The sequence below is a fragment of the Osmerus mordax genome, chromosome 17 (genome assembly GCF_038355195.1).
Source record: "Osmerus mordax isolate fOsmMor3 chromosome 17, fOsmMor3.pri, whole genome shotgun sequence".
NCBI lineage: Eukaryota > Metazoa > Chordata > Actinopteri > Osmeriformes > Osmeridae > Osmerus > Osmerus mordax.
In genome coordinates this window covers 15,384,005-15,672,362 of record NC_090066.1, presented here as the reverse complement: position 1 = coordinate 15,672,362, position 288,358 = coordinate 15,384,005, and the positions used below count along the sequence as shown (strand labels likewise).

General features: G+C 42.3%; 1 protein-coding gene and 2 pseudogenes across 2 annotated transcripts; 2 read left to right on the top strand and 1 right to left on the bottom strand.

The window, feature by feature from the left end:
* Positions 1 to 21,145: 21,145 nt before the first annotated feature.
* On the bottom strand, positions 21,146 to 24,458 carry LOC136959914 (uncharacterized; annotated as a pseudogene).
* A 472-nt stretch (positions 24,459 to 24,930) lies between these two features.
* On the top strand, positions 24,931 to 27,059 carry LOC136960046 (C-X-C chemokine receptor type 4-like; annotated as a pseudogene).
* A 77,612-nt stretch (positions 27,060 to 104,671) lies between these two features.
* Positions 104,672 to 209,815, top strand: slc38a4 (solute carrier family 38 member 4). Of its 2 annotated transcripts, none has more exons than XM_067255067.1 (16): positions 104,672 to 104,795; positions 180,034 to 180,208; positions 180,642 to 180,735; positions 180,887 to 181,002; positions 188,087 to 188,160; positions 188,563 to 188,655; positions 189,183 to 189,264; positions 189,402 to 189,484; positions 189,605 to 189,663; positions 194,370 to 194,627; positions 194,873 to 194,952; positions 195,045 to 195,145; positions 195,558 to 195,682; positions 204,901 to 205,045; positions 206,312 to 206,409; positions 207,136 to 209,815. In XM_067255067.1, exons 2-16 carry the CDS (start codon positions 180,096 to 180,098, stop codon positions 207,235 to 207,237), a joined length of 1,623 nt encoding a protein of 540 aa, XP_067111168.1. In that variant the 5' UTR covers positions 104,672 to 104,795; positions 180,034 to 180,095; the 3' UTR covers positions 207,238 to 209,815. The 2 variants fall into 2 exon arrangements, with proteins under 2 accessions (XP_067111168.1, XP_067111167.1); XM_067255066.1 differs by lacking the exon at positions 104,672 to 104,795 and adding an exon at positions 177,938 to 178,034.
* Positions 209,816 to 288,358: the final 78,543 nt, after the last annotated feature.

Below are 288,358 nucleotides of genomic sequence, written 5' to 3'. Positions count from 1 at the left end.
GGTTCTTGTGGCGTAGAGTTAGGTCTGTCAGTGCCGCACAGGCCCACTTGATAAAAAAAAAAAAAAAAGAAAAGTCTGCTAAATGAATAAATGTCAATGTTGTGGCGTAGAGTTAGGTCTGTCAGTGCCGCACAGGCTCACTTGATCAGACAACATGAATTGGAGGGTTGGAGGCGTACTATCCCTATGGTGACAAGTGCTGGTTGGTTGTCGTGTGGTGGTGAGTCGCTTTGTTGGTCCTTTGTCATGGCGTGACAAATTGCTGCTGTGCTGTGATCTTGCGTTGATTTGGAAGGCTTTGAGTGGCTGGTAGGTTGCTGTGGCGTGACATGATTCTGAGTTGGTTTTGAAGGCTGGAGATGATGGTGGGTTCTTGTGGCGTAGCGTTAGGTCTGTCAGTGCCGCACAGGCCCACTTGATTAGACAAAAAAAAAAAAAGTCTGCTAAATGAATAAATGTCAATGTTGTGGCGTAGAGTTAGGTCTGTCAGTGCCGCACAAGCCCACTTGATCAGACAACGTGAATTGGAGGGTTGGAGGCGTACTATCCCTATCGTGACAAGTGCTGGTTGGTTGTCGTGTGGTGGTGAGTCGCTTTGTTGGTCCTTTGTCATGGCGTGACAAATTGCTGCTGTGATCTTGCGTTGATTTGGAAGGCTTTGAGTGGCTGGTGGTTGCTGTGGCGTGACATGATTCTGAGTTGGTTTTGAAGGCTGGAGATGATGGTGGGTTCTTGTGGCGTAGAGTTAGGTCTGTCAGTGCCGCACAGGCCCACTTGATCAGACAAAAAAAAAGTACAAAAGTCTGCCGCACAGGCCCACTTGATCTGAGAAAAAAAAAGAAAGGTCTGCTAAATGAATAAATGTCAATGTTGTGGCGTAGAGTTAGGTCTGTCAGTGCCGCACAAGCCCACTTGATCAGACAACGTGAATTGGAGGGTTGGAGGCGTACTATCCCTATCGTGACAAGTGCTGGTTGGTTGTCGTGTGGTGGTGAGTCGTTTTGTTGGTCCTTTGTCATGGCGTGACAGTGCCGCACAGGCCCACTTGATCAGACCCACTTGATTAGACAAAAAAAGAGAAAAAAGTCTGCTAAATGAATAAATGTCAATGTTGTGGCGTAGAGTTAGGTCTGTCAGTGCCGCACAGGCCCACTTATTCAGACAACGTGAATTGGAGGGTTGGAGGCGTACTATCCCTATTGTGACAAGTGCTGGTTGGTTGTCGTGTGGTGGTGAGTCGCTTTGTTGGTCCTTTGTCATGGCGTGACAAATTGCTGCTGTGCTGTGATCTTGCGTTGATTTGGAAGGCTTTGAATGGCTGGTAGGTTGGTGTGGCGTGACATGATTCTGAGTTGGTTTTGAAGGCTGGAGATGATGGTGGGTTCTTGTGGCGTAGAGTTAGGTCTGTCAGTGCCGCACAGGCCCACTTGATCTGAGAAAAAAAAAGAAAAGTCTGCTAAATGAATAAATGTCAATGTTGTGGCGTAGAGTTAGGTCTGTCAGTGCCGCACAGGCCCACTTGATCAAACAACGAGGGTTGGAGGCGTACTATCCCTATTGTGACAAGTGCTGGTTGGTTGTCGTGTGGTGGTGAGTCGCTTTGTTGGTCCTTTGTCATGGCGTGACAAATTGCTGCTGTGCTGTGATCTTGCGTTGATTTGGAAGGCTTTGAGTGGCTGGTGGTTGCTGTGGCGTGACATGATTCTGAGTTGGTTTTGAAGGCTGGAGATGATGGTGGGTTCTTGTGGCGTAGAGTTAGGTCTGTCAGTGCCGCACAGGCCCACTTGATCAGACAAAAAAAAAGTACAAAAGTCTGCTAAATGAATAAATGTCAATGTTGTGGCATAGAGTTAGGTCTGTCAGTGCCGCACAGGCCCACTTATTCAGACAACGTGAATTGGAGGGTTGGAGGCGTACTATCCCTATTGTGACAAGTGCTGGTTGGTTGTCGTGTGGTGGTGAGTCGCTTTGTTGGTCCTTTGTCATGGCGTGACAAATTGCTGCTGTGCTGTGATCTTGCGTTGATTTGGAAGGCTTTGAATGGCTGGTAGGTTGGTGTGGCGTGACATGATTCTGAGTTGGTTTTGAAGGCTGGAGATGATGGTGGGTTCTTGTGGCGTAGAGTTAGGTCTGTCAGTGCCGCACAGGCCCACTTGATAAAAAAAAAAAAAAAAGAAAAGTCTGCTAAATGAATAAATGTCAATGTTGTGGCGTAGAGTTAGGTCTGTCAGTGCCGCACAGGCTCACTTGATCAGACAACATGAATTGGAGGGTTGGAGGCGTACTATCCCTATGGTGACAAGTGCTGGTTGGTTGTCGTGTGGTGGTGAGTCGCTTTGTTGGTCCTTTGTCATGGCGTGACAAATTGCTGCTGTGCTGTGATCTTGCGTTGATTTGGAATGCTGTTGAGTGGCTGGTAGGTTGCTGTGGCGTGACATGATTCTGAGTTGGTTTTGAAGGCTGGAGATGATGGTGGGTTCTTGTGGCGTAGAGTTAGGTCTGTCAGTGCCGCACAGGCCCACTTGATCAGACAACGAGGGTTGGAGGCGTATTATCCCTATTGTGACAAGTGCTGGTTGGTTGTCGTGTGGTGGTGAGTCGTTTTGTTGGTCCTTTGTCATGGCGTGACAAATTGCTGCTGTGCTGTGATCTTGCGTTGATTTGGAAGGCTTTGAGTGGCTGGTGGTTGCTGTGGCGTGACATGATTCTGAGTTGGTTTTGAAGGCTGGAGATGATGGTGGGTTCTTGTGGCGTAGAGTTAGGTCTGTCAGTGCCGCACAGGCCCACTTGATCTGAGAAAAAAAAAGAAAAGTCTGCTAAATGAATAAATGTCAATGTTGTGGCGTAGAGTTAGGTCTGTCAGTGCCGCACAGGCCCACTTATTCAGACAACGTGAATTGGAGGGTTGGAGGCGTACTATCCCTATTGTGACAAATGCTGGTTGGTTGTCGTGTGGTGGTGAGTCGCTTTGTTGGTCCTTTGTCATGGCTTGACAAATTGCTGCTGTGCTGTGATCTTGCGTTGATTTGGAAGGCTTTGAATGGCTGGTAGGTTGGTGTGGCGTGACATGATTCTGAGTTGGTTTTGAAGGCTGGAGATGATGGTGGGTTCTTGTGGTGTAGAGTTAGGTCTGTCAGTGCCGCACAGGCCCACTTGATCTGAGAAAAAAAAAGAAAAGTCTGCTAAATGAATAAATGTCAATGTTGTGGCGTAGAGTTAGGTCTGTCAGTGCCGCACAGGCCCACTTATTCAGACAACGTGAATTGGAGGGTTGGAGGCGTACTATCCCTATTGTGACAAGTGCTGGTTGGTTGTCGTGTGGTGGTGAGTCGCTTTGTTGGTCCTTTGTCATGGCGTGACAAATTGCTGCTGTGCTGTGATCTTGCGTTGATTTGGAAGGCTTTGAATGGCTGGTAGGTTGGTGTGGCGTGACATGATTCTGAGTTGGTTTTGAAGGCTGGAGATGATGGTGGGTTCTTGTGGCGTAGAGTTAGGTCTGTCAGTGCCGCACAGGCCCACTTGATCAGAGAAAAAGAAAAGAAAAGTCTGCTAAATGAATAAATGTAAATGTTGTGGCGTAGAGTTAGGTCTGTCAGTGCCGCACAGGCTCACTTGATCATACAATGTGAATTGGAGGGTTGGAGGCGTACTATCCCTATGGTGACAAGTGCTGGTTGGTTGTCGTGTGGTGGTGAGTCGCTTTGTTGGTCCTTTGTCATGGCGTGACAAATTGCTGCTGTGCTGTGATCTTGCGTTGATTTGGAAGGCTTTGAGTGGCTGGTAGGTTGCTGTGGCGTGACATGATTCTGAGTTGGTTTTGAAGGCTGGAGATGATGGTGGGTTCTTGTGGCGTAGAGTTAGGTCTGTCAGTGCCGCACAGGCCCACTTGATCAGACAACGTGAATTGGAGGGTTGGAGGCATACTATCCATATGATGACAAATGCTGGAAGTGTTGGAAGACTTCGGAGCCGCTGACTTTGTTTTGAGTCATGTTTTTTATTTGTTCTAGATGTTAGACGTTAGAATACAATATACAGGATCATGATAGCTGTAGTAAGTTTGCAATAATCCCGATTGGAGACAGTCTTGTGCTCTGGAGATGTAAACATGATCCAACAGTGTGTTCTTCTCAGTGGTGGCTTCTCTGACCAGTTGTGCATATCCTCTTGACTGAAGAAGGTTGGATATAGGCTTCTCTCCACTGGACAGTAAATCTTCGTTGAAATATCCACAAAGTACGATAGGCTGGCAATCCATAATGTCTAAAGATTCCAAGAGGCTTTGCAGGTTTGAAAGGAAGTGGCTAATATTGTAATTCGCTGGTCTGTACACAACAGCAATCAAAGCTTTGAGAGGGGATTCCAGTTTGACGACCAAAAACTCCAAGTCAGTAAAATTTTGAAGGTACTGTTTTTCACAGGCATGGTAATGGTTTCGGACATACATAGCGACTCCACCTCCGCTTCTACTTGCAATGTGAGGATGGTTGGTGTAAGAGAGGTGTCTGTTGCGTTTGAACATTTTGTAGCCCTCCAGCTGTAGACTTTCAGCAACAAAAGATCCTGATAGATGAGTTTCGGTAAAACATAAAACGTCTCCAAGTGTCAACTGGTGATGAGATTTGATATCGGCAATGTGAGCTGGCAATCCTTCCGTGTTGTGATGGATTATCGTCAATGTTTGCGCCTCGTTTGTGGTCTGTTGATACTTGATAAGTGGCATAGTGCTGTCCAATGATGCTCTTGTCATTGAGTCCAGTGATGCTGTGATTGCAGGATCACAAAATATCTTCTTCTCATCAAAGTTTGTCATTTTCAGTCCTTGCAGTGAAGTTGTTCTACTCAGAGCCACGTAGGCCATTCTGGGTTGGAAGACACGTTTTAATGAAACCACTGCGGATTGTGTTGTCATTCCTTGGACTTTGTGAATTGTACATGCAAAAGCCAGCCTGACGGGAAACTGCCTGCGAACCACTCCTTTTTGTTTCAGGTTTTCCTCTACCCTCTCTATGTACACCAAGCTTCCAGCATCACCTGATGAATTGTCCCGATACCTTTGTCCTGCATTTGGATTGTCCAGCACAAGTCCCAACGAGTTTATAGCCGTAGCACCATTCTCTGTCTGGGTGACTATTCTCGCAATCTTTCCAATTGTCCCGTTTACAAGCCCGTCTTCCACATCTATGTTTCTGGTGATCATGATTCGGGCACCTTCAGCTGCTTGTAGCATGTCAAGCAGATTGTCCTTTTGTCCTTTAAAAGGATGGTGTTGCTTCTTCATCACTCCAGTTTTAGGGTCTCTTCTATAGTCCTCTGCATCTATGTTGATGACGTGGGAATGGAGAACAGACACAGTTGCAGCATTATGTCTATCAACTTCTTTGTTGTTGGAAAAGATGTGTAGCAAGTCATTAGGGCAGCGGGCAGGGTCAGTCACAGCCTGATGAAGCAGAGCTTTGTCATCATTGCTCAAGGTGACTAAATGTAAATGTAAGGCGCACAGTTGGCAAATCAAGAGTCCGTCTTCTGCTTCACTCTGATTCTATTCAAAAGCTCAGCGAATGCAACATCATCTCTCTGGCGCATAATGTCTGTGAGTGTGATCATTTGAAAGTAGTCTTTCCAGAAGTCTTCTGTATCTTCTTCAAACACGCAGAGCGGTTTACTTCTTCCCAGTGGGGGGAGCTGATAAAAGTCTCCTACTGCCAGTACCGACATGCCACCAAACGGTTTCTTACTGCCTTTGATTTGCTGTAATCTCCAGTTGACGTAGGCAAACAAGGGCTTTGAAATAATTGACACCTCGTCAATAATGATGATCTCCGCATTTGACAGCTGGGCCCTCACTTCATCTATGAGATTTCCAAGTCCTTGGTACGGTGGCTTTAAGCAACGTGGCAACTTCAGGACATAATGCAAAGTGTTGCCTGAAATGTTGAAAGCAGCGGTTCCTGTAAATGCAGTCAGTAAAACGGTTGGCATGGATATGTCGGTTTCCTCGCATAGTCTAGGCAGTTTACTGAGTATTTTTGTTGCCTCAGCATGAACACACTTGATGAGGTGAGATTTTCCTGTGCCTGCGCCACCAGTGACAAAGTAAAAGAAAGGGTCAGGATTTAGGCCACGCACACGGTTAACGCACCACTCACGAACCAAGTAGAATGCGCCAGCTTGTGTTTGGTTAAGGTTTCGATACATTTTGCGAACAAAATCTGGGCACATTTGTGGGGCCTTTACAGTAAATGCAATCCCCCCAGTTTGCTTCTCACGTGTAAACTCCGGAACATCATCTTGTTCATTCTCGTGAAGTGGTTCTGCTTGTTTTCGTTCTTCTATACATTCCAACTTCTCCAACTCAGCTTCCGGGGCGAAGGTGTTCCAAGCATCTTCCACAGGGCCGTTCTGCATGTAGTCGTTTAAGACTTGTTCCACTATCTTACTGTGTTGTTCAAAATTCTGTTGGTTTATTTGAACAATTGCAGTGTCTGCGCATATCTCGTGTGTTCCTGGTAATCTCACATGGGCATGTTTGTAAAACTCCTGGTGTGTGGGGAACATTTCCGTTTTCAGCGATGACTCTGACCGATGGGGGAGGTAGAGTTTGAGCAATCTTCCGTAGAAGTTCTCAGGGTCCTTCTTTTCTGAAAAGCGAGCATATCTGATGACTGCAGGCTTCCCTCTGGTGCGTTTCTGGATCATTCCCATGTTGTTTAATAGGCTGACACGCTTTCCGTCTTCTGTTTCCTTGCCGTAGACAATCCTGTAATGTGATGCAAAGTCTGCTAGACACATGTTTTCAAACTCTGGCGTTTCAGGCCTGGCTCTGTATTTGTCGGGTATACCCGTCATCCACACATTCTCACTTTCCTCTGGTTTCTTCTGCAATGCGCAAAGTGGGAGACTCATTTTCAGTGCGTTGTCACTCGTTTGTAGAAATAAAACCTCATGTGAGCAAGACTTCATTTTCAGGCTGCACGTGCGGGCCAGAGACTCCTGGGCGCTGACCTCTCTGTGTTTGGAATAAGCCTGAAGAACACCTTTCATTTCATCTCGTTCCGTCTGATTTTCTGGGCTCATGTCTTTGACTATCGTTTTGAGATAGTCACTCATCTCACGCTCTGGCTTGGATATGTAGGAGAGCATGTACATGATGCAACCATACTCATCAAGAATGTACTGGATGTCCATGTTTGCGTTCCACGCCATTAGCAAATTGTAGTTGTTCACCCAGCAGTCCTTGACATCACGCTTCATTAAAATGACGCTTGCGGAGGTCAAAGACTCAACATACGTGTCGTACTCATCAAATGTCATATTACACTGCGCCAATAGCTGTGACATGTCTTCAACCTGTGCTTTTGGGTCGTTTAGCAAGTCCCAGACCGGTTTCAGTTTGTTCTTGGCTGCTTGTGGTGCCATTGCAGGTTCTTGGGGTGGTCCTTCCTCTTCTTGTGGCATAGGGTAAGTTACGCACGTTTTTTTAATAGGTGGTTTGGGAAATCCAAATCTGCATACTTTGTTACCTTTCCTGCATGAGTTGGAATGACTTCTGCTGTGCATTTGAACGTCCGTGACATATCTGTGAAGTAAGGGTTGTTTGTCTTCATCAAGCAGCTGGCATGAAATGTAGCGATCCACAAAGTCACATACCTTGTCATCCCCGTCTTCTCCGACGATAGGAGCTCCTGCTGTAAAATATTTCACTGTAACTTTACAGTAAATTACTGGCTACTAGTTGCATTACTTTCACAGTAATTTTACAGTAATTTATTAAAAATATTTCACAGTAATGTACTGCACATGTTTCACAATAATGAACTGTAAACATTTCACAGTAAAATGCAAGGCAACTACAGTGGTATATTGTAACTTCACAGTTGTCCTGTCATTGAATTACTGTGATATAGCAGTATGTAGCTGTGGAATTACATCATCTTGCTGTATATAAATTACAGTAATTGTCTGTATTTTTATGTTTTATATTTTGTTTTTACTGTAAAAGTGATTTGACTTGGTAGCCAGTAATTTACTGTAAATTTACCATTTTAATTATACATAAAAATATTGTTAATTTACACTTTTACTGTAAAAGTAATGCAACTCGTAGTCAGTAATTTACTTTACATTTACAATTTAATTAACACTGCAAAATACAGCAAATTTGACTTGTTAACTGTGATTTTACCACACAAACGTGCTTTGGATTTGCTAAATTAAAAGTCAAAGCAAGAACAAACACAATACTCATTTTACCTTTTTAATAATTAAAAAAAGTACAATACAATATACAATTTACGATAGGGCTGTCCCTTAACATACATTTTCATTTTTAACACTACTATTTCACATTTACAAAGACAACTCAAAGTCAACAAGCTTTCTTTGGAGTGTGCTCACATTTGGGCTGTCCCTTAACATAAATTTTCATTTTTAACACTACTATTTCACATTTACAAAGACCACTCAAAGTCAATAAGCTTTCTTTGGAGTGTGCTCACATTTGGAGGCAGGAAAGAATGCCAAATGAACAACCATAAATGCTATCCAAGCAAGATGAAAAAGCAATACAGTCCAGTGTTATTTTAAGTGTTACAATACCTTTGCATGAACTCCAAAGTGCAGGAGCCATCCTCGGTATATTGCAGGTTCAAATTGTAGTAGCTTGCAAAAACCGCAGCTTTCCTGTTGATAAAGCGATTATGTGGTCCCATCACCACCTGTCCTTCAATGGATAGCATCCAGGTGCTAGGCTTCATCATGTCGCCTGAAGGGAACAGAGATACCCATCTATCACTACTGTAAAGAAGTGGAATGCTGCACAAGAGAGGAATGCTTATATTTCATTCATTTAAATGTTCAACATTGAATGCTTTTGAAAACTGTGGCCCACTCACTGACCATTGTTAATGGTCTAATTGACTGTCTCTTGCACACCTGACACCAGAGAACATTAAGCCTATTTAAAATAACCACATACAGCTCAAAATATCAATATAAAATCCAGATGTCAACAGTACCTTGGACAATCAAGCAGGGGGTGCTTGGTAACGTCACTGTCCTCTGCACATCAGCATCTGTAGCACACGGCTGTAAAATAAGAAACAACACACATCAATAGTAGCATATGTTCAACATGGTGCATAAGAGATGTTTCACTGGTTCCAATGACTTAGAGGTTAATCAGAGCAAATGTTCAATCACCCTGGGATCTGCGACGGTGACCCCATCATCCTCTGCCAGGAACCTTGGGGTTACCATGGACGACGAGCTCTCCCTCACGGCCCACATTGCTGCGGTCTCCCGGTCGTGTAGATTCACCCTCTACAACATCCGGAAGATCAGGAGATACCTGTCTGAGCACTCCACCCAGCTGCTAGTCCAAGCACTCGTCCTCTCCAAGTTGGACTATTGCAACTCTCTGCTCGCTGGTCTCCCAGCATGTGCAACCCGCCCTCTTCAGAGGATTCAGAACGCGGCGGCCCGCCTGGTCTACAATCTACCCAGACGCTCCCATGTTACCCCGCTCCTCATCTCTCTCCACTGGCTACCTATCATGGCCCGTATCAGATTCAAGACCCTGGTATTGACCTTCCGAGCAGTGAACGGGACTGCACCCGTCTACATCAAGTCTCTCCTGCAGCCTTACACCCCCACCCGCCACCTACGGTCTTCTTCAGACAACCGCCTGGTGGTCCCACCGCTCAAGACCGCCCGGTCCCAACACAAGCTCTTCTCCTGTCTGGCCCCCCAGTGGTGGAATCAACTCCCCACCTCCATCAGAGACACTGACTGTCTCTCCACCTTCAAGAAAAGGCTCAAGACGCACTTGTTCCGGGAGTACAACGGTACTTAGGAACGGTTCGCTTGACCCGATGTTAGTTTCCTCAAGGATCACAATGACTCTTGCTTAGAGACTTGTTGCTCTTGTGGTTAGTGGTAACTGATTTAAATTTTTGGTTCTCACTGTGATATATTGTTTTATTACTGTTGCTTGCTTTTTCCCACAGGTACACTTGCACTTATAGCTGTTCATGTTGTTTGGTTGTGACTTGTTTAACTACATGCTCTTATGGTTCTTCCCTTTGGCACTTACTTTGGTTGTTCACAATGTGTGCTTCATGTTTTGGCTACTCGCAATGTTTTTTGGCTATCTTGTTGTTATGATCAGTGACCTATGCACTTTGTAAAGCTCTCTCTTGGAAGTCGCTTTGGATAAAAGCGTCTGCTAAATGAATAAATGTAAATGTAATGTAAATGTGTCAACAGAACATTTGCTCTGATCCGGTTGGGATCATTTTCTAACATTTGGTCCACCACTGCCTTCACCATATCTCTTCTGTCCCCTGGTGATGGTCTTGTTTGATCTGCCACTGCTTTTTGAACTGCTGCTGGCGTCTGGTACCATCTGACCGGGAAGTTTGTATACCATTGCTGGCCAGGAATTGTGGGTTATGACAAAGATGATGAGGGAACTGGAGTACTTGGTGAGGTACATTGGTGAGTATTTGAGCGGAAAGAAGAGCATGTGCTTTCAGAACTTGATGATGAAGGACATGGAGTACTTGAGCCAAGTGGAGAGGCAACACCAAAGTCTATGTCAAGCACTGGAAATCCTAGAAGTGAAAGAATAAGAAAAGATTATTAGATATAGAGAAAAAAAAAAAAAAGTTTGATCGAGTATTCTTACTGAAAAAAGTTTCAGTTTGTACAAGTAAACTTATTTAATGGTGCAATTTGTACCATTCGGCTGTTAAAGACCAAATGTTCATCAGCACCCCTAATGCTCAGATGAAGATAAAAATTATACTAAAACTTGATGTTTATTTTAACTTGATGTCACGTGTTTGTTCAATGTTCACTTTACACTGACAAAATATGGATTTACCTTCATTCCGAATGCCACTCAGCAGTTTTCGACACTGGATTGGTCTGAGGTATTTCTCCAGATCCTTTTCTTTACCAAAGCAAGGTCTGCCCTGCTCTCCACACCAAGCTCTTCAAACCCTTCCACCAAGGAAGTCAGGGTTTCAACAGAAAGGCCTGGTAGAAATGATAAGACTGCTTCCTTGATCTCTAGATGATTCATTATCTGAAAGATCAGAATGTGTTAAACATGAATCAGTTTCCATTGTGCACAAATTGACAAACTATTCCCATCTGTATTCTATCTATGTCTATCTCCAATAACTAAGTTGTGCATTCTATTTTACCACTAGTCACTGTCCCGTTTCCTTTCTCACCTGGCTGCTTAAACTTAAAAAGAATGGTGAAGGGCAATTAGTGACAGGTCATGCACTTTGTAAGCTGGAAGAGGATGGTAGTCAAGTCCTTGAGCTTGATGCAAACATAATCCTCTTGGGCTACTCCTAATTCACAGTAGATGCCCATGTCTATCAGCTTTACAAAAGAATGTTTCTCTGTCACAAAGTGCACAGAATCTTGGTGAACAATGACCAGGTTAATTTTCCCAACTTAAAGTTCTTCATCTTTGTTCTCAATCAAAACAAACATCCCTTTTTTGTACACAGTGCCCTTCACTGTTACATTGTTACAAGCCACTGCAGATTGTGACTCAAACTCATAACTAGCTACAGATGCTCTGATTCTGTCATTGTAATCGGTCACATAAAACTCTGTACCCTTTTCTACTTGTATAGGTGGAGGGAACAGGTTTCCTGCACTCAAGTAGGCTTGCAGTAGTTGGTGTCTCTCTGACAGAGTTTTGCAAAGACTTTTGAAGTTGTGTAATTTTCTGGCACACTGTTTGAAAAACGTGTGTTGGCTTTCAAATCTTAGCGTCCACAGGCGTATTAGTGGCCCAAAATGTATGATCAGCTCTGGATAATGGCACAAATAATGATGCTTTGGCTTTAGGGGACAGTCAGGGAACAGCTTTTTCCTGTAGTATATGTACTCTTCAATGAATACTTTTAGATATGCTACTTGGCCTGCTGTAATGGCTGGTGCACAGACATGTTCCACTATTTCTCTTAGCTGCAAAATGAGCTGCCATACCTCATTGTCACAAGGATTTTTTATCCTGTCACCTACCAAGAGAGGTAGCAATCTAAGAAAGCACCAGTTTTGAACTGCATGCCCACTTAATCTCTCACAGCCAGGAGAGAGATCTGCCGGTTTGTCGTTGCCATCATTTCCTTGGTATTTGAATTGGTTCTTACACCAATTTAATTGAAGGCAAGTAAAATGCTTCTCCTTGACTAAAGTATCAATAAACAGAGAAAGGTCATAAGAGACGATACCCTCAAACAAGTCATGGCCAAGGCATGGTGGAAGGCCAGGCTGGCAAACATGGAAATGAGCAAGCTGATTAAAAGGAGTCAGACTTAATGCCGTATACAGAGTTGGTGTCACTAGTTTTTAGATCATCCAAGGGACTTTTGTACAGTTCTGCTGTTCTAACGGTACCACACAACTGTGGTTCGTTCACAAATCTGTCCCTATCTATCTCACTGTACCGACAGAAATAATCAGCCCGACTGAAATTTTCCAAAAAGCCACCAATACAGTGGGAGCCCAAGTTATCTCCCGAAATGGCAACCAAAGTACCTTTAACTGCACTGCCATCATGCATTACAAAACCTCTCTCCTCCAAGACTTTGAGGTCCTTGATCAGGGTTTCAAAAACTTTGTTCGTACCAAAGTACTTAAAATCACGCTCCTTACAGAGGAGGACAAGTTGCATTTGATTGATGGTCGACCTATAGTGTTGGAAAATGTCTGTCAGGGTTGAGTAAACTGCTATCACTTTGTTTTGTTTTTCCTGAACCAAGTGGGTTGACCACCTCAAATGCATCTTGGTATAGTATTATACCAATTGAGGAAGGCTCAGATTTCAGTAAAATATTGTTTTGAAATCCCTCTCCATCCCTAACATCCTGATAGACATCAGGAGCAGAGGGTTCCAACCGGGTGGTGGCATACTGGTCTTGAACAGACTGACTTTTAAATAGTGCAGTCAATGTCTCCAGCACAGGTATTTATTGTGCAAAGCACTATTTGCCGTTTTCATCAGTTCCTAAGAACTGTGGCACAGGATCAACATAGTTGAAACTCTTTTTAAATACACCCTTCCTCTTTATGTCTGTGCTCAGAATTCCTCTATTATAGAGCTTGAGTAGATCCCCTGCATTCAATTCATCAATAATGTTTCTTATAGTGGCTTCAGGAATTCCAAGTACCTTCAACTTCTCACTCAAAATGCTAAATGAATGTGACAGGCCAAGTTCATGGGCATTTTGAAAGTCCTCAATGATTGTTTGTATGTTACTTGCCGGTAACAATAGCTTAGCTTGTAATTTTAAGTAGAGAAGTGTAAGGTTTTGTAAAAAAAAAAAGAAGGGTTTAATCCACAGCAAATGGCATTTCTGGTTCATGTTGTTCATCAGAAATATCGAAACATGACTGACTCAGGGCTCTCAAGTTTTGAAGACAGGCAAGAGTGAAAATTAATTAATTGCTTTTTACCTGACATATTTGAAAGGCAGCAATGATTAATGCATCCATGACCAGGATATAATGATAAAGTATGACATGATTTTAAAAGTGACCTATAACATCGACTATGCAAAACATTTAAATGTATTTAGTGCTAATAAAATTGTTAAGCCTATTTGGAAAAATATGTTTATAATGTGACAATATGTCAGTCATCGTGTGATAACGAAAATATGACTAGGCCTAGACTCAGGGGCGATTCTAGGATCAGACCTTTAGGGGTGCTCAGCCCCCAATGACAATGTGACATGAATACAGTGCCTTGCAAAAGTGCAAAAACCCCTTGCTAATAACAGGCAGGCAAACAGGTCAAGAGTGAAAAAAGTGAGAAGGATACGGCGAACCCCCGACCCTCTATGGGAGTCCGGGGGCATGGTCCCCCGGAAGAAAATGTATTACATTTTAAAGTTAAACGCATGAATTTGGTGCACTTTGAGAGCAAAATTAAGAGGCTAGATCTATGTAGAATCTGTGCTCTTGTAAACAATGTCATGTTCTTTTAACCATAAAGACATTTGTTGTACAGCATTAGTTCCAGAGCCAGTTGTAAAGTTGGGAAGCACGGGTAAAATGCTGTGTTGGCCACGGCCACGACTCACGTAGGTTACCCATTTTGGTTTCAAAAAGGTGAGGAGTTTGCGTGCCTGTAAATAAATCCCTAATTTCACTGGATAACAATTCATACATTTATGTATTATTATGCAAAATATTGAATGAATGAAAAAACTAAGGATGTCGCTTTCTTCATGAACTTTTTAATAATTATTATTTTTAGGGGTGCTTCAGCTCTAAAATCGCCACTGCCTGGACTACTTGTTCTGAGCAGGTGTTGTCAGTGAACAGGCTGTAAAACTGTTGGTTTAGTTACTGAAGGATTCTAAATCTTTGTGTCTATTCCAATAAGTAATGATGGTATTCTATGACACAAATATGTGTTCTAGAAAGAGTGGTCTGGAGTCGCAGAGGTCCGATAATATCAGCTTTAATGCAGCAGTTGGAAATCAACAAGTACAGAGCTCTGGGGCTGTCTACGTTTCCCTACCCGCAACAGAGTTTGGGCTGGTTCACGAAGTCCAACTGGCTATCTGTCCCTCTCCAGCATATATTTATACAGTGCAATTAAAACAGAAAGATGAAAAGAGGGTTGAGCTTGTTCTCTCGTGCATCAGGGAGTTGTTCTTGCCTCCGCGTCCCACCTGCTCGGGTGCCATCTCCACCCAGATTCAAGGTTGTTTCTGAAAATGAAAAGATAGAGACACAAAGAACAGCCTGCTTCCCACACCCAGTGTGAGACCCAATGTTTAAGCCTGAGCACACTTCTAAGTTCATAACTTTAATAAGCACAATGCATAACTTTAATAAGCACAATATATTCTTTAATCCCTCTTTTGATCTCTGAAAACACCAGAGATCAATCAACATAGCCCGGACCAACTACCGTCTCCTCGTCCTGGTCAGCCAGCCCCAGCAACGGCATTTGGAACCCCGTCTTTGGGTTCTCCACAGCCGAGACAATGATCCTGTTACACAGACCTGATACATGGGATACAGCAACAGTCATGTTGATATTGATATAGCACACTCTTAAGTAAAATAGCGGATCCATCAACCTGTAATTGGCTTAACAACGACATGTGGAGACCATTAACTTTAAATGGAAACACACAATTTGAGCTTTCAATGTAGTGGTAAGATCAAGATTTTTTTAACAATGTGGTACTGTGTATGTATATCTGGTGAAGGGGTGTAGCATGGGCCAACATAATTCTGACCATGATTCGTCATTAGGCTCCTTAACGACCACTGCAAAAGAGCTGCAGTTCCTGTGCAGACAGGAGAACTTAGCAGAACAACCATCTCTCCAGCTCTCCATCACAGCCAAAGCCCACCTGAGAGGTCACGACAGCTAGCCAGACTCGTTAAATCAGAGAGGTATATTAACATCGCATTGTTTGAGTATCGTAAAAGTCGAGACTTCAGGGTTTCGGGTTCTGGACTGGATGGAGTGCTACAGAGATGGCGTTCTGCTAGGTTCTCCTGTCTGCACAGGAACTGCAGGTCTTTTGCAGTGATTGTCTCCCATGTATGCACAGGAACACTGAAGCTATGTAAGTGTGTCTCTTTAGTACAGGTTTACTGTGCAACACTAGTTCACTCCAATGTTAATACTTAGCTATAAAAAATTGCATTCGCGCTGACCCACAGCAGAGTTAGCTAATAGTTCATCTTAAATTTGGAGCTGGCAAAAACCTACAAATTTGTATGTATAATTTGAACAGTACTTGCAACGAATCTTGCAACATATTCTATATGTTCCTATTCCACTGATGCCAGCTGCAAATTAGCCACCATAGCTGAAGGTTCTAGCATCGACCATGTGAGATTTAGCTATCAAACTAGACGAAAATGTTTGCAATCATGACGGATTTACTGGATTAGATTATTCAAATTAGTGAAGTACGGTATTAACTGAACAAGTAAAACATAAGTACACACAGAAATTACTAGCAGATAAATTAGATGAATGCAGATAGTTTACCGTTATAGAGCCAAGGGTCACGATCCAAGCCGGCAGCTCTGAGGTGAAATGGTCGAAAAGACAAACGGTCAGGAAAGTGCGAAATCTGACGTCATTTCCAACTCAAAACGATTTCACTTCCTGAAGATTGCATGTAAACCAATCTCATACATTTTAACCAATTGAATATTGCTTGTTTCACAGCTAGCCATATTTAAAACTTTATAGTATATTTTAATTGATTTTTTGAATGTTTAATATATTTAGGAATTAATAGACTTATGCTCATTCTAAGGATTTTTTATTAATACATTTTGAGAAAATGACTATTTAAATAAAATCAAATAGATGTAAATACATAATTATAAATTATGCCATGATTCATTTCCGTGAGTGTACCCTCGAACTCTTCTATCGTTCTGTATACACCGTGGATCCACCTGTCTCTTCTTGATCCCACAATGCAGTGCAGTTCAAGTTTTACAGTAATGTACTGGGTTATCTCAAAGGATGATTTGAAAAGAGTATTTTACTGTGAAATAACCCAACAAAATGCTGTGACATCCCGGTATTGTTTCTTTCACAGTACTGTGTCTACATTGATTTCACAGTAAATTCTACATTACAACATGATATTGGGATTATTGCAGGTTTTGTTTGAATGGTACAATTTTAGTCCGATAAATAGACGTGCAATTGAAATTGTCATATCTAGTTACCGATTTTTTTTCTTTCTCACAAATACATGTTATGGCTATATTTTGGAATTGTATGAGCTATCTCTATTGAAGTCATGTAATTACTAAAGTATACTAATACATTTTAAAGGGTTCGAGGCCCGTTGCGTTGAAGTCGTACAAAGGATCTTGAGTCCCATTAAGGGGTTACGAGTTCTGCATGAGTTTATTGCTACTGAGATGTGTGTGTTATGATTAATTCTAAGTCTGGTGGTAGACAAATGCATGGCAAACATTTGTTAATAAATCCTAACCAAATGGGCGAGTTGCAGATTGCCGACCAGGATTTGGATGTATGTGTAAACGGCTAATTTGATGTGGAGTTTTCTATGTAGAATTTGAATCCTGACTTTTCTTTTATGTGAGGAAAGAGAAGTTAAAGAAAAAGTGAGGACATTGTATAAGTTTGTCTTTTGTGTTAAATGTTTGTTTGTAACAACGGGGAGTATAAGATAAGAAAATAACTAATCCATAAAAATACACATAATTTTTTCTTCCGAATGTGCTAGTCCGCCGTCTGTTGAATAATGTCTGCAAGAATTACCAGAAAGACAGCGCTTGGATCGGAAAGATCAAGGCTGTGGTTTCGTGAGTGTCCTGAAAGACAGGAAGAATGGCAACGGCATTTGTCACAGTTTACAGACAGAGTCAGCAGTGACGGTGGCGGGTATGTGCGAGCGAAGGAATTGCAGTTTCAAAATTGATACTACGGAAGGGTAATTGCCTAACACATGCGCACACGCAACAAGAGATGACTACTACACTATGACATTTTGTATCCTGATTAGGAATTGTATTGAAGCTAGATTTTTTTGTTTTTAAAGAACTGTTTACTACTGTTGGTTGACATTAATTGTACAAAAAGAAAAAGTGTGGGAATGTGAAAGAAATGTTGGGCCTATGTACAATGAATGTGTTTTAGGAGAAGTTTACAGTTGGTTAAGAAGCTTGATACAATGAATGTTGATTCAACTCCATTTGGTAGAGATGCCATTTGCAGTTTTATGACACCTAACTAGGAGACGTGAAGTCTAAGAGACGGGAAGTCTGGGTGACCTGAGAGAGTTCTTGTCACCTGGGGGGAAGAGGCAGTTGGTCTGAAGACAATGTGGATTCAACTGTATTGTTCTAAGGATTTAACCAATGACAGAAGAGATTTGGTATAGCTGCATGTCTGTAGGATGGACCAATGACTTTTGAGAACTGTCGTATCTATAAAATGGTCTGTTGAAGAATGTTTTTGGGGGGTTCAGGGCCATCAGCTGGGTAGGGCTGGTGGGCTGGATTCTCCCGGTTCCATTCTAGAATGCTAGATGGAGCTGTATGGAATTGTCTTTATGTTATTGTCTTATGTTTGTGTGCTGATGATGTTATGTTGATAACATTATTATGTTTAAATCTACGTCAAATAAACATTAACTCTGTACTTCCCCCGACTTCAGCTTACACGATTGATTCTCTCAAAAATTTCCACGACATCATCACTATCAAGGTCCATCCGATCATCATCATCCGTTTTCTCATCAGCTCTGATTGTAATGTTTCTGTAGTCAGGGTGTGTGTCAATGAGCTTTGAGAGTCCCGCTACTACATTTCTCATGTTTACAGTGTGAATCAGCTGGTGGCCTTTGTAAACCAGACGTCTTTTCAGCTTCACTCTGTATAACTGGGATGAGCTGCATGGTCTTGGTAAAGTATTTACCGTTGTTTCCACCTCGTATGGCACACACACCACAGCCCCATGTATAGCTGCTTGTCGACCTTTAGGAAGTGTGACAATCTTGGCAAATGGCAGTATTTTGGCCAAAAGTTGTCTTTCCAGTACGTTCAAATCACAGAGCTCTGGGGGAATGGGCGCCAGCTCCAAGTTGTTAGCCACAGCGATGGATGATTTGTTTCCTGCCTTCAAATGGGAATGATAGCTGTGACAAATCCACTCTTTTTTCCTTTCTTCTGGTACAGTGCATTGTTCAGGACCTTGACATTGATCGTCGCACACATGGACATATTGCCCTGTCAAACAGACAGCAACAACGTGTGGATTTTTCTTGTAACTGCTGCGATTGCAACACTTTACTTGGTTGGGAAAAAGGGTGCGATGGCACATTGTGCACACAAAAGTTGGTCCAGCTTTAATGCATTCCTTGAAAGTGGATATAGCTGTCTGCATTAGGCTGTTGTCCACTGGTTGACTGTATTCACGTGTAGAATGAGTCCATTGTCTGTATTTCCTACTTACTTTCAAGGCACAGCGCATCTTATGGGCCATCTTAAAACGTGCTTCACTGTGACACTTGCTTTTCATGTAACTGATGCATTGTTGCAAATTACGTTTTCTGAAAGCAGGATCATTGTGGTACTTGTGGCACAAAGCTTCTTTTTGCTTTCTCCTGAAAGCAGGATCATCATGATATCTGTGGCACAACGTTTCTTTTTGCTTTCTCCTGAAAGCAGGTTCATGTTGATACCTGTGGCACAACGTTTCTTTTTTCTTTCTCCTGAAAGAAGGATCATGTTGATACCTGTGGCATAACGTTTCTTTTTTCTTTCTCCTGAAGCGCTCTTAGAACGCTCCTAAGAAGCTCTTAGCGCTTAAGAGCTTCTTCACGAATCTGGGAAACCTGGCCAATATCTGATTGCCCATGTGAACTCCTTAGTTATGCTTTTCCAGACTGCCCACCTCAACAAACCAGACATAGCAAAGGTCTCACACACAGGTACAAACAATGGGACACATTTCAAAAGCATTTAAGTATGACTGCAGTTCTAAGACCATTATGTTCCCTTAATAATATATTTTGTTAAATAACATCTATCACTCAGATGGAGGAAGGGTGTTACTGGATGGTTGGAAGAGAAGGAGGCCAAATGAAGCTCATGAAGATGCAGTGCTTAGGAGGAAACTTTGAAAAAATTATAATCAGATAGGCCTATAAACAACTTGTTGGTTGCCCAACAAGAGGAAGACAGCATCTGCTTCAACTCCTTAATCCTCTCAAGGGCACCTGTTTGCACCGGGTTAGAAAGACATCAGCATAATGTAATTTTACACAATACAATAACCCTTGTGCTACCTTAGGGTCGTTTTGACCCATAGGTATGTTTTGCTAACTTTTCATGCTAAAAAACCAAAGTGAAACATTTTCTCTATCCTTTGCGCGGTATCGACGTCCTTTTGACCACAGCTATGTTGTGCTAACTTTTCATGCTAAAAAAACAAAGTGAAACATTTTCTCTATCCTTCGCGCGGTTGCTCCTTTGGCTCTCGACGAAGGCTGTTGCATTTTTCTATCCTCCCCTCCCTGACCTTCCCTGCTTGGCTGTGTCTTGTCTCAAGATACTCTCTCATCATCACTCTCCGAAACTAGAAGCATGGAATTAATTAGCTGGTCTCTCAATGCAATTGACACCATCTTCTCGAAGATAAGCTCGGGTTCAGGGGAACCTAACTGTCCGGACGGGACGTTCGTAGCTGGCTACACTATGGACGCGTGGGAGAATTGGCGTGTGGTGTGTCCAGCGTCGCGTCGCCTGCTTGTTTCCCCAGGGTGGCTGGCGGGTCTGTGTCCAGCGCCTACCATGGCTGCAGGTCCAGATGCTGCTTGTCTACCCCCCAATTCCCGTTGCAAGTCACGTGTTTTTGTAAATGTTGTTGTGCTTATGTGCTGAGGTTTTTGTCTGTTCCCACACTGTACTCCTCTAGGAGCATTGTCTGGGGGTTGCCTTTTTCTCTCCTCCTCTCTCCTCATGTTATGCTGTAACTTTCTAGTTGGCGCCGAAAATGGCTGCCTAGGTAGGCTCTCCTGCCAAAGTAAATTCCTTGTCTGTGCAAACTTTCATGGCGAATAAACACCAATTCTGATTCTGATTCGTTTTGACCACAGCTATGTTGTCTGCGTTGTCTATTACATCACCCTCGCGCTGTCTCCGGGTCCTTGTGAGCCCCCTGCACTAATTTGGCATTGTAATAATGTGTTTTGCTCCTTGTATATTCTAAAATAAGGAGGAGGAGGAAGCATACACCTGGTCCAAGCCACTAGTCTGAAACCTAGTTTCATTCTCAATATAATGTTTCAGTGCTTTTGACATGCGTTTGTTTAGAACCATCATGAGTCAAAGTTGAGTCATAGTTGGTGTGTGTGATGATGATGATGACAGTGATATAGACACATCCAAGACTACCAGCACTAACTGGGATGGAGGGAGGGTGAACACCTCCAAAATAATTGAAACTAACACACACACACATATACATACTGACAACTCTGAGAGACAGGAAGAGTAAGACAAAAAGTGAGAACATTTCATTTCGAAATTTTATTGTATATAAACAAACTTAAAAACAACAAAAAAACGTTTATCTTTCAGACAAGGGACAAAGTCATGGATCAGCAGACTACCCTCTTCCCATATATAGGACGAAGCATTTACACCCTCATCCAACCCACACCTACATCCACACCCATATTCTGTTAGCTGGAGTGTAGACTAAATGACTCAGACTCTGTGGTAGTAGAGGTTCCTAGGCGTCTAGGAGGCGGGCTCGTCATACTGGAGATGAGGCGACCGAGTGTTGAGTCCTCCTGTCTGGCGGACCTCTTGAAGTCCGCCCCCAGGAAGGCGTACAGCAGCGGGTTTAGACAGCAGTGGGCAAATGCCATGGGTTCAGCCACCGCCAGCCACACAACCAGCACCACCTCCAGACTGCAGCCCCTGGGAAGGACCTGTAGGCGCATGAGGGCATCCACAGTGATGCCAGCACCATACGGGAGCCAACACAGGAAGAAGCAGACGATCAACGCCACAGTGGTCCTGACAGCTCTGCGCTTCTGTCTCTGCCCCTGCAGAGGCCCGATGCGTGTCAACCTGGACACGATGACACAGTAACACGCCAGCAAAACTAGGCCCGGTACATTTATTCATTTAGCAGACGCTTTTATCCATAGCGACTTCCAAGAGAGAGCTTTGCCCGGTACCAGCAAGCCCACCAACACCAGCTGCAGGTGGAACACTGACTCCCAGAGTGGAGCGTTGTCAGCGGGGTATAAGCGCTGGCACACAATCGTCCCATCTCCTGCTTCCCAAGTCCTGGCAAACACTATGTCTGACACGGCCAAGAGAGCCGCAGGCGACCAGGCTCCTGGAAAGGGGAGGGGTGGGGGGAGACAAAGAGGAGATTCGGTGGTTAGATCAGGAGATGGAGAATACAAGTGAAGATGTACCCCTGTGCATACATCTGAAGCATGGGCACGTCGAGAGAGAGAGAGAGAGAGAGAGAGAGAGAGAGAGAGAGAGAGAGAGAGAGAGATGAGGCTAGAGACGTAGCTCAACTACAAACACCAGTCTCCGTGCCAGTAGCTGTCTTGTGCGTGAGGTGTGCGCGTCTGTTGCTTTGACCACAGCTAGGTAGCGGTCCAGACTGACAAAGGCCAGGATGAGCACACTCCCATACAGGTTCACCGTGTAGATGACGTGCACGGCCACACAGGTGCCTAATCCGAAACGCCAGTCCGTCAGGGCGGCATCCGCTGCCCAGAACGGGAGCGTCAGCACAAAGAGAAGATCGGCAGCAGAGAGGTGCAGTCGGTAGCGGTCTGTCAGACTCAATTTTGACCTGGGGACAATCAGATAAAACCATTCTGTGTGTCATCAGAATCAGAATGTGTGTTTATCAGCCATGTAATGTGTTGTAACACAAACAAGGAATTTACTGTGACAGGAAGGTGCATATAATAAACGAATGTACGAATCTTTCGTTCTTTCTTTTTCAAAAGATTAAAATGTACAAAGTAACGAACTAAACTTACTAAAGGACTAAACTAATATAACATCTTTGTCATCGTCTTCTTTATCCTCACCTGCGCTGGCAGCCAAGCACCATCCACACCAAGCCGTTCCCAGTGATGCCCAGGACAAAGATGAAGCCGTAGACCACAGGGAGGAACACTCTCTTGAGGTCAGGGGTTATAACTTGATCCAGGTCACACGGATCCTCCAGAGCCAGCCCCAAGATCCCCGTTGTCGTGTCCTGTTTGCCTTCACTCCCACCACCACTCTAGTTTTCTCTCAGTTGACAACTCAGACTCACAACTGACAACTCAGGGAGGGCATGTGGGGCAGTATACATGCGAACAGGCTCTGCAGACATACTTCTTACACCTACGACAAACGGTGGTCGTTTTATTGTCCTTCTTCACCGGGCAGACTTGACATCTTTTCCTCTTACTGACACAAGAGGTGACCGGTGGTGAGGATGACGGTCCTGCCGATGAGGCGGCTGCTGCGGCTGCGGGGGCTTCGTCATCATCGTCGTCAGCCTCTTCAGGTTGCCGTTGAGGTGCCGGACCACGACAGCTGTCCGTCCGGAGACCTCTCACAACCGCAGCAGCCGCTGCCGTGTGGGGGACACGTTGTCTTCTTTCGATCAGCGGATTCACAAGTGCCCTACCAAGCTGCTCGAGGAAAAACCTCCTCTTGTTGCGCTTGCCAGGCATCCAGTTGGGGTTGATCTCTCTCCATATCACAAAGGCGTTGTAGGTGGAGACGTCAATCATATTGTCAAAGATGACGAGGGGCCAGCGGGCAGTCTTCCTTTTACAGCTGTAGTAAGTGACGACCTTGTCCAGATTGTCAACCCCTCCTTTGTTGCGGTTGTAATCTAGGATGATGGTCGGTTTCCCGTCGTCTCTGTCGCTGATTTCGGCGTCTGTGTGGCGTGTGCTCATGAGTAAAACGTTCTTTTTTTTCTTGGCGAGGTAGGAAACTAGAGTGGTGGTGGGCGTGAAGGCAATCTGCGACGACAGCACCCGTCGCCTGTTTGTCGCTAGCAGCTCAGTCGGGAGCTCGGACCTGTTCTTTCGGACCGTGCCAACCATGGTCATGTTTCTCGTCGTCATGAGCTCTCGTCCGAGTTCGTAAAAGGTGAATAAGTTGTCACACGTGACATTGCGATCCTTCAGGCCCTCTGTCATATCGAGCACGACGCGCATCCCCAGGTTCCTCTCCGGGGCTCCGTCGCTCAACTTCCCGGTGTACACTTGCATCTTCCAAGCGTAGCTTGATTTTGCATCGCACGCGACCCACGACTTGATCCCATACTTTGCCGGTTTACTCGGCATGTACTGCCTGAAAGGACACCGTCCTCTGAACGCGACCAGTTGTTCATCCACGGTCACTTCGGGCCCTGGGTCGTAGAGGCGGGGTAATCTCTCTACCCACATATCCCAGACCTCTCGTATCGCCGCCAACTTGTCCGTGGCGCGTCTCGCCGCTCGTGTCCCACGGTCGTCGAATCGTAGCGTTGACGAGTAAGTGTAAAAGAGTTTGAGCGGCATCGTAGCACGGAAAATCACTCTGCCGCTTTGTGCATCCCATAGACTAGCGGCTGCTTCGCCTCGGGACTTGTACACCCCCGCCAGGATTAGCAGCCCTATGTAGGCGCGTAGGTCAGTGGCGTCCATGAATTTCCACTCCTCTCCACGTTTCAGATAGCCTTCGCGATTTGTCTCGTCCAAGATCACTCTTTCGATTTGTGGCGTGACAAAGAGTAAAAACGTGGAGACCATGTCACGGGCGTGGGAAACGGCGTAAGCTGTGGGTCCGGGGGGCCTCTCTGGGTTTTTACGCTGCGGCGGCGGCGCAGTCACACACGGAACCGAAGACCATTTGATTTTGCAGTTTTTTGACATGAAAGTATCTGGGACTTGGTCCTCGTGAGGATCACTGTCGGCTTTGTCTTCTTCGGGCGCCGACAGGTTGCGGCGTTCTCCTCTCGCACTCTCGCACTCAATGTCCAAGCGCTCAGTATTCGCTCATTTAGTTGCAGGGGTGGGTGATGGGTGCTCATTTCCTCCGACAGAGACGGTGGGGGGGGGGGGTGGGGGTGGGAACTCATTTGTCCGACCGAGATGAGGAAGTGTATTCTTCCAACCGAGATGAGGAAGTGCATTTCTACCACAGAGACGAGGGGGGAAGGGAACTCATTTGTCCGACCGAGATGAGGAAGTGTATTCTTCCAACCGGGATGAGGAAGTGTAGTCCTCCTACCAAGACTTGCATGGGCTCTGGGGGTGAATGTGAGAGATATTAAACTCCACTGAAGGGAGAAGTGTACTCAGCTCCGCTCAGCAGAGGAGACAGAGACCCAGGCTCCTCTCAATCATGTCCTACTATGAGGTATGCGGCAAGGTCTTATTCAGCTTTGTTGTTGTATTTACGTATCTATGATTTGTAGGTGTACATTGAAGGTCATTTTACAACTGCTCCCCCATGGAAGGTCCCACAGTCACAATGTGGCAGGTCTGTCTAGTTATTTGGGCTTTATCTTTAGATAAAGGATATTTATAAAAAGGATAAAGGATCATTATAGTCTGGAAAGTTGGTCTCAGCAAATAGAAAGATGATTGTACAACTTAAAATATATGTTTGGTCAAGAATCTTGTCAGTTCAATTCAGAACAGTCATCATGTCATCCTTTTTTATCAAGGCAATTTATGGTGGCTTATGGTGAAACTGCTTATTCTATCTCACTTCATCTACTAGTGTCTTTCTATGTATCTCATGACTGTTGCCATCTCTCCCCCTCCTATCCGTCTCTCTGTCTCTCCCTCCCTACAGCATATTGTGTTTGACTATGACATAAACGACACTGGTTCTGGTGACTTGGGGCTGGCTCTGGAGGATCCGTGTGACCTGGATCAAGTTATAACCCCTGACCTCAAGAGAGTGTTCCTCCCTGTGGTCTACGGCTTCATCTTTGTCCTGGGCATCACTGGGAACGGCTTGGTGTGGATGGTGCTTGGCTGCCAGCGCAGGTGAGAATAAAGAAGACGATGACAAAGATGTTATATTAGTTTAGTCCTTTAGTAAGTTTAGTTCGTTACTTTGTACATTTTAATCTTTTGAAAAAGAAAGAACGAAAGATTCGTACATTCGTTTATTATATGCACCTTCCTGTCACAGTAAATTCCTTGTTTGTGTTACAACACATTACATGGCTGATAAACACACATTCTGATTCTGATGTAGAAGATGACACACAGAATGGTTTTATCTGATTGTCCCCAGGTCAAAATTGAGTCTGACAGACCGCTACCGACTGCACCTCTCTGCTGCCGATCTTCTCTTTGTGCTGACGCTCCCGTTCTGGGCAGCGGATGCCGCCCTGACGGACTGGCGTTTCGGATTAGGCACCTGTGTGGCCGTGCACGTCATCTACACGGTGAACCTGTATGGGAGTGTGCTCATCCTGGCCTTTGTCAGTCTGGACCGCTACCTAGCTGTGGTCAAAGCAACAGACGCGCACACCTCACGCACAAGACAGCTACTGGCACGGAGACTGGTGTTTGTAGTTGAGCTACGTCTCTAGCCTCATCTCTCTCTCTCTCTCTCTCTCTCTCTCTCTCTCTCTCGACGTGCCCATGCTTCAGATGTATGCACAGGGGTACATCTTCACTTGTATTCTCCATCTCCTGATCTAACCACCGAATCTCCTCTTTGTCTCCCCCCACCCCTCCCCTTTCCAGGAGCCTGGTCGCCTGCGGCTCTCTTGGCCGTGTCAGACATAGTGTTTGCCAGGACTTGGGAAGCAGGAGATGGGACGATTGTGTGCCAGCGCTTATACCCAGCTGACAACGCTCCACTCTGGGAGTCAGTGTTCCACCTGCAGCTGGTGTTGGTGGGCTTGCTGGTACCGGGCAAAGCTCTCTCTTGGAAGTCGCTATGGATAAAAGCGTCTGCTAAATGAATAAATGTACCGGGCCTAGTTTTGCTGGCGTGTTACTGTGTCATCGTGTCCAGGTTGACACGCATCGGGCCTCTGCAGGGGCAGAGACAGAAGCGCAGAGCTGTCAGGACCACTGTGGCGTTGATCGTCTGCTTCTTCCTGTGTTGGCTCCCGTATGGTGCTGGCATCACTGTGGATGCCCTCATGCGCCTACAGGTCCTTCCCAGGGGCTGCAGTCTGGAGGTGGTGCTGGTTGTGTGGCTGGCGGTGGCTGAACCCATGGCATTTGCCCACTGCTGTCTAAACCCGCTGCTGTACGCCTTCCTGGGGGCGGACTTCAAGAGGTCCGCCAGACAGGAGGACTCAACACTCGGTCGCCTCATCTCCAGTATGACGAGCCCGCCTCCTAGACGCCTAGGAACCTCTACTACCACAGAGTCTGAGTCATTTAGTCTACACTCCAGCTAACAGAATATGGGTGTGGATGTAGGTGTGGGTTGGATGAGGGTGTAAATGCTTCGTCCTATATATGGGAAGAGGGTAGTCTGCTGATCCATGACTTTGTCCCTTGTCTGAAAGATAAACGTTTCTTTGTTGTTTTTAAGTTTGTTTATATACAATAAAATTTCGAAATGAAATGTTCTCACTTTTTGTCTTACTCTTCCTGTCTCTCAGAGTTGTCAGTATGTATATGTGTGTGTGTGTTAGTTTCAATTATTTTGGAGGTGTTCACCCTCCCTCCATCCCAGTTAGTGCTGGTAGTCTTGGATGTGTCTATATCACTGTCATCATCATCATCACACACACCAACTATGACTCAACTTTGACTCATGATGGTTCTAAACAAACGCATGTCAAAAGCACTGAAACATTATATTGAGAATGAATCTAGGTTTCAGACTAGTGGCTTGGACCAGGTGTATGCTTCCTCCTCCTCCTTATTTTAGAATATACAAGGAGCAAAACACATTATTACAATGCCAAATTAGTGCAGGGGGCTCACAAGGACCCGGAGACAGCGCGAGGGTGATGTAATAGACAACGCAGACAACATAGCTGTGGTCAAAACGAATCAGAATCAGAATTGGTGTTTATTCGCCATGAAAGTTTGCACAGACAAGGAATTTACTTTGGCAGGAGAGCCTACCTAGGCAGCCATTTTCGGCGCCAACTAGAAAGTTACAGCATAACATGAGGAGAGAGGAGGAGAGAAAAAGGCAACCCCCAGACAATGCTCCTAGAGGAGTACAGTGTGGGAACAGACAAAAACCTCAGCACATAAGCACAACAACATTTACAAAAACACGTGACTTGCAACGGGAATTGGGGGGTAGACAAGCAGCATCTGGACCTGCAGCCATGGTAGGCGCTGGACACAGACCCGCCAGCCACCCTGGGGAAACAAGCAGGCGACGCGACGCTGGACACACCACACGCCAATTCTCCCACGCGTCCATAGTGTAGCCAGCTACGAACGTCCCGTCCGGACAGTTAGGTTCCCCTGAACCCGAGCTTATCTTCGAGAAGATGGTGTCAATTGCATTGAGAGACCAGCTAATTAATTCCATGCTTCTAGTTTCGGAGAGTGATGATGAGAGAGTATCTTGAGACAAGACACAGCCAAGCAGGGAAGGTCAGGGAGGGGAGGATAGAAAAATGCGACAGCCTTCGTCGAGAGCCAAAGGAGCAACCGCGCGAAGGATAGAGAAAATGTTTCACTTTGTTTTTTTAGCATGAAAAGTTAGCACAACATAGCTGTGGTCAAAAGGACGTCGATACCGCGCAAAGGATAGAGAAAATGTTTCACTTTGGTTTTTTAGCATGAAAAGTTAGCAAAACATACCTATGGGTCAAAACGAGCCTAAGGTAGCACAAGGGTTATACGCCCCTTTGAAGATTATTCTACGACGTTACCGGCAGAAGATAGAATCGCGATTCAAACAGTACCATCTGCTAACTGAAAATATGCCCCCAAAAACGTAAATAAGCTTGACATTTATGTAGCGCCCTCCTAGGCCAGTAGACTACGCCACCCCTTGAAGTGGGCTAATTTATATCTGAGCAAGGGGAACTCAATAATGCTATTGCACAGTTTATTTTGGAGAAAGTATAAAAATAATCTTTATTAATAAATATCGCACAACAGTGGAGTTGGTTGGTCACCAGATAAAGAAAATAATAATAACATACATGGACAGTATGGGGGCTGGGGAACCTCGGCAACGGGCCACTAGAAGGACTGATGTCAGGCCAGGTCTCTAGGTCTCTATAACACACGTGGTCTTGTGCACACTCAATAGCATGTGTTTAAATTCAGGGAAAATGCACTACAATATTCACGACACTCGTGATACGTGACCAAGCAAGTAAGAGTTCCACTACAAACACACTGCACTCTCTGTAGGCTACTAGGGTGAGAAAACAAACTACAGAGACCGGCTATGTATAAGTCGCTAGTGGCCTTACCAGCACTGAGGTTATTAGCTATGAAGGGGGAAAGGGAGACAGACTGGAAATAAAGTAAAAACAATAATAATAAGTCCACTCTAGCCTGCGGCACACATTTACACCTATACATATACGACACAGGCCGATAGGCTAGAGGAACTTAAACCGACACAATAAAGTAAAGAATGAGCGGCACCAATGCATCAAACACACGTTTACGAAAAAAAAGAAAGAGAACAGCAACTAGCACTCCTGTGTAGCTGCGTGGGTCTGACACTGCAAGCATATAATACACTGGTAAAAGATACATAAACACTACATCATGATTTGCCCATATACTACAACCAGAATAGTAAAAGACCGCGGCTACATTTAATAACGTACCTTGTTACACACAACACGGCGTCACTCCCCCATACGCACATCGACCTACAGCGGCTCCGCTTTCCTATACAATAGGTAACAAGTAGCAACTTAGCAAGGTAGTCAACAGTGACGGAAAAACTTAGAAACCTTTGCTCAGACATACCTGTCGATTTCACGCAGCACCCGTGACTCTGCTACACAGCCCGAGAACCAGTGGTGTTGACAATGAGCTACCGGCTTTAGGACCCCGGGTGTCTATTTATAAGCTTGTGGATAATACGTCCGGTAGCTTAATTAATTGCATCCCCTTTCCCAATTAGTGACGCACTGCTGTATGACCGGAAGAGATAGAGAGAACTAACTATTCAGCTGGAAAGGGGCAGGGGGTAGGCACCAAACTACTACTGCTTGCCCACTTGCTACAATTCACCCCCTCCAAATGAATCGGCGGCCCGACGCTGATGGCAGGGGTCCCGCCACCCTGCCCTTAACCATTTGCCAGTGTCTCTTCCTCATTTCTTATAGAGACTGGCCTCGGGAGTCGGTGAGGGTTGGCGTGCTGGCCTGCTGTTGCTCGACTCGAGCGTCGTAAGGGTGGGGACACTTCTTCGGGACTGCCCTCTTCTTCTGGGGGCAGGGATCTAGGTGACATTTGGGCCTCCTGAAACTCCTCAGGATAAAAAATGGCTGCATCTTCATCCGCAGATACCTCAGCAACCGCTGGAGTGGCAGACTCATCTCTGCTCGTGGGGGGAGTGCCCGTTTCTACCGCTGGCTGTAATACTTCAGGAACGGCCCTCAGCTCAACCCTGTGCACCTGCCTCACCGGTCCCTCTCCATCAACAGGGGCCACGGTGTACACTGCCCCAGTTCCTGAAGGCCTCTGTTGCACTTGGAAAACAGCTGGGTTCCAATGGTCCTGCATCTTGTTCCTCCCTGACGGGTGGTTCCGCAGGTACACCAGCTGCCCTTCTTCAAGTCCGGAATCGTTCACCTTGTCATTGTGGTTCTGGTTTTGACGTTGTGCCAGCTTCCCAGCCCTCTGCCGGACATGTTCCTGTGTCATCCTTAGGCTCCGCTGATGTTCTTGGACCCAATCGTCCAGCGTGCCATCTCCTTGCATTGGCTCCCCCATCCCCAAAAGGAAGTCCACGGGCAATCTGGGATGGTGCCCGAACATGAGGTAGTAGGGGGTATGCCCAGTAGTCTGATGAGGTGTTGAATTGTAGGCAAAGGTCAACTGTGTAAGGTGGTGGGGCCAGCGGCGTTTCTCAGCTGGTGGCAGGGTGCGCAACAGGTCGTGAAGGGTGCGATTACATTTTTCGCATTGCCCGTTCCCCTGAGGGTGGTAAGGGGTGGTCCTGGTCTTCTGGATTCCATATAACTGGCACAACTGCTGGATCAGCGGGCTTTCGAAGTTCCTCCCTTGGTCAGAATGTAAACGTGCGGGGGGGCCAAAACGGTGGAACCATTGCTGGACCACCAGGCGGGCCACCGTGACGGCCCTCTGGTCCTTGGTGGGTATTGCCTGTGAGTATTTGGTGAATACATCGGTCAAGATGAGGACGTTCTCTCTTCCATCACTCGCCGGCTCCAAGGTGGTAAAGTCCATGGCCAGGATTTCATTTGGCTGGGTGGCCTGGAGTGTCCCCCAATATGCGCGGACCTTCGGCTGGACTGCTTTTCCCAGCACACATCTCTGACACTGTTGGCACCATCTTTCAACATCCTGGGCCATATTTGGCCAGAAACAGCGGGCCCGCAGTAGTTGAAGGGTTCTTTCCATTCCCTGGTGGCCCTGCTGGTCATGGACACTACGAAGGACATCTTCCTTTAGGCATTGGGGAATCAGCAGCTGAAGTATCTCTGGACCTCCCCCCTGGGCATGGATTAGGCGGTACAGCACCCCTTCCTCCTTGACCAGGCGGTCCCATTGGCGCAACAGTGCTTTGCTGGAAATGGACAATGCCTCCCGCTCCTCAGCCCGTGGCCGTCTCCCTTCTCGATGGTACCTGCACACTGGCCCGATCACAGAGTCTCCCTCTTGTAGCAGCCGTAGGTCTTGGGGTGTGTGGCCTGGCAGGGCCACCACTTCTTGGCACTCGGTGGTAGCTCGCTCGAAGGTACCTGACAATGCCCCCAGCAGTGGGACCTCCGTGCCGATGGAAAAGCGCTCCAGGTATTGCCTGGACAATGCATCAGCATTTTGGTTATTTCTTCCAGGGCGGTACTTGATCGTGAAGTTGAATGATGCCAACTGAGAGGCCCAGCGTTGTTCAACTGCTCCCAGTTTAGCAGTCTGTAGATGACTTAAAGGGTTGTTATCGGTCAAGATGGTGAAATGGTTCCCTAGCAAGTATTCTCTGAATTTCTCAGTAACAGCCCATTTCAATGCGAGGAGTTCCAACTTCATGGAGCTGTAATTTTCCATGTTTCTCTCGGTTGGCTTCAACCCCCTGCTGGCGAAAGCGATGGGGCGCACCTTTCCATCATGTTCTTGGGACAGGATAGCCCCTAGGCCACCATGACTGGCATCTACTTCAAGGACAAAGGACGTCCGGAAGTCTGCGTAAGCTAAGACAGGGGCGGTGGTTAGCCTCTCCCTTAGAGACTGAAATGCACTCTCGCAGGCATCGTCCCACGATGACGCCAAAGGAACGTGGGGGGTCTTCCCTTTCCGTCTTGGCCCACTTAACTTCCCCACTAGATGGTGCAAGGGGGCTGCAAGCTTAGAAAACCCCTCCACAAATCTGCGATAATAGCTTGCGAAACCAAGGAAAGACCGTAGTTCGGCCAGGTGACCTGGACGTTTCCACTCCTTCACTACCTCAATCTTGGAAGGGTCCGTGGCCACACCCTCAGCAGACACTATGTGCCCCAGGTAGCTGACTTCGGGTTGAAAAAAACGGCACTTAGACAGCTTGACTTTCAGGTCCTGCTTCTATAGCCTCGCGAAAACTTCTCCCAACCGCTCAAAATGCTGTTGTATAGTGGAAGAGAAAATTATGACATCATCAAGATACAGGAGGACAGACTGATAGCGACGATCGCCAAACATCTGATCCATAAGGCGTTGGAATGTGCCAGGAGCATTGCAGAGCCCAAATGGCATTCGGTTGAACTCGAAGAGGCCAAATGGGGTGCAAAAGGCAGTCTTCGCTTTATCCTTCTCAGCAACGGGGACTTGGTGGTAACCACTTGTGAGGTCAATGGTGGAAAACCATTTTGCTCCACAGAGGGCGTCCAGGGACTCTTCTATTCTGGGGAGAGGGTAGGCATCACGGCGGGTTTTGGAATTCAGCTGCCTATAGTCTACACACAGACGCAAACTCCCATCTTTCTTAGTCACCAAGACAATGGGGGACGAATAAGGGCTGCTGCTTTCTTGTATCACTTTGTTATCCAGGAGCTGCTGGATGTGCGCCTTCACAGTCTCGTACTGAGAGGGTGGTAAACGGCGATAAGGCTGTCGGACAGGGGCATCATCGATCAAGGGGATCTCATGGACCATCAAGGAAGTACAGCCCAAATCCTCATCACCCTTGGAGAAGATGTCCTCGTATTGTGCGAAGAGGGCTTTAGCCTGGGCAGCTTGTGCTGGAGTCAGCCCCTCAAGGTCATGAAGGACCTGGTCAGTAACTTGGGAGCTAGGGGCTACCTTCTGGGCAGAGACATGGGCACAGCACTCCTCCCATAAGGACTCGAACTTGATGCCCTCAACGCCAGCCGAGGTGGCCATCACTGCTTGCACAGCCCCAATGACCCGTCGAGGGGGTAGCCACACCTCAGTGCTCCCAACATTGACAACAGGGGCATATAAAAGGCCTTTTTTTGCAGAGACGAGAGTGGGGGACACCAGAAGGCCTTCGGGCAACTGCCCATCCTTAAAGTCCAATGGCTCAAGCAAAAAGTCAGTGGAATCTACCTGGGGGCACGTAACAGGTACCATCGTGAGGGCGCCAGCTCCAATACAAATGGGTGACTTCCCCTGGATCTTAACCTTAAAGGGTTGGGAGGCGTTGAGAATGGCCTTGATCTTTTCGCAATGTCTCAGGGCTCGCAAGGTTGCGGGCCCGCCGATTCAACGGGGGGGAGTGGAATAGCTGTGGGCCATGCTTCTCAAAAAGAACCTGATAACAATCCCCAAGCACATTCATCCCTAATATACCTGGGGTCGCAGCCTTACGGTTGTGAAAGGTTGTATCTGTGGGGTCCTTGACAATCAAGATCCCCCTCCCTGGGATACACTGTCCCAATACCATCACATCCAACTCAATGTAGCCTGTGTAGGCATGTCTAACCCGTTGGCTGCTTTAAGGCCCAGCCATTTACAATCCCTCCTCTGTAAGTGCAAAAAGTGTTTACTGAAAAAGCTCTCTGTTACAGTCGTAACCATCGAGCCAGTGTCAATCAAACATGGTACCCTCACACCCCCCATAACCACATCTAGGATTGGGCAATTCCCCACTAACTGGTCAAGAGAGGAGTAAACCGAGCCAGATACCTCCCCTCCCAGTGTTTGGCTCTGCACACTGGGGGTCTTTAGTTTCCCACTTGGCTATCGGAACTGCTGGCATGGGGCGCTGACTGATTGATGGAATTATCATGTAGCGTACGGGAGACAGGTCTACTATTCTGGGGAGGGGGAGCAGACTGACAATACCGGGCTATATGTCCGGGCTGGTTACACCGAATGCAGATAGGCTGCCCATCAGGAGTACGCTTAAAACGGCCTTCCCTAGGGGTCTTGGAGGCATAGGGCCTGCTGGTAGGTTGGCTTAGATGCTTGACTAATATGTCTAGTTGGGCTTGCTGTCTTAAGACGATATCCTTAAGCTCGGCCATCTCAGAGGATTGTACAAAAGTGTTCTGGGAGGATTGAGCAACAGTAGACTCACACTGACTTGTATAGGGTGTTTCGGTGGCCCGCCCTGGAGGACGAAGACTCCGCTCACGACCCGTCTGACCCTCCTCCACCCACCTAGTTGCCTCACGACGTACATCCAACAACGTTAACCTCTCACTAGCCCGCACTGCCCGCTTGAGTTCCCTTCTTAACATGTGGTCACGCACATTTTCACAAAACTGGTCCCTAAGCACAGTATCGGGATTAGTGATTGCATCTCTGTTGGACTGCTTAACCTTCTCCATGAGTTCCATAAGTGCATGCGAAAACTCAAATAAAGATTCATTTTCCCTCTGTTTTCTGTCAAAAAATCGTTGTTGCCAGTATACATAAAACTTACTACACCCATATACCTCTTTTAAAATTTTTATGATTTCAACAGGGTTTTCCCTGATAGCTACGGGACGATACTTGATTTCATTTCTGGCTTCACCTTCGAGATGGTCATATAAAAACATTGCTTTTTCTACATCAGACATGTGCCTTGACCGAATACAACTTTCGGCCTCCTCTACCCACTCGTCCACAGATAACGACCCTGTTACTGCAGCACTGGAGAATTTAGGGCATCGTCTCTCACGGGGCAGGTAGAATGCCTGCTCTCTTTGGACTGGCTGTGCAGTATTCCTGCTTGTGCTGCCATTTTGGCCATCTCCATCACCTGGTCCACTAGACAGTCTCTCATTTTCAGCTTGAAGCTGAGTAATCCGTTCTCGCAGTTGCTGCAGCTCCGTCGTCCCGTCTCTCTCCTGTTCCGACATATTGCCAGTTGCTGTTCTCTACACACACACACCACGACCACACATTTACACAAAAGTGCCGCCAAAAAAATAAATGGGACCAACCAACCAACCAAAATAGAAGGCCGTCCTGCCGAACTACGCCAAAATGTAGCGCCCTCCTAGGCCAGTAGACTACGCCACCCCTTGAAGTGGGCTAATTTATATCTGAGCAAGGGGAACTCAATAATGCTATTGCACAGTTTATTTTGGAGAAAGTATAAAAATAATCTTTATTAATAAATATCGCACAACAGTGGAGTTGGTTGGTCACCAGATAAAGAAAATAATAATAACATACATGGACAGTATGGGGGCTGGGGAACCTCGGCAACGGGCCACTAGAAGGACTGATGTCAGGCCAGGTCTCTAGGTCTCTATAACACACGTGGTCTTGTACACACTCAATAGCATGTGTTTAAATTCAGGGAAAATGCACTACAATATTCACGACACTCGTGATACGTGACCAAGCAAGTAAGAGTTCCACTACAAACACACCGCACTCTCTGTAGGCTACTAGGGTGAGAAAACAAACTACAGAGACCGGCTATGGATAACTCGCTAGTGGCCTTACCAGCACTGAGGTTATTAGCTATGAAGGGGGAAAGGGAGACAGACTGGAAATAAAGTAAAAACAATAATAATAAGTCCACTCTAGCCTGCGGCACACATTTACACCTATACATATACGACACAGGCCGATAGGCTAGAGGAACTTAAACCGACACAATAAAGTAAAGAATGAGCGGCGCATTGGTGCCGCTCATTCTTTACTTTATTGTTTACGAAAAAAAAGAAAGAGAACAGCAACTAGCACTCCTGTGTAGCTGCGTGGGTCTGACACTGCAAGCATATAATACACTGGTAAAAGATACATAAACACAACATCATGATTTGCCCATATACTACAACCAGAATAGTAAAAGACCGCGGCTACGTTTAATAACGTACCTTGTTACTGAGCTAATAGTGTCTTACTGAGTGTACTTCGTGACTGCCATCTGACTGTAAGTAACCAGAGTTTGTTTCATTCATTTGTGTTTTGCTAATTATTTGCCTCTTTGACAGAGGGTAAGGGTATAGCAGCTAAATTGGTCAATAGGTAGCTAGCTAGAGATCGAGTTTCAGGGTACTTGCCGCCGAGTGAGACCCTGGCTTTGTTTACATAATTAGGGCCATTGTAGAATTTGGTTAAATCAGCCCTGACTTCTGTAATCAGATTCAGAGCTAATAGTGTCTTACTGAGTGTACTTCGTGACTGCCATCTGACTGTAAGTAACCAGAGTTTGTTTCATTCATTTGTGTTTTGCTAATTATTTGCCTCTTTGACAGAGGGTAAGGGTATAGCAGCTAAATTGGTCAATAGGTAGCTAGCTAGAGATCGAGTTTCAGGGTACTTGCCGCCGAGTGAGACCCTGGCTTTGTTTACATAATTAGGGCCATTGTAGAATTTGGTTAAATCAGCCCTGACTTCTGTAATCAGATTCAGAGCTAATAGTGTCTTACTGAGTGTACTTCGTGACTGCCATCTGACTGTAAGTAACCAGAGTTTGTTTCATTCATTTGTGTTTTGCTAATTATTTGCCTCTTTGACAGAGGGTAAGGGTATAGCAGCTAAATTGGTCAATAGGTAGCTAGCTAGAGATCGAGTTTCAGGGTACTTGCCGCCGAGTGAGACCCTGGCTTTGTTTACATAATTAGGGCCATTGTAGAATTTGGTTAAATCAGCCCTGACTTCTGTAATCAGATTCAGAGCTAATAGTGTCTTACTGAGTGTACTTCGTGACTGCCATCTGACTGTAAGTAACCAGAGTTTGTTTCATTCATTTGTGTTTTGCTAATTATTTGCCTCTTTGACAGAGGGTAAGGGTATAGCAGCTAAATTGGTCAATAGGTAGCTAGCTAGAGATCGAGTTTCAGGGTACTTGCCGCCGAGTGAGACCCTGGCTTTGTTTACATAATTAGGGCCATTGTAGAATTTGGTTAAATCAGCCCTGACTTCTGTAATCAGATTCAGAGCTAATAGTGTCTTACTGAGTGTACTTCGTGACTGCCATCTGACTGTAAGTAACCAGAGTTTGTTTCATTCATTTGTGTTTTGCTAATTATTTGCCTCTTTGACAGAGGGTAAGGGTATAGCAGCTAAATTGGTCAATAGGTAGCTAGCTAGAGATCGAGTTTCAGGGTACTTGCCGCCGAGTGAGACCCTGGCTTTGTTTACATAATTAGGGCCATTGTAGAATTTGGTTAAATCAGCCCTGACTTCTGTAATCAGATTCAGAGCTAATAGTGTCTTACTGAGTGTACTTCGTGACTGCCATCTGACTGTAAGTAACCAGAGTTTGTTTCATTCATTTGTGTTTTGCTAATTATTTGCCTCTTTGACAGAGGGTAAGGGTATAGCAGCTAAATTGGTCAATAGGTAGCTAGCTAGAGATCGAGTTTCAGGGTACTTGCCGCCGAGTGAGACCCTGGCTTTGTTTACATAATTAGGGCCATTGTAGAATTTGGTTAAATCAGCCCTGACTTCTGTAATCAGATTCAGAGCTAATAGTGTCTTACTGAGTGTACTTCGTGACTGCCATCTGACTGTAAGTAACCAGAGTTTGTTTCATTCATTTGTGTTTTGCTAATTATTTGCCTCTTTGACAGAGGGTAAGGGTATAGCAGCTAAATTGGTCAATAGGTAGCTAGCTAGAGATCGAGTTTCAGGGTACTTGCCGCCGAGTGAGACCCTGGCTTTGTTTACATAATTAGGGCCATTGTAGAATTTGGTTAAATCAGCCCTGACTTCTGTAATCAGATTCAGAGCTAATAGTGTCTTACTGAGTGTACTTCGTGACTGCCATCTGACTGTAAGTAACCAGAGTTTGTTTCATTCATTTGTGTTTTGCTAATTATTTGCCTCTTTGACAGAGGGTAAGGGTATAGCAGCTAAATTGGTCAATAGGTAGCTAGCTAGAGATCGAGTTTCAGGGTACTTGCCGCCGAGTGAGACCCTGGCTTTGTTTACATAATTAGGGCCATTGTAGAATTTGGTTAAATCAGCCCTGACTTCTGTAATCAGATTCAGAGCTAATAGTGTCTTACTGAGTGTACTTCGTGACTGCCATCTGACTGTAAGTAACCAGAGTTTGTTTCATTCATTTGTGTTTTGCTAATTATTTGCCTCTTTGACAGAGGGTAAGGGTATAGCAGCTAAATTGGTCAATAGGTAGCTAGCTAGAGATCGAGTTTCAGGGTACTTGCCGCCGAGTGAGACCCTGGCTTTGTTTACATAATTAGGGCCATTGTAGAATTTGGTTAAATCAGCCCTGACTTCTGTAATCAGATTCAGAGCTAATAGTGTCTTACTGAGTGTACTTCGTGACTGCCATCTGACTGTAAGTAACCAGAGTTTGTTTCATTCATTTGTGTTTTGCTAATTATTTGCCTCTTTGACAGAGGGTAAGGGTATAGCAGCTAAATTGGTCAATAGGTAGCTAGCTAGAGATCGAGTTTCAGGGTACTTGCCGCCGAGTGAGACCCTGGCTTTGTTTACATAATTAGGGCCATTGTAGAATTTGGTTAAATCAGCCCTGACTTCTGTAATCAGATTCAGAGCTAATAGTGTCTTACTGAGTGTACTTCGTGACTGCCATCTGACTGTAAGTAACCAGAGTTTGTTTCATTCATTTGTGTTTTGCTAATTATTTGCCTCTTTGACAGAGGGTAAGGGTATAGCAGCTAAATTGGTCAATAGGTAGCTAGCTAGAGATCGAGTTTCAGGGTACTTGCCGCCGAGTGAGACCCTGGCTTTGTTTACATAATTAGGGCCATTGTAGAATTTGGTTAAATCAGCCCTGACTTCTGTAATCAGATTCAGAGCTAATAGTGTCTTACTGAGTGTACTTCGTGACTGCCATCTGACTGTAAGTAACCAGAGTTTGTTTCATTCATTTGTGTTTTGCTAATTATTTGCCTCTTTGACAGAGGGTAAGGGTATAGCAGCTAAATTGGTCAATAGGTAGCTAGCTAGAGATCGAGTTTCAGGGTACTTGCCGCCGAGTGAGACCCTGGCTTTGTTTACATAATTAGGGCCATTGTAGAATTTGGTTAAATCAGCCCTGACTTCTGTAATCAGATTCAGAGCTAATAGTGTCTTACTGAGTGTACTTCGTGACTGCCATCTGACTGTAAGTAACCAGAGTTTGTTTCATTCATTTGTGTTTTGCTAATTATTTGCCTCTTTGACAGAGGGTAAGGGTATAGCAGCTAAATTGGTCAATAGGTAGCTAGCTAGAGATCGAGTTTCAGGGTACTTGCCGCCGAGTGAGACCCTGGCTTTGTTTACATAATTAGGGCCATTGTAGAATTTGGTTAAATCAGCCCTGACTTCTGTAATCAGATTCAGAGCTAATAGTGTCTTACTGAGTGTACTTCGTGACTGCCATCTGACTGTAAGTAACCAGAGTTTGTTTCATTCATTTGTGTTTTGCTAATTATTTGCCTCTTTGACAGAGGGTAAGGGTATAGCAGCTAAATTGGTCAATAGGTAGCTAGCTAGAGATCGAGTTTCAGGGTACTTGCCGCCGAGTGAGACCCTGGCTTTGTTTACATAATTAGGGCCATTGTAGAATTTGGTTAAATCAGCCCTGACTTCTGTAATCAGATTCAGAGCTAATAGTGTCTTACTGAGTGTACTTCGTGACTGCCATCTGACTGTAAGTAACCAGAGTTTGTTTCATTCATTTGTGTTTTGCTAATTATTTGCCTCTTTGACAGAGGGTAAGGGTATAGCAGCTAAATTGGTCAATAGGTAGCTAGCTAGAGATCGAGTTTCAGGGTACTTGCCGCCGAGTGAGACCCTGGCTTTGTTTACATAATTAGGGCCATTGTAGAATTTGGTTAAATCAGCCCTGACTTCTGTAATCAGATTCAGAGCTAATAGTGTCTTACTGAGTGTACTTCGTGACTGCCATCTGACTGTAAGTAACCAGAGTTTGTTTCATTCATTTGTGTTTTGCTAATTATTTGCCTCTTTGACAGAGGGTAAGGGTATAGCAGCTAAATTGGTCAATAGGTAGCTAGCTAGAGATCGAGTTTCAGGGTACTTGCCGCCGAGTGAGACCCTGGCTTTGTTTACATAATTAGGGCCATTGTAGAATTTGGTTAAATCAGCCCTGACTTCTGTAATCAGATTCAGAGCTAATAGTGTCTTACTGAGTGTACTTCGTGACTGCCATCTGACTGTAAGTAACCAGAGTTTGTTTCATTCATTTGTGTTTTGCTAATTATTTGCCTCTTTGACAGAGGGTAAGGGTATAGCAGCTAAATTGGTCAATAGGTAGCTAGCTAGAGATCGAGTTTCAGGGTACTTGCCGCCGAGTGAGACCCTGGCTTTGTTTACATAATTAGGGCCATTGTAGAATTTGGTTAAATCAGCCCTGACTTCTGTAATCAGATTCAGAGCTAATAGTGTCTTACTGAGTGTACTTCGTGACTGCCATCTGACTGTAAGTAACCAGAGTTTGTTTCATTCATTTGTGTTTTGCTAATTATTTGCCTCTTTGACAGAGGGTAAGGGTATAGCAGCTAAATTGGTCAATAGGTAGCTAGCTAGAGATCGAGTTTCAGGGTACTTGCCGCCGAGTGAGACCCTGGCTTTGTTTACATAATTAGGGCCATTGTAGAATTTGGTTAAATCAGCCCTGACTTCTGTAATCAGATTCAGAGCTAATAGTGTCTTACTGAGTGTACTTCGTGACTGCCATCTGACTGTAAGTAACCAGAGTTTGTTTCATTCATTTGTGTTTTGCTAATTATTTGCCTCTTTGACAGAGGGTAAGGGTATAGCAGCTAAATTGGTCAATAGGTAGCTAGCTAGAGATCGAGTTTCAGGGTACTTGCCGCCGAGTGAGACCCTGGCTTTGTTTACATAATTAGGGCCATTGTCAGCTGCGCCTTTAGCATATTTAGGCGAGTAGCACTGCAGAGGCAGCCTCGTCTGGCAGCCTCGGTGCACGAAGACTCGGTCGAACAAAGACAGGGAGTCTACCTGCGGGAGTCCACCGAGGATGGCCGACGTGGTGGATCACCTCTTCTGATAAGTATCACCCTATTTGTATTCTAATCCACCTACAACATATTCATAGCTAGCATGTGTTTCTTCAGCATTCCCGTTCATTACACTACCCGTAGACGTAGATATATCACAAAGTATATACGGTCAACTTCTAACCTTCGCTACCTATCCAGATCTTCTCCACCTGCCCTCTCTCTTTCTATAGGGCTCTGGAACTGCCAGTCCGCTGTGAACAAGGCAGACTTCATCCCAGCGTTTGCATCTCATGCTTCTCTTCATGCCCTTGCGCTGACAGAGACATGGATCCGCCCTGAGAACACTGCAACTCCAGCTGCTCTCTCCGTCAACCACTCCTTCACTCACTCACCCCGCTCAACCGGGCGGGGTGGTGGGACAGGGTTGCTTCTTTCCCCACATATTAAATACACATCCACACCACTCCCTGTTACTGCCAAATCATTTGAACACCATTATGCGATGCTAACTGATCCTATCAAAGCATACTTAATTGTTCTTTATCGCCCACCAGGCCCGCTAGCCGACTTTGTGGAGGAGCTGGACATGCTCCTCAGCGTCCTCCCGGATGATGGAACCCCCCTGATAGTCCTTGGGGACTTCAACATCCACCTCCAAGGAACTCAGGCCGTCGACTTCTTGTCTCTCCTGACCTCCTTCGACCTGACGCTGCTGAGCACACCGGCGACCCACAAGGCAGGCAAACAGCTAGACCTCATCCTGACACGTAACTGTATCACTGACTTAACCTCTGTAACCCCACTGCATATTTCTGATCACTACTTTATCCAATTCTCTATCTCTCTCCCTCCAACTCCTTCTACCTCCCCTCCCCTTGTAACTTTCCGGCGCAACCTCCGCTCCCTATCCCCCTCCCATTTCTCCTCTATTGTAACATCCTCCCTCCCCCCCATTGACGAGTTCTCGTCCCACCCCACTAACACTGCCACCGACACCTTGTTAACCACTTTAACTGCATCACTTGACTCTCTCTGTCCCCTGTCAACCAGGCCTGCACGATCTTCTCCCTCCTGCCCGTGGCTTACGGATGTTATTCGTGAAGAACGGTCCACCCTTCGGGCAGCCGAGAGGAGATGGCGCAAGTCCAAAGGCGGTCTGGACCTTGATAAGTATCACTCCCTCCTCAAATCCTTCTCTTCTCACATAACTGGTGCTAAAACCCTCTACTTTCTGAACAAAATTAACTCTGCTTCAAACCCCCACAAACTTTTCTCTACCTTCTCCACCCTTCTTAACCCACCTCCCCCACCCCCTCCCTCCACCCTGACAGCGGACGACTTCTCCTCCTTCTTTGAGAAAAAAGTCGCCGACATTAGCAGTCGGTTCCCTAAACCCACCTTTCCTACCCTCTCACCCTCCATGACTGACCCAACTAAATGTCTAAACTCTTTTTCTCCCCTGTCTGAGGCAGAGATCTCTGACCTCATTCTCTCTCATCGCCCCACCTCCTGTCCCCTTGATCCTATACCCTCCCCTCTCTTTCAAACCATCTCCCCCTCCATCATAACTTTTCTTCTCCATGTCCTAAACTCCTCTCTCACCTCTGGCACCTTCCCCTCTGCCTTCAAACAGGCTAGAGTTACCCCTCTACTCAAAAAACCCTCCCTTAACCCTGCCGTTCTCCAGAACTACAGACCGGTATCACTGTTACCCTTCCTTTCAAAAACAATTGAACGTGCTGTATCTAACCAACTGTCTAACTTTCTCTCTCAGAACAACCTGCTTGACCCCAACCAATCGGGCTTCAAGACTGGCCACTCCACAGAGACTGCCCTCCTTTCAGTCACCACTGCCCTCCAGTCTGCCAGAGCGGCTTCCAGGTCATCCGTTATCATTCTGCTGGACCTTTCTGCAGCGTTTGATACGGTTAACCACCAGATCCTGCTCGCCAGACTTTCTGAGATGGGCATCACTGGCACTGCACTCCAGTGGATCTCATCCTACCTGTCGGGAAGATCCTACCAGGTTTCCTGGGGAGGCAAACTGTCGGGCCCTCGCCAGCTCTCCACTGGTGTCCCACAGGGCTCCGTCCTTGGACCCCTCCTCTTCTCTCTGTACACCACCTCACTTGGACCAATCATCACCTCCCATGGCTTCTCCTACCACTGCTACGCTGACGACACGCAGCTGTACCTGTCGTTCCCCCCGACCGATCCGGGGATCTCAGCTAGGATTGAGGCCTGCCTCACAGACATCTCCGCCTGGATGACCGAGCACCACCTCCAGCTGAACCTCGCCAAAACAGAACTTCTCATCATCCCGGCTAAACCCTCCATCTCCCACGATCTCTCAATCACCCTGGGATCTGCGACGGTGACCCCTTCATCCTCTGCCAGGAACCTTGGGGTTACCATGGACGACGAGCTCTCCCTCACGGCCCACATTGCTGCGGTCTCCCGGTCGTGTAGATTCACCCTCTACAACATCCGGAAGATCAGGAGATACCTGTCTGAGCACTCCACCCAGCTGCTAGTCCAAGCACTCGTCCTCTCCAAGTTGGACTATTGCAACTCTCTGCTCGCTGGTCTCCCAGCATGTGCAACCCGCCCTCTTCAGAGGATTCAGAACGCGGCGGCCCGCCTGGTCTACAATCTACCCAGACGCTCCCATGTTACCCCGCTCCTCATCTCTCTCCACTGGCTACCTATCATGGCCCGTATCAGATTCAAGACCCTGGTATTGACCTTCCGAGCAGTGAACGGGACTGCACCCGTCTACATCAAGTCTCTCCTGCAGCCTTACACCCCCACCCGCCACCTACGGTCTTCTTCAGACAACCGCCTGGTGGTCCCACCGCTCAAGACCGCCCGGTCCCAACACAAGCTCTTCTCCTGTCTGGCCCCCCAGTGGTGGAATCAACTCCCCACCTCCATCAGAGACACTGACTGTCTCTCCACCTTCAAGAAAAGGCTCAAGACGCACTTGTTCCGGGAGTACAACGGTACTTAGGAACGGTTCGCTTGACCCGATGTTAGTTTCCTCAAGGATCACAATGACTCTTGCTTAGAGACTTGTTGCTCTTGTGGTTAGTGGTAACTGATTAAAATTTTTGGTTCTCGCTGTGATATATTGTTTTATTACTGTTGCTTGCTTTTTCCCACAGGTACACTTGCACTTATAGCTGTTCATGTTGTTTGGTTGTGACTTGTTTAACTACATGCTCTTATGGTTCTTCCCTTTGGCACTTACTTTGGTTGTTCACAATGTGTGCTTCATGTTTTGGCTACTCGCGATGTTTTTTGGCTATCTTGTTGTTATGATCAGTGACCTATGCACTTTGTAAAGCTCTCTCTTGGAAGTCGCTTTGGATAAAAGCGTCTGCTAAATGAATAAATGTAAATGTAAATGTAAATGTTACACACAACACGGCGTCACTCCCCCACACGCACATCGACCTACAGCGGCTCCGCTTTCCTATACAATAGGTAACAAGTAGCAACTTAGCAAGGTAGTCAACAGTGACGGAAAAACTTAGAAACCTTTGCTCAGACATACCTGTCGATTTCACGCAGCACCCGTGACTCTGCTACACAGCCCGAGAACCAGTGGTGTTGACAATGAGCTACCGGCTTTAGGACCCCGGGTGTCTATTTATAAGCTTGTGGATAATACGTCCGGTAGCTTAATTAATTGCATCCCCTTTCCCAATTAGTGATGCACTGCTGTATGACAGGAAGAGACAGAGAGAACTAACTATGCAGCTGGAAAGGGGCAGGGATAGGCACCAAACTACTACTGCTTGCCCACTTGCTACATTTATTTAGTGGAAAATCGCTCATTCATAAAAAGCTCACTGGTAGCGATCATTGTCAGTAACAACGCAAAATGCGATATAGCCCTGTGTGGAGAAGCTGCCCCGGTAAATTGTACTACTACGGTACAGTACTAGTAGACTACTGCTGTGTTCGTCTTGGTAGCGATTGCGTTGGTTGAATTGGATTAAACGTTCCGTTGTACGGTTTAGGCTGAAATTAATTATTTTCATGAACAGATTGGCAACGTTTAGGCTGTGGCAATGAAGTTCAGGTTAGTAGTTATAGACTTTTGATTAAGTAAGGGGAGTGCCGAACATGTTCTGTCGCCGTTTGACTTCCTACAGCTGTGTAGATGTTTTTGTAGTGTCTCGCGTAGGCTACAGCATTGCAGTGAGCAACACTGGTTTGAAACCACAGGTAATGATAATTTCACCCACAAATCGTTTACTTGTAATGTAATGTCATAATAAATCCTACAACGAAAATGTATTTGTGAGGAATGTTTATTTTAAAGATTGAAAACAGATGCATCATAGACCACTGTAGTATGTGTTGCCCGGGCAACAGAGGCTAATGTCATGATGCTAATGCTTCAGTGAAATAGTAGACTACCGTTTCCAAAAGTAGATGTGGGCTTACTTCCTTAATAATATCAGCTAATATTGTACATTACATTTCATAATTGTGTTTCACATCACAAAGTAAAATGAGTAAATAGTTATCACCCTGGCCTCTTTGCTTGTGGCGTTCCTGCAGCTGCCTTGCAGTAAAGCTATAGTTAGCCTAGCTATCCCCCAAGTTAACAGATGTGAAACGAATGTTCTGCTACAGGTAGTCACGCGTGTTTTCGTGACGTTAGTGACGTAGTGACGTTAGTAACGTCAGTGACTGTGGCTAGCAAATTAGCCACCGTTAGCTTCACTTTTCACCACAAAAACGCAATTTCTACTTAAACCATGCAACGGAACGTAAATAAAAATACAACCAACGCAATCGCTACCAAGACGAACCTTTTGACACCGCCGTTGTGTATGTAGTCCAAATATTGACTGATCCTTAGGGGGGCGAAAATAATAAATAAATATATATGTGAGAGAACAAAGGTTGTGCTCTCGCCGAAGGCTTGAGCCGTACAGGGACATTCCCCCGAGGCAAGTAGGGTGAAGTTCCTTGCCCAAGGACACAACGTCATTTTGCACAGCCAGGAATCAAACCAGCAACCTTCTGATTACTAGCCCGATTCTCTAACCGCTCAGCCACCTGACTCCACCGTTACTACAGTGGTCTATGATGCATCTGTTTTCAATCGTTAAAATAAACATTCCTCACAAATACATTTTCATTGTAGGATTTATTATGACATTACATTACAAGCAAATGATTTGTGGGTGAAATTATTGTGGTTTCAAACTATGGAAGCAAATTGTTACCAAAATTCAAATGCAAATGCATCTGCAGAAATGCATTTGCATTTTAAGAATGTGGCTGCATTATTTGACTCATAAATGAAATTAGTAATCAATCATCCTATTTGTATTTTTATTTTCTTCTTCAAGAGTGCTCAATCTTTCACTTAATTAAAATGAAAAAGAAATAGACATTTCAGATTTAATTTTCAAAATATGCCCCAGCAAATAGACACCAAAATCAAATTTGAAATGTAAAATTTTACAGCGTTCTTAAAACGAAAATGCATTTCTGGAATGCATTTTCGTTTTAAGAACGCTGCTGCAAAATCGTGACCACAATTCAAATCAAAATGCATTTCCAGAAATGCATTTTCATTTTAAGAACGTGGCTGCAAAATCGTGACCACAATTCAAATGCATTTGCAGAAATGCAAAATGAACGAAAAAGCATTCTGAGCGCCGCAGCAGAGTGACGTCAGTAGCCGCTCTTCTTCAGCTCTCTGCTGACCGAGCTACCCATCTTGTTCGGTAGGGGGCGGTGTGCACATCTGCATTGCATTACATTGCAAATGTGCCGGGAAATTGATTGAATTGCCGGGTCTTTAGAGGATGCATCACAGACTGAGCAACTTGATGTCAAACAATGACTAAAACAGCTACTATTAATGTGTAAATCTGTGACGGCAGAGTATGCAGCCAAGCTCTCTATGACTTGTTCTACTCGGTCGCGCGCATCAGACTCAGATATATTATTATAAGTATATTATTACCCCCGTTAGTTTGCAAGGCAGGTTGCGTTTTAGCTCCCGTGCGATCGAATCCCACTTCATGCGAGTTTGCGAATGTTTTATTTTCTCAGCTTCCATTTATTTTGTTGTGGCCAATGGCTGTAATGTAGTGCTTGCTACATATACAACTATGAAATGAATTGATTTCAAAACGCACAGCGAAGAAACACTCAGCAGGTTAGCAGCAACGTTCTTAGTATGAATTTTTTATATGTTGTGTCAGAAGGAGCTGTGATGTCGTGGAAAATACGGCTATTGCCTTAAAACAACCCCAAATACGTGCATAGTAGCCTACATTCGGGTAGTGTCTATGGGAACCAGTTGATTCAGAAGAAGCCAAATCCAAATGTTACCTGAAGGCCAACGTAGTTAACAGCTCGTGGTGTAAATCAACGGACTTTGGTGCGCAAGTACTTTTGCTCTAGTGCGATCGAGTCCCACTTCATGCGAGCCTGCAAATGTTTTATTTTGTTTCCATTTATTTTGTCGCGAATAGTAGCCTAATGTAGTGCACACGTAGCCTATAGGCCTACTTTCATATTTGCCGCAGCAAATATGAGATCCGACTTGAAAATCGCCAGTAATATGTTTGTGAATTTGTGACGAATCTGGTGATAGAGGAAGACTGATAAGTGCACGCACAGCTGGGGAACCAATTAAATTGGTAACCAGTAGGGACGTAGCCATGCTTTGGTCACGTCATGTTCATAAATTCACCATTTTACAGTTCGGTCTACACCAAAAAAGACGAGCAGGACAGCCTTCAAGAGATGTGGGAATTGTGCTTTTAGCCAGATGGTTTTGTTAGCCTCAGAGTCAGACTCAGCTCGCCCACTGTCAGTGTGTAAACAATTTTGTATTTCACTCAATTCTACTCCAAAAACGTCAGGGAGGACTGTTTTTTGTAGACAAGAGCCTGCTTAAGATAGCCAGTATCTCAGACGTTTCAACGCGAGCCTGTTTCATTCGTCATATGCCCTGAGAAAACGACCTACGTTAGCTAGGCTAGTTTTGCCAATTTCACTAGGTCAAGCTATTTAAAGGTCTCTGACAGTCAGAATCACTGTTTACAGGCAAAGGTCAAGCAGGGGCCCGTTCTCCGTACGTCGCTAACTCAGTTAGCTGGATTTGATTGTTGACGATTTGTCATTATCTTGGATTGTTCGGTTCTTCGAAGCTCATCCTGGACTTGCTGTCATAGCAACAGGTCCGTAAACTTAAACCTGCTCGGGAGCAGGTTTATTTTATGTAAACACGATTAGATTGAGGCTTTACAAGCAGAGGTGATACAAGAAGTCTGTCACAGACATGTCTTGTCCGTTTTTACTACAGGAACCTGTTGCAGAAGGTGCAAGAATAATTAGCAGAATTTAACATGAAACCGAATTAATTGCTCATTGCGTGAGGCTCCTTAAGCACAGCGCGATATGCTAGCCTATACTTTTTGAGAGGATAGCCTATCGTTTTTTTGTGAGGGTGTCATTTACATAATACATTTGTTGAAACCACATCATATGACATTAAAGATGATAAATGAAAATATAAAAGTATGAAAATAATAAAAACATAGGCCTATAGCTTACTGTAATAAGTGATAAAACGCGTCACTCCTCTACATTTAATTTTGGTCTGCTACTTTTTGCCAGCCCTCTTTCTTGGATTTTGCAGAATTTGAGGTGTTCCCTGGCGTTCTGATAAAATCTTCAAATTCGGAGTAACCTTCGAGCAAGCTGTTGCTCTGTTGGCTCTGTTGCGGAAAAAACAGGGCGCTCATTTTGGCCACGGTGAGCAGCCATAGACTTATGTGAGCAGCCAATAGCAGCGTTGCTGATCAAGGTTTCTACTATCGATACATACCCCCTTTTAGACCAACGTATAACTCAATCCAGCTATACTAATCATAAACAACAAGTGTGTTCGAAGAACCAAATTAGCCAGATCATGATAAGCAAGATGATGTCATCTTGGATGTGTCATTTGATCTCGGATGTAATAAGCGACGTACGGAGAACGGGCACCTGGTCTTTGGTCAGATGTGTATATTGACCAGTTTAGAGCTAAATACTTGCTTTTGCTCTTGTTAGAGCCTGGAATCTAACCAGTGTTTTGAGTGACTTTGCATGGGTCTCCAACACATTTGGATTCAAGTTCAAGTAGTGCCACTGCATTTCACAGTAAAAACTGAAGTCTGTATCAAGTGTAGAGGGAAAAAGCATCATTTTTCACCACTGACCCTTTCTTCACTTTTACAGGTCATGCTCAACCGAGTGCAACAGAGCATGCTGAGAGCAACAACAGAGGATGCTGAGATCAACACAGACCCCTTGCTGGACTACCCCTCTCTAGCTGGACAGCTTCTCTTCAGCCCTGACCCCAGGACAGCTTTGTCCAGCTGGCCTGCCCTGCCTGCCTGCAGGCCCTGCTTGCCCCTGCCTGTCAGCCCTCCAGAGACAGTCACCCCACAGACACAGTTGCTCTGCAGACAGCTTTTTTGAGGACAGTGATGAAAAAGGACAAACCAGCAGTTTTTACTTTGATGAAAGTCTAAATGTTTCATCCTTTCCATGTCCCAGTATGCCAAGCTGCTGACTTTGAGTGTCTTGAGTGTTCAAGTGATAGACTTTTGACCTGAATCCAATGATTATTCATCTGAATAAAAACCACTCAATAGAAGTACTGCTTCTTGGATGATTTGTGCTCCACATCAGTACATCTCACACATTTGCCTTTGTTTCCATGGGATTCATGGAATTGCTCGTTTCTGCTCCACCATTTCCACCATAGTGTAATAATAAATATAATTTAGGACAGCAATTACATTTGTGTTATCCTTTCGCATTACACACATTTAGTCAATGTTCTTAAACTCAACCGATTATTGTCATTTTACTATACTGTTCATATTGAACAGACATCAATGTTTACTCTTCCCACAGCACAGAAACAGCCCTGGTTAGAGTCACAAACTACCTACAAATGGCAGCCGATGCTGGCTCACCTTCTCTCCTCATACTCCTCGACCTGTCTGCTGCGTTCGACTCTGTGGATCATGGCATACTCCTCAACCGGCTACACCAAACCACTGGACTCACCGACACTGCTCTTAACTGGTTTAAATCATACCTCACTGACAGAATGGGGTACATTTCACTTGGAAGTGCAAAGTCCCGGCAACACAGTCACCTGTGGGGTCCCGCACGGGTCAATCCTGGGCCCCATCTTCTTCATCACCTACATCCTCCCCCTCGGCCATGTCATTAGCCGCCATGGAATCTCATTTCACTGCTATGCCGATGACACACAACTGTACATGAAATCAGAATCACACATCTCCGCAGCTTCAAAAAAATCATCCCTGTCTTCACTCACCACCTGTCTGGAGGAGATAAAGGTGTTGATGAAGCACAATTTCCTCCAGCTAAACAGCTCCAAGACTGAGGCAATTCTTGTTGGCACCTCACATCAAATCCAGTCACCCCCCATAACCGGTATAACCATTTCTGGCCATGACATTCCCCTCTCCACAACTGTCACTAATCTTGGCGTAAAATTGGACCCACAACTCACCTTTGAAGCCCACATCAAACACCACTGCAAGATTTTAAAGAATATATTGTGCTTAGTAAAGTTATGCATTGTGCTTATTAAAGTTCTGTCTTATGATTTGAGAAGTGTGCTCAGGCCTAAACATGGTGTCTCACACAGGGTGTGGGAAGCAGGCTGTTCTTTGTGTCTCTATCTCTTCATTTTCAGAAACAACCTTGAAGCCGGGTGGAGACGGCACCCGAGCAGGTGGGACGCGTAGGCAAGAACAACTCCCTGATGCACGAGAGAACAAGCTCAACCCTCTTTTCATCTTTCTGTTTTAATTGCACTGTATAAATATATACTGGGGAGGGACAGATAGCGAGTTGGACTTCGTGAACCAGCCCAAAACTCTGTTGCGGGTAGGGAAACGTAGACAACCCCAGAGCTCTGTACTTGTTGATTTCCATTGATAAGATTTTAACGATTCCGACTCCTTATCAATTCCTGCTTATCGATTCGATTCCTTATCGATTCTCTTATCAATGTTCCCCTCTACAGCAAACTAGGTCTGTGCGTCCTGCACCCCCCCACACACACACTCGTTCTAAACAAATTTCTCAAACTGGCTTTGACTGGCTCTGAAATGAGCTAATACCTACCACCTCTAGGCCTCTTCAGGCCTCTGTTTTCAAAACAAAATCTAGTCGGAGATAGAAACTTTCAGTTTCCTTGTGTTCAAGCTTCTATTACTCAACACCAGTAGGACTTACAGGGGTCCTAACAACAGGGAAATAACTTCAGTGTCACCTTTCAAAAGAGACCATTTACATGCATGTACTCCAAATGGTTCAACAACAGCTTTCAATGTACTTTGGGTATGTTGTTTAGGCGTTTGCAGGCACATTTAACGGACTATTAAAAGGTTAAACAATTAAAATGCTAAATTTAGTAATGGATTAAAAATCGATATGCTCAGTTTAATAATGCCACACACGAACGTTTGCTGATAACACACGCCGCCCCGATAACGTGAAATGATCGATAAGATCAATACTAATGGGAGACGAATGCCGGAGCTAAAATGTATGCTTCAAACGACGGGACAGAAAATAACTAGATCGACTACACACAATAACAAGTGGTTGTGATCACTTTTGAGAAGTTTAGCTCTACCTTAGATAGTTAGAGATGAAGCGCGAACGTTAGCTGCGCTGCTGCATGCATCGAACACATGACGTTCCAGTAACTTCATTCCATGCTGCGTGTTCAAATGCTTCTTCATATTTGTAGTATTTCCTCCCTTCGACGAAATAGACTTTTTACACGTGTTACAAGTGGCGTTGTTGTAATTTTGTCGTGTGAAATACAACCAAACTTTAGAACGCTTCTTCCTAGTTGCCGTTTGCTGCAGTCTGTCTTCGCGCATGCGTGCGCAAACTTTTATAGTTTATTCAGACAGACGTTCACGTGTCCCATTATTAAACTGAGCATATCGATTTGTAATCCATTATTAAACTTAGCATTTTAATTGTTTAACGGCACAGGGAATCGTTAACAGAATCGTTAAGGAATTTTGCTAACGATTCCAAGGAATCGATTCACTGGGAACCGGTTATGAACAAGAACCGACAACCATCCCTACTGATGAGTGTGCGGAACTACGACCACATCACACCCATACTCCATTCACTCCACTGGCTTCCAGTTTCCGCCAAGATAGAATTCAAGGTCTCCCTTCTCACCCATCAGTGCATCCATGGCAATGCTCCCCCCTACCTGAAAGAACTACTAACCCCTACAACTACAGCACGATCCCTCCGCTCAAATAATTCAAGCCGCCTCCATCTCCCCAGGACTAAACTCAGCACCATGGGTGACCGGGCTTTCTGTTCCGCTGCTCCCCAGATCTGGAATGCCCTACCCGACCATCTGAGGGCACCTCAAACCACTGAGACTTTTAAAAAAGGACTAAAAACATTTATTTTTAGCAGATCTTATGAGTTTTAATTGTCTAATTGTATTTTATATTGATGTTTTATCTTGTTTTACCTTGTTTTATAACTCTTAACTGTAACACCTTGAGATCTGTTTTCAGATAAAAGGTGCGTTAGAAATAAAATGTATCATTGTTCCTTGGACAGATTACTGTATATTTCCTTTTGATTTGTATTTCCATCGTAAGTTTGGTCTTTAATTTCATTTGGAAGTGGTATTCAAAGGTCTTAAAAAGTATTACATTTAACTTGTTTATACCTGTAGACACCCTGTGAAGCCCCCACCCCCCACTCCAGAGACATTTGGTGACAGAGAGGTGCAGACATTAAGTTAAACATAGTCATGCCTTAAGAGTAGAGACAGTTTAGGCAAAGCCTTTTAAACTTCTAGGTTTAAAAAGAATTTAGATCTCTTTAACTCTCTTTTATAGATTTACAGTTGGATTTGACCTTTAACAGACATTTAATTCATTTAGCAAGTTGTTTAACTCAAACAACCATAACACGTATGGCATACAAAGCTGCAGTCAGATTTGGCGAAATTGTTAGCTTGGATGTTATATTTACATATAGATGGGGTCTTGATGATAATGCACACGCAGCATCAAGGCAGAAAGACGATCCATTTCACTTTTAATGTACCCTACACTTTTAATGTTCCCACCATCCCCCCCTTTCTGAATAAAGTTCGACTGATCTGATTTGTTGATTTCTGTTGCTATGAAAACCAGTTTAGCCAAGCTAACTAACATTGTTTTTAGCTAGCTTGCATTACCATTCAATCGATAACAAAACAGTAAAAATAGCTTGCTAATCCGGCAGAACTTATTAATGCAGGACACTCCGAGACCTTGGCGCGTCACCAGCATCTCGTCATATCACCCAGTCGGAGTACAGCTAGACAATCAGCGTCAGCGCTCTTGGGTACCCAGCATGCAGTGCGGCATGTAAAAAAATGCAAAGACTTGTGGAAAATAGTTTGGTTACAACAGCCATGCGAGGGATTTCAGTTGTTGTGTTTGTTCAGTTAGATGTTTGTAATGTTATTGTTTGTTAGTTAATATAATCTTGTTGGTCACCCTGAGTGTGCATGTTGTGTAGTTAAATGGGAACAGAGTCGGCCACCTACAATCACAGATTACACTTGCAAGGAGCGGAACGTGGTCTATGCCCTAGCCCAGTTGCCTACGAGGCTATTCTTGATTGAGGATTGACTGAGGTTCTGGAAAGAGATCTACTCAACAAGAGTCAATACCTGCGATTTTCAAGCCATCTTTGAGAAAGTTTGAAAACAGTGTTGCGGTTAATATGTTTACAGGGCTCAACATTAACATTTTTTGGCACTGGCCCGGTGGGGCTAGTGGGTTTGAAACTTACTGGCTCTAAGACAATTTTTACTGGCCCCCCCTCCAAAAGTTGTAATTTATCAATGTTACAACAAAACCAAAGACTTATAAGTTGTTTTATTGCTGTTAACATGTTTAACCATTTATTAAACACATCCTGGATATAAAAACAAAAATGAAATCACATTTCTAGTGATAAAAAATAAAAAGGTAATAGTCAGCAAAACAATTGACTTTTAACCTCAAACATGACGTGCTCTCTTCCCTGCTGACAGCCATCTCTGCACAACTCTGTCTGGCTGAAACTGAAATCTCTGGTCCCTCAATGCTAATATATAAAAGCTTCCATAGCATTTCATCAGTATGATACTAAGTACCCAAGTCGACACCATTCTTCTGCTGCAGTTCAATAGCCTGGGGGAACGAGGCGAACGGCTGGCCCGTCTTAATTACGTGATATGCCGTTGTTATAAGTCGTGCAATAACACGATGGCATCTACATTAAAATTCCTCACCAGCATGGTAAACGGCCTGGAAGATGGATTGTCAACCATCCGCTTAGCTGTCACGCAAACCAGGTGCTGTTTGCTAGCATGGCTGGTCAGGTATTGTTTTCGAAAATTGTCGGTGCCTCTGTATAAATATCCACTTTTGTCTGCTTTAGACGGGAACAAACGACAGACAACACAGTGCATCTTCATTCCATAAAAAAAGTTGCTTCCGTTTGAGCTCGTAGCTATACTTTGCTGTCATTTTCACTTTATTGACTGGCGTGATACATTTAACAACTGCAGTTGTTAAAAAATTTATCGGGATTAGAGAATTACAATTTGACAACCACTCGTCACTCACTACTCAACTCTTGATTTGCCAACTGTGCGCCCCACGAGCTGCAAAGTTATTTATGCATTTAGCAGATAGCAAAACATATGAAGGATGTTTTTCTCAGGGAGTCAGGTGGCTGAGCGGTTAGGGAAGTGGGCTAGTAATCAGAAGGTTGCCAGTTCGATTCCCGGCTGTGCCAAATGATGTTGTGTCCTTGGGCAAGGCACTTCCCCCTACTTGCCTTGGGGGGAATGTCCCTGTACTTACTGTAAGTCGCTCTGGATAAGAGTGTCTGCTAAATGTAAATGTAACTTTTACAATGCAAATTTGTTTTTCAATCAATAATTTGCAGTGGCCCCATCGGGCCAGTGAGTTCCTAGTTTAACTGTCCCAGCGTTACTTTTTACTGGTCCCGGGCCATCGTTATTGTCGAGCCCTGTGTTTTGATTGTGGGAGGCAATTTTTGGACTACATCTAAACCTCATGTGGCTGCTGCATTTCTGCTTTGGCGTGACCTGCGCTGGGAGAGAGGGAAATAGCATGGATGGGGATAGTGGGCGGGCAGATGTATCTTCATATAGGGTGAAATGCAGAGGTGTCAAAAGTATTCAAATTCATTATTCAAGTAGAAGTATAGACATTAGGGTTTAGAAATACTTCTTTAGAAGTTGAAGTATCAATTTGTAAGGATGAGATCTCTCAGCAGGCAGGCCGGAAAGAGTCACGACAATTATAAAAAGGGTTGACTCGACGTCGGATCATGCCACCAATCCACAACAGAGTGGCTAGCATGAGTGAGAAAACATGTCTCTCAGAAGTCCTTTATATATGGCTGGACTGTACAAATATAGTTACCACCACAACATCTCCTTAAACGGTACACATCCCACAACTTGATGCACAGAAGAAACAACACACAGGTGATGCGGTCATCAATCATTGCTCGTACTATTCTCTGCATCTTGCACTTAACCTATGTTGACCAGAGCACAGCAAGAGACAACCTCACATGTATAGAAAATCTGCGTATCAGTCCTCCCCTTTCTATCTTTGGAAATGGTGTCACCATTTTCAACACACAAATCACTGTACAAATGTCTGAGAAGCCTGCACGTTTAAATCACACTGGAATCAAATTAAATTCCCATCACAAATTATCAATGATGCATGAGTTCAGTCACCCGTAATCTATACTAGCACAAACAAAACCCCACTCCATCCTTGACAAAGAATGAGTAAAAGATCATGCGGCTAATCTACTCTACACTTCACACTTAGACAATCACTTGGTCAAAACTCCTTCCGAGCAAGGATAAAATCACCAAATGTCAATTCTAAGACAATGCTAAGTTCACAACACTCACATGCTAAATATACATTACTGTCAACACAATTCATTATTACGACTATTCATTATCACATCATTACATCTCTAACGTCAGGAAGGCTCTGAACTTCTTCTTCTTCTGAATCAACATTGCACACAAACAAATTTCAAGAAAGAGAATGTCTTCATCCGAAGTTCAGCCAAACTCGAATTCCTCTATAGGTATGGCCTCTCCTTCTCCTTCTCTCTCCATCTTTTCTGTGGAGTATCCTTCATCCTTTTCACTGATCTCATGGTCCTTCTCTGGATTGGTATTACTGCCAATGTCTCCCCTGCTATATATCATGAACAGAAAGAGAAGAACAACACCATATCCATACTTATGATAATGAAATATTAATGCTGAGGCGAGAAATATTACCGATCCTTCGATGTTCTGTCTGCTTCATTCCATAAGTTCTATACCGCATCTTAGTGATGGGTCGTTCGCGAACAATCCGGCTCTAAGAGCCGGCTCTTGAAGGTGAACGTCGGGAGCTGGCTCGCATATCTGAAGAGCCGACTCGATTTTTAATAGATTAATACAGCCTATAAAAACTAAATGATTATGAAAGGATTCATTTTAATTGTATTTGAAATAATTGACTAATTCAAAGAACAACAAAAAAATACTTGTAGGCTTAAAGGCGCACACGATCATCCTCACATTCTGTTCCTGTCAATCCTGCATGAGGGATGGCCGAGCCAACTCACACAGTCAGAGAGTAGTCAAAACTCGGAGGAGAGCCATGACAAATCAATGCATTTTTAAAGATATGTGGTTACGGTCGAGTATGATTTCATTTCATAATTTAATTGGGTGTGCTCAAGCCTTCGGCGAGAGCACAACCTTTGTTCTCTCACATATATATTTATTTATTATTTATTTTCGCCCCCCTAAGGATCAGTCAATATTTGGACTACATACACAACGGCGGTGTCAAAAGGTTCATCTTGGTAGTGATTGCGTTGGTTGTATTTTTATTTACGTTCCGTTGCATGGTTTAAGTAGAAATTGCGTTTTTGTGGTGAAAAGTGAAGCTAACGGTGGCTAATTTGCTAGCCACAGTCACTGACGTTACTAACGTCACTACCGTCACGAAAACACGCGTGACTACTTGTAGCAGAACATTCGTTTCACATCTGTTAACTTGGGGGATAGCTAGGCTAACTATAGCTTTACTGCAAGGCAGCTGCAGGAACGCCACAAGCAAAGAGGCCAGGGTGATAACTATTTACTCATTTTACTTTGTGATGTGAAACACAATTATGAAATGTAATGTACAATATTAGCTGATATTATTAAGGAAGTAGGCCCACATCTACTTTTGGAAACGGTAGTCTACTATTTCACTGAAGCATTAGCATCATGACATTAGCCTCTGTTGCCAGGGCAACACATACTACAGTGGTCTATGATGCATCTGTTTTCAATCTTTAAAATAAACATTCCTCACAAATACATTTTCGTTTATTTGATTTATTATGACATTACAAGTAAACGATTTGTGGGTGAAATTACCATTACCTGTGGTTTCAAACCAGTGTAGCTCACTGCAACGCTGTAGCTTATGCGAGACACACTACAAAAACATTTACACTACACAGCTGTTTAGGAAGTCAAACGGCGACAGAACATGTTCGGCACTCCCCTTACTTAAATCAAAAGTCTATCTAACTACTAACCTGAACTTCATTGCCACAGCCTAAACGTTGTCAATCTGTTCATGAAAATAATTAATTTCAGTTTAACGAAACGTTAAATCCAATTTAACCAACGCAATCGCTACCAAGACGAACACAGCAGTAGTCTAGTACTGTACCGTAGTAGTACAATTTACCGGGGCAGCTTCTCCACACAGGGCTATATCGCATTTTGCGTTGTTACTGACAATGATCGCTACCAGTGAGCTTTTTATGAATGAGCGATTTTCCACTAAATAATTGTCAAGCTTATTTACGTTTTGGGGGGCATATTTTCAGTTAGCAGATGGTACTGTTTGAATCGCGATTCCATCTTCTACTGCCGGGTAACGTCGTAGAATAATCTTCAAAGGGGGTTCTTTATTAATGAATGAATGCAATGAGTAGGCTAAATGCCTGAAAATATCATGAGACTTAAAATGACGTTTAAGTCATAGAGATTAGGTCAATGTTTACACTGGTCTGCCAAATTTATTCGTTTTGATTCAACGATGAGGCTGCCTCTTGCAGGGGAAATGAGAAGACATCTATTTCATTCTACACTTCACTCGTATTTTCAGTTGTAAATGAGCAGCAAAAAAAATGCTTTTAAATCAATGTAATCTTTATAAATAACTAGAGAGGATACAATTTCTGGGGAAATTGTAGGGTGTGCTTGCTTGCGTCGGTTGCACAGGGGTCTGTATATTTTATATAAAAATGCATCGGGCCTACTTATTATTTATAAAGATTACATAGATTTAAAAGCATCTTTTTTTTGCTGCTCATTTACAACTCAAAATACGAGTGAAGTGTAGAATGAAATATGATGTCTTCTCATTTCCCCTGCAAGAGGCAGCTGACAGGCTGAATCAAAACAAATACATTTGGCAGACCGGTGTTAAAATGGACCTAATCTCTATGACTTAAACGTCCTTTTAAATTGTCCCTTCTCGTGATATTTTCAGGCATTTAGCCTACTCATATTGCATTCATTCATTAATAAAGAACCCCCTTTGAAGATTATTCTACGACTTTACCGGCAGAAGATAGAATCGCGATTCAAACAGTACCATCTGCTAACTGAAAATATGCCCCCAAAAACGTAAATAAGCTTGACATTTATTTAGTGGAAAATCGCTCATTCATAAAAAGCTCACTGGTAGCGATCATTGTCAGTAACAACGCAAAATGCGATATAGCCCTGTGTGGAGAAGCTGCCCCGGTAAATTCTACTACTACAGTACAGTACTAGACTACTGCTGTGTTCGTCTTGGTAGCGATTGCGTTGTACGGTTTAGGCTGAAATTAATTATTTTCATGAACAGATTGACAAAGTTTAGGCTGTGGCAATGAAGTTCAGGTTAGTAGTCAGATTGTTTCAACTATTGAAAGACTTTTGAGTAAGGGGAGTGCCGAACATGTTCTGTCGCCGTTTGACTTGAACAGCTGAGGAGTTTTTGTTAGCTACTCACACTAGTGTCTCGGGGAGGCTACAGCGTTGCAGTGAGCTACACTGGTTTGAAACCACAGGTAATGGTAATTTCACCAACAAATCGTTTACTAATGTCAGAATAAATCATACAACGAAAATGTATATGTGAGGAATGTTTATTTTAACGATTGAAAACAGATACATCATAGACCACTGTAGTATGTGTTGCCCGGGCAACACAGGCTAATGTCATGATGCTAATACTTCAGTGAAATAGTAGACTACTGTTTCCGAAAGTAGATGTACTTCCTTAATAATATCAGCTTATATTGTACATTACACATCACAATTGTGTGTCATATCACAAAGTAAAATGAGTAAATAGTTATCACCCTGGCCTCTTTGCTTGTGGCGTTTCTGCAGCTCCCTTGCAGTAAAGCTATAGTTAGCCTAGCTATCCCCCAAGTTAACAGATGCGAAACGAATGTTCTGCCAAAGGTAGTCACGCGTGTTTTTGTGACGTTAGTGACGTAGTGAGGTTAGTAACGTCAGTGACTGTGGCTAGCAAATTAGCCACCGTTAGCTTCACTTTTCGCCACAAAAACTTAACTTAAGCCCAAACCATGCAACGGAACGTAAATTCCAATAGAAGCAACTCAATCGCTACCAAGACGAAACTGTTGACACCTACGTTGTCTATGTAGGCCAAATATTGACTGAGTTTTAGGGGGGCAAAAAGAATAAAAAGAATAATAATAATAATATATATGTGAGAGAACAAAGGTTGTGCCCTTGCCGAAGGCAAAGCACACCCAATAAGTATGCATTTTTATATAAAATATACAGAAATATCAGTTGTAAAAATGTCATTCAAAAACGGACCCCTGTGCAACCGACGCAAGCAAGCACACCCTACAATTTCCCCAGAAATTGTACCCTCTCTAGTTCAAATTGTTTTCACACCCATCATAGTCAAATTCATAGTTAAAACATATATTTTTTAACGCTTGTGCTGCCTTCGGGTCACATGACCCAAAGGTTCATAACGAAACCAGCGTTGTGTTTACCCAATTTTACCCAAACAAAAACAAATAAAAATAATTTTCTTTTAACCTTTGCAATGTGGGGGGTCTGAGACAGCCCAACGGTTAAAAGAAAATGCTTCACTTTGTTTTTATGTGCGGTAAATTTGGCGCAGTACGACGGTGGGTCACAATGACTGATGGGTCAGAATGACCCGAAGATAACACAAGGGTTAAAGAGCCGTTGAGGAGCCAAAAGAGCCGGCTCTTTTTGGTGAGCTGAGCCATACGAGCCGGCCCATCTACTACCGCATCTGCTATAGGAGGTGCTTGTCGAAGTCGAGATGCATGGATCCAATGTGGTTGACCTTTAACCTTAACAGCTGTTCTGGTTGCCAAAAGAACCTGAGTTGGAGGTCCAAACCTTGGCTGATCTTGCTGCGCCAATGTTTTTGCGTACTAAAACATAATCACCTGGCTTAAAACTATGAATACTCTGCTCTCCTGGAGCGGGAAGAGAATCTGTTACTTGTTGATTAATTTCAGACACAAAAGATCACAACTGCTTCACATAATGTTGTTGAGTTTCCTGCAACAAAGTTAATAATTTGCTGGAGTCTTGTCAATATAAAATATCTAGCCATCAACACTTCATGGGGATTAAACCCTGTGCCTGAATTTGCCATAGCTCTGATTGATAGAATCACCTGTAGAAGGGCGTATATCCAAGTTGTCTGTTTTGTCTGATGTATTTTCACCAGTTTATTTTTCTTAATGGTCCTATTTGTCCTTTCCACTTGTGCTGAGCTTTGAGGATTATAAGGAATGTGAAATGTCCAATTAATCCCTAATGCTGCTGCTAATTGTTTGGTTACTCTAGAAGTATAAGGAATTCCATTGTCAGAGTCTATTCCATTTGGTATTCCAAAGCGAGGAATATCATGTTCCATTAAACATTATTTGAGCTATACAAGTTATGGTCAAATCTATCAACTCTGTAGCCTAAGTAGCATACACAGATCTATGGGCTTTGATACAATTACCTAAATTATCCACTATGGAATATCCTGAAAGAATAGTCTTATCATTTGGTCGCATTGCTGAACCATCACAAAATAGGACAAAATCACTATATTCCAAAGCTGTTTGTTACAAATCCGTCCTTACACTGGATGTAGAATTAATAATATCCATGCAATCATGAGAATCGACATCATCTGAGTCCGTTTCTATAAATCTTTAAGTGCACATCTGGATTAGTATGTGTGTGTGGAAGTAGTCAAATATTTTGGAGTTCCTGTCAAACTGTATTCGTGTTTACTACGTCTCTGGCTTGTCATGTGTTGCGTCGTAATATGTACTAAGATAATGTTCACGGTATGTGAAGTGTGTAATATCATTGGATGTCCAATAACTATTATGTGTGCCTTTTCCACCATTAAAGCAGCGGATGCAACAGCTCTTAAACAGGGAACCATGCCCTTGACGATTAGTGGCAACATTTTACCGTAATAGGCTACTGGCCTAACTCCATTTCCATGTTCCTGTCCCCGTACTTGGAGCTGTTTCACCACTATCTGCAACGTATAAGTGAAAAGTCAGTTTGTAGTCGGGTAATCCCAGTGCAGGTGCAGTACACAAGATACTTGATATGACGGAGGGCATGTTTCATTTTCTCATTTCATTGAATGACTTCAGGAGAGTCTTTGAATGTGGCCTTGCGCAGTTCTGCATCAGGAACTGCGTATTCAGCAATCCAATTTCTGCAATAGTTCACCAATCCTAGGAAAGACAACATCTCAGTTTGGTTCCTTGGTCGTACAAACCTTAATGCTGTTCACTCTTTCCTGTGACAGAGATCGACAGCCATCCTTTAAGATGTATCCCAGGTAGTTTACTGATTCTTCACAAAATTGGAGTTTAGCAAGAGAGGCCCGGTGTCCACCTGCTGCCAAATGTTTGAGCAGGGCTCTCAATTCTGAGACATTTACATTTAGTCATTTAGCAGACGCTCTTATCCAGAGCGACTTACAGTAAGTACAGGGACATTCCCCCGAGGCAAGTAGGGTGAAGTGCCTTGCCCAAGGACACAACGTCAGTTTGCATGACCGGGAATCGAACTGGCAACCTTCGGATTACTAGCCCGATTCCCTCACCGCTCAGCCACAGCTCAGCCACCTGACAGAGACACATTCTGTCTTATTTCTGGCCGCCACCAGAATATAGTCCACGTTTTGCAATAAGGTCGAGTTACATGGGAGTGATAATTGTGCCAGATGCCTATTAACTATTGCACTATAGACAGATGCTGATTCAATATAGCTCTTTGGAAGGCGTGTCCAAATATACTATTGTTGTAATAGACTGTCAATAACAGGGTTCATCCCCTCTTCTTTATCTTTGAATAAAGGATACTGTTATGTTATGTTTCAACATTACCCTACCGAATCCGTGGTTCAACGTCAGTCCGTATTGTTCAATAAAGAAATGCCTAGGTTCCAAACCATACGTCCAGATGATACAACTATTAAGATTCCTCCTAATCTGTGGGCATTAATAAATATTGATGAAAAGCATCTATCAAATGAGGGACATCAGAAAAATCCTCCCTGACTGCACACACAACGGTTTCAACGTTATCAGAAATAGTCTTCCCCAATAACAGAATCCCATGTGGTGAGATAAATATGTTCCTTGAAACGTCTTGTAAGACTTCAGGATCTATGAGTGTCTCTGAAAAAGGAAAATCAACTGATTTCAAATTAACAATCCTACCAGCTGCAGCGACATTACAAGAGGCCAATTTCTTAATATCACTAATGGTAGACACAACTACACAAACTCAACATCCCCTAAAATAGACTCATGTCTGTGGCATGCCTTTACCCTACTGAAAAAAAACTGAGGTATGTGGATCTCTATCCCATCCTGAAAACATAAGATGGTTACATTCAATTTACTCACCAAGTCTCTTCCCAATAATGCCATTGGAGAAGTTGCGCTAACATTGAAAGAATGTTATAATGTGTAATCATCAAGATCAATTTGTATTGGAAGTGACATAGGGTCTATCTGAGGCTTACCACTGATGCCGACAGACTGGACAGTATCTTTACTCAGGGGACAATCAATATCCGTTTTCCTTAAGCAGGAAATTGTGGCTCCAGTATCAACCAAAAAGGGAATTCTTTTTTCTGCAATACTCAAACTCAATTGTGGTATTTCAGAGGGTTTATCTGAAATATGAAATTGTGGGGCATTAATAATACATTTAACATTGTTCAAGTCCATGGCAGTATACAGCGTCACTACTCCCACATCAAGTCGACAAGTGTGTCAGTCTGGTGTGTGGCCTGTGGTGCCATGTTTGGTCTTGGAGGGGTCGTGTGAGGAGGGGCGAGTCTCTCCTTGAGTATATCTCCCTTCTCTCATCTTTCCTCCTAAAGGGACACCTTCGGAACGAATGACTTGCGAATAAAATGTATAGTTGGAACTTGTTTTAAATGTAGATCCATTTTTTGTGACTCTGACATGGTATTTTTCTCCTTGCGTGGTCTCTGTCCTGAATTTAATTACCATAGGCACATTCGGTTTACTACATTGGCTCCCCATTTTTTCATGCACGTTTAGTAAAAGAAAAATGTTAGTATCTTATATCCTAAGTCAAACCTTTTATTTCTTTACGGTCATTTGTAAAAAAAAAAAAGCAAGCAACAGTAATAAAAACAATATATCACAGCGAGAACAATTTTTTTTAACAGTTACCACTAACCACAAGAGCAACAAGTCTCTAAGCAAGAGTCATTGTGATCCTTGAGGAAACTAACATCGGGTCAAGCGAACCATTCCTAAGTACCGTTGTACTCCCGGAACAAGTGCGTCTTGAGCCTTTTCTTGAAGGTGGAGAGACAGTCAGTATCTCTGATGGAGGTGGGGAGTTGATTCCACCACTGGGGGGCCAGACAGGAGAAGAGCTTGTGTTGGGACCGGGCGGTCTTGAGCGGTGGGACCACCAGGCGGTTGTCTGAAGAAGACCGTAGGTGACGGGTGGGGGTGTAAGGCTGCAGGAGAGACTTGATGTAGACGGGTGCAGTCCCGTTCACTGCTCGGAAGGTCAATACCAGGGTCTTGAATCTGATACGGGCCATGATAGGTAGCCAGTGGAGAGAGATGAGGAGCGGGGTAACATGGGAGCGTCTGGGTAGATTGTAGACCAGGCGGGCCGCTGCGTTCTGAATCCTCTGAAGAGGGCGGGTTGCACATGCTGGGAGACCAGCGAGCAGCGAGTTGCAATAGTCCAACTTGGAGAGGACAAGTGCTTGGACTAGCAGCTGGGTGGAGTGCTCAGACAAGTATCTCCTGATCTTCCGGATGTTGTAGAGGGTGAATCTACACGACCGGGAGACCGCAGCAATGTGGGCCGTGAGGGAGAGCTCGTCGTCCATGGTAACCCCAATGTTCCTGGCAGAGGATGAAGGGGTCACCGTCGCAGATCCCAGGGTGATTGAGAGATCGTGGGAGATGGAGGGTTTAGCCGGGATGATGAGAAGTTCTGTTTTGGCGAGGTTCAGCTGGAGGTGGTGCTCGGTCATCCAGGCGGAGATGTCTGTGAGGCAGGCCTCAATCCTAGCTGAGATCCCCGGATCGGTCGGGGGGAACGACAGGTACAGCTGCGTGTCGTCAGCGTAGCAGTGGTAGGAGAAGCCATGGGAGGTGATGATTGGTCCAAGTGAGGTGGTGTACAGAGAGAAGAGGAGGGGTCCAAGGACGGAGCCCTGTGGGACACCAGTGGAGAGCTGGCGAGGTCCTGACAGTTTGCCTCCCCAGGAAACCTGGTAGGATCTTCCCGACAGGTAGGATGAGATCCACTGGAGTGCAGTGCCAGTGATGCCCATCTCAGAAAGTCTGGCGAGCAGGATCTGGTGGTTAACCGTATCAAACGCTGCAGAAAGGTCCAGCAGAATGATGACGGATGACCTGGAAGCCGCTCTGGCAGACTGGAGGGCAGTGGTGACTGAAAGGAGGGCAGTATTTATCTTTAATCTGGAAAGAGTCACGACAATTATAAAAAGGGTTGACTCTCGACGTCGGATCATGCCACCAATCCACAACAGAGTGGCTAGCATGAGTGAGAAAACATGTCTCTCAGAAGTCCTTTATATATGGCTGGACTTTACAAATATACAGTTAGGTCCATAAGTATTTGGACATTGACACAATTTTCATCATTTTGGCTCTGTATACCACCACAATGGATTTGAAATGAAACAATCAAGATGTGCTTTAAGTGCAGACTTTCAGCTTCAATTTCAGGGTATTTACATCCAAATCAGGTGAACGGTGTAGGAATTACAACACATTTTATATGTGGGCCCCCCCCTTTTTAAGGGACCAAAAATAATTGGACGAACATAATCATAAATCTAATTGTCACTTTTAATACTTGGTTGCAAATCCTTTGCAGTCAATGACAGCCTGAAGTCTGGAACCCATAGACATCACCAGACTCTGGGTTTCGTCCCTGGTGATGCTCTGCCAGGCCTCTACTGCAACTGTCTTCAGTTCCTGCTTGTTCTTGGGGCATTTTCCCTTCAGTTTTGTCTTTAGCAAGTGAAATGCATGCTCAATTGGATTTAGGTCAGGTGATTGACTTGGCCATTGCAGAACGTTCCACTTCTTTGCCTTAAAAAACTCTTTGGTTGCTTTCGCAGTATGCTTCGGGTCATTGTCCATCTGCACTGTGAAGCGCCGTCCTATGAGTTCTGAAGCATTTGGCTGAATCTGAGCAGATAATATTCCCCGAAACACTTCAGAATTCATCCTACTGCTTTTGTCAGCAGTCACATCATCGATAAATACAAGGGAACCAGTTCCATTGGCAGCCATACATGCCCACGCCATAACACTACCTCCACCATGCTTCACTGATGAGGTTGTATGCTTTGGATCATGAGCAGTTCCTTCCCTTCTCCATACTCTTCTCTTTCCATCATTCTGGTACAAGTTGATCTTGGTCTCATCTGTCCATAGGATGTTGTTCCAGAACTGTACAGGCTCTTTTAGATGTTTTTTGGCAAACTCTAATCTGGTCTTCCTGTTTTTGAGACTCACCAATGGTTTACATCTTGTGGTGAACCCTCTGTATTTACTCTGGTGAAGTCTTCTCTTAATTGTTGACTTTGACACAGATACGCCTACCTCCTGGCGAGTGTTCTTGATCTGGCCAACTGTTGTGAAGGGGTTTTTCTTCACCAGGGAAATAATTCTTCTGTCATCCACCACAGTTGTTTTCCGTGGTCTTCCGGGTCTTTTGGTGTTGCTGAGCTCACCAGTGCGTTCTTTCTTTTTAAGAATGTACCAAACAGTTGATTTGGCCACACCTAATGTCTGTAATATCTCTCTGATAGGTTTGTTTTGATTTTTCAGCCTAACAATGGCTTGCTTCACTGATGGTGACAGCTCTTTGGACTTCATATTGAGAGTTGACAGCAACAGATAACAACAACAAATACCATACTTGAAATGAACTCTAGACCTTTTATCTGCTCCTTGTCAATGAAATAACGAACTCCCTTTATGAGGGAATAACATACACCTGGCCATGGAACAGCTGAGCAGCCAATTGTCCAATTACTTTTGGTCCCTTAAAAAGGGGGGGGCACATATAAAATGTATTATAATTCCTACACCGTTCACCTGATTTGGATGTAAATACATTACATTTAGTCATTTACATTTAGTCATTTAAAGTCATTTAAATATCCTGAAATTAAAGCTGAAAGTCTGCACTTAAAGCACATCTTGATTGTTTCATTTCAAATCCATTGTGGTGGTAGACAGAGCCATAATGATCAATTGTGTCAATGTCCAAATACTTATGGACCTAACTGTATGTATTGTTCACTTTAGCATTCTAATGTTGCATACCTTTTTACATGTAAATGTACTGTATACTAAATCTATGCTGAACTACACAATCTTGTCTTTCTCTGTATTTCAGAGAGTTTTACAGATGGATGCTGAGGCAATCCCTCAGGAATTTATATACATAGATGAGGCAGGGTTCAACCTCACAAAAGTTAGAAGGAGAGGCAGAAATATCATTGGCCAGAGGGCTATCATCAATGTCCCAGGGCAACGTGGGGGTAACATCACCCTTTGTGCTGCCATTACCCAGAATGGGGTCCTCCTCCGTCATGCCAATATGGGCCCTTATAACACAGCTCACATCCTCACATTTTTGGACCGATTGCAAAACATCATCACTGCAGTAAACCACATGCACCAGATGCAATACATTGTCGTCTGGGACAATGTGTCATTTCACCGCTCTGCTCTGGTCCAGAACTGGTTCCAACACCATCCACAGTTCACAAATCTTTACCTTCCACCATACTCTCCATTTCTTAACCCAATCGAAGAGTTTTTCTCGGCATGGCGGTGGAAGGTGTACGATCTCCGGCCCCAGGCTCAGGTACCCCTCATTCAGGCCATGGAGGAGGCCTGTGGCCAAATCGACGCTGCGGCAGTACAAGGATGGATTCGACATTTCAGACGGTTCTTCCCACGTTGCCTTGCCAATGAGGATATTGCCTGTGATGTCGATGAAATTCTCTGGCCAGATCCAGCTAGGCGGAGAGATGATGTATAGCATTTTCTGTACTGTATTTTCGTTTTTTTTTGGTACTGGATACAATGTTATGTTTGTCAGATAGCTTACACAGTATGCAGTTATGAAAACTGAGACATGTTTTGTTGTGATTCTCCATGTTGACAAGTTTGGGTATATGGAGACAAATAAATTATATTTATCAGTCTGCAGCATCGGTCTTGTGTAGTCTTGAATTTATTGTATATTTGCACTTTCTCTGTGTACTTCACTTGCACTACTCTAATCACTGATAAGTAGAATTTCTAAAAGTGTTTTAGGTTTGCAACAGCAGCAACTGGTACAAACAGAATTAAGTCATATGCTGACTTATATATCACTGACTTAACCTCTGTAACCCCACTGCATATTTCTGATCACTACTTTATCCAATTCTCTATCTCTCTCCCTCCAACTCCTTCTACCTCCCCTCCCCTTGTAACTTTCCGGCGCAACCTCCGCTCCCTATCCCCCTCCCATTTCTCCTCTATTGTAACATCCTCCCTCCCCCCCATTGACGAGTTCTCGTCCCACCCCACTAATACTGCCACCGACACCTTGTTAACCACTTTAACTGCATCACTTGACTCTCTCTGTCCCCTGTCAACCAGGCCTGCACGATCTTCTCCCTCCTGCCCGTGGCTTACGGATGTTATTCGTGAAGAACGGTCCACCCTTCGGGCAGCCGAGAGGAGATGGCGCAAGTCCAAAGGCGGTCTGGACCTTGATAAGTATCACTCCCTCCTCAAATCCTTCTCTTCTCACATAACTGGTGCTAAAACCCTCTACTTTCTGAACAAAATTAACTCTGCTTCAAACCCCCACAAACTTTTCTCTACCTTCTCCACCCTTCTTAACCCACCTCCCCCACCCCCTCCCTCCACCCTGACAGCAGACGACTTCTCCTCCTTCTTTGAGAAAAAAGTCGCCGACATTAGCAGTCGGTTCCCTAAACCCACCTTTCCTACCCTCTCACCCTCCATGACTGACCCAACTAAATGTCTAAACTCTTTTTCTCCCCTGTCTGAGGCAGAGATCTCTGACCTCATTCTCTCTCATCGCCCCACCTCCTGTCCCCTTGATCCTATACCCTCCCCTCTCTTTCAAACCATCTCCCTCTCCATCATAACTTTTCTTCTCCATGTCCTAAACTCCTCTCTCACCGCTGGCACCTTCCCCTCTGCCTTCAAACAGGCAAGAGTTACCCCTCTACTCAAAAAACCCTCCCTTAACCCTGCCGTTCTCCAGAACTACAGACCGGTATCACTGTTACCCTTCCTTTCAAAAACAATTGAACGTGCTGTATCTAACCAACTGTCTAACTTTCTCTCTCAGAACAACCTGCTTGACCCCAACCAATCGGGCTTCAAGACTGGCCACTCCACAGAGACTGCCCTCCTTTCAGTCACCACTGCCCTCCAGTCTGCCAGAGCGGCTTCCAGGTCATCCGTTATCATTCTCCTGGACCTTTCTGCAGCGTTTGATACGGTTAACCACCAGATCCTGCTCGCCAGACTTTCTGAGATGGGCATCACTGGCACTGCACTCCAGTGGATCTCATCCTACCTGTCGGGAAGATCCTACCAGGTTTCCTGGGGAGGCAAACTGTCGGGCCCTCGCCAGCTCTCCACTGGTGTCCCACAGGGCTCCGTCCTTGGACCCCTCCTCTCTCCACTGGCTACCTATCATGGCCCGTATCAGATTCAAGACCCTGGTACTGACCTTCCAAGCAGTGAACGGGACTCCACCCGTCTACATCAAGTCTCTCCTGCAGCCTTACACCCCCACCCGTCACCTAAGGTCTTCTTCAGACAACCGCCTGGTGGTCCCACCGCTCAAGACCGCCCGGTCCCAACACAAGCTCTTCTCCTGTCTGGCCCCCCAGTGGTGGAATCAACTCCCCACCTCCATCAGAGACACTGACTGTCTCTCCACCTTCAAGAAAAGGCTCAAGACGCACTTGTTCCGGGAGTACAACGGTACTTAGGAACGGTTCGCTTGACCCGATGTTAGTTTCCTCAAGGATCACAATGACTCTTGCTTAGAGACTTGTTGCTCTTGTGGTTAGTGGTAACTGATTTAAATTTTTGTTCTCGCTGTGATATATTGTTTATTACTGTTGCTTGTTTTTTTTGTGTTTTTTTTTCACAGGTACACTTGCACTTATAGCTGTTCATGTTGTTTAATTGTAACTTGTTTAACTACATGCTCTTATGGTTCTTCCCTTTGGCACTTACTTTGGTTGTTCACAATGTGTGCTTCATGTTTTGGCTACTCGCGATGTTTTTTGGCTATCTTGTTGTTATGATCAGTGACCTATGCACTTTGTAAAGCTCTCTCTTGGAAGTCGCTTTGGATAAAAGCGTCTGCTAAATGAATAAATGTAAATATGCAACATGTGTGTTTCATATGGTAACAAAATATGGTTTTGTTAAATTAGTGTATGGTTTTTGCAAGCGTGTTTCATTTTGCAAAGGATCTGAGGTGTTTTGCTCATTGGGTGTGTGGTTGTGCTAATTGTGTGAGGTGAAAAACAAAACAAAACGATCAAAATCGTGCTTAAGCAATCGAGAAAAACTAGCTTCAAATGATTTCACGTTTGAAAGCAGTGAGCTGAGAAGCTGGTGGGGCCCTGCAGCTTGATGTTCAGCTCTGAGAGGTACTTGGTAATGTCCACCATGAATGCTAGATCACACAGCCACTTGCTTTCATTGAGTTCCATGACAGGTTTTCCCTTCATCTCCATGAACTGCTTGACTTCATCCTGCAGTTCGTAAAACCTCCAGAGCATGTTCCCGCGGCTCAGCCATCGCACTTCACAGTGATAAACAAGATCACCATACTCAGAGTCAAGATCACTCAGTAACTCCTTAAACTGGCGGCTGTTAAGCTCTCTGGCTTTGATAAAGTTTATGCACGACACTACGGTTGAGCCGTAGTGTCGTGCATCACATTGTTGAGCCGCAACGACTGTGCACAGAGACTTTCCTGGTGTATGATGCAGTGGCATATAATTAAATCATTTGGATCAAGACTGAGACGATTCAGTTCTTTCTTGACAAATGCAACTAACCCCTTTTGCAAGCCAACCATGGCTGGAGCTCCATCTGTAGTAAGACCACTTAACTTTTCAAATGTTAGCTCAAGTTTTTTCATTGATAAAACAAGTCTCTCGAACAAGTCCTCACCTCTTGTAGTGCCATGCATGGCTTCCAGTGAAAGCAGTTCCTCTCGCGTGTAAAACTCGGCAGTTATCCCGCGAACAAAAACATCCAGTTGAGCAGTATTTGTTATGTCCGTTGTCTCATCACAAGCCAGAGAGAAAAATTGAAAATCTCCTGCAGAATCCTTCAGTGTTTTTTCAATATCTTGTGCTAAGTCAGTAATCCGATCTGACACAGTTCTCCGAGACAAACTAACATCCTGAAACAATGACATTGACTTTGTCTGGTGCTAACAACTCCGCAGCAGCAACCATGCACTCTTTCACAAACTCTCCCTCAACATGAGGCCTGAGTTTCTTTGCGATTAGCTCGCTCACTACATAACTTGTCTTGATTACGTTGTCTCTGGCACAACGAGGCTTACTGAAAGTGGCTTGTTGTGATTCCAAACTCCGCTGAAGAGCATTTATTTTATCCAGACGCAATTGGCCTCCCAATTCGTTGAGTTTAGCATGTTTTGAGCTGCAAAGACGCTCCAGATTAGCTTTTTTCATTACTGCTACTGCATCGCCACAAACTAGGCACACAGGTTTGCCTTTGACTTCCACCAAAAAATTATCATTTGTCCATTTCTCTTAGAAAGATCGTCATTCTGCATCAACTTTTCTTTTTTTTGTAGTCAACATTTTTGTGAGACCAAGATAGACCCACTCCAGTCAGAGTGCATCATTCCGCGCCTTCAGCAAACATCGTGAAGGCGTCGAACGTTGCTACGCGACGCTGCGTGCCTTCACGGTCCTCCTCCGCATATTAAAATAGTGCTGCTGCTCGGCCGTGACCAACGAATAATGCACTTAATAATATGGTACCTGAAGTGCCATGGCGGGCCGGACCAAATGGTTTCGCGGGCCGCATACGGTCATGCCGTTAGTGCGTGCACCCCTTATAGCTCCACTCGGTACAGCCAATCAGAGTGCACTCTGGGGATGCTCGCGCTGACGGTACCCAGTGGCGGGAATAGCGGAGTAGAGGACTGCCTAGTTTATGGTGCGGACATTTGGTTTATCGTGTAGAGTGCAAAAGTATTGTATTGTGTGCGTTCAGATACATGTAAGTATTTATAATGCTTGTTGTTATGTCGAGTTATGCTGTTATGAGTAGGGATGGGTATCGAGAACCGGTTCCCAGTGAATCGATTCCTTGGAGTCGTTAGCAAAATTTCTTAACGATTCTCTGTGCCGTTGCGCATGCGCAAACTTTTATAGTTTATTCAGACAGACTGCAGCAAACATGGCAACTAGGAAGAAGCGTTCTAAAGTTTGGTTGTATTTCACACAACAAAATGACAACAACGCCACTTGTAACGTGTGTAAAAAGTCTATTTCGTCGAAGGGAGGAAATACTACAAATATGAAGAAGCATTTGAACACACAGCATGGAATGAAGTTACTGGAACATCACATGTTCGATGCATGCAGCACCGCAGCTAACGTTCACGCTTAATCTCTATCTAAGGTAGAGCTAAACTGCTCAAAAGTGATCACAACCACTTGTTACTGTGTGAAGCAATTTGCCTTTATTGTGTGTAGTCGATCTAGTTATCTTCTGTCCCGTTGTTTGAAGCATACATTTTAGCTCCGGCATTCGTCTCCCATTAGTATTGATCTTATTGATCATTTCACGTTATCGGGGCGGCGTGTGTTATCAGCAAACGTTCGCGTGTCCCATTATTAAACTGAGCATATCGATTTTTAATCCATTATTAAACTTAGCATTTTAATTGTTTAACCTTTTAATAGTCCTGTTAAATGTGCCTGAAAACGCCTAAACAACATACCCAAAGTACATTGAAAGCTGTTGTTGAACCATTTGGAGTACATACATGTAAATGGTCTCTTTTGAAAGGTGACACTGAAGTTATTTCCCCTGTTGTTAGGACCCCTGTAAGTCCTACTGGTGTTGAGTAATAGAAGCTTGAACACAAGGAAACTGAAAGTTTATATCTCCGACTAGATTTTGTTTTGAAAACAGAGGCCTGAAGAGGCCTAGAGGTGGCAGGTATTAGCTAATTTCAGAGCCAGTTTGAGAAATTTGTTTAGAACGAGTGTGTGTGTGGGGGGGTGCAGGACGCACAGACCTAGTTGGCTGTAGAGGGGAGAATCGATAAGGAATCAAATCGATAAGCAGGAATTGATAAGGAGTCGGAATCGTTCAAATCTTATCAATACGCATCCCTAGTTATGAGTATGTGTTTGTTAGACACGGTATTGAAGTAGTCAATGTGTTTTATGATGCCGGTGTCGTGGTTACCTCATAAATGCTAACGTAACCGTTGTTAGCCAACTAGTGACACGTTTACCCGAGCTGTTTAGCAGCTGGAATGTCTACGTGCATAATGTAGAAAGTAGCATTACGGCAGTAATGTTCTTAATATTGCTTGAGAGAATATTGCTAGCAATGTGAGGTAGTCACTAGCGTTATATATTTGTGATGCCTATTATTGTATGATTACTAAGTATATGTTGTATTCTGTTTCTTTGCAGAACCACACACACAAAACAAACACACACACACACCCACAAAAGGCAAATATAGCCAACACCATTCCTCTCAACTGTACGATAAATAGCAACTTTGGATCTGTACATCATCTCAGGCATTTTAATCGGATATACCACAGTGGCTTCTAACTATTACTGACCAGAGAACATAGTCTCCAGAACAATAGCACACAAATATGCAACCAAAAAAGTTTTATTTCGGTACACACAGAGAACAGGCTGACGGTCTGGACGTTCCTGAATGTAGCATGGTCAGCCAGGATCCTAGTTTGTATTTGTCGGAGTGTGATAGCGTTGTTCTCACAAACCATATTTACAATTTCAGTCTCCTGTTCGGCTGTGAAAGTGTGTGTTCTTCCTCCACGGTGTGGTTCTCTTTCAGTTCTGCAAAATACAAATACTGTGAGCACACTGTATTCTATTGATATGCAGTATTACAGTACACAAGTCAAATAGATCTCGTACTTGTTCTCCATCCTGAAGATTCTAATGATGGCAGCAACTGTGAAGCAGCTGAGATTTGGTTGGACCCTCTGGCCAGCCTCCCTCATGCTCAAACCATGGTTGAGCACATGGTCTACCACAGTGGCCCGAATCTCATTAGAGACGACCATTCTCCTTCTTTCTCCTCCTCCTCCTCCTCCTCCTCCTCCTCCTCCTCCTCCTCCTCCTCCTCCTCCTCCTCCTCCTCCTCCTCCTCCTCCTCCTCCTCCTTTTCCTTGTCCTTCTCCTTGTCCTCCTCTTCATCTTTGTCCTCTTCCTCCTCCTCTTCCTTCTCTTTGTCCTCCTACTCGTCCTCCCCCTTGTCCCCTCTTTCTTGTCCTCCTCCCCTCTCACTCTTACCCCTCTCCTTCTCTGGTTGTCAATATGTTCTAAGTTCTCCATTGTTCACCAAACAAAACAGAGGCCCAAGGCCCTTTTTATGCTGCAGTCCTGATTGCAAATTGCTCACCAGACCTGAGTCTTTAGAGATTTGAATAGTTGTGTGTTGTTGGTTGATGCTTCGAGATTTTACTTGAGAAGTGTGTGCAACAACTGAACATTGTGTGTAGTGTTTTGACAACAAGTTGATGTATAATTGACATCAGTGTGTAAACAAGGAAAGTCAGAGTCTAATGAACATAAGGGAGTGTGAAGTAGTGCCAAATTGGGTCGAGCAATTGGTACATGAAGTGAAGGTTGTGCAAATTGTGCCAAATTTTTGCTTTTTGTGTTAACAATTGTGAAAAACATTAATTTACATAAATTTTTCATCATCTCTGCCATTTACTTTCAATCTTGTACAGAAATTTACATAGGAGCTCATGAAAGACGAGCTTTAGATTATGAATAACTGTGTGTATATGATATATCCAAAAATGTAATATAATGGTAAAAGTGTTTGCAACATGAGACAAATGTTTGCTTTTGAGACATGTTTGTGATATTTTGAATGCAGTGCTTCATTTTGCAAGAGAAGCGATGCATTTTGCATTTTTTGTGTGCAGTTCTTGGATTTGTGTGTTAAGTTTTGAAAAAAGAGGACAAGTTAAAAAAATGTGTGTAAGCATTTGAAAAAAACTGTAATGCACTGATCAAAGTTATTGTAAGAGTTATGTTAGACAAATGTAGGTCTTATTGTCAGTGTGGGAAATCACAGTGGTGTTTACATGTATACGGAGGAAACACAGTTACATTTACAGATGAGCAGTTATGAGCCCATGGATGCCATTTAGGTGTTTGAGGATGGTCAGTTTGCCTCAATTTCTAAGGAGAAGGGTCAACAGTGAATGTGACTTACAGGTTTTTGAAAGGCTTCTCATAGAACCAAGGCATAAAAACTGCAGACTGGAGTTTGATGCTTTTTAAACAGGACAAGTCTTGACAACAGCAATCAAAACTAGAAAATGATTGGAAAGCACAAGTAAGCTACTATCCATTGCTAACTTGCTTGTGAGAGCCTTTTGTCATTGGCTTCTTTATTTTTTACTCAACCTAATTAAGATTAGTTATTCATCAAGTTCTGATGTAGTAAACCATTTTCAAATCATTGCACTACTGCCAGAGGTCTTCAGTAATTATGGATCTCTATAATGTTTGTTTTAATTTTTAATTTTCCCATAGAGAGGTGTGTTTAGTTGCCTTGCACATCAAACAAATGAAATACTCATTCAACTTTGTCTGCTAAGTTATACTCCTTCTACATCAACCTCTCTCAATCCGAATTTTAGGGCCTACTAGCTTGCATGTTTTAGATGTTTATCTGCTCTAAATGAACGGGTTGTCTAAAAAAAGAGTTGGAAGCAAGATACCACTAATAATCATCGGTAATCATCCTTTACAGAACATTTCTTATGGCATTGTACAATGCATTTTCTTCATGAAACACCCCATCAGATTAGTGCTAAGCATAGTTGACCTATTACACATTTTACTGCACACAATACTTGTACAAAGCATACATTTGTGCTTATATGTTTTTATGTAATGTTTTCCCTCTTAGTGTTTCCACACAGGCCAACATCCCAATCAATTTAGCACAACTCTATTAACACATCAGCCAGTGGATACATCAAACACTGGACGCTTAGATGTCAAAGTTGTCTGTGACCCTCTGAAACTCAATGGAATCCTTCTAACCGCTAACAATCCAAAAGTCACTTTTTGCCTTTTAAACATCAGCCGGTCAAGTTTAATCAACCAAACACAGCTTGGTCATGTTTTCCCTTTCTTTGGCATAGAGAAACTAAAGACTATACTTACACTAATAAGAAAGCATGGCCTTGATCATAGGTGGCCCTATAGACCAGTTGTTTTCAAACTTTTTTTTCGGCGACCCACATTTTCAAAAGGACAAACCATCGCGACCCAAATGATACGAAAAAGGGTGTTTGCAAATATACAATTTTCCTATCATTATTCATTTGTACACGTTTTAACAGAATAATTTGTTCTAATTGTCATCAGTAATAACCAGTGTTGGGAACGTTACCGAAAATTAGTAATTAGTTACAGTTACTTATTTCAGAAGTAACTGTATTACTTAACTAGTTACTGCATAGAAAAGTAATTAGTTACAAGGGAAAGTAACGTTTGCATTACTTTTAATTCCCTGCTTCTATTATCAAATTAACGCACACAGATAGTTATAATAGTTTAGTGTTGCAGTGGCACAGTGTGGGACAAGACAACTGTAAAATGTTATATCATTGTATGTTGCTAATTAGTTGCCTGAAGGCAACGAACACAACTGTTGACATAGGTCGCATGTCTTGACAACATACCTGGCAATCAGTCTGTTTAGTTCTGCCTGGCTTAGAGACTGGAAATACTTCTGTTTAAAATCAAGCCTCGGCTGTTTTGATGAAGTGGCTCCGACTGCTTGATCAGCTGAACTAGCACTGGGTTCTTTCACGATTAGCTATGTAGAAGCGTGTTGTTTTACTAGGTGCTTGTGAAGATTATAATTACTAATCTTCGCAGTGGATAAAGTTCTCGCACCTGCACACAAACTACAATTTACCAGTTTATTTTTATCCTTGATCTGGACAAGGGAAAAATAATGCCGTTTTTTAATTGGTAAAACCTTGTCTAGTCAAAGTTGGACTACTGCAACTCGCTGCTCGCCGGTCTACCAGCATGCGCAACCCGCCCTCTCCAGAGGATTCAGAACGCGGCGGCCCGTCTGGTCTTCAATCTACCCAGACGCTCCCATGTTACCCCGTTCCTCATCTCCCTCCACTGGCTTCCCATCACGGCCCGTATCAGATTCAAGAGCCTGGTACTGACCTTCCGAGCGGTGAACGGGACTGCACCCGACTACATCAAGTCTCTCCTCCAGCCTTACACCCCCCCCCCCCCCGCCACCTACGGTCTTCTTCTGACAACCGTCTGGTGGTCCCACCGCTCAAGAGCGCCCGGTCCTAACACAAGCTCTTCTCCTGTCTGGCCCCCCAATGGTGGAATTAACTCCCTACCTCCATCAGCGACACTGACTGTCTCCCCACATTCAAGAAAAGGCTCAAGACGCACTTGTTCCGGGAGTACAACGGCACTTAGGAATGCTTGGCCGGACCTGATGTTAGTTTCCTCCAGGATCACAATGACTCGTATTGAGAGACTTGTTGCTCTTGTTGGTTAGTTGTAACGGTTTCAAATTCTTGTACTCGCTGTGAAATATTTTACTGTTGATTGTTTTTTCTACAGGTACACTCTTGCACTCTTGTGGGGAGTTTCATGTTGTTCAATTGTAACTTGTTTAACTGCATGCTCTTATGGTTCTTCCCTTTGGCACTTATTTGGTTTTCCACAATGTATGCTTCATGTTTTGGTTGCTCGCAATGTTTGGGGCTATCTCGTTGTTATGATCAGTGACCCATGCTCTTTTGTAAAGCTCTCTCTTGGAAGTCGCTTTGGATAAAAGCGTCTGCTAAATGCATAAATGTAAATGTCTAGTGAAGGTGATGTATTTGTCTCAATTTTTCAGCCCCACTCTTACATTTCTTAGCTTGGTTTTCCATCGTTATTCTTCTCCCGGTGCTCCCGATGGCAGTCCGCTACCGCTGGGCTGTGCCGCAGTGGTGGATTTTCAAGTCATATCATTTTAAATTCTCGTGCTGTCAGGGGGTGCTGCAGCACCCTCCGCACCCCTAGTTCCCGCGGCCATGCATGTATGTATTTATTTAAACAAGTTTGAAGCTCTTGATTCGTACGCAATGTTTCTGGTTGGACTTGGACCTCTGTTGACGTATCTGGCTCTGGCACACACGTTCTTTTAGTACCTTTCTGAAGCCAGGCTAACATAACGACTTACAAACTCCGAAACTCGACACACTGTTTTAGTTTCTAGGTTTTCAGCAGTGAAAAATCTGTGAAGCACTTACGCAGGCATCAGACAGCTTTTTCGAACTACATGGGAGAAGTAGCGGTACGCAAGCAAAAGTGCTGGTACGCTTAAGAGTAAAATGTAGAAGTGCCGGTACTGCGTACCGGTGAGTACCGGCCCACTTCGAGCACTGCCTATGACAAAATAATTATGAAAACATATTTACAGACCCAATTTTCATCCCGGTCGCGACCCAGACTTAAAAAATACTGCTCAAAGTTGTACATTTCAATACTGCTCAAAGTTGTACATTTCAAAAGGATGGCATTTTGACCCCAACAGGCCGAAGTGTCTGGAAGTTTATATGCATGCCTTATAGCTCACATGGAAATCGTATTTATCGCTGCTTGCAGCTATATTTAGGGGCCAAGCAGCGAAGTTGCTAGGGCACCTATTGTTTTTGTTTTTTTATTATTAGGGGCCAAGTAGCCAGAGTTTGGCCAGATTTTGGTCCGCATTGCCGGTAGTAAGTCGAACTTGTTCCCGGTGAGGGTTGGACTCCGCCAGGGCTGCCCTTTGTCACCGATTCTGTTCATAACTTATATGGACAGAATTTCTAGGCGCAACCAGGGCGTTTGGGGACCTCAGGATCGGGTCGCTGCTTTTTGCGGATGATGTGGTCCTGTTGGCTTCATCGGGCCATGACCTCCAGCTTTCACTGGAGCGGTTCGCAACCGAATGCGAAGCGGCTGGGATGGGAATCAGCACCTCCAAATCTGAGGCCATGGTTATCGACCGGAAAAAGGTGGAGTGCAATCTCCGGGTCGGGGAGGAGATCTTGTCCCAAGCGGAGGAGTTCAAGTATCTCGGGGTCTTGTTCACGAGTGAGGGAAGGATGGAGCGCGAGATCGACAGGCGGATCGGTGCGGCGTCCGCAGTGATGCGGGCTCTGCATTGGTCCGTTGTGGTGAAGAAGGAGCTGAGTCGAAAGGCGAAGCTCTCTATTTACCAGTCGATCTACGTTCCTACCCTCACCTATGGTCACGAACTGTGGGTAGTGACCGAAAGAACGAGATTGCGAATACAAGCGGCCGAAATGAGTTTTCTCCGCAGGGTGTCCGGGCTCTCCCTTAGAGATAGGGTGAGAAGCTCGGTCATCCGGGAGGGGCTCAGAGTAGAACCGCTGCTCCTCCGCGTCGAGAGGGGCCAGTTGAGGTGGCTCGGGCATCTGATAAGGATGCCTCCTGGACGCCTCCCTGGTGAGGTGTTCTGGGCACGTCCCACTGGGAAGAGGCCCCGGGGAAGACCCAGGACACGATGGAGGGACTATGTCTCTCGGCTGGCCTGGGAACGCCTCGGGGTCCCCCAGGAAGAGCTGGTGGAAGTGGCCGGGGAGAGGAAAGTCTGGGCCTCCCTGCTCAGGTTGCTGCCCCCACGACCCGACCCCCAGACAAGCGGAAGATGATGGATGGATGGGGCCAAGTAGCGAAGCTGCTTTTGTTAGTTTTATTATTACTATTTGTGGCCAAGCAGCAAAGCTGCTAGGGCAACTATTGCTTTTGTTAGTTTTATTATTATTATTATTATTATTATTAAGAAGTCAGGTGGCTGAGCAGTTAGAGAATCGGGCTAGTAATCAGAAGATCGCCGGTTCGATTCCCGGCCGTGCAAAATTACGTTGTGTCCTTGGGCAAGACACTTCACCCTACTTGCCTCGGGGGAATGTCTCTGTACTTACTGTAAGTTGCTCTGGATAAGAGCGTCTGCTAAATGATTAAATGTAAATTATACTTAGGCATAGGACTCTGTGGCAGCCCATAGAACCGTATGGTAACGTTTTTAAATTTGGCACACTGATTGGGGACAGTCTCCTGATTATGGTCACCCAGTTTCATGTTGACCACTGAAGCACTATAGCGCCACCAATGGGTCAAATTTGGAGGTGTTAGCACACAAGCTACCATCAGGCCTGCAACGGGTGTGTGTGTGTCTGTATGGAGTGTTGGGGTGCTACATAAATTGGAGGCACCGCTGAGATTAATTTAGTTTCATATTAGCTCCTGACCCAGACAACTAAAAATAGCAGAGGGTGATAAGCAAAAATTATCAATAGGTCATAAATTAAATCCGCTACATATTTGTAGTTATAGGTTTAAGTTAAAAGATGCTTGGAGCGGGTTTTCCGCTCCAAGCATCTAAATATAGCTGCAGGTACAAGAGTTGAAAACACAAGTAACAGGGCTCAGTCTGCTCAACCATGCCATCTTATCAATCACATGCCCCAGAACCTGCAGTTATTACTGAGGCAGAGGCCTCAATGGAAGATAAAGATGTGCAAGCGTTAAAGAAAGTTAAAAAAACTAAGGAAACAGGTCTCTATCATGTCAGTCAAACCAACCACAGAAGCCCGACCCAGTCAAGGTTTTCCACCCAGTAACCAACAGAAGAAAGGCTCAATTCAAAGACCCTCAAGTGACTTCTTCTGCTATCGTTGTGGTGAAGAGGGGCATGTAGCCACGAAATGCAGTGCTCCAGAAAATCACCAAAAAAGTGATATAAAAATGGATCAGGGCTCAACAACAACTGAGGGGAAGTCAGATAGTAAAAAGTGTGACTACACCTGCCGGGGACACCCATAACGCCAGCGTGAGGAGAAGTACGGTGAATGTCCAGACTGATCAGCTGCCAGAAGGACTAGTAGGGCCAACGTCCATCGCATGTGTAAAAGTAGAGGGGAAACCATGTACTGCTCTCCTGGATAGCGGCTCACAGGTGACAATAATTTTTGACAGCAGGTACGCCAAGCATCTGACCCATGTACCCATACATCCAGTCAGTGGTCTCAATATTTGGGGACTAAGTGAGGCAGAAAGCAGCTTTCCTTACAGAGGCTATATCCAAGTGAAATTGGAGCTACCAGAGAAGAAACCTGGCAAGGTCAGGTCAGTTTCCGTTCTTGCTTTAGTATGCCCAGATCCTCGTTGTTCAGACAACATTCCTGTACTGGTTGGTACCAATGTGAAAAAAGTGAGGCCGTTCCCTTCCAACAAAGAAGTTGTGGAGACAGGCAACATCTGGTCAGCGCGAGTATGTGTTACAGATCAGAGAGCCATACCTTTACATGCCACCAAGCCTTTCAAAGTCAATCCTGATGACCGTCAAGTAGCTGAAGTGAAGTGGTCTGGCCCTGGTCCTCTTGTCATTCCTGCTGGCGGAAAGTATATCGCTACCTGTAGGGTCAAAGAGAAACACCAAGTGGAAGATAGTATCCTTATCTCCGAACATGCTCCTTCACCTGTTCTCCCTCCAAGTGTGTTTGTGCAGCCGACTGTCCTATTCGCGAGAGACATGGACAAGAACAAGTTCCTTGTGCTGATGCGGAATGAATCATTAAAGCCCACCTCCATTCCCATGGGTTCAGTGATTGCACATTTGTATGTGGCTGATATGGTGGACATCAGATGTCCCGGTGGACATCTGTTTTGGAGTGTCTGAGGAAATTGGAAGGAGTGCAACGTACCAGCAGTATGTTACTAAGTTGAAAGCAGATCTTCACAAAGATTACCAACTCGCTACTGAAGCTGCTGATAAGAATCACCAGAGGAACAAAAGAGCCCATGACAAACTGGTGAAAGACCAAGTCTTGGAAGAAGGAGATCGAGTTCTGCTAAGGAACTTTGGTGTCACTGGAAAGCACAAGCTGAAGGATAAATGGAGGTCAATGCCATACATTGTTGTTGGGAGGATGCCCAATCTCCCAGTCTACCAAGTGAAACCAGAAAGAGGAACAGGAGTTGTTAAAACAGTGCACCGCAATCATATGTTACCTATTGGCTATCTAGTGAGACTGTCTACCTATAGTGATGAGCCACAGTTGCCCCGCAGGCCTATGACTAGGACACATCAAGGGCCAGCCCCACGTTGCATCCACGTTCTTGAAAATGAAAATGCATTACTGGAAATGCATTTGAATTTGAAAGGTGGTCACGATTTTGCAGCCACGTTTTTAAAATGAAAATGCATTTCTGGAAATGCATTTTAATTTTCAAATTTTACATTTCAAATTGAATTTTGGTATCTATTTGCTGGGGTATGTTTTGAAAATTAAATCTCAAATGTCTATTTATTTTTCATTTTAATTAAGTGAAAGATTGAGCACTCTTGAAGAAAATTCAAATGCAAATAGGATGATTGATTTCTAATTTCATTCATGAGTCAAATAATGCAGCCACATTCTTAAAATGCAAATGCATTTCTGGCAAATGCATTTGAATTTTGGTAACGATTTGCTTCCATATAGTTCTTCAATCATTCAGCAAAATGAAATTTTGCATACACATACGTTGAGGGGTTAGACTGCTTCAACTATAAATACGTAGCCCAACATCGATCACATTGTAAGTTTCCTCCTTGTAAATTTTGTAGCCATACTATAGCGTTTGTCATATAGTTTTTGTCTGTCGGAAAATAGTCAGTTGGAATGTTCAAAATCACACGTGTGCGATGCTACGCTGTGGGGCCCGCTTTCGAACTATCACATATGTGCGACGCTACTCCTTAACGGGTTAATATAGCCTATAGATAAACACCTATATTATAACATTCCGGTTTTAAAATACAATAAGGATATGTCTAGACATTTTATTTTCCTAATTTTAGCAGTTAGCCAGGGGGTCCCATTATCGTCCGTCCAACCACTTTCAATGGAGAAATGTCAAGTTTGACGCTGCGGAAGGCAAATGCTACGGTTTGAGAGCGTATTTACATAGGCTACTCAAAGTAAGAAGCTATAATTTGGTGTGCAGCAATATAAGGTGTGTACATATCCATGAGTTACTTTCTTTCGTTGCTGCTGCATATCTTCTTTAATAAATTAACGGAAGAAACAGACGATAATGGGGTCTGGAACATTGGCGAGTTTGAATGGACGATAATGGGGCCGCTTACTTTATATCATTAATTTGCTGGAACCACATTAAATTATATGACATTAAAGATGATAAACAAAGTAATTATGAAAATATGAAAATACAAAAACCTATAGGCCTAGCCTACTGTAATAGGCGATAAAACATCTAACGTGGTCACTATACTATGCATTTCATTTATCTGCTACTTTTTGCTACACTTGGAGGTGTTCCCTGGCGTTCTGATTAACTATTCAAATTCGGAGTAAGCTTCAAGCAAGCTCTTGCTCTGTTGCAGAAAAAAACGGGGCGCTCTTTTTGGCCATGGTGAGCAGCCAATAGCAGCGTTGCTGATCAAGGTTTCTACTATCTATACATACCCCCTTTTAGACCAACGCATGAATTAGTTATCCCAGACAACTCAATCCAGCTATACTAATCATAAATAACAAGAGTGTTCGAAGAACCTGACTAGCCAGATCATGATTAGTAAGATGTCATCTTGGATGTGTCATTTGATCTAGGATGTAATAAGCCACGTACGAAGAACGGACCCCTGGTCCTAAGGTTTTGGTCAAAGGGTTAGGGTTAGTCAAAATATTGTGAACCATTGCCATTTCCTAATACTAGGGTTCGTACGGTTGCTGGAAATCCTTGAAGATTCTTGCATTTTAAAAGTGTTTTTAAGGTTTGAAAAGTACTTGGATATTGGATAAAATGCTTGAACTTGGAAACAAGTCTGCGCATGTGGCTATAGTGTGATCTGCCAGTCTTTTTTGATGTGCGCCCCCTGATGGAACAGAGCAGGAGATGACAATATGCCGGGAGGTTGCTGCTTCATGTTGACTAGAGAATAAATACAAATTATGGTTAAAACAAGGACCAAATCCTCAAGTAGGCTCCTTCAAAGTCTGAAAAAAGGACATACAGCTGTTCATTATGAGAGAGTCTGCACTTTCCAGTCATATGAAAGATGAGATGTAGGACATTTTTGATTAGGCCAGTAAAGTTTATTCGCATGCTAAGGATTGCGGGAGGCGGAGGGATGTAAAAAGGTTTATTCTGAGTGTGCATAAATGATCTAATAATAAACAACATGCAGACGATGTAAATAAGAATAATTTCACACAAGTTGCCCTCACTACTGTGTGCAATTCGTGACCAGGCTCAACGTTTGGCGAGGCACACCGTTTAACAGGTAGGGAAAAACATTTGACCTTTTCCCTCCAAGTGGTAATCACAACGTTGAGCCTGGCCCAGAATTGCACACAGTAGTGAGGGCCTTCACATTTAGATTCAATGAATCCACTGGGGAGTTTTTGCAAGAGTGCCATAGTGAGCTTGCGCCAGACGGAACGTTCATTGCTTGTTTTCTGTGTATGATTTATTCCCTATTTGAATAACAGTTGTTTTCATGCTACAAAAATTACCAATGTCAAGAAAATGAAGCTAACCCTTTCATCACACACAGAAACGTTCTTATGTATTCTACTAATCAATATCAAGAGCAATAATCAACAAAGATTTCTGTAATTTGTCACCCTTCTGTAGAATGCTATCATGTTTTTGAAAAAGGTTTGAAAAAATACACATTGAAAATGCTTGAAAAATGCTTGAATTAGACTTTGGAAAAGGTGTAAGAACCCACGTTCTTACACCACGTATGAGTTTATACTAAAATAAAGCAGTTATAAAATATAAATACATACAGTTAGTTCACTTAAATGACCAAAATATGGTCGCCAGGGAGAAAGCTCTGAAAACTGCTTCAGTTTTCAGGTCATGGGGGTCTAATTCAAATATACAATGTCAACAGGCAGCATCAAACAGTTTGTAGCGGTTCTGACCATGATCTAAGTGTAGTACATCCTCAGACCCAACTAAATCATTCAGATGAAACTGTACAAACATAAAACAAAAACATCTTGGCATCAAATGACATAACCCTTCTTCACCACCACACTCTCTTTCACACAAAAAACGTACACACAATACAGAAAGAGCAGGTCATAGAAACTTCAAAGGGATTCCAGTTTAATTAGATACATTAAATAGTGTAAAGAAAAGAATCACTGTCATCGTAAAGGATCCTGTGCCCAGATGTTTGTGATATGCAACCTGCACGTGATGCTCTATCGCGTAAAGTCCCTGCTTGTATGTCAAAGAATCACAAGTGGCTCCACCCCCCACTTTGCTTTTACCATCAAAGTTACAGATGTTAAGTTTGTCTTGTAGTTTTCATATAGGCTCACATATACTAAACGCCACCTGTGTGCTTGTTGTTGCACTGTTTGAACACGTGCACGTTTCTCTGGTGGTCCTTTCATTCTGACCCTAGTTTGCGTGTTTAAGGTTTTAGTGAAATGACCCCAACAGTGGGGGAGTATGGCCTCTCTCAGAAAGAATGTAACATCAACAGCCGTCCCCAAAACCCAAACCTATTAGTGCACAGGGGACTGACAAAATAACCATCTGAAAAATAGATTGCATAATGCTTTACATAACAGGCCTAGCCATCAAATACTGTGACCAGAGGAGCGGAAGAATTGGGGAATTGTGTGAAAACTCTAGCATTATTCTTTCAGACATGGACAACAAGGCAATGAGGGGACTGGGTTCATAACAAGGATACTATATTTATTTATTCCTCGCTAGTGATAATGAGTGCCACATGTCTTTGCTGAATCAAAAATTTGAATTTGATACTGTCCTTTACACAAGTCTCTTTCAATTGTGAATAATCATTTTGGCAAGATGAGAAGTGCATTAACGTTTCCTGAGAAAACCAATCAACTTCCCCATAGATTTCCCATAGCTGCAATGAGAGTACAATTACGTTATAATTCTAACTAAAGTACAGAGCCAAAGTCCCAAAAGGTGATATTTTGTATATTTTGTCTTATAAAGTTAATTAGAAATATATATTGCTGGAACTACGCTGACGACACACAGCTGTACTTGTCGTTCCCCCAGACTGATCCGGGGATTTCAGCTAGGATCAAGGCCTGTCTCACAGACATCTCCACCTGGATGACCAAGCACCAACTCCAGCTGAACCTCGCCAAAACGGAACTTCTCATCATCCCGGCCAAACCCTCCATCTCCCACAATCTCTCAATCACCCTGGGACAGTGACCCTTTCATCCTCTGCCAGGAACCTCGAGGTTACCATGGATGACAAGCTCTCCTTCACTGCCCACATTGCTGCAGTCTCCCGGTCATGTAGATTCACCATCTACAACATCCGGAAGATCAGGAGATACCTGTCTGAGCATTCAACCCAGCTTGTCCTCTCCAAGTTGGACTACTGCTGCTCGCCTGTCTCCCAGCATGCGCAACCCGCCCTCTCCAGACGATTCAGAACGCAGCAGCCCGCCTGGTCTTCAATCTATCCAGATGCTCCCATGTTACCCCACTCCTCATCTACGTCCACTTGCTTCCCATCATGGCCCGTATCAGATTCAAGACCCTGGTACTGACCTTCCGAGCGGTGAACGGGACTGCACCCGACTACATCAAGTCTCTCCTCCAGCCTTACACCCCCACCCGCCACTTCCTGTCTTCTTCTGACAACCGTCTGGTGGTCCCACCTCTCAAGAGCGCCCGCTCCCAACCCAAGCTCTTCTCGGCCCCCCAATGGTGGAATCACCTCCCCACCTCCATCAGAGACACTGACTGTCTCCCCGCCTTCAAGAAAAGGCTTAAGACGCACTTGTTCCGGGAGTACAAATGTACTTAGGACTGGACCTGATGTTAGTTTCCTCCAGGAACACAATGATTCTTATTGAGGGACTTGTTGCTCTTGTTGGTTAGTTGTAACTGATTTAACTTCTTGTACTCGCTGTGAATTATATTATTATTGCTTGCTTTTTCTACACTCTTGCACTTTTTGAGGTTCATGTTGTTTAATTGTAACTTGTTTAACTACATGCTCTTATGGTTCTTCCCATTGGCACTTATTTGCTTTTCACAATGTATGCTTCATGTTTTGGCTACCCGCAATGTTTTGGGGCTATCTCGTTGTTATGATCAGTGACCTATGCACTTTTGTAAAGCTCTCTCTTGGAAGTCACTTTGGATAAAAGCGTCTGCTAAATGCATAAATGTAAATGTTGATCAAGAAAATTTACAATAAATGTATATGCTTCTCTGGAGACTTCAGATGCACACAGCCATAATGGAGAGAACTCACCTAATCAACCTTTCTTTTTCACCTTGCGATGTCATTCAATGAAATTCTTGCTGCTCTTGCATGTAAAAAAAGATTCATCATCAAAGCATTGTCTTATCCTGTTTGTATGTCTTTATGCTGTATGTTATGCACACGACTTGTTTTGAATTAAAATGTTAAATCGTTATATCTTATTTTGGCTTTATTTAATATTTTAATTCATTGAAAATGCAGTTTTTTTTACAGAGAAGTTCAATTAATAAAAGTCATATTCACCGGCAAAGAACAGCCTGTAATGTAATATTACAAATATATCTTGTAAATTTGGTACAGGAAAAATACAATTATTTTACGGTTGATCAATGTTTTTAAAGTGTTTTTTTTTACTGTAATTTAATAGGTTTAATCTGGCATCCTAGCTGCCAGATTTTTTTTGTACAATTTTTCTTTTACAGTGTTGCTTTAGCAAAATCTTAAAAATAATAACTTTATATTACGTTTAACACTGTTTAACATTGATATATTATATAGTAATGTTGTTTAGAATAGGGTTATCGAGACATTAATTTGGAAATCAGACAAACGATGGCCCTTTCAACAACCTTGTAAAGTAAACGGGCCACAATCATAAGTAGTTTGCAATCCATATCTTGTCTTTGCAGTTTGTATGTGTCCTATGGTGTTTCAAGTAATATAGCCCCCGTAGCAGCCAATAATGTAATAACTACCGTTAATGTAATAACTGCCAATAATGTAAAATTTCTGAATCAATAACGTAATAACTTTTTGCCCATTATGTAATGAGTTATTACATTATCGGCTGGCTATTTCATTATTGGCTGGGTTTATAAAAAAGTATAATTGGAGCCGGTAATGTAAAAATACACTAATAAATAGGGTTAGGATTAGGGTTAACCCTAACCCTATCTCCAGCCTGGACGTCTACTCCTATTTGAGCACCGAATGAAGTATGAGCACACGTTTGGTAAAATTATTGTAAGTAATTCAAATTACAAATTCCAGTGTTCAAAAAGGAGTAGGAAGAAGTTCATAACAAACTTTTCAAGTCCTACCCCCTTTCTCTATCTTTATCCTTTAGTTAAATACAAAACAATTTGATGCTTCTCTTATACATACACCGTAAATCTACCTAGCTACTGTTCACATAAACCCATGCATTCACATAGATACAGATGCATACATACATGCATACACATTCACATTTTTTACTTCTTTCTTTTCCATCTATCATCTTCATTTCCGTCTATCTATAGCAAATCAAACTAGAGAGGGTACAATTTCTGGGGAAATTGTAGGGTGTGCTTGCTTGCGTCGGTTGCACAGGGGTCCGTTTTTTATGACATTTTTACAACTGATATTTCTGTATATTTTATATAAAAATGCATAGGGCCTACTTATTATTTATAAATATTACATAGATTTAAAAGCATCTTTTTTTGCTGCTCATTTACAACTCAAAATACGAGTGAAGTGTAGAATTAAATATGATGTCTTCTCATTTCCCCTGCAAGAGGCAGCCTCATAACTGAATCAAAACAAATAAATTTGGCAGACTGGTGTAAAAATTGACCTGATCTCTATGACTTAAACGTCCTTTTAAGTTTTCCCTTCTCGTGATATTTTCAGGCATTTAGCCTACTCATATTGCATTCATTCATAAATAAAGAACCCCCTTTAAAGATTATTCTACTACGTTACCGGCAGTAGAAGATGGAATCGCGATTCAAACAGTACCATCTGCTAACTGAAAATATGCCCCCAAAAACGTAAATAAGCTTGACATTTATTTAGTGGAAAATCGCTCATTCATAAATAGCTCACTGGTAGCGATCATTGTCAGTAACAACGCAAAATGCGATATAGCCCTGTGCGGAGAAGCTGCCCCGGTAAATTCTACTACTACAGTACAGTACTAGACTACTGCTGTGTTCGTCTTGGTAGCGATTGCGTTGGTTGAATTGGATTAAACGTTCAGTTGTACGGTTTAAGCTGAAATTAATTATCATGAACAGATTGACAAAGTTTAGGCTGTGGCAATGAAGTTCAGGTTAGTAGTCAGATAGTTTCACCTATTGAAAGACTTTTGATTTAAGTAAGGGGAGTGCCGAACATGTTCTGTCGCCGTTTGACTTCCTAAACAGCTGTGTAGATGTTTTTGCAGTGTCTCGCGTAGGCTACAGCGTTGCAGTGAGCAACACTGGTTTGAAACCACAGGTAATGATAATTTCACCAACAAATCGTTTACTTGTAATGTAATGTCATAATAAATCCTACAACGAAAATGTATTTGTGAGGAATGTTTATTTTAACGATTTAAAACAGATGCATCATAGACCACTGTAGTATGTGTTGCCCGGGCAACAGAGGCTAATTTCATGCTAATGCTTCAGTGAAATAGTAGACTACCGTCTACCTCTCTCCGAAAGTAGATGTGGGCCTACTTCCTTAATAATATCAGCTAATAATGTACATTACATTTCACAATTGTGTTTCACATCACAAAGTAAAATGAGTAAATAGTTATCACCCTGGCCTCTTTGCTTGTGGCGTTTCTGCAGCTGCCATGCCGTAAAGCTATAGTTAGCCTAGCTATCCCCCAAGTTAACAGATGCGAAATGAATGTTCTGCTACAGGTAGTCACGCGTGTTTTTGTGATGTTAGTAACGTCAGTGACTGTGGCTAGCAAATTAGCCACCATTAGCTTCACTTTTCGCCACAAAAACTTAACTTGAGCCTAAACCATGCAACGGAACGTAAATAAAAATACAAGCAACTCAATCGCTACCAAGAATGCTGAAGCAGCATTCCAACCATAAGTTGAATAAAGATTCAAAGAACAATACTTGGAATGCTGAAGCAGCATTCCAACAATAAAAATAAGTTGAAATATAGCTGCAAGCAGCAATGTGGTGGCCAAGCAGGTCAGATAAACCAGAAGAAATTTCCGACAACTAGTGACTGCGGTGTACCTGGCTTCCTTTGCAGTGGCTTATAGTCTCGCTAAACAGAGAAATGACAAGCTTGTCAGCTTTGGCTGGATTTGAACCTCTGACGTTGACGTAGCCAGGACACCAATTTATCCTAGTGAGCTATTCTCAGTGCTTGAAATCAGATTTCAGTGACTGCGTAAAAATATAAGGATTTCTTCCTGTGGCAAGCGGTTGTCAGATTTGTCCCAAGTTTAAACAGCTGTAATTCAGTTCTATTTTTACATGTCAAGGTGATTGTGGTCTGAAGATAATCTGTCCCAAATTTGGTGAATATTTGATATATTTTGTAGGAGGAGTATGACAAAAACGTTTTATTAATTATTTCAAAATGGCGGCATCAATTCGGCTGGTATCACAAGTTAACATGTGTCAGACATGGGATCGCCCCCCAAGAGGTTAGAGGACACATATCTACAAAGCACAATAAATAGTAGGGATCTGCGGGCGTGCTTGGACTGCACTGACTGGGACATGTTCACGACTGCTACCAATAGTCTGGATGAGCTCACAGAGGCTGTGACATCATACATCAGCTTCTGTGAGGACTGCTGTATACCAACACGCACCAGGGTAAGCTACAACAATGACAAACCCTGGTTTACAGCTAAACTCAGAAGGTTGAGGTCAGAGAAAGAGGCCGCGTTTAGGAGTGGGGACAAGGAGTCGAAGAACAGGTTTAGCAAGGCGGTGAGGGAGGCTAAACGACTGTACTCAGAGAGACTAAAACACCAATTCTCTGCAAACGACTCTGCTTCTGTCTGGAGAGGGCTCAGGCAGATTACCAACTACAAGCCCAGAGCCCCCCACTCCACTAACGACTCCCGCCTGGCCAACGACCTGAATGAGTTCTACTGCAGATTTGAAAGACAATTGGACAGTCCTGAACTACCCCTTCCCACCTAGGAGGCCTCCCACCTCCCCCCCTCTACAGTGACGACTCTCTCCATTCAGGAGGGTGAAGTTAACAGACTTTTCAAGACGCAGAATCCCCACAAAGCAGCTGGGCCGGACTCTGTCTCTCCAGCCACCCTCAAGCACTGTGCTGACCAGCTGTCTCTGGTGTTTACCTACATCTTTAACACCTCCCTTGAGACATACCATGTGCCAGCCTGTCTCAAGTCCTCCACCATCATCCCTGTGCCCAAAAAGCCAAGGCCAACAGGACATAATGACTACAGACCCGTCGCCCTGACCTCTGTGGTAATGAAGTCTTTCGAGCGCCTGGTGCTGGCACACCTTAAATCCATCACTGACCCTCTACTGGACCCCCTGCAGTTTGCCTACAGAGCCAACAGGTCTGTGGACGATGCAGTTAACATGGCCCTCCACTTCACCCTACAGCACCTGGACTCCCCAGCATCCTATGCCAGGATCCTGTTTGTGGACTTCAGCTCTGCCTTCAATACCATCATCCCCGCCCTGCTTCAGGACAAGCTCTCCCAGCTGAACGTGCCTGATTCCACCTGCAGGTGGATCACAGACTTCCTGTCTGACAGGAAGCAGTGCGTTAAGATGGGAACACAAGTCTCTGACTCCCGGTCCATCAGCACCGGATCACCTCAGGGCTGCGTCCTTTCTCATCTGCTCTTCTCCCTGTACACCAACAGTTGCACCTCCAGTCATCCGTCCATCAAACTCCTGAAGTTTGCGGACGACACCACCCTTATTGGGCTCATCTCTGGTGGAGACGAGTCTGATTATAGGTGGGAAGCGGCCAACCTGGTGACCTGGTGCAGCCAGAACAACTTAGAGCTCAATGCTCTTAAGACAGTGGAGATGGTTGTGGACTTCAGGAGGAACACAGCCCCACTCACCCCCATCACCCTGTGTGACTCCCCAGTCAACACTGTGGAGTCCTTCCGCTTCCTGGGCACTATCCTCTCCCAGGACCTCAAGTGGGAACTGAACATCAGCTCCCTCATCAAGAAAGCACAACAGAGGATGTACTTCTTTCGGCAGCTGAAGAAGTTCAACCTGCCAAAGACAATGATGGTGCACTTCTACTCAGCCATCATTGAGTCCATCCTCACCTCCTCCATCACCGTCTGGTACGCTGCTGCCACTGCCAAGGACAAGAGCAGACTGCAGCGTATCATCCGCACTGCTGAGAAGGTGATTGGCTGCAATCTGCCTACCCTCGAGGACCTGCACACCTCGAGGACCCTGAGGCGAGCGAGGAAGATTGTGGCCGACTCCTCCCACCCTGGACACTCCCTGTTTCAGTCACTCCCCTCCGGCAGAAGGCTGCGGTCCATCAGGACCAATACCTCACGCCACAAAAACAGTTTCTTCCCTTCCGCTGTTGGCCTCTTCAACAAGGCCAAGGGACCACACTGACTCTAATGACTTATTGCTTAAAACACACTGCTTTTTGCACTGCATTACAAAATTGTATCTTGTACATTTGTATTTTTTGTAATATTTGTATTTTTGTATTTTTATATTGTAATTTACAGCAACTTATATTTTATTGTATATTTAATTATATTCTAATCCCACTTAGTACTGCTAGTTTATGTACCCTTAGTATAAATAGTCCACATATTTAAATGTTTGGTCCCTATATGTTTATTGTATGCACCTTCCTGCCAAAGCAAATTCCTTGTCTGCAAACTTTCATGGCGAATAAATCCCATTCTGATTCTGAAATCTGACTCTTCTTGAGTATAGATCCTCTGAGAATGAAACATTATCATTACCATTATACTGTTAGACAGCTACTGTGGCATACCTGGCTTCACTAAACAGATAAACCAGTATCATGACATGCTTGATGACTGTGGCTGGATTCGAACCTACAACCTTGCACTTCAAAGGAGCCTGTCTTATCCCAGTGAGCCATTTTCAGCACTGGGAATTGCTGTGTACAGTTACTGTATACGAAAAGTAAGCCGTTTTCCTGTGGCACGCGTGGTCAGATTTGGCCCAAGTTGTTGCCCCAACAGCTGTAATTCAGTCCTATTTTGACATGTCAAGGTGATTGTGGTCTGAAGATAATCTGTGCCAAATATGGTGAATATTGGATACATTGTGTAGGAGTAGGGAAAAAAGTTTAATTCATTCAAAATGGCGTCCTCATCAATTCGTCTGGTATCATGCGTTAACATGCGTCAGACACGGGATCTCCTAAGATATCACGAGACATAGGAATCACTTAAATACGACAAACAGATCAACAGTTATTGGTCAAAACACAGTTTTGCCTATTGTAGCGCCCCCTAGAACTCAAATGACACTACCTTTTTTGGACCTCTTAAAAACAGGGTCATGAATCCATACACCAAGTTTGGAGTCAATGCATCAAAGATTCGACCTCACTTCCCTTTTTCCGGATCAGTTGCTGAATTTGATAATAAAACTAACAAACGGTTGTGAAAATCAAAGCTCCAGAGGATAACTTTTGTGACGCTTGGTCTGAAGATCATCTACGGCAATTTTGAAGAAGATTCAACAAGAATTGTAGGAGTAGCGAAAAAACATTTCTCCTTAACATTCAAAATGGCGGAGAATCTATATGACTGGGTATGACGTCATAGAGTGCGTTGAACTTGTCTTGATCCAGGGAATCCAATGATACCTCGTTTTGGAAAATGCGGCATATGGTTCAAAAGTAACGTGTGTAAACACACCTTCATCTTTGACCCATTGGTGGCGCTAGAGGGTTTGAAATGGAGACATGAAACTTTGTGAAATTGATGAGGGGACTGGTCCCAAAGAGTGTGCCAAATTTCACAACTTCTGACCATGTGGTTCTAGGGGCTGCCCTAGACTCCCATGGCAGATGTATAATAATAATAATAAATATAGCTGCAAGCAGCAATGGAGGGGCCAAGCAGTCCAGAGCAGGACATGGCCTCCAGAGCACTTGTGCAACAATTAAGTCACAACAACCTGTTGCATTCATGCAACACCAAGTTTGGTTGAAATATATGTTTGCGTTCAAGAGTACTGAGAGTTCTAAGTTATTTTTCTGGTATAACACTGCAGGCCTCCTCTGCTCCTCATGGGAACGACGGGAAACAAATTTGGTAAACATTGGACAAAAATTGGGGCGTGCAAAAGGTTTTTACACTTTTCCATGAAATCCAAAATGGCGGCCGCGTCAATTCGGTTATTATGAAAAGTTATCTATGGTCAGGCTTGATATCTCACAAGACATCAAGAGACAAATAAATTACTTTATTAAGGTAAAAACTTCAACAGTTATTAGCCAAAACACGTTTATGCTTCCGGCCACGCCCCCTTTAGTCACATGACACAATTCTTGGAGGACATCCTTAGAATAAAGTTCCGAGTAGGCGTACCAACTTTGGTGTCACTGCCTCAAAGAACTGCTGATTAGGGGCAGTTCTTTGAGGCAGTGAAGTAGCAATGGCGGATTCCTCCAAACATTGCAAACCACTGAAAAATGTATATTCTTTACAAATTGTCACTGTAAAATTCCATGCTGCAGACTTACCAATGGGATACCAAATCTGAAATGCAATACCATCAAGATCCACAAGGGCTTTTATTTCAAGCCAAGGAGTGAAGGGAGGGGGCTTGGTGAGCCTACCCATTCCAGAAAGCCTTGTATCTTTGTGTATCAGGGCGTGGCCTGTAGCGTCACTTATGGGTCATTTGTGGTGTGGTAGTTACTCTTGGCCTATACTATCAATGTTTCAGGATTTTGAGAACTTTTTACCATTGCATACAAAATCGGAAATGCAATACCATCAAGATTCACATGGGCCTTTGCTAAAGACCAAGCAATGAGTGGGGGCTTGGTCAGCCCACATTTGCCTGAAATGTTGTGTATGCGTCTCGTCAAGCTTGCGCGTGTGTCAAGGGAAAGGCTGAGTGTGTGAGAATGTGGAGCGCGCGCGCTGAGGAGCAGGGGAGACATTTCATTGGAAATTTCCTTAACAATTAGCCAAGCATGCATTTTTCAAATATTCACCAAAATTCTACTTTTCATCTTACAGTCAACTTTTTCTGAGATTTGTGTACTAAACATTCTCAAGAGTCTTCATGAACTTGTGATGGAATCAGAGTTTTGTGACTGGCGGATGTGTAAAGCATTATTTTAGCGTTAGAAGTAAATTAGATTTCCTTTATGATAAGATGTAAATTCTGGAGAAGGCAGGCCGGAAGGAGTCACGACAAAGGAAAGGAGTGGACTTGGGTTTATTAGTCGAGCGGCCCGGATCAAACAATCAGTTCAAGACGAGCTGATGGCATGAGTGAGAACTCTGTCTCTCAGTCGTGCTTAAATACATGAGTTGGACAGTACAGATATAGAATGCACAGAATTGCTTCCTTAACGGGTCTTCAGTGGTCAGTACACTGATACACTAGAACGTTCAGGAGGTGAAGTGGTCGTTAATCACATAAGCCCTATTTGTACATGATTTTCCTTACTGTCTCCCCACTGTCTGGACTGCATGCTATATTCTGCTCAGAGGGGGCCTCACTGCATGACCTCTTGACCTTACCGAGACACAAGCTGTACATGTACCCAGAAACTCTGCCTTACACTTTATTTCAATAATTTTTTAAGAAATTAATTTGCCTTCTCACATGGGAACATGATGTAGTGTCTTTCACGTGACACACATAGTTTGGTGTTGATATTTCAAAGATTTGCTGAGATTTGATCCAACTACCTGTTTGGTTGCTTTGTTGACGATTTTGATTGGCTGTACCGGACAAACGGTTTTGAAATTAAAAAATCTGTTGAAGAATTCAGTGAGGGTTGCTCTGACGATGATACCTGCCAATTCTGGGGAAGATTGGACAAAAATTGTAGGAGAAGTAGCGAAAAAACGTGTTTCCTAAATCTTTATTGTACAAAAAAATCCAATATGGCGGCCGTTATAGGTTATTGAGGCTTTTTTGTTCCTCATGAGAAATAAGGCATATTTAATGAATTTCAGAATTTTGGGACAAATGGGATGCGAATGGCATCACTTTGTAAATGGAAAATTGGGGCTTGGCGGTAGCGCCACCTATGGATAATGGTGCGTCATTTGTGGTGTGGTAGTTACTCCTGGCCTATACTATCAATGTTTCAGGATTTTGAGAACTTTTTCTAAAATGCATTACCATCAAGATCCACAAGGGCCTTCACTTCAAGCCAAGGAATGAGTGGGGGCTTGGTCAGCCCACATATGCGTCTCGCCAAGTCTGCGCGTGTGTCAAGGGAAAAGCTGAGTGTGTGAGAATGTGGAGCACGCGCGCGCTGAAGAGCAGGGGAGACATTTCATTGGAAATTTCGTTAGCAATTAGCCAAGCATGCATGTTTCAAATATTCACAAAAAATCAACTTTTCATGTTACAGTCAACTTTTCTCAGATTTGTGTACTCAACATTCTCAAGAGTCTTCATATGAACTTCTGATTGAATCAGAGTATCAGTTTTTGGCCGGCGGATGTGTAAAGCATTATTTTAGCGTTAGCGATATATTCGATTTGATTTATATCAATCATTTTTGGAGGTATGAAGTTGCCTTTGCACATGGTAACATGTTGTAGTGCCTTGCACCGATATAACAACTTTTGTGTTGATAGCTCAAAGATTTGCTGAGATTTGACCCAAATTCCTGTTTGGTTGCTTTGTTGCCAGTTTTGATTGGCTGTACCGGACAAACGGTTTTGAAAATCCAATATAAAAGTAATACCTGAGTGAGGGCTGCTGTGATGATGATGTGTGTCAATTCTGGGGAAGATTGGAAAACAATTGTAGGAGGAGTAGGCTTTCAAAGGTTTTTGATAAAACCGGAAATGGCGGAAAATCATATAACCGGAAAGTGACGTCATAGGGTGCGTTGAACTCGTCTTGATCCAGGGAATCCAATGGTACCTCATTTTTGAAAATCAGTCATACGGTTCATAAGTTGCGTGTGTAAACACAAGTCCAACTTTGACCCATTGGTGGCGCTAGAGTGGTCTAATGGGATTCATGAAACTTGGTGTAGGTATAGAAGGAACTGTCCTTAAAGTGTGCCAAATTTCACAAAAAGTTATCCAAGGGTTCTAGGGGCTGCCATTGACTCCCATGGAACTATAATAATAACTAGAGAGGGTACAATTTCTGGGGAAATTGTAGGGTGTGCCTGCTTGCTTCGGTTGCACAGGGGTCCGTTTTTGAATGACATTTTTACAACTGATATTTCTGTATATGTTATATAAAAATGCAAACTTATTATTTATAAAGATTACATAGATTTAAAAGCATATGTTTTTTGCTGCTCGTTTACAACTGAAAATACGAGTGAAGTGTAGAATGAAATAGATGTCTTCTCATTTCCCCTGCAAGAGGCAGCCTCATCGTTGAATCAAAACGAATAAATTTGGCAGACCGGTGTAAAAATTGACCTAATCTCTATGACTTAAACGTCCTTTTAAGTTTTTCCCTTCTCGTGATATTTTCAAGCATTTAGACTACTCATATTGCATTCATTCATGAATAAAGAACCCCCTTTGAAGATTATTCTACGATGTTACCGGCAGTAGAAGATTGAATCGCGATTCAAACAGTACCATCTGCTAACTGAAAATATGCCCCCCAAAACGTAAATAAGCTTGACATTTATTTAGTGGAAAATCGCTCATTCATAAAAAGCTCACTGGTAGCGACCATTGTCAGTAACAACGCAAAATGCGATATAGCCCTGTGTGGAGAAGCTGCCCCGGTAAATTGTACTACTACGGTACAGTACTAGACTACAGTACTGCTGTGTTGTTCTTGGTAGCGATTGCGTTGGTTGAATTCGATTTAACGTTCCGTTGTACGGTTTAGGCTGAAATTAATTATTTTCATGAACAGATTGACAAAGTTTAGGCTGTGGCAATGAAGTTCAGGTTAGTAGTCAGATTGTTTCAACTATTGAAAGACTTTTGAGTAAGGGGAGTGCCGAACATGTTCTGTCGCCGTTTGACTTGAACAGCTGAGGAGTTTTTGTTAGCTACTCACACTAGTGTCTCGGGGAGGCTACAGCGTTGCAGTGAGCTACTGTACACTGGTTTGAAACCACAGGTAATGGTAATTTCACCAACAAATCATTTACTAATGTCAGAATAAATCATACAACGAAAATGTATATGTGAGGAATGTTTATTTTAACGATTGAAAACAGATACATCATAGACCACTGTAGTATGTGTTGCCCGGGCAACACAGGCTAATGTCATGATGCTAATACTTCAGTGAAATAGTAGACTACTGTTTCCGAAAGTAGATGTACTTCCTTAATAATATCAGCTTATATGGTACATTACACATCACAATTGTGTGTCATATCACAAAGTAAAATGAGTAAATAGTTATCACCCTGGCCTCTTTTCTTGTGGCGTTTCTGCAGCTGCCTTGCAGTAAAGCTATAGTTAGCCTAGCTATCCCCCAAGTTAACAGATGCTAAACGAATGTTCTGGCAAAGGTAGTCACGCGGTGACGTTAGTAACGTCAGTGACTGTGGCTAGCAAATTAGCCACCGTTAGCTTCACTTTTCGCCACAAAAACTTAACTTAAGCCTAAACCATGCAACGGAACGTAAATTCCAATAGAAGCAACTCAATCGCTACCAAGACGAAACTTTTGACACCTACGTTGTCTATGTAGGCCAAATATTGACTGAGTTTTAGGGGGGCAAAAAGAATAATAAAAATAATAATAATAATATATATGTGAGAGAACAAAGGTTGTGCCCTTGCCGAAGGCAAAGCACACCCAACTAGAGAGGATACAATTTCTGGGGAAATTGTAGGGTGTGCTTGCTTGCGTCGGTTGCACAGGGGTCTGTATATTTTATATAAAAATGCATCGGGCCTACTTATTATTTATAAAGATTACATAGATTTAAAAGCATCTTTTTTTTGCTGCTCATTTACAACTCAAAATACGAGTGAAGTGTAGAATGAAATATGATGTCTTCTCATTTCCCCTGCAAGAGGCAGCTGACAGGCTGAATCAAAACGAATACATTTGGCAGACCGGTGTACAAATGGACCTAATCTCTATGACTTAAACGTCCTTTTAAGTTGTCCCTTCTCGTGATATTTTCAGGCATTTAGCCTACTCATATTGCATTCATTCATTAATAAAGAACCCCCTTTGAAGATTATTCTACGACTTTACCGGCAGAAGATAGAATCGCGATTCAAACAGTACCATCTGCTAACTGAAAATATGCCCCCAAAAACGTAAATAAGCTTGACATTTATTTAGTGGAAAATCGCTCATTCATAAAAAGCTCACTGGTAGCGATCATTGTCAGTAACAACTCAAAATGCGATATAGCCCTGTGTGGAGAAGCTGCCCCGGTAAATTCTACTACTACAGTACAGTACTAGACTACTGCTGTGTTCGTCTTGATAGCGATTGCGTTGGTTGAATTCGATTAAACGTTCCGTTGTACGGTTTAGGCTGAAATTAATTATTTTCATGAACAGATTGACAAAGTTTAGGCTGTGGCAATGAAGTTCAGGTTAGTAGTCAGATAGTTTCCCTACTGAAAGACTTTTGAGTAAGGGGAGTGCCGAACATGTTCTGTTGCCGTTTGACTTAAACAGCTGAGGAGTTGTTGTTAGCTACTCACACTAGTGTCTCGGGTACAGTAGGCTACAGCGTTGCAGTGAGCTACACTGGTTTGAAACCACAGGTAATGGTAATTTCACCAACAAATCGTTTACTAATGTCAGAATAAATCCTACAACGAGAATGTATATGTGAGGAATGTTTATTTTAACGATTGAAAACAGATACATCATAGACCACTGTAGTATGTGTTGCCCGGGCAACACAGGCTAATGTCATGATGCTAATATGTCAGTGAAATAGTAGACTACTGTTTCCGAAAGTAGATGTACTTCCTTAATAATATCAGCTTATATTGTACATTACACATCACAATTGTGTGTCGTATCACAAAGTAAAATGATTAAATATTTATCACCCTGGCCTCTTTGCTTGTGGCGTTTCTGCAGCTGCCTTGCAGTAAAGCTATAGTTAGCCTAGCTATCCCCCAAGTTAACAGATGCGAAACGAATGTTCTGCCAAAGGTAGTCACGCGTGTTTTCGTGACGTAGTGACGTTAGTAACGTCAGTGACTGTGGCTAGCAAATTAGCCACCGTTAGCTTCACTTTTCGCCACAAAAACTTAACCGAAGCCCAAACCATGCAACAGAACGTAAATTCCAATAGAAGCAACTCAATCGCTACCAAGACGAAACTTTTGACACCTACGTTGTCTATGTAGGCCAAATATTTACTGAGTTTTAGGGGGGCAAAAAGAATAATAATAATAATATATATGTGAGAGAACAAAGGTTGTGCTCTCGCCGAAGGCTTGAGCACACCCAACTAGAGAGGGTACAATTTCTGGGGAAATTGTAGGGTGTGCTTGCTTGCGTCGGTTGCACAGGGGTCCGTTTTTGAATGACATTTTTACAACTGATATTTCTGTATATTTTATATAAAAATGCATACTTATTATTTATAAAGATTACATTGATTTTTTTTGCTGCTCATTTACAACTGAAAATACGAGTGAAGTGTAGAATGAAATAGATGTTTTCTCATTTCCCCTGCAAGAGGCAGCCTCATCGTTGAATCAAAACGAATACATTTGGCAGACCGGTGTAAAAATTTACCTAATCTCTATGACTTAAAATCCCTTATGATATTTTCAGGCATTTAGCCTACTCATATTGCATTCATTCATGAATAAAGAACCCCCTTTGAAGATTATTCTACGACGTTACCGGCAGTAGAAGATTGGATCGCGATTCAAACAGTACCATCTGCTAACTGAAAATATGCCCCCCAAAACGTAAATAAGCTTGACATTTATTTAGTGGAAAATCGCTCATTCATAAAAAGCTCACTGGTAGCGACCATTGTCAGTAACAACGCAAAATGCGATATAGCCCTGTGTGGAGAAGCTGCCCCGGTAAATTGTACTACTACGGTACAGTACTAGACTACTGCTGTGTTCGTCTTGGTAGCGATTGCGTTGGTTGAATTGGATTTAACGTTCCGTTGTACGGTTTAGGCTGAAATGAATTATTTTCATGAACAGATTGACAACGTTTAGGCTGTGGCAATGAAGTTCAGGTTAGTAGTTAGATAGACTTTTGATTTAAGTAAGGAGAGTGCCGAACATGTTCTGTCACTGTTTGACTTCCTAAACAGCTGTGTAGTGTAGATGTTTTTGTAGTGTGTCTCGCGTAAGCTACAGCGTTGCAGTGAGCTACACTGGTTTGAAACGACAGGTAATGGTAATTTCACCAACAAATCGTTTATTAATGTCAGAATAAATCCTACAACGAAAATGTATATGTGAGGAATGTTTATTTTAACGATTGAAAACAGATAACGCTACATCATAGACCACTGTAGTATGTGTTGCCCGGGCAACACAGGCTAATGTCATGATGCTAATACTCCAGTGAAATAGTAAACTACTGTTTCCGAAAGTAGAAGTCCTTCCTTAATAATATCAGCTTATATTGTACATTACACATCACAATTGTGTGTCATATCACAAAGTAAAATGAGTAAATAGTTATCACCCTGGCCTCTTTTCTTGTGGCGTTTCTGCAGCTGCCTTGCAGTAAAGCTATAGTTAGCCTAGCTATCCCCCAAGTTAACAGATGCTAAACGAATGTTCTGGCAAAGGTAGTCACGCGTGTTTTCGTGAGGCCAAATATTGACTGAGTTTTAGGGGGGCAAAAAGAATAATAATAATAATATATATGTGAGAGAACAAAGGTTGTGCCCTTGCCGAAGGCAAAGCACACCCAATAATAATAAAACTAACAATAACAATAGGTTTCCTCCTTATGGAGGAATCCTAATAATAAAAGTAACAATAACAATAGGTTTCCTCCTTACGGAGGAATCCTAATAATAATAAAACTAACAATAACAATAGGTTTCCTCCTTACGGAGGAATCGTAATAATAATAATAAAACTAACAATAACAATAGGTTTCCTCCTTACGGAGGAATCCTAATAATAATAATAATACAAATTACAATAGGTGCCTCGCAGCTTCGCTGCTTGGCCCCTCATAATAATAATAATACTACCAATTACAATAGGTGCCTCGCAGCTTCGCTGCTTGGCCCCTAAATATAGCTGCAAGTAGCAATGTACTGGCCAAGAAGGTCAGATGACCCAGAAGAAACTTTCAACATCCTCAGAAGAGTGTTCCGAGTACATGCAGCAAGTTTGACGTGAATCCATCAAAGATTTGCTGAGATACGACACAACTTTCTGTTTGGCGGCTCTGCTGCCGATTTCGATTGGCTGTACCGGACAAACGGTTTCGAAAATCTAAAATCATTTTGATAGTTTGTGTGAGGATTGCATTGACTATAGCTTGTAGCTTGACTACAAGTAACTAGCGACTGCGGTGTACCTGGCTTCCTTTGCAGTGGCTTACAGTCTCGCTAAACAGAGAATCAGAGACATGACAAGCTCATCGGCTTTGGCTGGATTCAAACCTCTGACGTTGCCGTTGCCAGGACACCAACTTATCCTAGTGAGCGATTCTCAGTGCTGCAAATCACAGTTCAGTTACTGGGTAAAAATATAAGCAGTTTTTCCTGTGGCAAGCGGTTGTCCGATTTGGCCCAAGTTTAAACAGCTGTAATTCAGTCCTATTTTGACATGTCAAGGTGATTGTGGTCTGAAGATAATCTGTCCCAAATTTGGTGAATATTTGATACATTTTGTAGGAGGAGTGAACAAAAACGTTTTATTAATTCATTCAAAATGGCGGCATCAATTCGGCTGGTATCACAAGTTTACATGTGTCAGACACGGGATCGCCCCCCTAGAGGTTAGAGGACACATATCTACAAAGCACAATAAATCTGACTCTTCTTGAGTATAGATCCCCTGAGAATGAAACACGATCATTACCATTATACTGTTAAGCTACTGTGGCATACCTGGCTTCACTAAACAGATAAACCAGTATCATGACATGCTTGATGACTGTGGCTGGGTTCGAACCTATGACCTTGCACTTCAGAGGAACCCGTCTTATCCCAGTGAGCTATTCTCACTGCTGTGAGAAAAGGTAGAAACACTTAAGTGGCTTTGCGGCTTGGCCACCAATAAGAAAAGGTAGAAACACTTAAGTGGCTTCGCCGTTTCGCGGCTTGGCCACCAATAATAATAAGAAAAGATAGAAACACTTAAGTGGCTTCGCTGCTTTGCGGCTTGGCCACCAATTAGCCATTTCCTCCTACATTAATGTCAAACTTATTTACTTTTTGTGTAGGCATATTTTCAGTTAGCAGACGGTACTGTTTGAATCGCGATTCCATACTGCCAGTGACAACGTTGTTACAGTAGCTTGTTTCAAAGGGTGTTCTTAATGAAATATGCAATATGAGTAGGCTAAATGCTTGAAAATATCTCTAGAAAGGAAAAACTTCTGGACCCACCAGCAACCGACGCAAGCAAGCACACCCTACAATTTCCCCAGAAATTGTACCCTCTCTAGTTATATAGTACACTTGTATTAGGTTGCTATTAGGTTGCCACATTTAAAAACAGGCGTACTCCCCTGATTTACATGGTATTATTGCTTGATCGTAGAGTTAGTGCATTGCCAGTAGGCATCTTTCAAGATCCATGGCTCCATCACGTATTGCTGGCAGCATTTGTCGTGAACCGCTCGTCCAAACAATTTCAGAAGCTTCACTGCACGTCCGTGGGTCATGATAAATACCCCAGGCAAACTTTAACTTCATATAGTGCTCGTATCTCAAGATAATCATGCCACAGACAGACACATAAATGCACAGAAATAATTACTGCATTGATAATTAAATGTTTGGTTACCCCAGGGGCATAGGTTTGATTATAAATAGGTGGGACATATACCTTTTTCTAAATGGCAAATTTGTCCCTCCCACTTTTTAATAAAATAATTATATGTAACTGCATATCCTCAGTTATTACAAAAATATATCCCACCCACATTTGAAAACAAACCTAGCCCCAACGTTGCCCTATAAAATAGGTCAATATATTTAAGTATAAGTAGCCACGTCTTGCTAAGCATGTTTATTTTATTTGCTGTCAACTCCATTGCAACGTAGCCAATCGACTCATCACTGCGTTGACACGAGTGTCCTCGTAGTGAAACATGATGCCTTAAGAGTAGCCATCACATGGTGGAAATTTCCACTAGTCCCTTGGCTGATAAATTGGAAGGATCTCCGCTGAACTTCACTTGCACTTCTACTCGCCAACCTTCCATGGTACTACAGAAGAATTTATTTTGGTAAGTCCCCTCTCAATCTCTAATAATAGTAATTATTTAAATAAAGCCGTGCTTGTTTTCGTATGGGTGGATCGTGTCGTGTACATTACTTAGCAGGCAGTTATTGAGTAAGCTAAGCTAATAAATATGAAAACTGGCAATCTTTGTAGCAAGTCGTCAAAAACAGCTTACAATTATGGCCTACCGTTTTCTTTAACCGTAAACGACAACAAGAAAAAAGTAAAAGCAGCCGTATGAGACATTTCCTAGAGGGTGTAACCTGGTAGACACTGATGAGCGCCCACACGCACGCTTTGTTTATTATGTTGTTAAGTAAAATGTTCTTCCAATAAATACAAATTAAATAGTACATATCTGTTGTCGTAGGTGTTTATTGTATTAGAATTGGATTTACAATACAACTTTCACTGAAACGGCTATGGATTGTTGTCTGCCCATGTCGCCAATTTTCGTAAACGTACCGCATGTGCAAACACAAAGGAGAGAGAACTGCATGTCTCAACACCCATATTAGAAGTTTCGCTCTCGGCTTTATCAACTCAAATAAATGCACATGCATACTTATGAAACGGTACAAAATTATGCAGCCATTACCTTGAGGTGTTTATTTTTATTTTCTTTGAGAATTATTTTTTTATAGGGCAGTGCTTTTACAAGACTGAAAGGTATTTTAACTTGAACATTTCGGTTTCAGGCTATTGTCACCTACTGACAATCTTCTACTCAATATATTCAAAGAGTCTGCAGAGTTTATGTAACTAAATCTGCAATTAACTTTTGACTTAAGGTATATTCATTTTTTGGTTAAAAAGGCAGATTCTAAACATCCACCCAATGTTTTTCTGTGGTTTAATGACCTAATGCAGTTCATACAGTTAGAGAAAAGTATTGTAAAGTCATAAAAGACTATAGTGCTCAGTTGCTGTCCACATGTTTATGTAACTAAACTTGATTGATCAATAACAAAATGAACTACAAAAAGGCAGATTCAGTCTAATGACTGGGGCTGTAGTATTCCATAGTTTTGTTTAATCCAAAGGTTTGTGAAATGTCTTCCAACTCATTCATATTTTTAGATCTATCATGCAGTTCCCTGCATATAGACTAAAATGATGATGTCAAGTCTAAGAAAATATACATTATGCACAGCTGACCATTTAACAGCTTAGAACTGCCAGATATAATTTATCTTTCTACCAAATGATCAGGCTGATGGGAAAAGACGTGGAAAATCTTTTTTATGCTGTTTCTGGATGCTACTGATTCACTAGCACTACAAAAGTCGGGACATTTTATTTAGTGGCCATTTCTTGTTTTATTCAAATGCCAAATTGTAGCTTGACAGTGGAGAACTGTTCTCCACTGCTGTGCCTCTGTCATGTCAACAATGTGCAGGTGTGCTGGAATGCAGAGCCCATCCCTTATTTGTCTTCACACATGTCAGCAGGGATCAAACAGTACAATTGAATGCACCTGTATGTCTGATCTACTGAAGAAGTGAAAGATATGTTCATGTTTGAGCTGTGTTAGCTTTTTGAGCAGCAAAACAATTTAACTGGACTGTGTCTCTTTCCTGGAATGTTTGCAAATGTAAATCAAATGCCAGTCAGGCTGAAGAGAAGTGCCATGGTCTCAATTATGAGCCTGGAAAATGATCAGAGAGGAACACGCGTGAGCTTGGGTCTATGTATACATAAAATAATTTTGAATGTTTTAGTTCTCATCATAAAACAACAAGCAGTGCCATCTAATGGCCATTTTATTCCGTAGTGCACTGATTCCCAACCACTGTGCCGCGGCACACTAGAGTGCCGGGAGAGATCGTCAGGTGTGCCGTGAGAAATGATCAAATTTCACTTAATTAGTATTAAAAAAATAAACATTTATTAATATCTACAAAGAATATTCCATTGTCTCGTTCCTTCTTATAGAAAACTGTGGGGTGTGCCCTTGTATTTTTGTACGCACTTCGACTGGTTAGCTCCTGCGATTCCCACACAGAAGAAGTGTAGTAGTTAGCTAGCTCTACTATTTACAGGGGCAAGGTCTGAATCTAGGAGTTCATGCAGGTAGCAACGCTAGTGCTAAATAGGTATTTAGCTGGTCGGCTCGATGACGCCGGGTGAGTAGGGCTCGTGAGACTGCTCACCAAAACGAAGGGGAACCAAGTAGCCTCAACTTTCCTAGACTTTTAGTTAGGGTACTAATGCTGAGGGCTCGCTGATAACGCTGTCTTACTAGAAAAAAAAAGAACCTGCATCGTTGCTAACGTGTGATGACGTTGTGACGTTAGCACTGAGTTCCCTTTGTACACACAAGGCACTTTTTTTAAATTCAAGCCTAAACCGTCAAACGGAACGTTTGCGTGAATACAAGACACTCAAAAGTTTTTTTAGGGGTGGGAAAATAAATAATAATAAATATATATGAGAGAGAACAATGGTTGTACTCACTGAAGGCTTGAGCACACCCAATTATATATATACTGTATTATTCTACAGTGTCATTTTGTAAAATTTTTGGTCGGTGGTGTGCCGCAAGATTTTTCCAATGTAAAAAATGTGCTGTAGCTCAAAAAAGGTTGACACTGCCCTAGTGTGCAGAAAATGCCCATTTTACATCACAAGATGGGCTGGCTGACTGTTAGTTGTAATATATTGTAAGATATGGATACAGCCCTTCAAATGTTTAACTAATGCAAGCGTTGAAGTCAAAATCCTCTTCCTTTCTTGATTTGAGGAAATTGAACTGTAAAACATTTTTTTTACAAAAAGATTCTGGCAGCTGTGTTGCCAGAATATTTTTTTATAAATTACAGAAAAATAATGCTGATACATTTATGGTGATTTACTGTAAGAAAAACAGACGGTTTAAGTATATGTAAATAATAAAAAATAAAAATAATAAAAATTACCTTGGTTTACTGTAGGAAATACAGAAGCTGTATGTATATATAAACGAAACAATCCAGTTTTTCTTACAAAAACATTCTGGTAGCTGGGTTGCCAGAGTAATTTGGTATAAATTATAACAACAAAATCCTGTAAAAATGACATGGTTTACTTTAGGAAATACAGAAGCTGTATGTATAGTTAAACAAAACAATCCTGTTGTTCTTACAGAAAGAATCTGGTGGCTGCGGTTGCCAAAATAATTCTGTGAAGATTACATAAACAATTTGAACATCTTCAGTCGAAATCTGAACATGTTAGTATAACACATTTTTAAACCAGTAAATCCAACATCTCTTTTCTGCTGATTTAGCACAACCACACTGTTATTTAAAAAAGAATTGCTGAGTAAAAGCAGAAACTGTTTCTACTCATTGCAGGCACATTAAACATTTATATTTGATCATTTTATTTAAACTGCGCCACCTTTGACTTTAAACAGGAATGTAACAAAAACATAATGCACTGTAAACAGATTAGGCATCTAAATACTAAAAAGCAAGATATGCTTTAAAAGATACTGTACTGAAAGACTTGAAAAACCATTAATACCTTGCCTTTTAAATCTTTTATTTATTATCCTCAAAGCAGTGAACAAAAACATGTAACTTCTCAACATACAAATTTGTAATGTGTACTTTGTTTACAAACAATACAATATAGAGCATATGACAGATTGATGATCATTTCATTGAAAGTGAAAGAGGACAAATAATTTTCCTACTGCCAAAATTATAAAAACATGTATTACAATAACCCAAAAAAACATTGTGCGACAAGAATCTATTTGTGACGTTGTGTATACAAATACACCATTTTTTTTTAAACTTACCCCACACAACAATGGTGGGAGTCAAAGGCACTTTGTCCATCTGTACTTCCGCTGCCAGACAGGTGTCCTCGACATAACAGAACACAGCATTTTCGTTCTCATTAAAGCAGGACAGGACTTTCTTTTCCTGCTGGCTCTCTGGGGTCTCTCCAAGTGGCAGGAATTTTACATCCCAGTTAAATGCATCCATAAGTATCCTGAATTGCTGCTCTTTGTTCTGTTTTAAATGGGCAAGAACCTTTTTGCATCTCACAAACCACAAGCCTGACCATCTCTCTTGGACTTGGTCGTTTTCCTCTCTCCAGTGACTGCATCAATTCCTCTGGGAACTTATCCCATGGTATCAAAAAGGTATCAACCCACTCTGGACAAGTGCTATGGGGACTGTTGGAAGAGGTTGATTGTGAACTTCTGGGTGAAAGAGACTGCAAGGTTGTGGCAGGTCCTGGAGAGGCATTGACAGATGAGCTGCTGGTTTCAGGAGTCTGGCCTGCAAAAACACACAAAAGGAATCATTATCATTAAAACAAGTTAATGTTTTTATATTTCCAACCTTTAAGATGTTAAAGGCTGGCAACTTTGGGCACTGGTTGCAATACATGACTTACATCTCAGCTTCCAAGCAGCAAGGACCTTTCGGGCTTGAATTGGCTTCAACACCGACAGCAAATCAGCTTCCTCAATGAACTTGAAATCATCGTATGTCTCCACGCCAAGGGATTGCAAGGTCTTTTCTAAAATGTCCTTGTCACCTCTGGAAGGTCAGGGAAGACCTTAGTGATGGCGATGCATAGAAATTTTCTCTCCAACTCAGTCATATCTGGAATCAAATGGTAAGCCCTTTAGTGAAGTAAAACTTAAGTCTCTTCTTTTGAGTATATTGTGTGTGAATATTGAACTCTTACGTCTGTACATCTTTTTTTTTTTTTTTTATGAAAGTTACTTTCTAATCATATGTTATCATTTTTACTAAGCATACATGATCATTTTTGGTATGATTTTTACATCACCGTGGTTAAGAATTAACACACTGTGTTTCAGCGGAATGACTTGATGCATGTCGACAATGTATGAAAGTGTGGATACAAATCTACCAACTCGGTAATGTGAAGACATTGCAACTTGGTGCTTTGTTTTGTCACAGAGTACAGATGGTATTCAGGATGATGGTTAGCTTTATGTATTTCACAAAATACACAGCAGCATACTTTTGAATTAAAATTACAACAGAGTACAACGGAGCACTTAGGAATTCTTGGCTGGACCTGATGTTAGTTTCCTCCAGGATCACAATGACTCGTATTGAGAGACTTGTTGCTCTTGTTGGTTAGTTGTAACGGTTTCAAATTATTGTACTCGCTGTGAAATATTTTACGGTTAGTTTTTTCTACAGGTACACTCTTTCACTCTTGTGGGGAGTTTCATGTTGTTCAAGTGTAACTTGTTTAACTGCATGCTCTTATGGTTCTTCCCTTTGGCACTTATTTGGTTTTCCACAATGTATGCTTCATGTTTTGGCTGCTCGCAATGTTTGGGGCTATCTCGTTGTTATGATCAGTGACCTATGCTCTTTTGTAAAGCTCTCTCTTGGAAGTCGCTTTGGATAAAAGCGTCTGCTAAATGCATCAATGTAAACTAGAGAGGATACAATTTCTGGGGAAATTGTAGGGTGTGCTTGCTTGCGTCGGTTGCACAGGGGTCTGTATATTTTATATAAAAATGCATCGGGCCTACTTATTATTTATAAAGATTACATAGATTTAAAAGCATCTTTTTTTTGCTGCTCATTTACAACTCAAAATACGAGTGAAGTGTAGAATGAAATATGATGTCTTCTCATTTCCCCTGCAAGAGGCAGCTGACAGGCTGAATCAAAATGAATACATTTGGCAGACCGGTGTTAAAATGGACCTAATCTCTATGACTTAAACGTCCTTTTAAGTTGTCCCTTCTCGTGATATTTTCAGGCATTTAGCCTACTCATATTGCATTCATTCATTAATAAAGAACCCCCTTTGAAGATTATTCTACGACTTTACCGGCAGAAGATAGAATCGCGATTCAAACAGTACCATCTGCTAACTGAAAATATGCCCCCAAAAACGTAAATAAGCTTGACATTTATTTAGTGGAAAATCGCTCATTCATAAAAAGCTCACTGGTAGCGATCATTGTCAGTAACAACGCAAAATGCGATATAGCCCTGTGTGGAGAAGCTGCCCCGGTAAATTTTACTACTACAGTACAGTACTAGACTACTGCTGTGTTCGTCTTGTTAGCGATTGCGTTGGTTGAATTCGATTTAACGTTCCGTTGTACGGTTTAGGCTGAAATTAATTATTTTCATGAACAGATTGACAAAGTTTAGGCTGTGGCAATGAAGTTCAGGTTAGTAGTCAGATAGTTTCCCTACTGAAAGACTTTTGAGTAAGGGGAGTGCCGAACATGTTCTGTTGCCGTTTGACTTAAACAGCTGAGGAGTTTTTGTTAGCTACTCACACTAGTGTCTCGGGTACAGTAGGCTACAGCGTTGCAGTGAGCTACACTGGTTTGAAACCACAGGTAATTTCACCAACAAATCGTTTACTAATGTCAGAATAAATCATACAACGAAAATGTATATGTGAGGAATGTTTATTTTAACGATTGAAAACAGATATATAATAGACCACTGTAGTATGTGTTGCCCGGGCAACACAGGCTAATGTCATGATGCTAATACTTCAGTGAAATAGTAGACTACTGTTTCCGAAAGTAGATGTACTTCCTTAATAATATCAGCTTATATTGTACATTACACATCACAATTGTGTGTCATATCACAAAGTAAAATGAGTAAATAGTTATCACCCTGGCCTCTTTTCTTGTGGCGTTTCTGCAGCTGCCTTGCAGTAAAGCTATAGTTAGCCTAGCTATCCCCCAAGTTAACAGATGGAAACGAATGTTCTGCCAAAGGTAGTCACGCGGGTTTTCGTGACGTAGTGACGTTAGTAACGTCAGTGACTGTGGCTAGCAAATTAGCCACCGTTAGCTTCACTTTTCGCCACAAAAACTTAACTTCAGCCTAAACCATGCAACGGAACGTAAATTCCAATAGAAGCAACTCAATCGCTACCAAGACGAAACGTTTGACACCAACTTTGTCTATGTAGGACAAATATTGACTGAGTTTTAGGGGGGCAAAAAGAATAATAAAAAGAATAATAATATATATGTGAGAGAACAAAGGTTGTGCCCTTGCCGAAGGCAAAGCACACCCAATAATATATATGTGAGAGAACAAAGGTTGTGCCCTTGCCGAAGGCAAAGCACACCCAATAATGAGAAGTTCTCCAAACTCAATCAACTCATAATTTTGACACTGGAAATGATGTACCTTTATACACTGTTTGTGGATACACTTGTATTGATTTCTGAAACGCGAAACTCTCACTGCATTTTTGTGTCACTGTAAAGGTTGGGGTAAAAAGTGAAACTGTCTTTGACTTGTAGAATATGACTGCATCCTGGCCAAGCTGAAAGATTTTCCTGAAACATCTGATGTCTTTCGGATAAAGTTAGGCAGATGTTTTTCAAATGTCTGGCACATCTTTTAAAATGGCTGTGTTTACTTTAGAAACACATCGTCCATAATCTAATCAGAGGACCACATTTAAAAATGCGTGCAGGATAGTGCCGTAAGAAATTATGTTTTGGTTTTAGTTAGTGGTTGGCCGTTATTGGCGTTAACGCGCGTTAACGCGCTGCGACTTATCGGCGATAAAAAAAATATTGCTGTTAATCTAGTCTCAAAGTTGGGTTGGGAGCTGGGTCTATACTATGCAAGCTATGATGACTTTCACCTTGATATTTTAGCGCGGATGTATACCTAGCCGAATTGCACTGTAGGGGGTGAGAACGAGTCTTCGAACCTGTGTGTTGGCCTTGTGTATGAAATGATCACATCAAACGTGACTTGCTAACATGGATGCAGCTATGAATCCGCCTGGTTTGCTTCAGGGAAAATTGATTTTTAAGAAGCTTCCCAATGGAAACCTCGACATGACTAAGGTTGTTTGCACCTTGTGCTATGCGGAATTAGTTCACTGTAGGAGTTCTTCCAGTCTCAAATACCACCTAAACGCAAAGCATCCCTTAGCTAATGCGGAAGATGCCGGTCCAAGCACTGATGTAGCGCAGGGGAAGAGTCGTTGTCAAACTACGATGCTTGAGTGCAACCAGCTCTATCAGCCAAGCTAACTAATCTAATAAACAGTTAATAAACACAAGTACATCTTATTGAACATAATTTATTTTCATCACCAATTATCATAGTAGAACAGCTTTCTCAAGCAGTTTGTGATGCATTTTGGAAACAGGAGATGAGCTCCTGGTCTAATGCGCCACCTGGCTTGAGAAACCCAGTAGCACACATATTCTGAATGCCTTCGGCGGAATTCAAATGAGCCATTTTAATCTAGATTAACGCCAAGATTACAGTGAGATGTAGATTAAAAAAATTAATCTATGCCCACCACTAGTTTTAGTGGACTCTCAGGAAATAAAGACTTTCTTGATTCCAAATATCCTTGGATTTGAATGTAGGGATGGGCGAACGATGCCTTGTGAAGCTTTGGTGGTTACTTCCGGATTGTGCCGGCCCAAAGAGCCAAACTATCGGCGCATTGAAAATGAACAGCGTCATCTAGCAGCCGTTTAAACTGGCTGAATGAGGCGTAGTGGTTGTCTCCTTTGATCTGATATCAGTGCTCACACATACAATGTTCTGATACATCTGCAGGCCGCTAGAATTGTGTAATTGTCTCACAATAAAAGTTAAAGAATATCTTCCGAGGTGCCCTGCACTGGGGCGAGAACTCGGATATCCAGACTCGCTTTAACAGTACGTCGTCGAACATCGCTTTAACCAGCTACAACACCGAAAAAGCTGTTACTTGTCAATGCGGGTCGACAGTCTTTATACGATACGGTCTTTATATCAATTAAACTACATTACACAGATTTGCTGTTATTCTTAACAATTGTGATATGTAGGCCTATTGTGAACTGGGGGGACTTTATTATTACTAATTATTATTATTATTACTGTTGACAATGTTGACGAATCACCAACATTTTCAGTTTTCTGGGCACTGTATAGACCTACATAGTCCTATCATGTTACGTTTCATTTCAATAAAATAACACAACACTCAAGTGCATGGATTTATAATTATTACAATACGGATTTGGCTAAATGAAGACCGATGGAAGAAACTCGAGCGATGCCTGGTGCTGCTTCTCTGGCAATGTGTGATTTGTCTTTACATTTACATTTACATTTAGTCATTTAGCAGACACTCTTATCCAGAGCGACTTACAGTAAGTACAGGGACATTCCCCCGAGGCAAGTAGGGTGAAGTGCCTTGCCCAAGGACACAACGTCAGTTTGCATGACCGGGAATCGAACTGGCAACCTTCGGATTACTAGCCCGACTCCCTCACCGCTCAGCCAACTGACTCCCTCTTGTCTTTAACAAGAAGCGGTGGCTTCGTTCCCTCTATGGCTCTGGTTCAGAAGAGCGGCAAAACTTCGAACCAGTTTGTGACGTTTGAAGCATTGAACGTCATCTATCACGTGGTTATCGTAATTTGATACAAGCTCCAAAACACTTTTTCAAAACTGTGCGTATTGGTTTTGCGACACAAGCGTCGATGCGTCAGTGCCATACGTCCCATCCCTATTTGAATGTCAAGATAGGCTATGCTACCTGTGCTGATGAAATTATTTGCGCACAAACAATATCTTTAAGGGGAGGTACTACAGGTGAATAGGAAAAATCAATTCCTGTTTTTCTATCAGAATGAAACTTGTAACAGATGAATATCCCCACAAATATAAGATATTTTTGTATTGTGACTTTTAGTTCCCACCCCATTCAATTATGCAAATGACGTGTTGTCATTAAATATGCGCTAATTACTACGTAAAAAATTACATCGATATCATAGATGAAGTCGGAATTTCTGGGTTTCTTTTAATGGGAGCAATAACTAGTTATTTAGAATTATTCAGAGGCTTTTGTCAAAAGAATGTTTTTTCAGTTAATTCTGTTGAAATGCACTTGACAAGTGCTAAAAAACTATTTTTTGTATATAATGCCACATATAATGAGATTGACAAAATATATATTTGAAAGTCCTTCTGAACATGTCTTGATATTCCAAATACAAAGCAGTATGTAAAATTGTGTGGCTTTACCTATTATGAGCCAAGAGTTGCCTAGCTTGACACGTGTGCTAGATGTAATTTTGAGAAAATCGGCGTTAAACATTTAGAAATGTTAGAATGGGTTCTCTCTATCGCTGTGTTCCCCCCTCACTGCCATGAAAAAAAAGTAAATAGCAATACATGATTTGGCTAGCCATACGCTTGAGAGAATAATCTTGCCAACAATATACAATTCATTTAGGTTATTTATTAACTTGCTGAGACAAATTACAATAAAATATGGTAACAGACCATGATGTAAGGTTTTGTTTACTTGGCAAAGGTTGTATAAAATCATAATAAAAAATAAATAAAAAGGGTTTGTGGCAATAATTATGGCATGTTATGAAAGTTTACTGGTTATAGAACCAAAAATACCCAAATTGACAAACTGAACAAAAATCTGGGTTTTTGCCTGTAGTACCTGGCCTTAAGCTGGAGAGTTAACTGCCACACATCATCTTCTGGATTTTGCACTTTGTCACCCATTTAATACAGGAAGCAGCCTTAAGAAATTCCAATTCTGAATGGCTTGCCCTGAAAGCTTCGGCACCTCAGAATGTACTGCACATGGCTTTGTGAGAGAGTATCACTTCCTTTGTACTTGAAGCCAATAATGCTTCTTAATGAAATACTTCAAGTACATTGCAACATCATACGATAAGACAGCCTAAAATATGTCATGGCCTAAACAAGGTGGGAGACCAGGCTGGCAAACATGAAAAGATTTGAGAGTATTGAAAACAGAGTTGACCTTTATGCCTTTGATTAATTGACTGTTTGAATAGATTCATGCCTTATGCAGCTACAGCATCTGCAAAAGAATGGATGATGTACACTAAAAGACACACAAATAGGATCAAGATTAAACAATTACTGGTTGGATGTTGTTAATTAGATTTATTATTTACATAAGTGTAATATAGTTAATCTAAAATGGAACTGTATGTTGAATGCATGTAAATGTAGAATACATTACTTTTTTAAACTAACAGATTTTATTTATTTATTATTCCACCAAATATTGATTTCTGAACTCTTCCTAAGAATCACTCATTAGTTTTGTTAGTTTTGTCATTATGCAATAAATGACCATTTAGAATTTTGGAGAAATGTTGTCAGTAGGTAATGTAGTAAAAGACACATTTTCAGTTCAACCAAACACATAACTATCAATAGAAAAACCAGATTAAGTGGTCTCTTAATATTTTCCGGAGCTGTATTTTCATACAGGGGCCTGTTTTCCTCAAATATCCATGAAATAAGAGCCTGAAGATTTCTCCACATTTAACTAAAAACATCTGGTCAATATTAATATAGTTTGTTTTTACATTAATTTAGGCAATTTAGTGTGGCAGAATGGCACTTTTCCACTGATGTGGAAGTTCACATTGACAAAAAAAGTGTAATTAAATTAAAAGTAGCATACATTAACAGTTTTAACTCAACTCATTTGTAAATCTTACAATTGTCAAAGGACAAGTTTCAAGACAAAAAACAGTGTTAATGAAATTAATCAAAAGAGGTATGTAGAATGTATTTAAAAGTAGCATAGATTAACAGTTTTATCTCAACTGATTTGTAAATCTTACATGGTCAAAGTTCAAGTTTCAAAACAAAATAAGTCGGCGGTTGCTGTTATGCTGTTCAGCAAAACGTTTAAAAATCCCATGAAATGAAAATTACACTTTAGGAGGTTATTTAACATTAATATAAGTTTCCCTAGCCTGCCTTTGGTCCCCCAGTGGCTAGAAATGTTGATAGGTGTAAACCAAGCCCTGGGTATTCTTCTCCGCCTTTGAGAAAATTAAAGCTGAAACGCTCTGATTTGAAAATGTTCCTCTTATGCCGTCATAAGAGGAAAGGTTACCTCCCCTTTCTCTGCTTTGCCTGCCAATGAGAAAATGAGCTACGACCTGCGAACGCGATATTGTTTTTTCCTTGAAAAACAACATGGCTTGCAAACGACCGAAGCATGGCAGTTAGCCCCGCCTCTCTCCTCCTCATAGCATTTAAAGCTACAGACACAGAAATGGCACGTCTTAAGGAAAGCTCATTGTGGGACTACTCGTAGTGGCTGTAATTCTGCACCAAGGCTGCATTTTGGGAAAGGGACTAAAGGTACATTATTAGGGGACCACTAAGGCCTACTGTATTTTTCGGAAAATAAGCCGCATTGGGGGGGGCAATTTATTTTTTTTAATGATAATTTCAGACAGCGTGTGTGGTTGCCTGTCGTAGCGTAGCACATTTATATTTTTATATCAATATATTGGGGGGGACATTTTGACCAGATTTAAATATGTATTATGATGACGGCCTTCGGCTACGCATATATACGTTACCCTGTGAGACCCGCATGCGAACGATCACATGTGCAACGCTATTCCTTAACGGGTTAAATAGCATTCACAAAAAGTGTTTCTACTGTTGTTGTGTTATAAAAGCATTCTATAAGCTGCTTCGAAATATAAACCGCAACACAGAAAAAAAGTAAAATCGGGTTATAAATCGCGTTTTATTTCTGAAAAATACGGTATATAAAAGCATCCAAAAACAGCGTGTCATGGGACCTTTAACAAATTTGTCCAAGTCCAGTGCTTTTGCATGCTGGCTCTCAATACTCAGAAGAGCTAAGTTACTTAACCGTCCCTCCTCCATTGTTGAGCGCAAGTGATTTTTTTTACTAGTTTTAATGTTGAGAAGCTGCGCTCACACCCAGCACTACAGACTGGTAAAACAACAGCTATTTTGCATAAACGAAAAAGCTCACTGAACACCTTGAACGGCTCCAAGAACAAGAAGAATCCAATCAGATCAGCAGGATTGTCTTTACCCTTGCCATATTCTGTTCAAGAACTCGTTTAGTTTGATGTAGCTCACTCTTCAGGTCTTGGAGATCAGATCCATATGCCTCTGCCAGTAACAAGACCATTTCTTCTTTCAGGAAGTTGCTGCTTGATGGATTTAGTGCCTGAATGACAATCATTATGTTGCAGTTGAACTTAGAGAAACGTTTCTTCATCTAAACAAGTATGGCGTCAATGATGGGAAAGAATGTGTTTACTCAAAAGCTCTCTTTGCTGTTAGGTGGAGCTCGCTGTCCGAGTGTGGATGTGACAACACTATGTTGGAGTCGGCTTGTTGTCTGTTGGGACCTTCTTGGTTTGATGACTGTGGGAATATTGCAATTATCACATATTTCAACTAGAGAGGGTACAATTTCTGGGGAAATTGTAGGGTGTGCTTGCTTGCGTAGGTTGCACAGGGGTCCGTTTTATAATGACATTTTTACAACTGATATTTCTGTATATTTTATATAAAAATGCATAGGGCCTACTTATTATTTATAAAGATTACATAGATTTAAAAGCATATTTTTTTTGCTGCTCATTTACAACTCAAAATACGAGTGAAGTGTAGAATGAAATATGATCTTCTCATTTCCCCTGCAAGAGGCAGCCTCATAGCTGAATCAAAACGAAGAAATATGGCAGGCCGGTGTAAAAATTGACCTAATCTCTATGACTTAAATGTCCTTTTAAGTTTTACCTTCTCGTGATATTTTCAGGCATTTAGCCTACTCATATTGCATTCATTCATTAATAAATAACCCCATTTGAAGATTATTCTACGACGTTACCGGCAGTAGAAGATGGAATCGCAGTAGAAGATAGAATCGCGTACCGTAACTAATGGAAACAGTACCATCTGCTAACTGAAAATATGCCCCCAAAAACGTAAATAAGCTTGACATTTATTTAGTGGAAAATCGCTCATTCATTAAAAGCTCACTGGTAGCGATCATTGTCAGTAACAACGCAAAATGCGATATAGCCCTGTGTGGAGAAGCTGCCCTAGTAAATTGTACTACTACAGTACAGTATGCCTACTAAACTACTGCTGTGTTCGTCTTGGTAGCGATTGCGTTGAATTCGATGTAACGTTCCGTTGTACGGTTTAGGCTGAAATTAATTATTATTATGAACAGATTGACAAAGTTTAGGCTGTGGCAATGAAGTTCAGGTTAGTAGTCAGATAGTTTCACCTATTGAAAGACTTTTGATTTAAGTATGGGGAGTGCCGAACATGTTCTGTCGCCGTTTGACTTCCTAAACAGCTGTGTAGATGTTTTTGTAGTGTCTCGCGTAGGCTACAGCATTGCAGTGAGCAACACTGGTTTGAAACCACAGGTAATGATAATTTCACCAACAAATCGTTTACTTGTAATGTCACAATAAATCCTACAACGAAAATTTATTTGTGAGGAATGTTTATTTTAACGATTGAAAACAGATGCATCATAGACAACTGTAGTATGTGTTGCCCGGGCAACAGAGGCTAATGTCATGCTAATGCTTCAGTGAAATAGTAGACTACCATTTCCGAAAGTAGATGTGGGCCTACTTCCTTAATAATATCAGCTAATATTGTACATTACATTTCACAATTGTGTTTCACATCACAAAGTAAAATGAGTAAATAGTTATCACCCTGGCCTCTTTTCTGGTGACGTTTCTGCAGCTGCCTTGCAGTAGCTATAGTTAGCCTAGCTATCCCCCAAGTTAACAGATGCGAAACGAATGTTCTGCCAAAGGTAGTCACGCGTGTTTTCGTGACGTTAGTAACGTTAGTAACGTCAGTGACTGTGGCTAGCAAATTAGCCACCGTTAGCTTCACTTTTCACCACAAAAACTTAACTTGAGCCTAAACCATGCAACGGAACGTAAATCCCAATAGAAGCAACTCAATTGCTACCAAGACAAAACTTTTGACACCTAGGTTGTCTATGTAGGCCAAATATTGACTGAGTTTTAGGGGGGCAAAAAGAAATAAAAATAATAATAATATATATGTCAGAGAACAAAGGTTGTGCCCTTGCCGAAGGCAAAGCACACCCAATTACTGTATCCCACAGCTCATTGAAGTTTTCATCTAATTATATTGCGATACTCCACAAAGGTTTATTTAATGGCTTCATTAAGATCCACTGCTTTGGTGAGGTCAAGTTTTGGTGACTGGAGCATGTCAGATAATCTCTTTTATATCACCAAGGACCTTTCTAAATACAACAAGTAGCCCTATGAAATACAATTCAATTTTGGAGAGAAGCCCTCTTACGTCTGTAGCTCTATCAGGGTTAACCTCATCTGAAATTCTCACTCACTTTTTTTTTTTTCCTCAGCACTCTTATAACAGCTGGCAATCTATCCATGAGGTTTCAAAACACCAAGAAGCGGCAGGCCCGTCTAGTGTCACTAAGTCTTAGTAGCTCCCTTGGTGCATCACTGAACATTTGTTTTTGTACATCAAGCCACTTTGTGTGGACATATGAGCCGGACATAAATACATACATTTTCTCAAGCAAAGAGAAAAAGCATCCAGCTTCATGGACATTTTTAATACAGTCCACAATAACAAGGTTTAAACAATGGCCATTGCAGTGGACGTAGAATGCATACTAGGCCAGATGGGGAAGCAGTATCTGCTACCATCAGGAGGTCCTTGGTGACCCTGACCAAGGCTGTTTCTGTGCTATGGCCAGGGCAGAAACCAGACTGAAACTTTTCAAATAGGTTATTTGAGGTGTTCATGAAGTTGTGCTGCAACTGTGCCTGACAAGTCCTCCTACTTTGTCAATGAGTCGTTTTACACTTTGTTCCTTCTGGGTCATGTTCACCACGAGTTGCAGCGTATGTACAACGCAGGGTGTCCTCTTTATGCCTCCGTACCTAGATAGATAAGACAGACAGACAAACAGAGAGAAGACAGGCAGTTTATTAATCATCCAAGGGAAATGAAATTGCCATGAACAACACAATGCAATCACAATATACAATGTATTAACACACATCATCATAACACCATAGAATTAATAACCAAACATAGCTCAATGACAGACATTTTCTAGCCTACTACTAAAACGGCTACAAACAAAAATAATTTACCTTTGCTCTTCATCACCCTCCTCTTCATCACTGTTCTGGACTTCTTCATCCTCAGAGCTGGGCTCATCATCATCTTTCGTTTCTTTTCTTTTGAAATTCCCCAGTCCTCTGTGCATCGGTCAACACATGTTTTTATACACTGCAGTGTGTGGGTGGGAGATCTGCTCAAGCCTCAGCAGTATGTGTTTTGTACGGTGGCCCTGAAGTACAAAACACAACGGCAAATAGGAAAACAGGAAAAGGTAGGGCCTATCTAGCAGAGGACGGACCCTCCTGATTAGACAGACGGACTGTCTGTCTTTTAACAGGAAGTAGAACGCCTATTTTGAAAACATGAATCCCTCGAAGATACTTTTGCTATTTTTAAGAATGATTTTGATGCAAGGCATACATACGACGTGATCGTTGATATGTTGTCAACCAATCACAACATCAGGATGAGTATAAGCACTTGAAGTCACGTTTGTCAAATTAGTTCTAGTTATTGGTGTTCGTTGGCATACAAAGTTAGTCTTGTCTTATTAGCGTAGTTAGTGATTAGAGCTAGCAACAATGAATTGCAGATTAAGGGTTCCTATCGTCCAGCTAGCTCTCAACGCTCGGCAGACATTTCAGGTCCACTCACTAAAAACAATGACCCTCTCACTGGACATATTGTACAATAAAATGTTTTAATGAATGCAATTGGTTGCCTTGTATATTCTGTTCTATTTACCAAACTCCTTTCTTGTCTTAAATTGAGCAGTTGCTGGTGTGATTGCTATCTAGATTAGATTCAACTTGCATCAAGTAGGCTACTACAAATATAAATGTTCAAGTTAAAGTCTTTTATTGTCAGGTGCACAGAACAACACAGGGTCCGACTGGGCACGGAAATTCTTAGGACAAGAAGCAAAGCAACCTGGCATAACATATAAGTACACAGAACATGACATATGTTGTTAACGTGGTAAATTGTAAGTGGGCTGATGAATAAAAAAAATGTTTAACAAGTCCCATTTACTTCAACAGTCGAAAGTTAAATGTTCAGTAGAACAATAGTCCTAAATCATTAGGCTACAGTACGCAGCTAGCATAGCCATTTCTAGCTCTGCTTCACAATATGGCTGCCTATTATTATAGGTTAATCATGTAATACATGAATGTTAATAAAGTATGAGACATATACATGATGCAACACACCAGTAACCAATTGATATTATGTGTTAGTATACCGAAAATGTCAGTAAATCGAGATGGTGCTGCTGTCTGTCGAAAACCATTCAAACAGATGCTGTTCATGTTTTTCACCGCTCCTTCCTGTTTAAAGACAGACAGTCCGTCTGTCCAATCAGGAGGGTCCGTCTTCTGCTAGATAGGCCCTACCTTTTCCGTCAGAAGTTAATGCCGTTGTGTTTTACTATTTGCCGTTGTGTTTTCCTATTTGCCGTTGTGTTTTCCTATTTGCCGTTGTGTTTTCCTATTCGCCGTTGTGTTTTGCACTTCAGGGCCACCGTAGTTTTGCTGAGTGCAATAGTAGCATGCACTAATGGCAAGGAATGCTGCTGTGAGCCCTTTTTTTGTCCATATGTCCAGCCCAATTGTGATTTTGCGCGCTGTGACGAGTCTGTCTTTAAATTTCGGCCTTTCGGCATTGTAAAGTTTATCAATTAAATTTTTTATTTTTGCTTTCTTGGGAACTCTCAAACTCTTATCAATGGTCAGCATCATTTGAATGGGCAGATAGGCCAGTGCGTCCAATCCACTGGGCAATAGCCTCTTCTTTGCTTTGTTGTTTGGCTGAGTCGGCTTTATACTTGAATGGTGAGGAGAACAACGCTTGAATAGATGATTTTTCTGGTCTTTCCGGCCTTGTTGTGTCTGGGATCTAGGTGAAAAGTTTGTGAATACAATTAGTCTCTAGGATATATACAGATCTCCTAGTTGTTACAATGTAGTTTTGGCACTCTAATGATATGTTGTATGTAGCCTAATGTATGCTGGGAACGCTAGAGTAAGAGCGAGCACGAGGAGTTTGTATGTAAGCTAGTTATCGATAGCTAATTTAAGTTAGCTATGCTAACTCATGGTTAGCTATCTAAATAAATTGTCAATCATTTGCCAAGGCTAACAGGAGGCTTCAATCGATAATTATTAGCTAGCTATCCAAGTTGACATCCTATACACTCGACTGCCCCTTTTGAAATTGACTTAACGTTAGCTAATATATGCTTATAACTAGCTAATATTAGCTAGCTATCATTGAGAGTTACTAGCGAACTTACCGTGGCATGAACTTCAGGATGGTGGGTTTTCAGATGCCTTTTGAGGTTCGTCATGTTTTTCCCACTGATTTTAAAACCGCATGATTCATCTCCAGTTATCACGGTGCATTGGGTTTTCTTTTCCGTCACAATATATTTGAAGTGTGTCCAAATATCCATTCTTTTTTTCCGTCCAGACACTTGACCTTGTCCTTGAGCCATCATACAATGTTGAACCAGTCATTAGGGCTTCACTTCGCATGTCAGGGAGGGCGTGGAGTATGGATACAGGACCCGGCAACATTCAACCAATGATGTTAGGTGCATGCAAATTTAGGGAAAAAAAAGTATTGTGACTTCGTCAACCAACATTTTCGTCTCGTTCCGTTAACAAAAGTTAGAATATATTTAGTCATAGTTTTTATTTTAAAAGATCGGTTTTCGTCTTAGTCATGGGGAAAAAGGTCGTTAACGAAAAATTTTCGTCTACGAAATTAACACTGAGACTCAAGTAGTCAGTTGGCTGAGCGGTGAGGGAGTCGGGTTAGTAATCCGAAGGTTGCCAGTTCGATTCCCGGTCATGCCAACTGACGTTGTGTCCTTGGGCAAGGCACTTCACCCTACTTGCCTCGGGGGAATGTCCCTGTACTTACTGTAAGTCGCTCTGGATAAGAGCGTCTGCTAAATGACTAAATGTAAATGTAAGTAAAACTTTCACTTTTTAGTTAATTTATGATTTGCTGTCTGACAAAGAAATTAATCATTATGTACTGTATTCAATTGCATAGCATCCTATTCTTTCGCATCGTATCGAATCGCACTGCATCGCAATGGGGGTGAACCGTATCGTATAGCATTAGTAGTTGCTTTTATCTATCTTTTAATGTATTGGATCGTTGGCAGTGCATCGAGATGTGTATCGCATCGTCCTCAGTGATGGAGATGCACATCCTTAGTTTATATCGTAAGGTCTTGGATGTTGACATTTTTGTATTTGGGGCAATTTCGCCACAAATTGTAGATCTGACTTCTTTGTTTAGCTTTTTTGTTGCCCCATTCACCATTTTCATTCAATTTTGTCAGTTAATCATTTACCGTATTTAACGGAAAATGGGTATAAGCCGCACCCCCCCCGAATGAGGACTTTGCATTTGTAAATCGGAGTATAAACCGCACTGGAATATAAACTGCACTTTCACTTTCATTACGAATTATTCCTCTTTCAAGTAATAAGCCCCCGTTCAAGAGTTGAGAATTAAATTAGCTGCATGGTCTGTAGAGATCTTGAGACAAAGCCACTTTTTTGTTCTAAAACCGGACTATAAGCCGCTTTGAAATATAAGCCGCACAAGAAAACTGTTAAATCTAGTACAAGCCGCGGCTTATTGGGTGTGCTCAAGCCTTCGGCGAGAGCACAACCTTTGTTCTCTCACATATATATTATTCTTTTTGCCCTCCTAAAACTCAGTCAATATTTGGCCTACATAGACAACCTAGGTGTCAAAAGTTTTGTCTTGGTAGCGATTGAGTTGCTTCTATTGGGATTTACGTTCCGTTGCATGGTTTAGGCTCAAGTTACGTTTTTGTGGCGAAAAGTGAAGCTAACGGTGGCTAATTTGCTAGCCACAGTCACTGACGTTACTTACGTCACGAAAACACGCGTGACTACCCGTAGCAGAACATTTGTTTCGCATCTGTTAACTTGGGGGATAGCTAGGCTAACTATAGCTTTACTGCAAGGCAGCTGCAGAAACGCCACAAGCAAAGAGGCCAGGTTGATAACTATTTACTTTGTGATGTGACACACAATTGTGATGTGTAATGTACGATATAAGCTGATATTATTAAGGAAGTACATTTACTTTTGGAAACAGTAGTCTACTATTTCACTGAAGCATTAGCATCATGACATTAGCCTCTGTTGCCCGGGCAATACGTACTACAGCGGTCTATGATGCATCTGTTTTCAATCGTTAAAATAAACATTCCTCACAAATACATTTTCGTTGTAGGATTTATTATGACATTACATTACAAGTAAACGATTTGTGGGTGAAATGATCATTACCTGTGGTTTCAAACCAGTGTTGCTCACTGCAAAGCTGTAGCCTACGCGAGACACTACAAAAACATCTACTGTACACATCTGTAGTAAGTCAAATGGCGACAGAACATGTTCGGCACTCCCCTTACTTAAATCAAAAGTCTATCTAACTACTAACCTTAACTTCATTGCCACAGCCTAAACGTTGTCAATCTGTTCATGAAAATAATTAATTTCAGCCTAAACCGTACAACTGAACGTTAAATCCAATTCAACCAACGCAATCGCTACCAAGACGAACACAGCAGTAGTCTAGTACTGTACTGTAGTAGTACAATTTACCGGGGCAGCTTCTCCACACAGGCTATATCGCATTTTGCGTTGTTACTGACAATGATCGCTACCAGTGAGCTTTTTATGAATGAGCGATTTTCCACTAAATAAATGTCAAGCTTATTTACGTTTTTGGGGGCATATTTTCAGTTAGCAGATGGTACCGTTTGAATCGCGATTCCATTTTCTACTGCCGGTAACGTCGTAGAATAATCTTCAAAGGGGGTTCTTTATTAATGAATGAATGCAATATGAGTAGGCTAAATGCCTGAAAATATCATGAGAAGGGAAAACTTAAAAGGACGTTTAAGTCATAGAGATTAGGTCATTTTTTACACCGGTCTGCCAAATGTATTCGTTTTGATTCAGCTATGAGGCTGCCTCTTGCAGGGGAAATGAGAAGACATCTATTTCATTCTACACTTTACTCGTATATTGAGTTGTAAATGAGCAGCAAAAAAAAAATATGCTTTTAAATCTATGTAATCTTTATAAATAATAAGTATGCATTTTTATATAAAATATACAGAAATATCAGTTGTAAACATTTCATAAAAGACCCCCCCCTGTGCAACCGACGCAAGCAAGCACACCATTTCCCCAGAAATTGTACCCTCTCTAGTTTTCCGTAAAATACAGTAATAAAGAAGCAGTAGGCTAAAACCAAACTTTTAAAGTTTGAGCTATGAATTCAACCAAGCAACTTGTGGCTGGTATCTAAGCAGAAGAGGCTCAACCAGGGGTGTAGAAGCAGCAGTGTGGAAAAAACTCTTTCAAATGAGCAATTTTATCTATGGGAATATACACCAGGGGATTGGTTTTTTTTGCTTTATCTAATGGGAAACTATTGATTTTTTTATTTATTAAAAAAATATTATGGGTGAGGCCCTTACATCTCTGTCGGGCCCCTCCGTAGAGTGGGGGTTGCAGGGGTGTGTTGTACCTCTGTGTTTAATATACAAAATAAATGGTGGGACAGAGGGTGAATTTGTTTTCCAATATTGTTGTCCATTTCAGACTGTCAGTACCAACATATTATAGATAGTATATGTTTTCCATGTCATACTACCTGTACAAAGCTTTGTCTGACATATTGTATGAGACATACTATTTATTATGCCAAACATTCCATGCTACATTCAGCAAAACTTCTCTAAATGCAAGCCAGCATGCTTCTATAGCTTATTTTCAGTGTTTACTTTGATGCAAGCTAGGCTAGTCTGGGCTCTTCTTGTAGAGTTAAATGACACTTGAAATGCAACAATATATTCGTACAACTTAATTACCCATTTCCCCTGTTGAATGAAATCTACACATTAAGGTCCTTGATGTTCGTCAAACACGCTATGACTGCATTCCATATTTGTGACTCAGTTTAAGGCTACTTGCTACAAATGTAATAACAATTTTTGGGGGGCTTTCATTAACTTATGATATTATTGAGTATATTAATTTCAAAAAGGTTTCAGCTGAGGCCTTTTACGAACATCTTTGGTTTAATTAGCCTAATATGTCAAAAGAGAAATGTAAGCGGAAACACTAATGTTGCTATAGTACAGGATTACATTACTGCTACATGTAGGCAGAGTGCAAAGCTATTAGTTCCATTTTAGCCTGAGTTCAACTTTAAATTAGTGGTGGGCCGTTAACGCGCTGGAAGCTGGGTCTATACTACGCAAGCTATGATGATTTTCACCTTGTTATTTTAGCGCGGATGTATACCTAGCCGAATTGCACTGTAGGGAGCGAGAACGAGTCTTCGAACCTGTGTGTATGCCTTGTGTATGAAATTATCACATCAAACGTGATGTGCTAACATGGATGCAGCTATGAAGCCGCCTGGTTTGCTTCAGGGAGAATGTATTTTTAAGAAGCTTCCCAATGGAAACCTCGACAAGACTAAGGTTGTTTGCACCTTGTGCTATGCGGAATTAGTTTACTGTAGGAGTTCTTCCAGTCTCAAATACCACCAAAACGCAAAGCATCCCTTAGCTAATGCGGAAGATGCCGGGCCAAGCACTGATGTAGCGCAGGGGAAGAGTCGTTGTCAAACTACGATGTTTGAGTGCAACCGAGGCAAGCCCGCCAGCACAGCTCTATCAGCCAAGCTAACTAATCTAATAAACAGTTAATAAACACAAGTAAATCTTATTGAACATAATTTATTTTCATCACCAATTATCATAGTAGAACAGCTTTCTCAAGCAGTTTGTGATGCATTTTGGAAACAGGAGATGAGCTCCTGGTCTAACGCGCCACCTGGCTTGAGAAACCCGTTCTCAAAGACTTACTTTTATTCCTTATTTGCGTAGCACACATTCTGAATGCCTTCGGCGGAATTCAAATGAGCCATTTTAATCTTGATTAATCTAGATTAACGCCAAGATTACAGTGAGATTAATCTAGATAAAAATTACAAAAAATCTATGCCCACCACTACTTTAACTCCAATAATTCCTTACAAACCTCCAAGTGGTACTGAACAAAATGTCTCTTTAGACTTATCCCCCTGTCTGTTTGGTTTGGCAAGTCCTTAAAATTGCCTAAACCACTAGAAAGCAAACAAATTGCTGATGTTTTAAGGAATACAAGAATTGTTTGACCAAGCATAATTTAGCAGAACATAAGGATTATGCAATTTGTCAGGAACTGTCACAATAAATGATATTCCACAAGAAAGTCTCTTGAATATTAAAGAGATGGGGCAAACTGCAGTGCATGCTTGTGTCGACCATATATAATTTTGTCTGTTTTAAACCAATATGTATTTAAATCTTTTAAATGCAGTACTTACAAAATTCAAATGAATGGAAACTGTGCTCTTGAAATTACTGGACATGAAAAGAGACATTTACAACAAACACTGACAAACATATATTCTTATCAACATATACACTATACTAAATATGACCTACGTATGTAGCGTCCCTGTTAATGTCCTCACTACCCCCGAGGACAAAACCTTGAGCTTGTACAGAATCTAGATCCAAATCCCATTTGTGAAGCGATGTAACTTCATCAGTAAACATGAGCTATGAGCAGATCAATAGTTACTGATAAGATTCCCAACAACAACAACCCATCAAAAGAGTGTTCTCAAAGGTTGGGGTCAGAACTAGAATTGTGTGCCGGCAGCTAATACAGGAGCCAATAACACCCATACCTAAACTATTACGTTTAATCTACCATCTTGATCTGATTGCCAATATGGTCACTGTCCTTCAACTGTGCATTGTTGCTTTCAGTTACTTAAACCCTTACATTGTGTTATTAGATTATTTTGACTGCCACAACATGCTTTCTTAAAATGACCTGCCAAGGATTGGCCTGAATGGCTAAATCTGGCACATTTACATTATGGAACAAAGTGCTCATGTTAATAAAGGTGTCAATTTCAAAGAAAAATATGGAACTTTTTCTGAAATTTACATTTAGTCATTTAGCAGACGCTCTTATCCAGAGCGACTTACAGTAAGTACAGGGACATTCCCCCCAAAGCAAGTGGGGTGAAGTGCCTTGCCCAAGGACACAACGTCAATTGACAAGGCCGGAATCGAACTGGCAACCTTCTGATTACTAGCCCGACTCCCTCACCACTCAGCCATCTGACTCCCCCCTGAAATAAAATCTCAGTCTAAAACTGATTTTCCCTACGGTATAATTGTGTTTTCATATCAAGACTGAAACTTTGCTAAGATAGGGCTACACCTACTGGCAGACTTGACCACCAGCTCTATAGCTTGATCTGTTGGTCCACAATAATTTCCCCGCGTCTGTACTTTCTCTGTGTAAAGATGCACAGGAATGGCAGAGACCATAAGAAAATAGCATGCCAGCATGTTTCCATATGGGATCCACCAATAGATCAGGGATTAGGGAAGTGCTTCTCCATCACTGAGGCTGATGCGATATACATCTCGATGCATTGGCAATGATCCAGTGTATATATATAAAAAAGCAAACAAACTGAAGCTAATGTGATATGATTCATTCCTTTTGCAAAGAAGTGCAATTTAACATGATTTTATTAGATGCAAAATTATGTAACAATATGGTACAGAATGAGAATTGATTTGAATGATTTGGTTGTTTTTAAGCAGACAGCATATTGTAAATCAACTAAAAAGTGAATTTGTATTCCCTTGGGGGGGGGGGGGGGGGGGGGCTGGGGGGCTGGGGACTCCAATGCGTTCTGCAGAGAAGGGAGTCTGGCGTTTCAGTGTTTCCTCTAGGATTATTTTTTTGCAGTGTGGGCAGGTCTGTCCTAACCCCCTCCCCCCAGAAGCTTCAAAACGTTTGTCTGTCAACTGGTTTCTTTTGGGGTGAAGCACAATATTGCCCAGACTAAAAAGTCTCTCAACCGGTGTGCTGGATGTGGTAGGACAGTTGTAGCGCATAAAAACCCTCTTTATTCTCTGGAATCTATTAAGAATTTCCATGTCAGGTGGTGACTTCAGAATCAGAATTGAGTTTAATCGCCAAGTAAGTGGTCACAAACAAGGAATTTACTTTGGTGGGCAGGTGCATACAATGAACATTTAAACATAATGAACAAAAAGATAATGTACAACAAAATAAAATTAACTTCTGGCAGAGCTATAAAATATAATTTAAAATAAAAATACAATATAATATAAAAATACTATATCAAATTAAATGAAATAATATAAAAATACTGAATATTTTAAAGTGACAAGTGTATGAGATAAAGTGACAGTGTCAGTGTCAGTTTGGGGCCTTGTTAAAAAGGCTAGCAGCGGAGGGAAATGAACTGTTCTTGTGGCATGAGGTTTTGGTCTTGATGGACCGCAGCCCTCTGTCGGAGGGGAGTGGTTGAAACAGAGTGTGTCCAGGGTGGGAGGAATCGGCCACAATCTACCTCGCTCACCTCAAGGTCCTCGAGGGTAGGCAGATTGCAGCCAATCACCTTCTCAGCAGTGCTGATGATACGCTGCAGTCTGCTCTTGTCCTTGGCAGTGGCAGCAGCGTACCAGATGGTGATGGAGGAGGTGAGGATGGACTCAATGATGGCTGTGTATAAGTGCACCATCATTGTCCTTGGCAGGTTGAATTTCTTCAGCTGCCGCAGGAAGTGCATCCTCTGATGTGCTTTCTTGGTGAGGGAGCTGATTTTCAGTTCCCACTTGAGTTCCTGGGAGAGGATAGTACCCAGGAAGCAGAAGGACTCCACAGTGTTTACTGGGGAGTTGCACAGGGTGATGGGGGTGAGTGGGGCTGTATTCTTTCTAAAGTCCACAACCATCTCCACTGTCTTAAGAGCATTGAGCTCTAGGTTGTTCTGGCTGCACCAGGTCACCAGGTTGTCAGCTTCCCACCTGTAGTCCGACTCATCTCCACCAGAGATGAGCCCAATGAGGGTTGTGTCGTCCGCAAACTTCAGGAGTTTGACGGACGGATGACTGGAGGTGCAGCTGTTGGTGTACACGGAGAAGAGCAGAGGAGAAAGGACGCAGCCCTGAGGAGATCCGGTGCTGATGGACCGGGAGTCAGAGACTTGTGTTCCCAGCTTAACGCACTGCTTCCTGTCAGACAGGAAGTTTGTGATCCACCTGCAGGTGGAGTCGGACACGCTCAGCTGGGAGAGCTTGTCCTGAAGCGTAGCGGGGATGATGGTGTTGAAGGCAGAGCTGAAGTCCACAAACAGGATCCTGGCGTAGGATGCTGGGGAGTCCAGGTGCTGTAGGGTGAAGTGGAGGGCCATGTTACCTGCGTCGTCTACAGACCTATTAGCTCTGTAGGCAAACTACAGGGGGTCCAGGAGAAGGTCTGTGATGGCTTTGAGGTGTGCCAGCACCAGGCGCTCGAAAGACTTCATTACCACAGCGGTCAGGGCGACGGGTCTGTAGTCATTAAGTCCTGTTGGCTGTGGCTTTTTGGGCACAGGAATGATGGTGGAGGACTTGAGACAGGCTGGCACGTGGCATGTCTCCAGGGAGGTGTTGAAGATGTTGGTGAACACTGGAGACAGCTGGTCAGCGCACTGCTTGAGGGTGGCAGGAGAGACAGAGTCTGGCCCCGCTGCTTTGCGGGGGTTCTGCCTCTTGAAAGGTCTGTTGACTTCTCTCTCCTGAATGGAGAGTCATCACTGTGGTGAGAGAGAGGGGGGGGGGGGGGGGGGAGTCCACTTGGGTGGGGAGGGGTAGTTCAGGACAGTCCAATTGTCTTTAAAATCTGCAGTAGAACTCGTTCAGGTCGTTGGCCAGGCGGGAGTCGTTAGTGGTGTGGGGGGCTCTGGTCTTTTAGTTGGTAATCTGCCTGAGCTTTCTCCAGACAGAAAGAGTCGTTTGCAGAGAACTGTTGTTTTAGTCTCTCCGAGTACAATCGTTTAGCCTCTCTGACTGCTTTGCTAAACCTGTACTTCGACTCCTTGAATCTGTCTCTATCCCCACTCCTAAAAGCTTCCTCCTTCAGCCGCAACCTTCTAAGCTTTGCAGAGAACTAGGGCTTGTTGTTGTTGAAATTCACCCTGGTGCGTGTTGGAATACAGCAGTCCTCACAGAAGCTGATGTATGACGTCACAGCCTCTGAGTTGATCCAGACTATTGGAAGCAGTCGTGAACATGAGGACTTGAGGTATTCTGTAACCTCTGACTGTCACCCACATGGCATGTTGCTGTGAATTGTCATCATCAGTGTCAGAGACGGTCTAAAAAAAAAAAAAATCTTTCTCTGTGGTGGTGTTCAGAGTAGACTCAGGCAGCTATGCTACTGCTGCTGGCTTGTCCTTCTTTTCTAGTGCAAGGCACTCTGTGATTATCTGAGGCTGTATTTCTCGTCTCTTTCCCTCCCTTCTCACCCAGCGGAGTTAGAATTTTGGTAGGGTGACAGCTGCAAATCGATGTTTGATTGCTTCAACAATGACAGCTGGCAATCCTTCTGTCATTGGTGACAAGTCACCCTGGAGGGACACCATTTTTTGCCATGAGAACCTCTAAGGTTGGTTGAAGAGTCCCAAAGTAAAATTTGTCTTCGCCCTGCAGAATGTCCCACTGTGAATGGTTTAAAAACCAAACAACATTCCCTTAAAAACTGGTAATTTCTTTTTTTGAAACATGCAATTCCAACTTTTGTGCACAGATCATTCAGGTCGGAAAATGGAACGTCCATAACCCTAGCTATTGCTTCATAAAACGAATTCCAACGGGTAGTTGTGGGAACTAGCAGTATTCTCGTGCTGACGTCTTCTAAGTGGCGATAGTTGACCTGCTGACTTTTCTCCAAAGAGCACTGCACTTCTGGGTGGAATTCTTGTAGACAGTTTTTTCGATTGTGTTAAGGATGTTGCATTTATATGAATAGATTATTACATGTGAATAAATAGATTACTACAGATTTAATTTACCTAAAACATGGAATTTTATTATTATTAGAAGTATTATTTTTAACACTAACCAGGGTGTGATGACAGCCATTTATTTATGTCGTTGGTGGAGATAAAATTCATTGTATGAGCAGCACATCTCTGGTGTGGGGGGAGAACAATATGATCTCCGGCATCATCGTCGTCTGCTGATCGAGAAAGCACTTCATTAAGGTCGGTGAATGTAACACCCTCAACCTTACTGTAACTCTCTTCTTCCTCAATTGCTTTGACACAAGGTTAGATCCATTGTCGGTTGCTGTTGTTATTACTCTTTGTCCAAGGCCAAATTAGGAATGGATTCTATAAATCTCTGAGGCAATTGAATCAAATGTGTGCCGTCCTTTCAATCTCCGACAGGCGATGGCAGCTTTTTCTCACTTTAAAGGGGTCATTGACTGATTTTATAGGGTATTTAGGGTTTCTCCGGTAAGAGGGAACCTATTGTTTTTGTTAGTATTCCTATTATTATTATTTTTCCTCTTCTCCGCTAAATAGCTCAAAAAAGTCCTTGACCCGATTTTTTCAAATTTGGCCCAATGATACACCAGGTCACTCACTACTCCCAGACCGCTAATGGCCCATGTATGCCCATAGGTGGCGCTATAAGCCACGCCCAAAGTCTACGTGATTTCCCCAGCGCCCCATTATTCCAAAATGCCTGAAAATTGGTATACATGCCTTATTTCTCATGGGGAACAAAAAAGCCTCAAGAACCCATAAGGTCCGCCATGATAGATTCAGACATCATTGACATCATTCTGAAGTACCATACGCAATTTCACCTTGATATGTCAATATATGATTGAACTCGATTGAATTGCTCCACAGCGCGCGTGCTCCAAATTGTCAGACTCATCCTGCCCCTTGACACTAGGGTGACCACCTGTCGCGCTTTGCGTTGTCGCACAGCATTTTCACCCCTTGTCCGGCATTTCCATATTGAAAATGCTGTGACTTCTCGACTATCGGAGACTACACTCGCAAGGAGCTGGACGTGGACTGTACCCTAGCCAGTTGCCTATGAGGCTATTCTTGAGATCTACTCAAGAAGGAAGTGAATATCCGTGGTTTTCAAGCCATCTTTGAGAAAGTTTGAAAACATAGTTGGGGTTGAAATGTACTGATTGTGGGAGGTAATTTTTGGACTACATCTAAACCTCATGCGGCTGCTGCAGCATTTCTGCTTTGGCATGACCTGTGCTGGGAGAGAGGGAAACAGCATGGAAGGGGAATAGTGATACTCATACAATCTCAACAGTTGGTGTGTAGCAGAGAGGAGAGAGAGACTGACTTGTGACCTTAAGCTCAAGAGTCCAAATCCCCATTCAGCCTCTTGTTGTTGGCCAAACATGAAGTAGTTTTGCTCTCTTGTTGTCCAACTCTCCATTTTCAACAGTGTACAATACATGTTTATACTATTTTGCCATTTTGCGGAGGAACCCGTATCGCTGCTTGCAGCTATATTTCACACTGTTCCTTAAGGTCTCCGAATAGGGTATGTAACATTGGTTGGGCTGAAAATGGCGTGGGTGCTGTTCTATGCACCCTAATCCAACCCTGTGAAATAGCCCTAGAATGAAACAAGAGGGTTTCTCCCTTTTATATTATGCTCATGAATATTTAGATGAGCTGTGCGCTGATTGGTTGGTTTACAACGAGCGAAGCTGCGGAGCAAAGACGCAACATAGCCAAACATGCATCGTGAATTGTAGATTTACATGACAACACAGGTTATTTATTCGAATGAAACAGTCAGGAAAATGAATTAACATTGGCCCCATTGCTAATAAACTAAATCATCACACATTCTACTTATGCTAGATACAGGATACGTTAGCATACGGTCGGATGTGTATGTACATTTTGGGGCGAGACAAAGGTACAGACCAGAGCCAAAAAATGTGGAGCCACCGATCTGACGTCAATTCGGTGGCTTTTTGGAAACCGCCCGTTTTACAGCAGTTTCAAATTGTGATATTTGCATAGGAAAGAGGTGTCAATGGACTTTGAGGTTCACTGTATGTCAATTTTAGCCACCGAACTGTCGTTATTCAACTATGACAAGGTAAACTCGGTTTTGCAGTCAATGAGAGCCCTTTAAGGTCGATTCGTTAATCGAATGATCAGAATCAGAATCCGAATGGGTTTTATTCGGCAGGAAAGTTTGCACAGACAAAGAATTTGCTTTGGCAGGAAGGTGCAAACATTAAACATATAGGAATCTAAAATTTAAATATGAGGACTAACTATACTAAGGGTACATAACTAGCAAACTAAGGGTACATAACTAGCAATGGAATTAGATTAAAATAAACTATACAATAAAATAAAATAGAAGTTGCAGTAATTTACAATATAAAATACAAATATAAAAAAAAATGCAAATGGTACAGGATTGTATTGTCCAGTGCAAAAAGCAGTGTTGTTTTAAGGGCATTAAGTCATGAAGTCAGTGTGAACCCTTGGCCTTGTTGAAGAGGCCAACAGCGGAAGGGAAGAAACTGTTTTTGTGGCGTGTGGTATTGGTCCTGATGGACTGCAGCCTTCTGTCGGAGGGGAGTGACTGAAACAGGGAGTGACCAGGGTGGGAGGAACAGTCACCCCCATTAAAATTGTTAGCTGTCCATACATCTGCTGTAGTGGCTACATAGTCAATGCCATCAAAGGTTTTTCTGAGTTCTCTTTCCATTACTTCGTAAGCTTTATCCAAGTCAGCCGTAAATTTATTTTGATCAGGTAGTAAATGCTTGCTTGCCAAATGATCGATATTTTGCTGATAAGTTTCCTAAATGCAGGCGACTCGACTGTTGACAATGGCCTCATGTCTTCCACAACATATCCAGCAATCAGTTTGTTTAACTCTGCTGGTGTCACCGCAAGGCCTAAATTATGCAACTTTGTCTGCTTGGCTGATGATGAACCAGCAGCCACTTGTGGAAATGGGTCGCCATCTCTCTTAAGGCTTAAAGTGGATTTTTCGCTAGCTTCCAGCTTTGTTTCTCTGTGGACACTTTCAAGGTGTTTTTTTAAGTTAAGTGCTGTTTTTGGCAGTAGATAGTATTTTGTTGGGGCACAGTTTGCAGTTCACTTTGATGTTTTTTCCTATTTCTTCAATGAAAGTGAAATAGTGTGAATATTTCCATCCCAAAAACGTTACATGTTCTGTTGCCATAATTGCTGTTGTGTTTGTCTGCAGCGTGAATCAAAGGCAAACACTGCACCCAGGAAGTGTTGTTTAGGCAACAATCTGTATTTATAAGGATATTTTAGTCTTTTGTTGAATTCATGCAGTAACTTGGACAATTAACGCAAGTTACTTAAATAAGTAACTGTAATAATATTACTCAATGTCAAAAACGAACTTGTTATATTACTTTGTTACTCACTTAAGTAATAATATTATGTAACAAGTTATATTATATAACGTGTTACCCCCAACACTGGTGTCTGATCACAAGGTATAGTCAAGACTTATAGTAGACTTGTAGTTGTCTAAGGTTACTGTTGTAGTTCATATGGGGTTGACAGGACGGGAGCTGACGGGAGTCAGGTGGCTGAGTGGTTAGGGACTCGGGCTAGTAATCTAAAGGTTGCCAGTTCGATTCCCGGCCGTGCAAAATAACGTTGTGTCCTTGGGCAAGGCACTTCACCCTACTTGCCTCGGGGGGAATGTCCCTGTAATTACTATAAGTCGCTCTGGATAAGCGTCTGCTAAATGACTAAAATGTAAATGTAATATGACGGGTGTAATGGCCAAGCATGCAGACTTTGGTCAGATAAGGGTGTAGTCTAATGTATTGCACAAATTGATGGTAATATTTAGCATTTCTGATAGCTAGCTAGCTTCAGCAATTTTTTCAGTAACATTCGCTGGCAAGCTAGTGTATTCTTTTGACTGCTTTACTAACGTTATTGATTATTTTTGCCAACTGTGTGCTGAACATTAGTCTAGCTGAATTTCAATAGATTTTGATAACCACAACCCTTTTGAACCAACAAACAGACATACACGTTGACGTGTAGAAACGTTTTATTATATCCCTCAAAGTCTCTACAAATATATTGCTATGTTATGGATAGCAATATATCTACAATGGTACAATCTACATGGTCACCGTTACATACCTGAGGAGTGAGTTTCACGGTTCTCACTCCATTACACCACCGTTCATCATTTTTCTGTTCAGGATTTTTTGGGCGGGGCTGAAATAGGGCTGGGCAATATGGACCAAAAGTCATATCTCGATATTTTTGGGCTGAATGGCAATATACAATATATATCTCGATATTTTTTACGTTGGTTAAATGCTCAGTTGTAAGCCAGCTACATGTGAGATGTCACACACATTTTTATGACGACATTGATCAAAATGTACATAAAAATAACAAATATATTAACTAAAAATTCACATCTCTGACAATACTTCTTCAGTTCCTAACACATTAACTGACTGATTGAAAAAGTAAACATTACATTTACATTTAGTCATTTAGCAGACGCTCTTATCCAGAGCGACATACAGTAAGTAAGGACATTCCCCCGAGGCAAGTAGGGTGAAGTGCCTTGCCCAAGGACACAACGTCAGTTGGCATGACTGGGAATCGAACTGGCAACCTTCGCATTACTAGCCCAATTCCCTCACCGCTCAGCCAACAGACTCCCAAACATACATGTTATCCTTTCCTGCTGAACAAGTTACACAACTTTGCAAATATCAAATGTTACCACAGCAACTGAAAACCCTCTCAGAAGGTGTGCTGGTAGCTGGGACACAAAGATACTTATTTGCCAGGCGGCTCAGTGCTGGAAAGAATTTGTCATATTCCTTCCACCACTTGAGAGGATCTGTATCGCTCTCTACAGAGGCTGACAAGTATCTTGAAAGTTCGTTTTTCAATAGCCTGCCTCTGTGTTAAATTGGTGCTGGTGGGTGGTGTGCTTTTCTTAAAGAAGCTTCCGAGTGTCGCCTTCTTAACTGGTGGTGACACAAATGCCTGGTCTGCAGGCATTGCCACAGTGGGCACAGCTGGGTCAGGCTGAAAGCGTCTCTGATCAGCCAGCAGAGACGCTGAAGCTCCAAGACAGCTTTTTGCTTCAACAGGTCGATCTTGTCACTTGAGACAAGATCACTTGGTCTTCAATCTACCCAGACGCTCCCAAGTTACCCCGCTCCTCATCTCCCTCCACTGGCTTCCCATCACGGCCCGTATCAGATTCAAGACTCTGGTACTGACCTTCCGAGCGGTGAACGGGACTGCACCCGACTACATCAAGTCTCTCCTCCAGCCTTACACCCCCCCCCCCCCCCGCCACCTACGGTCTTCTTCTGACAACCGTCTGGTGGTCCCACCGCTCAAGAGCGCCCGGTCCCAACACAAGCTCTTCTCCTGTCTGGCCCCCCAATGGTGGAATCAACTCCCTACCTCCATCAGCGACACTGACTGTCTCCCCACATTCAAGAAAAGGCTCAAGACGCACTTGTTCCGGGAGTACAACGGCACTTAGGAATGCTTGGCTGGACCTGATGTTAGTTTCCTCCAGGATCACAATGGCTCGTATTGAGAGACTTGTTGCTCTTGTTGGTTAGTTGTAACGGTTTCAAATTCTTGTACTCGCTGTGAAATATTTTTACTGTTGATTGTTTTTTCTACAGGTACACTCTTGCACTCTTGTGGGGAGTTTCATGTTGTTCAATTGTAACTTGTTTAACTGCATGCTCTTATGGTTCTTCCCTTTGGCACTTATTTGGTTTTCCACAATGTATGCTTCATGTTTTGGCTGCTCGCAATGTTTGGGGCTATCTTGTTGTTATGATCAGTGACCTATGCTCTTTTGTAAAGCTCTCTCTTGGAAGTCGCTTTGGATAAAAGCGTCTGCTAAATGCATGAATGTAAATGAGACGTACTTTGTTTTGAACCTTGGATCCACAAGTGAGGCCATGTCCAATAGGTCACTAGTGTAGTAATTACAGCAGTATCTTCCTCATCATGTGCCAGGAGACTTGTATTGAAAAGATGAAGCACAGGTCTGCCATATGAGAGAGTAACAGTCCTCACCAGACAGAGTATCTGTGAAGTCCTGAAGGGGTTTGAGAGCCTTCTGGACTGCCTCTATCACCTCTATATCCTGCCAGGAAGGTAGGGACTAGATGCCTGGATTTCTTGTCAGTGGCCAAAACTTTGGCAAGGGCACCCTGCTGCTCCAGTACCCTCTCAATCATTTTCTGCCTTGTTCCCCTTCTTGTAGCAGACTCAGTGATGAGCGGGTAGACTTAGCTGTATCTGAGCTTCAGACAATTCTCTCCTTTTATACCAGCTATAGGAAAAGTTGCTCACTATTCTTGCACAGGGAGAGAGATGCGGTCATCATCCATGCCATGTCCTGTGATACAAAATGTAGAAATCTATTTAGTAGGATTTGATATTTTAAAATTAACCCACCAACCATGTAGAGCAGGGGTTCCCAAACATTTCAGCCCACGACCCCTAAAATAATGGGGCCAGTGACTCGCGACCCCCGCATTAGAGCCCAACCAATATTATCGGCCGATATTGGGCATTTTCCAAACTATCGGTATCGGCATTTATAATGGCCGATGCGGGGCTGTGCTGCGGTGGTGGATTTTCAAGTCATATTATTTTTTATTCTCGTGTTGTCAGGGGGTGCTGCAGCACCCCTAGTTCCCGCGGCCATGGGTATTCCCTCTCCACTTAAATCCAAAACTCAGCCAGTGTCTTGACTGAGAAAGCTGCCTTTAACGTTCGGTCGCTTGACAGTTCAACTTATGCGTCATCCTGGTCGGATGTCAGATGGTTTGCCGTACTTACAGTGAATGGAAAATCAAAAGGCTGATGGCTTTTTTATTTGCATGCATTAATTTAACTACTTTTTTAACTTGTTAAAATGTTTGCTAAAATATGCTATATCTAATTGTTTTAAAAGGTTCCTTGATTTCTGGAAATCATCTCGCGACCCCCCCTCGCTGGTCACGACCCCCACTTTGGGAACCACTGATGTAGAGACAGAAAACACATGCCGTTGTGTAAATAAGATAAATAACATTAGGCCACTTAGTTTGTTTAATGAAAGAGCAAGCTATAGACTTGTTTTATAGGAAAGGTAACCTTAAATGACTTATTTTGTGATCTGGCGCTGTATTAAAAAAAGGGGGGGGGTACATGGGGTGCTGTTGGGGGGGCGGGGTGCCCCCTTAATATAATGGTAGGGGAAACACTGGAGTGGTTCGGCTTGTTGGTTATTAACACACTTTTCTGTGGTGACAAACTCGGAATATATTTTATTATTGATTTACACAGACTTAAGGGCAAACACATCAAGTTATTTGCGAAAACACATTTTTCGTTTCCTGCGCTGTCTCCCAGTGGTCACACAACCATGGGCCATCCTCAGAAGAGGATTCTCAGTCGACGTTGGGTGTCAGACACTGAGATATAACCCAACTTCCTGTTTGGTGGCTCCTCCTCAACGATCGGTTTTGAAAATAAAAAACATATTGATACATTTTGTGAGACCTGGGCCCCGTTCGTCGTAAGGGTTGAAGCTAAGTTAATCAATTGTCCCTTTAGCCCGTTAACATTAGCGAGATGAGTGAGAACAGCAAATATCGGTTCGTCAACGGCTGATCCGCATCCAAATCATGTGGTTAATTTCAATCAGGCTAAACATATCAGGGAAATTGCACGTGCACGTCCTACTTCAAAAGGCAGGAAAGGTCGATCACCAAAACAGTGATTTTCTAACGGTATGATGGCGGAAAAGACGAAAGAGAGAGCGGTGATAGGCTATTCTCACCATCCGAGCAAACTATTATAATGAGTCTCTGCGAAGACAATAAACATATTATCATGCCTAAGTCAAACACCGCCGCTGCCAGAGCAAGACAAGCAGCTTGGCAAAATTTCCGATAAGCTACAAATGCGAAGGTTTTGGGGAAATGTATAGGCTCATCTTAAGTGCCTCATTACCCCAATCAGATCACATTTCTTTAAATGTGCCTGCTGGCAGTAGGCTTAATGGAAATTTTCAGAATAAGTAGGTAGATAAAAACAAGGCCAAAGAGTATCTAATTGATACGAATTCATAGACACTTATGAGGATATATGTAGGCTACTGAGCTTATATCATGTACTATATATGTGTATATGCATGTAGGCCTATGTGTATATGCATGTAGGCCTATGTGTAAATCCCTCTTTGATTTCATTGACTGGGACATGGCCAGGGAATATGATGAGTTGATTCATCAGCTGGTTAAGCGCCAAGTACACTTTTCTTACAGCAACGCATGCTGCGGCTTTGCCAATGTTTTCTGCATCGCCTATACTGTATAAAATTTAGCCTATACCTGACGCAATAAACCTCAAGGCTGTGCAGAGTCTGAAGCACAGTTAAAGTTTATTGTCAATTTCTTCACATGCCAAGACATAAAAAGGAATCGATATGACGTTTCCCACTCTCCCACAGTGAAACATATAAAAAGCACAGGCACAACAGATAAGACAAGACATTTCCTAAAACATAGCGTTACATATTCACATACAGCAGCATAAGCTCATAATAACGCTTGCTGCGGCGTATGATATTTGCAATGTACGGCCCGAGAAGGTCTTGCAAATAAATGAGTCCTTGTCGGCTGAATCGATATCGCTCAAACAAGAACTCATCCGTGTGAAATAAAGGATCTTGGCAATCGCGAAGAACTCTATTGGTATGGAAAGCTAATCGAACTAAATTATAGCTCCTTGGTCAACTGGGTCTCTCAAAAAGGGAGCTGCCATGTTATTTTCCGGGGGTGTGGCAAGCTTATCCAGCTACACTTACGTTAGCCTGCTCTGGAGCAGGTTAGTGCTAATTGATATGTTACTATGGTGATTTATCGAAAGTTGCTTCCACGAACCAAAAAGAGGGGCGTTTTTTATCTTAGCCTGAAAATTAGCTCGCTAAACCACTTAGCGAGCTACGACGAATACCCCCCTGGTCTGTAGAATTTTGCGGAAGATCTGACCAAAATGGTAAGAGTAATGAGAGCTTGTTTTATAAATGGAACAAAAAAATACGAAAAATGTATATCATGAACATTGAATCAGACTGCTTTGAATTCTGTTTGATGTAGATAATACAACGGTGCCTTGTTTTAAAAAGTATATCACCTCCAAACCTATTGATTAAACGAATATCAAACTTCATCATATTTGGAGAAAGACAAGTTTTCATGTGTGTGCTTACATTTTACAACTCGTCTGTATATTTTGTAAGTATGCAAAGTATCGAAAGTGTATAATGAAACAAGGTTTTCTTATTTGTAGGGCTGTCCCCACTCAGTCGACTAGTCGATTTTCTGGTCGATATGCTCTTGGTCGACTAAGATTATTTTAGTCGAGCTGCCATATGGCAGTGTGAGATCCGATTCCCGCTTGTGTCACCATTGCTGAATTAAAGAAATGTTCTACAGAAATTGTAGATTATATTATTTAAGAAAAATAAAGCAACTCTAAAAAGGTATCATTTAAAATAAAAGGTGTTACTGTTTTCCCTTTCGTTAATCTGCACTTTGTTTTGTTTTCTTTTTGCACACGGCACGAGCACAATTGGCTGCCGAACTACAAACTCTGCCATAGCCTACTTTGTCGGTGTTATTTGGCAAAATGGCAAAGAAATCTGTGTTATGGCAGCATTTCATTAAAGTACATTTACAAAGTACCGGGTGTCTCGAAAAACGCTGAATGCAAACTCAATGCCAACAACGGTTTATTTTTCATAGTTCGACGTCGAATATAATTTAGCCTACCACCTGAAAACCGTAATTTGGCCTACTTAGCTCATGCTAATGCACTGGGTTGAAAAATGAATATGGCTATTATAAGAATCAGATCCAAATCGAATGGCATTATCTTCTCCGGCCAGGCAAAAAAATATTTCTCTGTTGCACCGTTCCCCACTCTGCTTCTACGTAAGTTCGCATGCTGCACTTTTTAAGGCAGTGATCAGTGCGCTCGGATGATTTGCATGTTAAACAAACAATATTTGTAATTTGTAGTACATTGGTTATTTATTATCTCTTACAATCAGGCATTTTGTATTATATCGGCATTCGGTAACAACAGGACTGGTGACACAAGGCTTATTATTAGTAATAGCTTATTTTATAGCGGCTGAATCTGGAATGTCCAGCAGCTAGTCAGATCGGGAAAATGTTTGTACCTTTCTGTTTGTCTAGTTGTCAATCTCCCTTCTTACGTATGTATTTCTTTCATAGTATCTCCTAAAACAGTGAGGTTAAATATCACACAAAATGGTTTGATGAAAAACATTGTGACTGATTTCTTTTCATTTTTTTTTTTTTCAAATTTCGATTAGTCGATTTTCAGGAGTGTTTAATTGAGTCTTGGTAGACCAAAGAAAATCTTAGTCGGGGACAGCCCTACTTATTTACCTTGCAGAGGTAATTGTGAAATGTGGCTTTCTCACATGTTTAAGCAGTTGCATTAACTCCACTATGTAACTTATACTTCCCCTTAAATGTTCCCCTTCTACTGATGTTTTAAAGCTTACTCATATAGCATTTCATTAGTAAAGAAACCCTTTTGAAACCAGCTGATTCAAACAAAGTTGTCCCTCTGGCAGGAATCGCAATTTAAACAGTACCATCGGCTAACTATGAAAATAAGACGCCCCCAAAAACGTAAATTAACGTAATTTATTTTGGGGAACATATTAATACTAATATAATATTGCTGGAAATACAGTTTGAGACATTTCTAATGGAACTGTTATCTAGCAAGTAATTAAGAATAGTTTGTTCATAGCTAGGTAGCGAGAAGGAAACTTGACAGGCTCGGTTTCTGTCATTATAACGGGCAGAAACCATCTATCCACTCCAATAGTTCAAATATTGGATGGCATTGATTGCTTCTAGGACTTATGATCATCATTTGATGCCTTTTTCACGGTTTATTGCTTTGATAATCTATCAGTCCCACCACGATCCTAGCTGAGCAACTGTGCACAGACAGAGACAACAAGGCATTTTGTAACTGGCTGGTAACTGGCTACCAGCAGGCATAATGTACCATTTAGAAGTTTTAGCTAAATAGCCATCTTCCACAAGCTAACTAGTTACTGAACTACTATATGTAAACATGCACAGGTCTGTGACATTGTGACATTTGTGACTGTGGCTAGCTACCGTTAGCTGCACATTTAGCCAGAAAAACTTAAATTATTTATAAACTGTGTAACGAATGCAATAGAAACGTATTCGGGAATTAGACAAAAATGTTGACACTGTTCATGCATGTCTATGTAGTGCAGAAACTGAGGCGTGAGTTTGGATGTAAATAAATTATTAATATTGATGAAAATGATGGATATCTATCTAACAATGGGGTGCTGAAGATCACCTAAATAATAGTATTGTAGTGGAAAGCACAATGGACATGAGAAACAAAACACACTTTACTTTTCTTAAAGCATTCTTAGCAGGCATTATGTGAAATGCAGGCAAATGCCTGCATTTCTAGCAGGCATTATGTGAATCCAGTCACTTTTTAACTTTGTTTCCAGAAATGCATTCCCATAAGGCAAAATATTTTTAATGAATACTGAATTTATTTTAAGAGCATTGATGTTCTCTGCTCCAAACAGCTTGGAACACCTTCCAAATAAATTTCTAATTTGAGAAACTTGTCCAAATTGTTGTTTTTAAATGATTGATGTAGGATTTTGTACTGACTCCCTGACCAGCAAATGCTTTAAAATGTTTGATTTTCTCTTATTAGACATGTTACAGTTTTTCAAGTTGTAATTATGTAACGACTTGGTGCCCAGTACGCTCCCGAAAAAGAGAATTTAAATCTCAATGAACCCTTCCTGATTAATTAGAAACTACTAGTGAACATGTGTCTGGGTCAAAAATTACCTACAACATCTTAAACAGATTATATAAAGACTTTCCGCCATACATCAGTCTGCCCACTCTTTTGTACACAAGGTCATGACCCTAAATCATGAAAAATAAAATGCATACAAAAGAAGTTAAACAGTATTTCAACTCAAAGTGGAAAGGGGTCAATTTGACCCGTCACATAAAAGAGGTTAAACCAAGTTAAATTTGTCATAGAAACTCCTTGCCATCAGTTAGGCCTTGTTTGCTGGGGAAGGTAAATGTGCAGTGCACACACGTAACACAAGCATTAGGTAACTCATTCAGTTTAGATGGAGTTTTGATTTGAACAAACTTTGAATGTAGCCTAGCAAATGTTTTCTTGCAGTTCTCAGACAATTTAATTGATCTATTCTTGCGTTCAAATTGGAATCCAGTTTAAATATTTGAATACATGTGCCCATCCCTACCAGAGAGACCATAACCACATGAAAATGGCTAGCAATGTTGCTATTTGCTCAAGCCATGTAGTCTTAGCTCCTTCCTGTTTGAGTTATCAATTAGATGTGATTCTACCATTTCTTCGCACATACTAGTCTGAGGAACTCTTTGTGGACACTTAAGAGTGTTTGAAAATCACACTTGCAACTCCAACCTCTACATCCTCATGCCAGTTCACATGGTAGAATCTGTGTGAACATTGGCATTATAGCATGCACCTACTTGTCAGGTGATATTTGGTAGGGCCTTGTTAAGTCACAATACACATGCTTAGATTTTGAGGTGCAGTAAGTTGATAACTTCTTGATAGATCAACATTTTGGCAAGACAGCAATAATGTATAAATGGCACACATGAAGTAAACAAGAAAAGCATTCACAAGAAATGCTATCACCCATCTTTACAGATGTCTACAAAGGCCATGTTGGCACGTTGTTTTTACCATATTGTATGCATCATAAAATAATGTTTTGCTGAAAAACTCTTATCAACTGCTCAAATCAAATAGAGAAATACAAGACACGACAGAAGTACACAAAATGACCCAAATCTAACCTTATGTCTGCACGTGCCCAAATAACCTGTGCGTCAGTTGCAGAGCTGAATTTGTGGTTACAAGAGAGGAGGCGTAGAATGTGGCACCACAGTGTAAGGGAGAGGAAAGTAAGGGGGATGATTCTTGTACACTACTGGTAATACATTTGTCTCTGCTGTCAACTTCCAAACTGTGGAAACACTCAGGGTCATTCTGGTATCCATTTTAACTGAAGATTGGAAACAGTTTTGCAAAGGACTTTCCAACCGGTGCCCCGAGACATTTATCTGGACTGAAATAAAAGAGACATGAATATAGGCTAACCCTAATTTGTAGTGGAGGTTGGTTTTATGTAGATCGACACCCTATTCTAAAGTGGTTTAGAATAGTAATTGTATCTTGTTCTTTAGTTATGTGCTTAGAAGAAGTGTTTTTACAGGGTTGGTATTGCTCAGTGGTTGAGCTTTTGACTGCAGTTCATGGTGTGGCAGGTTTAAATCTCCCTTCTGTGCATCACTTTGAATAAAAGCACCTGCTAAATGAACATTAATTTGTTGTTATTATTATTATTACAGATGTTGATGACCATTTTTATTTTAACAGTAGAATCAAACAGAATACTTTCTATTAACACTGTGCACCATGATGTCTTCTGGTCAGTGGTTTACCATCTGCCTGAGTCACATGGGGTTCTGAAGTACAGACTTATTTTGGTCACTCAAATTCCAGTTCTTTATGATTGGTGAGTGAGCTGTTGAGACTGCTGGCAAAGGCTGCTAAATCATGTTTAGGTTGTGTGACTGTAGGCATTTGTGTGTGGTTCAACAGGTCCTTATCTCATTCCATCCAGAGGTATTGATATTTTGATGGCATAGTGCTTGCTTGCTTCGTTTGCAGAGGGGTCTGTTTTTTAATGACATTTTTACAACTGATATTTCTGTATATTTTATATCAAAAATGCATAGCCTACTTATTATTTATAAAGATTACATAGATTTAAAAACATATTTTGTTCTGCTCATATACAACTCAAAATACTAAGAGTGCAGAGTAGAATGAAATAGTTGTCTTCTCATTTCCCCTGCAAGAGGGAATGGTGATCAGCAGCCTCATAGTTGAATCAAAACAAATACATTTGGCAGCCCGGTGTAAAAATGGACCTAATCTCTATGACTTAAACATCATTTTAAGTTTTTCCCTTCTCGTGATATTTTCAGGCATTTAGCCTACTCATATTTCATTCATTCATTAATGAAGAACCCCCTTTGAATCTTATTCTAACAACGACGTTACCCGGCAGTAGCTATCTCAGATGGCATCGCGATAGTACCAGCCAAATAGTACCATCTGCTAACTGAAAATATGCCCCCAAAAATGTCAATAAGCTTGACATTTATTTAGGGGAAAATCCCTCATTCATAAAAATCTCAGTGGTAGCGATCATTGTCAGTAACAAGGCAAAATGCGATATAGTCCTGTATGGAGAAGCTGCCCCGTTAAATTGTACTACTACAGTACAGTACTAGACTGTGTTCGTCTTGGTAGCGATTGCATTGGTTTAATTCGATTTAACGTTCTGTTGTACGGTTTAGGCTGAAATGAATAATTTTCATGAACAGATTGACAAAGTTTAGGCTGTGGCAATGGAGTTCAGGTTAGTAGTCACTAGTCAGATAGTTTCACCTATTGAAAGACTTTTGATTTAAGTGAGGGTAGTGCCGAACATGTGCCGCCGTTTGACTTCCTACTGTAAACAGCTGTGAAGATTTTTTTGTTAGCTACTAGACTAGGCTACAGCGTTGCAGTGAGCTACACTGGTTTGACACCACAGGTAATGATAATTTCACCCACAAATCGTTTACTTGTAATCTAATGTCATAATAAATCCTACAACGAAAATGTATTTGTGAGGAATGTTTATTTTAACGATTGAAAACAGATGCATCATAGACCGCTGTAGTACGTATTGCCCGGGCAACAGAGGCTAATGTCATGATGCTAATGCTTCAGTGAAATAGTAGACTACTGTTTCCAAAAGTAAATGTACTTCCTTAATAATATCAGCTTATATCGTACATTACACATCACAATTGTGTGTCATATCACAAAGTAAAATGAGCAAATAGTTATCACCCAGGCCTCTGTGCTTGTGGTGTTTCTGCAGCTGCCTTGCAGTAAAGCAGTTAGCCTAGCTATCTCCCAGAGGTTAACGAGCTGCTAAACTAATGTTCTTCTAGAGATAGTCACGCGGGTTTTCGTGACGTTAGTGACGTTAGTAGCGTCAGTGACTGTGGCTAGCAAGTTAGCCACCGTTAGCTTCACTTTTCACCAAAAAACGTAATTTCTACTTAAACCGTGCAACGGAACGTAAATACAAATACAAGCAACTCAATCACTACCAAGACGCAACTTTTGACACCTAGGTTGTCTATGTAGTCCACATATTGACTTAGGGGGGCAAAAATAAATATATATGTGAGAGAACAAAGGTTGTGCCCTTGCCGAAGGCAAAGCACACCCAATAAACAGTAAAAACAAAAACAATCATTACATCTGTGTTTCATGTTATTTGTAACTAGTTAATCTTCACAAACACTGAAAAGTTGTTTTGCAGTATGTTAAAAATGCAATTGATCAACTTTATACAAAAAGCAATACATGCTTTTTTCAGTTAATTTTGTTCAGTGAGATAAATCCAGTTTGAGCAAGTGCATCGAAATCTGGCTGAATGTCTGAGGTGGATATGCAAAGGACAGCTGACTTGTGATCATCAGGGTCTGCAGCTTAACTAGCAAACCATCAGCGGTCCACGCCCACTGAATCAGTCAAGTTGTATTTGTCTGCGTGTTTAGTCCCTTAGTGCCCATTCAAATTGTAATCCTTCAACACAGCGACCTGTTCTCCACAAACTAAGAACACAGCTTTGCCTTTGACTTCAGTAAACAGATACTTAGAAGTACATATCTTGTTAAAAACTCTACATTCTATATCAACCCAGTGTTTCCTCTATGTTGATTTTGCTGTGGCGGCCCGCCACGGTATCAGAACAAGGGCTGTACAAAAAAAGATTTTAGGCCGTCTATCAGCAGTGATTGTTATAGTGCATGTCGGAGAATAGCACGGACACGCGCTTCACACCGCAGTTGGGATTGCGTGTGTGCGTCCTTGAGAACTGCAAGTCGTATAACTTATGTTGTCAGTTCATTTAAGCCTGTTATTGTATAAGTCTATAGTTCTTGCAAATTTAAATTAAGTTAACTGGTGATTTTTGTTTTGTATTCTTCCACTGCTAGCTAAATTACACGTCTGTGGTTCGATAGCGATTGCTGCCCTCGCTGCCATTTGTATTTTAGGTGCATTATTATGCTGAAGTAGTTTTAATAAATAAATAGTGTGTTTATTGTTATTATTTGCTACAGAATGCTTAGCCTATCAAGATCAAATGAAGCAGACAGTGTACATGGTTTCCAGTACCTTAATCGATCGGCTAGGCTACAGACCATTTATAATAAGTTGGTACGTCAATTATTAATTGGCAGAATTTATGCCATTTAGAACATACTTTGAGTGGAAGGTGTCTTTTTAAGTAGCCTAACCTTATTGATTTAGGGGAAATAGGACGAAAATATGTGCAATATTTCATTAGCTATTAGACTATTACATTAACCTGCTCCGAAATATAGGGTTAGGGTTAGAACTTTGTTTTGGCTGGGGGGGGGGGGCATTTTCTGATCTATAGGCTGAAGATTATTTTTATTTTCCAAGTATCCACTAGGAGCTCAACCAAGTCCATGCCTGCATACCCCAGATGACGCGTCCCTGAATCGTTTTATCAAACTTATGTTATTTGAACTTGTGGTTGACTACACATCAATTAATATTTCAGACTGAACTTATGCAGTAGATTAGCTTGTACTAAACATATCTTCAATATCAAACCTTTTCATATATTATATCTAAGTGTTCAGTCACGTGGGTGCAGCGAACAGGATGGGTGCATCTTGGGATCCCTCCTGCTACCTTAAGGCATATTCAGTTTTCCTCTTTATTACCCATGTTTGTAAGACACTTTTTTAGCGTTCATCGGAAGATGGTAGAATGTCAACCTTTCCCATATCAGTGATGAAAAATTGAGGTAAACATGGCTACATTGAGATATTTTAAAAACCCAAGCCGTTTGACCATGCGGAAAATCCTACCGCCATCTGAGCCGGAGGATAAGGCTTTGGAGGCCGCTGACCGCCATGGAGACCAAACAGCTAGTCTCGAATTGCTGTTGCTTGCTGAAATCACCAAAATTAGTTCAACTTTGACGAATGTAGCGACTAATGTTTTGGCTATAAAACAAACAACTGCTGTGTTAAACACGACAGTGACAGTCATGCAGGAGAGACTAGAAGAGGCGGAAGAGCTTAACCACTGCGTTGGCAGGCAGAACATGTTTTGAGGACCATTGTCACAAAATAAGGGTCAAGTAGGTAGGATGAACTTGGGTTGTTACTAAATTATTTGTGATGCGGGTAATCTGATTACAATACTTTTTCACAACTCATTCAAGTAAGCGTAAAGGAGTGGCAATTCTGATCAAGAAAATACGTCTTGTTCTGTTGAATACAGTATTGGATGAAAAGGGGAGTATAGTGTGTATTGAGGCCATAGTTGAAGGTAAATGATTGGTGCTCTGTAACATCTATGCACCAAATGAGTGATCCATCCTATTTCTATAATGTTCATATTTTTTTGGGAGGTAGAGGGCCGTTTGATTTTAGTCGGTGAGTTTAATAAAGTTATGGACTCAATAACACACCTGATTCAAATCAATGGGTTATTATCAAGCTCTGTGGAAGCCTGATAATGACCATTAATTTGAATCAGGTGTGCTGGATCAGGGAAACGTCTAAAACGTACAGGACAGTGGCCCCTGAGGATCAGGATTTGACACCCCTGGTCTAAAGAATGGGAAGTAATTAACATGCTGGGTAGTGATTTGGGGTTTACGGATATATGGAGACTGTCTAATCCTGATATGAGAGACTACACTTTTTGTTTAGTTTTTTTCAATTCTCACAAAACATTTTCAAGAATAAAATATTTTCTTGGTTGCTAACCCTATAATATCAGGGGCCTGTTCCATAAAGGACGCTCAAAAAAGATGGGATTAAAGTCCCAAACCTGACTTGAATTAACCCAACAAGTCATTCGGGGCTAAAGCGGATCCATAAAGACCAATTCTAGTTCACGCAATCCGACTAATTCAAGTCAGATTCAAGAAATCAAGATAATTGCGGGTGCACCTTATTCTTTAGCAGCCCGAGAGGTAGAACATGGATCATATTGATCCACCACGGCAAAACGCAATGTACACGACCATGTGACTTCTTCCCGAAAGAACATTCTCTTTAATCCGTGCACTGACAGCTCATCCATCACTTCATAAAAATTAAATGACATGCCATGATTGACATGATCGATAGGCTATGTAGGTCAAGGTCCTTTTTTATAGACCTTCATTGATAAAAATAAAAAAACCAGCATCTAAACTCATCTAAATTGACTTATTTGACATTGTTTAAAAAAAATACTATTAATCAATACATTATCCAGTAACCTAACTTTTTAACATGGTTTTTGTGTTGGGAAAATGGAGGATAGATAAAATCAAATCAAATGTATTTGTATAGCCCTTTTTACACGCAAGCATGTCACAGAGGGCTTCACATATGCCCATAGAACTGCCCCTCAACCAACCTAAACCCTCAAGGAAGACAAGGAAAAACTCCCAAAAAACTCTCAACAGGAGAAAAAAATTGAAGAAACCTTGGGAGGAACAATGATGTATGGATTTAGGTTTGTTTTGCAATTGTAGGCTACTGTTAACTATTATGTCTTGGCCAGGTCTCCCTTGAAAGAGATTCTTAATCTCAATGGGTCTCTCCTGGTTAAATAAAGGTTATTATTATGTAGCTATGATAATTATCCTGGGATAATTTAGATTGAGATATAGGTATCATCAGCCCAAACATTTGATATCAAACTATCATATAGCCATAAGGTTAAAGTAGGCTATGTATCAATCTGAAATCATTATTGTTAAATGCATATATTATGTTATTTATTAAAGTTGATTTTCTATAAATGTACATTTTTAACTGATAGTGTTAAAAAATGGCATCACGCCAGAAAGTCCAAGGTAAATCATCGTTTTCCCGTTGGATCAGTGTTACAGGAATGTCTGGTTAAGCAAAAAAATGTGCTAAGTGTGACAGTTAGCCTGCCCAGGACCAGGTTGGTTTCGCAGCACAAGTGGTCATAGTAACTAAGTTTGAACTACATTGAGAAAATATAACGTACTCACAGCCTTTGCTCAATACTTTGTTGAAGCACCTTTGGCAGGAATTACAGCCTCCAGTCTTTTTAAGTATGATGCTACAAGCTCGGCACCAGCATTTTTGGGGGAGTTTCTCACATTCTTCTTTGCAGGACCTCTCAAGTTCCATCAGGTTGGATGGGGAGCGTCGGTGCACTGACGTTTTCAGATCTCTCCAGAGATGTGCAAGTTTTGGCTCTGGCCGGGCCATTCAAGGATATTTACAAAGCTGTCCCGAAGCCACTTCTTTGTTATCTTGGCTGTGTGCTTAGGGTCATTGTCCTGTTGGAAGATGAACCTTTGCCCCAGTCTTAGGTCCAGAGGGCTCTGGAGCAGGTTTTCATCAAGGATGTCTCTGTACATTGCTGCATTCATCTTTTAGTCGATCCTGACTTGTTTCCCAGTTCCTGCTGCTGAAAAGCATCCCCACAGCATGATGCTGCCTCCACCATGCTTCACTGTAGGAATGGTATTGGCCAGGTGATGAACGGTGCCTGGTTTCCTCCAGACATGACACTGGGCATTCAGGCCGAAGAGTACAATATTTGTTTCATAAGACCAGAGAATTTTGTTTCTCATGGTCTGAGAGTCCTTCTGGTGCCTTTTGGCAAACTACAGATGGGCTGTCATGTGCCTTGTACTGAGGAGTGGCTTCCGTCTGGCCACTCTACCATACAGGCCTGATTGGTGGAGTGCTCCAGAGATGGTGGTCCTTCTGGAAGGTTCTCCTCTCTTCACAGAGCAATGCTGGAGCTCTGTCAGATTGACCATCGGTTTCTTGGTCAACTCCCTGACTAAGGCCCGCCGATCGCTCAGTTTGGCCGGGCAGCCAACACTAGGAAGAGTCCTGGTGGTTCCAAACTTCTTCCATTTACGGATGATGGAGGCCACTGTGCTCATTGGGACCTTCAATGCTGCAGGAATCTTTCTGTGCACTTCCCCAGAGCTTTGCCTTGATACAATCCTGTCACGGAGGTCTACAGGCAATTCCTTGGACTTCATGGCTTAGTTTGTGCTCTGACATGCACTGTCAACTGTAGGACCTTATGTAGACAGTTGTGTGCCTTTTCAAGTCATGTCCTATCAACTGAATTTACCACAGGTGGACTCCATTCAAGTTGTATAAATGTCTCAAGGATGATCAGGGGAAACAGGATGCACCTGAGCTCAATTGAATGTCATGAATTATTTACCCAAATCAAGTTGGTTTTATGAACAATAGGTCCTCTACGGACAATATGAGATTACTGTTTCATCTTATGTGGTCATTGTGAATCAATGCAATAGAGGCTTCTTAGTTTGTTTAATGGATCACCGTGTGTCTCACTTTTCATGCGTCCCGCGAACTTCCGTATAACCCCCAGTATATGCGCAAGCGCATTAGACTACCGTATATAACATCTCCCCCTCTTTTGAGTGTTGTGTCAATAACATCATAGGAACACATTGTGGGGCGGCTGTGGCTCAGGGGGTAGAGAGGGTTGTCTGTTAATCGCAAGGTTGGCGGTTTGATCTCCGACTCCTCCTAGGTCATGTGCCAAAGTATCCTTGAGCAAGCCTCTGAACCCCAAGTTGCTCCCGATGGGCAGGCCGGCACCTTGCATGGTAGCTCGCTGCCGTCGGAATGTGTGAGTGAGAGTATGAATGGGTGAATGAGAGGCAAACATTGTGAAGCGCTTTGAGTGCTGCTAAGGTAGAAAAGCGCTATATAAATGCAGTCCATTTACCATTTAACACATTAACTGAAAATAGCTATTCAGACAGCACACAACAGAAACCAAGATTAACTCAAACAAACTCAAATGGAGACATTTCAACATTCACTGGTCTCTCCTCAATCAACCAACAAATAAACATTATCAACATCAATGGCTGTACAACTTTCTTTTTTCACAAATCAACATTATCACATCAATGTCAGTGCAACTTTTCTTTTCTCTTCTCCCCACCCAAAGGCCATATGATCTGCACTTATCTACAGGTCAAGCCTTTCGACTTGCTTGCACACCCGTCCAGATTTGGTCACAGTCTGACCAGGTAGAGGGGTTGTGGGTGTAGCCACACTCTGACTGACAGGAACAGTCTCTAACATGGTGGCTCAGTCAGAGTGTGTCCCTGTCCCTGTGATCTCCCCATGCTCTGCTGGGATGGGCTGGGGAACTGGCACTGGTTGGAGGTGACGGCGCCGCAGCTCTGCTCCATGATGCGACCTGATGACGAAGGATCTCGGGGTGGTGCTCTCTCTTGAGATCCCCGCTGTCAAAGACCATGACTTTTCATGGTCCAACTTGGAGAATACAACATCTCCTAACCTAGCCCCACTCACCCCCATCACCCTGTGTGACTCCCCAGTCAACACTGTGGAGTCCTTCCGCTTCCTGGTCACTATCCTCTCCCAGGACCTCTAGTTGGAACTGAACATCGGCTCCCTCATCAAGAAAGCACAACAGAGGATGTACTTTCTTCGGCAGCGGAAGAAATTCAACCTGCCAAAGACAATGTAGGTGCAGTTCTACTCAGCCATCATTTAGTCCATCCTCACCTCCTCTATCACCATCTGGTACGCTGCTGCCACTGCCAAGGACAAGAGCAGGCTGCAGTGTATCATCCGCACTGCTAAGGTGATTGGCTGCAATCTGCCTACCTTCGAGGACCTGCACACCTCGAGGACCCTGAGGCGAGCGAGGAAGATTGCGGCCGACTCCTCCCACCCTGGACTGTTTCAGTCACTCCCCTCCGGCAGAAGGCTGCGGTCCATCAGGACCAATACCTCACGCCACAAAAACAGTTTCTTCCCTTCCGCTGTTGGCCTCTTCAACAAGGCCAAGGGTCCACACTGACTCTAAGGACTTCCTGCTTAAAACACACTGCATTACAAAATTGTATCTTGTACATTTGTATTTTTGTAATTTTTTTTTTTTTTTTTTTTTATATTGTAAATTACGGCAACTTATATTTTATCTTATTGTATATTTTATTTAATTATAATTCCACTTAGTACTGCTAGTTTAGGTACCCTTAGTATAGATAGTCCACATATTTAAATATTAGGTTCCTATATGTTTATTGTATACACCTTCCTGCCAAAGCAAATTCCTTGTCTGTGCAAACTTTCATGGCAAATAAATACCATTCTGATTCTGGTCGCAGGGCAGGTAAGGGCCTGGCTCCATGACGATGGTTGAAGTTGTGAGCCTGTTTAGCCTATTCCCTCCCGTCCCTCTCTTTCACAGCTGTTCTGCTGGCCCATCTGGGTAGGAGATTTTTTCTCCAGAGTGGGGAGTGTGGTTCTGACTTTCCTCCCGATCAACAGCTCAGCTGGACTGAAGCCTGTGGTGGAGCAGGGAGTGGACCTATAGCTCATCAGAGCCATCACAGGATCTTCTTGCTTGAGAATTTTCTTTGCCGTCTGTACGGCTATCTGCGTGCCCATTGCCCTGTGGGAGTTGAGGGCTGAATGTGCAGTGCTTGAAGTCGAGCTGCCTCACGCACTCCTTGAACTCCCAGTGTTTCCTCCATGTTGATTTTGCCGTGGCGGCCACGGTATCAGAAATAGGGCTGTACAAAAGGCCATCTGTCAGCAGTGACTGAGCAGCAGCGGGCACGTGCGCCACTCAGCGTTTAAGGGAGAGAAAAGAAAAAAGAGACTGCCGCTGTCCGGAGGATAACTAGCCAGTTGAGATCGCATGTGTGCATCCTTGAGAACTTTAAGTCGTATAACTTATGTTGTCAGTTCTCTGACACTGCATTAAGATACTCTAATTAACCTTTAGATGCGTGAGTTCTAAATATTTCCGACGGTCCCCACAGCGCACGAAACCTTTGTTAAACGGAAGCTAGCTAGCTTTAGTTAGCTTCCGTTACCTAGTTACCTAGCATAACACTTGTAGCACTGTTACTACCTGCTAGTGTTACTTGTTACCCTCCTCATTAGTACATTTTGCAAGCCTAACTATAGCGTTTGTCATATAGTTTGTCTGTCGGAAAATATGGGGGGGGGGGGTTGTTGTTCGGACAGACCTGCCCCCACTGCAAAAAAAAATACTAAAGGAAACACTGACTCCGCACTTGAAAATTGGGGTCCATTGTCGCTCACCACCTCATCTGGAATGCCAAACCTGGTGAAAACTGTTTTCAGTCTTTGGATAACTTGTGCACTCGTTGTCGAGGGCAGCTGCATTATCTCTAGAAACCTGGAATAGTAATCTGAGATCACCAGGTAGTTGTGGTGGTTGTGCTCACAAAGGTCCATTGCAATTCTCTTCCAGGGTTGCTCCGGAAGCGGTGTGGAGATGAAAGGTTTCTTTTGTTGTGTTTTTTTCAGTTCACAGCACACCTGACATGATGTCACAAGCTTGTTTATCTCCGTAGAGAGTCCGGGCCACCACACAGATGAGCATGCTCTGTCCCTACATTTAACTAAGCCCTGGTGCCCTTCGTGAATTTTCTGAAGGATCTCACCTCTCATTGGCCTTGGCATGACAATCCTGCTTCCTCTGAGGACAAGGCCATTGTTTTTTGATAGCTCTGATTTCACTTGGACGTACCCTCTCGCGTCCATGGGCACATTGCTTAAGTGTTCAGGCCATCCCTTCTTCATGAGCTTCACAACAGCAGACAGCAGTTCGGCGTCGGCTCCTGTCACCATTCTGATTACATCCATCTTGCTTGTATACGCAGGGATCCCCTCTACTACACTAGCCACGTAGCATGCCACCTCACTGTGTGTGTCTGTCTCGGCGCACGTGCTGTCCAGCGATCAAGATTTTCCCTGGAGCATACTCTGCCACTTGATTGAATCTCATGAGCCTCATGAAAAGATGCTGACATCGTAAAGGTACATTGTCCAGGCTGCGGCTGTTAATGAGAGGTGCTTGTAGTCAGTGATTTAGCTTGAACTGCTCCAGTCCATTGAGGTATCTGTCGAACTTCTCGCATGCCCACACGCCAGCCAGACCTTCCTTTTCTATTTGGGCGTAGTGTTTTTCTTCTTCAGTGAGGCGTCTGGAGCAATATGCCACAGGTTTCCACTGCTCCCCGTGGAGCTGAAGGAGTACACCCCCCAATCCATAACTACTTGCATCCGCTGACACAGCCGTGGGCTTGCTCAAGTCGTAGAAAGCGAGTACTGGTGCAGTTGGCAACAGCTCCTTGATGTGTTCAAAAGCTGTTTGTTGTGCGTGGCTCCATGTCCATGTATTCTTGTCCTTCAGGAGCTCGTACGGCGGCTGTCCTACCGTTGAGAGCGGGGATGTATCTTCCGAGATAATTCACCATTCCCAGTATCCTTCTCAACTCTCGCATGTCTGCTGGTGGTGACAGCTGCCGAATAGCTTCCACTTTGTCAGGGTCAGGCCGGATCCAGGACCGGTCAATGAGATGCCCGAGGAATCGCAGCTGACTCTGCCTGATTGAGCACTTCTCATGATTGAGCTTTAGACCAGCTGTCTTTACGCGCTGCATTACCTTCTCCAGGCGACCATCATGCTCCTCTTCTGTGGCCCCATAGACCAGAATGTCATCCATGAAGACCTCGACACCCTCCAGCCACTGTAGGGTCTCCATCATCTTCCTCTAGAAGATTTCCAGTGCTTTGTGATTCCGAACGGTAGCCGCTTGAAGTTGAATCTGCCAAATGGCGTAATGAAGATGGTGAGCTTACAGCTGTCTGGGTGCAACGGTATCTTGAAGAACCCACTGGTGGCATTGAGCGAAGAGAAGACAGTGGCCCCACTCAGCTTTGTTTTAATCTCATCAGTAGTAGGCAGGATATACTGTTATCTTTTCACAGCCTCGTTCAGCTTCTTGAGATCAATACAGATGCAGGCTTTACCTGTGCTCTTCTTCAAGACTGGCACCATGGGTGCACACCAGTCCGTGGGCTGTGTCACCCTCTCGATAATGCCATTTCCTTCCATCCTCTGGAGCTCCTCCTTTAGCTTTTGCAGCATAGGGAGAGGTACCCGTCGTGCTGTGTATACAGAATATGGCTGAGCATTGTCTTTCAGCAGTATTCTCACCAGTTCAGTCTAATGTGCCATGCTCGCCATATACCTGCTGATGTCCTCTGTCGCACACCGTTTCATCTACTCTCCTCACTAGATTAATTTCCACAGACAACGGCCTGCTGAGTAGGTTGTTGACAGTACGTCTGCGGATGACATATGCTGTGAGTGGATGAGTCTTTCCGTTGTAGGTCACAGTGCTCTGGATCTGTCCTATGCACTGCAGCTCGCCACCTGGGCCGTCCAGTGGTATGTCTGCAGGTTCCAGTGGTCTTTTGGGGATGAGTGAGTGGTAGGTCTCCTCGCGGATGATGTTAACATTGGCCCGTGTCAATTTTGAAGTCCACTGGTGTAGAGCCTACCAGCAACTCGACGGCCCATTGCTCTGGTGACCCACCTACTTTACTCACAGCCCCAAGAACGTACAGGTGCATCTCAATAAATTAGAATATCATCAAAAAGTTGATTTATTTCAGTAAATCGATTCAAAAACTGAAACTCCTATATTATATAGATTCATTACACGCAGACTGATATATTTGAAGTGTTTATTTATTTACATTTTGATGATTATAACCGACAGCTAATGAAAACCCAAAATTCAGTATCTCTGAAAATTAGAATATTGTGAAAAAGTTCAATATTGAAGACTCATGGTGTCACACTCTAATCAGCTAATTAACTCAAAACACTTGCAAAGGTTTCCTGAGCCTTTAAATGGTCTCTCAGTTTGGTTCAGTAGGCTACACAATCATGGGGAAGAAGGCGATCATTGACACCCTGCACAAGGAGGGTAAGACACAAAAGATCATTGCTAAAGAAGCTGTCTGTTCACAGAGTGCTGTACAAGCACATGAATGGAAAGTTGAATGGAAGGAAAAAATGTGGTAGAAAAAGGTGCACAAGCAACGGGGATAACCGCAGCCTTGAGAGGATTGTGAAATGAAGGCCATTCAAGAATTTGGGGGAGATTCACAAGGAGTGGACTGCAGCTGGAGTCCGTGCTTTAAGAGCCACCATGCACAGACGTATCCAGGACATGGACATTTGGACAAGATTACATCCAGCAGTGTTATTTGCGCTTGTACTGAGTTATAATTGTTCCATAAACACCTTGTACAATCCAACTCAAATTTTACATCAAAATTCAGCGCTGTCTCACCATCAGATTGTCCACTACGGGAGTGCAGATGCCCCGACTGCATGGAATACAGGATAACGTCACATATCCTACCTTTAGATAACTGCAGAACATAGCGTATAACTAAATAAATTTCTTTAATAGTGTGCAAATATATGTCAAAGACTGGAAATACAGTCGTTAAGCTCCCGCACAATCGCTACACTCTACATCCTCGTTATCAGTCCAGACTTTAATAGACTACTACTGTTCATAACAAAACGCTTTTGTTTTCAAATTGTATCTCGACTCGGTATCACAGGCACAGTTGACGCCACTCGCACTATTTTTATTGGTGATCCACCGGCCACCAAATGTCTGGCCTCCACCAATAGGCTAACAGCGTCTGAGAAGTTGTGCTTTTTAGAGTTTTTTTTCGCACCGGTCGCCATGATTCACCGTAAAGAACAATCGCATGCCAGGTTCATTAATATACTGGATTAGCATTCATGAGGTGCTTTGCATTGACCATTTATGGTAAAAAATGGGCGTGTTCAGGGCGGGGTAAAATGCTGATTCACGTACGCACACTTGTGGGTAATCTGTGATTTATAAAGGGAACATTGCTTACAGGTGTGCGTATGCACGGTTTTATAAATCAGATTTTTGGGGGGCGTACGCCATTTTAGGCACACTTTTAGTAAGAATCCTACGCACAGTTTTATAAATGAGACCCCTGGACTGTTGCTCAGTGGTCCAAAGTTCTCTTCTCAGAGTACATTTTGCATTTCATTTGGAAATCAAGGTCCCAGAGTCTGGAGGAAGAGAGGAGAGGCACAGAATCCAAGTTGCTTGAGGTCGAGTGTAAAGTTTCCACAGTCAGTGATGGTTCGGGGTGCCATGTCACCTGTTGGTGTTGGTCCTCTGTGTTTTCTCAGGTCCAAGGTCAGCGCAGCCGTCTACCAGGAAATTTTTGAGCACTTCATGCTTCGCTCTGCTGACCAGCTTTATGGAGTTGCGGATTTAATTTTCCAGCAGGACTTGGCACCTGCACACACTGCCAAAGGTACCAGTACCTGGTTTAAGGACCATGGTATCCCTGTGCTTGATTGGCCAGCAAACTTGCCTGACCTAAACCCCATAGAGAATCTATGGGGTATTGTGAAGAGGAAGATGCGAGACACTAGACCCAACAACGCAGAAGAGCTGAAGGCCGCTATCAGAGCAACCTGGGCTTCCATAACACCTCAGCAGTGCCACAGACTGATCGCCGCCATGCCACGCCGCATTGCTGCATTAATTCATGCAAAAGGAGCCCCGACCAAGTATTGAGTGTTGTTCATGTTAAAACATTGTGTTAAAAATCCTTTTTTTTTGTTGGTCTTAAGTAATATTCAAATTTTCTGAGATACTGAATTTTGGGTTTTCATTAGCTGTCAGTTATAATCATCAAAATTAAAAGAAATAAACACTTGAAATATATCAGTCTATGTGTAATGAATCTATAATATAGGAGTGTCACTTTTTGAATCTAATTACTGAAATAAATCAACTTTTTGATGATATTCAAATTTATTGAGCTGCTCCTGTATGATTGCTGTTGCTCCGTTTGCTCTGTAACTTCACTCACTGCCTTCCTTCTCCTACAAACTCTACTCCAGTGTCCGACTTTTTCCATGTATTGCATGTTGATTTTCTGGCCGGGCAATTTTCGTCTTTACTGTGCCACGCTTTCCCACATTGTCAGGGGCGGATCTAGAAAAATATTCATGGGGTGGCAAGAGGGTGGCAATTTTGAGGGGTGGCATCCCGTGGCAAATGTGTGTGAGATCAAAATGAAAAAACTAAAGGCTGTGCAACATGTATGCATAGTCAGTGAACACTGAAATGAATTTGAGGATTATAGGTCACATGAACAAAAAGCTATTGAAGTTTGAAGATTTATTTAGAATAAAATATTTTTTAATAACCTGAGATGAAAATTAACAAAATAAAGGCTTTGCAGCATGAATGCATACATCTTCAACAGTTTAACATTATTTTGACGCTCCTAGTTCATTTTGTTGAAAAGCTATTAACTTTTGAAATGTGTAATTTGTTGACGGTCCCTAAACGTACGCGTTGTTTTGGCAGCCAAAAGCATTGGCTAAGCGGCCGGTCGTAGCAGTGCTAAACACCGGTTAAAATAACACAATACTGGGCTTCCGAATATCTGTTGAATATCGAACTTCAAACTAACTTTACCACAGTCATCTTTGTTGTTGCTTTGTTGCCCAAAGAATTCACAAGTTAATGATATTAACCTCAATTCAACAGGAAAAGTAACATTGCAACTCCTTATAGCCCTGCACTTTTGTAATTATTCTTAGTCATTAATAGATAATTGCTTAACACCTCATTCCTCCGGTGTGGTCTGCTGTCCGTGCCGACGATTTCTTCCTGGAGTTGAAGCCTTCTATGGTCAGTTTGCGCCTTCCTTGTGTTCAAATGAAAGCAACTTCGGTGGCGGTGTGGGGAGGGTGGATGGAGTCGTTTTCGTGCTGCATTTACTTGCATTCGGATATTAGAAATTCGCTCTCGCAAATGTCCGATGAGCCACAACTTTTCTTTGTTTTCAAAGCTGTCAACTGGGGTGGCAGCTGGGGTGGCAAGGCTATTTTTAGGGTGGCATTTGCCACCCCATGCCACCCCGGTAGATCCGCCCCTGCCCCTTTTGGCTTACTATAGTGGTTGGGGTATTTGCTGCGCTCGTAAGTGACTTCTTGTATCACCCCCATTCTCTCCTTGCATGCTGACTTGCGAAGCAACGTCCTCCGACTGCCTGACTGTCTCTATGGTCAGCGCTAGCGTCAGGTCCTTTGTCAGCTGCAACTTCCGTGAGACACCTTTGTCGAGTATTCCAATGACGATTCAGTCGAGGATATTCTCATCTCTGCTCGCATCGAATTCGCAATGCTCTGCCAGTTCGTACAAAGCCCTTAAAGTCTCCGCTTTCTCTCCCGGTCTTTGCACGCGCAGATGGAAACATGTACTTTTGTGTATTACATGCCTCCTCGGCACAAAGTACTCATCGAACTTTCCAAACACCCTAACAAAATAATCTCTATGTCCATCTTCAGTAAATGCAAATGAACTGAAAATGTTCTCAGACTGCATGGCGCCATCTTCTTTTCCAGCTTTGGTGGCGGTTCTGAATCTCACAAAACGCTGCTTCCACTCCAGCCATTTTCCTGGCTTATTGAAGGAAAAGTTTTTCGGTGGATTGAACTTTGCTATGACTCCGTTTTCGCTTCTGAGACCATGTGAATCAATGCAATTGAGGCTTCTTAGTTTGCTTAGTTTGTTTAATGGATCACAGTGTGTCTCACTTTTTATGCGTTCCGCGAACTTCCGTATAACCCCCAGTATATGGGCAAGCGCATTAGACTAACGTATATGACAGTCATGCCGATGAAAAAACACCTCAGCTATAGCAATCTCTTTCGACGCTGAGAAAGCTAGGGTGGAGTGCCCTCGGGCTATTCAATTACATGAATAGCCAGAGTGCACTCATACATACATACATACATACATACATTGGGACAAATCTGAGGTAATGCCTCTTTCAACAGTGTGTACGGCTACTATGGTAGAGAAGTTTAGAATTACATATTTAGGAATTAGGCTGTCAGAATTTGGAGGACATGATAACATTAAAACTGATTCCATTGTTATCAAAGATTAAAACAAATCTGGAGAAGATTATATTTACTTTGTGGGGTAGGATAAATGTTAAGATGGTTGTGGCTTCCCAGATAAATTATATAATGATGATTCTGATTAATATACATTGACAGTGTAATGAAACAGTTGTTATGTGAAGGGAAGAGGCTGAGAAGTAAATTGAGCAAATGTAGTGCCCCAAAAGACAAAGGGGGGTTGGGCTTCCCGGATTTCAGATTATATCAGATGTCCTTCACATTGGCTAAATTAGCTAATGTCTGGCTCTAGAAGGAACATATAGATTGGATGGAAGTTGAGAACAATTGTTCTTACCTTTTACCCCCAGGGCAGATTATCTCAACTGTCTGATAATATCACATCCACATATTACTGTATATAGAAATTGATGAGACATGGCTTCAAATCCCAGCAGGCTGTGGTAAATATATTAACACAGCCTGATGGGATTTAACTTTCAATTTGCTTCTTGTATATACAAGAAACAAATCGAAAGTTAATTCAATATAAGATACTCCATAGTTATTATTTCACTCCGGCATTACTTTACAGAATGAAGCTGATGACTGATGACCTGTGTAGTGTCAGACAGAGCAGGGAACTTTCCTACATTGCATATGGGACTGTTTTTGTCAAGCCATTTTGGTCTCAAGCCATGGATATTGTAAGCCGGTGGTACGGATCTGAAACACCAAAGTTATGCTTACTAGGTGATCCCACCCAATTACCTAATGCATCCAAAAGGGTAGTCCAGGTCATCATGGTTGGTATTTGAAACTGCCACTAGAATTATATTAAAATATTGGAAGTTGTGGAACACGCCAGAATTTAAAGAATGGGTGAATATTATGGTTCACAATGCTTCATTTGAATCCATGCTCAGCAGAATAAGTGGTGGGGAAAAGGGGCAAATATATCTCCATGGATGGAATTCTGAAAATACATTAAAAAAAGGAAAAATATTATGTTTAGTGCGGCTAAGGTGGTGACCACCATCTAACAAACCAAATATGGGACGATTACCAAGTTTTTGTGGGACAATGTGGATCATGTTACCAACACTAAAACATACATTATATAACAGTTTCAGGTTATGTCTAACTTGATGAAAACATTTGTATTATGCTTTGTTCTTTAGTACCTGCCAGAAACATTACACCACAATGTAACATAACATCTCTTTATTTTACATGTCATTTAAATTCAACATGTCTGAGCCCAAAGGCAGCAGGCATCATGGAGACAACTATTTTTGAAACAGTTCTGACCAAGTCCAACTAAAATCCAACAAAATAAATAATGAACAAATAAAATATAAAACAGAATTCAAATTAGTTAATTGACAGTCTTATATTAAGAATTTATTAAACCAAAAACGTTTATATTTTTAGAAAGGTCTTTACTAAAAGAAAATGTTCTAGTTTTTATTGCCATTATGCCGCCTTGTAAGTTTTTATTTACCGATTTATCTATTTGTTTTCTGACAAGGAACACATGGAACGAATCACCGCTCCACATATTGATTGACAGCCGTCACAACCTATAGTGACCGTGTTTACTCCTTTCTTTTCATACATTGAATAGGATAAAAAAAACGGCTGTTGTATTTGTACTTCTGACGAAGCGCTGTTAAATATAGGTGAAAAACTATGCCGCAAAAAGAATAAATAAAATGCTTTCTTAAAAGAACGCATGTACGTTTTCTTAATATGATCATTAAAAACCAACAGACTGATGAAAATGCGGGACATTTTCTCAATCCGCGACGTGTGGGACAAGGGGTGAAAATGCTGTGCGGTACAACGCAAAACAGGACGGGTGGTCACCCTAAGTGTGGCCTAGTTTTCTATTATTATTTTGGGCTGCTTTATACACGTATGTATGTATGATGATTGCCTAAACCTGAAACTAATAGGATGTTTTGTTGTTGATGTAAATTGTATTGTACCATGCTTTTCAAGCAAAACTATATACATTAAAAAAGTGTTCAAACATTCTTTTTTTTTTCTATTGGCAACACAATTGACTTGATTGAAATAATGCACATAACACACATCTAAAAAGAACCAACAATCCTAGTCTGTCGTATAGTTTATTTGTGGCCAATTTGGATTTTATGTGTTCCAATATTTTTTCTTGATGTACCCCCTACACTTCAGGCCTTTCTCGTGAAAATAGTGAGTTCTCATTGGCCTTTACAATATCTTCTACACCCATAATGCATTGAGAACTGATCAACAAAAACTGAGGCCTTCTTGAGACTGGGGGTCATTTGGATACAAACATGTGTTACAAACTAATGGCACTCCTGGAAATTCTTATGAACAAAAAAAGTTATTTTCCTTTTTACAATAGATAAGATCATAGATAATAGACACTTTTTAAAGTTGATCAGTGTGTTTAGGATCTTTCAAGCAATAATCCATTACTTCTTGTTTCATGGGTATAAATATGAGGTTACACACAATATTCCCTTATTCATACATTAACATGTGCAACCACTTTATTGCACTACATTTTTATATTTTCTGCATTTTATATTTAAAATGGTAGATTCCTTGTTTGTGCAAACTTACTTGGCGAATAAATCTGATTCTGAAAGATGATATACAAATCAAATGAGGGAAAAGTGTGTTGAGCTTCACAATATTTATAGAAGTAAAAAATGCTCACCTGAAAATACCCAAATCTACCCTTAGAATTTGAATCAGAATTCGGTTTATTCGCCATGTATGTTATACAAACACGGAATTTACTGTGGCAGGGAGGTGCAAAACACTAAACATATACAGATCTTAAATTAAGTAAAAGTACAAAAGTTTAACTATTTCTAAGAACTAAACAATCTAAGAATACAACAATTTAAATATTAAATAAAATATATATAAAAATAAGAATAATGAACAGCGTGAATGGTCAACATAGTGCAATCGGATACTAAGAAAGTGGACTGAATTGCCATTAGTTGGACTTATAATAGTTAAATAAGTGAATGAATGTCAATGGGAGTCCTTGGCCTTGTTGAAGAGGCCAGTAGCAGATGGAAAGAAACTGTTCTTATGGCGTGAGGTTTTGGTCCTGATGGACCGCAGCCTTCTGCCAGAGGGGAGTAGCTGGAACAGGGAGTGACCAGGGTGGGAGGGGTCGGCCACAATCTTCCTCGCACGCCTCAGGGTCCTCGAGGTGTGCAGGTCCTCGAGGGTAGGCAGATTGCAGCCGATCACCTTCTCAGCAGTGCGGATGATACGCTGCAGTCTGCTCTTGGCAGTGGCAGTGGCAGTAGCGTACCAGACGGTGATGGAAGAGGTGAGGATGGACTCAATGATGGCTGTGTAGAAGTGCACCATCATTGTCTTTGGCAGGTTGAATTTCTTCAGCTGCCGTAGGAAGTACATCCTCTGTTGTGCTTTTTTGGTGAGGGAGCTAATGTTCAGTTCCCACTTGAGGTCCTGGGAGAGGATGGTGCCCAGGAATCGGAAGGACTCCACAGTGTTGAATGGGGAGTCGCACAGGGTGATGGGGGTGAGTGGGGCTGTATTCTTCCTGAAGTCCACAACCATCTCCACTGTCTTAAGAGCATTGAGCTCCAAGTTGTTCTGGCTACACCAGGTTGTCAGCTTCCCACCTATAGTCAGACTCATCCCCGTCAGAGATGAGCCCAATGAGGGTGGTGCCGTCCGCAAACTTCAGAAGTTTGACAGACGGATGACTGGAGGTGCAGCTGTTGGTGTACAGGGAGAAGAGCAGAGGGGAAAGGACGCAGCCCTGAGGAGATCCGGTGCTGATGGACCGAGAGTCAGAGACTTGTGTTCCCAGCTTAACGCACTGCTTCCTGTCAGACAGGAAGTCTGTGATCCACCTGCAGGTGGAGTCGGGCACGTTCAGCTGGGAGAGCTTGTCCTGATGCAGGGCAGGGATGATGGTGTTGAAGGCAGAGCTGAAGTCCACAAACAGGATCCTGGCATAGGATGCTGGGGAGTCCAGGTGCTGTAGGGTGAAGTGGAGGGCCATGTTAACGGCGACATCCACAGATCTGTTGGCTCTGTAGGCAAACTGCAGGGGGTCCAGTAGAGGGTCAGTGATGGATTTAAGGTGTGCCAGCACCAGGCGCTCGAAAGACTTCATTACCACAGAGGTCAGGGCGACGGGTCTGTAGTCATTATGTCCTGTTGCAGTGCTTGAGGGTGGCTGGAGAGACAGAGTCCGGCCCAGCTGCTTTGCGGGGATTCTGCCTCTTGAAAAGTCTGTTAACTTCACCCTCCTGAATGGAGAGAGTCATCACTGTAGAGGGGGGGAGGTGGGAGGCCTCCTGGGTGGGAAGGGGTAGTTCAGGACTGTCCAATTGTCTTTCAAATCTGCAGTAGAACTCATTCAGGTTGTTGGCCAACCTGGTGACCTGGTGCAGCCAGAACAACTTAGAGCTCAATGCTCTTAAGACAGTGGAGATGGTTGTGGACTTCAGGAGGAACACAGCCCCACTCACCCCCATCACCCTGTGTGACTCCCCAGTCAACACTGTGGAGTCCTTCCGCTTCCTGGGCACTATCCTCTCCCAGGACCTCAAGTGGGAACTGAACATCAGCTCCCTCATCAAGAAAGCACAACAGAGGATGTACTTCCTTCGGCAGCTGAAGAAGTTCAACCTGCCAAAGACAATGATGGTGCACTTCTACTCAGCCATCATTGAGTCCATCCTCACCTCCTCCATCACCGTCTGGTACGCTGCTGCCACTGCCAAGGACAAGAGCAGACTGCAGCGTATCATCCGTACTGCTGAGAAGGTGATTGGCTGCAATCTGCCTACCCTCGAGGACCTGCACACCTCGAGGACCCTGAGGCGAGCGAGGAAGATTGTGTCTGACTCCTCCCACCCTGGACACTCCCTGTTTCAGTCACTCCCCTCCGGCAGAAGGCTGCGGTCTATCAGGACCAATACCTCACGCCACAAAAACAGTTTCTTCCCTTCTGCTGTTGGCCTCTTCAACAAGGCCAAGGGACCACACTGACTCAAATGACTTATTGCTTAAAACACTCTGCTTTTGCACTGCACCACAACATGGTATCTTGTACATTTGTATTTTTTGTAATATTTGTATTTTTATATTGTAATTTACGGCAACTTATATTTATTCCACTTAGTACTGCTAGTTTATGTACCCTTAGTATAGTTAGTCCACATATTTAAATTTTAGGTATATGTTTATTGTATGCACCTTCCTGCCAAAGCAAATTCCTTGTCTGTGCAAACTTTCATGGCGAATAAATCCCTTTCTGATTTCTGATTCTGGGAGTCGTTAGTGGAGTGGGGGGCTCTGGGCTTGTAGTTGGTAATCTGCCTGAGCCCTCTCCAGACAGAAGCAGAGTCGTTTGCAGAGAATTGGTGTTTTAGTCTCTCTGAGTACAGTCGTTTAGCCTCCCTCACCGCCTTGCTAAACCTGTTCTTCGACTCCTTGAAACTGTCTTTGTCCCCACTCCTAAACGCAGCCTCTTTCTCTGACCTCAACCTTCTGAGTTTAGCTGTAAACCTGGGTTTGTCGTTGTTGTAGCTTACCCTGGTGCGTGTTGGTATACAGCAGTCCTCACAGAAGCTGATGTTATGATGTCACAGCCTCTGTGAGCTCATCCAGACTATTGGTAGCAGTCGTGAACATGTCCCAGTCAGTGCAGTCCAAGCACGCCCGCAGATCCTCCATAGCTTCACTGGTCCACTGTTTTGATGTCCTCACAGCAGGCTTACAGCGCTTTAGCTTCTGCCTGTATGCAGGAATCAGGTGGACCATGGCGTGGTCAGAGTGACCCAGTGCTGCTCGGAGGACCGCATGGTATGCTTTGCTGATTGTAGAGTAGCAGTGATCCAAGGTGTTTCCTTCTCTGGTAGGGCATTTGATGAATTGTCTATATTTTGGGAGTTCTTGAGTGAGATTGCCTTTGTTAAAGTCGCCTAGCACAATAACCAAGGAATCCGGATTTTCATGCTCCACACTCAGTATCTGGCTGGCGAGCACACGTTGAGCCTCGTTGACGCTAGCCTGCGGAGGCATGTAGACGCCAACCAGAATGAATGATGCAAACTCTCGTGGCGAGTAAAAAGATCGGGTTTGCTCGCTCCACACTCAGAATTTGGTCGGTGAGCATGCGTTGGGCCTCTTTAACCTGTGGACCCGGTGCCATGTAAACGCCGACCAAAATGAGTGACGCAAATTCTCGTGGCGAGTAAAAAGGTTTACAGTTTATAAAAAATTATTCCAGATCCGGAGAACGATGTTGCAGAATCACTGTCACATCTACACACCAGCCACTGTTGATGTAGAAACAAATACCACCGCCTTTGGTTTTGCCGGAGAGTGCAATGTCCCGGTCAGCTCTCACGAGTTGAAAGCCAGCCAGATGTAATGCAGTGTCCGGGATCAAATCGCACAGCCATGTCTCCGTGAAGCACAAAACCGAAGATGAAATAAAGTCTATGTTTTTCACCATCAGTAGCTGAAGTTCGTCCATTTTATTGCACAGTGAACGTACGTTGGAGAGGAAAAAACTTGGAAGCACTGTTCGGATTCCACGTCTGCGAAGCAGAACTAACGCTCCCGCTCACTTTCCCCTTCTACGGCGTTTCACTGCATGAGCAAAGCCTAGCGCGGCACTGGCTAGAATTCCCACTAAATCTGCCGCTGAAAGCCAGAAACAAATCCACAGGAGTTGTAGTCCTGAGTAGAAGTACTTCTCTTGTTAGAGAACCCCGGAAATCTTGGCAGAACACTGAATTAACAGACAAAACAAGACAAAACAGAGCACACCTAGAAACCAAGGCAGCCATAATCGGCGCCATCTTGGATCGATTCTTAGGGCAACCTGTTTTTAGACCAGGCCCGCCCGCGGGCCCGAAACACTGCCCCCTCCTCCCCCAGTTACTACGCACTAAATGTTAATAAATATATATTTTTGACTACTGCACATGTTATACATCATAGGGGAGTAAGGTGGCTGAGCGGTTAGGGAATCGGGCTAGTAATCTGAAGGTTGCCAGTTCGATTCCCGGTCATGCAAACTGACGTTGTGTCCTTGGGCAAGGCACTTCACCCTACTTGCCTCGGGGGAATGTCCCTGTACTTACTGTAAGTCGCTCTGGATAAGAGCGTCTGCTAAATGACTAAATGTAAATGTAAATCATTGGAAAGGTACGATTCTTGTGCTTGTAGATATGTAAACCATTTCAAGATCGAGTCACAACAACAAGTTTAGTTAACGTCTTTGTCCAGTCACCACTTTGGTGTTGTTTACAAAGCCAAACGTCTCTACTTACTCTCAAAGGTTCCGTGTCGTCCAGGTATGCAAACAACACATCAAAACTTGATCTGCGTACATTCCCAAGGGTTCAAAGTATCTAACCATGTAAAGTAATTCGTCCAAATACAATGTTTTACGTTCATGAATAGCCATTATCCTTTGTTTCATTATGCAAGTTAGCCGACGGAAGAAACAACTTGTTCACATAAAAGTGTTCTTTTCTCCGGTTTACGGAGTATTTACGATATGAAGGCATCAAAATGTCCGTTGAACCCTCCCCTTTTGATTGACACCTTGTTTGACCCAATAGGAGCTTCCATGCCCCGTTGACAGCCCCCCCCCCCCTCCACACTCGTTCTAAACAAATTTCTCGAACTGGCTTCGACGGGCTCTGAAATTAGCTCGTTAGCCTTGTAGCTGACAGCTAGCTGAAAATGCTAATACCTCATTTGTATGTGTCTGTGGAGCCTTCAAAATAAAAGTTGATTGCGCAATATGGTTGACAGACCAGACTGTCTTTTACCACACTCTACATCTAAACTGCGCGCACATTCATTTTCTATGCTAAGGATGGCCAGACCTGACAGCCTCTCTTGTGACATGGAGCTTATGAGATATGTTTTGATCAGTTTCAGCTTGGAAAATGACCTTTCAGCGCTTGCGACAGTCACGGGTATTGTCAGAAATAATTTGATGGCCGTGGCTACATCAGGCACACATGATAGTATGGAGTTGTGTTTTATTATTAGCGTGTTCGCTAAATCATAAATGGAGCCATTTTTTGTTGTGTGAATCTTGTAGAAAGCAATGACTGTACGTTTTACACGATCATAATATGTATATAACTGAAATACAATGACTTATTGTAACTTTGATTATGTTTTTTGTATGTTTAAATAGTCAAACGCAATCGCTGCAACTGCACGATACTACTGTCGCATACGTTATGTTTGCTAATAATATCAGTTATGTAGGCTAATATATTTTATAATTAAGCACTTTTTCTACTTTTTCTTTTTTTTGTAGTTTCACTCCATTTCAATGTTGTCAGCTTGATAGGAAGTCAATAAAGGAGCAAGGCTAATTTTCCTGGCTCTTGGAAAGGAGGCTCTGTTAACGCTAGGAAGCGCAACACAGACAGAGCAGTACATCTGTCAAAGTATAGGCTAACGTTAGCTACGTGGTACAGTAATGTTAGCTATAGCAAACAGTACAATACCTGTCTCTTCTGGCAGATGAGTGCATCCTTCACCGGCTGGTCGAAAAAGACATTTGTAATTTTGGGAAGTTTGGCATTTAATTCAGAAATTTTCTGTTTTGAATGCCGCTTTTGGGCAATTTGTGCGTTTCATTTTTCCTACGCTACGCTACAGTTAGCTACCTATTTGCAGCGGGCTCGCCGGTCTGTGTGACCATCTGACCAACTTCGTCATGTCACTTACCTAGCTAACAAAGAAAGCACAATTAAATATACTTTCCTTTATTTTTATATCAACTCTGGAAACACAGACAAGACAATAAGACATCTCATGTAATTCAAATTGGATAAAACATTTTTTTTAAAGGGGGGCCCCCCATCCCTGCGAGGCCCCCCATCCCTGCGAGGCCCCCCATCCCTGCGAGGCCCCCCATCCCTGCGAGGCCCCCCCGCGGTGCGGGGGCTGCGGGGGTAATCTTTACGGGCCTGATTTCACCTTCAAGTGCCTGTAGTTTGCTATACGCTACTTGAGCTTTGATTTGAACTGTATTTTATGGTCAGATTATTATTTTGGTACTTTTTGGCAACATGCACTCAAGGTGGGTTTTCTGGGAAAAAAATGAAAAATTGGCTGTACTGAAAAGAGGTGATCCCCACTTAAGTATGGTGGAGGTTCTGCAATGTGCTGTTTTTCCTCTAAGGGCCCTGTAAACCTTGTTAGTGTACATAGCACCATGAACTCCATGAAATACCAGGACATTTTAAATCAGAATGTGGCTGCCTCTACCAGGAAACTGAAACTGGGTTGTCGTTGGATCTTTCAGCAGGACAATGATCTTAAACACACATCAAAATTGATACAAAAATGGTCAACTGAATACAAAATCAAGCTTCTGCATGGCCATCTCAGTCCCCTGACCGACCCCCCCCCTTACAAGATAGTGTATGATCTGGAGAAATTGGTCAGAATCCTTGCTCTGTATTCTTCAACCTTATTAGATGTTACACTAGAAGAGTCGGTGCTCTTTTATTTGACAAAAGAAGGCTGTACAAAATATTAAATGCAGGTGTGTCAATATTTGTTACACACATGGTTTTGTTCAAAGTAATTCTTTGTTTCAAAAAGTTTTTTCAGTTAAAGGTTAGATTGTTTAAACATTGTTTTAACCCTTTTTAATCATCATTACCAAGGGTGCCAATAATTCCGGAGTTGACTGGAATAGCTGCCACTATGTGGTTAATATACAAGCTTGCTAAGCTACATCAGTCCACATGGAAATCATCAAAACAATCAGCATATTACATTGCAACAGTGCAACACAATGCAAGCAAATTTGTAAAAAATGATTTATAAAATTGTTCCAACCTTAGTCTGATTAGTTGAGAGGCGTGCATTATTCAACAACACACCAAATGTCTCTTTACAGTTCTACTTAAATGATTTCTTCCCACATGGGTTAAAAAGAAACGTGTTTCTTAACATGCTGGCAACATGGAATAAAGAATTGGGCAGTCCTTACAATCATATGAGGGAGAGGGAGTCAGATGGCTGAGCGGTGAGGGAGTCGGGATAGTAATCTGAAGGTTACCGGTTCGATTCCCGGCTGTGCCGAATGACGTTGTGTCCTTGGGCAAGGCACTTCACCCTACTTGCCTCGGGGGAATGTCCCTGTACTTACTGTAAGTCGCTCTGGATAAGAGCGTCTGCTAAATGACTAAATGTAAATGTAAATATGAATATTGATTCATATTATTTAATATATCTATAAATCGAGCTGCAAAGTATCACCATTGTACAAACCTGCTGCTAATATGAATTTCTGTCGTAAGTTTGAATAAATGAATACCCTAAAAGGTTTACCCAACATTGCAGTCCAAAGTCCCCCCCCAAATATTTTTGTATTCTTTCATGCATTCAAAAATACATTAGATAGCTGGTTGCTGTTAGCCTGGGTGCCAGCCGAACTTAGCCTCGCCCACAACATATGAGGTCGGGAAGTTCGGTCTGGCATTGCTCCGTTGGGGTGGAACTATGCCCGCACCAGGGGTCTTATTTATAAAGCTTTCGTACGCACAAAACGGGGCTGAAAATGTGCATACGCCACTTTCCACGCAAAGGTTGTGATTTATAAAAAACATACTTGACGGGAGAATGTGCGGTCCTCCACGTAAACTCTGAACCTCCCGTAGGCCTACGCACATTTTGGAAACAGTTGGAATTGGCGACGCAGATGACCGATGCAGAAAGTAAATGTGGGAAGAACGATTACTCGTAATATTATATATTTTGTTTTCCTCACACACGTTTTTTTTTCACTCAATTTCATTATCATGAAGAATAAATCCAGCAGTGTTATTTGTGCTTGTATTGAGTGATAATTGTTCCATAAACACCTTGTACAATCCAAATCAAATTTTTAATCAAAATTCAGCACTGTATGCCTCACCATCAGATTGTCCACTACGGGAGTGCAGGAGGGGGAGATGCCCGAGCCCGACTGCAGGATAACATCACATATCCTACCTTTAGATAACTTCATAACACATTGTATAACTAAATATATTTCTTTAATACTGTGCATATATCATCATATGTCAAAAACTGGAATTACAGTCGTTAAGCTCCCGCGCAATCGCTACACTCTACGTCCTTGTTATCAGTCCAGACTTCAATAGACTACTGTTCAATAACAAAACACTTTTGTTTTCAAATTGTATCTCGACTCGCGGTATCACAGGCACAGTTGACGCCACTCGCACTGTTTTTTTTTATTGGTGATCCTCCGGCCACCGAATAATGTGGTTTTCGGGCCTCCGCCAATAGGCTAACAGTGTCTGAGAAGTTGTCATGCGCCATGATTCACCGTAAAAAACAATCGCATGCCAGGGTCATTAATATACTGGATTAGCATTCATGAGGTGCTTTGCATTGACCATTTATGATTAAAAATGGGCGTGTTTAGGGCGGGGTAAAATGCAGATTCACGTACGCACACTTGTGGGTAGTCTGTGATTTATAAAGGGAACATTGCTTACAGGTGTGCGTACGCATGGTTTTATAAATCAGATTTTTTTGGGGCGTACGGCATTTTAGGCTTTTGGGTGTACGTAAACTTTTAGTAAGAATCCTACGCACAGTTTTATAAATGAGACCCCAGAGCTGTTCGTACCAATCAAATTGTCAGGACGGGCTTTATACGATGATGGACAGATGATCAACAGTAACGTAATCAACCACGTCACCAAGGAGCGCTTGGGTTGAGAATGTGGCCTGAGGCCTGTTCCATAAAGTGAGTTTACCGAATAAGCCAGACTTATGTCAGTTAGTCTGACTGATTTGTAGTTCATTCGGTTCCATAAAGCTAGCTCAACGTAGTTCAAACTCGGTTACTATGGCAACTTAGGCTGCGAAACTAGTCTGGTCCGGGGCAGGTTAACTGTCAGGCTTAGCGTGACTTGGTGCTTAACCAGACCTTCCTGTAACACTGACCCAACGGGAAAACGATGATTTACCACGGATATTCTCATTTTCTTATTCTCATCAGTTCAATATGTTCAACATTGATAGAAAAGCAACTTAAATAGCCTACATGTATGTAACAATGTATTAAACGATGATGAACAATGATTTGATACACGCCACGTTAAACGTAGCCTAGTTTGTGATTTCAAATGTTTAGGCATCAGGGATAGGCCTATCTCAATCTAAATTATCCGAGTATAATTATCATAGATATATAGTTGTTAACAGTAGTCTACAATTGCAAAACAAACCTAAATCCATAGGCTACATCTATATCCTCCATTTTCCTGACACAACCATGTTAAAAAGTTAGGCTACTGGGTAATGTATTGATTAATAGTAGGCTATTTATTTAAAACATTGTCAAAAAAGTTAATTTACATGTGTTTAGAGGGTGTCTGTTTTTTAATCAACGAAGTAAAGGTCTAAAAAAGGACCTCGACCTACGTAGCCTATCGTTCACGTCAATCATGGCGTGTTGTTTAATTTCGATGAAGCGGTGGATGAGGGAGCTGTCATAGTACAAGGCTTAAAGGGAACGTTCTTTCTGGAAGAAGTCACGTGGCCGTGTGCATTGCTTTTGCCGTGGTGGATTGTATGATCCATGTTTTACCTCTCGGGCTGCTTAAGAATAGGGTGCATGCGCAATCAGCTTGACTACTTAAATCTGACTTGAATTAGTAGGACTGCGTGAGCTGAAATTGGCCTTTATGGAACCGCTTTAGCCCCGCTTGACTTGTTAAGCTAATTCAAGTCTGGTTTGGGACTTTAAGTCCAACTTATTTGAGCGGCCTTTATGGAACAGGCCCCTGGTGTTGGTAAGTACTCTGTGTATCCTTAAATTCTTTTTACAACACCGGCAAAAATCGTTTATACTCACCTTCTTCTTCTACTTCTTCCAGCGTGCGTGCAGTTGGGTTCTGTTGACAACAACTATGCGTCGCTTAACATACGTCACATACTACATTGCTCTGATTGGTTGTAGGTCTATCCAATTCAGCGAAGAGGCATTTTTTTTCCGGGTTCGGTTGAAACACGCCCCATAATCACAGCCCAATGGAGCAGTATCAGACTCGTATTCTGAGAATTATGAGTATGACAACGTCAGGCTAGGTTGCTGATATTGCGCCACTGAAGAATAGCGTAAATGTTCACAAGAAATGATTTCAACTGTATTAAATTATTTATTTTAGCGTAAATGTGAATGGCAGCCTAACAGGTCAGTTACTTCTTACTTTGGTCGACAAATTGTTTTGTGTTTGTTGTCGTAAGCCCCATAAGCAGGTGTTGATATGGTAACCAATTGTTACTAACATTTCTGTGTTTAAATTGTCAGTTATAAAGGTTGTGAAACTTACGCACTTTAACATATAAAATAGGTATGGCAAGGCAAAGTTCCACTGGAATGGAAAATACAACTTTTTGAAAATGCATTACGTGCTTATGTTTCTAAAGAGGTCCATCTTGTAATTAGATAAAAACAAACCATTTTAACGTTTATAGTATTAAATAGTTCTATTTTAATTCTAAATTCCAGGATAGAGTGAGACTGATTGGTGTAAACTATATATATTGCATTTCTCAGAATGTGAATTAGGCTGCACGTACACCTGGATTAAGTGTCAGGTGGCTGAGCGGTGAGGGAATCGGGCTAGTAATCCGAAGGTTGCCAGTTCGATTCCCGGTCATGCCAACTGACGTTGTGTCCTTGGGCAAGGGACTTCACCCTACTTGCCTCTGGGGAATGTCCCTGTACTTACTGTAAGTCGCTCTGCATAAGAGCGTCTGCTAAATGACTAAATGTAAGTGTCAGACTGGGGGTACAAGTGGACCTCCAGCTACCTGATTTAGAGCACCAACATTTCTTCACTTTTCCGTTTTGATTGCAATGCTTTTTAAAATATTTGGTTAAGGTTTCTTTTTGTTGTGAGCTCTTTGTCATTAACGCAACACAGGCTGAGTAGTCAATGCAAACTCAATGTTACTTGTTGCTAGGCTTGAGAAGTGACTGGAGCAGGCTTGTTCTAGTAACGTTTCCTCTTTAAACCCCCCATCACCCCTCCCTAAAATGGGAGAACCTTTACCCCTACCCCACCCCCACCCAGTTTCAGGCTGTGGAATTAGCTCAGGGAAGGTTTTATGGTCACAGAGATGTGAGACTTTGTTAGAAAACCTTGCCAGTATTTTGGACGTATAACCCCAGGGGGTGGTGTTGTGTGAAGAGTTTTTAGAAATGTCACAAATATATTTTTTAAACAGTTAAACATATTTGGCTACATGACGTAATGCTGAGACTTGGTTTTGTGGATAGAATTACTTCTCCTAAGTTAGTTAATGGACGTATACTGAATGTTGATGGTGGTGTTTGGTTGTGCTGCAAAATATGAAAATTAATATTTAATTGGCTGTACACAGAATGTATGCTTTTTAGGAGTGCAAGTGCATGTACAAGATAGGCTGGGAACACAGAATCCTTCATGTGAGTGTGACCATGCACACAGCGCCACTTTCAGGAGCACTTCTCATTGGTTTGCTTGAGTCACAGCCTGTTGGCACCGTTGGTTGTTCCTGGCACGTTGCTGAGTGCTTCGCTGAGTCACTCCGTGCCGACAGTCTAGAAATGTTGAAGTGGGAGGGACATTAGCAGTTAGGAGGGTGTCGTTGGCCCTGGGGACAAGTACCCCGGCCAGTGTGTAACACATGGACACCACAGCAGTCGACTGGCTGTCATCTCAACCATAAGTTTATGCATCTGCATCCAGCAATCTACTCTCTTTCTCACCTACACTTTAAAATTGTCTCTAATTGACCATCTGTCATACAATTTTTTTTCTTTCTAGAGTTCATGTACATCTCTCTCTTTCCTTACTTAATGCAACTATGGGGAGGGAGTTTGGGGTTGTTGGGTACAGGCACCCTTGCTGATTGGCCAGGCTAGGTCCTCCCTCTGTTCTTTAAAAGACTTTCTCCTACCGTGGTCACTCAAAAGCAACAGCCCTTTTAGGCTGCACTGGTTCCTCTGTCCTCGTAACCTCAACCAAAATACTTGGGGAAACTAAGAAATAACACGTTGAAATATCATTTTGTGGCGCTACTGAGTAAGTATTTAATTTTTTTGGAGGTATTGATACATACTGCTCAAGTTTTTGGATGATGTAAGAACTTACTTTTGTTGATTGTGGGGCACGGTTTTACACAATTTGCCTTTGAGCTCTTGTAAAGTGTGTTCAATTTACAGCAACATTTTGTGAAGCCCACTGTGGTAATATCTACTTTACACAACATGAAAAGTGGATTTCTATCTATAGAAATAATGTATTAATGAAATAGAATTAATTTGACTTTTATATTTCAAATAAATCTACTTTATTCTTTATATAAACTTGTAGCCTCAGTTTCAGGTTGGGAAAGGTAGGATTTGGTGTTAGAACACCACTTCAATTTGCATGTGAATAGCCACTTGAATGGGTCCGATCTAAATGTCAATTGGATATACTATAGACACTACATCAGAGTTGCGGGGTGCTCTGCCTTGTTATAGTGTTAAAGGAAGAGGTGTGATGACTGGTTCAACAGGTTCTTCAATAGTGAAGTTTTTACACACACAAGTAGTAAAATGTTTTTTTGTTAAAATAAGCACTTATAGCTTTACACTTGCACCTCCCTGCCACAGTAAATTCCGTGTCTGTATAACATACATGGCGAATAAAACAAATTCTGATTCTGATTGAAGGCCACAGTCTTTTGAAAGCATTGATGAACTGCAGTGTGGCTAGTGAAAGCAATGGATATTCACACAATTAAGCTTTAGCAATATTCCATTATCAATTTAGTTAAGACAAACTGGTGTTAACATTGACAGAACAAAAAGACAAAAAATCTACTGAAATATTTCTGGTAATCCACCAAAGGAATGTGAATTATGATAAAGGCTTCAATGTTTGCCAGCTTCCCTGTAAAAGGTTATATGTTACTGTCCCTTTGGACATGGGTTACAAAGTGTGTTTTAGTATCCTCAGTAATTAGAAAATTAATTATATTTAAAGATGTACACTGTGGCTGGTTAACTGTAGAAATGGTATACTGTGATCATCACGTGAATTGATTATTAGATTGGGCCTAATTTCTAGACCAACTTCTCTAGAAATAAGGTTGAAAGCCCAGATGTCATGGAAAGCAGGTTTTGTTTTTCATCTGCTCCGTTGGTCTATATTCATTAAAGTATGCAAATATTCTCTATACTAGAGAAACCTAGTCAAAGTCTGTTCTGTGTGGGAAAACTGAATTTTTGGCATTTTTCTGTTAAATAATTTAGCAGGTCTTTATTCTGCCCAGTGTTTTTGCTTATTATGTAATCTGCATAATAAGGTATGGAAATACATAAATGTTCCCTCCCTGTGGTTGTTTGAGGGATTGCAAGTGGTGTGGCCATTTTAAGTGGTTAAAACGGAATAGAACAGACCACTCTTTGTCATGCCAATGGAAGTGTGGGGGTAGATCTCACAACTACATAATTATTTGACCTTGGGCTGACTTTTTATGATAGTTATAATAAATCAGTCATAACATCTCAACAAAATAAAATTTGCAATATGTTTTAATATAAATAAACAAGTGTAAAGTTACAAACTGAATCATGCCTACACAGCTTTTAATTTTATCTTTGGACGACTTCTCATTGTGTCATCGGTCTGTGCACCACATTTTTCTCCTTAAGGTAACTTGTCATGGCCTTTGAACCAGAGTGTTTCAGAAAGTTTGAAAAATGTTTATAACAAAGACGGCTATATGCTAGTTGCAGTAGGTCCACCCCGCTAGATAAGCACTGATGTGTACCGTGACCTTTCACATGAACAGTACCTAGTATCTTGTGAGGAATTTGGCAAACTTTTTTCCTGAGGAAACTTACTGTGTAGTTTAATCTATTTCAACATTCACCAAAGAGAGGCTTTAATCATCACAGTATCATTACTAAAATAATACTAAGTAAATCTGGTAATTATGTTGTTCACTCAGATAATTGTAAGTTATTTAACTGGCTCTACAGTGTCATAGCATGTGTATAATGCTCCTTTTCCCTCTCCACTATGCTTACAGGTTGTTGCCCACTTTTCAAATTGTCACCAAGTATTCTGACATACTGAAGGCCTGAAAAAGCCATGGACCGTATGGAGCTAAAGAAAGTCTGCACAGATGCAGATGATGACAGTACTGACAGCTTGGATGATCGATGCACAGAGCCCATTGACTCGGAGAAGGCCACCATCAATAGGTCAGAGCAAAGGCTTGCCTTTAGTGCATGCATTATACATTTATCCATCCTTTTTTATGTACAATTGTGTATAACGGTAGCTACTGGATCATTAACTACTTGTAGATTTTTCGCATTTAAGATCAGAATTTTTTTTTTAGTTCAGTTTATTTTCTCAATGGAAAGATAGATTGTGTGCTAGTACTGACTTGAAAATTGATCCTTGCAACCTCAGATACCAAGACTGATATTGGTATTATAAATGCAGTTATTAATGTAAAAGACCACAGAAAATTGTTTGAAAGTGGTGCATGATCATTTACATTGAAGTATTGTACCGTTTATAAAATATTTCTGCAATGTATAATGACAGAATATTAAAATCTGAATATTCTTTAACATATCTTTTGAGATTTGAGTTACATTTTATTGACTTACTTATACTTATTTATAGTCAATTCCTTGATGATGGTGATGATGCAGAAAGCCAAAAGTTCCTAACCAATGGCTTGATGAAGAAGAAGTATGAAGAATATCATGAAGAATATGTAAGAAAATGTAGTCGAATGTAAAAACCTAATCTATAAACAATTCTCAACTAGAGGGTTTGGTCATCATTTTGGACAATATGTGATGGCTTTCACAATTAATGTTTTGTAAGTAAAATTGTCTCACACACACACATTCTCCTCTATGCAGCATCCGGGACACACTTCTTTTGGGATGTCTGTCTTCAACCTAAGTAATGCCATTATGGGAAGTGGCATCCTGGGTCTGTCCTATGCCATGGCCAACACTGGTATCCTGCTTTTTGTGTAAGTATGTGCCTAGGGAATACATTCAGTTGGTGTTTCCATAATCATCATTTAACAAGTAGCGGCCACTGTAATGTTTTTTTTCTTTCTAGCAGTCAAGAAGTTACTTTTAGTTGATGTGGATTTTTTTTTAATGGCAGAATTTTTTATGTGATTTTATAGGAACAGAGAAGGGTTCAGGATTAGATATTCAACAGTTTTAACAATGTTACAGCTGTCCTCAGGAAGAGAAGTCCCCTTCCGTTTGTTTCCTCTCATATATTGCAACGTCGTACTTCCTCCCTAATACCACCTTGGCTATTCTGGGATCCTCTGACATTCAGGAAGGCGGTGTCAAGTTACGCCCATATGATGTGGAAGTGTTTGGGAGAGGGGGTGGGGGCACTTGTTATGGTGCTTTTCCTTTGCATGGGACTGACTGGACTCTACTTGCCTTTTGGGTTTTCCACCAGGCAAACCTGGTATCTGGTAGTTTTTTTTGGTAGCACCTCCGTCAAGGTTTGAGATGAGACAATACCGAAAGGTGACGTGAAAACACTGCAGACTATTGATTGGTCAGAGAGAATTGCGACACGGGACATTCTGCACAATTCCACAACTTATTTTATATAGCCAAGTTATTATAATGGCTGCAATTTGTTTTAGTTCACTGGATTACTTGATTAGATGCAACCCACAAAACCACGCAGTGGTCAATTGACCACTGCACTGAGGAGGTTCAGAAGTTCCAGTTTGGCTGCCTATTAAAGGATCCAGCAAGAGTAGTGTACCATGTTAAAGATGATGTCATAGCCGTTTCATGTGTTGTTGTTGTTGTTGTTATAATGAACAGCTACTTTGAGGGAATAGTATAAGCAGTGGAAAACAACGTACCTGGTACCAATAGTGTGTCGAGTTGAAGCGCTACCATGCTATGAAAAAGCAGCTTTCTCATCCCAGTACTCACTTGCTGTACTTGAATAAGTACAACAACCTTTGCTTTGTTGGCTGGCTATTTGTTGAAAGACAAATAGTCAGTTCTGATTAGGCAGTTCTCATAATTAGTTAATTGGTTAATTAGTTGTATTGTTTGTGTGAGACTTCAGTGGTGCAGGCTATGTATCTTTTTTACCTTGTTAAAGGTTACTTTTTATCTATCACCAATAAGTATACTTGATATAAATAACACAAATAAAATTACACAGGAGTGCTGGGGGGTGTTCCATCAACGTCGATTAAGGAAAAACAAGACTTATTTTAGCGAGAGTTCCGTTCCATTAAGGTGGCTTATTTTAGTTCTAGCTACGTAACCAAGGTAACTTATACTTCGGAACTATCCTGATCCGTGTCAGGCTAAAAGTCAAGCTAAACTAAAATGTGTTGCAAATAATTTCAAACAGGTGGAAACAGAATCTCAAAAGACAGTTCCATCGAGTAAATTCCTGCGTGCAAACCACTTTATTCTATGTTCGGAAACGTAAATTCAGACTTTTTGAAGTGCAGACATTAATGATTTAGCTACATGTTTACTTCATCTCCAAAAAAGATATTAATTTAAATAAACAAGTTAAGAAATAATGTCACTTTAACTGTTTTCAAAAGCCATTGGTTAATTGACATAAAATAAGGACTTAGAAACTAAGCAGAGCGTCTAGCGTCTAGACAATCTATTATGGCGTATCCGTTCTTTGACAACCCTGTGGTGGATGAAGGTGCTCAGATTATACAAAGAGCGTTTATCCCACCAGCTCCAAGGGTCTTCAGAGACAGAAGTAATGCTTCCCTGACCAGTACCTGTGGAAGAAGTATAGGTTCAGCAGGCCCAGCATAGTTTATCTAGATAGATGTAATTGTCATTCTTAAAAAAATAAATACATAAATATATATATATGAAATAACACTTTAGCAACTCTTAAGGATGGCAATGAACACATAAGAGCAGCCTACCATCCTTTGTAGAAAGTAATAGAAAGGAGAGTAGTAGACTATAATAGTAGAAAGGAGGGTAGTAGACTGCAGTCTATGTAGGTAGGCCTAGACTATGTAGTCTGCTGAAATCACACACAAGGAAGCAAACTCACTGTAGCCAAGCCTTGACACTGTTCAGTCTGTCTGCATCTCTGTGTGTCTTTGCATGTGGGACATTCTGAAACGGGCAATTATGCCAGGAAATATGAAGGGGTATACCTTGCTCCAAAGCAGTACCTGAATATTATCATCAGTTTTTCAGGTCATCTTGAAACACAAAGAATTAAGGAGACTTTTTATTCAATTGTATAAAGTATTTTCATTGTTTAAAGTAGCCTATATGTTGACAAGCTTTTATATTACCTCTCCTTCTGGCTTCCCCAATATTATAGGTGCAATATACTGTACCCTGGCTGAGTGGTGAGGGAGTCGGGCTAGTAATCTGAAGGTTGCCAGTTCGATTCCCAGCCGTGCCAAATGACGTTGTGTCCTTGGGCAAGGCACTTCACCCTACTTGCTTCGGGGGGAATGTCCCTGTACTTTAAGTCGCTCTGGATAAGAGCGTCTGCTAAATGACAAATGACAAAATGTACCCATGGGTGTATCCAGGCCCACTGGAAGACTCAGGGGGTGACTGCCTGGTGCCCCCATGGTTGAAAAGGTGTTTCTAAAATGCCCTCTAGAGTGGCAAAAATTAGACCAAGTGCCCTACTGTCTGCCATTCACATTGTGAAATATGCTTGAGTGCACAGGATGCCCCATGCAATAAATTACAGTGTGCCCTCTATAAATGTAAAAACATGTCTTCATGAGTTCCTTTATAGTAGAGAAAATGTGATGCAGTACCCTATAAGGTGCCCTTACAATAGTCTAAATTGGACTGTTCCGATGCCCTTACTTCCAATGGAAAAAGGTGCTGTTATGAAGTGCCCTTTATGCTGCCCCTACATGACAGTGTCCCAAATGTTGCCCTTTCTAAAGAAGAAGATTAGATGCTGTGCCCAACAGTCTCCCCTAATGTTCCCACTTGGGCATGCTTTCCCAAAGTGAGGCTGTGACAACCCTTGGCACAGCTACAGTCTGTCACTGTCCAAGCCCCCTCTGGATCTGTGGAGGCAGACTATGTTAATTGGAAATATGGAAATATGGGGCAGCTGTCCATACACTGTCAGCCAGAATAGTAATAATTGGATTTGGATTAAATATGCACGCGTAATATAATAATGATATATTCTTAGTCATGCTGAGCAATTTTAAATGACTGGTCTGCCAAGAAAAGTGTGCAACAATTTTGGTCACCTTCTGATCTGAAGTCGGTGCTGGATCTGTGCAATACTAGTTATTTCAGTGAATCCCCATTTTAGTCATGGTTATCTTTCCCTTTTATCTTAAAGCTCAGCATTTAGCCTATCAGTTAATAAATGCGTTTGGCAAAGTTATTTTGAAGTAATTTATTAATTTTGTTAAAGATGTGAAGACCAAAAACATTATTAGCCCACATCAAGTGCAATTAACCATGGCCTTCTTCAGTGTTTTGAATTTTATCCTACAATTTTCAATTGCTGCCACGTTCTTTTTTGGGCTATCAGAATCAGAATGGGATTTATTCGCCATGAAAGTTTGCACAGACAAGGAATTTGCTTTGGCAGGAAGGTGCATACAATAAACATATATTTAAAATTTAAATATGTGGACTATCTATACTAAGGGTACATAAACTAGCAGTACTAAGTGGGATTAGAATATAATTAAATATACAATAAAATAAAATATAAGTTGCCGTAAATTAAAATATAAAAGTACAAAAATACAAATATTACAAAAAATACACATGTACAAGATACCATTATTGTAATGCAGTGCAAAAGGCAGTGTGTTTTAAGCAAGAGTCATTAGAGTCAGTGTGGTCCCTTGGCCTTGTTGAAGAGGCCAACAGCGTAAGGGAAGAAACTGTTTTTGTGGCGTGAGGTATTGGTCCTGATGGACCGCAGCCTTCTGCCGGAGGGGAGTGACTGAAACAGGGAGTGTCCAGGGTGGGAGGAGTCGGCCACAATCTTCCTCGCTCACCTCAGGGTCCTCGAGGTATTATTCTCAATCTCCTGTTGAGAATATCGGCCATAGGCTAGCCTACTGTCAGAACGGTTTCAGACAGCTCATCAAATCACGCTTATTATCAGTAGGCCTAAATGCATATGTTAAGTAGATTTGGTAGGTCTACAATTTACGCACTTTAACAGTCGTAATGGTTTGACTATGGAAGCAAATTGTTACCAAAATGCAAATGCATTTCCAGAAATGCATTTGCATTTTAAGAATGTGGCTGCATTATTTGACTCATAAATGAAATTAGTAATCAATCATCCTATTTGCATTTAAATTTTCTTCAAGAGTGCTCAATCTTTCACTTAATTAAAATGAAAAAGAAATAGACATTTGAGATTTAATTTTCAAAACATGCCCCAGCAAATAGATACCAAAATTCAATTTGAAATGTAAAATTTGAAAATTGTAATGCATTTCCAGAAATGCATTTTCATTTTAAGAACGTGGCTGCAAAATCGTGACCACAATTCAAATTCAAATGCATTTCCAGAAATGCATTTTCATTTTCAAGAACGTGGCTGCAAAATTGTTACCACAATTCAAATTCAAATGCATTTCCAGAAATGCATTTTCATTTTAAGAACGTGGCTGCAAAATCGTGACCACAATTCAAATGCATTTGCAGAAATGCAAAATGAACGAAAAAGCATTCTGAGCGGCGCAGCACAGTGACCTTGCGTCCTTGCGTCCTCTAAAGCAGCGGTCCCCAACCTTTTTTGCGCCACGGACTGCTTTCATGAAAGACATACTTTCACGGACCGGCAGGGACGGACTGGGAGGAAAGATAGGCCCTGGACAGCTGCGCTGCTAATGCATGCACATTCTGGGTTTGATGTGATCCTAGTTAGTGACTTCCACACCTAATACGAGCGCGCAAGAAAAATAGTTTAGCTGATTTGAGCGAAAAATAGTTTTTGGAGTTTTATGTAAAATAAACAGCCGTTTTTTCAATTGACAAAACCATGTCTAGTGAATGTGATGTATTTTTGTCTCTTAATTTTTCAGCCCCATCTTTAAGTTTCTTAGCCTGGTTTTCCATCGTTATATTGTTACTAGCTAGCTTTCGATGTGTCAGTCCCACTGTTGTGTGTGACTATAAGCTACGACAGTGACACCCGAAGTGCGTTCCTTATATCCAGTTTAGGCCTATTCTAGGCCCACAAACTTGCTAAAAAATGAGTAAACACACATCTTTGCAGAGCTTTTTTGCTCAGGGGAAAAGGACCGTTTTTCAGAATAAAACGTCTTTCAGACGCTGATAATCAATTAAAAGGAAATAATGTTATTCTTTTTTGTGCGGCCCGGTACGAAATGACCCACGGACCGGTGGGCACTGGTTGGGGAACGCTGCTCTAAAGACCCGGCAATTCAATCAATTTCCCGGCACATTTGCAATGTAATGCAATGCAGATGTGCACACCGCCCCCTACCGAACAAGATGGGTAGCTCGGTCAACAGGGAGCTGAAGAAGAGCGGCTACTGACGTCACTCTGCTGCGCCGCTCAGAATGCTTTTTCGTTCATTTTGCATTTCTGCAAATGCATTTGAATTGTGGTCACAATTTTGCAGCCACGTTCTTAAAATGTAAATGCATTTATGGAAATGCATTTGAATTTGAATTGTGGTCACGATTTTGCAGCCACGTTCTTAAAATGAAAATGCATTTGAATTTGAATTGTGGTCACGATTTTGCAGCCACGTTCTTAAAATGAAAATGCATTTTCACTTTCAAATTTTACATTTCAAATTGAATTTTGGTATCTATTTGCTGGGGCATGTTTTGAAAATTTAATCTCAAATGTCTATTTATTTTTCATTTGAATTAAGTAAGTAAGTAAGACTTTATTTATATAGCACTTTTCATACAAGAATTGCAGCTCAGTGAAAGATTGAGCACTCTTGAAGAAAATTTAAATGCAATTAGGATGATTGATTACTAATTTCATTTATGAGTCAAATAATGCAGCCACATTCTTAAAATGCAAATGCATTTCTCTGGAAATGCATTTGCATTTTGGTAACGATTTGCTTCAATATTTGACAAGTTGTCTCCCTTGCCATGTTAATTGCGGCAACATTGCCCTTTTTGGGGACAACTCCAAAAAAACTCAAAAAAACTATTTACGCTGCTGAAACAACACCACTCTGCTGGTTTACGCTTTGCTTTTTGCGACATAACTCCTCTTTTCGACGATCGCCTGATCTGGGCTGAACAGTCTAACCTTATTGAGGTTTATCTTGAATTAGCGTTGCCTGTTACTGGAACGGAACGTTAGTGGAACGGCTTGAGGCTTAAGTCTAAATTGACGTTTACCCAAGTGAGACTTATTCGTGTTAGCGCGACTTGCGTTAGCGACGTTGATGGAACACCCCCCTGATTGAAGCTACTAATAAACTTGTTGACAGATTGGGCTAGTCAGACTGATGAAGAAGTTAATGACTTCTAGCTGACCTGATTGCATTGTGGTCCCAAAGAGCACCAGGCAACAGACCCAAGCATACTCGTGTTTGGTTGATGCAGGCATTACGTGCATCCCTCCTGAAATAACTCCAGCAACTCCAAGATAATATTACTTCACTAAGTTAGAAAAACTCAGATTATTTTCCTGTAAAAATAATTTACTATTGTTGTTAGTTACTTTTCTGCCTTGCATTATTTATATGGCAGTAGTATATTGACATTGTGTATCTACAATGGACACATACTTTTACTGCTAATGGGAGTCAATCACCTGTAATGGGAATCATTATCATCATTCTGAATATGGTTGTAAGAGTTGTCACATGTAATTCATGTCCTGGCTTTCTTACAGTGATCAACAATCCCATCCTATTTGATGTGCCAAATTGGCCCGTGGCATTTCTACAAATACTGTGGGATAACTTTGTAAAAGCAATATAAGCAGACAGTCAGTTGGGTTGTTTTGCGAGGTCCTTTGTTTGTTCAGTACCCATTGTTTTACAACCCATTGATATCTTGCATATGCAATTATTAAGACAGACTGACGAGTTAATGTTCCCTATGACACTGTAGGATCCTTCTTCTGGGTGTGGCTGTTTTGTCTCTATACTCTGTGCATCTGCTGCTGATGACTGCAAAAGAAGGAGGTTTGTATCACCTTTCAATTTAATGTCTTAAAGCTAGACCCAACAAAGTGACTTTCTAAAACAAATGTTAGATGGTTAGGAGGTTAAGACATTTGGGAAAAGCCTTAATTGACTGATAGAAAGCTAGTTGTGTTTTTTATAGTTTTATAGTTTGTGATGTAGTAACGTAACTATGCAAAACTGCATAAACTACACAAAAAAATGCTTATTTCCTTTTCTTTGTAAAAGTGATTTATTTATTTATTTTTTGTCTTAAAAAAACAAACAAGTAATGTTACATTCCTAATTGCTACAGCTGCCTTAACTGTTAATGTGTAAAGAGCTTGACACACATGCAATTCCTTCTATTGAAATTGAATGAATCATTTAACTAATTTGCAATGCTTTTCAATGTTTTTGCAGGTTCCCTCATCTATGAAAAGTTGGGAGAGAGAGCTTTTGGGTGGCCAGGAAAAGTAGCTGCATTTGGATCGATTACTCTTCAAAATATCGGAGGTATTTAGTCTGGGATTGTCGCTCTGTTTTCAAAGATATATGGAAAAATTACAAAAAAATAGCTGATAAAGTATAACGTTTTGAATTTAGACACAAAAGTGGAGATTGTCCTGGATCAAAAAATGGCTGTACATATGGAAAAGTTATGTTGATGACCTGACCTTTTTCCATGAATATTGACACAGAGATGCAGTGTCTATGTATGATTAGTCTAATGTAATGACATTAATGGTACACAATTCAGATTCAAATTAAAGATTTAATTTACATATTTGTAAGTTATATACATGTTTCATCCTCATGTTGGCAAAGCAACAATTTTCATAAAAGTTAATATAATAGATACTCCATTGAACATACTGAAACACTGGTACTGTATATATGTTACCATTTTCAAATACTTCATATTAAGTTTAGTTGACTTATTCTGCACAAGTGCAAGACAAAAGGTGAAACTTCAATGCACCTTCAAACCATAAATCTATTTCTTGGTAGCACATCTCTAATAATCTTGGTTTGAAAAACAGCCATGTCCAGCTACCTCTTCATTGTGAAATACGAGCTTCCTGAAGTCATCCGGGCCTTCATGCAATTGGAGGAGAGTTCTGGGTGAGTTGAGCATGTGAATGTACTGACTGACTTTTTCACTGCTCAATGATTTCTCTATGACCATGACTCATGTAAACATGTTGATCATGTAAGTGGTGAATTATTAGTATGACTTAATTAGTGTTCTTTGTTTGCAGTGAATGGTATCTCAATGGAAATTACTTGGTAGTGTTTGTGTCTATTGGGATCATTCTGCCACTATCCCTCCTCAAAAACCTTGGTGAGATATAAGTATTGTTGCAGTTGAATCTTTGTACATTGATTTGTCTATTCTTATGTACCCTTCAAATATGTTTTGTGTGTGCGTGTGCTCATACGCTGCAAACATTTGTTTCTCTAGGCTATTTGGGCTACACAAGTGGATTCTCCTTGTGTTGCATGGTTTTTTTCCTTGGCGTGGTAAGTTCAAACCCCTAGTCCCACATTAAGGTGTCCACTATCCCAGCTAACAAACCAAGCCAAACGTTAGCAACACAAAGGGAAAACAGACAGGGAGATCACACTGTTAATTTAAATTTTTGCCTGTAACATTTCATCGTCATATCCACAACACAATATGACGTGCCTAAAAGTTCCTCCATAAAAAAAATTGTAGGTTCTCCAACGGCCATGTGTCGTGTTTTGATCTTATTCAAAGCTGTGTGTAACAGCTACTGTATCATTTTTGTGCCTGAATGTGCTTGCTAGGTTGTTACAAATGCATTGGAGACTTATTGTGCAATGATTGTTGCTCTCCTGTCAGTACCACATGCCTGGCACTTAAATATAATTTGGGGGGACTGCCTCTGGCAAGGCGCAACCTATATTCTCTCTCTCATATATATTTATTATTATTTATTGGGTGTGCTTCCCCCTGTCAAGGCACAACTTATATTCTCTCTCATATATATATTTATTACCCCACCCTAACTCGTCTCTCAGATCTTTTTACATAGACAATGTCGGTGTCAAAATGTTTGTCTTGGTCACAATTGCGTTGGTTGTATTGGATTTTAAGTTCCATTGCACAGTTTAGGCTTAATGAAATCTGTTGTGGAGAAAAGTGAAGCTAACGGTGGCTAACTAGCTAGCCACAGTCACTAACGTCACAACGTACAAACCTGTGAGCTCGTTAACTTCTGGAAGATAGCTAGCAACCTAAAACGGCAAGCCAGCTGCAGAAACGCCATAGGCAAAGGCCAGGGTGATAACTAAATTATTTGCTCATTTAACATTGTGATAAAAAGACAACTGTCTGCTATTGCAGTGAAGCATTAGCATCATGACATTAGCCTCTGTTGGACGACACCTACAACAGCGGTCTGTCGTTAAAATAATAAATATGCCTCACAAATAAATGTTTGTTTTAGGATTTATTAGGACATTACTGTAGATTACAACAATTTGTTTGTGAAATAATCATTATATACCTGTACTTTTAAACCAGTGCAGGGCTCAACATAGTGGGTTTGACACTTACTGGCCCAAAGACAATTTTAACAAAACCAAAGACTTATAAGTTATGTTATTCTGTTAACATGTTTAACCATTTATTAAACACATCCTGGACATAAAAAGAACAAAAATGAAATCCCATTTCTAGTGATAAAAAATAAAAAGGTAATAGTCAGCAAAACAATTGACTTTTAACCTCAAACATGACGTGCTCTCTTCCTTGCTGACAGCCATCTCTGCACAACTCTGTCTGGCTGAAACTGAAACCTCTGGTCCCTCAATGCTAATATATATAAGCTTCCATAGCATTTCATCAGTACCCAAGTACCCAAGTCGACACCATTCTTCTGCTGCAGTTCAATAGCCCGGGGGAACGAGGCGAACGGCTGTCCGTCTTAATTAAGTGATATGCCGTTGTTATAAGTCGTGCAATAACACGATGGGCATCTGCATTTAAATTCTTGACCAGCATGGTCAACGGCCTGGAAGATGGATTGTCAACCATCCGTTTAGCTGTCACGTAAACCAGGTGCTGTCTGCTAGCATGGCTGGTCAGGGATTGTTTTCGAAAATTGTCGGTGGCTGTGTAAAAAGATCCACTTTTGTCTGCTTTACAGTGCGTATCCACTGCAGCGACGCGATGCGAGCGACAAAATGTTTTCCATTCATTTTCAATGGCGCCAGGCAAATCGCTTGCGTGGTGTATTGTGGGTAGCGACGCGACTGAGTTGAGATTTTCTCAACTTTATGCAAATGAGGAGCGATTTTCGCTAGCGATGGCCAATCGGAGTGTTTTCTTGTTTCTCGTAACGTAGCAACCATGGTGAACATTTCTAGCTTTATAGGTTTCAAGGTGGAGGAGAAACTAATCGTTTGTGTGGCTGCTTACCCAGTCCTGTACGATACATAGCTGTATTCGTACAGAGATGTTATTAAAAAACGATGCATGGCGCAAGGTTGCCAAAGTTGTTGGTGCTTGTACTTTCAAATTCAGTCTAGTCACATTACGTAATTTCGTTCTGTGGTAACTAGCTAGCTAGCCCGTCTGGAACTCCCTATCGTATCGACAGATTAGCAGACTTTGAGTAATATAATAAAACGTTTTTTACACATCAACGTTTATGTCTATTAAACAGTTTTGTATTTTGTATACAAGTTGTATTTTGATCGATGTTGCGAGTACGTAAACCCAAGTCTGCACACTTGGCCATGACAACTACAACAGTGACTTTAGAGAACTACATTTTACATTAATCTGTTTGAAACGCCCCCGAGCGTGGTGAACTGTGGGAAGGCGCTACCCAGACGCTCCCATGTTACCCCGCTCCTCATCTCTCTCCACTGGCTACCTATCATGGCCCGTATCAGATTCAAGACCCTGGTATTGACCTTCCGAGCAGTGAACGGGCCTTACACCCCCACCCGTCACCTACGGTCTTCTTCAGACAACCGCCTGGTGGTCCCACCGCTCAAGACCGCCCGGTCCCAACACAAGCTCTTCTCCTGTCTGGCCCCCCAGTGGTGGAATCAACTCCCCACCTCCATCAGAGATACTGACTGTCTCTCCACCTTCAAGAAAAGGCTCAAGACGCACTTGTTCCGGGAGTACAACGGTACTTAGGAATGGTTCGCTTGACCCGATGTTAGTTTCCTCAAGGATCACAATGACTCTTGCTTAGAGACTTGTTGCTCTTGTGGTTAGTGGTAACTGATTTAAATTTTTGTTCTCGCTGTGATATATAGTTTTTATTACTGTTGCTTGCTTTTTTCCACAGGTACACTTGCACTTATAGCGGTTCATGTTGTTTAATTGTAACTTGTTTAACTACATGCTCTTATGGTTCTTCCCTTTGGCACTTACTTTGGTTGTTCACAATGTGTGCTTCATGTTTTGGCTACTCGCGATGTTTTTTGGCTATCTTGTTGTTATGATCAGTGACCTATGCACTTTGTAAAGCTCTCTCTTGGAAGTCGCTTTGGATAAAAGCGTCTGCTAAATGAATAAATGTAAATGTAAGGCGAGTGATGGCAAGCGATTCGCGCCGCTGCAGTGGACACGCACTGTTAGACGGGAACAGACGACACAGTGCAACAGTTCCATAAAAAAAGTTGCTTCCGTTTGAGCTCATAGCTCTACTTTGCTGCCATCGTCACTTTATTGTCTCGCGCCAGTTGTTAAAAAATTTATCGAGATTAGAGAATTACAATTTGACAACCACTCGTCACTCACTACTCAACTCCTGATTTGCCAACTGTGCGCCCCACGAGCTGCAAAGTTATTTATGCATTTAGCAGTTAGCAAAACATATGAAGGATGTTGGGAGTCAGGTGGCTGAGCGGTGAGGGAATCGGGCTAGTAATCCGAAGGTTGCCAGTTCGATTCCCGGTCATGCCAACTGACATTGTGTCCTTGGGCAAGGCACTTCACCCTGCTTGTCTCGGGGGAATGTCCCTGTATTTACTGTAAGTCGCTCTGGATAAGAGCGTCTGCTAAATGACTAAATGTAAATGTAAATGTTAACTTTTACAATGCAATATTTTTTTTCAATCAATAATTAACAGTGGCCCCAGGCCATCGTTATTGTCGAGCTCTGCAGTGTAGCTCACTGTAACGCTGTACCCGACACTGGTAAGACTTTTTTATTCTTTAGGAAGCCCAACGGCGACAGTACATTTTCGGCACTCCCCTTATCAAAAGTCCCAGATTCGTTTTTCAATTGGTGAAACAATCTGACTACTAACCTGAACTTCAATGATACAGCCTAAACTGTATGCCAATCTCTTTGCAAAGGTATCCTCTACAGGGCTGTGAAAATAGCTAACATTTTCCAGATATTTGAGCTTATGTCCGACGAGTAGATCTACATTCTGAGCGTTACAAACTGACCTTTGCTCTATCTAGCTAGTTAGCTTGCCACGGGCATTTCTCTCCCGTCGTCACGCAAACAATATGGACAGATGAGTGAAAAAAAATTCAATTCTGGCGTATTCAAGCAATCCCCTCAGTGAAGGTTGGCTAGTAACACAGTGACTGACCTTCAGTGACTGGTGGGGAGAGGTGCACAAAGGACACACGTATTAGTGGTATCTATAATTAGTAATTACTTAGTCTGATATGGTGTGTCCCAAATTTGCCATACATTCCCATTTAGTACAGTTAATTTCCCCAAAATGCAATTGAAAGTTTCCACCTGCTGAAAATGTATCATAAATAAGCTGTGTTGTGTGGTAACTTACATTTAGTCATTTAGCAGACGCTCTTATCCAGAGCGACTTACAGTAAGTACAGGGACATTCTCCCCGAGGCAAGTAGGGTGAAGTGACTTGCCCAAGGACACAACGTCATTTTTCACAGCCAGGAATCGAACCAGCAACCTTTGGATTACTAGCCCAATTCCCTAACCACTCAGCCACCTGACTCCCTTAACTACCTGACTTAAGTAAAAGACTGAGTTAGATTGTGTAGAGTGTGTAACATGGTCATTTTTTTTTTGATTTTATACACTGACTTGATTTACCTTGACGTTCAGTCACTTTGGCCTTTCATTGTTACAAATATTGTCAGAATATGGCAATCCACTAACCCTCCTGCTCTCTCTCTCTCTCTCTCTCTCTCTCTCTCTCTCTCTCTCTCTCTCTCTCTCTCTCTCTCTCTCTCTCTCTCTCCATAGCTTATTTATAAGAAGACCCTGTTGCCTTGCCCTCTGCCTTTCTTCTCCCATCACTCCAACTCCAGTATGAATGGTTCGACAGCGCTGGCCCCCTTTGCTCTTCATAACAGCAGCGCTCTCGTGGACTTTTCCAGAGCTGATGTGTCCCCAGCAGTGTCAGCCAGCCAGCATGCCCCCCACACCACGGGTGTGCACTATAAACCCCACCCTGATGACGAGGACATGTGCACACCCAAGTACTTTGTGTTTAACTCACAGGTGGGTAGCTAGTAGAGGCAACAGCTGAGGGGGTAAAGTAAAAAGTGTGTTTAAATGACATTTGAGTGAATGTATCTGTGCTTACACGTACAAGTATCTATTTGAATATAGCATGTGCCTCTACATGTCTGTGTCTGTGGCTTTTATTCATGTCTAAGCATGACTATGAAGTGTGTCTCTTAGGACTGCATGTACCTTTTTGTGTGACTGGGTGTGGGTACATCCTCATCCCTATTTCATTTCAGACTGCGTACACAGTGCCAATTCTTGCATTTGCTTTTGTGTGCCATCCTGAAGTCCTTCCCATCTACAGTGAGCTGAAAGAGTAAGTATCAAACACATTTACGAATTTTCTCACTCACACTTTTTACTTGTGTCTAAACTTTTAAAATGTTATGCTAAAATTACTTTTCCTAGTCGTTCTCGGCGGAAGATGCAGAATGTGTCCAACCTGTCTATCCTGGCCATGCTCATCATGTACATGCTTTCTGCGTTATTTGGTTACCTTACCTTCTATGGTAAGAACACATTATAATCACTGCATACCTGTGTTCACCCAATAAGGATGCACATCAACACTGAAGGCGTGTCTTGTGTTTAAAGATGGTTGAAAGGTATCAGATTTAAAAATAGGAAAATCTATTGAATTTACTCCACAATTTGTCAGCCACCTATGCCATCAAACTGCTAGCTTTTTAGTGGCGTAGCTGTAGTTTTAGAAAATGTACAAGTGAGTCATAGAACAAAAGATTGATCTCAGTAAGGTGGAAAATGAGCAATAAAAGCAAAACACACTGCAAGCATAAAATTAGTACATATGAGCATTGTTTAGTTTGAAAAGCGATAGAAAATGTTGTGCGTCTCCGATAGTGACCATTGCTTGTTTTGACTGTTAACCTTTTCATCCTCTTCTCTTTCCAAAATACACAGATAATGTTGAGGCAGAATTGCTTCACACGTTCACCAAAGTGTACAAGTTTGACACTATGTTGCTGTTGGTGCGTCTAGCTGTCCTTACGGCGGTTACTCTTACAGTGCCCATTGTGCTGTTCCCTGTAAGTATTTAAGCATTGAATATGTGGCAACTTGCATAAAAATTGTGTGCTCTCTCTTTTGGTAAACACTTGCGCCTGAGACGCACTGGCTGCGAAGCGCCGCGATTAGCTGTGAAGCGCCTGGAAGTGCAGCCTTTTCCTTTCGGTGACCATTTTATCAAATTGGACCGGCCACACAGGCTGCGAAGCGCCGCGATCGGCTTGCACTCTGCAGCGATCTTTTTCGGCAGCTGGTTGAGCTTTTCCGCGAGACGCTTGCGAATTTGGCTGCAGGATGATAAAATACACCATATTACATGATATATTTGGATAAACAAACAAGTTATTAACATTTGACTGCGTTAGTTGTAGGCTATAGCCTATCACTTAACACCAAACTTGCACTGCACGAGTATAGGCGATGTGTAACACACTTCGGTTGTGGATAGTATGTCCAGAAATAAAGCCAAGTCACTCATTTAGTGGCAAAATCCATTGTTATGTCTACAATTTTTTTTTTATATAGTATAAATTTAGCTAGCTTGCAAATCCTGAGGATAGCTTACCGAAGTTGAATTAGCCAATGTCGTTAGCGATGCTAGCTAATGTTAGTTTGCTAGCTGTATATAACATTTCACTGGGTCTTGCAGCTGTTTGATTTACTGAAATTATTATGAAATGTTATGTTCTATTCGCCATTTGCTTACTTTAGCAAGTCGCTGTATTTCCAAGCCCTGATAGGGTAGCTGAGACGACACAGTAAATAATTCCTCTTTCAAGTAATAAGCCCCCGTTCAAGTGTTGAGCATTAAATTAGCTGCATGGTCTGTAGAGATCTGGGGCAAAGCCACTTTTTTGGTCTAAAACCGGGCTATAAGCCGCTTCAAAATATAAGCCGTACAACCACAAGAAAACTGTAAAATCTGGGTACAAGCTGCGGCTTTATTTCCCAAAAATACGGTAAACATAAAAATAAAAAAATCCCGATTGATGATTGCGTTGACTGTCAAGCCAACATATTTACTACATGGAGTTGTATGACCCACAGCATATAGCCTATTTTACAAAGACTAAGGCAAAAAAAGACAAATGTTGCCACGTTATGTTGGGATGCTGTTGCGACGGCTGTTAGAACAACAAGTTGCCTAAATATAGCCTATGCCATGTTTATGTACCATGTCAGCTTTACATGTGAAAAAGGAAAGCTCAGAGGATGTGACAGGATTGGTGACCGGCATGGAGAAATGCACGTCTAGTGTGCCTTGCACCATTCGTAACCGATCTTGGCGCTTTGCAGCCAGTGTGTCCCAGGCGTTAGGCTACGTCACTTGCATTAAGCCTGATTCTATTATTAAACATGGGCAACAATGTTATAACCCACCCTAGACTATTTAGTGATATTTGCTAACTTTTGAGTGTGTGCTGGGGGGTTACAAATATTGTAAGTCCAAATCCCAACCCCGCTAATGAGAAATGCACACATGGCTGCCACACCTACAATTCACACTCTTGATGTCAACCGATAATAGAAATCTTTGAGATACAGATGAGTGCAGACTGCACATCAAAGGTTCAGTTAATAAGATCTCTGCCGAATCACCTACATCTTCTATGTACTTACCTATACTCATTGTGGCCATACCTGACCACCCCAATATGGCCATGGGCTACATTTGGCTTGGCCGTTGCCAGATACATGTGGACCATAAATGGCTCATAGAAGGTGTCATACTCTCTTTTGTCTAGATGCACACATATGTATTCAGTCACAGAAGAGTTTGTGTAGTTGTTAGATTGAAAATATTTTCAATTTATATTGAGTGGCATTACACCAATCCACCAGCAGAGGCCATAAAAGTGCTATCCAGCATCAGTATAGCGTCACATGATCACCTGGGATTGGACAAGGAATGTTGTATTGTCTATTGATTGGGTGCTATACACACACCCACACACATGCAGTGAAAGTACTGCAAACGGGCTGCATATACACATATACAGAAACACACATTCTAGCACAGCATGTGGAAGTATTCTTTGTCTATTAAATGTATGAGTGAATCCCACACTCCCTAGTGGAATTTTACAGGAGATAAGCCCTGAGCAGACAGTGGAAAAACCCTCACCTCGACATCCCCTTCACAGGCAGTGGGAGACAGAAAAGCCATAGGGCAATAGTATAGACAGGGAGTTGGTGTGTCTCAACTATCCTAAAAAGAACATGTCATACCAATGTGTATGTATTCAGCATACAATATGTTGACACTGTTGGATATTTGTACAGAGAATGTCGTGAAACAAGTTGATAAATACAACAGTAATAATTTAGAGTAGCCATTCAAACACAAGCAAGGACTGAGAATGTTTTTTTAACTTTTATTTGTCAAGAACATAATTTTGATACAAGGTTTTGAGTGGGACTGCAAATTCTTCTGATGGCAAGTATTTACATTTGTAGTCTGTCCTGGAGGTGTTTATGGAAATGCCAAAAACCAAAGTTATGTTAATCTATTGTTGTTTGCTTTAGCATTTGAGGTTCCATTAAATGGAATATATCTGTAAAATAACTTAGCAAACTACCAATTTAATGGTTAATCCCTTCAATTTCAGATCTCTGTCCCCACCAATCTGGGCTTTCAAATCAAGTTTACTAAAATAACCAAGTAGGTCACACTGGCATTGCCAACCATCCACTTTTTAATTTCTGGGTACATGGCATACAAGATCTCCTTTCAGTCATTGACAGTCTTTAGTTTGGGATCCCACAAACCATCAGCACAAGATTAACTTTAGCTTTGTCTTCCAAGCTTTCAGTCCTTTGTTTCAGAAAGAGTAGTATGTGTGTAGGTGTTGTAATGTGTGTATGTGGCACTACATGAATTTGTCTGAATGTGCATATGTGGGGGCTCGGGAACGGGCTATAAACACCACAAGGCCGATGCAGCAGTAGACACTGTAGGAGCAGGAGTAAAACTTAAAAAATTCAGGGGCATAGGTTTGTTTTCAAATGTGGGTGTGACAGCTGTTAAATACAATGCCTATAAAAAGTATTCACCCCCCTTGGATGTTTAAGATAAGATAATCCTTTATTAGTCCCACAATGGGGAAATTTGTAGTTTACAGAAGCACAGAGATGGTGCAATCTACAACAAGAGTAAAAGAACAACAGTGCAAAACAACAATGTAGCAAACCACCAAACACATTTTGGGTTTGGTGCCAAAGTTTTTTTGCAAAAGCATATCACAAGGAACTTCAATGTAGTTGAGAACAAACTATGCACGCCTAGTTCAGCTGGGCCCTGAATGCAGCTGGTTGGGAACATTGTCTGCCAGAAACATAAACCTAAACGTAAAACGTTCTGTTGTTTTTGAACGTCTTTGTCATCAGTGTTATGTCTGAACGTTTCAGCCCTATGCCTGGCAAGTGTGAGAGCGCCAAATTGCATAGAGGCCAAGAGCGGTATTGCAGACAGATAGAGATTTCAATTATAGCTGGCAACATATTGAAAGACATTTTTGGAGCTGTGAACTATGACCTATGAACTGAACTAGTTCATTAAAAAATTTGTGAACTATGAACTGAACTAGTTCATGTAGAAAGTGAACTTTCCCAACACTCTTTGTCATTACCTAGCATATTGATTACTTGGTAAACTGAAGCCATGTTCATTTTAATACCAAGTTTATTAGTATAGAGTAGACTAACTTTTTACAACAGTGAGAGTAAGATGTATGTATGTCCACAAAAAAGTTGAATTATAAATGTTTGCATGCATGTCTGCTTATGACAAGGTAAATACAGTTAAATTACCCCCAAATTTCCAGTTAATTCCTGTATATTCCCGTATATTCCCATTAATTCCAGTGGAAAGTTTTCAACTTTGAATATTCCTGGAATTTTGCAACCCTACTCAGGAGTGCTCCCTCCACTTCAAAAGACCTCAGTCTCCTCAGCAGGTAGAGTCTGCTTTGTCCCTTTTTGTAGACTGCATGAATGTGATCAGTCCAGGCCAGTTTGTTGTTCAAGTGAACACCCAGGTACTTATAAGATCTCACAATCTCAATGACCATTCCCTGGATGTTCACTGGTACCGGAGGAGAGTGTTTACCCCGGCAGAAGTTCACCACCAGCTCTTTGGTTTTGCCAGAGTTGATCTGGAGGCGGTTCTGCTGGCACCATCCAATGAAGTCCTGGTTCAGTTCTCTGTAGTCCCTGTCATCACCGGCGGAAATTAGGCCGACGATTGCAGAGTCATCAGAGAACTTTTGCAGGTGGCCGTTAGCAGAGTTGTATCTGAAGTCCGAGGTGTAGATGGTGAACAGAAATGGAGCTCGAACGGTTCCTTGTGGGGCCCCCGTGCTGCAGGACACCAGGTCGGACTCACACTCCCGTATCCACACATACTGTGAACGGTTGGTGAGGTAGTCCAAGATCCATCCAGTGAGGTGGTGGTCCACTCCGGTCTGCTCCAGCTTGTCCCTCAGAAGTAAAGGCTGGATGGTGTTAAAGGCACTGAAAAAAACATGATTCTCACGGTGCTTCCAGCCTTTTCCAGATGAAAAAGGCATCTGTGTAGCAGGTAGATGACAGCGTCATCCACCCCGATGCCAGATTGGTAGGCGAACTGAAGGGGGTCCAGAGCTGAGCTCACCAGGGGACGGAGATGTACAAGGACCAGCCTCTCTAGCATCTTCATCAGGTGGGATGTTAACGCCACCTGTCTGAAGCTGTTTCACCCTTTTGTTGCTTTTATACATGAAATCAGGGAGTCTGGGAGGTGGCTGAGCGGTGCGGGAATCAGGCTAGTAATCAGAAGGTTGCCGTGTCCTTGGGCAAGGCACTTCACCTTACTTGCCACGGGGGAATGTCCCTGTACTTACTATAAGTCGCTCGGGATAAGAGTGTCTGCTAAATGACTAAATGTTAATGTAAATCATGGTCAATATAATTGGGATTTTTTGACAAGAATTTGCACACAAAAAAACGATTTGTAAAAAATAATGTAAATTAATAAAAAAATATATAAGGTCAAGTAGATGATTGCATAAAATATTCACCCCTTCAGGTTAGTATTTAGTAGATGCACCTTTGGCTGCAATCACAGCACTGAGTGTGTGTGGATATGTCTCAATCAGGCTGGCACATATGGACACTGCAATGTTTCTCCATTCTTCCTTGCAAAACAGCTCAAGCTCTGTCAGGTTGCTTGGGGATTGGGCGTGAACAGCTCTTTTCAAGTCCAGCCACAAATTCTCGATTGGACTGAGATCTGGGCTTTGACTTGGCCTCTCCAGAACATTCACCTTGTTGTCTTTGAACCATTTCTGTATAACTTTTGCTGTATGCTTGGGTTGTTGTCTTGCTGGAAAATAAATCTCCCAAGTCGTAGTTCTCTTGCAGATCGCGATATTGTTCTGATTCATGTTCCCCTCTACCTTTTACAAGCCTTCCAGGGCCTGCTGCTGAGAAGCATCTCCAGAGCATGATTCTGCCACCACCATGCTTCTCTGTGGAGATGGTGTGTTTGTGGTGATGTGCAGTGTTTGGTGTTCCCCAAACCAATTTTTGTCAGCTTTTTTCAACAGTGGCTTTGTTTTTGCCACTCTCCCATACAGCTTTGACTGGTGAAGAACCTGGGCAACAGTTGTTCTATGTACAGTCTCTCCCATCTGAGCCACTGAAGCTTTTAACTCCTTCAGAGAGGTCGTAGGTGTCTTGGTGGCCTTCCTCACCAGTTTTCTTCTTGCCCGGTCACTCAGTTTGTGAGGACGGCCAGCTTTTAGGCAGATTTAAACATGTGCCATACTCCTTCCATTTCTTAATGATGGATTTAACTGAACTCCGTGGGATGTCCAGTGAGTTGGAAATCTTTTTGTAGCCGTCCCCTGACTTATACTTGTCAATGATCTTTTTTCTGAGTTGCTTTGAGTTAAAAAAATAAATAAAAAATTAAACATTTAGCAGACACTCTTATCCAGAGCGACTTACAGTAAGTACAGGGACATTCTCCCCGAGGCAAGTAGGGTGAAGTGTCTTGCCCAAGGACGCAACATCATTTTTGCACATCTGGGAATCGAACCGGCAACCTTCTGATTACTAGTCCGATTCCCCAACCGCCCAGCCACCTGACACTTAAGTTATTTTCTTGTGTCTTCATGTTGCAATTGTAGTAGGAATACTGATGAACCAGAGACTGGACCTCCCAGACACAGGTGTTTTTATACTACAATCACTTGACACACATCAACTGTACTCAGGTGATCTCCATTTCACTAATTGTGACACTGCTGGCATCAACTAGCTGGACCTCTGTTGAATTAGGTCAGTCACTTTAAAGGGGGTGAATATTTATGCAAACATATTTTTTAATAATTGACATTAGTTTGTAAAAATCAGTTTTCACTATGACATGAAATAATCTTTTTTGGAAATTCTTGTAAAAAAAGCCACATTATATGGACCATGATTTCATGTATAAAAGCAACAAAAGGGGAAAACATTATATTTATAGGCATTGTATAATTTTCTTTATAAAAAGTAAGGCGGACTGATTTGCCATTAAAGAAATTTGGGTGGGACATGTCCCATTCACATATAATGACACCTATGCCCTTCTGAAATTGGAGGCAGTGAAATGTTTAGTTTTCATGACCTCAATAACTTGACTCCAATAACAGACTTCCTCAGATAAACCATGGCTCTTTTAATAAATGTGTACAAACAAAATTAAATTAATAAGTTTTGTTGATTGAAAAAAACATAAAGGTTTCTTCCCATATATTGAAAAGGATTGAGGGTATAGTAAAAGCTTACTGTGGTCCTGAAATGTCCACCTTAATTGTAATCCAGTATGTGTGGTCTGGTGGTGGTTGTTGTGTTGCGTTTGAATTGACAAAAATACACTTTCCATACTTGTTGGTATGTATGGCTGCTACAGTAACTGTCATGATGTCACTATTCGTAACAAAGAACAGGGTTATTTTTTCCCTTCACTAAAATAGTGAATTAGAAAAACGATTTTATTTTAACCAGCAAGATTTCGTTTTCATTATATTATAGCTCACATTGTTAACAATATCTTGCTGGTAACAAATTATTTGAAGGACAGATGCTTGAGTCAACAAAGCCTGAAAACCAAACTTAGGAAGAATGCATCGCCATTACTCTGCAGTAAGAACTAGCCAGAACTGTTTGCATTTCATGCGGTGTCTGACGTTTGACCTGAAATTGTACTAATTCTAGTGGACTGTGAAATGACCTTAACCCTATGTAAAACCTAAGTAAAACCAAATTTAACTAATATTATATTTTAAGGCAGTAAATGTTGTTTTGCCAAGCAAATACCCAATAAAGATGTCTTCTGTAAGTGTCAAATACAGTAAACCATTATAATATGTAAATACAACACATAGACCCTGAGAAGACAGTCACTGAACCTAAACTTAGCGACAGTGATTGATCACATGCAAACATAATCTAACTTGCCACGCTCTTGAGACATCTAGTATGCAAAAGTGAAATATAAGCGGCTTGTTAATTTATAACATTCATAAAAGCCCTGACCCAACCTGGCACAGCTTAGAGCTTCAATTATGTCACTTAGAAGCATTTAGATATCCCTGGATATGTCACTTGAATTGCTTTCTGATTGTATTCAGACATACCTAGAAAGCTCCATAAAGACTATCTGTTAGTTGATCTGTCAATGATCTCACCCAGGTGGGAGAGATCTTGTCAGTGTGGGGTAAACCACGGGTAGAATTAGGTAAATATTGCAAGGTTCACTCCAAAGCCCCCATGCTGAATCTCTGTTGGGCGCAGAATAGTTGGGGTGCTTCACATGCTGGTGGAAGAACTGTAGCTGAATGCTAGGTTGCCACAATAATGCAACAACCACGAGGAACGGGGACATTGTTTTTTCAGATACAGTTATTTGGTTATGATTAATATGAAATGTGTTAAGCAACCATTTCATGATCAAGTTCAGTAGTCTAAAGCAGAAAACTTTTTTAGATTATTTCTGTTCACCTTCCTATATTTACAATCACTTTTCCTATGGTTGAGAGTAGTCCAAAGATGCATATTAAGTCAAAATCTCTGGTTTAGACAAAGTTCACATATTTGTCCAGCTTCTTCTAGTAAAGACTCTAAGAACATAGAACAACAGTTGCTTAAAGTTATGTCATGACCCTCCACCCACTGCTAGCTGCTTTCCTGCAGGTTTTCTCTTGGCTGATGCAATAGCTCTGTACTACTACCAAGTTATTTATTTTGATTTTGCAGGCACCCTGAGTGCGACCGCCTGCAACCTTTTCCTTAGTGGCTATCTAGCCTGGTATGCCACTGTCTTTTTCTTTACCCAGTACCTTGACCTTTCACCTAGAAAGCCAAACCATAAGCTTAAAGACACCAGACCTCTAACTAGTGACTGACTGTACAACCTCATCCTCTGCAGCTGACCCACTTCAGTCAGCTGTCAAGTGTGGTATTAACCTATGGGCCTAGAACAGGGAACCAGCGCCAGTCTGACAAAATGTGAATGCGGAATTTAAAAATCTAACTTTATTGAGCATAATTATCCTTTTACATGAAAAATACTAGCTTTTGAATGGTAGTCAATGACAAAAAATGCTTTCTGCCCCCAGTTGTAACCAGCAACTACTGGTAGGTTTCCGCATTCAAATGTTCTCAGACTGGCCCTGGCCTGCTATTCATGTGGGAGCTGGTTTTGCAAGATCACAACATGCAAAAACCCATCTTGCCAAGCTCCAAGCTTTTTGTTTGTGCCCAAACCACAGTGGTTCTGACTAACGGTGGTAGACGGTTATAGACACATGGTTCATCCAAGTATTTTTTGAAAGTGCCTGCCCTTTTACTTCCCAAATGAATGTTTGGAACAAACCATCTGGCTGGGTCGGGTTACCTGGCCCCCTGGCTGCGCCACTGAGAATTTCCCATGGGCAGCCATAGCGACATCATATATTTCACTGGATCCAGTTATATTATACTATCAATGGCCTAAACTAGCAAATCTGACAAATAGATTGCTGCTGACTTTTGTTTGTTTCAAAGACCATGCCTTTGAAATATTGTACTGTACATTTGAAATACTGTACTATACCTTTGAAATACTGTACTGTACCTTTTCATGTCAAATCACCTACAAACTACAATGTGGCAAATCTTTCTAGACACTAACTGTCCAAGACAAACAAACACATGTCTGTTTCTTCTTCAGATCCGTTCCTCTATTACCACACTGCTGTTCAGTGGACGAGAATTCAGCTGGACACGCCACTTGCTTATTGCTGCTGCCATCCTCGCTTTTAACAATCTCCTAGTCATCTTTGTCCCCACTATTCGAGACATTTTTGGTTTTATTGGTGAGTACTTTTTTCATTTTCTTAAAGAATTGGAAGAAGCAGATTTTACATGGACTACCAATTACATTAGTTTGCTAATTTAATCAATGAATAACTGTATAAACAACCCTGTTTAAATGCTAATGTGGAGCATAACTGGAAGTAATTAGGTGTGATTATCTCAAAATGTATCCCTGGTGCAAGCAGGTATGGACTCTGAATTAACACTGTTCAATACTGAATCAGTGTATACAGTGCCAGTGAAAAGTTAGGACATACCCAGTCATTCCAGGTTTTTTAAATATTTTTTCTGATAATACTGAAGACATCAAAACATGGAATCATGTATTCAAACAGTGTCAAACAAATAAAAACATATTTTAGATTTAGTCTTAAAAGTTTGACTTGATGACAGCTTTGCACACTCTTGGCATTGTCTCAACCAGCTTCATGAGGTTGTCATTTGAAATGCGCATTTCTTACACCACTAACTGGATGCGATACGAGCGACCGTCTGCGACAAAAGATGTTTGATTGCCTTGTTTTCTATTGTAGTGTCCTAACTGGAAGCGAGCAATGTGCGAGGCTGCGCAGCGCGACACAAAACAACGTTTTTGCAAAACTTTTTGGATGCCCTGTTTCTATTTATTTTTAGTTGCTCGCGTTTAAAGCTCTAGTTGAACAAGGTGTCTTAAGAAGGTGGTTAGTTTACATGACGTAATAAAAGTGAATATGACGGGTTCAGTGTGGACAGAAAGCATCAGATGCAACGCTACAGTCGGATGCTTGCATCCAGTTAGGACACTGTGTTATTGGAATTCTTTCCTTCTTAGTACATTTGAGCCAATCAATTGTGTTGTGACAAGTTAGGGTTGGTATAGAGGACAATATCTGGTAAACAACCAAGTAAGACACAACAGCCCATCATTACTTTAAGACATGAAGGTCATTCAAGACTGTTTCTTCTTTAAAGTGCAGTTTCAAAAACCAACAAAGCGTTATAAGAAAACTGGCTCTAATTAGGAACACCATAGAAAAGGAAGATCCAGAGTTACCTTTGCTGCAGAGAATACGTTTATTTACATCCCAATTATCATGATCATTGCTTCCTTGTTTGGGTGACTGCGGGCTACAAGCTGATAATAACCGTAACTTATGACCCAGGGGTAATGTAGTTACTTGGAAAATGGGATGAAAAAAGGGAAATCAAAGATCAATGTGAGCATATGCAAGCACCATAGAGAGATGTATCTAATGTAAACCCAATGTAATACTCTCATTCAACAGGCTCCTCTGCAGCTACCATGCTGATTTTTATCTTGCCTGCTGCTTTCTATTTACGACTGGTCAAGTCTGTGCCACTTCGCTCCCCGCAGAAGATCTCTGTAAGTGTGGAGAAACTCTCTCACGCATGCAAATAGTTTTGGACAGCAACACTTTTCACACACTACTTTGTATTACATTTACATTTAGTCATTTAGCAGATGCTCTTATCCAGAGCGACTTACAGTAAGTACAGGGACATTCTCCCCGAAGCAAGTAGGGTGAAGTGCCTTGCCCAAGGACACAACGTCATTTTGCACGGCCGGGAATCGAACTGGCAACCTTCAGATTACTATCCCGCTTCCCTAACCGCTCAGCCACCGTATTTGACTTCATACAATGACTATGAGAGAAAATAAATTACTATAAGAGAAATGCCAATAAGCCACAGAATTCCATCTCATTTGTGAAATATGGTATAGTATTGCTATGGCTGGACAGAATTGGCAGAATTCAAATGTAACAATATTTTATGTGCTTGTAAGAAGACATCACTGATGAGATCCAAGCCTATAACAGTGGTTTGCATCTCGAGTTTGCTCCCTCAAACTCTAGATGACTTGCTGTCATTTAGTCCACCATCCCTTACTGTCCTAGAGTAAATGCAAAGTGTTTATAGTATCAGTTTGGATGAGGGACAGCTAATATGATCCTAAAAGTTGGGTGATGCTGAAGGATCCCAGACTGAAGGATGTTATGCATGCGAGAAAACATTTGAGTTGAATTTATTAATGCTTTATCTGCTGTCAATGACCTGTTTTTCTCTGTCTGTCTCTAAACCCTCTAAGGCTGCCATTTTCCTAGTGGTGGGTATCATCTTTATGATTGTCAGCCTGTCACTCATCGTGCTGGACTGGATTCATAACCCTCCTGGCTCTGGGGGTCACTAAGTACTCCGACCCACGACCACACAAACCCCCTACAGAGTTATGCAGTGCACCCAGGGGGTTCCCCTTTACCCTCACAACCACCTAATCATCCTTTGGCCCTCCCTTCTCCTCTACGGTACAGGGACCTCATCTTTGGGTGCAATGCCCCCAGAGCCTCTTATGTGCAAAAAATACCACAGACTGAACAGTCTACATGCTGTGAGTGGCTGTTTGCCTCCATCTAAAATGCCTTTTGATATAGTATACTTTTTATTTTTCTGTTAAATGTTCTTGTTACATAGTTAAGCTAGGATCAAAAGTGACTTAATGCAAAAGTCATAAACTGAGACAAAATGGAGGCCTTTGGCTCCAAGCAAAAATCAATGGGCAATCTAGACAAGAGCATATATATGATGTAGTCTTTTAGATTGCCCAATGATTTCTGCAATAATAGAAGAGACAATGCCAAGGGAAGCAGGGACCTCAAACTCTGGAGAACTCGAGTACCGCTAAATAATAGGATTTGGTCAGGGGGCTATTAACGGGACATTTTGAGAGCCATTGGTCACATGAACTTGAAGATGGTAGAGAAAGGAGAGAGAGGGGTAATCCAGGGAGCACTTCCAGAGCACTTCAAAAAAATATTTCATCTTATTGTGTTTTATTTAAACTTCAGATACATAAATACATACATACAGCCAGACCAGCCGAATTTGAATCCTTACACTCATTTAGTAAAATAGATGTTCTTCACTAATAAACCCAAAGATTTCATTCACACAGCCTACGGAAGACGTTATAACATGTTTTGTTGAGACAAAATCCTGGCACTCGCAATGACTTGAACGCTCATTAGGTCACAGAAGGGTGAACAGTGACATTGTCAAAACTTGGCCCGCATTCCAAATAAACATTACTTCAGAAACAGGCAGCCATTTTAAAATCCCAACAACTCAAAGCATTCACCAAGGGACACCATTCAGTATTACTGTTACAGAGAGATATGGATGTGCAGGAGACTTGAATGTACTTAGTAGTTCTGCTATCTACAGATCTAAGCATTGTATCATATTACATTGGTGCAATATCTGAACCTGGTTTTTCATCCTATGGCTTAATTGTGTTATCCTAATGCAATATATGAGGCCCATTGTCATCTTTAATAGTTTCATCTTATATCTTAAGTTCATCATGAATATAATTAAAACCAAGCAGTTCTGGCAGTTCCTAAATCTTGAATGAAAAAGTAAGGATCAAAAACTAAGTATGGTGTGGGTACATGAGAATGTGGTTTAAGTTGTTTTATTTCATTTCATAGTTATGGTTTGTTTTTGTGATTTTATCCCTGGTTTGTTGCAAACAATATTTGGTTCAAATTAAAGATATCTATGACACTTGTTGTTACAAACAAAAAAATATGTGCCCTTTTTTTCTTAATTCTAAGGTTAAATTGTTAAGATTAAATCCTGCCAAAGTGAACATTTACATATCTTCCAGATTTACATTTAAAACATAATTCAAATTAAATGACTTGTGTGCATATGACAAACATGTTTTTTTTGACAGCTGTATATGCCTTGTAAATACTCAATATATGGTACACTCACTGAATTGTTTATATGAGATTTGTAAGAGACTTTAAGTCTGCAATCTTATGGTTTTAGTATTAGCTATTGTCCGTTCTTTCTTTATGGAAGCTTGTACATTTGTAGAAAATAGTTTATCACCTTACATGTTTTCCTAGTCATTTACTTCTAGACAGATTTGGGAAACATGATTAAGTATCCTTAAATTCATCATCTTGCAGTGGAGCATGTTAGCTAGAAGTGTCATTGCCTTGAGGCCTTGCATGACTTTTTTACAGCTTTGGTAAATACTTGATTCTTCCCATGTAGATCAGTATACCATTCAATGTTCAGTAAAACTCAACATTGAATGACGGGAGCCACTTACGTGCTTTAATTTCAGTTTAGCCTTTTACTGTTCTTGGGGTAATGTGACACAATCCGTACATTTATATTAAACCTCAGGCATAGTATACCATGCAGTGGCAACATTATATTAAATGCAGTTAGTCTGTCATATTGCCATATATGTGATCAAAACAAGTATACAGGTGAGAATTTAGAGCTTTTTCAAGGAAGAACTAGAGACAGGATTTTAGACATGTAAAGGGTCATACACTGGGGGTTGGAGGAATTACAATGCCCTTATTGTCTCTCAGGTACTGCATCTTTGTCAAAACACTCATTTGACATTGAACATCTTATCGTGCTTAAAACAGAGTAGAAAATGGGTCTGGTCATCTCCCTGTCTATAATGTTTACACCAGTTTCTTCCTAGCATTTGAAATAAACAAGGTTGGCAAGTGTTCAGTCAATACAGAATTGAACAACATGGGAAAATGTGATACACTAAAAAGTTTTTTTTATTATTATTATTATAAAACTGAGAAGCACAGGATTGATGCCTTGCAATTGAGTGCCGGCCTCCAATGACAATGCAAACGGTATATTTGCCTGAACAAGGGGGATTTTTATATTAGTGAAGCAAATCCAATACCATGTAATATGAATAATAAAATGTGAAATGAAACACCTCTGTGCTTTTTTTGTTTGTTTTAAATAGGGATAATGGGGTGCATAAATTGAGAGAGAAAAAAGGCAATTTTGTAGTCCTAACACACAATCATTTCTAATAGATTTGATTTACAAGTTAACGTTTCAGTTGGGAAGGCAATCCTGAATTTCATATTACATTTTAACAGATTAAAACTGATGGAACTACAGTAACATCTGTGAAAAGAATCTCGCTAAGCAAAATATGCATGAAGATGCGCGTTTCAAATTCTATTTACTTGAACCCCTTTAAACAGATTCTCAACAACAAACTGCAAACATGTTTGCTTGAATTAACACTATATTATTTGTATACAAATATATTTTGTGAATAATGGCATATTAAGTGTTGGTGCCTAGACATTAGCATCTGGAAGATAACTGGCAAAAGGAATTAAGTAGGCTTTTAAATTACTGTATTGTACTTATTTTCAATCAGCCCCATGGTGTAGATGGTTTACATTACAGACACTGGTACAGTGGCCGTGAGAGGCCTATACATTTCAGACTGTGACTGGTTGCTGTTTCTTCTAGTTAAACAGTTTTGAGAGCCATTGGTCACATGAACTTGAAGATGGTAGAGAAAAGAGAGGGGTAATCCAGGGAGCACTTCCAGAGCACTTCAAGAAAATATTTCATCTTATTGTGTTTTATTTAAACTTCAGATACATAAATACATACATACAGCCAGACCAGCCGAATTTGAATCCTTACACTCATTTAGTAAAATAGATGTTCTTCACTAATAAACCCAAAGATTTCATTAACACAGCCTACGGAAGACATTATAACATGTTTTGTTGAGACAAAATCCTGGCACTCGCAATGACTTGAACGCTCATTAGGTCACAGAAAGGTGAACAGTGACATTGTCAAAACTTGGCCCGCATTCCAAATAAACATTACTTCAGAAACAGGCAGCCATTTTAAAATCCCAACAACTCAAAGCATGCACCAAGGGACACCATCAGTATTACTGTTACAGAGGGATGTGGATGTGCAGGAGACTTGAATGTACTTAGTAGTTCTCCTATCTACAGATCTAAGCATTGTATCATATTACATTGGTGCAATATCTGAACCTGGTTTTTCATCCTATGGCTTAATTGTGTTATCCTAATGCAATATATGAGGCCCATTGTCATCTTTAATAGTTTCATCTTGTATCTTAAGTTCATCATGAATATAATTAAAAACAAGCAGTTCTGGCAGTTCCTAAATCTTGAATGAAAAAGTAAAGATCAAAAACTAAGTATGGTGTGGGTACATGAGAATGTGGTTTAAGTTGTTTTATTTCATTTCATAGTTATGGTTTGTTTTTGTGATTTTATCCCTGGTTTGTTGCAAACAAGATTTGGTTCAAATTAAAGATATCTATGACACTTGTTGTTACAAACTAAAAAATATGTGCCCTTTTTTTCTTAATTCTAAGGTTAAATTGTTAAGATTAAATCCTGCCAAAGTGAACATTTACATATCTTCCAGATTTACATTTAAAACATAATTCAAATTAAATGACTTGTGTGCATATGACAAACATGTTTTTTTTGACAGCTGTATATGTCTTGTAAATACTCAATATATGGTACACTCACTGAATTGTTTATATGAGATTTGTAAGAGACTTTAAGTCTGCAATATTATGGTTTTAGTATTAGCTATTGTCCGTTCTTTCTTTATGGAAGCTTGTACATTTGTAGAAAATAGTTTATCACCTTACATGTTTTCCTAGTCATTTACTTCTAGACAGATTTGGGAAACATGATTAAGTATCCTTAAATTCATCATCTTGCAGTGGAGCATGTTAGCTAGAAGTGTCATTGCCTTGAGGCCTTGCATGACTTTTTTACAGCTGTCAAAACACTCATTTGACATTGAACATCTTATCATGCTTAAAACAGAGTAGAAAATGGGTCTGGTCATCTCCCTGTCTATAATGTTTACACCAGTTTTTTCCTAGCATTTGAAATAAACAAGGTTGGCAAGTGTTCAGTCAATACATAATTGAACAACATGGGAAAATGTGATACACTAAAAAGTTTTTTTATTATTATTATTATAAAACTGAGAAGCACAGGATTGATGCCTTGCAATTGAGTGCCGGCCTCCAATATTATATATTTGCCTGAACAAGGGGAATTTTTATATTAGTGAAGCAAATCCAATACCATGTAATATGAATAATAAAATGTGAAATGAAACACCTCTGTGCTTTTTTGGTTTGTTTTAAATAGGGGTAATGGGGTGCATAAATTGAGAGAGAAAAAAGGCAATTTTGTAGTCCTAACACACAATCATTTCTAATAGATTTGATTTAGAAGTTAACATTTCAGTTGGGAAGGCAATCCTCAATTTCATATTACATTTTAACAGATTAAAACTGATGGAACTACAGTAACATCTGTGAAAAGAATCTCGCTAAGCAAAATATGCATGAAGATGCGCGTTTCAAATTCTATTTACTTGAACCCCTTTAAACAGATTCTCAACAACAAACTGCAAACATGTTTGCTTGAATTAACACTATATTATTTGTATACAAATATATTTTGTGAATAATGGCATATTAAGTGTTGGTGCCTAGACATTAGCATCTGGAAGATAACTGGCAAAAGGAATTAAGTAGGCTTTTAAATTACTGTATTGTACTTATTTTCAATCAGCCCCATGGTGTAGATGGTTTACATTACAGACACTGGTACAGTGGCCGTGAGAGGCCTATACATTTCAGACTGTGACTGGTTGCTATTTCTTCTAGTTAAACAGTTTTTTAACCAGCGATGAGCTCATGAACATAAGGGAAACAACTCCAGCGGATTTATTTCCAACTTTAATGCTTTTGTCAGAGGCATTACTGGACATTCTGGTCAAAGGTGTGCTGTCCATGCAGTAAAACACAGCAGAGAGGGAAATGTCTCTTCCGGCATAGACACCGTTACTGGGAATAACCTGTACTATAATGCAAGGAATCTCTGTATGTATCTGTTTGTCTGCTCAAGTTTATTGTGGGATTTTAGGGGGACTTTAGTGGAACGATTATCTCAAGAACCGGGCACTGAGCAAAGCTGACATTTTGCAGGTGTCGACCTCAGGACCTGCAGTACCATGGTTGATGTTGTTTGGAAGAGCGCTTTGTTATTAAACATTGTTAAAAATCCAGACTTCCAGATGTGGGTGAACGACCTGAACTTTGATCAGCGACCCACCCCTCCCCCGGCCCAGTCACCCCGGCTGCAGCACCCCTCAGGTGCTCCCCCAGTACACTGCCCTACCCCAATCTCCACAGCACTCAGGTCAGACCCCCACTGCTTTGGCTTCTCCTGCCCCATCCCTTTCATCTCACCTATTACCCTCACCTCAACCCCCTCTTATACCGTCAACACCAAACACTCAGCCCCAGTGCTCCACTCTGTCCCTCTCCACAAACCAGGTGAGAAAAGAGCTCAGGAAGATAAAGGCAAGAAAGGAGAAGTCCGGACGGCATCAGCTCTCGGATCCTCAAGTCCTGTGCAGACCAGCTGTGCGGGATTATGGAACGGTTCTTCAACCTGAGCCTGAAGCTGGGGATAATTCCACAGCTGTGGAAGACATCCTGCGTGGTGCCAGTACCAAAAGTACCGCACCCGAAGGACCTCAACAGCTACAGGACAGTGGCATTTACATCGCACCTATTGAAGACACTTGAGCGCCTGGTGCTCGTCCATCTCCAGCGCCACAGGGCCGCCAACAGTCCTGGCTCCCTTTTTGTTCACCCTGTACACTGCAGACTTCATGTACAGCACAGCCACCTGCCATCTGCAGAAGTTCTCTGACGACTCCGCCATTGTAGGCCTCATCACAGATGACGATGACAGGGAGTTCAGAGAACTGACTCTGTGCCAGTGGAACCGCCTCCAGATCAAAGCGGGGAAAAACAAGCAGAGCTGGTTCATGAAGGAGGACGTGAGACATAGCGCGCCACTAGCAACGCATCATTTTATGCGCAGGGCACTCCCTCCTAATAGGGCGGGGTATATAAGGGGTTCCCGGCATATGCATCGCTAGTGCGACATAGACTTCAGTCTTCCTGCTGCCTCCGCCTCCCCGGCCTCCACCCTTGGTTCTGTTTTCTGTTTCCTGTTTCAGGGGGAATGCGTCGCTGCTCTCTGCTCGGAGGTCGAGACGGTGTCTCGTTGGATGCGGCAGGGAGCCGATGCGAGCAGAACCACAATGCCAAATAAAATGTACAATCGTGTTTTGTATAGTGGGAAATAAAGTATTCGTAAAGTCATACTGAGTCCTCCTGCCTGAACCAAGGAGCTGGTGGTGGACTTCCGCAGGCGCAGTCACCCCCCCCACCACACCGGTGAACATCCAGGGAAAGGACATTGAGAGAGTGGACTTTTATAAGTACCTGGATGTTCACCTGAACAATAAACTGGACTGGACTGACAACACCATGGCACTGTACAAGAAGGGCCAGAGCAGACTGTACCTGCTCAGGAGAATCAGGTCGTTTGGAGTGCAGGGGGCGCTGCTCAGGACCTTCTTCAACACGGTGGTAGCATCAGCCATTTACCATGGAGTGGTCTGCTGGAGCAGCAGTATGTCAACAGCTGACAGGAGGAGACTAGACAGACTGATTAGGAAGGCCAGCGCTGTCCTAGGATGTCCCTTGGACACAGTGCAGGTGGTGGGAGAGAGGATGGTAGCAAAGCTATCATCAATGATGGACAATGAATCCCATCCTATGCAGGACATAGCTCCTTTGGCGACCGGCTCCTTCACCGTAAGTATGTGAAGGAGCGGTACCGCAGGTCCTTCCTTCCTGCTGCTGTGAGACTATACAACCAGTACTGCTCTATACACACAAACACACACAGGACTCAACCACTCTAAATAACTCATGGACACACTTAAAGTGCAAACTATTGTGCAATATTTATATTTGTTTATTTATATTTTGTCTCCATATGCAACTGGTGTTATCTTTTTTATTATATCTCGTACTTACTTTGTAAATTGTATGTATACTTCTGTCCACTTTGCTGCTGCAATGCCCGAATTTCCCCATTGTGGGACGAATAAAGGTATATCTTATCTTATCAGTGGCAAAAAAGCAAATAACTTGCTGAGCAGAGACATGGCAACATCGATAGGGCTTGTGAAGCGCATCGAAGAAGCATTCGGTGAGCATGGAACTTTGAAAACCCGTAAAAATTTTGAGGGGAGTCAGGTGGCTGAGCGGTGAGGGAATCGGGCTAGTAATCCGAAGGTTGCCAGTTCGATTCCCGGTCATGCCAACTGACGTTGTATCCTTGGGCAAGGCACTTCACCCTACTTGCCTCGGGGGAATGTCCCTGTACTTACTGTAAGTCGCTCTGGATATGAGCGTCTGCTAAATGACAAAATGTAAATGTAAATTATGTTAAAAGAGAACGCCCAGCCATACACAGTGCACACGGCCCATCACATCCCTTAGGCCCTGTTGCAGCAAGTAAAGGAAGAATTGCAGCAAATGGAGGAGAATGATGTGATAGAAGCCATGACTGAACCTGCAGACTTGTGTGCACCAATGGTGCCAGTCCCACTGAAAAATGGTAAAGTCTCTGTGGATTTGAAGAGGTTAAATGAAGGTGTACGTAGTGTGGTATCATGAGAGGTTTTACAAATAAGCGGGGTGTATGGCAGTGCGTCACAACAGGACATAGCAGGCAAAAGTGCTTTCAAACAAAGAATCCGGTTTATTCACTAACAAAAAGTCTTTCAGGAAGCAAACATAAGAGTTCTTCAAAGGCAAAACATAGGCTTCATAAAGTTGCTCCTAACTTGAATCCTACCAACTGTAGTTGCAAAATCAAAGTTCCTCAGACGCCGAACTACGTTTGTGCCACGTACGATACCGCCTGCTTGGCATGTGGGTCCACTCCTTTGTTCTCTCTCTCTCCCACACCTGAGCGCCTGCTTTAATCAGAGGGCTGAGGCAGTGCATTCTGGGAGATGTAGTCTTCCCGGCAGCCATCTTGTGGTGTGGTAGCCACTCCCAGAGAGGAACATAACGCCCCTCTACCACACATCCTCTCGTGATGCCACACATCCCTCCCCCCGGGCCTGACGTCCTCGGCAGGGTGATTGGGGACCAAAAGGCATCACAGCGGGATAGTGCGTCAGTGTTTCCACGACCACGGGCCTGTGAATGACAGAGAAGTCAAAAGGTTGGAGCCCAAAATAACCCCTGGTTACCCTACTGTAAGACTCGAGTGAATCTCCTCCCGAACAGATAGTATCTGAGTGTTTCCACGGCCCACTTTATCGCTAAACCTTCTTTCTCAACCGTGGCATAGTTCCTCTCCCTTGGCTGCAACTTCCGACTAAAATAAAGAACTGGATGTTCCTCACCCTCGCGGATCTGGGACAGGACAGCACCAATCCCCATCTCATTGGCATCTTCCTGGACCACAAACTCCTTACTGAAGTTGGGAGCATTGAGGACTGGTTTTGAACATAAGGCCCTTTTGAGATTGCCAGCTTCTTCTGCTTCCGGGGTCCACTTCACCATCCTTGAGTGCTTCTTTGTTGTCAGTTCTGTGAGTGGGGCAGCTACCACAGAAAAATCAGGCCTAAAAATTATTTCACCTGCTTCTTTGTCAAAGGTTTTGGCCACTTCTGGATGGCAGCAAGTTTCGCCTCCTGCGGCTTGACGAGGCCTCAGCCAATGGTATACCCCAGGTAGTTTGTCTCACTGTACGCTAGCTTGCACCTTTTGGGGTTCGCCGTCAAGCCTGCATCCCTTAAGGACTCAAGGACCTTCTCCACCCGAGGTAAGTGACTACCCAATCAGGAATCTGGACCACCACATCATCTAAATACACAGAAGCATATTCTTTATGAAGTTTCAGTACCTGATCCTTTAAGCGTTGGATGCGCGAAAACCCAGTGGAGGACTGTGGGACTTCCCTTACTGCAAACAGGAGGTAGGGGATGAGCTGATCCCAGTTTCTTCCATCTTGGCCGACTGCCTTCCTTAGCATGGCTTTGAGTTTTGTTGAACCTCTCCACTAATCCATCAGTCTGTGGATGGTATACAGAGGTTCGGACCTGTTTCACTCTCAGCAGAGCACACAACTGCCTCATGACCCGGGACATAAAGGGACTCCCTTCAGTATGTCTTTTGGTAAACCTCCCCTAGTGCTGAAGCGGAATAGCTCATTTGCTATTTGTCTAGCATTAGCCTTTCTAAGGGGAATGGCTGCTTTGTTTCTTTCCTCCTCCTTCATAGCTAACTCAACATGAAGAATTTTTATCTTCATTTCATCTTCTTTAAAATTATTTAATTTGTGCTCATGAAATTCAGAATCAGATCAGAATGGTTATTCGCCATGACAGTTTGGACATACAAGGAATTTGCTTTGGTAGGAAGGTGCATACATTAAACATAGGAATCTTAAATTTAAATATGAGGACTAACTATTCCTAAGGGTACATAACTAGCAGAAACCAAGTGGAATTAGAATTAAAGTAAAATGTACAATAAATATAAATTATACGTTTTTACAATATAAAAATACAAATATCACAAAAATACAAATGGTACAAGATACATTTGTGGTGCAGTGCAAAAAGCAATGTGTTTAAGGACATTTAGTCATTCCATGGCCAGTATCTCATGCATACTCAGTCTTTTGGTTCTTCAGCCCGGATTAGTGACCCTATCTTCCCTTCTGGCTGCCTCTGATGTATTCGGCTGACCTTCATCTTGTCTCAAGCCGGGAGTCAGGTGGCTGAGCGGTGAGGGAATCGGGCTAGTAATCCGAAGGTTGCCAGTTCGATTCCCGGTCATGCAAACTTACGTTGTGTCCTTGGGCAACTTCACCCTACTTGCCTCGGGGGGAATGTCCCTGTACTTACTGTAAGTCGCTCTGGATAAGAGCATCTGCTAAATGACTAAATGTAATGTAAATGTAAGCCATCTAAGCTCTGGCGATCAACTGAAAAACATTGTATTGCAGTATTAGAAAACACGATTTGATTTAAGTTAATTAAATATTTTTGTTTTGGAGTGTAAGAGATGACGAACTGCATTACAGCAAGTCTGAGGATGTTTAAAGAATGTTGCTTACCATATGATGATTGGACTGGTGCCCCATCTGAACTGTCAAGATGGTCATCATCGCAGATACCTTCCAGGGGTTGCTGCCTATTGATTATCGCAGACAAGTCTCCCAGGTCTCTGGTCTTTTTGGGGGTCCACCACCTGTCTTGAAATGCTCCTTTTGAGCAAGAGCATTTGTCTTCTTTAATTTTATTTTTATGTTTTTCCACAGGATCTGTATCAATTATGTTTTTAATTATACTGTTTCTTACATTTCTGGATCACAAATATATTTATGTCTCACTGTGTTGTGTAACACAATAAAGTAGGTCAATTTAATAAATTCTGTATCTTACCTGAAGTTGTTGGACTGTCCTGCTTACTTTTTCATTTGAGTTGAATTCTTAGCCAATTTTAGTCCAGGCATTCTTTTTCAGATTTTCTGTTGATAAATCATGCTGTTATCAATAACGGGATGGTTTGACAAAATTTGCTTCAAAAGATAGTTTTCAAATTTACTGAAATTATTTTAATGTTTTCTTTGACCTTTGTCCATTGTTTAATTTACATTTATTCATTTAGCAGATGCTTTGGTTGATTTACTCCAGTTCCACACAACGCTAATGTTTCTTAAGGTTCTATCACTGGTTTTTGAAGTGTCCTCAGGTCAGCACCATGTGCACATATTTAAAGATCCTGTAGTCAATTCCATGATTTGCTTCTCAGTACATTATATACGTGTGAAATGAGTTACTGAAAGCATGTGCAAAGCGCTAAAAGTTTGTCGCACCGAAATGTGTAGTTAGACCGTAAAACTCTTTCGTTCCGTTCTCTTCCGTTTTCAGATCAGGTTTTAATGGGCGGGGCCAAAAAGTTACCCATCTACATCATTTCGACCCATCTACGTCAGATCACTGACTGCTGTGCTGTTATTGTAGCCTACATCAGCTAGCTAGCTAGCTTCAGGATGTCTCCCTCCACCCGCAACGGCATCTTCCGTGGATGCAAAAACTTCAGCTGCGCTGCAACACTATTTCATTTCCCTATTGATGAGGAAAGGAAAAATAGGTGTGTTGGAGCCATAACCAGTCTTGGTATTATCTATTTATTTACAAGATGATTTGTATTAACTTTATTTTATTCTATTTCTTTCTGAATGTTAGATTAAACTTTGTTAGATTGGACTTTGAAACTGGACTTCCCTGGCTCCTCCTCCCAATTAGGTCACCTTCACAGGTATAAGGAGGGGCTGGGTGAAGGCCTTTTGTTGGTAGCAGCAAGAGAGTTGGACGGAACAGTTTAGTGACCGTAGCGTTTCCATAGTGTTATCATTTCTTGTTAGAAGTTTAAGTTTATTTGAAGTAGAAAGTCAACCACAGGGAATTATCATTTGTCTTTTGGACATAATAAATACTGCAACTAGTGAACGAAACATCTGGATCTCTGCGAGTGCTTATTCACCCTACGAGTCACAACCCTGCTCGAAATGGCGACTGAGGATCAGTGAGGCAGTCGCCACAACAAGCCACTAAAATCCCTAAGGACTAAGAAGGGACGGATAGACTTTGCGCGTCTTGTCGCGTCTAAGGAGACAACAGCGGGAGGGCCGTGAGTAAAATCAGCTGATCGAATAAATGAATAAAGACGTGTCCACACTGAATGAGAAGTGAACAGCAAATAGATGATGCACAAAGTATTTACCTGATTAACTAATACATTGAATGACGGTCGAAGGAGACCAGAGGATAATAACGAATGGTGATTAAAACGGGATTGATCAGTGACAATGATGGAAATCCCAGAGACCGCAGCTGAGGTTGAGGAGTTGTTTAAATCCCGCATTGCAACACGGTGGGCCAGACTGGGAGTGTGTACACGAAGGATAAATGAATTAAGAGCTCTGATGGTGGACGATGTAAATAATGAAGAACTTAAGGACGGTCTTGAAAAGTGTGAAAACGCTATGGCTGACTTTAGAAATGCCCATGACTGTGCAAAGCCTCTTATCTATGGAAGAAAAGGAAACGGATCACACATGGTATGAACCCAGAATTAAGGATCTGAATTATGTCATGAAAGAGGTTGAGAAATGGAAAGGAGAACGCATGGCACAATTAACGGTTGTACCACTGGACAGTATCTCAAACGTGTCACACCGATCAAGGGAATCAAGAGCGGAATCCAGAGGCTCTGCCACTTCCTCAGAGTTTAAGAAGGCCAAGGCTGATATGGCAGCTCTGCTGGCTCGCGCTGCTGCACTGAAAGGCAAACAAGCACTACAACTGGAAGAAGTAAGACTGAAAACTAAACTAGAGCAAATGGAGCATGGAGAGCCCAGAGTGCGCAACCACAGTGATCTGATCAATGGAGCGACAGATGACAGCGTTCATGAAGACATGAATAGGGTTATACGAAGGCAAAGTGACATTGCTGAACTTATCATTTCACAACAGAAACTAGCTCTACTACCTGCGAGGGAGATCGCAGTGTTTGATGGGAACCCGCTAACGTATCAGTCTTTCATCCATGCATTTGAACACTTGATTGAAGAAAAAACTAAAAACAAGCAGGACAGACTCTTACATTTACATTTATTCATTTAGCAGACGCTTTTATCCAAAGCGACTTCCAAGAGAGAGCTTTACAAAGTGCATAGGTCACTGATCAGAACAACAAGATAGCCAAAAAACATTGCGAGTAGCCAAAACATGAAGCACACATTGTGAACAACCAAAGTTGTACTCTTACCTTGAACAATTCACAGCTGGTCTGCCAAGAGATCTGGTTTGCAGCTGTTTACACATGGAAGCAAATAGAGGCTATGCTGAGGCTAGAAGGCTTTTAAAGGAACATTTTGGGAACAAAATTAAGATTTTCTGAAGCTTACTTGGGAAAGGCCTTGAACTGGACAGCAATCAAAGCTGAAGATGGAAAAGCACTGCACACTTACGCAATGTATTTAAGAGGATGCTGTAATGTGAGGCAGGATTTACAGGACATGGATGAACTTGATATCCCATCAAACTTGAGGCGGATTGCATCTCAACTGCCATACAAACTCCGGGAGAAATGGCAAACAATAGCCTACGATATACAACAGAGAACCGGAAGAAGAGCCAAATTACAACACCTAGTGGAATATATAGAAAAACAAGCTAAAATGCTTTTGGACCCATTGTTTGGGGACATTCAAGACCAACTATCTGCTAAAAAGGTTTTCCCAAAGAGCAGAACTATTGAATTAAAGCCATCAAGGGGCAGAAATAGCAGCATTGCTACCTCAGTGGCGGAGAATACTGAGAATGGAGACTGCACTGTTACACAACCATCAATGCAGCGACACCATCACGCTGTCAGTGTTACTGTCTTATGTGTATTCTGCCATGGGAAACATACCGTGACTGACTGCACACAGTTCAAAGCCCAGCAACATGGAGTAAAGGTTGACTTCCTGAGAAATAACGGTTACTGCTTTGGTTGCCTACTCAAACGGCATTTGAGCAGGAATTGCAAAAGAAGAGCCACATGTCAGGTCTGTCAAAGAAAACATCCAACTGTGCTCCACAGTCAAGCTGCAAAAGCCCCAAATCAAGGACATCAACTACCTGAGACAGGTGACATGTTGAAAAGTAGTGCTCTTGTTTCAGCGAGTGATGCAACTGGGGCCGGGAGGGACTGTGCACTTTCTATAGTTCCGGTTCGAGTCAAGGTGGCAAAGAGGAGCAAGTATATTCTCACACATGCATTCCTTGATCCAGGTAGCACAGCAACCTTCTGTACCGAGAACCTTATGAACCAACTGAATGCCAAGGGACGCAAAACAGAGATTCTTTTGCGAACAACGGGACAAGAAAACCCCACAAAAACCTACAAGGTCACAGGATTGGAAGTTGGACATTTGGAGGGTGGCACATATTTTGACTTGCCAAAGGTTTACACCCAGAACAAGATACCTGTATCAAAAGAGAACATCGTGACCACTGCTGATCTGAAAAAATGGCCTCATCTCAGTGAGATCCAGCCAAAAGAAATCGATGCCGATATTGAACTACTTATAGGAACTGATGTCCCGAGAGCAATGGAACCCTGGCGTGTTATCAACAGCCAAAACAATGGACCATATGCAGTCAAAATCCTGTTAGGATGGGTAGTGAATGGACCACTTGAGGCTGGCACCATTGCAGAACACTCTGGACCCATTGCAGTGTCAGCCAACCGGATTTCTGTTGTTGAGCTGAACGATCTCCTCGTCAAACAATATAACCAGGATTTCTCGGAAAACAAGTATGATGAAAGAAAAGAGATGTCAATCGAGGACAAAAGGTTTATGGACATTGTGTCAAGTTCAATAACCCTGACTGATGGTCACTACAACTTACCCTTACCTTTTCGGTACAAGGACAAAGTCATGTCTGACAATTATGAAATGGCTGCACAGCGTACACACAGCCTGAGGAAGAAGTTCAAGAAGGATTCTGCCTATGCTGCGGAATATAAAGACTTCATGGAGGATGTTCTGAATAAAGGTAATGCAGAGAAGGTACCACAGGAGCAGCTTGGCCGAGATGATGGACATGTTTGGTACATACCACATCATGGTGTGTACCACAAGCAAAAGCTCAAGCTTAGAGTGGTGTTTGATTGTACCTCCTCTTACAGAGGTACATCCTTGAACAAAGAGCTCCTCCAAGGTCCTTACTTGACGAACACCCTCATTGGAGTTTTACTAAGGTTTCGCCGGGAACAGATCGCTGTCATGGCGAACATCAAGGCGATGTTCTACCAAGTGCAGGTGGATGAAAATCAAAGGGACTTCTTAAGATTCTTGTGGTGGCCCAATGGGGATATCAGCCAACCATTTGAAGTCTACAGAATGAAGGTCCACCTCTTTGGCGCTGTGTAATCCCCAAGCATTGCTAACTTTGCCCTGTGCCAAACTGCTGAAGACAACCAGGATGAATATGACAAGGAGGTCATTAACACGATTACATCCAACTTTTATGTTGATGATTGCCTCAAGTCTGTGGCAACAGTGGAACAGGCCATTAAGCTCACCGAAGAGCTTGGGGATGCCTGCGACTGGGGAGGTTTCACATTGACTAAGTGGATCAATAATATTGTGAAGTCATGGCGACTATTCCTGAGCATCACAAAGCCAAACAAGTAAAAGAACTGGATTTGGATAAAGAAAAGATGAAGGAAGAAACCCCAATTGAAAAGGCTCTTGGGATCCAATGGAACACTGACTGTGACACTTTTTCCTTCAAGGTGGCTGTAAAGAATCGGCCTGCTACAAGAAGAGGTATTCTCTCCACAGTCAGCTCAATTTATGATCCAATGGGTTTTCTGTCCCCCTTTATCCTTAAGGCCAAACAAATCCTCCAGGAGCTGTGTAGATCCAAATGTGGATGGGATCAAGTTATCTCAGATGAACTCAAAAGTCCTTGGCAGAGATGGTTTGAGGAGGTGAACCTGCCGAATGGATTTCAGGTGAAGAGGTGTATGAAACCTGAAAACCTTGACCCTGTTAAGACAGCCGAACTTCATCACTTTTGTGATGCAAGTGAGTCCGGCTATGGCACAGCAAGCTATGTTAGGTTCACAAATCAGCAGGACAACATCCATGTAGCCTTCATATTTGGTAAATCCAGAGTAGCTCCTCTCAAGCAAATCACAATACCCAGACTTGAGCTTGCATTAGCTACACTGGCTGTAAAGGTGGATTGGATGCTAAGAAAGGAACTGCACTTACCACTCCAGGACTCAACTTTCTGGACAGATAGTACATCCGTATGAAAATATATCCAGAATCAGACAAAAAGATTTCACACATTTGTGGAGAACAGGGTTGCAGTAATCCATGACCTCTCCCGCACAACCCAATGGAAACATGTGAACTCAAGACACAATCCAGCCGATGATGCATCACGTGGTTTACATGTAGAAGCCTTTATAAGATCAAGATGGCCAAAAGGTCCTGAATTCTTGGAAAGAACCAATAGGGAGTGGCCAGAAACTGCACAAAGTCCAGGGGAAATCCCCCCGGATGATCCTGAGGTAAAAAAGAGTATCACAGTTAACAGTGCAAGTGTTGAGTACAAAGACCCGACTTGTTCATTCATTGAGAGCTAGTCATCATAGAACCGCCTGAAGAGGGCCACACCTTGGATATTGAAAATGAGAAAATTACTTCAACTGCTGAGTCAAAGAAGGAAGACTTGCCTGAAAGATGGGTCTGGACAGAATCAGACCTCCAACACACCCCTAAAGGGAAGAATGGATGGAAAGCACGTTCCAACAGTTCTATCTGTGGAAGAAATGAGGGAAGCAGAAAAATCTCTAAAACACTCTAATAAGTCAGAGACTGCATTTATTGCAGACGAATGCAGGCAAAACCTGGAGAACAAAAGATGGCAGATCTACCTGAAGATCGGGTGTATCCTGACCTCCCACCTTTTAGTCACGTTGGTATTGACTACTTCTGTCCCATAGAGGTGAAGAGGGGCCGGGCTCAAGTGAAACGGTGGGGAGTAATCTTTACTTGTCTTGTGAGTCGAGCAGTCCATTTGGAAATGGCGAACTTCCTAACCACAGATTCTTGCATGAACACGATACGCAGATTCATGTGCAGAAGAGGACCAGTCATAAGTATCAGGACCGATAATGGGACTAACTTTGTCGGTGCACAAAGGGAACTGAAGGAGGCTCTGAAGGAACTGAATCACCAGAGGATCCAGAATTCTCTGCTCTCTGATGAAGTAAAATTGACATTTAACCCCACTCATGGAGCCCATCACGGCGGAGTGTGGGAAAGGCTGATCAGATTGGTCAAAAAGATCTTAATGTCAGTTTTAAAGCAACAAACACTTGATGACGAGACTCTGGAAACGGCACTCTGTGAAGTAGAGACTATCCTGAACGACAGACCAATAACCACTCTTTAAAGTGATCCTAATGATTTGGAATCGCTCACCCCAAACCATCTACTTCAGCTGAAAGCTTAAGCAAAAAAGTTACCCATCTACGTCATTTCGACCCATCTACGTCAGATCACTGACTGCTGTACTGTTATTGTAGCCTACATCAGCTAGCTAGCGCATTGGAGTTCAGGTTAGTAGCCCATGGCACAAAGGAAACTCAACCATTTACAATCTTAAAATACGTCTTTAAATAGTCCAATCTCAGTGCCACATACTGGATGATATTCACACTGGGACTAGCTGTAATTAGGGTTCCTCCGGTAGGAGGGAACCTATCGTTATTGTTAGTATTCCTATTATTATTATTTTTCCTCTTCTCCATGAAATGGCTCAATATCTCAAAAGGTCCTTGACCCGATTTTTTCAAATTTCGCCCAATGATACAACAGGTCACTCACTACTCCCTGACCGCTAATGGTCCACATATGCCCATAGGTGGCGCTATAAGCCGCGCCCAAAGTATACGTGATTTCCCCTGTGCCCCATTACTCCAAAATGCCTGAAAATAGGTATACATGCATTATTACAGCTGTTTAAACTTTGTCCAAATCTAACAATGTGTGCTACAGGAGAAAAGGCTTCCTTTTTTTATACAGTAACTGACCTCATCACCTCCCAACACCTGAGAATATCTCAATGGGCTGGGATGGTGTCCTTCAAAGTGTAAAGTCACAGGTTCAAATCCAGCCAGTCTTTGGGCCTGTCATAATTTTGATTATCTGTGGAGATTTCTGAAAACTCAGTTTTTGTGTTTGCGTGTGCACTAGGTTAAACAGAGTTTTAGGTTCTCAAACGTCACAGTATGCGACTAAAAATGCGTCCTATGCTAACAGTTAGTTTGCTTACTTATCATGGATGCTGTTACGGTAGTGCTCATTTATGCGTTAATGCAAACCCTTTTGGCCTGTTTGTATTTACAAACACAACTGACGAGCAGAAGCAAATATTTTGAGAATTCTGATTGGTTTGCATGGCTTTATCCTTCTCGGTACACTGCCGCCTACAGGTTTGGCATAGTTATGATGGCGCTCGGGGGCATATTTATGCGGGTTCATGTAAACAGAAACATTTTTGAAAACGATCTTGTGTGTACAACGTTATTTTTGAAAACAGAGGGTCAGAAATATTTGTTTCTGTAAATACCCGGCTATGTGTAAAGGTGGCCTAACACTAATCACAGACTAAATTGGAGATTTAAACTGGACTAACTGAAATTGAATTTCTCAGACATGGTTTAAGTAAGTAAGTAAGACTTTATTTATATAGCACATTTCATACAAGAATTGTAGCTCAAGGTGCTTTACATAAAATCAATAAAAACAATAATACAATTCAAACCAAAATAAAAATCCCAATAAGATCTCGGTTCAAGAGAGAAAACAACTTTAAAAGTAGGAAAACCCTTTTGAGATAAAATTACTTAAATGCTTCGGTAAGTCAGGTAGGGAGTCAGGTGGCTGAGCGGTTAGGGAATCGGGCTAGTAATCAGAAGGTTGCTGGTTCGATCCCCGGCTCTGCCAAATGACGTTGTGTCCTTGGGCAAGGCACTTCACCCTACTTGCCTCGGGGAGAATGTCCCTGTACTTACTGTAAGTCACTCTGGATAAGAGCGTCTGCTAAATGACTAAATGTAAATGTAAAAAAAGGTAGGTTTTAAGCTGTCTTTTAAAAATGTCTAGAGTGTTTGCTTCCCTAATATTTATGGGTAATTTGTTCCATAGTTTTGGGGCGTAATTGACAAAGGCCGAATCACCAATCTTCTTATGACTGCTTCTGGTGACCTCTAATAGGCCTGCATTTGATGATCGCAGTGTTCTAGCTGGTGTGTAGTTTATAAAGGAGTTAGCAATGTAGCTAGGTCCTTGTCCGTGTAGAGCTTTGTATGTGAGGAAAAGGACCTTAAAGTCAATTCTGAAGGTAACAGGGAGCCAGTGTAAAGTAGCTAGGACAGGACTAATGTGTTCTCTCCTTTTAGTTTTGGTTAATAATCTATCTGCAGAATTTTGAATGAGCTGTAGTCTTTCAGTGGTTTTCTTGGGAAGACCAGTGAAAAGTGCGTTACAGTAGTCCAGCCGGCTGGATATAAAAGCATGAATTAACTTCTCTGCATCATTTTGGTTTATGAATGGTCGTACCTTTGCTATATTCCTCAGGTGAAAGAAAGCTGTTTTGGTCACTTTATTAATGTGAGAGTTGAAATTCAAATCTGAGTCCAGGATTACACCGAGACTCGTCACCTCTGGTTTAAGACAGGGGGTTAAGCCTCCAAGATTCTTAATAAGCATCTCTCTTTTGGATTTGGGGCCACATAGTAGGACTTCGGTTTGGTCTTCATTTAATTTAAGAAAGTTATCATTCATCCATTTGTTTATTGCCAACAGGCAGTTGGTAATGGAATTGATGGCCGTTGCATCGTTGGGTTCAGTGGATATATATAGTTGTGTGTCATCTGCATAGCTATGGAAATCTATGTTATGTTCTCTGATTATGTCGCCGAGTGGTAACATATAAAGAGAAAAAAGTAATGGCTAAGCAGCTTCCTTGAGCAACCCCGTAGCAGTTCTCATGTTTCTTGGACCTATGGTCACCTAAACTAACATAAAACTTCCTTCCTGTGATATATGATTTCAGCCAGTTCAATACACTATCCGTGAACCCAATAAGCTTTTCCAGTCTATTGATTAGGATGTCGTGATCAATTGTATCAAATGCTGCACTGAGATCTAACAGGATAAGGATAGAGACTTTATTTGCATCAGAGTTTAGTCTGAGGTCGCTAATTATTTTGGTGAGAGCAGTTTCAGTACTGCGATATTTCCTGAAACCTGACTGCGAGACTTCCAGGATGTTATTTTTATTCAAGAAAATAATTTAATTGGACTAAAACTATCTTTTCCAGTACTTTACTAATAAATGGAAGGTTTGATATTGGTCTGTAATTTGCAAGTAGACTGTTATCCAATTTGGGTTTCTTTAATAGGGGCTTTACAACAGCTGTTTTGAAGGCATCTGGGAAGACGCCAGTTCTAAGGGATGTGTTTATAATCTTTAGCACCGGACCTGAGACACTATCAAACACTCGCTTAAAGAATGTTGTGGGTATAGGATCAATATCTGAGGTTGTGGAGTTAGATTCGCTGACAATTTTGGAAAGTTCACTAAGTGTGATACAGGTAAATGCGCTCATGGTTATGTTGCAGAATCTACTGATGTCAGTTTCAACCCCACTATTAATAATACTCGCTCTGATCAAAGTTATTTTGTTCTTGAAGAACAAAGCAAGCTCTTCACATTTAACTGCTGAGGATGGAGGTGGGGCAGGGACAGTGTTTAGCAGCTGGTCAATGGTGGAGAAAAGAACTGGAATTTCTGGCATTTTCTGTAATAATGTTGGAGAAATATTCTCTCCTTGCTAGACGGATGGTTTTGTTATAGGTGGTTAGTGTATCTTTGTAGATATTGTAGTGGATAGTGATCTTTGTTTTCCTCCATTTTCTCTCTGCTGCGCGGCATTTTCTTTTCGTTTCACTAACATTTTTATTTCTCAGCCATGGGGAGGTTCTGCTTGTGCACTTCTTTTTGGTTTTCAGTGGTGCAACAGAGTCTAACACAGATAATAGTGCATCATTGAGGTTCTCTACCATTTAATTCAGAGAGCAATCATGGTTAGTCCGCTCATATAGAGCAAATTGTTCAGAAAATGTCATCATAGCTGTATCGTCTAAATATATTCTATGGACTAAGAATTCTTTTTTGGTTTTTGTTAGGATAATTTCCACATTAAAAAGTATATAATGATGGTCTGAGAGGGGTAGATCAGTTATTGAAATATTATTGATATTTAGTCCAGTTGTTATCACTAGATCTAGTGTGTTTCCGTGCCGGTGTGTTGGGTCTGTTATGTGTTGAGTTAGATTGAAACTGTCAAGGAGATTTAAGAGCTCAATAGTTCTTGGGGTCTGCTTTTTTATTTACTTGGATATTTAAGTCTCCGTTTAAAACTACTTTGTCAAATCTAGTGACACATAGTGATAATAGTTCAGAGAATTCTTGTATGAATATTGGCGAGTGCTTGGGTGGCCGATATATAATAACAAAAAGTATTGATTCGGTTTTGAGCTCTATAGCAAGATATTCATATGATGTGAATTCACCTAGCTCAGTGATTTTGAACAACAGTTTAGAGGAGAAAATAGCTGCGACTCCTCCACCTTTTTTTGATGTCCTTGAAACTTGGTGAAAGCTGTAATCAGGCGGACACGCTTCTATCAAAGTTGCTGTTGCCGTGTCATTGTTTAGCCAGGTTTCTGTTAGACAGATGCAGTCTAAGTTGTTTTCTTTGACCAGATCATTAACTAGGAATGTTTTGTTATTTAGTGATCTAACATTTAGAAGGGCCAGTTTCATCTGTGGGGTATTAACAGATAAAACAGGGGTAGATAAATCTGTTGGAAGAATATGGATAGTTCTGTGACTTCTAACACTAGTTTCAGGTTTGTAACCATGCATTTTACCATGCCATTTTCTGTTTGTGATGATGACCGGTATGTCCAATGAAATAGCATGGTGGCTGTCCTAGCGTAGCTTTTCTTTGGGAAAGTCTCTGTCACTGAGCTGTTCCATCACAAGGGAATTCATCCGGGGGGTGCAGATCTGTGCAGGGCCCATGTCCTTTCAGGAGTTTGAATGTTCTGTTCTGTTCCATGGGAGGTTGTTTAGGATGCGTCAGTCAGCTTAGACATAACAGGAATAGGGAGAGAAGCTTGATTTGTGGTCAGGAGCACGTGATTGATGTTTGCTGTTAGTAGTCGAGATCCTCTACGGTTTGGGTGGAGTCCGTCAGCTTGAAAACGGTCTGCACAGTTCCAGAACACATTGAAGTTATCGATAAATCTCAGTTTGTGTGTCAGACAGACAGATGCCAACCATGTGTTGAAAGATAGTAGTCGACTGAAGGCTTCTTTTCCTCTGCGAAAGCATGCAATCGGTCCACTGATGAATACATCTTGATATCTGTTGTGTGTTCAGTAGCTGGGTGAAATGTTTTTTAAGTATCTCAGTGCCAGTTTTCTTGTGTAGGATATCAAACGAGCCAGTGTGGATGATAATCTTAGGATTGTTTGGTTTATTGTTGAGGATTGTTTGTACCTCTGAGGACAGTTCCTCAACAGATGTGTTGCTAAGACAAATATTTTTTTTGCCAGTTTAACATGTGCTGTCATGGCATCTCCAATCAAGATAGTGGCCATATGTGGTGTTGTGTTTGCATTTCTAACGTTTGCCTTATCAGTAGCTGCGGGGCCAGTTCTTATCTTATTTGGGTTAGCAATAATAGGACCTTGTGCTAGACCAAGGTTAGACACTGCGTTAGTGCTAGCAGTAGATTCTATAGTGCTAGCAGTGTTAGCTCCTCTAAGTGTTGATGGGCTGTGGGTAGTCTTAGCATACCTTGGATCTTGATAATCCTGTGATATTGTTGTCTGATTAGGCTTGATAGGGGGTCGAACAGCGCCCCGAGTGGTCCGAGAGGGGCTTGGAGTGAAATGGGGGACTCCCGGTAGCAGCAGACGATGATGTGTTGGATTTGCATGTGTGTAGTAGCTACCATCATGGTGTGTCGGCGATCTGGGCCCTTCATGTTTGTTAGCTGCGTGGCTAGCACTCCTGTGCCTCTTCGCCTTGGATTCCACACACAAGGGAGAGAAAGTTCCCAGTGGTTCGAAACTGTTTCTGAGTGTGACAGGAGGAGAGGTGATGCGGGAAGAGTTTCTGCCTCGCTTTTTTTGCTGTTTATCCTTGGTGACAGTCCCACCTCTGATGAAGGTAGAAGCGGCGCTAGGCCTCTTTGGTTTAGCGCCGAGAGCAGGCCATGACTCATCTGGTCCAACGGCCGGTGGAGAGAAAGCTGGTTCCAAGGGTGGCTCATTGGCAGGTAGCTTAGCCTCCGGGCTAGGTAGCATGGAATCTATGAAGTCTTCGGTCTCTCTGATATCTAAGAGGGTTCTGACTCTTAGCTCCAGTTCGACTATCCTCTGAGTAAGTTGTTTGCAGTCATTACAAGCCATAGTTCTACAGGGAACAAGCTTTAGTTTGCTTGCCTGTGGTCAGTCTTGGAGGGCAGCCCAAAATACTTCTGTTCTCCTTGGGCTTCAGTCCTCTCAGGTTGTTCCTTTGTGTAGTATTTGATTTTGAGTAATATCTTCAAAAACTATCCAAATGATTGAAACTTCAGAGCATTTCTCCGTGAATAACTAGACAATACGATAGAAGCCAAGCAGGGAAGGTCAGGGGGAGGAGAGGGAAAGAAAATGCGACTGCCTTCGTTGAGAGCGTACTACAGCAAAAAAAAAAATAATAGTCTCAGACTTTACCTAGTCCTGAATTACAAAGTCTGATTTCCAGACGTCTGATTAGAACTAGTCTAGATTTAAGTAAAGGCTTAGACTATACCTGGCCAGAGGCAGGTTTAACTTCAGATTAATTGATGTTGGCCTCCAGATTGAATTCAGCAATATAGGAAAATGGATTACCTAGACTATTTTAATGATGATGAAAGAGCTCCATATAGACCAGACAGAAGGGTGGTTATGGACAGGAGCAACCCACTGAATGATTTTGATGAAATCAACTTTCGTGACCGTTTTCACATATACAAAGCAACTGCAGCAGACATAATTAGTCTGTTTGAGACAAGGCTTTCATCTGATTCTTTTAGGGGAATGTTTATCCCTCCTTCGCTACAAGTACTGATTACCTTAAGGTTTTTGGCATGTGGAACCTTCCATCGTGAAACAGGCGATTTGTGTGGCGTAAGTGAACCAACTGTGTGCAAAATAGTCCACAAAGTGTGCAAAGCTATATGTGAACTGAAGGACGACTACATCAAGTTTCCTGATGCTGCTGGCCAAGCCAACTACAAGGTGGAGTTCTTTGAATATGGAAACTTCCCTGGAGTCATTGGCTGTATTGATGGATGTCATATTCCAATAAAGTGTCCCTCTACTGCAGATTCTGAGGAGTACAGAAATCGTAAAAACTGGTTCTCAATAAATGTACAAAGTGTGTGCACTCCCACTATGCGGTTAGGGTTATCCAACAATGTTGCACGTTGGAGAGGTCCAACTCATGACTCAAGAATTTTCCAGAACTCCTGTCTGTACACTCAGTTTGAAGGTGGTCAACATAGTGGAATAATACTTGGTGACAGTGGGTATGCACAGACCAACTTCTTGTTCACCCCTAACCTTCATGCAGTCACACCTGAACAGCAGCAGTACAACCAAGCTCATATCCGTAACAGAGGTACAGTGCATGTTTGGTGTATGGAAGAGTCGTTTCCAGTGTCTCAGAAACACATTGCGCTTTGAACCAAGAAGATGCTGTATTGTCATAATTGCAACAGCAGTGCTTCACAATTACCTAAAACAGCATGGCTGCCCAGATCCTCAAATGGAACATAGGGATGAACCACATCTTCCCATGGTTGAGCCAGACAATGACGGGTATGGACTGGCGTGCAGAGATGCTTTTGCTTTGTGGCACTTCTCACAATAAAGTTACCTCAGATAATTGAAGACAACAATTGCCACAGATTGATGATGAACAAAAGTTTTATTTCACAACTTGAGATATCGGTACCCTGAACTGGTGCTGGTTTCAGTAGAACATTGGTACTGCTCAACATGAAGTATTTTCATTTTCATTTCATGTTCATCTTTTAAATACTTCAATTTGTGCTCATGGAATTCCATGGCCAGTTTCTCGTGCATGGTCAGCCTCTTGGTCCTTCTCATCTGGCCAGAGTGACACCATCTGCCCTCCAGGCTGCTGCAGCTGTAGTGGGCTGACTTTCATCCTGTCTCAGGACCTCCAAGCTCTGGTGATCATCTGAAAAGTATTATTATGCAGCATTAGTGAACAATATGTATTCAACATTTCAGTTCATGAAATATTTCTGGTTATAGGACTGCAAGAAATGACTGACAACAATACATATTCCCTGCAGTTTAAGGATGGCACATATTGAATTAATGTGGCCTACCAAATGAAGATTGGAACCTCATCTGAACTGTCCAAATGATCATCATCAGGGATACCTTCCAGGGGCTGCTGGCTATCAATGATCGAAGTCAACAAGTCTCCTAGGTCATTGGTCTCCGGTCTTTCTGGGGTCCACCACCAGTCTTGAAACACTCCCTACGTGCAACAGCATGTGTCTTCTTTAAGTTCATATTTATGTTTTTCCACAGGATCTTAGAAAGATGAGACCAAATAAAATAAAAATAAATCTGTATGATGCTGTTTGTAATATACTTGGATCAAAATGAAGCAACATTTCAGTGACTGACACGTAAAAGTAGACCAACAATAATACAGTAGCTTACCTGAAGTTGTTGAAGTGTCCTGTTGCAAATTGAAGTCCAAGCATTCTTTTCTTGTTTTCTGTTGCTGAATCATGCTGTTTGTTCTCAATAATTGGGTGGTTTGACACAATTTTCTTCAAAAGGGTCTTTTCAAAGTCACTGAAATTCTTTGAACGTAGTCTTTTACCTTTGTCCATTGTTTGGTTGGATGATTTCCTCCAGTTCCACACAATGTTTCTTAAGGGTCCAGCCCTGGTTTTTGAAGCAACCTCAGGTCTGCACCAAGTGCACAACATTACTCTTATCGGCCTTCACAGGGAGAACCTAGTTAGTTTTTACTAACCTTAGTCTGCAACTCCCTAGTCATGTAGGGAGCAGAGAGGATAGAGACTGACTTGTAACCTTATGCTCATGAGTTAAAATCCCCATTCTGCCTATTGTTGCTGGCCAAAACAGTAGTTTTGCTCTCTTGTTGTCCAACTCTTGATCTTCTACAATGCACATTTTTTGTTTGTTTCAGCAATTGAAAAATTAATCCGGGACTTTGGATTTAATTAAGGGGAGTGCCAAATATTTGCTGTGGCCATTTGAATGATAGAATTCAAGTTTTTCTTACCCGTGTTGCAAACAATGTTACAGTGCATCAACAAAAGCAAAACTGAACTTTTCTGCTCATTTAACACTGTAATATAAAAAAAACAACTGTGAGGTGTAATGTACAATAGGATATAAGCTGACATTATTTGTACATTTACTTTCGGAAACAGTAGTCCACTTTTGCTATATTTATATATTCATAATCAGCCTCTGTTGGACGACATATACAACAGTGGTCTGTGATCCATCCATTTTCAATCGTTAAAATAATAACATATTACAAGTAAACGATTAATGGGTGAAATTATCATTATATGCACTGCCCCTGTAAATAAAAAATATTCAAATTGATATACCTGTAGTTTTAAGCCAGTGAAGCTAACTCAAAACTCTATGTTGTGATTACATTGATAGCAGAACATTTGTCCTCCCTAATAAGAGAAACCCTGTTTCATTCTACACTTTCACTCTTGGTATTTTGAAGTGTAAACAAGAAGCTAAAATGTTCTGCTGTATGCTTTGTCATCCATGTCATCTTCTTAAATAATAAGTATACATACTTATTTAACAGATATATAAATATTTGTTGTAAAATGTACTTACATTTTTTTTTTACATTGTAGTTATGTAGTTTGTGTGGGATTGCGCAATCCGAGAGGAGGCACAGCTAGTCGCTGCCTCCTTCCGCTTCTTTCCCCGTATTTGAACAGGAAAATACACAAATTCAGCGATATTGGCTATAAAAATCATTGGAATCATCCAATAATTATATTTCTATCACAGATCAATGGACAAATATTATTATTTTACATTATTCGTTTTTTAACATTTCATGATGACACACCTTGCCTCCCCTGACCGCACGTCACTGCACCAAGGTCACCTGCATTAACGACTATCGCCCGATAGCATTGACCTCTGTCAACATGAAGTGCTTTGAGCGGCTAGTCAAATCATTAATTTGCTCCTCGCTGCCTCCCACCCTGGACCCTATGCAGTTTGCATACCGGTCCAACAGGTCTACAGACGATTCCATCGCCCTGACAATGCACACCGCTCTCCCCCACCTGGACAAAGGGAATACGTATGTGAGGATGCTGTTCATTGACTACAGCTCAGCATTCAATACATTTACATTTATTCATTTAGCAGACACTTTTATCCAAAGCGACTTCCAAGAGAGAGCTTTACAAAAGAGCATAGGTCACTGATCATAACAACGAGATAGCCCCAAACATTGCGAGCAGCCAAAACATGAAGCATACATTGTGGAAAACCAAATAAGTGCCAAAGGGAAGAACCATAAGAGCATTCAGTTAAACAAGTCACAATTGAACAACATGAAACTCCCCACAAGAGTGCAAGAGTGTACCTGTAGAAAAAATAATCAACAGTAAAATATTTCACAGCGAGTACAAGAATTTGAAACCGTTACAACTAACCAACAAGAGCAACAAGTCTCTCAATACGAGTCATTGTGATCCTGGAGGAAACTAACATCAGGTCCAGCCAAGCATTCCTAAGTGCCGTTGTACTCCCGGAACAAGTGCGTCTTGAGCCTTTTCTTGAAGGTGGGGAGACAGTCAGTGTCCCTGATGGAGGTGGGGAGTTGATTCCACTATTGGGGGGCCAGACAGGAGAAGAGCTTGTGTTGGGACCGGGCGCTCTTGAGCGGTGGGACCACCAGACGGTTGTCAGAAGAAGACCGTAGGTGGCGGGGAGGGGGGGAGGGTATAAGGCTGGAGGAGAGACTTGTTGTAGTCGGGTGCAGTCCCGTTCACCGCTCGGAAGTACCAGAGTCTTGAATCTGATACGGGCCGTGATGGGAAGCCAGTGGAGGGAGATGAGGAGCGGGGTAACATGGGACCATCTGGGTAGATTGAAGACCAGACGGGCTGCCGCGTTCTGAATCCTCTGGAGAGGGCGGGTTGCGCATGCTGGGAGACCGGTGAGCAGCGAGTTGCAGTAGTCCAACTTTGAGAGGACAAGTGCTTGGACTAGCAGCTGGGTGGAATGCTCAGACAGGTATCTCCTGATCTTCCGGATGTTGTAGAGGGTGAATCTACACGACTGGGAGACCGCAGCAATGTGGGCTGTGAGGGAGAGCTCGTCATCCATGGTCACCCCGAGGTTCCTGGCAGAGGATGAAGGGGTCACCGTCGCCGATCCCAGGGTGATTGAGAGATCGTGGGAGATGGAGGGTTTGGCCGGGATGATGAGGAGTTCTGTTTTGGCAAGGTTCAGCTGGAGGCGGAGATGTCTGTGAGGCAGGCCTCGATCCTAGCTGAGATGACCGGATCAGTCGGGGGGAACGACAGGTACAGCTGCGTGTCGTCAGCATAGCAGTGGTAGGAGAAGCCATGGGAGGTGATGATTGGTCCAAGCAAGGTGGTGTAGAGGGAGAAGAGGAGGGGTCCAAGGACGGAGCCCTGTGGGACACCAGTGGAGAGCTGGCAGGGGCCTGACACTTTGCCTCCCCAGGAGACCTGGTAGGATCTTCCCGACAGGTAGGATGAGATCCACTGAAGTGCAGTGCCAGTGATGCCCAAGTCTGGCCAGCAGGATTTGATGGTTAACCGTATCAAACGCTGCAGAAAGGTGAAGGGTGGAGAAGGTAGAGAAAAGTTTGTGAGGGTTTGAGGCAGAGTTAATTTTAAGTACACCTATGAAAACTTGTAGGTGTATTTATACTTGTAAGATATTTGGTTTTCTCCAAATATTTGGACATTTGATATTAGGTTGTGATGTTGTTAAACAAACTGCCCCAACTGCAGCGGCTGCACAATTTCCCCAGAAATGGTACCCTCTCTAGTTAAATTGTCAGAAGAATGTTTGTCCAATCATTTCAGAACTCACAAGATATGTCCAGATATGTACCTGAAACATGCCTTGAGTGTTTCATTCCAGTCGAGCACTAGGGGCCCTACAAATGCAAAACATGGGCATGGCCTAACACAAATCAGACAAAATCTAAAATGATTTGTGCAATCGTTCAGATACCCTGAATGTTTTATTCAAATCGACCACAAGGGGGACCTTCAAATGCAAAACATGTGCATGGCCCAACACAAATCTGACTATAAATCTGAAAATCTTTGTCTGGGGTTCCGGGGACATCAGCACTTTAAATGGAAGCTTAACACGACAGCTCCTCCGGGAAATCCAGTTACCTGCCCCGTTAAATTATCAGATTTTTTTTTTCCGAAAAGTGGAGCAAGAATGAGAAGGGATGGAAACAAAAAATGCAAGGCTGGAGAAACTATGGACGAAGAAAAAGCAGAGAACAGCTCTCCTAGGTACCAGATGGCGAAGCTAAAGTGAGTCCTCAACTGTGTGAGGCGCAGGGTTGGGTAGGTTACTTTTTAAATGTAATCCGTTACAGTTACTAGTTACCCATCCACAATTGTAATCAGTAACGTAACTTTTGGATTACCCAGATTACGTTACCCAGTAACGTAATCTGATTACTTTCCATGACTTTTGGATTACTTTCAAAACCTAGTTCATAACCAGTTGAAGTTTGTTTACATAACCTGGAACATGCCTAAATCAAAGAACAAATTATGTTGCACCCCAGAAACTGTTGCAGCAGGACATACAGTAGCACTCCAAAATAAATAGAAAGGTCACCCCAATTTATGTCAATATGGGCAATACACTTTAGGTGGGCTGATGGCCAGTGGTAGTGTACCAAAAGAAAAAAAGGATATAGAGGGTCCAATAATGGCAGTAGACATATAATGCACAATATTATTTACACTTTTATTTATTGTTTTATTATTGTTTATTGAACAATTAACCAATTATGTTATTCATATTCCTATTATTGTGGCCACTGGCCACTACATTGCAGAGATATAATCTAAAATAATTTACATCCATTTTTACAAATCTGTCTTTGTATAGATACCAAGATATGCCAAAACACTGGTCAGGCTCACAACACAACTGTAATGCACAGTGCATTTAGAATCAGAATTCGGTTTATTCGCCATGTATGTTATACAAACACGGAATTTACTGTGGCAGGGAGGTGCAAAACACAACATATACAGATCTTAAATTAAGTAAAAGTACAAAAGTTTAACTATTTCTAAGAACTAAACAATCTAAGAATACAACAATTTAAATATAAAATAAAATATATATAAAAATAAGAATAATGAGCAGCGTGAATGGTCAACATAGTGCAATCGGATACTGAGATGAAGTGGCTTATGCATACTGAATTGACATTAAATGGACTTATAATAGTTAAATAAGTGAATGAATGTCAATGGGAGTCCTTGGCCTTGTTGAAGAGGCCAGTAGCAGATGGAAAGAAACTGTTCTTATGGCGTGAGGTTTTGGTCCTGATGGACCGCAGCCTTCTGCCAGAGGGGAGTAGCTGGAACAGGGAGTGACCAGGGTGGGAGGGGTCGGCCACAATCTCCCTCGTACGCCTCAGGGTCCTCGAGGTGTGCAGGTCCTCGAGGGTAGGCAGATTACCCAATTTGCAAACCAAATAATATTTAAAAAATAGACTTCAACTTAGGTGACACTGCGTGCAATAGTCACATGCAGTCATGAACAAAGATACAAAATTTGATTATGTATATTCTGAAGGATCAAATCTGCCTATTCAGATGATTGAAGTCAGAACTTACTGTTGTATTTCAGCAAAAGAGCTTGCTCTAGATGAGTATCAGTCATTCTGCTTCGCTGAGGGGTAAACAGGTTTCCACCATAGCTAAAAAGCCGTTCAACTGGAGCACTGGAGTGTAGTGTTATACTTCAGAAAGAGTTTTCGGACTATGGGAAAGGACTTAAAATTAGTCCAATGACTTGTTTTTGTCTTCAAGGTACTGCCTCACCTCATCCTCTGCAGTGCCACTGGTCCCTTTTTGTAACTTAAAATACAAAGAAGTTGTCATCGGACTACTCCGACTCAGGGTTTATTCCATCTTCAACCTCATCAGAGCGTGTGTTTCCCATTGCAGATGCTTCTTGAACTAACAACTTGTGCAACTCTTTTCTCTGTTTAGGGTCGAGCCAACACAGTCAGAACTTTAAGGTTGCGGTAGCCATTTTTGCTTTGTGACTGTTAAGCATATGTTCAAACCAGCGGTCTACAGCTTCAATGACAGCAGTAATGATGTGCACAGAGAATGTTGAATGAGCTAGTTTCCTGAGAGCTTAGACTTCAAGTTTAGGATTGTTGGGATAAGAAAGCCAAGAAAGCATGTCTTCTCCCCTTGAAGAAGATCAATATGCAAGTGGCTGTAGCACATCACTGTACTCCTTGAGGAAAGCAATCTCACAAGGATGCAGTGTGGTCAAACCCAGTTCTTCACAGATTTGCTTCAGCTGGTCCTCTGTGAGACGTATGAGTTTGGAGATGGCACGATACTCTGAGCTCCATCTTGTAACACATGGCACAGTCACTGCCATGCTTGCAATATTCTCTATTGTCTCAGAAGCTAATGTGGACCTGTGTGCTTTGTTCCAAATACTGGAACATTTGGACATTACACTTCTGTACAATCTTCGTGATGTACCTTATGATGCTGCTTTGTCCACCTCATTTGTAGCAATGAGGTTGAGGGTATGTGCCACACAACGTTGATGTGGAGGGAGAAAAAAGTTATTGCTCAACCTCGTCCTCAACCTCAAGAATAGCACCCACATCTTCAAATCTCACTCCCTCATCTAACTGATCACATTCCTCTTCATTAGCACTGAACTCACGGAATGCCTTCACAAAATTGCTTCCATTGACCGTCACTGTGGCCCTCACTTTGTGCTGAATCTTAAAGTCGGCATGTATCTCACTTAACTTAGCAGCAATCATTTTGTATGTATGGCGTCCTTTTATTCTTGCACAAGCCAAAGCAGCGGACTTCCTCTCCAAGTTATCTTCTATGCAATGGCATGTCATGCCAAAAAAACTACTGTTGTGAGATGACCCTATATCTGCTGTGGTGCAGACTAATGTGTTGGAGTTTGCTTGTGAGCGCTGCTTTCATGATATTATATTTCATTTTCCATTCATTGCATCAACGTTTTTCTGCACATTACCTTTTCCATTCATTGCATCAACGTTTTTCTGCACATTACCTTTCTACCCCTACTGATTCCCTCAACTAAAATTTTAGGTATTTGTTTATTGTATGCACCTTCCTGCCAAAGAAAATTCCTTGTCTGTGCAAACTTTCATGGCGAATAAATCCCATTCTGATTCTGAACTAGCTTGCGGAATGCCGGCACCTTTAACAGTGAAAAGGGTTGCACGTCCTCTATGATGAAGTTAAATACCAGATCATTAACATGGCTCTGTGAGGTGGGTGGTCCTCCTGGGTTGAGTTTGGCTTGTTTTAGAGGTGTAGACGATGTCCCTTCTTGGTCACCCATAGATTTCTGTGTTTCTCTGCACGTCATGTCATTTGACAGTCTTTTTTTATTCAGGGTCTTCCATTGATTGGTGTGGATCCTCTGAAGAAATATAAGCACAAAAATGATTATACATTTATGGTTTAGGAAATACAATAGCATAACATGTTGACTGTACTGAGTAACATACTCCATTCATTTTATTTTGCCTCAGTTTTATGGTCACAATAAATGGTGTTTGTTTCTTGTAGACAATAATGCAAATAATTTATTTAGCTGTAATAACACTTTAAAATATATATATATATAAAATAAATTGAATTATATCTCTAAGCTTGAATCTTAGTTCAATATTTTTTGGGGGGGTTATTATGGTTAACCTGTTTTACCATTCTTGGAATGTTGGAAAAAACAAGGCAACTAGATATTATCCTTACACAAAACTACAGTCCCTAACAAGCAAATTCTATCAACAAACTTGACCAAATTCAACATTTTAGCTTATTATGAAGATAATGGCATCAGTTTTGAAGACTGATTAATCTAGCTATCTTAACTGGTAGCTATAGGGTAGTGATTCCTTTACCAATGATAATGTACAGCATACATACTTCACAGCAACTCTTATCACTCCACATTTGATTGTTTACTACTGGACATTTATTAAAAACGGTCAATTTATGATGAAAGCAAAAGAGCAGTGATCATACTAGTAGTTAGATAATGTGTGGTTGTAGCTAGGACTGAAACGTGGCAAGAAAATAATGAATCTAAATTGAATAGCTGAACAGCTAACGTAGTCTCTGCCAAGATTCAGCATACCTTTCATTAAGTCATTTAGTACAGGAGACACTCTGGATAAGAGCAGACACGTCTGCCGTGTGTTTTCGCCACAATTAATATTTTTGTACTTGACAATGTTTCAAGTTAATTAGTTAGCCAACTAATCGGTTTAATAAGGGGATAGCAGCTGACTAGCCATCTAACGTCACTGTGTCCAATCCCGACCGCTGTAAACTACTATTGTCCAAACCCGAACGGGGTTTGGGCGACGATCTTTACTCTGACAAGTGTGTCTTTGTTGTCATCGTACTGCTACTATGGGTTAGCATATGAGTGTATTTCAATGCTAGCTTAACACTACTTTGTCTTGCCAATGAAAATACACGATCATGTGTGACGTGATCTGTAGTCGAGGGGAGGAAGGGATGGGGGCTAGCAAACTTTGAGAAAAGTTCAACAAAACATCCAGCAGGTGGTGGTATACAGTCAAATTGAGATTTTATCGCATAGTTTGGAGATGTTGAAGCGTGATATCTTATTGTGGAGGACATAACTACGTCCCCGGATATGTTGACAGCATTGATGGTCAGTTTGGTGACCCTGGATCAAGTTAATATCCCCAGAAAAACAGCAGCGGCCAGTGTTTAGAAGTGCGGTCGGGTTTGGACAAGGGTAGCTTGTTTAGCTAATTTACCGGCGCCAGCGTCTTTTGACCGGCTCTAGTAAAGGCTAAGCTAACTCTAAATTTTTAAACAATATTTACCTCGAAAGGTAAGAAGTTAAAGCTTAACGTGAAATCAGTAAATCAGCTGAAAACGTGATACGATTATTTTTATCAATATTTGAAGTGGCATTTTCTCAGAATGTTAGCTAAAAACCGGTCGGGATTGGACACAGTGACGCTAGCTAACCCTATTTAACATGTGTTTGCTAATTGTGGAGGACAGCAACTTTTAGGTAACCGGTACACGTGTATAGCTACCTGCTGCCAATTTTGCCATAGCCTTACCTCCAAATGCTTCTTCAAGTTGGAAGAAGAATCTTTTGACGACGACAGTAGCTTCACCATAGGCAAACATAACTTGCATTGTACTGATGTTTTTGCCCTTTTCTTCCTTGAAAACAAATTGGTTGTTGAAACGCCAGGTGAAAAATGCAGTTTGTTGCTGCGACATTGCAATTGCGTTTTTGTTGATCAAAGTTTTAACAAGAAACTTCACGGACTAAATGGCCAATGATAGAAAAGCCAAATTTGCAATTTAAAAGGATACATTTTTCAAAAGAAAATCGACTATTCCCCAAATGTAAAAGTAGCGCAAATAATCCTCAATATTTTTCAAAAGTATCTGTAATCTGATTACATTTTTTTCCAGTAATGTAACGGATTACAGTTACAATTATTTTGTAATCCGATTACTTGTAATCCGTTACTCCCCAACCCTGGTGAGGCGGCAAGTTTTTAAAAAGTTCTGGAGGAGTTAAAGGATTTTCGCAAAAAAACACAAAACTAACCGAAATAAAAAATGTGGAGCAGATGATCAAGATGATAAAAGTAATCAATCAACACGAAAGCAAACTATTGGACCAAAAAGGGAGATCTAGACAGGAGAACATAGCCGTTTCATCAATAAAATACGAACATTTTCAGCAACTACACTGCCCATTTCTCGTCACATTTTAATTCAGATGCTGATTTACATGTACTGTTTAGCTGAAATATGAATTGTGAAAATTTACAGCAATGGCGGTCAAAGGATTCTGTTCGTCCTGTTTATCCCGGCAACCCCGCCCCTGACGCAAGCGATTCTTAATACTGACCAATCACAGCCAAGGGGGTCTCTGTAGCTCTCCGTCGCTCACGACGGATAGTTAGAAAATTCAGGAGGTGCACGTCGAGCTCTCCGGGGCTCTCCGAGGGCTGACGGAGAGCTCGTAGAGGGCGTTCCTCGGAGAAGAGGGCGTTCCCATGTGTCCGTTTTTCGAAAAACGCAGAAGCATATATAAGCCTTTAGAGGCACAAGACAACAGGGAGCGGAAGAAGAGCGAGAGAAGAATATTAGGGAGAGACCAAGCTTTCAGAAGAGGGCCCCTGTCCTCTCCAGAAGAACTTCTGGTGAGCTAAGCAAACCTGAAAGAGATGGTGAAATTTTTATTTTGAGAGGTATACAGTAATGTGATTTTTTATATTGCCTAATTAATTATTTTTATTTATTTTGTGGATAAAATAATTTAAATGAAAATATATATAAGGGAGGAATATACAAGTTATTTTGGTGAAATGTACGCTGAACTTTCCATTTATCTTGTTGAACGCGGCAATGGGGGCCCTTGACCCACATGGGATAGAGATTTCCCCCCACAGCTAGAACTTTCATCTAACTTAGTTCAGGGTCATCTATTAGAGATCCCAATCTTGGAATTATATCCGTTTTTCTTATTCTTCTGTTATGCCTGTTTTCTTGTTCTTGCTTGTTCGGGGAGTAGATTGATTACGTTTGTTTTAGCTCAGTTGGTTAATACATTGCCTTCAGATACATATGGTTAGAGACTAAATTAAAATAATTTCCTTTAATGTCAACTGGGTGTTGAATCCAGTAAGATTTTATTTAAAATGAAGAAAGAACAAGCCCATATAGTGTATTTAAAGGAAACCCATCTAGTTTGGCTTTTCTGATGTGCTTTTCTATTCATATAAATCATGACATAGGAGGGGAGTCACTATTCTTATAAAAAAAAAAAAATACCAGTCAGTTAGTGTTAGGGTCAGGGTTAGGGTAAGCTAACTCTCGACCTGACCCCCAGTACAGTAAAACAGCACATTTTAGAGTGGCCTTTTATTGTGGCCAGCGTAAGACACACCCGTGCAATAATCATGCTGTCTAATCAGCATCTTGATATGCCACAACTGTGAGGGGGATGGATTTTCTCAACAAAGTAAAAGTGCTCACTAACACAGATTTAGACAGATTTGTGAACAATATTTGAGACCAGCACGCTCTGCCTGCTCTGGAGTAGGAGTTTAATATTCCTTGTCACAGGGGCAGTAGTAGATGGTTTGGGGATCAGAAATCGATGCATGATAAAAGGTTTTTCTTTGTACAAACACGCACGCAAAGAACAATCGATGGCTAACCAAGCTAAAAGACTACTGTACTGTTAACGTCTTACTAACCCGTGTATCTTCTATGAAAACAAATAAAGATTACAACAGAAGTATGAAATTCCAGGGTTTAACATTAAACACCAATGCTACACTTTACTATTTGTCAAAAGTCCTCCACAAAAGACCGATATACAATAACTTAGAGAACAAGTGAGTGGCAAGAGATTCAAGGTTGATTTCACTTTTATCGGTAAATGTGGAGGCGGAGCTCTAACCTACGTTGCCCATTATCAACCAGACAATCACTGGGGAATCAAAAAAAAAAAAAGAAGCATATTACTGAAAGCTCTAACAGACTTTTTTATAGCTTCAACATGTACATTTTTTGGCTGAAGTCAGAAGGAGCTAGGGGGGGGGGGGCACTGGGGGGGTGCGTAGCCCACCCCAGCCCCCCCTTGGATCCGGCCCTGATGTACATAGTTCTTTTCTTATTTTGTTGTTGTTTTGTTGAACTCATTTCTGATGAGTAGATGTACGACTAACACAACTGTATTGCGTAGGCATGGGCATATATTTAAATGCTGTGTTCGTATGTATTCGATATATAATGTCTGATGTACATACTGTTTATCTGAAAACATTTCAAAAGAAAGTAATAGAAAAAGAAAATGTTTGTCCAATCATTACAAACCTCACAGGATATGTTTTAAAACAATGTTAAGCCATGTGGGTAAAACTATTTTGAAATCGCTTAATCGCTTTTGGGAGTCAGGTGGCTGAGCGGTTAGGGAATCGGGCCAGTTATCTGAAGGTTGCCAGTTCGATTCCCGGTTGTGTCAAATGACATTGTGTCCTTGGGCAAGGCACTTCACCCTACTTGCCTCTGGGATAATGTCCCTGTACTTACTGTAAGTCGCTCTGGATAAGAGCGTCTGCTAAATGACTAAATATAAATATATTAATAGGTGGCGCCACACATTCCAGGGGAAGAGAACTCTAAAATAACTTATTTTAGAGTTCTCTTCCCCTGGAACAGATTTCATGTTCCAAATGGGGGGGGGCTGTCGCTGTCTTGGTGTGTGGGGTTGCATCAAATTCCCCTTTTTTGCTCTGTTAAATTGCTGCACCAGTCCACACTTGACCGGTGGGGATCTCATTCTATTATGACTGTAACTGTTAGCTGCTCCTGGCATTCTCTAATCCCTGCTCTCCTCTCTCTGTCCCCCCCCACACACATCCCTTGTGGTGTGGGGGGTTTGAGTTGTCAGCACCTGCCTGGTCGTCGGTCAGCCAACGCTGGACCTGGTCGCGAGTCTCCCGGTCCTGTCCTACATCTATAAAGTTGAACAATGGATTTTGGTGTTTTAAAAACCCACCGACACTGTATGACTATGTTTAGCCTGTGTTCTGCTCCTCTCTCTCACCAACCGTCTCTGGAGGAGGGGATCCCTCTCTGAATTGCTCCTCCCAAGGTTTCTTCAATTTTTTCTCCTGTTGAGAGTTTTTTGGGAGCTTTTCCTTGTCTTCCTTGAGGGTTTAGGTTGGTTGAGGGGCAGTTCTATGGGCATATGTGAAGCCCTCTGTGACATGCTTGCGTGTAAAAAGGGCTATACAAATAAATTTGATTTGATTTTTTATTTTATTTTTTCCAAACATGATGATTCGGCCATAAATCTGTGACAGTTTGTCAAATAATCACCAACTTGGGAGATATTTATATTGAGGGAAATTCCAGTGTTAGGGGTTTGTGACATTTGAACTCAGAATGATAAACAAAATGTCTACACACTTCTCATTTCTGCAATACTTTGACCGTGCACTGGGTGATAAAACACACATATCTATGAAAAGTCAAAGATATGGCCAATATGGCCCTATGAACTTGGGAGCCAGCTTGCAGGAGGAGACACGCAGCGGAAGGTCTTTTGTGGAGAACCACACTCTCTGGCCGCTGAATGTAAGATGGGACCTTAGTCTGGTGTCGGTCAGCCACCCATTTGGTGTGTTCCCTGGTACAGAGCAACGCCTCTTTGGCTCTCCTCCAGTTGCGGCGAGCCCGTCAAATGAACGCCTGGACCGAGGGAACTGCAGCCTGGGCCACCTGGGACTGAAAGAGAGGAGGTGAGTAACCTAGGCGACAGTGGAACTGGGAAAGCCCAGTCACATACACTGACAAAGAGTTGTGGGCGTACTCAACCCCCGGTAGCTGCTGACACCAGGTAGAGGGATTGTGGGAGACCATACACCGAAGTGCCCGACCGGCATCCTGGTTCGCCCGCTCGGTTTGGCTGTTGGTCTGTGGATGAAACCCCGACAACAGACTGACCGTAGCACCCATATGCCTGCAGTATTCCCTCTTCCGGAATAACATGGAGCCGGAAGACCACCAGGGACATCTCTTTCGTAGAGGGGAGCATGGGAAGAGGGGGTCAAAGTGAACCGCCTTAGAAAAGCGGTCCACCACAGTGAGGACCACAGTATTGCCACTGGATGGAGGCAGTCCAGTGACCAAATCAGGGGCAATATGTGACCAGGGTCGGGAAGGAACAGGAAGGGGTTGTAACAGACCAGCAGGAGGCAAATTGGAGGGCTTTTTTTTTTAGAACAAACCGAGAAGGCCCCCACAAATGTCCTCAGCCATGGTCGGGCAACAAAAGCAGTGGCGGATGCCAATGACCTCACCCTGGGATGGCACATGAGTCTGGAAGAGAGGCCCCACTGGAGGACATCCCCCTGCACCGACCCAGGAACAAAGAGCAGACCATCTGGACATCCCCTGGGCACCTCAACCCCCGTCAGAGCCTGCCCGACGCGTGTCTCCACAACGGCCCCCACCACCCTGCTTGTGGGCAAGACGGTATATGGTGGGGAGCTGTCAACTTGAACGGTGAATTGGCGGGACAACGCGTCGGGCTTGCTGTTCTTCGACCCAGCCCTGTATGAGAGCTTGAAGTCAAAGCGCTCAAAGAACAGCGCCCAGCGGGCTTGCTTGGAGTTCAATCACTTGGTATGTACTCCAGGTTCCTGTGAAATGGTCCACACTAGGAAAGGCGTGGGCGCCCCCTCCAACCAGTGCCGCCACTCCCCCAAGGCCAAGCGCACTGCCAGCAGCTCCTTATTGCCGATGTCGTAGTTCCGTTCTGCGGGGGACAAACAATGATAAAAGTAAGCACAGGGATGCAGCTTATTGTCCTGATGACAATATTGACCTCCACTATAAACTGCCATGAAGGATCAGGAGTTATGAAGATCGGAGCCATCGTAAAACGGGCTTTAAAGTTATCAAAAGCAACTTGAACAGAAGAGGACCATTGAAGCTGAATCTTCTTGGAGGTCACTGCCATCAGCACACCTGATGGCAACCTGGCTATAGTTGCGAATATACCGCCTGTTAAAGTTAGTAAAGCACAAAAACTGCTGAAGCGCATTGCGAGAGCCAGGTTGCGGCCAGTCGGTGACAACCCTCACCTTAGCAGGATCCATGCGAATCCCCTCAACCGAGATGATGGATCCCAAGAACGGAACCAAATGGACGTGGAACACACACTTCTCCGTCTTAATGTAGAGCTGATTCTGTAGCAGCCTCTGAAGCACCTGCCTGACGTGCTAGATGTGCCCCTGGAGAGACAGAAAAAATGGACCATCCAGGTACACAAACACATGCTTGTTGATCATGTCTCTCAGCACTTCGTTGACAAGTGCCTGGAAGACGGCTGGGGCATTGGTCAGCACAAAGGGGAGAACCAAGTATTCATAGTGCCGTCTTCCTTCGTCCCCTTCACGAATACGGACCAGGTGATAAGCATTGCGAAGATCCGAATTTGCCCTGCAAAACCTCGAAGGCCGACAACACAACTTTCAGGGGGTACCAGTACTTGACAGTTATATCGTTCATCCCCCGATAGTCAATACAGGGGCACAAGGAGCCATCCTTATTCTACACAAAGAAGAACTACGCCCCGGCCGGCAAGGTGGAGGAACAAATCATACCTGCTGCTGGAGAAGCATCCAAGTACTTAGCCACTCAGGGGCAGATAGAGGGAGAATAAGACACCCCCAAGGTGGCGAAGTGCCGGAGAGAAGGTCAAAGGGACTTTGTTCTTAACGGCCCAGCCATGGTCAATGAAATTTCCCTCTGTGTCCGAGTCCAACAAGGCAGAGCAGGAGAGGGACAGGCGATCCCATGACAAGGTGACGGAAAGCAGGGTACGGGCGCCGACTGATGGAGAGATTGAGGGACTGCTCGCCAGGATTCCCCTATTCACTGGCAAGCAGGGGCTTTCAACGGACACTTCACCACAACATGACCCTCTCCGGCACAGTAAAGACACAAGCCCAGATTCTTCTCTTGACGACAGACGGACCTTGCCCATTTGCATGGGCACCGGAGAAGGCAGAAGAAGGGCAGCCCAGCAGAAGGGGGAGTGACATCAGCCTTGTGGTGTTCCAGACCCGGCGCCAAAGGTTGAAGCATTGGTCGAGGTAGATGGCAAGACAGACCAGGTCATTTAGTTGATCTGGGGGGCCACAGACGTAGAGCTAATCATGTCCCTGCATTCCATTCGCTTGTGGCGGCCACAGTCCGGCATCGGGAACCTAACCCTGATCGGGGCTGTTCGGTCCCTGTACGACCGGTGCCAGAGTTTGGTCCGCATTGCCGGTAGTAAGTCGAACTTGTTCCCGGTGAGGGTTGGACTCTGCCAGGGCTGCCCTTTGTCACGATTCTGTTCATAACTTATATGGACATAATTTCTAGGCGCAGCCATGGCATTGAGGGAGTCCGGTTTGGTGACCTCCTGGAGTCAGTTGGCTGAGCGGTGAGGGAATTGGGCTAGTAATCCGAAGGTTGCCAGTTCGATTCACGGTCATGCCAACTGACGTTGTGTCCTTGGGCAAGGCACTTCACCCTACTTGCCTCGGGGGAATGTCCCTGTACTTACTGTAAGTCGCTCTGGATAAGAGCGTCTGCTAAATGACTAAATGTAAACCTCAGGATCGTGTCACTGCTTTTTGCAGATGATGTGGTCCTGTTGGCTTCATCGGGCCGTGACCTTCAGCTCTCACTGGAGCGGTTCGCAAACCGAATGCGAAGCGGCTGGGATGGGAATCAGCACCTCCAAATCTGAGGCCATGGTTATCGACCGGGAAAAGGGTGGAGTGCAATCTCCGGATCGGGGAAGTATCAAGTATCTCAGGGTCTTGTTCACGAGTGAGGGAGGGGTGGAGCGCGAGATCGACAGGCAGATCGGTGCGGCGTCCGCAGTGATGCGGGCTCTGCATCGGTCCGTCGAGGTGAAGAAGGAGCTGAGTCGAAAGGCGAAGTTCTCTATTTACCAGTCGATCTACGTTCCTACCCTCACCTATGGTCACGAACTGTGGGTAGTGACGAAAGAACGATATCGCGAATACAAGCGGCCGAAATGAGCTTTCTCCGCAGGGTGTCCGGGCTCTCCATTAGAGATAGGGTGAGAAGCTCGGTCATCCGGGAGGGGCTCAGAGTAGAACCGCTGCTCCTCCGCGTCGAGAGGGGCCAGTTGAGGTGGCTCGGGCATCTGATAAGGATGCCTCCTGTACGCCTCCCTGGTGAGGTGTTCTGGGCACGTCCCACTGGGAAGAGGCCCCGGGGAAGACCCAGGACACGCTGGAGGGACTATGTCTCTCGGCTGGCCTGGGAACGCCTCGGGGTCCCCCAGGAAGAGCTGGTGGAAGTGGCTGGGGAGAGGGAAGTCTGGGCCTCCCTGCTTAGGTTGCTGCCCCCACGACCCAACCCCCGGAAAAGCGGCAGATGATGGATGGATGGATGATCATTTGTAGGCCAAAACTAAAACAACATGTACAGAACTGGAAATGTTCTATACATGTGTCAGATACATGTCTCTACCATATCAATGAAATGGTTTGCAAACATCGGGAGGAAACCACCATTACTGCTGGCAGCTATATTTATATTTTGACAGAACTTGAATTTTTGGTGTTATAGTGTCCCTTTCCCAAATATATCCAAACATCGGACATGCATTTTCATGCACCTAGATGTCCTTTTGTATTAGAACTTGGGATGTTGACAGCACTGATTGAATGTGTATTGTCTCTGAAAAGTTGGGACTGTGCACAATATGGCATGAGCCAGGTCTGTAGTTGATAATCACAGCATTCAGCCCCTCGGTCTCCCATCAACCAACAGGAATTTAAGAATTATATAATACAGAATATAATTATGTGTTGAATCAGGATAATTGCATACTGTAGATATGGGTGACATGACCTCTTTATTGCAAACAATTTGGAACGTTTATATGCATTGGAAATTTGCATAAATAGAATTGATAATAACTTGGTATACTGTAGGTTCAGAATGTATTTGGACCCTTTCACTTTCAGAACATTTATTGATTTGAAGATTCGTTTGTAAATGGATAAAATATAATTAAATGCCCATTAATCTACACTCTATAACTCATGATGACATAGTCAAACATGGTTTTTATTTTTTTTGCTAATGTAAATCTCTCAATTAAATAAGTATTCTGGTCCTCATCTCCCTCCACTGGCTTCCCATCACGGCCCGTATCAGATTCAAGACCCTGGTACTGACCTTCTGAGCAGTGAACGGGACTGCACCCGACTACATCAAGTCTCTCCTCCAGCCTTACACCCCCACCCGCCACCTACAGTCTTCTTCTGACAACCGTCTGGTGGTCCCACTGCTCAGGAGCGCCAGGTCCCAACACAAGCTGTTCTCCTGTCTGGCCCCCCAATGGTGGAATCAACTCCCCAGTTTTTTCTACAGGTACACTCTTGCACATGTTGTTTAATTGTAACTTGTTTAACTACATGCTCTTGTGGTTCTGGCCTTTGGCACTTATTTGGTTTTTCACAATGTATGCTTCATGTTTTGGCTACCCGCAATGTGTGGGGCTATCTCGTTGTTATGATCAGTGACCTATGCACTTTTGTAAAGCTCTCTCTTGGAAGTCGCTTTGGATACAAGTGTTTGCTAAATGAATAAATGTAAATGTAAGTATTCAGATCCTTCAGTACTTTGTAGAATCCTCTTTGGCAGCAATTACAGCTGTGAGTCTTCTTGGAGATGTCTCTACTAGCTTTGCACACCAGAATCTGATTGGATGGGCAGTGTCTGAACTTCTATATTCAGGTTTCTCCACAGATGTTCAATGGGATTTAAGTCTGGGCTTTGACTGGACCACCGTCTGAGACTTCGGGTAATTTTCATGCTGAAAGATGGACAGTCTCTCCAGTCTGAGATTGCATGCAGGAAGCTGGTTTTCTGGAGCTGGTTTTCTTGATTAATCTCTGTATTGGATGGATTCATCCTTCCCTCAATTCTGACCAGTCTCCCTGTCCCTGAACAGCACTGCCACAGCATGATGCTACCTCCATCATGCTCACCGAAGAGATGGCATTAGCCAGGTGATCAGCAGTGCTTGGTGTTCGCTGAACAAAGCGCTTGGAGTTCTGCCTTAAGAGCAAATGTTTTGTCTTATCGGACCAGAGAATCTTTTTCTTCGTGTTTTCCAAGTCCTTTAATAGGGCTGTCATATGCCTTTTACTCAAGAGTGGCTTCTGTGTAGCTTCTCTACGATAAAGGCCGGATTGATGGAGTGCCGTGGAGATGGCTGTCTTTCCGGTAGGGGCCTCCACCTCTGCAGAGAACCTCCAAAGCTCTCTTAAGCCTGGTTTATACTTCTGTGGTGTCTGCGTTCTTAATGTGATGTGTGGTCTGCGTATGCATAGCTACAGCTTTTAGATTTTTGTGCTGTGCGGCCCTGTGGGTCTCTCTGCGGCATCCATGAACCCTACGCAGACTTGTTTGAAATTGAAGTATGAATCACGCTTTAGAGTGACGTTTGGGTTCTTTGTCATCTCCCTGACAAAGGCTCTTTGTGCCCAGTTACTCAATTTGACCAGACGGCCACATGTAGGAAGAGTCCTGGGGGCACTGATCTGTGCCTCGCCACAATTTTATCGCAGAGGTCCTGAAGAGGTCTGTCCTTAACCAATCAGAATCAGAATTGAGTTTAATCGCCAAGTAAGTGGTCACAAACAAGGAATTTACTTTGGTGGGCAGGTGCAAACAGTGAACATTTAAACATACTGAATAAAAAGAATGTAGAAAATGTACAACAAAATAAAATAAACTACTGGCAGATCTATACAATATAAAATAAAAATAACCATACAAGATAATATAAAATAAGGTCACAATATATATAAAATTTAAATAATATAGAATAAAAATAGTACTGAATATGTTAAAGTGACAGAGTGTATAAAGTAAGTGACTGTCAGTGTCAGTTTGGGGCCTTGTTAAAAAGGCTAGCAGCGGAAGGAAAGAAACTGTTCTTGGGGTGTGAGGTTTTGGTCCTGATGGACCACAGCCTTCTGCCGGAGGGGAGTGGTTGAAACAGTGTGTCCAGGGTGGGAGGAATCGGCCACAATCTTCCTCGCTCGCCTCAGGGTCCTCGAGGTGTGCAGGTCCCCGAGGGTAGGCAGATTGCAGCCAATCACCTTCTCAGCAGTGCGGATGATACCCTGCAGTCTGCTCTTGTCCTTGGCAGTGGCAGCAGCGTACCAGATGGTGATGGAGGAGGTGAGGATGGACTCAATGATGGCTGTGTAGAAGTGCACCATCATTGTCCTTGGCAGGTTGAATTTCTTCAGCTGCCGCAGGAAGTACATCCTCTGTTGTGCTTTCTTGGTGAGGGAGCTGATGTTCAGTTCCCACTTGAGGTCCTGGGAGAGGATAGTACCCAGGAAGCGGAAGGACTCCACAGTGTTGACTGGGGAGTTGCACAGGGTGATGGGGGTGAGTGGGGCTGTATTCTTTCTAAAGTCCACAACCATCTCCACTGTCTTAAGAGCATTGAGCTCTAAGTTGTTCTGGCTACACCAAGTCACCAGGTTGTCAGCTTCCCACCTGTAGTCCGACTCATCTCCACCAGAGATGAGCCCGATGAGGGTGGTGTCGTCCGCAAACTGCAGGAGTTTGACGGACGGATGACTGGAGATGCAGCTGTTGGTGTACAGGGAGAAGAGCAGAGGAGAAAGGACGCAACCCTGAGGAGATCCGTTGCTGATGGACCGGGAGTCAGAGACTTGTGTTCCCAGCTTAACGCTCTGCTTCTTGTCAGACAGGAAGTCTGTGATCCACCTGCAGGTGGAGTCGGGCACGTTCAGCTGGGAGAGCTTGTCCTGAAGCAGGGCGGGGATGATGGTGTTGAAGGCAGAGCTGAAATCCACAAACAGGATCCTGGCGTAGGATGCTGGGGAGTCCAGGTGCTGGAGGGTGAAGTGGAGGGCCATTTTGACTGCGTCGTCTACAGACCTGTTGGCTCTGTAGGCTAACTGCAGGGGGTCCAGGAGAGGGTCTGTGATGGCTTTGTGGTGTGCCAGCACCAGGCGCTCGAAAGACTTAATTACCACAGAGGTTAGGGCGATGGGTCTGTAGTCATTAAGTCCAGTTGGCCTTGGCTTTTTAGGCACAGGGATGATGGTGGAGGACTTGAGACAGGCTGGCACATGGCATGTCTCCAAGGAGATGTTGAAGATGTTGGTGAACACAGGAGACAGTTGGTCAGCGCACTGCTTGAGGGTGGCAGGAGAGACAGAGTCTGGCCCCGCTGCTTTGCGGGGGTTCTGCCTCTTGAAAAGTCTGGTGACTTCTCTCTCCTGAATGGAGAGAGTCATCACTGTGGTGAGAGGGTGGGGGGAGACCACTTGGGTGGGGAGGGGTGGTTCAGGACAGTCCAATTGTCTTTCAAATTTGCAGTAGAACTCGTTCAGGTCATTGGCCAGGCGGGAGTCGTTAGTGGTGTGGGGGGCTCTGGGCTTGTAGTTGGTGATCTGCCTGAGCCCTCTCCCCGCCCTGCTTCAGGACAAGCTCTCCCAGCTGAACGTGCCTGACTCCACCTGCAGGTGGATCACAGACTTCCTGTCTGACAGGAAGCAGTGCGTTAAGCTGGGAACACAAGTCTCTGACTCCCGGTCCAGCACCGGATCTCCTCAGGGCTGCGTCCTTTCCCCTCTGCTCTTCTCCCTGTATACCAACAGTTGCACCTCCAGTCATCTGTCTGTCAACATTTACATTTAGTCATTTAGCAGACACTCTTATCCAGAGCGACGGACAGTAAGTACAGGGACATTTACCCCGAGGCAAGTAGGGTGACGTGCCTTGCCCAAGGACAATGTTGTTTGACATGGCCAGGAATTGAACCGGCAACCTTCTGATTAATAGACCGATTCTCTAACCACTCAGCCATCTGACCCCCTGTCAAACTTCTGAAGTTTGCGGACGACACCACCCTCATTGGGGTCATCTCTGACGGGGACGAGTCTGATTATAGGTGGGAAGCTGACAACCTGGTGACTTGGTGCAGCCAGAACAACTTAGAGCTCAATGCTCTTAAGACAGTGGAGATGGTTGTGGACTTCAGGAAGAATACAGCCCCACTCACCCCCTTCACCCTGTGTGACTCCCCAGTCAACACTGTGGAGTCCTTCCGCTTCCTGGGCACTATCCTCTCCCAGGACCTCAAGTGGGAACTGAACATCAGCTCCCTCACCAAGAAAGCACAACAGAGGATGTACTTCCTACAGCAGCTGAATAAATTCAACCTGCCAAAGACAATGATGGTGCACTTCTACACAGCCATCATTGAGTCCATCCTCACCTCCTCCATCACCATCTTCTTCCCTTCCACTGTTGGCCTCTTCAACAAGGCCAAGGGTTCACACTGACTTCATGACTTAATGCCCTTAAAACAACACTGCTTTTTGCACTGGACAATACAATACTGTACCATTTGTATTTTTTGTATTTTTATATTGTAAATTACTGCAACTTATATTTTATTTTATATTTTATTGCATAATTTATTTTAATCTAATTCCATTGCTAGTTATGTACCCTTAGTTTGCTAGTTATGTACCCTTAGTATAGTTAGTCCTCATATTTAAATTTCAGATACCTATATGTTTAATGTATGCACCTTCCTGCCAAAGCAAATTCCTTGTCTGTGCAAACTTTCATGGTGAATAAATCCCATTCTGATTTTGATTCTGGAAGAAACCAAATATTCACTGTTACATATAGACTATTACTGTAACATTGGGACTCCAGTTTCAAGTGTAGATTTACATTTAGTCATTTAGCAGACGCTCTTATCCAGAGCGACTTACAATAAGTACAGGGACATTCCCCCGAGGCAAGTAGGGTGAAGTGCCTTGCCCAAGGACACAACGTCATTTGGCAAGGCCGGGAATTGAACTGGCAACCTTCAGATTACCAGCCGATTTCTTAACCGCTCAGCCACCTGACTCCTGATGTCGGGTAACGCAAGGGCAGTAGTGCATGTAAAACGAGAGTTGCATTTGATGAATCAATAGGTGGCCTATCTACTACAACTAGCCTGACATATCATTTAGAATAGCCTACGTTTTGTCTACGGACTAAATTGAATAAATAGGCTAATCTTGGGTAGCCTACTGCATTGTGCATAGGATTTCCTTTTTTGTTGAGCTGGTAACCCATCGATACATCTTTCAGGATAAGAGCGTCTGCTAAATGACTAAATGTTCAAAGATGTGATCCCATCCGCCCTAATGATCGATCGCGTAGTAAATCAATGCATTTGGTCTCAACAATTCCTTTCAACGGTGTAGCTCTAGCTTACTCAAACCCAGTTACCCAAAATTCCAAGAATTCCATTCTGATAGGCCCATACTTACAGCTCAATAATACATTTCATTTATCTTACTTTATGTGAGGAATAGCATAACAGAGATGTGGTTTTAGTAGTTAGAAACTCCACCAGCGATGAGCAGTAGCCTAATTAGAAACTAGCATATCCTTTTTGGACCATTTCGTGTTGATGTAAACACACAGTCCAATTTATTGTTCAGGGAGAAAACATTTGAGAGCAGGATAAACGGGACAGCAAGTAGAGATAGTAGCTTCTAGCTTAGAAGTTCCAAACTAATAGGGTACACTTCTCTAATTTTTGCAATACTTGGACCGTGCCCTGTCAATAAATAAAGAACAATAACTGCCAGGAAAACTGGATCTATCAGACCCTTGAATGTTTGAGACAATTTCAATAGCTCCTTCTATAGACCTACTGATCGCACACTATAGTTTGAGTCACATACATATATTGTCGATTTCTTCGACCTATGATTCGTTAGACCCATGTTTGAATACATGCAAAATGCTTTTATTTGTTACATTTATCTGTCTGACAAAACATAGCTTATTTGCAATCGTAAATTATTGTTGCTGCTCTAAAATAATGGGACATAAGAATTGCGCTTATACCATTGACTACACCAGGGTTTTTTAATCCTGGTGCTTGAGGGCCGTTGTCCTGCATGTTTTATATGTTTCCCTGCTCCAGCACACCTGTTTCAAATTAATGGGTTGTTATCAAGCTCTGTGGAAGCTGGGTAATGACCATACATTTGAATCAGGTGTGCTGGAGCAGGGAAACATCTAAACCAGTGGTTCTCAACCCTGGTCCTCAAGTACCCCCTGTCCTGCATGTTTTAGATGTTTCCCTGCTCCAACACACCTGATTCATATGAATGGGTCGTTATCTAGTTATGCAAAAGCTGTTAACAACCATTCATTTGAATCAGGTGTGTTGGAACAGGGAAATATCTAAAACATGTAGGACAGGGGGTATTTGAGGACCAGGGTTGAGAACCACTGATCTAAACCATGCAGGACAGCGGCCCTCGAGGACCATGATTGGAGAACCCTGATCTACACACAAATGTATGTGAAACAAATGCACTTCGTATAATTAAATTCTTATCATTTTGCACATGTATAAACTATACATATTAGGTATATTTATACACTATATATTAAACTTTGTCTGAATAACAGAAGACTCGCATATGGGAGCCTTTGCGACATCTGCTGATACAAAAGAGAAGCCTTGGAATGCAAGAAAACGCACACCTGGCAACTATTTAACAGTAAGCAGGAGTGAAATAGCCTTAAATCAGTGTTTCCCAGTGGGATTTTAAAAATAAAAAAATACTGGGTGATAAAACACACATATCTAGGAAAAGTCAAGAAAGCAGGGTCCTGGAATTTGAGCGAGTGCAAAGATACAACTTTCTTTTCTCTTCGCTGGGTCAAAGTAACAGCTCTTCTTCTAGTGTTAAAAGGCTGGAGTTTATTTGTGTGTTCTGGATTGCTCTTAAATTAACAGCTGTTCTTCTAGTGTTAAAAGGCTGGAGTTTATTTGTGTGTTCTGGATTGGTCTTAAAGAGGCCTGAACTTGCTTTAAATTGTATTTTAATCAAAAGGCTTGACCTCTTCATAGGTTCTGGACTGCTCTGAAAAAGCCCTGAGGTTACGTGTTAACTGTATTTTACAGTTCATTTACAGCCCTACTCATTTACGGCTCATTTACAGCCCTACTGACACTGACCGGTACAGTATGCTACTTATACAGCAGTTTACAGTAGTACCCGCTATACAAAGAAGAAACCAGGGGCGATTCTAGGATCAGTCCTTTAGGGGGGCTCAGCCGCCAATGAGAATGTGACATGGATACAGTGCCTGGCAAAAGTGTTAAACCCCCTTCCTAATAAATCAAAAATGTCACTGGATAACAATTAATAAATGTATTTATTATTATGCAAAATATTGAATGAATAAAAATAAATAAATAAGAAAGTCCCTTTCTTCATGAACTACCAGCATCAAATGAAACGATAATGATGTGTTAACAATAAATAAACATTGTTTTAACACTTTAGAGCACAAAAACATTCCAAATATTTCCGACGGTCCCCACAGCGTAAGTTATGTTTCTGAAACGTATAACTAATGTTGTCAGTTCTCTGACACTGCATTAAGGTACTCTAATTAACCTTTAGATGCGTGAGTTCTAAATATTTCCGACGGCCCCCACAGCGCAGTTGTTAAACGGAAGCTAGCTAGCTTTAGTTAGCTTCCGTTACCTAGTTACCTAGCATAATACTCGTAGCACTATTACTACCATGCTAGTGTTACTTGTTAGCCTCCTCATTAGTACATTTTGACGCCTTTTGAGGCATAGTTTTTGTCTATCGGAAAATATTCAATTGGAATGTTCGAAATCGCATATGTGCGACGCTATGCTTTGGGACCCGCATTCGAACGATCACATATGTGCAACGCTACTCCTTAATGGGTTAAGATAATAATAATTCATAATGATTACATTTTTTATTATTATTATTTTTTGTTGTGCTGAGATTAAATTTAGGTGTGCTTGAGCACCCCTAAAAAGAGACTAAAATCGCCACTGGAAGCAACACTTTATGGACTAACAACGGTAACTAATGTGGGCGTGGCTTATGCAAAAGGTCAATTGGGTGCTTCCAACTTTGTGGCAACAGTTTGTTGACTGCCGTTTTCTGTTCCAGTATGACTATGCTCATGTGCACAAAGCGGGGTCCATAAAGACATGGTTTGATGAGGTTGGTGTGAAGTAACTCAAGTGGCCTGCACAGAGCTCTGACCTCAACCCCACTGAACACCTTTGGGATTAATTGAAACTGTGATTGCAAGCCAGGCCTCCAATCAGTGCTTGACTGCACAAATTCTCTTTTGGCTGAATGGGCCCAAATTCCCAGACACACACGAAAATATTGTGGAAAGCAATTCCAGAAGCTGGCAGCTCTTATAGCCATATAGGGGGGGAAATCCCTTATTAATGCTCACAGTTCTGGAATGGGATGTCCAACAAGATCATATAGGTAGGATGGTCAGGTGTCAACATACTTGTTTACAATGCACAATGTTGCATTGTAAACAAGACCTGTTATTGTTCAGAAGTTTTGTGATAAACTGGTACAAACCACCTCTTGACCCACATGGCCTACAATGAACACAACTAGAATCATTCACTTCAACTGGTAACCTGTGTTTTACTTGTGTTATTTGGTCAATGTGAAAGGGTTAGCTTTTTTCCATTCTAGACAAGGTCTTATTCTGATGTAATGCAATTTCCTGTCTCACAATGCTGAAAGCCATTACTGATTTGCTCATGTTTATATCTTGCCCTTTATCATCTATTCTACTTTCAACTTGTCTCATAACGTTTCAGTCTGTGCTACTTATACCCGAGGTCATACCATCCCAGAATTATATCCATCTCACCCTGAATATCACTGTGTGCGTGCAAGCGAGAGTGTCTGTCTTTCTGTCTGGTCACTGGTCCCTCTCTTGATCCCCTTAATCCTCTCAGCCTCCACAGCTCAACCAGCATGTATTCTGGCAGCTACATAATTTCCCCTACTTTCCCATCCGTGATGGACCCATATTACCTCCCATGACCTTCCCCCAATGCACACACACACAAACATGCATTTACACGTATGTGCACATTCACAGGTATACTGTACACATGTATGTCTTTCGAGTCAGGAGTCAGTGGGTGCATGGGAGATGATTGTATATATTCAAGGCAATCTAAATGGAAAGTTTTCAGAGACCAAGAGAGGGAGTGGCCTCCTGTACCGGGCCCCTAAAGCCAATGTGATCCTCCCCATTTGTGCTCCTGTCATAAGGAATGCTCTGCTAAACCCACCACTAAGAGGATTACCAAGGTAATGATTCATATCATAGATGCACTGGCAGATGTAGACTCTGGGAGGCTGAGCAGTAATAATTTGTAATGAGAATTGACAGACTATCCTGTGAACATTCCAGTTGTTAGTTAGGAATAGAACATTTAACATTTTAGAATACCCGTAGTTTAAAAAGAATAAACTAAGGATTATTGGGTGTGCTTTGCCTTCGGCAAGGGCACAACCTTTGTTCTCTCACATATATATTATTGGGTGTGCTTTGCCTTCGGCAAGGGCACAACCTTTGTTCTCTCACATATATATTATTGGGTGTGCTTTGCCTTCGGCAAGGGCACAACCTTTGTTCTCTCACATATATATTATTATTATTATTATTCTTTTTGCCCCCCTAAAACTCAGTCAATATTTGGCCTACATAGACAAAGTAGGTGTCAAAAGTTTCGTCTTGGTAGCAATTGAGTTGCTTCTATTGGAATTTACGTTCCGTTACATGGTTTAGGCTCAAGTTAAGTTTTTGTGGCGAAAAGTGAATCTAACGGTGGCTAATTTGCTAGCCACAGTCACTGACGTTACTAACGTCACTACGTCACTAACGTCGCGAAAACACGCGTGACTACCTTTGGCAGAACATTCGTTTCGCATCTGTTAACTTGGGGGATAGCTAGGCTAACTATAGCTTTACTGCAAGGCAGCTGCAGAAACGCCACAAGAAAAGAGGTCAGGGTGATAACTATTTACTCATTTTACTTTGTGCTATGACAGACAATTGTGATGTGTAATGTACAATATAAGCTGATATTATTAAGGAAGTACATCTACTTTCGGAAACAGTAGTCTACTACTTCACTGAAGTATTAGCATCATGACATTAGCCTGTGTTGCCCGGGCAACACATACTACAGTGGTCTATGATGTAGCGTTATCTGTTTTCAATCGTTAAAATAAACATTCCTCACATATACATTTTCGTTGTAGGATTTATTCTGACATTAGTAAACGATTTGTTGGTGAAATTACCATTACCTGTCGTTTCAAACCAGTGTAGCTCACTGCAACGCTGTAGCTTACGCGAGACACACTACAAAAACATCTACACTACACAGCTGTTTAGGAAGTCAAACAGCGACAGAACATGTTCGGCACTCTCCTTACTTAAATCAAAAGTCTATCTAACTACTAACCTGAACTTCATTGCCACAGCCTAAACGTTGTCAATCTGTTCATGAAAATAATTAATTTCAGCCTAAACCGTACAACGGAACGTTAAATCCAATTCAACCAACGCAATCGCTACCAAGACGAACACAGCAGTAGTCTAGTACTGTACCGTAGTAGTACAATTTACCGGGGCAGCTTCTCCACACAGGGCTATATCGCATTTTGCGTTGTTACTGACAATGGTCGCTACCAGTGATCTTTTTATGAATGAGCGATTTTCCACTAAATAAATGTCAAGCTTATTTACGTTTTGGGGGGCATATTTTCAGTTAGCAGATGGTACGGTTTGAATCGCGATTCAATCTTCTACTGCCGGTAACGTCGTAGAATAATCTTCAAAGGGGGTTCTTTATTCATGAATGAATGCAATATGAGTAGGCTAAATGCTTGAAAATATCACGAGAAGGGAAAAACTTAAAAGGATGTTTAAGTCATAGAGATTAGGTCAATTTTTACACCGGTCTGCCAAATGTATTCGTTTTGATTCAACGATGAGGCTGCCTCTTGCAGGGGAAATGAGAAGACATCTATTTCATTCTACACTTCACTCGTATTTTCAGTTGTAAATGAGCAGCAAAAAAATATGCTTTTAAATCTATGTAATCTTTATAAATAATAAGTATGCATTTTTATATGACATACAGAAATATCAGTTGTAAAAATGTCATTCAAAAACGGACCCCTGTGCAACCGACGCAAGCAAGCACACCCTACAATTTCCCCAGAAATTGTACCTTTCTCTAGTTCCATTTGCAACTTTTTGAGAATATTTGATTTAACCTTTGTATTCACTGTGATGGTTCCTAACTATTTAAAACTGCAAAATATGTAAATAGCGCACTCAATTATGGTCTGAATTTACTTGATTTCCTTCAGCTTGAGTTTGATTGACAGTGGTTTCACAAAACTAACCAAGGAGGAAGGCCCGCTGTTACAATACTCTCTTTGGTTTATGTATCTAGGGAGAGAGAATAGTCTTAACAAATGTACTAAATATGGGTTTAGTTGTGTGAAAAGTGCAACTGCACAACAACGAATGAAACCAGGTTTCAATACAAAAAGTGATATTTATTACAACAAAATATTCACCACAGGGGAACAAGGAAACCATAAAGGGTGCAAAAGACAGGTAAACAGTAAAAGTGGTAAATAACCCTGCCTATCCAAATAATTATATTGGGTGGAATGAGCAGTCAGCTATATGTATGAATGATAGTGTGGGCAGAAACAGGAGGGAAGACAGAACAAGCTAACAATGTGTACACAGACAGATATCTAAACATATGGCTGTAACACCCAACTAGCTGACAATTGGCTGAAACAGAATTGATGGAACATAGTTGGCTGGAAAGTAGCGAGCCACTCCAAAAATAAGAAATTTGCATGTTTCAAAACATGTTTATAGGGTAAAATGATTTAATTTTTTACCTTCAAAACAATCAGATAAACAGAAGCCTCTCAGGGAATCATCACCTTATCGTGGTGGAGAGGTTTGTGCGTCCTTATGAACCAGGGGGCTGTGTTGTCTGGAGCCTGGTGCTCCTGGTAGGGCAAAGTAGTTTCAGGTGAGGGGCCAGACTAAGAATGGTTCCAAAAAAGACTACATGGAAAATGTATATAGAGGAGTTACCCTGCCCGGAGGAAGCCCGGGGCAGGGCCCGGCTCCGTCTGCTCAGAGGGAGGGCTCGCCGGCGAGCACCTTCTGGCCGGTTTGGCCACGGAGCTCGGCCGGGCACAGCTCTAAGAAGCTTCGTGGCTACCCCCTCTACAACGGTTCGGACTGTAAGACCGAAGAAGAAGGGTAGATTTAAGTTTGGGAATTTTTAACTGGATTTGGAGAGAGGACCGGGTGTTGTGCGTGACAGGAAGAGGATGCAGCAGGTGAGATAGGAAGGGGGGTGTCCGGTGAAGAAGGGTCTTGTAAATGAGGATAAGCCAGTGAATATTACGACAGGTGTGAAGTGAGGGCCAGTTTACCAGGGAGTAAAGAGTACAGGAATGAGTTCTTACCCCAAGTGAAGGAGTTCTATTACCTCAGGGTCTTGTTCGCGAGTCAGGGGAAAATTGAGCGGGAGGTTGACCTGACAATCGGGGTAGCTGGGATGGTTTTGCCTTCGCTCTATCGCAGTCTTGTCACGAAAAGAGAGCTGAGCCGGAAGGCAAAACTCTCGATCTACTGATCAATTTTCATCCCTACCAGTGTGTGAATTATACAATGACAATCGGGGGGGTCAACTCAGTGCCCCCCCCCCCCCCCGGGACAAAGTACACCCCTGCAGCCGCCCCCAACCAAGTAAACGGCACGACAACGCACTACTAAAACTACAAACACTAGTGTTTGTAGACATTTCTTTCTGAAATAATCTTGATCTTTACTAAATTTGCAGAGTAACATATCTGACTGTTCATCACAAAATAAGGTTGTTGGAAATCTCTCCAGATTCTGACAAGCAATGAGACAGACAAATGAAGCTATCTTGCTTGATATAGAGCTAGCGACAGCTACCTTTTAAGTTGGTGGTTAACCATGTTTCTATCATTAACATTCTTGTGAATATTCTACAGCTAATTGCCATTACAAATACATTCGTGACAGATTGTTGGGGTATTAGATGGCAAACTTGCCTTTCTTTCACTTTATCACGACGCAGAACGCACCGCTACACTGAGGTGATTCAACAAGCTTCTGTATTGCACACTGCCTGGTCACTCGCGCGCGGTGTTTCTTGAGTTTTATTGGGCACTGGTCACTCGCGCTGTGTTTATTGAGTGAATTTTGACTATGGCAGTCAGTGTAATAGTGTGTGATATTCCCTGCCATTAAGTCCATTTCTGTGTATCGCCAACCTGTTATTGAATGAATATGGTAACTATATTGTGATATTTACGATTACAGGTAAGAACGATATATAAATGTATCGACCCCCCCGACCTGTGGTTTTTACCTCTTTTGGGGGAGTCCGAGCCTTGGGGGTCAGACCCCCCCAAACCCCCCCGTAATTCGCACACTGATCCCTACCCTCACCTATGGTCATAAAAGATGGGTCATGACCGAAAGAACTAGGTGGCGAGTACAAGCGTCCGAAATGGCTTTCCTCAGGAGGGTGGCTGGCGTCTCCCTTTTGGTTGGAGTTTACTTGTCGCCGGGTCCACAGGCCAACGTTAAAGAGGCCCAACGCATGCTCGCCGACCAGATTCTGAGTGTGGAGCGAGCAAATCCGGATTCCCTGGTATCATACTCGGCGACTTTAACAAAGGTAATCTCAGCCACAAACTCCCCAGTTAGAGACAATTCATCCAATGCCCTACCAGAGAAGGGAACACTCTGGAACACTGCTACACTACAGTCAGTAAAGCCTACCATGCGGTCCCTCGAGCAGCACTGGGACACTCTGACCATGCCATAGTCCACATTATTCCTGCATACAGGCAGAAACTAAAGCTCTGTAAATCTGCTGTGAGGACATCAAAAAAGTGGACCAGTGAGGATATGGAGGACCTGCGGGCGTGCTTGGACTGTACTGACTGTTCATGACTGCTACCAATAGTCTGGATGAGCTCCCGGAGGCTGTAACATCATACATCAGCTTCTGTGAGGACCAACACGCACCAGGGTGAACTTCAACATCGACAAACCCTGGTTTACAGCTGAACTCAGAAGGCTGAGGTTGGACAAGAACAGGGTTTCTGCAGGTATCAGCAAATCTCATTTCATGCTTTTTCATGCCACTTTAAACTAATTTCATGCCCATGTCCAACTGCAGATACTTTCACACACAAATTGTAAGCATTTGACAATGCCAATTTTTTATATTTGAGAATCCAAATGTAACTGTCAGATTGCTCACAAGGCGGTTTACAGTTATTAAACGCAACACAAAGTGCTTCACAAAATAAGAACACAACAAAAATACAAATATTTAAAACTCGTTTTTTCTGAGCAGCTCGCGTCTCTGCCCCGCGAATCTCAAAAAAACATGCACCGATAATTAAAAGTAATGAACCTATACTGCTTACGGCAGTAGGCAAATTCGCCAAAATCATGTCAACCAGTCCCAAAAGTTAGACAAACTTCAAGTAAGCACCGCCATCTGAACTGAAAGCTGGTATTGAAACAGGGTGTAGCCAGACTTTGGTTTCTAAGGGGGAATACCCTCTGTCCTCCCCACCACACCCACACACACACCCACCCACACTGAGGATCCAGGCGAGGAAAATCCATCCATGGGGAGACATTAGTGCAGATGTCTTAGTTCCTTTCCTTTTTGCTCCAACTCTGTCTCAACGTTTTTCAGTTCGAGGCATTTGTCCTTGTGTCTCCTCCTTAGAGTATTCGACTTGGTGATCATTTGAGCCATGAGTGTCCCTGCTTTGCTTTCAGCTTTCTCAGCAAGGTCATCAGCGTCCTTCTGAAGGCTGGCTCACACCTCTGTCAACACAGCCTTTTTCTTTCTCAGTGCTTACAGCTCGTCCTTTAGTGCTTTTCTTTTAAGTCCACGCATTGCAACCTCTCGCTCCCTCCTTTCTTCATCGAGGTACATCCTGTATTTTGTCCTGGCTGAGGCTACAGAAGCCAGTAGTTCTTTTGTGAGGGACACTTTGAGAACACCCCCATAAGCTCTAACGTGGTCACAGACTAGTCTCTGGGCCTCAACAGTTTTTTCAGTTATGTTGCAGGTCTCCACTTCCCTGTTGACGGAGAAACCTCTCTCCATTGTAGATTGCCCATGAGAACTGTTGCACAAGAGCATCACCTGCGATGGATAAACACAAAAATAAGTAATTAAATCACAATATAAAAAATGCTCATACCCGTCACATTGATACAGCATACTAATGTTTGCTTGTAAAAAATGAGTTTGAATAAATAATGTAAAATCTACTAGCTCTTCATTTCAGACAATATTACACCCTTTTTAATTACCCTAAGGATCAGAATTTCCTCTTCATTTGGCTATAACTTAAACTGTGTTACCTGCTTCTTTGAAACAAGCCTTACTTTTACAAAAATTGTGAATTATGAAATATTATTTCAAAGTGTTGACTAAGTCAATAATACACTCTGGACAAATGTACTACCATCTGGAGTATTTGTGATTGAGAACAGCCACTAAAATAAACTGAAGTAAAAACATCAGGTAAATATTATGAGATTGATCAATTTGGAAAAGGTATTGATATATAACTGATTCTTGAGATAAGGGACAAAAGTGACAAACAAAAAATCTGTACAACATTTATTTGAATTGGATATCTTCATAAACACGGGTCTCATACAATGAAAAGGAACAGGTTTTTTAGTTGACCACTTTTTATAAAAATTGACATTTACTCACTGAGTAACTTGACATTTGTCAACTCCGTCTGACACATGAAAATCTATATATTTTTTATCAATTCAACAACACTGTTAAGTCTTTAAGTGTGTAGAAATGGTGTGCCTTAGCAAGGTTAAGTGATAAATTGCATTGTATACACTTTTAATATTATTGTACATAGTTTTGGAATTAGCCATTTTAAATTACCTTCATTTAGTTAACTAATGTTTTCATTTTTAATATATACAATCAGTGCTTTTGTGCACATAAGACACTGATGCATGTAGATAAGTTTGTGTTTTAATGTATGAACACACTCAATTGAACAAAATAAACATACATTTTTTGATAAAAATGAAAAACCTCCATCTTGCAGTGTTGACACACAATTGACGGTGTTGTTAAAACTAATCAAGAATCAAACTGATTAAAGATATTTACCTAGTTTTGACTTGGCAAAGGGAGAGAAAATAAAGGGAAAGGGTATGAAACTTCAAACATAGAGTACCTGATGACAGGTAGCTTACATGTCAACACCGTTAGACAAAATATCTGACAGAGTTGATGTCTGACGGAGTTGACAAAACAACATGTTTTTCAACTTAATCATGTCTAGTAAATGGTAACCATTTAGATTTTCCTCAGTTGCCAGCAGCCACTAAACTTAACTTTTATTTCAAAATTATTGATTGAAATTATCCCTACTTTGAAGACAGTGTTGACACATAAAAGCTGTGACCACAGGGATTTCAACTTGTTTGCTGAATATTTTTTTTTTACAACTTACGAGACCATGTGTTGGACTGCTGCATCCATCAACAGAAAGAAGTCTAAGGGGGTCCTCGTCCTCACGGTTAAAGTTGACCAATATACGCCTGGTTTATTTCAAATTAGAAAAATATCTTACCGAGTTGACATGTATTGATGACAGATTTTGAAAGACTTGTTAATGTATACAATAATGCAATGTGCACTTTAAGTATTTAGTGATATTTTATTAAGCCATCCAATAAACCTCATATTCATATTTGTGCATTTTGGGCATTTAAAAAAACTTTTTTTTAAGTTTAATACTGTGATCTCTACGGAGGACGAGTTCATTTGCATGGGCTTTCATAGTACAGTGCCGGTATTTTATAAAATGACTTAAATAATTTAAATATATATATAAAACTAAGGGTCTAAACCAGTGGTTCCCAACCTTGGGGTCGCGACCCCTAGTGGGGTCGCATGGAATTGAAATGGGGTCGCCAATTATTTTGTTGTTGAATTGTATCAATAACAATTATATTATTAATTATTATTAAAATACCACACGCACGCTTTAAACAAACAAAACGCATCTAACATCTTCCACTTTCCCTCATAAAAATTGAGGACTTGACTAAACTCAGCATACGTTGATTAACGTGATCACACGTGACGAGGCTAACATATTTTGAGCACAAAGTTTGAATGGAAATCAGAACGGCGTAAAACAAAAAATAAAATTTAAAGATTTCTTCACGACCCGTGTTTTCAACGGCCCCTTCAACTACAAATAAGAAACAGACATGTAAAAGACAAAGAAAATATGATGACACCTTCCTTCAATATGGATTTACTAGCATAACACAAAAGAAAACGAGGAGAAGCCTAAATGTCTGTTGTGTGGTAACGTCTTGTCGATAGAGAGCATGAAACCAAACAAGCTCAAAAGACATTTTGAGACAACACATAAAGAATATGTGGGCAAACCTATATCTTTCTTTGAAAAGAAACATGCCGAACTGAATAAGCAAGTCTATTTCAAAAAGGCAATGACTGTCAATGAGCGAGCCTTAAAAGCATCTTTTGAGGTGAGCTATCTTGTTGCAAAGGCTATGAAGCCGCATACCATTGTAGAAACTTTAGTTTTGCCAGCAGCTATGGAAATGGTAAAAACGATATGTGAGGAGGGACAAGCACAAAAACTGTGTATGATAATACACTAAAAATAAGAATCAATGCGATCGATAACAATCAAGAGAGCAAGCTAACGGAACGGTTGTGAAATTCCCCCGCCTATGCTCTACAAATGGATGTTGGCACAGAAGGGAAAAATGCCCATGTTTTGACATTTGTTCGTTACATGCAGCATAATGCAGGGCTCTCAAGTTTTGAATACAGGCAAGAGTGTATTTAAAAAAAAATATTAATTGCTTTGCTTTTTACCTGACATCTTTGAAAGGCAGCAATGATTAATGTATCCATAGCCAGGATATAATGATAAAATATGACATGATTTTAAAAGTGACATATAACATTGACTATGCAAAACACTTAGAATGTATTTAGTGCTAATAAAATTATTAAGCCTAAGTATCAAGTTCAAGTATCTCGGGGTCTTGTTCACGAGTGAGGGAAGGATGGAGCGCGAGATCGACAGGCGGATCGGTGCGGCGTCCGCAGTGATGCGGGCTCTGCATCGGTCCGTTGCGGTGAAGAAGGAGCTGAGTCGAAAGGCGAAGCTCTCTATTTACCAGTCGATCTACGTTCCTACCCTCACCTATGGTCACGAACTGTGGGTAGTGACCGAAAGAACGAGATCGCGAATACAAGCGGCCGAAATGAGTTTTCTCCGCAGGGTGTCCGGGCTCTCCCTTAGAGATAGGGTGAGAAGCTCGGTCATCCGGGAGGGGCTCAGAGTAGAACCGCTGCTCCTCCGCGTCGAGAGGGGCCAGTTGAGGTGGCTCGGGCATCTGATAAGGATGCCTCCTGGACGCCTCCCTGGTGAGGTGTTCTGGGCACGTCCCACTGGGAAGAGGCCCCGGGGAAGACCCAGGACACGCTGGAGGGACTATGTCTCTCGGCTGGCCTGGGAACGCCTCGGGGTCCCCCAGGAAGAGCTGATGGAAGTGGCCGGGGAGAGGAAAGTCTGGGCCTCCCTGCTTAGGTTGCTGCCCCCGCGACCCGACCCCCGGACAAGCGGAAGATGATGGATGGATGGATGGATGGAAAAATATGCTTATAATGTGACAATATGTCAGTCATCGTGTGATAACGAAAATATGACTAGTCCTAGACTCTAAAAGGTGAAAAGGATGCAGCGAACCCCCAAACCTTATAGGGGGTTCGGGGGCATGCTCCCCGTAAGAAAAAAAGAAATTTTAAAGGGGTGATTGACTGGGTTTTTGGGGTATTTCACACTGTTCCTTAAGGTCTCCGAATAGGGTATGTAACATTGGTTGGGCTGAAAATGGCCCGGGTGCTGTTCTATGCTCCCTGATACTTCCAGTGAATTTGTCCTGGGAAAAAACGCTAGGTTTTCTCCTTTTATGGTATGCTCATGAATATAAAGATGAGCTGCGCGCTGATTGGTTGGTTTACAACGAGTGAAGCTCCGGAGTAAAGACACAACACTGCACTCAAGAAGAAACAAGAAGGTGGAGACTTGAAATAAAAAAAGTACAAATAAATCTATTGTGTCTACACAACACTGTTTTCAACAGATTGACTAGGTATCATTTGAAATGATTACGTTAGTTGTTTCCACTTCTGTTGTTGAAGCAAATAGGATCGACTTAGGTGGGTAACGTTAGCACTACAGCTTAGCAAACAAACTATCGTGATTCAACTTAGCTTCAGTTAGCTATAGCTATCTTGCTGAAAAATAGATCTGGACAAACATGCATCTTGAATTGTAGATTTACATGACAACACAGGTTATTTATTTGAATGAAACAGTCAGGAACATGAAGTAACGTTAGCCCCATTGCCAATAAACTAAATCATCACACATTATACCGATGCTAGATACAGGCAGGATACGTTAGCATTGGTAATAGCTATTCACGAGAATATTTTGTACTGTCTCCCTCTTCCTGAGAATGAGACTGCAAAGGCCATGTATGATGTCCTCCACAGCTATATGGAGAAAAACAACATTCCATGGGAGTGTATGGTACGATTTTGCACAGACGGGGCTCCGTCTATGGCTGGCCCCCTCTGCTGTATGGAATCATTGCATGATTCATCGTGAGCAACTGGAATGTTAGGAACTGAGTGTGCCCATCGCAAACGTATTGCAGCAGGTAGTAACCATGGTTAACTACATCAAGCCACAGCCACTGCGTGCAGGGGCGTAGTCAGGACATTATTTCTGGGGGGGCCAGTTCTGGACAGTCTTTTATTTGGGGTGGCACTTGATTGTCAAAAACTACTATTTTAAAACTCACACACTGCATCACTCAGAGCAGCAGTTTTCTAACGGTATCCAGTGGTTAGCTGCTAGTCTCCATTGAAGCGCTGTCAGAATGCAGGTACGCTGGTTTTCTTCTTGCACTGTTGATGGGAGCGTGGCCCAACATGTTGCGAATATGGGGCTTGTAGTGTAAGTGTCAAATGACAATATAAGACGACTTTATAAAAAAATATTAATGAATTCTTTCAGCTTTATACCATTTCTGTTCAGGAGGGTTTAAAAAAAAAAAAAAAAAAAAAAACTTGCATGTTTTTGTGAGGTTGGCCACCACGTGGCTTCGCCCCTGACTGCGTGCACATCTGTTTGCTAAATTATGCGGTGATATGGGATCTGAACACGGCAATTTGCTCTTTCACACAGAAGCACGGTGGTTATCCAGAGGTAGGGTGCTGGAGCGATTTTTCAAGCTGAGAAATTAACTTTTAGCTTTTCCATGGATGTGAAAAAGACAGATTTTGTCTACTTTTTGTGTGACCAGCAGAAAATGTGCATATGTAACGGATATCTTTGGAAAACTTAATGACCTTAACGTAAGCATGCAGGGGAAAAACAAGAGTATCCTGCAGATGAGTGACCGTATTGATGGATTCAACTTTCATTCTGGAGAGAAAACCTTTCAAAAGCAAACTTTACCCCTTTTCCTCAGCTGAATACGTTTCTGACAGACAACATCAATGACCAGTGCTCCACAAAGGTAATGTGTGACCACCTGAAATGCCTAGAAGAGCACTTTGCCACCTACTTCCCAGACTTGGATATGTCAAAGTTTGACTGGGTGAGGGACCCATTCCACTGTGATGCAAGCTCAGTGGATCTGCCGGTCATAGCTGTTGAACAGCTGATTGAAGTATCATGTGACAGAACGCAACAGGGCCTGCATTCGCGAGTGGCGGTGGAAGAATTCTGGTTTGGAGCAAGGGAAGAGAACCCAAATATCTCACAATGTGCTTTAAAGATTTTGGTACCTTTCGGAAGCACATATTTGTGTGAAGCTGGATTTAGTGCTCTTGTGTGCATGAAATCAAAATACCGTTAGCGGCTGGAAGTAACGGCAGAGATGAGATGCGCTCTGTCAACTACATCACCTGACTTTGAAAGGCTGCAGCGAGATGCGCAAGCTCAACCGTCCCATTAAGTGTGGACATAATAAAGACATAATACAATTAAATAATAGCAAAGTATTTCTGCAGTAAAGTAGTGTCTGTTTATGAACTAAGTTAAACCGAATTAAAAATTCACTTTGATCACTATGTGTCTTGTCCTGGCTACACAATAATCATAAAATAACCTAAATGCGTTTCATTCGCTTTTTATTTTACAATTAACATTTACTTAAATATATCATTACAAGTTATATTACATGATCAAAAACACTTCTGTAATAGATTCTGTTCTGAATGTTTGGGGTCACTTGAGTTTTGTGACATCAAATTGGGGTCACAAGCCAAAAAAGGTTGGGAACCACTGGTCTAAACTGACACAAATCTTTCATATCCAACTTATAAAGCGATTTAATGAAATAATGTATCGTTTTTTAAGTCAAATTGCAACATTTTGATGGGGGACATGTTTTGTCCCTTATTTCAAGAATCAGAGATATGTTTTTACAGCAGTTTAATTTAGTGGCTGTTTTTAGCCAAAAAACTCAGTTGTTGGTAAATGTTGGTAAATTGACACATGGGTCATTGCACATTTAAGAAAATACTACAAAAAAAACAACTACTGTTCCTATATTAAGATCAGGTGTAGTGAGAATACAATGTATGCACACAAACACAAAACAGTGCTAAACCTTGATTTTGGAGCTATCCTTAACATTCCTACCAGCTAAGACACTGCCTGTCAGCTGCCTGTCCTGCAGGAATCTTTGCACGAGTGACTTCATCTTTCCCTTGCACCATTCTGGGTCTCTCGTCATGTTGGAGGGGTCCAAGAATGCAAATCTGGAGCGGGGCCTGAGTGACAATTGGTGGTCACGGTTCCGGGCTCGCCACCCAGAGCTTGCCACAAGGATCCCCAGCCACATAGACAGGGCCAGGGAGTGGGTGCTTGCGCAAAGGGAAAGAAGCACATATACAGGCAAGTTACCACCCGGGAGCACATCACTGTGCACACCTGCGTCAGTGCTGCAGGGGCATACATAACTCCCTTTATTATTTTTAGAGGCTGCCTCCCTTGTGCTCCGAACTCTCTGGAAGGCCCACCTGCTGCCATATATGGCAAGTCAAAGAAGGGGTACTGTTAGAGAAATTAAAGATGTAACCTTTATACTGCATGAAAAGAACACTGTGTGGAAATATTTCCTACCTAATATTTTAGGTTTCATAATAATGTATTATGAAAACTGCTCTGGTGTGCAAGATAGATATGAAACACTCAAGGTCTTCCTCCCAGTTTCATATCATCAGCTAGACAGCTGCTATGCAGGGGAGGAGAATTCTCACCAATGTTGTATGAAGAATCATGCATGAACACTAAGACTAGACTTTTCAGACAACTTTGTACCGTGATCAAACTTGTCTCCTTGCAGGCAAGAATAAAACTATTGGAATTTCTTTGAACCTGACGAGTCTGTGCACTTTTTTTTTTTTTAAGATTTACCCTAACAGGTACATGGACAGTGTGCTGTGGCTGAAGTGCTAGGCCACTTCATAAAGCATGCCCCCTCCAGAGAGGCCTCTGCTCCTTGTGGTCGACCAGGCACAGCCACATAAGAACAGGGAAGCCATCCGGTTCTGCAGGGAGAACATGGTGGTGGTTGTGTGCCTACCTGCGCACACCACCCATGTTATGCAGGCGCTGGATGTGTCGTTTTTTTTGTCCTTTAAAGGCGTCATTGACTGATTAACCACAGCTGATGTACCGGCATCAATAACTGACAATGTGTGTGACCTGAAGATACACATGTATCTAGCCAAATGTATGTAGCTATGTAGCCAAAGCCCCCCCTACCTCCTCTGCACCAGCCTCAACTGCCTCTGCAAAAAGGAAGAGTTCTGATGACTCAAACCCACTAAAAAGAGAAATGAATAGATCACTGTGTTTGTGTATTTTCTGTTTTGTATTTATTTCCCAACAGTTAAGTTACCAGTTACATTTGAATGTTTTGTTTGTTATTCATTTTATTGATATATTTTCTATTAATTTCCTAGTATTTAATTTACGATTATTTCTTTTGAACAAAGTAGTTATGGAAATGTTGCAATATACTAAAGTAAAGTATTATCTAAAGTTCACTGTTGCACTTTAACGGTTCCTTTTTCATATATCCTCAATTAAATGGTTGCAAATCAAATCTTCTTTTTCCACTGACTGAATTTCACATACCCTTATAACATGTCACCATGTGATTGTAGGTCATCTTGTAACCTTTGAAGGACAAAGCTTAGCAGCAAAACTTGATATCAAAATAAATCATAAATGCTACATGTATTAGTACCATATTTTAGTGAGGTGGAATACTATTGCTGACCTTTCTTGGTTATGCAGTTTCAAAAGTCCCACCATAATCCGCAATCATTCATTTCTAAATGTTAAAAAAAAAAAATAATTACCCTGCGAATGTGTCCACGCCACAGGACGACACCCCCCCTCCCACTCACCCCCACAACAAAAAGTTCAGGCTCAGGATTTTTTTTGCTTTAACCCCAGCTTTTATGGTATGCTTATAAATATTTAAAAGAGCTGCGAGCTGATTGGTTGGTTTACAATGAGTGAAGCTGCGGAGCAAAGACGCAACATAGCCAAACATGCATCGTGAATTGTAGATTTACATGACAACACAGGTTATTTATTCGAATGAAAAACAGTCAGAAAAATGAAATAATGTTAACCCCATTGCCAATAAACTAAATCATCACACATTCTACCTATGCTAGATACAGATTATTTTAGCATTGCTAATAACTGTTAGCGACAAAATCATACTTACAGCTTGCGGTTGTGATGAGCATAGGGTCGGAACAGCACCTCTTTTCAGCAACAGCTTCTTTGCAAATCCTGCTTTAAATTGTCCAAGGTTTCAACATCAGCCATGCCCTTCGAGTGTTTGGTTCCTTGGGAAGACTATGAAAAGTGTCAGCATTCCCTGTACAGCCTGGAAAACTTTACGACCGTGGTCCATTTTCAATATCATTGATTAACTTCCCAACTTTCTTCTTTGTACTTCCCGTGGAAGTACACAGAGCAGCGCACAGCTAAACTAGTGTCTGAGATCTACGCGAACCCTGAGATTGGGGCGTGACAAAGGTACAGACCAGAGCCAAATAGGGTGGAGCCACCGAGTTGACGTCAACTCAAAATTGTGAGATTTGCATAGGAAAGAGGTGTCAATGGACTTTGAGGTTCACTGTATGTCCATTTTACCCACCAAACTGTCAACTATGACAAGGTCAACTTGGTTTTGCAGTCAATGACCCCTTTAAAAAGGATCTTTGACCGGGATGCTGCCCGCCTTGGCCTGGTGAGGGGGGTGATGTTTTTCTCTGGGGGAAAAAACCGTCCCAGCCCCCACCATGGCCCCCACCACCGGCCCAGCCTTTACCACGGCGACCACCACCGGCCCAGCCCCCACCACGGTGAACTCCACCGGCCCAGCCCCTTCTGCAACAACCCCTTGCTGCCCAACTTGCACCTGCCATCGACCTGCTATAAAAAATCATTTGGTGTGAGCAGGTCTGGTCTCTGTCAAGTGGGGAGACATGTTAATGCCTAGTAATTGCGAACCGCCAAGAACAGCGGCTACCAGTGGTGTGGAGGAAGCCACCGCTTGGTGCTCGGGTCGTCACCAGCGATAAGTACAATGAGTTGCTGGTCCGACAGGAGGAAGAAGAGAAGGAGAAAGCTCGGCTTCGGAGGCAGGCAGAGGCATGGAGGAAGAGGGAGGAAAAGGAGAGGTATAGATCAGAGACAGATGGCAGTAGTGGAAGAGTTTGGCAGACACTGCGCTGTCTGCCGTAGCCTATCCCCTCCCTCAGGTGAGGAGGAAGCCATTCACGAGTGGGTGCAGTGCGAACTTGGTTCCACCTCGCTTGTCTGGGGATTGCCAGCTCCATTTAACCCACCATTTGCCCTTCTCCACAACCTACTACCTATTTGTTACCAAACCAACCAAAAGGCTCTTTTAAGAGCCACATCTTTCTATTTCACTCTATTGCTCTATTTCTGTCTGTCTGTCCACTGATGGCATCCAAACGCGTATCTGAGACTCACTGCGCTCTCAATCAAGTAAAAACGTTTTTAAAGTGAAGAGTAAGGCTGGGTGTCACCCTGCCCCCCCAGCCTCTCATATGATAAAATCTGGAGTTTCTGGACAAAGTCTCTACTTGATGGCTCTCACACCTCATGGCGTGTCAGACAGGTGAATGCAGAGTTGTAGTTCTCTAAAGTCACTGTTGTAGTTCGTATAACGTCATGGCAAAGTATGCAGACTTGGGTTTAGGTACTCGCAATATTGATATCAAATACAACTGTAACACACATAAAGCAAAAATCCAATACGCTGGCTAGATGTAGCAAGATGTTATTTACTACTCACAATACAATTTTGTTTTAGGTATTGTATTCAGAGTGAAAGATTACATGTTACAGTACGTGATCGGACGTGAACGCCACTCAGTGTGCAAAGCAGTCTCACAATATCGATGAAACACAACTTTTACATACATAATGCAAGAAATCCCATACGCTAGCTAGATGTAGCATGATCTTATCAACTACTCACAATACTATTTTTATTTTATTCAGGGTGAAAGATTAAATGTTACAGTATGCCACCGGGCATTCAGGGTAACCAGTCGTGTACCGCCAATGGGGATAGCTAGCACACAACAAAGTTACGTTTTGTTACGAGACTGAATTTAAAAGTACATAAACCCCACCAGGAGCACCAACAACATAGTTTCGCCATGCCTCATTTTTTTTGTTAACATCTCTGTACGAATACATTTACATTTATTCATTTAGCAGACACTTTTATCCAAAGCGACTTACAAAAAAGAGCTTTACAAAAAGTGCATTGATCAATGATCATAAACAACAAGATAGCCCCAAAAACATTGTGCGGGTAGCCAAAACATGAAGCATACATTGTGAAAGCAAATAAGTGCCAATGGGTAGAACCAGAAGATCATGTTGTTAAACAAATTACAATTAAACAACATGGTCCTCGAAAGTGAATGCAAGGGAAAGCAAGCAAGAATAATATAATTCCCTCAATAAGTGGCATTGTGTTCCTGGAGGAAATAAACTAACATCTGATCCAACAAGTCTTTCTTAAGTACCGTTGTACTCCCGGAACAAGTGCATATTTAGCCTTTTCTTGAAGGTGGAGACACAGTCAGTATCTCTAATGGAGGTGGGGAGATGATTCCACCATTGGGGGGACAGGCAGGAAAAGAGCTTGTGTTGGGACCGGGCGCTCTTGAGCGGTGGGACCACCAGACGGTTGTCAGAAGAAGACCGTAGGTGGCGGGTGGGGGTGTAAGGCTGGACGAGAGACTGGATGTAGTCAGGTGCAATCCCGTTCACAAGGTCAGTACCAGGGTCTTGAATACAGAGACGTATCAAACAGGGCTGGGTATGCGGCCACACAGATGATCAGTTTGTCCTTCATCTTGAAACTGTGAAAGTTAGAAATGTTTACCATGATCAACGGTTGCTACGTTACAAGACACACAAAAACAAGCTGATTGGCCATTGCTCGAGAAAATTGCTCCTTGTTTCCATAAAGTTGAGAGAATCTCAACTCGAATCGCATCGTGTCCCCTCCCCACAATGCACCACACAAGCAATTCGCCTGGCTCCATAGAAAATGAATGGAAAGCATTGCTTCGCTCGTCGCTGTAGTGGACACGCACTGTAAGGGTAAAGATGTGGTGTGATTGGTTGTTCTTGGGTATAAAAAAAAGAATAAAATAATTTCCGGTGTGCCTGCAGTATGGCTGCACTGACGAGAGCTCCGCTATTACATAGCACTTTGTTTGTTTTGTTAGTGTTCGTAATTTGTTTCGTCCATGTTGCAGTGTCGCTCATTCAGTACGACCAGCAGGCACTTCTGGATATTAGGTCGTCACTTGGCAAGGACTATTTTACAAACTTTAATTCCATTCTCCGGAGTACGAGCTCGGACTGCAGCGGGCTCTTTGTGTTCCGCCATTTGTTTACTTGCAAGACGGAGGAAGAAGAAACAAGGCCGACGTGCTGGAGTTCTCATCCGAACTCAGAAACGGTGTTTCAAACCAGCTTTTCCAACCATCCTAATTGCTAAAATTCAGTCCATCGATAACAAAATGGATTAACTTCATGCACGTGTCAAATTCCAACGGGATATCAGGAACTGCTGTGTACTGGCGTTCGTCGAGACCTGGCTCGTCCCGGAGATCTCCGACATGGCGGTTACACTGTCGGAATTCAACATATACTGCCAGGACAGGACAACTGATTCAGGCAAGCGCAGGGGCGGAGAGGTCTGTGTTATGGTTAACTTTCTTTGGGTCACGAATATAGCGGTACTAGCATCTCTCTGCTCTCTGATCCTTGAGCTGCTAACTGTAAAAATCAGATCCTTCTATCTACATCGGGCATATGGGATTATCAATGGTCTGGAGAAACAGGTCAGACCGGTTGCGAGGTCAGTCCACCCGTGGAGTGACGAGAGTGCGGCGACCCTCCAGGACTGTTTTGACACCACTGCCTGGCTGATGTTTAGAGAAGTAGCAGATGGGGACATAAACGAATACACGGACACCAGCTTCCAGCTAAATTCAACACTGCATTGATGACGTTGTCCCCAAGAAGGTTGTCCGGTCTTTCCCCAAACAGAAGCCCTGGGTTGATGCCGCGGTCCGCGCCAACCTCAGAGCCCGGCCTGTCGCCTTTAACTCTGGGGACCCTAATCACTACAGGAAGGCCAGATACGACCGTCTGAATGCCATCAAATCAGCGAAAAGGGCTTACAGGACCATGGTGGAGTCCAGCTACCATGGATCTGACCACAGGCACATGTGGAGTGGACTTAAAGGCATTACAGACTACAAAGGGAGAGGCTACAGCGAGACCCAGTCCTCTGTCCTACTGCCAAACGAGCTAAATGCCTTCTACGCTCGCTTTGAGAGGGACAGTGACCCCCCTGCAGTGGAGCTACCTGAAGGCCTAGCCAGTGGTGAGCCTACATTAACTGTTGCTGAGGTGCGGCATTGCTTCAAAAGATCAACCCTCGCAAGGCACCTGGCCCAGACGGCATATCAGGTAGGGCCCTCAGGGGTTGCACTGACCAGCTAGCAAGGGGTCTTCAGTGACATCTTCAACCTCTCCCTCAGCCTGTCTGTACTCCCCACCTGCTTCAAGAGGACCACCATCGTCCCTGTGCCCAAGAACACCAAGGCAGGACGTGCAGTGAGGTTCGTGGCTGGGGAGGCACTGACTCTTTCAAAGTCAGATTTACAAATATATGAATTCAACAGAGCAGCATCAATTCACCATTCAACTGGCTGCTTGCACATTGACAAATGGTTATTTTCATATCCCATATCAGCATTCTTTACACACACATATTTGGCTAAAGAAATGTGTTACATTTATAGAGGCTCAGAGAGAGCGCATTTGCTCCGTATCCTCCATGTTCTTAATTTGCCATCACAATTCCACAATTCATACTCATTCAATAGAAATGAAAGTATATACAGTCCATAACAAAAAGACAAATGTTGTTTTATTCTTTAAAATAACGTAATTTTTGTTGTCTGGTTTTATATAATTTTATTATATAAAATGTTATCTTCTTTCCCGTCGTTTGAAGCAAATCTTTTAGCTCCGGGCATCGATCTTCCATGATTTATCACTTCCAGTTTTGATTGAAAGTCCAGTTTTGAGAAATGTTAAGCTTATATATATGCAAAATATGCAAGATTATATATATATATAATCTTATAATCAGTCAGGGCATAAAAATACAAATAAACGATAGGGTGCACTTTTTCTATTTGACTTTTTTAGCTAGCAACAACCATACAATGGCATTTGTCTGTAATACATGAAGAAGAACAAGCCCGTGTGCTCACACACGCCCCCTTCAGTGAGGCAGAGGTACTGGCTGCCTCCCCTCCTGCTTTTTCACTGCGGCGTTATGTACGATCAGCAAGACTAATATGTTATACAAATACGTAAAATACATTACCAAGACTATGAAATGTGAGTACATATAATAAAAATGTGTACAAACATTACATTGGTGACATACAGAGAGATCAAATTGCAATTGCTCAAATTGAACAAAACAAATTAGCAGCTCAGCCCAGTTTGTGTGGGATTGCGCAATCCGAGAGGAGGCACAGCTAGTCGCTGCCTCCTTCCGCTTCTTTCCCCGTATTTGAACAGGAAAATACACAAATTCAGCGATATTGGCTATAAAAATCATTGGAATCATCTAATAATTATATTTCTATCACAGATCAATGGACAAATATTATTATTTTACATTATTCGTTTTTTACATTTCATGATGACACAGGGAAGTGCATAGGTCACTGATCATAACAACGAGATTGCCTCAAGCATTGCGGGTAGCCAAAACATGAAGCATTCATTGTGAAAAAACTATTAAGTGCCAAAAGCCAGAACCACAAGAGCATGTAGTTAAACAAGTTACAATTAAACAACATGAACCTTAAAAGTGCAAGAGTGTACCAACAAGGGCAACAAGTCTCTCAATAAGAGTCATTTGTGATCCTGGAGGAAACTAATATCAGGTCCAGCAAATCACTCTTAAGTACAGTTGTACTCCCGGAACAAGTGCGTCTTGAGCCTTTTCTTGAAGGTGGGGAGACAGTCAGTGTCTCTGATGGAGGTGGGGAGTTGATTCCACCATTGGGGGGCCAGGCAGGAGAAGAGCTTGTGTTGGGACCGGGTGCTCTTGAGCGGTGGGACCACCAGACGGTTGTCAGAAGAAGACCGTAGGTGGCGGGTGGGGGTGTAAGGCTGGAGGAGAGACTTGATGTAGTCGGGTGCAGCCCCGTTCACCGCTCGGAAGGTCAATACCATCATCCCCTCCAGACTTGTCTCCAAGATTGTGGACCTCGGATTAAGCCCCTCCCTATGCAAGTGGATCTTCAATTTCCTGACGGGGAGGCCACAGGAGGTGAGACTAGGTGACCACATCCACACTGATCACCAACACAGGCACCCCCCCCAGGGCTGTGTGCTCAGCCCTCTCCTTGTTTTTCTTGTTCACTCACGACTGTGCGGCCCTGTCCTGTTCTCCTTGTTCACTCACGACTGTGCGGCAACGCACTGTTCCAACCTCCTTGTTAAGTTTGCTGATGACACAACCATTGTGGACCTCATCTCTGACAGTGACGAGCCAGCCTACAGAGAGGAGGTTGATACCCTGACATCATGGTGTCAGGACCATAACCTCTCTCTCAACGTCAGCAAGACTAAGGAGATGATTGTGGACTATAGGAGGCAGCAGGAGGAGGAGCATGCCCCCCCGTAAACATCAACGGATCCAAACTGGAAAAGGTCAGCTGCTTCAGGTTCCTCTGGGTGAATCAGCAATGATCTCACCTGGTCTGCTCACACGGACAAGGTGGTCAAAGCGGTCCGGAAACACCTTTTTCCTGAGGAGACTGAAGAAGTTTGGCATGAACTCAGTTATCCTCAATAACTTTTACAGATGCACTATAGAGAGCATACTGACTGGTTGCATCACAGTGTGGTATGGGAGCTGCACAGACAGGGACCGCAAGGCCCTACATCATTGGCAGGAGGCTCCCAGCCCTACAGGACACCTACCACACACGATGCCTCAGGAAAGCTGGCAGGATTCTAAGAGACTGTTACCACCCATCCTTCAGTCTTTTTACCCTGTACAGAAGCATTCGGTCACACACACGCAGACTGGACAACAGTTTCTTTCCAAGGGCCATCTGGCTTCTGAATGTTCATTGATACACTCTCGACACTTTCTCACTAGCCACTTTACACACTGTCACTTTCAGCTACTGGTTGCACTTTTAGCAATTTTGCACTAATTGTCTTTAGGTTAGTATAGGTTTATAAGGGTAGTATAGGTCACTATGTGTATTAGAGGTTTAATATACTGTATTGTATATTATTTTGTATATTTAGGAGGTTTATTGGTGGCCAAGCGGCGAAGCCACCTTAAGGGTTTCTACGTATTATTATTATTATTACACATCTGTCATGGGAGTCAATGGCATCCCCAACCACATGGTCAGAAGTTGTGAAATTTGGCACACTCTTTGGGACCAGTCCCCTCATCAATTTCACCAAGTTTCATGTCTCCATGAAACTTGGTGAAACCAAGTTGCGCCACCAATGGGTCAAAGTTGAAGGTGTGTTTACACACGTTACTTTTGAACTTTTGAACCATATGCCGCATTTTCCAAAATGAGGTATCATTGGATTCCCTGGATCAAGACAAGTTCAACTATGACGTCATACCCAGTCATATAGATTCTCCGCCATTTTGAATGTTAAGGAGAAACGTTTTTTCGCTACTCCTTCTACAATTCTTGTCAAATCTTCTTCAAAATTGCCACAGATGATCTTCAGACCAAGCCTCACAAAAGTTATCCCCTGGAGCTTTTTTTCTTTCGCAACCGTTTGTTAGTTACAGCCAATCAAATTCAGCAACTGATCCGGAAAAAGGGAAGTGAGGTCATATCTTAGTGAATCTTTGATGCCACTTTTACTTAATTTAAGATCTGTGTATGTTTAGTGTATTGCACCTCCCTGCCACAGTAAATTCTGTGTTTGTATAACATACATGGCGAATAAACCGAATTCTGATTCTGATTGATGCATTGACTCCAAACTTGGTGTATGGATTCATGACCCTGTTATTAAGAGGTCCGAAAAAGGTAGGGTCATTTGAGTTCTAGGGGCCGCTACAATAGGCAAAACTGTGTTTTGACCAATAACTGTTGATTTGTTTGTCGTATTTAAGTGATTCCTATGTCTCGTGATATCTTAGGAGATCCCATGTCTGACGCATGTTAACGCATGATACCAGACGAATTGATGAGGCCGCCATTTTGAATGAATGAATTAAACTTTTTTCCCTGTCATGATACTGGTTTATCTGTTTAGTGAAGCCAGGTATGCCACAGTAGCTGTTTAACAGTATAATGGTAATGATGATGTTTCATTCTCAGGGGATCTATACTCAAGAAGAGTCACATTTATTGTGCTTTGTAGATATGTGTCCTCTAACCTCTAGGGGGGCGATCCCGTGTCTGACACATGTTAACTTGTGATACCAGCCGAATTGATGCCGCCATTTTGAATGAATTAATAAAACGTTTTTGTTCACTCCTCCTACAAAATGTATCAAATATTCACCAAATTTGGGACAGATTATCTTCAGACCACAATCACCTTGTCAAAATAGGACTGAATTACAGCTGTTTAAACTTGGGCCAAATCGGACAACCGCTTGCCACAGGAAAAACTGCTTATATTTTTACCCAGTAACTGAACTGTGATTTGCAGCACTGAGAATCGCTCACTAGGACAAGTTGGTGTCCTGGCAACGGCAACGTCAGAGGTTTGAATCCAGCCAAAGCCGACGAGCTTGTCATGTCTCTGATTCTCTGTTTAGCGAGACTGTAAGCCACTGCAAAGGAAGCCAGGTACACTGCAGTCGCTAGTTACCTGTAGTCAAGCTACAAGCTATAGTCAATGCAATCCTCACACAAACTATCAAAATGATTTTAGATTTTCGAAACCGTTTGTCCGGTACAGCCAATCGAAATCGGCAGCGGAGCCGCCAAACAGAAAGTTGTGTCGTATCTCAGCAAATCTTTGATGGATTCACGCCAAACTTGCTGCATGTACTTGGAACACTCTTCTGAGGATGTCTAAAGTTTCTTCTGGGTCATCTGACCTGCTTGGCCACCCCATTGCTGCTTGCAGCTATATTTATATTTGAGCTTATCATAGATGTAATCTATGTTCTGAGTACTTATATGTTATGCCAGGTTGCTTTGCGTTGTCTTGTCCTAAGAATTTCAGTGCCCAGTCTGACCTTGTGTTGTTCTGTGCATCTGATAATAAAAGACTTGAACTAAAGAGAATTGTGCAGCATTGTTCTGTGGATTCTTCATCTCCTGAGGCATTCTCTTCAGCTCTGGCTTGTCCTACTCCTTCTCCTTCCTCACCTCTTGCTTTCTCTCTCTGGTTTACAATTAACAAGGTAGAGTAGGTAAGATTTAAAGCCTTGTAATTGATTTAATTAATTTGCAATGTTATTAAAAGTATATTTAATTGAACCTTACTTTGACAATTTTTGTTCTGATTTAACCCATAGAGTCAAATAATTAGGTTCCTCCGGTAGGAGGGAACCTATTGTTATTATTAGGTTCCTCCAGTAGGAGGGAACCTATTGTTATTGTTGGTATTCTTCTTATTATTATTATTATTTTTCTTCTCCTTGCGCCCCAATATCTCAAAAAGTCCCTGGTCATAAATTTTCTAATTTGGCACATTGATACTACATCCAAGTGGGTACCCCCACACCAAATATGGGCCACATCGGACCATAGGGGGCGCCACAGGCCACGCCCAAAAGTCCGATTTTCAAAGTGATGGCATTTCCACCCCATTGCTCCAATTCTTCTGAAACTTGGTGTGCATGCCTCATTTTTCATGAGGAACAAAAAAGCCTCAAGGACCCATAAGGTCCGTCATGATGGATTTTCCTGTACTGTGATAATTTGGGAAAACCTTCAAAATTTCTTTTCTCTTGAACCAAAGGTGAAATTGACTTGAAATTTGGTACAGATATGTATCATTTACGTATTTAAAAACTTTACTTAAGGCAATTGAATCAAGTACAAAATGGCTGAAATGGGTGTATTTATGTAAATGTCCACATTGCCTCAATATGTTTGTGTCACTAAATCAAATGTATTTTTGAAGGATGGTTCAAACTTAATATGCTTTAATGTGAGGTGCCCCTGAAGTACCATGCAAAGTTTCACCTTGATATGTCAAAATATGACTGAATTACAGCTGTTTGAACTTCGACCAAATCTGACAATGCTTGCCATTGGAGAAACAGCTTTTTTTATTATCCAGTTTTGTTTAATCCATGTCTGGGAATGGCTCAATTGGCTGAGATGTTGTGCTGGTAAACAAAGGGTTGTAGGTTCAAAACCAGTCAGAGGCATAGTTGTTAATTTTTTATTCTGACAAAACGGTTTCTAGTCTTCCGATCAATCCTCCGGTTGTAAAAACATAGCAATACGTGTTTATTTGAGCCCATCACAACACTCTGATCATCTGTTTAGTGAGACTGTGTAAACCACTGCAAAACAAGCCAGGTTCACCACAGTAGCTAGCTACTTGTAGTCTACGCATGGTAGAGATAACTCTAATGGTTATCTCGAATGAAGTAAATTGATTGTTCAGGTGGATCCCTTGCCTGTTGCACAAATTCATTTCAGTAACCTAAGCCAGGACACATTCCCACTGATGCAAGGCATGATTTAACATTCCCTTCCATGACAAGTTATGGCACTCCAAACAACCTGTTTAAAAAAACGATGAGAAAGTTATTCTTTACAGCAGCAACCCAGTCATCCCGTTGTCCCGTTTTTATAGGAAATGTACAAGCAGTTTCAACTTAGGCTGAATCTAACAATGCTTACCACAGGAGAAACAGCTTACTTTTTTATACAGTAACTGAACATGACAATATTCAACACTGAGAATAGCTCAATGGGCTGGGATGGTGACCTGTAAAGTATAAGGTCATAGGTTGGAATTCAGCCATAGTCTTTTGGCCTGTCATAATTTTTATTATCTGTTTAGTTCAACAGGATGACATCTTTCTGAAGTACCACAAACAATTTCACCTTGGTATGTCAAAATATGATTGAATTAAAGCTGTTTCAACGTTGGCTGAATTTAACAACGCTTACCACAGGAGAAACACCTTACGTTTTTATACAGTAACTGAACATGACAATATTCAACTCTGAGAATAGCTCAATGGGCTGGCATGGTGACCTGTAAAGTATAAGGTAGTTGGTTGGAATCCAGCCATTATCTTTTGGCCTGTCATAATTTTGATTATCTGTTTAGTTAAACAGGATGACATCATTCTGAAATACCATGCATAATTTCATGCAATTTCACCTTGAAATGTCAACCATTTCTTAACCTTTGTCCCAAAGCTGACCAAAGCTAATACTCTGCCCTTTCTATTCATACAATCTCAACAGTTGGTGTGTAGTAGAGAGGATAGAGAGACTGACTTGTAACCTTATGCTCATGAGTTCAAATCCCCATTCAAACCCCCAAACATGAAGTAGTTTTGCTCCCTTGTTGTCCAACTCTCGATCTTCTACAGTGTTCATGTTTATAATATTTTGCCATTTTGCGGAGGAACCCGCATCGCTGCTTGCAGCTATATTTGGTATTATTAGGGTTCCTCCGGTAGGAGAACCCTATTGTTATTGGTGGTATTATTATTATTATTATGTTTTACCCATGGGAGTCAATGGCAGCCCCTAGACCAGTACCGTAAAAAGTTGTGAAATTTGGAATGTTGAAACTGCAGACCATTAGTAACTACCATACCAAACATGGGCCATGTGAGACAATAGGTGGCGCTACAGGCCACGCCCCAATATGTCAATTTTCAAATTGATGCCATTTGCAGGCCATAAGTCCCAAAATTCTGAAATTCATAACATATGCCTTATTTCTCATGAGGAACAAAAAAGCCTCTGGAAGCTATAACGGCCGCCATATTGGATTTTTCTGTACAATAAAGATTAAGGAAACACGTTTTTTCCCTACTCCTCCTACATTTTTGGTCGAATTTTCTTCAAAATTACCATAGATGATCTCCAGACTGAGCCTCACAAAAGTTATCGTTGGGATTTCTGATTTTCAAAACCGTTTGTCCGGTAGAGCCAATCAAAATCTGCAACAAAGCAACCAAACGGGACGTTTGGTCAAATCTAAGCAAATCTTTGAGATATCAACACCAAACTTGGTATGTCACGTGGAAGACACTACAACATGTTACCATGTGCAAAGGCAACTTCATACCTCAAAAAATGATTGATATAAAGCAAATCGAATTTATCGCTAACGCTAAAATAATGCATTACACATCCGCCGGCCAAAAACTTATACTCTGATCCAATCACAAGGTCATATGAAGACTCTTGAGAATGTTTAGTATACAAATCTGAGAAAAAGTTGACTGTAAGATGAAAAGTCGATTTTTAGTGAATATTTGAAACATGCATGCTTGGCTAATTGCTCCCCTCGCCTGCTCCAAATTCTCACACACTCAGCCTTCCCTTGACACACACGCTTTCTTGAAATTGTGTGCTGACCAAGCCCCCACCCTCGTTTTTTAGCCCCTGTTTCATTTCGCTTCCAATTGCAGCTCGCCGTTACGAACATAAATTCTTTTTCGGCGGCCATTGTTGTTTTCAACTGGAGTCCCGTTATAGCCGTGTTTGAGGCAGCCACTTTCGGTAAGTCCTGTTTTTACACATTTTAAGCTAGAATTAATGATTGGGTTTGTGAAAGTACACTACTCTTGAATTATGGTGAAGGTTTAGCACTTTTAGACCTTTTAGATCGTGATTCTGAAGTGACGGAAAACCGAACTCGAAAAGTAGCTACTGTAGCTCTAGCTTTTTTCCTCTCTGTTTTTAATTAGTGAGTCATTTTGCATCTCGGCGAATTGTTCATCAAAAAGGTCGAGGAGAGCAGCCTTTAGGAGAAAAAGCAATTCCCCACAGACCTGTCGGCTCATAATTGTGATTTGGGGCGTGAAAGTCTTTGTAATAAGAGTTATATTGCGTCCCGGGGGTACATTGTTTTGACGTTAGCCTCAGAGTCAGGCTCGGCTCGCCCACTGGCAGTGTGTAAACAATTTTGTATTTCACTCAATTCTACTCCAAAAACGTCAGGGAGGACTGCTTTTTGTAGACAAGGGCCTGCTAAAGATAGTCAGTATATCTGATTATTCAAGGCGAGCCTGTTTCATTCGTCATATGCCCTGAGAAAGCGACCTACGTTAGCCAGGCTAGTTTAGCCAATTTCGGTAAGTCAGGCTATTTAAAGGTCTCTGACAGTCAGAATCACTGTTTACAAGCAAAGGTCGAGCTGGTCTTTTGTCAGATGTGTATATATTGACCAGTTTAGAGGTAAATACTCTTGCCAGAGCTTGGAATCGAACCCGTGTTTTGAGTGACTGCATGGGTCTCCATGAGGTAAACCCATTTGGATTCAAGTTCAAGTAATGACACTGCATTTCACAGTCAAAACTGAAGTCTGTATCAAGTGTAGATGGGAAAAGCTTCATTTTTCACAACTGACATGGACCCTTTCTTCACTTTGACAGGTCTGGAGGGTCATGCAGAGGCCTGCTCAACAGAGTTCAACAGAGGATGCAACAGACTCGAGGATGGTGAGATCCACACAGACCCCTTGCTGGACTACCCCTCTCTAGCTGGACAGCTTCTCTTCAGACCTGACCCCAGGACAGCTTCATCCAGCTGGCCTGCCTGCCTGCCTGCCTGCAGGCCCTGCTTGCCCCTGCCTGCCAGCACTCCAGAGACAGTCACCCCACAGACACAGTAGCTCTGCAGCCTGCTTTTTTGAGGACATTGATGAAAAAGGACAAGCCAGCATTACTTTGATGAAAGTCTAAATGTTGAATCCTTTCCATGTGCCAGTATGCCAAGCTGCTGACTTTGTGTCTTAAGTGATGAAACTAGTTCAAGTGATAGACTTTTGACCTGAATCCAATGATTATTCATCTGAATAAAAACCACTCAAGAGAAGTACTGCTTCTTGGATCATTTGTGCTCCACATCAGTACATCTCACACATTTGCC

What these genes read in the sequence shown, in the direction of transcription:
- slc38a4 (XM_067255067.1), top strand. Translation starts at nt 180,096, where the DNA reads ATGGACCGTATGGAGCTAAAGAAAGTCTGCACAGATGCAGATGATGAC. An exon ending in GAGAAGGCCACCATCAATAG is followed by an intron (nt 180,209 to 180,641) that starts GTCAGAGCAAAG and finishes ACTTATTTATAG; the next exon opens with TCAATTCCTTGATGATGGTG. An exon ending in TGCCCATTGTGCTGTTCCCT is followed by an intron (nt 195,683 to 204,900) that starts GTAAGTATTTAA and finishes TTTCTTCTTCAG; the next exon opens with ATCCGTTCCTCTATTACCAC.